Genomic DNA, 288,358 nt, shown 5'->3' on the forward strand with positions numbered 1-288,358 from the left:
GTTGGCATGAGTCTTACAGACTCAACTATTTTGTTTGAAGTGTTTCCCCACCTTGGGTTTGAACTCACTGAAGTTAATGTATTTAACTTAGTGGTTCTCCAACTTCAGGGTACCTGAGAATCACCAGGAGGGCGTGCTAACACACAGATTGCTGGTTCCCACCCCCAGAGTCCCAGATTCAGTAGGCTGTGGTGGGGCCTGAGAATGTGCATTTCTAGTAAAATGCCAAGTGGGGCTGATGCTGCTGGTCCAGGGCCATTTGAGAACCACTGAATTGGGTGACTTGATTCTGGTGCTAGACTGCTTGGTAAACTTTTTATATTCTCCCCAGTAATTGCCCTTCATAAAGAAAGTCAAGACAGCGCTCACAGGGCAAAACTCTATGAGATTCAGAAATAAATACTGAAACATGATTCCAGTTTGACTGCACGGAAGAGAAACTTGACTGCAGAAGCTTAACCCGATAGCAATTTATTATTTTCTCACATTCTCCAGAAGACCAGAAGCTGTCCAAGGCTGGTGAGATGATGTTATATGATCAGCGGCTCAGGCTCTTGCTAACTTTCTTCTCTGCCTCCCTTGGTACATGGCTACAGACCTCATGGTCACAAGATGGCTGCTGTACCTCCAGATATTGCCTGTGCACTGTAGTCAGGAAGAAGATGAAAGATGGAGAGGAAACACATGTGGGAACTTTTCTGGAAATCCTTCCATAGACTTCTGTTCCCAGCTCATTGGCTAGAACTTTGTCTATGGCCATGTTTAACTCCAAAGGAGTCTGAGAATTCAAATAGTTTTAGTTCAGCACTTGCTGACCCAAATAAAATAGGGATCTGTTAAAGAGGAAGAAAGGAAGAATGGGCAGTCTGTCTCAGCATTCATTTTCTTGACTCCCAAGGGATCCCATACTGTGTACTCAGGCCAAGTCCACATACTGTGTGTGCTAAACCTACCATACAATAGCCGAAGGGCCAAAGGAATCAAAAGGCGAGACTCTACACTAGCATTTCTTTTTTTAAAAAAAAAAAATTTCTTTTTAGGGCCATACCTGTGGCATATGGACATTCCCAGGCTAGGGGTCCAATCAGAGCTACAGGTGCTGACCTAAGCCTCAGTAACAGCAAATGCCAGACCCAAGCTGAGTTGGCTACCTATAGCACAGCTCACAGTAACACGGGATCCTTAACCCACTGAATGAGGCCTGAGATCGAACTAGGGTCCTCACGGATACTAGTCAGGTTTGTTACCTCTGAGCCACAAGGGGAACTCCTTAAATTGTTTTTTAAAATATAGTTGATTTACAATGTACTGTTAATTTCCACCGTACAGCAAAGTGACCCAGTCACATATATACATACTTTCTTTTTCTCATACTCTTTTCAATCATGTTGTATTAAAGAGGAAGAAAGGAAGAATAGGCAGTCTTTCTCTGCATTCATTTTCTCGACTCCCAAGGGATCCCACACTGTGTACTCAGGCCAAGTCCACATACTGGAGACTAGATATAGTTCCCAGTGCTGTAGAGCAGGAACTCATTTCCTCTTTTTTTTTTCTTTTTTGGTTTTTTTTTTTTTTTTTTTTTTTGTCTTTTCTAGGGCTGCACCCACGGCATATGGAGGTTCTAAGGCTAGGGGTCTAATCGGAGCTGTAGCTGCCGGCCTACATCACAGCCACAGCAACTCAGGCTCCGAGCTGTGTCTGTGACCCACACCACAGCTCACGGCAATGCCGGATCCTTAACCCACTAAGCAAGGCCAGGAATCCAACTCGTGACCTCATGGTTCCTAGTCGGATTCGTTAACCACTGAGCCGTGACGAGAACTCCATTTCCTCTTTTTTTAAGATTTTAAATTTTTTCCATTATAGTTGATTTACAATGTTCTGTCTGTACCTCATTTCTTATCCATTCTAAGTGTAATAGTTTGCATCTACCAACCCCAAACTCCCTGTCTAGCCCACTCTTTTTCTTTTCTTATTTATTTAATTTGAAAGTATCTATGGAATTAGGAAGTTCCCAGGCCAAGGATCAAACCTGTACCACATCAGCAGCCAGAGCCACAACCGTGACAAGACTGGATCCTTAGCCCACTGAACCACCAGGGAACCCCTATACCAGCATTTCTTGCTGCAGGCAGATCAGTGTACCATGAAAAGGGAAAAGTCTGGGTTAGCACTTGTTTCTTCCTACAGAACTTCTGAGAAGTTTTATTATACTTATATATATAATGACTTTCCAAGATAAGGATAAACATACTGTGTTTCCCAAACTATTTGACAGCAGAAGCTTAAAAAAATTTTTTTCCTGGAGTATCTCCCTGAACTAAGTGCCATGGGACTTTTTCCAGAAAACACTGATCCATACAGTATCTGATAGTAAGTATATTTTCAGAGCCGTCATATGCAGAAAAAGCTAGTATGCTCATATCAAATCAAGGGGACCATCCTCTTTTTTTTTTTTTTTTTTTCTTAAGGGGAAGGAAATGAAAATAAGAGCAGATGGTGAGTCAGGACACAGGGTGTGGTACCAGTCCACTGTCTGGTAACCGCATGACCTTGATGAGGCCTTGCCCCCTCTGAAGTTCCCATTCTGATTTGCAAAATGAGCTCTGTAAGTGATCGCCAGGCTGCATCCCAGCAAACCAAAATTCTGCAACTTCAGCTCCTACAAACATCTGGAAGAGATGGCTGGATAAATCTTTGCTAATGGGAGATGGGGGAAAAAAGAAAAAGGCTTAAGATTAAAAAGTCTTTTAGAAGTCAAGAATAGTTTTGTTGTGTTTTGGCCACGCTCGAGGCATGCTGACACTCCCACGCTGGGGATGGAACCCATGCCATAGCAGTGACCCAAGCCGCTGCAGTGACAAGGCCCCAGCTGAGGCACAGATGAACTACAGAAACAGTCTTTTCTGTTTTTTTTTTTCTTTTTCAGCCACCCTCTAGGCAGGTTTCTGGGCCAGGGATTGAATCCAAGCACGAGCTGAGACCTATGCCACAGTTGCAGGTGTCAGGGATCCATCTGGCACCTCCACGGAGACAAACTGGCTCATTAACCCACTGCACCACAGCAGGAACTCCCAAAAATAGTTTTAAGAGGGGGAAAAAAAAAAAAAAAACCTTAATGAAGATGAAGGCTGGAAAATGTGAAAATGCCTTAGTTTACTACAACTGCTGCTTAACAGTTGTCACAAACTCGGTAGCTTAAAACAACAACAAATTGGAGTTCTGGTTGTGGCTCAGTGGGTTAAGAATCCAACATAGTGTCTGTGAGGACACGGGTTCTTTGGCCTCACTAAGTGGGTTAAGGATCCAGAATTTCTGCAATCTGTTTCATAGTTCTCGGATGTGGCTCAGATTCAGCACTGCTGTGGCTGTGGCCTAGGCCAGCAGCTGGAGCTCTGATTTGACCCTTAGTCTGGGAACTTCCATATGCTCTGGGTGTGCCCACTCCCCCCAAAAAAAGGAAGAAAAAAAAAAGCAAAAACAAATTTATTATTTTACAGTCCTGGAAGTCAGAGCTCTGACATGGGTCTCGCTGGGCTCAACCAAGCTGTCAGCAAGGCCGTGTGCCTTTTTGGAGGCCCTGGGGAAAAAGCCCCTTCCATGAATCTTCCAGTTTCTTTTTTTTTTTTTTTTTGTCTTTTTGCTATTTCTTTGGGCCGCTCCCGAGGCATATGGAGGTTCCCAGGCTAGGGGTCGAATCGGAGCTGTAGCCACTGGCCTACACCAGAGCCACAGCAACGCGGGATCTGAGTCGTGTCTGCAACCTACACCACAGCTCACGGCAACGCCGGATCGTTAACCCACTGAGCAAGGGCAGGGACCGAACCCGCAACCTCATGGTTCCTAGTCGGATCCGTTAACCACTGCGCCACGCCGGGAACTCCGAATCTTCCAGTTTCTAAAGGCTGCCCACATTCCTTGGCTTCAAGCTCCCTTCCTCCATCTTCAAAACCAGCCACATTATGGGAGTTCCTGTCGTGGTGCAGCAGAAATGAATCTGACTAGGAACCATGAGGTTGCAGGTTCGATCCCTGGCCTTGCTCAGTGGGTCAAGGATCCAGCATTGCTGTGAGCTGTGGTGTAGGTCACAGTTGCAGCTCTGATTCGACCCCTAGCCTGGGAACTTCCAAATTCTGCACCTGTGGCCCTAAAAAAAAAAAAAAAAAAAGCATAGGGCGAGAAACTAGAGGATGTCATGAAAAATTGAAAATAGGCTTAATGGTTGGCTCTTCCTTGTTATTTATTATCTCAGTAAACTGATCTTTCTTTTCACATCCCTGCAAAAGAAACTAGGCTTAATAATTTGTGGGGTACAAAAGAAATTGATATGAAAATAATTCCAAGGCATTGGGATGAATGGGGAATTTGGAGTTAAGCAGATGCAAACTATGACATTTAGAATGGATGAGCAGGAGTTCCTGTTGTGCCTCAGTGATTAACGAATCCGACTAGGAACCATGAGGTTGTGGGTTCGGTCCCTGGCCTTGCTCAGTGGGTTAAGGATCAGGCGTTGCCGTGAGCTGTGGTGTACGTTGCAGATGCGGCTCGGATCTGGTGTTGCTGTGGCTCTGGTGTAGGCCAGTGGCTACAGCTCCAATTAGATCCCTAGCCTGGGAACCTCCATGTGCCTCAGGAGCAGCCCTAGAAAAGGCAAAAAAACAAAAATAAATAAATAAAATAAAATAAAATAGAATGGATGAGCAATGAGGTCCTACTGTTTAACACAGGGAACTCTATCCTGTCTCTTGGGATACACCATGATGGATGATAATATGAGAAAAAGAATGTATATATATATTTATATGACTGGAACACTTTGTGGTACAGCAGAAACTGGCACAACATTATAAATCAGCTATAATTTAATAATTTTTTTTTAATTCCAAAAAAGGAGAAAACTTAAAAAAATCAAGGAGAGGGAGTTCCCATTGTGGCTCAGCGGTAACAAACCTGACTAGTAACTCTGAGGATGTGGGTTTGATCCCTGGCCTTGCTCAGTGGGTTAAGATGTGAGATGGTGTAGGTCACAGATGTGGTTCAGATCTGGCATTTCTGTGGCGTAGACCTCAGCTGCAGCTCTGATTGGACCCCTCGCCTGGGACCTTTTGTAGGCTGTGGGTGCAGCCCTAAAACCCAAAAATAAATAAATAAATAAAAATAAAGGAGATGATAGGTTAAAAAAATCCAAAAAAGGAGATTAGTGACAACGTGGACAACAATAGAACAACACAAGCTGACAATGTTCTAAGCACTGAGCAGAGTGGAGGCTTGTGTGGGATTGTTCTCTCTGTTATGTATCATTTCTTCACAACAAAGAACTAAACCTCTAAAACTCACCTATTTGAAAGCACAACTGTATTAGCCTTAACTAAGTTGGTCCTTCAAGGCTTTGGTTGGTTTTCAGGGGTGGAAGGTGGTCAGGGGAGCCCCAAGGATGGTTTGCAATCATCACAGAGCCCCAGTGTTTGAAAGGATTTCTAGGAACCCAGTGAGGTGAAGGCAGCCTCGTGTTTCTTAGTGGCTTCAAGCTGTGGATCACAAAGGCCCACGGTTTTTACATCCAAGGTAAGAGTGGGCTTGGGACCAAGCGTGGCCGAAGCATCGGTCCACGGGTCAATAAGATGGGAAGAACTGAATTCCAGTAAAGGGACCCAAGCGCAAAGTGTACAGGGAGGCTTGCTCAGCCTCGGCACTGTTGGCATTTGGGACTAGATAGCTCTTGGTTGTGGCGGCTGTCCTGCGTTAGCATCATCCCTGCGTTCTACCCATCGGATGCCAGGAGCACCCCCTCCGCGGGTTGTCACAACCAAAAATGACCTCAGACATAGCCAAATGTCCCTTGCGGGGTGGGGATGGTTAGGTATGTGCAATGTTGCCCCAGTTGAGAACCACTGGTATAGACTGGGAACAGGTGAGCCAGAAGTGAAGCCCAAGAGCCTGCAGAGATTCTCAGGCTGCCAGGACCCTCAGCCAGGAGACTTTCCCTGGACCTTTGGCTGGAGCTCTGGGGCTGGTAGGGAGCAGCCAACAGCATCCAGCTGGTTTGCCTTTTGGTCTCTAACTTGCGCTCCAGGTCAGGAGAGAGCAGGATCTTTTGTTTTCTAGCTGCACTCCAGATATTTTCCATTTGTTATGAAAGCACAGGCTTCAGCGGCAATTCACCTGGGCAGGTGATGGGCTCATTTGCAGTATAAACAGCTTGGGATCTATTATAGGTTAGATACAGGTTAACCACCAGCCCTTCTGACCCCGGTTTGTAGAGAAGGAAGAAAAGGAGGACTGTGGAGATTCTGGGGTGTAAGTGGGTACAGGTACAGATGAGTTAATGACTGGAAAGAGTGCACCCCTGGAGGGTGAATTACAAAAGGGTGTCCCTCTGGGTGGGTCAGGAGTGGGGCTGGGAGAGCAGAGGGCACAGGATCTGCAACTCAGCCACCCTCAGCACCAGCCCCAGGGAGGCAAAGCTCCACCTCCCACGCTGCATCCCAAGTATCCTAGGAGACGGAAGTCTACATGGGAAAACCTTGGGACTTATATGCTGCATTGGCGAACCCTTAGGGGAGGCCTTAAACTTCACACCAATGGAATTAGAATTTTATGTGACATGTGGTTGGAAACAAAGGCAATGATTCTGTAGGAATGAGTGAAAGGTAGTTTAAAAATATTCTAAAGGAGGAAAAGAGCAGCTAGGAGAGGCTGTAGCTAGTCAACACCATGCATCTGGATGGAGGAGCATATTCATTTGTAACTCTAGGATCTAGATGAGGAGGGGGGTGCAGAGGCAAATAAGAAATCTGTGCTTTTGCGAGTGAGGGGAGACTGCTGAGGACTCTCCTGAGTTTCAGACACTGACATCCCGCCTCCGGTTTAGGAGGTGCTGTTCCCTGAAGCTAATCATGGGCTGCTGTGTGCATTTCTGTGAACCTGCTTCAGTGACCCAGGAAGAGCCGTGCTTATCCTCTTCCTGGATGGGCGAGGTGTCCTTTCTGCCAAAGGGTCAAAGACATTCTACGTCAAGAAGATTCTCGCTGAGTGCACAGGTTTCCCCATATGATAGATGGAGAGCCTGAAACACAGTCAGATCAGCCACCAACGCTTACAGGGTTTGGAGTGAGAGAGGACCAGTGCCCATAAAAGACAAACAGAGGAGAGACGAAGGGAGAGAAGAGGAGGCAGAGGTTGGAGCGATGTGGCCACAAGCCAGGGATGCTGGCAGCCATCAGAAGCTGGAAGAGCAAGAAAGGCTTCCCCCTGGAGCCTTCGCCAGGAGCCCTGCTAACACCTGATTCCAGCCCCCAGAACTGTGAAGGAATCATTTCTGCTATTTTCAGGCACCACGGTTGTGGCAGTTTGTTATGGCAGCCCTAGGAAAGGAGGGCTCATGACAACAATGACCAATACTGTTGAGCATTTATTAGGCCTGATCATGTGCCAGGCACTTTGCTGAGCCCTGCATTATTTTCATTTAGGCCTCACAACAGCCTCATGAGATGGGTGCTTTTATCATCCCCATTTTACAGATGAGCAAAATGAGCTTCAAACAGGCAAAGTAGCTTGCCCGAGGCTACCTGGCTGGTAAGCTGGGACTGGACTCAGGTCTCTCTGACTCTAAAGACCTCCTTGAAGCACTCATGGGAGCCCCCTGCCTGGTCATGCCTCTAGCTGTAACAAGGACAAGCCCTGTGCCTGGTGGCTGCTGTCTTAATGTCAGGTGTTCTATTCCCTACCCCCAAACCCTGTACTTAAAAAGAGGCCCAATTCTTTTTCTTTTCTTTTCTTTTTTTTATTAAAGAAGAGTTGATTTACAATGTGACAATTTCTTTTTGATTCTTTTTTTTTTAGGGCCATGCCCACAGCATAAGGAAGTGCTCAGGCTGGGGAGCAAATCAGAGCTGCAGCTGCTCGCCTGCACCACAGCCACAGCCACACACCAGATCTGAGCCACATCTGCAACCTACACTGCCGCTATGGGCAATGCCGGATCCTTAACCCACTGAGCAAGGTCAAGGATCGAACCTGCATTCTCATGGATATTAGTCAGGCTTATTGCGGAAATTCCACAACAGGAATTTCCTGTTTTTTAATTTTTTTATTATAGGTGAGTTACAATGCTCTATCAATTTCTGCTATGCAGCAAAGTGACCTGGCTGTACCTTACCTTCTTGGTGCCCTTTCCCCCAACCCTCAGCTCTCCATCACCACCTCAGAAGTGAGGTGTAAATGACAACTGATGATTCTCCTAACTCAGTGGACCATGGGAACCTGTTATAAAGAAATATTTTAGGTCCCCATAATCACACATAGTTTTTTGTATCTATTTAGCCTCTGGGTCATTGGAACTTATTTGCGGATGCTGCCAAGATGAATCAGAGATCTGGGGAAACTATCTGTCCTTGAAGAAGGACAGCAGTCAGGATGGGTTTTTGTTAAGTTTCTTTTTGCTGATTTTGCATTTATGCAAAACTGTCTCCCTGTCCCAGGAGAAATAGTTAGAAAAGTTTATTTTCTTAAGACTTAAAATATATCCTCTGAGCCCACTCACCCATAGTCAGACCATCAATGCTGGACTCTGCATGATTTAGGAAGTAAGCCTTTCTTTCCTCCTTTGCTTTTGTCCTATCTCTTGGGGACTAGGAGGGTTTTTTTTTTCCTTCATCTGCTGATGAGCCTAATAACTCTGTGTGTGTGTGTGTGTGTGTGTGTGTGTGTGTGTGTGTGTGTGTGTGTGTGTATTTGCGGTGGATGAATAAAATGGTTACTTTTTTTTCTTTTTTTTTTAGGACCATACCTGTGGCATATGGATGTTCCCAGGCTAGGGGTTGAATTGGAGCTGCAGCCGCCAGCCTACACCACAGCCACAGCCAGAGCCGCAGACACTTGGGAACGGAGCCACATGCTTGACCTATGCTGTAGCTCATTGGCAACCCTGGATCCTTAACCCACTGAGTGAGGCCAACTCTAGCACCTGCATCTTCACGGACATCGTGTCAAGTTCTTAACCTGCTGAGCCACAATGGGAATTCAAGTGATTACTTTCATTTTGTTACCCTTTATTTCTTTTTTTCTGCACAGAAGCTGCCCCATTTGATAGGCGGAAATGTTGCGCCTATAAAAATCCTTCCTCAGAAGCCATCTGGGTGTTTGGGTCTTTTGAGCATGAGATGCCCATTCTCCTTGCTTGGCCCCATAATGCACTGGGTGCCTTGCTGTAAACACTGCACTTGACTTCACCACAAGCTGGTATCAGTAGATTGGCTTTACTGTGCATTGGGCAAGTGGACCCAAGTTTGGTTCAGTAGCATGGGTGCCCCCGGCCTGGGGGAAAGTGAGCAATATCTCCCTTAAATTCACTTGACTTCCCCTCTCTTTCCACCCCATTCTGCTATTGTCTTCAGTTTTCCTAGCCCTGGACAGTCTTTCATCATACAGCAAGAAATGAGCTTAACATCTGCGACTCAAATTCTTACTAGCGTGTAAAGCACTATTAGAAAGAGTTGTGAAAGTGAGGATGGGGAGAATATATAGGTCAAGGGAAGATGGGGAAAGCATAAAGAAAGGAAATTTGAGGGTACTGATGTCAAGTCTGGCAGCTTGACTGGTTTGCCCAGCTGTGACCCTGAAGCTGAGAGTTGGCTGGGTGGAAGGGCAAACCAATTTGCCCCTGTCTCTGGCGAGAGGGCCGAGAATCTCTCAGAAGAGATGTTCAGAACCAGGCTGGCTGTGAACTGATGCTGCCAGATGGCAGAACAGTCGAAATATTTATTGTAAAGCCCACACTGTTTGGGAAAAGGCTGAACTTGCGTTCCTGCTACAGACCTTGGTGGGTTCCCTTCTCCTAATGCTTCCTGCCTCCCCTGCCATTGGCCTTGGTGACTCACTGAGGGATTCACGGCCCATCTCTGCAGGGTTGTATCCATCTGAACCAGCCTCCCCTCTGGGTTTCCGGTAAAAGATGCCACCTGTCAGAGTCCTAACTGAATCTCTGTGGGGATGGCCCTGCCTTATTTTCCATGCAACGTGGGATAATCTTGTGGGGTGAACTGAAATGCCTTGCTCTGTTTATTAATGGGGAAGCTGACTACCAGGGGTCCTCTTGCCCCAGATTTCAAGGGGCTGAGCAGGCACGTGGACCCTGGACTTGGGTCTTTGCTATCACACCAGGAGAGATCCATTCATCCGAAACTTATTTAATGACTCACATAACTTCTTGTTGCCTCTAACATCAAAATGTTGTCTTTCCATGGTTTGGACCCCAAGAACACTATCTTCAAGGGGGAAAAGGGTTTCTCCTATTTTTGGGAAGGTATTTATTTCAGATACGTTGAATCTCTGGGTGATGGCCTGACCGATGCTGTCCAAAAAATTTAATGGTTCTCCCATTATACAAATCACAAATGTTTATTGCAGAAACTGGAAAATTTAGAAAAAATACGAAGGGGAAAATAAAATTCACCTATAATCCTCTCACTCATTTAATTGCTGTTGACATTTTGATATGTATTCTTCCTGTCCGTTTTCACACACATAGGATCACATTTGAACAAATTGGAAAAAATGTGGTATAAACTGACGTATAACTTGCTTTTTCATTTAATATTTCCATGACCATTTTTCCTACATCATTCATTTTTTTTCCAAGCACATCTGATGTACCTATGAATGATGTACCTAATTTACTTAACCCAGGGAACTTTCACACTGTTACCAATTTTTTTTTTTAAACTATAAACACCACCACAGTGGGCATTATTGGTCTTATAAATATTTAGTGATGTTTTAACCCAGTGATTTGTCTGGACATTGCTTTGCAAAAATTGAAAAGGGGGGGAGAAATCCAGACAGCTAATTTTTAAAATAACATAAGTAAAAATTTTTAAAAATTAAAACAATTTAAAAATATAGACATTTGGAGTTCCCAAAGTGGTGCAGCGGAAACGAGTCCTACTAGGAACCATGGGGTTGCAGGTTCGATCCCTGGCCTTGCTCAGTGGGTTAAGGATCCGGCGTTGCTGTGACCTGTGGTGTAGGTCGCAGATGCAGTTTGGATCTGGCGTTGCTGTGGCTCTGGTGGCATAGGCTGGCAGCTGTAGCTCTGACTGGACCCCTACCCTGGGAACCTCCATATGCAACAGGTGTGGCCCTGAAAGGACAAAAGACAAAAAATAAATAAAATAAAATAAAAATATAAACATTTTTTCAACTGAAAAAAATTTAAAATTTTCATGATGATGATGATGATGATAATAAAGGCAGCTAATTGGCATTCACTTAAATTATGTTAGGTGGAGAAGGAAGAGAAGTGAGGCCACTGGTATCTCTTCTGTAAATGTCCCCTTCGTTCCCTGTGCTTTTAATTGTATTTCTCTAATAGCTCTCACACTATTTATCATCTCAAGCCTCTTTTGTAGCTGCCACTGCTTTCAGCTGTCGTTTTCTGTGCCCCTCCCTCCCCCATCCCTGCCTTGTGGGGGTGGCTCTCATTACAGCTCCCCTGTTGCCGGCTGATGATGAATGTTTTGTGTCTCAACTCAGTGCCTGAAAAGCTATTTGGAAGAGCAGCACATCCTTGAAGGATCCTTGTCACAGCATATGAAATCGTCCCCACAAAGCTTTGGCAAACCACTGGGCCGTTCTCCTGTGGATGCAGGACCTGGCCTGGCTGGTGTCAGGGAAGCTCAGGGATATTAACAACAGGGCAACCTCTCTCATTACCTTGCTAGACCAGACTAACCTCCTTCCATTCCCTTCTCATCAGGCACCATCATTCTGTTTGCTCTAATAACAAGTAGAACAATTGTGATCATTATTTCCAGCTCTAATTCAAGAAACAGATTAAGATAGGTCATAAAATCAAATCCGGCTCAAATGAATACCTTAAAAAAGTCTCTTGTGTTGCAGGCTCCTAAAAATAGTTCCCAGCGCTGTCCTTCACCTTCACGATTATTTTGGTCTTCACCTCTAAGTCTGCCCAGTACAGAGCAGCAGAATTTATACATTAAGTTCATGAGAGAAGAGACAGCTCATTCATTCTTAACATTGGCGGGGGTTGACAGTTCACCAGCATAAGCTTTGACCCTGAAATACATCTGGGCCCGCTCTGCCAAGGTGACTAAAACACCTTATTGATAACCACAGTGTCCTTCTTGGGCAAGACAAGGTTACCCGCCCCCAGGGGGGTTAGCCCTGCATGCTCATCCTCTTCTGTCCATTCATTCACCTCTTCATTTATTCAAACATTGGAGACTTTCCTTTGGGCCAGGCAAGAGCAACAGCCAGCCTTCTAGGTGGGAGACAGACAAATACATACATTAAAAATGAAACTCTTACAAAGGGAAATAAAGCCAAGTAAGAGAAAGGAGTGTGGGAAGAGGGCCCAGGGAAGGTACTTTAGACCAGGAAGGTAGGGAAGGCCCCTACATTCAGGGAGGAGGGATTTCAGTTCAGGAATAAATCACAGAAGTCACTTACCTGAGGAGTAGCAAGCAGCAAGGATGAAGATGCATCTAGATGGGAAAGGCTCCCCTCAAGAACCAGCAAAGAGAAGTCCACGTGGCTGAAGATGGAGCGAGGGGGCTGGGGCTGTGCAAGGAGACCCTACAGGCCTCAGAAAGGTCTAAGATTTTACTTGCTACTAAGCAATTGTGTGGAGGTGACCCTGAGGTGGGTTCTGCCATGCTCTATCCCAAATGCCGGTTCACTGTAGACTCAGGTCCCTGAACACAGCAGTCACCACCTTGGGTTCCAGCAAGCTGGGAGCAATGAGGGATTCTTTTTTTTTTTTTTTTTTAATTGTATTTGATTCATAATGTTGTTATTCTGATACACAGCAAGGGATTCAGTTATGCATATTCTTTTCCACATTCTTTCCCATTGTGGTTTATGACAGGATATTGAATTCCCTGTGCTATACCATAGGTCCTTGTTTTATATGTAGTAGTGCATATCTGCTAATCCCAAACTTAATTTATCCCTTCCCTCTCTCTTTCCCCTTTGGTAATCCTAAATTTGTTTTCTGTCTCTGAGTCTCTCTCTCTCATTTGTCTCATTCAGATTATCCATATAAGTGATGTCATCCATTTGTCTTTCTCTGACTTACCTCACTTAATATGATAATCTTTAGATCCATCCATGTTGCTCCAAATGGCATTATTTCATTCTTTTTATGGCTAATATTCCATTGCATATATGTACCACATCTTTATCCATTTGTCTGTTGATGGACATTTATGTTGCTTCCATGTCTTGGCTGTTGTAAATGGTGCTATGAACATTGGGGTGCATATATCTTTTTTTTAATAATGATTTTTATTTTTTCCATTATATCTGGTTTACAGTGTTTTTTCAATTTTCTACTGTACAGCAAGGTGACCCAGTTGTACGTCCATGTATGCATTCTTCTCATATTATCATGCTCTATCATAAGTGACTAGATATACAGCTCCCAGTGCTACACAGCAGGATTTTTTTTTTTTTTAAACAGCCACCCCGAGGCACATGTAAGTTCCCAAGCCAAGGATCAAATCCCAGCTGGAACTGCAATCTATGACACAACTAGTAGCTGCAGTGATGCCCATTCTTAACCCACAGCAATGGGTCAGGAATTGAACCAGTGTCTCCGGAGACAATGATTAACCTACTGGGCCATAGAAGGAACTCTGCCTGTATCTTTTTGAACTAGAGTTTCCTCCAGATATATACCCAGGAGTAGGATTGCTGGATCATATGGCAACTTCTTAGTTGCCAAACTATTCCCCAGAGGCATTTAGGATTCTGGGGGGAATCTAGGGCTTCTCCAGTCCTGCAAATGGTCACCATGGCTGCCAGGCCCACCCTCTTGGCACTTCTACAATTCAGATGAGCTGCTCCAGCATCCTAGGTCGACAGTAAGCAGATGGAATTTGTGACAGAAGCAGACTTTATTCCTGCTGCCCCTGCAGGTTTTTAACCTCACATCACCATCAGCTCTAACACGGGGATAATTCCTTCCAGGTCCCCTCTGTAGACCATGCGATCTATGTGTATTTTCTCCAATCCTGGAGAATCCAGTTATAGGTTAGAGAGTCTTGACAAGGTCACATCGTGCCTTAGTTCAGGCTGCCATAACATCACCATAGACATAAGTAAATATATCTCTCACAGTTCTAGAAGCTGGATGTCTGAGACCAGGTGCCAGCTTGGTCGGGTTTTGGTGAGGCCCTCTTTTGGCCTGCAGACTTCTCCTTGTGTCCTCATATATGGAGGGCAGAGAAGCAAGCTCTCTTGTGACTCTTAAAAGGGCACCAAGGGAGTTCCCTTGTGGTGCAGTGGGGTAAGGATTTGGCATTGTCACTGTATAGCAGCTTGGGTGGCTGCTGTGGTACAGGTTGGATCCCTGGCCTGGGAACTTCCACATGATGTAGGCAAAAAAAAAGAAAAAAAGAAAAGTTTTATTTTCTTTAAGGGGCACTGATTGCTTTCATGAGAGTTCTACCCTCCTGACCTGTCTAATCCCAGTTACCTTCCAAAGCCCATCTCTTAAGACCATCACACTGGGGGGTAGAGTTTCAACATATGAATTTTGGAGGCACACAAACATTCAGTCCATGACACATGGACTCGGATCTAATTGGCTGGAAGGACCTAATTGACTGGAAAGTCTGTTTTTCTTGCTATACATCATGCTGTCTCAACTTTCCCGAGTACTTGATTCATTCATCAAAACACTGACTGAACATGTGCTGTGTGTGGTGCTGTGCTGGGCACACACTAGGGATGTTGACCCAAATAAGGGACATTTTCTGCCCTCAAGCATCTTAGAAGCTGTTCAGAATCCATACTGCCTCTCCCAGAATGAAGTGAGCTTGTAATACACAGCCCCTGCCACCACACAGACACATGCACCATTTTAGTCTTTGAACATGGGGATTTCTCCTATTCTTCCCATTAAAGGACCTTGGCAGCTACCAGGCAGGGTGGGCCACTGCCAAGCATGAAAAGCATCTGTTGACTTATTAGTCCTCAGATGACACCAGTACTACCATTCACAGTTGGATTTCACTTAAATTCAGATCCTTAATTGTCACTTAAAAACACCTTCAAAGAGATCACCCAATGGTGCAGAGCTGAAATGACAAGACCTCAATGTAGACGCCTACCCATCACAATGAGGTGCTTATGGGACTGTCAGAGCCCAGCATGCGGCTCACTCATGCATGGCGAAGGGACATGGTTCCGGTGGAGAATGGATAACTCTAAGAGCTTCCAGATGGCTTTCTAGAGAAGGCGGGAGACTTCCAGTGACATCTTATTCAGCTCAGGAAAATACGAACTACCCATTTAAACACATAGGTAGACACCCCAACATCCTTCCGTAGGCCTCAAAACAGTCTCAAGTAAAAAGAAGTGTCTGAGATTATTCTCAACGTCATTACCTTGCTTGTGTCCTTCAGAATAGTTACCATAATTTGTAATTATTTGGTTTGCTCATTTTTGTCTTTCTTCCAGAATGAGGTTATCTTTCTCATTGCTGTTGCCCCAGCAATGGGCAAAATGCCCAGAGCAGAGCAGAACTGCGAGCAGGGGCTGGAGGAGACAGCACGCTTCTGAGACCTCATAGACTTACCTGAGACCAAAGAGATTTGGAACTCTCTTCAGTGTCTGAGAGAAACAGATTCAAAAATTTTATTGTGATGTTGATGAAATAAGCCCTACGTTGTTGTCCAAGCAAATATATGTTACTGTCAGTTCTTCAAAAACAAAATGAAAACCAAATGTGATTTTTTTTCTGACAAATTTATTACTTTTACAGATGATTTGGTGTCACCTTTTATGTCTTGGCAGTTTCTTTGACTCAATGGCATCACAGAAGGAAGAAATAGTATAATGAATGTAAAAGTCCTTTAAATATTGCAGAGCTTTTAGATGGTTTAATATTTGGGGATGTCTGTACAATTCTCCTAGCACCTCTGATCCATTAACTGAGGACCCCCACTAGATAATGTGCGCTTTCCAAATAATTTAAAATCACATAGCATGTAGGTCAATATCGCCCTGGTTGGAAAGGAAGCAGCCAGCATGAGAAATAACACAGCTGTCCCTGTGCGCCAGGTGCTGGTCTGAGAAGCAGCCTTCTAGGCGCCTCCCTGCAGGGTGAGTGCATGAGCTTGGACGAGTAGGACCACTTGAACCCTGATGTTAGGCTTACCTGGGCAGGTCATGGATGCTCTCTGGTCTCAGCTTTCTCATCTGTAAAATGGGGAGAACAGATGCTAACATCTGACACGGGGAGGAAAGCACATGTGCCTCGTGTTCACTGGGCACTCGGTACAAGGTGCTGGTCTCCATCAGTCTGGACTGCTGTGAGAGTACCACAGACTGCGAGGGTTACCAGCTATGCACATTTATTGCTCACAGTTCTGGGGGCTGAAAGTCCAAGATCAAGGCGCAGATTCTGTGACTAGTGAGGCTCTACTTCCTCACAGAAAGTCGTTTTCTCTCTCTTCTTGGCAGGAGGGAAGAGCTAGCCCCCAGGGCGGGGTGAAGGGGGGGGGCTCTTTCCCGTATAAAAGGCATTAATCCCAATCACAGGGACGCCACCTTCATGACCTCATCACCTCCCAAAGGCCCCATCTCCAAATCCCATCACTTTGGCCATTGGGTTTCAACAGATGCATTTTGCAGGGACACAAACTTGCAGATCATGGCAGTCCTCCCTATCTGACCCCTTCTAGAATACCTGAACCAAGGTGAGTCCCTCTGGCATTCCGGAAGGCTGGTGAGAGCACCATGGCTGTTTAAGCTCAGATCACGAGAAGCTGCTGCCCCCAGAACAGCACTCCTTCTCTGCTGCTTTTATTTCATCAGGGTTCCTTTTTTTTTTTCTCCTTCTATTTGAACTTTGTATTTTCCTCTATTCTTTTCCTGCCTTTGCTTTTTCAGACACCTCATTACAAATCCCACCACAGCCCCTGGGACACAGGCTGTGTGCATCTGGATCTTGGGCCACCGTGGACACTTGGGAAGTTCTTGAATCCTTCAACTTCCTTTCATAAAGGAGGTCATTTAGGGAGTTCCTGTCACAGCTCAGCAGTAACGAACCTGACTAGTATCATGAGGACTTGGGTTCAATCCCTGGCCTTGCTTAGGGGGTTAAGGATCGGGTATTGCCATGAGCTGTGGCATAGGTCACAGACTCAACTTGGATCCTGTGTTGCTGTGGCTGTGGTGTAGGCCAGCAGCTGCAGCTCCGATTTGTCCCCTGGCCTGGAAACTTCAAAAGGAGGTGATTCAAATTTCTTCCCATCCATTCTCTTCCCTATTGGGATACACTAAAAAACACACTGTAAAAAACATAAAGTTCTTTCTCAACTATATTCTCCAAACATTAGGGACAAATTTAAACAGGCCAAATAAAAATCACATAAATCTAGACAAGGACCTCATTTAATTTCACATGTATTTCTCTTCAGGGCTGCATTTCCCAAGAAGCCCAGGGTCCCACAGAGCAGGAGAGGGTTACTGTGTGTCAGGTTCTGTGCATCACATACTGTGTTTCAAGTCCTGCTTCAGAGATGCACAGGAAACATATTCTGCCTTAAGTCAATGTCTTGGAAAGACAAGGAGCCATAAGCAAAATTAGGGCTCTAAGCTGAGCCCTGCTTTGGAATCACAATGTTCCACAGAAGGGACTAGAACACCCCTACAAGCCCTTCATTTATAGATGAGACCTAGAGACTCATGATGCATTCCTACCAGGATTACATGCAATTAGTGCTGTAATTCAGCCAATGTACTCTTTTTGAAATTTGATTACAACACAGGGAATACAGCCAATATTTCATAAGAACTGCAGCTGGAAAGGTATCTGTAAAAATTATATAAAAAATAAAAAGATAAATAAAAAAAAAAGAAAGAAAAAGAAAATGTGTGTTCCCTTACCAAAAGCTAGTATTCACTCAGCTTTAACCCTGGGATAACCTATTGGAAATAACTTGTGTTGAGCCACAGAACTTAAAATCTGGTGCAAAACTGATGTGTGCACATTTCCCCTTGTTTTCTTACCTTCTTGGTTTTTTTAACTTTTTGTCTTTTTAGGGTGGCAACCACGGCATATGGAGGTTTCCTGGCTAAGGGTGAAATCGGAGCTGTAGCTGCCGGCCTACACCATAGTCACAGCAATGCCAGATCCAAGCTGTGTCTATGGCCTAAGCCACAGTTCGTGGCAACGCCAGATCCTTAACCCCACTGAGCAAGGCCAGGGATCGAACCTGCATCCTCATGGATGCTAGTCAGATTTGTTTGCCACTGAGCCACGACAGGAACTCCTGGTCTTTCTTTGGTAATAAACAAGTGACCATTACTATAAGGCCCTGTGCCCAACCCTCTGCACCTCACCTCTGCATTTACCCTCAGCCTTCTCCGCTACACACAGACCCACAGTGCTCTTCACAAGCGAGGAAATTGAGGTTCAGAAAAGTGAGGTGACTTGCTTGGGGCCCCACAGACAACAGCAAAACCTTTACTCTAACACGGACGCAGAGACAGGAGCACCATCTGTGGCCTATGTCTATATCCCGGTTTTAAAGTAAGGGTGGCATTTAGGGCCTTGCTCGAGGACCTCATATTTCCCTCTTTCCAGAGTCCTCAGGAAAGCTTAAGACTTGGATCCGAACTGCTCTCCTGAGAGGGTATAACGTGACTCTGGGCCTTGGCCTTAAAATACATTTCACTGGGGCCTGAACTCTGTACAAGCATCACGTGGCCTTTCAAGGGAAGGATGACCTCAGCACCTCCTGAGGGAGAACAGGAGGCCTGAGACTGCAGAAGCCTGGTGCTGACGGTCTGCTACAATAGCAGGTACCAGTTTCATTGGAAGCACTGTCAAGGGGCAGGCATACAACTTGCCAAAAAGTGCTAGCTTGATTAAAACACTGTCAGAATTCATCAATCAAGGGAAGCCCACATCTATACCCATTATTCGAATAAAGAATGCCAGGGAGTTCCTGTCCTAGCGCAGCGCAAACAAATCTGACTAGGAACCACGAGGTTGCAGGTTCGATCTCTGGCCTTGCTCAGTGGGTTAACGATCTGGCGTTGCCATGAGCTGTGGTGTAGGTTGCAGACGCGGCTCGGATCCTGAGTTGCTATGGCTGTGGTGTAGGCAGGCAGCTGTAGCTCAGATTTGACTCCTAGCCTGGGAACCTCCATATGCCACATTTAAAAAAAAAAAAGGAAAAAGAAAAAGAATGCTAGTGATGGGAGTTCCCTTGTGGCTCAGAGGTTAAAGGTCCTGTGTGTCACTGCTGTGGCCTGGGCTGCTGCTGTGGCATGGGTTTGATCCCTGGCCCAGGAACTTCCAAATGCTGTGGACATGGCCAAAAAACCAAAACCTGTTGTAACGTGCATTGACATAATTAATTGCTTACGAATTTTTTGCTTACAAGCGAACATGGAATCCCACCTATGATCTGTTCCCTCAGTGCCCCAAGTTTTCAGACCTCCAAGACCATGTCTTTTTTTTAATTATTTTTTTTTTATTTTTATGAGAACATAGTTGACTCACAAGGTTGTATTAGTTTCAGGTGTACAGCAGAGTGAATCAACCATACATAGACCTATCAAGGCCATGTCTTTGGTTTAGAGGAATTTTCAGAAGGGCTGAGGCCCCTTTGGGTCTGCCCCATCTGACAAACGACTTCCATCAGTTTTAACAAAGATGTGAGCGCCAGTTATTGTTGCAACCCCTTCTCCTGTTCCTCCTGAGCTCTGCTGGTAAAGAGGAAGAGGGCAGCTGGACAGAAGGCACAGCTATGTAAGAATGATTCTTTTAAGGCTAATTACTAGGCAGGAAGGAAGGAAGGCATAATTCCAGGGAAGCAGCCCTGGGAACTGATCAACGGGAACACCCAAATTACACCCTCTGCCTACTTTACCTCTTATTTAAAAAATAAGCTGTTTCTGCCACACATCCAGGAGTTCCATGCAGTGTGTTGTGTGTGTCCCAGTGTCTCAGCCTTGTGGTGCAACAGGTTAAGGATCCTGCAGCAGCTTAGGTGGCTGCTGTGGCATGGGTTCAATCCTGGACTGGGAACTCCCGCATGCCTCAGGCACAGCAAAACAAACAAACAAACAAGCAAAAAAACACCCTTGGGTTGCTGCCCATGTTTCCTGAACTTGAAATGCTGTCTCCTCAGCAACCTTCAGCCACCACCTACTGATGTGCAGGTCATCTTGAAGGCTCAGACTGAAGGGGTGCTTCTTGATCCCCATGCCAGAAGCAGTCTCTTTCCTGGACGCTTATGATTCACACCCATCTCCTGCTCTCACCATGCACCATCCTGACTGGAGTCATCGGTGTGCAGGCTGGATCCCAATCTAGCAAAGGCTCCTTTGGGGACTGAAGTCTTTCCTCACAGATCCTCGTTTGCCCATACACCTAACTCAGTCTCCTGTAGCAAGTACTCCCCTGGTGAGCCAGGTCACACTCACACCAAAACAGCCATGGGCAACAGGGGGACAGTAAAGACCGTACAGGAGAGTCTGGATGATCTAAGGGGACACCAGGACTGCACATCACCAGTCACTGGGTCTCACTCTGCTCCAACTCCCACCTGGAGCCCAAGCCGTCTTCCACAACCTGAGGTCACCAGCCAGGCGCAACATCACAAGCAAACTACGGCACAGGCCAAAGTCAGCCTGGGAACTTTCTCCCTTTGGGTGAGTGTCATACATATGCTGGAACAGAGAGAAAAAGAAGCTCCTGGGCTGCCCACGGTGAGTTTTAAAACTGCAATGGTGGAGTGCCCTTCATGGCTCAGTGGTTAACGAACCTGACTAGGATCCATGAAGATGCGAGTTCGATTCCTGGCTTCACTCAGTGGGTTAAGGATCTGGCATCGCCATGAGCTGTGGAGGAGGTCGAAGTTGCGGCCCAGATCCCATGTTGCAGTTGCTGTGGCTGTGGCGCAGGCTGGCAGCTGCAGCTCTGTTTCAACGCCTAGCCCGGGAACCTCCATATGCTGCAGGTGAGGCTCTAAAAAGCAAAACAAACAAAAAACTGTGGCGGAGATGAGTACTAGTGGCTGGTGGTACACTACTGTGAGAGCAGAAAGCAAACCACTATTTTGCTGACATCTTTTCCACCAAGGACAACATTCTCCAAATTAATGTTGAAGAGAAGCAGCTGCGTAGGAGGTGAAGTCTAGGACTGATGTGGGGATAGCGGGAGACTCCTGTTTAAGATCAGCTCAGGTGAAATGCACCCATGCCTGCAGACGGGGTCACAAGACCGCTGTCAGGGCTTGGGGAGGGATAATAAGCAACAGGAGACCAGAGACTGAGGAACAATGCTCTGTCCTCCCAAGAGGAAATAGAGAGCAGATTCCAGAAATACCAAAATGGTGAGTTTAACGTAAAACTCTGACAAAATCTGGACTATAGATGGCCTGTGCTCTGACTCCCAACAACAGCTGGTTTCTTTTCAACTCTTGATTCAACAAAGTTTCCTGTGAAATGAACTTCCTTTTTGACAGGATTGCTAGAGCCACCAACCAAGGAAATAACAGTAAAACAGTAGCTGATCCTTTAAAGGCACCAGTGGGGTGGGTGGAAGGTAACAGCTAACATATAGTGCACGCTGTACTGGAGGTAATGCCAAGAGCTTTGTATGTATTTATCAATTTCTCTCCTAATTGATTCCCGTAATGCAGAAATTAACATTTTTCCGATTTGTCAGATGGGAGCACTGAGGTCAAGTTAAAGGTCACAGGCTAGGATTCCAACCAGGCAAGGTGGTAGCCCCAAGCTGTGCTTCTCACATTAGGCTACACTGTGTTTCCTATAAATGGCAAGACTGCTCAAGAGGGGAAATGGAATCCTTCTCTTTTCATACAGGTGGGTGAGCTTGCTCTTCCATTTGCATACAGGAGAGAGAAAGGGGGGGGGAACACATCTGGCCTTGCCCAGTCCTCTTACCTCCCCCCACCCCCCGCCCCCCACTTCTCTGATCACCAGGATCTGTGGATACTAAGCATCAGAGCAAGGCCATCTGGACAGAACCTGACCCTGCAAAGGAGCTTGTAGTTTAAGGTCGGTAAATTCCAGGGCAGACAGTTAATTTTTTTTTTTTTTTTCTCAAGATTGCACCTGCAGCATATGAAAGTTCCCAGGCTAGGGGTCAAATTGGAGATGCAGCTGCCAGCCTGCACCACAGCCACAGCAACTCAGGATCCATGCTTCATCCTCGACCTACGCTGCAGTTCATGGCAACGCCATATCCTTAACTCACTGAGCTAGGCCAGGGATTGAACTGTATCCTCATGGACACTGTGTTGGGTTCTTAACTTACTGAGCCACAATGAGAACTCCGAAAGCATTTTAATAATCAGCTCATCACCAGACCCACAGACCAGGGGCCACCAAAAACCAACTGGAGTGCTAGCGCCAACTCTGACACATGAGTAGGGTCATCAGCCAGAGTACTCGAGAGCCCTAATGTGGTCTTTGTGTCACCGATCCAGTCATCCAGTGACAAATGAGCTATTGTGATTTCCATTAGTTCGGTTTCTATGTTGTTTCAATTTGTTCTGGACTCAGAGAGGCAGGGCAAGGATGTGAGTAAGCATCACTACCAAACCCCAGGTGTCCCCTGTACTTTTCAGATGATATTCCCCCAAACTACATTTTCTGAGGACATTTTAAAGGTGATATTGACCAACTAGAAGGCACTCAAAAGCCAGGGTCAGGCCTGCAGTGGGGACCATGTCGTACGACGGTGGATACTGTGGATGTAGACCGACCATAAGTTAGATGAGGGTGCTTGGGGGAGGCGAGAGCAGGATCTGGGGCATGAAATGGTCTTTGGAAAAGTGACAGAGCTGGGTCCTCATTACTCTAGAGTAAGGGTCAGGGAACTACGTATGGCCATAGGCCTTCGGTTCTGCAAATAAAGTTCTGTTGGAACCCAGCCACTTACATACATATTATCTGTGGCTGCTTCTGTATTCTATAAAGGCAGCTGAGCAGTGTGGATTGCAAAGCCTAAAATATGTATTCTCTGGCTTTTTACAGGGAAAATGTACAGATCTCTGGTCTAGACCTGGGAAGGAAACTCCCAACAGCCTGGAGATATGGGGAGAGGGAGGGAGGGAACAGAGAGGTGGGAAGGGAAGGGAAGGGAAAGGAAGAAAAGAAGGAAGGAAAAAGGTGAGAGCTGGGGCCTTCAGTGGGGGAACCGAGACGGGCTTTGAGAAAGGTACAGCCACCATGTCCTACTACACCCCTCCGAATGTGAGCTGAGCCACAACGTAAACTGCCAAATGAATTCATTACATCTGTTTGGGTGAGTTCCTAGAGGCTGGAGAAAAGTGGATTTTTCTCTAGTCTTTCAGAATTAGCGTATAAACAATGTTAAACCAAGCACAGGTAATCAAAAATGTTTTAATGATTAATGTTTAGACATTATTTAACATTGTGGATATATCCAGATGAGCTAAAGCACACTTTGACAGCACACTATTGAATGTTATAATTTCGGTATTGAAATACGTAAAGACATTCGCAAACTAGTACCCAGGAAGACATACATTTACAAATATACACATTCTAGATTTGATAAGGTAAATGTAAACAGATGCTGTGACTCCTTCCAAACAGAAAACCCACAAGACTACTTAAGAGAACCAACTGGCTCCCTATAATATGAATGTGCAAAATTAAAGCATGATAAACTGGTATTTACATAAATATCAAACCAACAATTAATTTATACATTGTCAATGACGTTCTCAGATGTGTCATGACTGGTTCAATGAAAGGTTCTTTGCCCTTGATGGAGAAGGTATTCGGAGGCTAAATTCCAATACTTTTAAGATGACACACAACAATCCTCATCTGTTTGACCAATGCCTCTAGGGTGTGAGACATGATTTTATGATAAAGCAGTCTTATTTTTTTAAACAAGCATTTCTAAATAAATCTTTAGATGCTAAGCAGGAAAATAAAAAATACAGGTGCTATCAGATTTACATTAAACAAACCAGCTCTATCCAGTTCCCCAGTTCTTTCCTGCTGCAGCTTTCTGTTTAATTTTACCTTTAATTCTCTTAAGGTCCTCCCCACCCCATCCCCACCCCCTTATTCATTTTGGTAAGCTAGGCACATTTTCAAAGGAAGTCTGTGTCAAAACAGATAGCAGTACAGAAATCAATTCAAATTTGGACCCTGGCAACCAGTTCCCCATTGCTCAAATTCAGTCATCTCTTTTGAAAAGTATATACCTTCTCTCGTGAGAGGAAAGCAAATGGGCTTTGTTTCCTGTATAAAAACACTTAGCACTTCAGAAATTTAAAATGGCCTACTCATCCTACATACTTCCTAAAATCATGAAGACAAAGAATATATATTTAAGTTTCATCAAGACTGCTTGAGAACCCCCTCCCTTTTTACATTATTAATAGTGGCACTCAAAATAAAAAAATAAGATCTGTTAAAAAGTTAAACCGACTGTTCCACTAGATTTGAGCCTGCCTGATTTAAAGCCAATATTACAAAACCGAAGGTGCCGATTTCACAAGCACAAGTCACTTGAAATTATGCATCACATGATAGCTTCAGAAATCACGGTCTGATTTGTTTCTGAATGGAGCTATTAAGGAATAAAAAATTTGAAACATACCCTAATTTAAACTAATAAGCTTTGGGCCCTGCTTTTTTATATTGTTAAGGCATGTGTGTTTCACTACTCGTAACAACAGTATACAAATTTACAATCACATGCATGATTCTACAGTAAAAAAAAAAAAAAAAAAGGTTTGGGTTACAGTGTTATTCAATTGTAAATCACAATTCAGCACCTATCATGTTATAACTAATAAGGCAACAGCAGTGTCGTGTACTACCACAACCCTCCCTCCACAGTCTAGCGCAGGGGGCGGTGAGAGCCCAGAAATGTTAAAACTCTTATGCCTACCTGGATAATCTGTCTACGTTTTCTAGGGGTCTGGAACTGATGGAAGAGGTCCTACGGGAGTCACACTATTGTAGGCCGACTAGTTACAGCAGCTGTGAACGAGCATTGGGCACAACTCACATGTGCTTACAATCAGACGGCGCGGCTCGGAGGCTGTTGACCCTCGGACCTCAGTCCTTGCGCTGCTTCCTCGGCTTCACATTGTTTCCCAGGGAAGGAAAGCTGCTGGTGTGGCCGTTCACAGCAGCCACGGAGCCATTCTGGTGGTCCTTCTGGTGCTCTCTCCTCCGAGAGGCCCCCTTCTTGTTGTAGGTCTGCAACACGGAAGGGCAGGTAGGAGCCTTGCCAGGAACCCCACTGCACCCCTAACACGCAGCTCCCTTTGGGACCCGGTGCTAGTGCAGCAGGAAGCTACGCCTGTGGCCAAGCAACCAGGAAAGTGCAAAATGCCACTGGTTTTAATCACCCTTTCATTTTTTGAGGCTCCACCGGAGTAAGGTCACTGAGTCAGGGCAGGCGGCAGCAGGAATGGTATTTGAGAGTTAGATAGAAAGCACAATTTAAACTTCACTAGCTCTGCCCTTCCAGTGTTCGGACTGCAGAGGGAGAGGTTCCGTGGCCGAACTAACCCCTCCCGTTGCAGTACCTCCTCCTGTCACTCATATCCTCTGCCTTCACAACTGGCTTGTGCCTTCAGCAACTATTTCGGCTCTAGGAGCAGTCAAAACCGGGGTGACTTCATCTTCATTGGGCCCTATCCTTTAATCTCCCTCATTCCTGGTCTTGCCCCAAGTGCAGCATGAACCACCAGGCCGGCAGGATGTGAACGCAGTTCAAACCCGCCAGCCCAGTGTGTCTGGGGAAAGGTGTCTATCGGCAGGGGCTGCAGGGGAGGGGCAAACATGCTGCTCATTTCGACTCAGCTTTGCATCAGGGCTTCTGCCCTTGCTCCCACAGCCAGGTCCTGCTCATGGAGAGGGACACAGGAGATTCAGGGCTGATGGGAGGCAGGGGAGTTAGCAGCAGCCACAAAAGGTCAGGCTCCCCTGGAGTTAACCTGCCCTAAACAGACCCATCTATGAGCAAAAACCTCAATCACATCACATACTAGGGAAGAAATCATGCCCCCAAACCTGAGCAGTGGAATATAAGAAAACCAGGACGGAGGGCAGGTTTGTATCTAGAGCTAAGGACTGTGATGCATTTAATTTAGCCCCAAAGTTCAAGGCAGTGGGGCCATGAGACCTGGAATGAGACCCACCTAAGGCGTGGCATGGCAGCCACGAGGGAAGCAGCACAGGCCCGCTCCTAGGTCTCCAGAGACTTGGACAGACTCTGGCACCTCCTACATTGGCAGTGCCCCCTGCCCAGGGCAGGGGCTGCCCCCTAAACGAACAGATGAGGGCGTTGGCTGCAGAGACACCCAATCCCAGCCACCGCCAAAGAGTGAGATGTACCTGAATGTAGAAGTTTGTGAAGAGGGCGATGAGAGAGATCATGTACCCAATCTGGAAGTACAGCCAGCCGAGAGGGAAGGCGCACGGCCAGATGACTCCGAAGCTGGTCTGGATGATGGTCAGCACAAACTGAAGCTGGTGGAAGGGGAGACACAGCTTAGCAGCCTGGCCGTGACAAGGAGCCTGCCAGACGGCGGAGGAGGGGACACACACCACTCCACCCCCAACCCCCGAATTTGGGAATAAACACTGAGCCTTTCTGGAGGCACAGAAATCACTTCAAAAAGTGGTGCCTGTACTGAACACATCCCAAACTACTGATCCATCTGTACTTGTCTTATGCGTATGCCCCCTCCCCTTCCAACTACTGGAACCACCTTCTCTAAAGCTCAGGAAATAGCCGGCAACACTGTGCTATGTATGTGGAAGCTGATGAGATGGCTGAAGATTTCACAGTGTACAGGTGTATCAAATCATTATGTTGTACACCTGAAATGTCTGCAATGTTCTACGTCTATTTATATCTCAATATAAAAAAAGACGTGTTTTTTTTAAAAAAGACCGGTTTTAAAAAACCCAACACACACACACATGCTGTCTTAATACAGTGTAAGAGATGCAAGAGTTTTCTGCTTGTTTTCTTTTTCCAGGAAGAAGAGGTGTAGGCTGAATGTTAAGGGGGATCAGGGACATCCCCACAGATGTATAGTCCCATGGGACACTTTCTCCACCTTTATCTGTGGACCTTCTGGTTTGGTGAAAGTTGAGGCTGGAAAACAGAGTTATGCTCTTACTGGGATATAATGCTAATTCCATAGATTAGTTTTTTCCTTTTGTCTTTTTAGGGCTGCAGCATGTGGAAGTTCCCAGGCTAGGGGTGGGATCAGAGCCACAGCTAAGGCAACACCAGATCCAAGCCACGTATGGGACTTAACGCTACAGCTTTCGACAATGTGGGATCCTTAAACCCGCTCAGCAAGGCCAGGGATCGAACCTGATGAGCCACAACGGGAACTCCCATGGATTACTTCTGATGACTATATCCCGAAAAGCAGGTGGACTGCTTGGGGCAACAGGGAGAGGGTCAAGATAGGTGAGGCGGGGGAGGGGCATCTCTAAGAGGAGTGACAGGTTGGGGGGCCTCTGCCCACCTCCTAGTGTTTCTACGTAGGGAACTGTGTTTTATTTCCTTTTTGAAGCTAAGTATTCTAGACTGAGAAGGAACTAGGAATGGTGCTTAGAAGAAATCTAGGCAAACTGGGTGCAATTTTCCATCTCAAAGGGCAGAGCCTTGGGAAACCAACTCTCCAGGTTGTTCTTCTAATTTCTGCTTCTGCAGAGCTGCGCTGCATAGTGTAAATCGACCTCAGCATCATTTCTGCTCAAGTGAAACCAGGAGGTTAAAGAACAATTATTCCTCCTCACAGGTGGGTGAGGAGAAAATTAACTAGGACTGTATAGCAGCCGGCAAAGAGGCGATAACAAAAAACGCCAAGCACATAAGCAGCTCAGAAGATCTCAGATTTTTTCCCCTAGGTTATTTTTCAATATTGAAAAATCACAATTGACTTGGAGGGATATGAATCAGCTTTGTTTCTTCAGGGAAAAAAAAAAAAAAACAACTTGGGAATAAGGCCAGGCCAGGGCTAAGGGTTTTAGGATCTAATATCAACAGGTCAGCTAGCTCTGGCTTATGTCTCAGCGTCCTCATCTACAAAATAGAGATAATGACATGCAGTCAAGCTACTAGAACAATCCGTGTAAAACTGCTGACTTAGCACAAGTGCCTGGCATGTACTAAACTCTACAAATGCCGGCGTTTTAACATGAGTAGTCACAATATTAATCATCAGTTTGTGAAAGAAATTAGGAGGGCGGAACAGGGTGTGTAATACACCAACAACTGAGGGAAACTTAAAAGAGGATGGAGAGAAATAACCACCCAGTGCGAACCGCTGCTGGGCGGCCCTGGCACCTGAGACGTGGCAGTGCCGTCCCATTCCCTCCACAGGCTGTGAGGTCACCGGGCACCTGCATCCTGGCTGCCTAATAAGCCACCAGTGCCCTGTGCTCATGCTCCTGAGAGTCCTAGAAACACAGCTGAGCTTTCATCCTGGATTTGGATGATAATTAGAGAACACATATGTACACATATGGTTTGTGCACCAACTAAAAACAATGGCTGAACTTGAAGTTAGGAGATCAGATTTTAGTCCCTGCTCTGAACCAGTTCAACCAGAGGCACCCTCTCTCCATCGAATGAAATGAACAGAATTCCTGGCTTTGCTCACTTGAAGGAGTTTAACTGGATTGAGAGAGAAGTGGGTTGGGGTGCACAGCCTAGGTGCAATCAAACAACAGCGAAGCCAGGAGGGCAGCAAGCGCAGCCCAGGAAGAGCTTGGAAGCCCCCAGGTGGCAAGTGCTGGGGAGAGAGGCCGGGGCACTCACCAGCTGTCCCTGTGTGATGTACTTCTTCCACCACAGGTACGGCCGCATGGAAGGGATAGATGACAGACCGTAGTATGAGTACATGAGGACGTGGATGAAGCTGTTAAGTGTGGCACCAAAATAACCTGCAGGAACAGAGGGAATGCGGGAGGAGGCAACATCAATGTTTTATATATAACAGGTAAAGAAAATCAAAAACCAAAACCAAGATGTTTTCAAATGGGGCTGGCAAATACCACAGCCACCAGCACTTGGTGCAGTTGGCATTAAACTTCTACCTGGGCAGGCAGCTGATGGGCTGCATTTTGAGCCTGGGGTCAGCTACAGCTGCCAGCTGGGCACCCAGCAGGGGACTCAGGAGCCCACCTGCCCCACTCAGGCACCTTGAGGTATGGCTGCCAGGCCCCCATCCATTCCCCGAGGCAGCCGCCCAAGTTCTTCCACCCATTGTGCTGAAGATGTGGGGAGGACAGCTGATGGCAGTAAGTTACAAACACACCTGCTGAGGTTTGCAGAGGCCTTCAAAGCCTTCTTTTAGTTATTCCCCAGGATGGCAGTGTGGAAGCCATATATTCTCATCAATAATCAGGTCCTGAGCCTCCTTCCTTATAGATGAGAGACCCATCATTTGTCACAATGTGTGATTTCCAGCAGGCCACCAGTTCTCTTTTCAGACTCTCTGTCCTCCACCCCCATGGTGAACAACAAAGCAAAGCCCCTGGCCTCCCATGTGTGATCAGATGCACCAGGCTGGGGTCAGGGAATGAATGTCCACCCTGGGCTATGACAGTAACTGGCTGTGTGACCTTGTCAAGTCATGGCCATTCTTTGGTTGCTTCTCATTGGCCAAGTGGGGCTGGTAATGATCTGTCCTGTCATCCTGAGGGATCTTTGACATTTAAAGCCCTCTGCCAACATGGGAAAGCGCTGTTTTATTTGAAAGTTGAGAAGTGTCCGTCGTGGCTCAGCAGTTAACAAATCTGACTAGCATCCACGAGGACAAAGGTTCGATCCCTGGCCTTGCTCAGTGGGTTAAGGATCCAGCATTGCTGTGAGTTGTGATGTAGGCTGCAGAACGAGGCTCAGATTCTGCGTTGCTGTGGCTGTAGTGTAGGCCAGCAGCTATAGCTCTGATTCGACCCCTAGCCTGGGAACCTCCATATGCCGTGAGTGCGGCCCTAAAAAAAAAAAAAAAAGAAAAGAAAGTTGAGTCTGTTAATCCACAGCTGTGGGATGTGAGTTCTACCAACCCATTTACCATCCTAACTTCCTCCCAAACTGGAAGGAGCTAAACTTGGAAAGACCTTTCTGATTCTAAAATTCTCTGCCTGTGTGAATCCTGGTGAGCCAAGTTAACCAGGGCAGTGCTATCCTAGGGGGAAAGCATGTGAACAGACTCAGAGGGTCCCAGTCTAACCTGCTGGTGACGAAGGACGGCAACTGTGACTGGGACATGTTAGAACTCCCAGGCTGAACCTGATGGTGACAACTCAATCTCTGGAAGTTACAGGACACATCAGACCACAAGCTTTCCAAAAACCACACACATCCTTCTTAAGGAATTTACGTTAAATGTCAGTGCTTGCTGCAAAAGCTGTCCAGCAAAACACACTTCAGGAGCGTGAGGGTCACTCTATCAGAATATGCGCAGACTCCCTGAGGTACGAGAACTGAAGTGTAGTTCTCCAGCGCCCACTTCATGGTGAGAGTCCATCTTCCTGGTCTGTCCCCGTCAGTCAAACATCTTCCAAGTTGTATTCTTCTAAGGATTAGAAACAAACTGGAACAGCTGCCCTCAATGACCAAGAACTCTGTCCTGATTTTTTTTTTCCCCCTGCTTTTTGGGGCTGCACCTGAGGTATAGGGAGGTTCCCAGGCTAGGGGTTGAATCAGAGCTACAGCTGCTGGCCTACACCACAGCCACAGATGCAGCAACTCATAATCAGGACTGAGTCTGCGACCTACACCATAGCTCATGGCAATGCCAGATCCCTGACCCACTGAGCAAGGCCAGGGATCGAATCTGAAACCTCGTGTTTGCTAGTTGGATTTGTTTCCGCTGCACCACAATAGGATCTCTTGTCCTGATTTTTCTTCTTTTTTTTTTTTTTTGGTCTTTTTATGGCCGCTTCCACAGCATATGGAGGTTCCCAGGCTAGGGGTCGAATTGGAGCTGTAGTTGCTGGCCTACACACCACAGCCACAGTGATGCAGGATCCGAGCCGTGTCTGCGACCTACACTGCAGTCCACGGCAATGCCAGATCCTTAACTCACTGAGCGAGGCCATGGATTGAACCTGTGTCCTCATGGATGCTAGTCAGGTTCATTTCTGCTGAACCATGACAGAACTCCCGGTCCTGATTTCTTAACGTCCCCCTTCTGGGACTCTGGCCTTTCCCTCATCTTGCCAAATCAGCACAGGATGTGCATCAACCCAAAAAAAAGTTCTGGCAGCTTGCTGAGCACAAAGGCCAGACTATCATTAAAAGCAACCCAGACACCAAGTATAAATGCCTGACTTAGAAATCTACAGAAGCAACACCTTCTCTCAAAGCCTTAAACTCAGCCTTTGTGCTCACACCTGTCCCCAAAGACATCAGACTCACAGTGGCCGCAGGGGACCCAGTTCATCACGAACCACCAGATGTTGAGCATGGTGGCGTGGTGGTACACATGCAGGACGGTGATCTGGTGGTTGTTCTTGCGCAGGATGAAGAAGAAGGTGTCCATGAACTCGATGAGCTTGGAGAAGTAGTACCACCAGAGCACGCGGATGATCTAGGAGGAAGGGGCTGTCAGAGTCTCCTGACAGCTTTTCTCCACCCAAGGACCCCACCGCTCCACCAGCTCCAGGCACCCCGCCCCACTCCCCTCTCTGTGGCTGGGAGCATCAGTCACTCTGTGATGGCTTTAACCAAAACACCAAGGCGAGGGGGCTTGAAGTGACCACAGGGAAAGCTTTGTAAGGGCCACCCCTCATGACTAACGAAACCCTGCAGGCTGCCTCCTCCCTCTGGAAGGAGCCTGCAGAGCTACTGGAGGAGGAAGACCGTGTAAAAGGCACTTCTGATTTCAGAAGCCAGCTTGGGGCAGGTGGCAGGACATAAGGCAGAGGAGGAAAGGAAACAGGACATCCAGCGTTGGGTCCTGCCCAATTAAATATGCCACATGGGCTCTAAGGAAATAACTGCTCCGCTGAGAGTGGACCATAGCCTTTTATTCAAAACAAAACCCAGGGAGTTCCCGTTGTAGCTCAGTGGTTAACAAACCCAACTAGAACCCATGAGAATGCGGGTTCAATCCCTGGCCTCACTCAGTGGGTTAAGGATCTGGCATTGCTGTGAGCTGTGGTGCAGGCCGGCAGATGCAGCTCCGATTCGACCCCTAGCCTGGGAACCTCCATATGCCTCAGGTGTGGCCCTAAAAAGACAAAAACAAAACAAAACCCAGGAGTTCCCTTGTGGGGAAGTGGGTTAGGGATCTGGTTTTGTCACTACAGCGGCTCAGATTTGATCCCTGGCCTGGGGAACTTCCACATGGTTGCTGCCAAAAAAGACAAACAGCAACAAAAAAACAAAACCCAAAACAAAATGCACCCCAGAACGGAAGCTGGAATCTCCAGACCATACTCAGAGGGCATTTGGAGGAATGACTAAAGCACTTAAGACATCCTTATGGTCTTGTTTACCTAAAAAGAGCTCATATACTAATAAATGCTGAAAATACTGTTTCACTGGAACCTGTTAACAGGACTTACTTTTGCCAAGAGGAAGATTTTAGTGTCCATTTCTATACCTTTCACACTGTTTAAGTTTTCATATCATGTGCACACACGGCTTTTAACAGTCTTAATGTCCACAGGGATTACCTGTGCGGGTATCTTGTCTTTTGTACAATTTCTTTATGAGAGACAGTACCTTCATATCTGCTTCTCCTCCACTGCGTGTGCCCTGACAGAAGAAGTTGTATTTGCCTTCCCATACTCCTGTCACTAACTGGAAAAAAAAAAAGAAAAAGGGAAAATGCCCATCACCAACAAAATCAGAAGCAGGAAAAGCTCTAATGCAATTAAACTTCATTAGTTTGAGAACTTGTGCAAAGTCACCTTGGGGTGTGCTGAGGCAAGTTTGTTCTGCGCAAAAACCTTGACGACAGAGAAGCATGAACCGGGGGGAGCTGAAATGACGAGGGACTTGATTTGGCCCCAGAGGCACTCTGGGCTGCCACCTTTGGAGGCCTGGCTTTGCCACGCTGCCCCTCGCCAGAACCCTCAGTTCCCCTGGGCCTGTCACAAGCACCCCGCCAGTTCTGAGATCCTGATCATGACTCAGGTCCTGGCCTGCCACAACCTCAGGGGAAACCACAGGCTTTCACTCAGCCAGACTTTGACCAGAATCACTTGAAGGGCATGATGAAAGGCAGATGGCTGGGGGGCAAGAACTCCTGTTTCTAAAAGGTCCCCATGTGGTCCTGATGCTGGTCCAGACCCTTGTTAGAGAGGCACTGCTGCATGCTGGGGGTAACCGAGTCCAGCCTCTGCCTCTTTGCTATTTCTCGTTGCTGCATCGCCTCTCAGAATTCACCCTCAGCAGAGCGGGCCCCGTGGTGTCACAGAGGACCCTGGAATTGGGGCGCAGAATGGCAGGGTGGCCTCGGCTGCCTCACATGGCCCAAGCCAGACCTAAAGATCTGCTCCAACGTTCCAGATGGAAGGTGTGATGTGACCACCCTGGGCACACCCACACTGCCTTTCCGCTATGTTCCAGACAGACAGACACCATGAGATGCACCTTTCCCCACATGGCCCACAGCTCTTGGCCTCCTTCTGAAGCCATGGCATTCTCAGGTGTTTCTGTGGCTGTCCCTCTGGTGGCCTGGTGGGGCCATGGGAGGAGAAATCTGAGGTGGACTACCTTGTGCCTGAACCGGCACAAGGAACTGGCATTGGGCCACCAAGTGTCATTCTCAATGTGCTCCCCAATCCACTGCGTCAGCACCATGTGGAGACTCAAAAGACATGCAATGCCTGAAACCCTTGAGAATCCAATACTGTGGTTTACGAAGTGTGGTCCCCACCCAGCAGCATCACCATCACCCAGAGATCTCTAGAAATTCAAAATCGCAGGCCTCACCCCAGACCTCGAACCAGAGATTTCTTGGTGTGAAGCCCAGAGGTCTGGGAACAGGTTGTTTCACAGTTGATTTTGACACAGCTGATGTTTGAGAACCACTGGCTCCAAGCTGTGGTGCCCCTTCTAGGTGCAGGAAAGGCTCACCTAGGGAGCTTTTAATACTGACTAAGGCCTCGCCTGCCCCAGACTGTGAAACCAGATGCTTACAGGGCCTTTCACAAGGCTCTCAAGGCAATTCCAAGGTGCTACCAGGAGTGGGAACCACTGGTTTCATGCTACCTGATTCAAATAAGAAATGGTTCACCTATCAGTGCTGAGAGAGATGTAACTGGGACATAGGACCTGTGCTGAACACTGCCCCCGTCACTGTCCTGGGGGTGGGGGCCAGGGGGCCACACAGCCCTCAGGAAACACTAGCTCAAGGGTCTGAAGACAAACTGTTACACTTCCACACAGTCTGACCTCAGAAATAAAAGCCAGCAGGGGCTGCTGGTCCTGCAGTCACACTCAACACCCTGCTTCAATCTGACTTTCCTTCTACCAACTTCCTTTCTGTTATTTTTGTTCTACTTTGTCACCTTGTACACATGAAAAAAGCATTAAGCATTAGTATGGTTTTTGTGGCCAAAGACCAACACAGGGATTTAAAGCAGATCATTTTATAACAAAAAGAAGCCAGGACAGGGGAGCAGAAGGGCCAGGGCTAGCCAGCAACCATCTCCTACCAGAACCAGGACCTGGGGCATGCCAGTTAATCCCCTTAGGCCTTGATGGTTTTTTCTGCAAGAAGATGAAGCTGGGTGCTGTCCTCATTCTCTATAGTCACTATGTTAAGATTTTTAAAAAGCAGAGTTCCTGTTGTGGTGCAGCAGAAATGAATCTGACCGGGAACCATGAGGTTGCAGGTTCAATCCCTGGTCTCATTCAGTGGGTTAAGGATCCAGCGTTGCCATAAGCTGTGGTGTAGGTCACAGGTGCGGCTCAGATCTGGTGTGGCTGTGGCCGGCAGCTGTAGGTCCGATTAGACCCCTAGCCTGGGAACCTCCATATGCGGCAGGTGTGGCCCTAAAAAGATTTTTAAAAACCAGACCACACACAAAACTGCACTACACTATCTTTGAAAGATCAGACCATTGGGTAATTTATTAGAAGACATATTCTCTTTCCAGTCTTATTCCACTTTCCAAAGTCACGGCCAGTTGAGAACACCATATGCATGTGCCAACCTACCAGAGGTTCCAACAGTCAAGATACAAAGCCAGAGTCTAAAGTGGAGTGAGAGTGTAAGAGTGTTTGTGGGTACAGATGACTGTGTTCATGAATGTCCACCTTGGCAGGGGTGGGGAAGAGCCAGCTTTCTGGGGAAGGGGGCCAAGCCTTCCCTGTAACTGTGCAGGAGCCTCAGCCTGCAAGGTGGGAGGAGATGGAGGAGTCTTTCAATGGTCGCAGAAAGCACTCTCTGGAACATGCCCCTTGTCTTCCAAAACCTCTTTCACAAGGAATCCAGGTGGGACTTGCTCGAGTCCTTAAGGTAGTTAACCTAAAATTCTATCTGCCCCTCCCTTCATAAAAGAAGAAAATCTCTGTATAAACCACTCACTGTCCTTGGAGGCGAAAGACTCACATGAAAGTGCTGGGTGGTGAGCTTGGCCGACACTGAAGCACAGAGCAGGTACCCGAACCAGAAGCTAGTCCCTCAGGGCCTCTCACTGCCCGCAGCCCACCCCACACTTTCCACCTGCAGAGGCTCTTTGCAGGCACCCCCACTGCTGCCCCTCAGCACTTCCCCTGAGGCCCTGGGGACTCAGGAAGACTGAAGCCTATCGAACTCTTCAGGGGCTCTCACTGCCTTCAGATCAAAACTCTAATGCAGGCACGCATGACCTTGCCTTCCTTCCTGCCCTGTGGCCAGATGGCACCTCCTCCCCGCAGTGGCTGAGGGAAGCTTAGCTTTAGCCAGGGGACCTTGGGCAAGGGGTGCCAATCTCTTTAGGCCTCAGTTTCCTTGCCCCTCAACCAGGATAAAAATAATATTCTTCCCTGTTCAGGCAGTTGCGGGAAGTTACTGAGATGATGTAACCTTATCTCACGGAACCTGGTGCAGAGGACAAGCATGGTCACTACTCTGTCCTTTCAACTGCAGTGCTCTCGGAACACACGGACCCCCAAAGTCCTGTCCATCCTTCAAAGTTCAGCTAAATTCTCTTTTCCTCATGACCGCTCCCTTGAGCACTCCAGCCAAAGCCCATGCTCCTGCCTCTGAACCCACACCCCTACTCCTGCCGTGACTTGTCCCAATTTGCTCCTGTGCTCCTTTAAGCCCTTTGTCACTGGCTTTAAGTTTCTCTGCAAGCTCTCAGAGGTGGTGGCTGTGGCTCCCGCACCCACAGAATCCAGCAAAAAGCTGGGAGGAGGTGCATGGATGGACATGCACACAAGAGCTGCTGAACAAATATTTGCTTAACTAATGACAAAGACTTCAAAGCACTGCTTTTTGTCCCTTAAATCTATGCCTAATGTTGTATTTGCAGGGGGGGGAAGCGTTATTTCATCTACACTTTGCAAACAGAGAAATTGAAATACGAGAAAGTATTTTAATGAGGCTGGACCGTGACAATATCCATCTACAGTCTGTGCGCAAGAAGAGAAAACCAGTCCTCATCAAATGTCATACTGGTAACACGGAAAATTTAACTCCTAAACATCCTTGGCTTCAGAAGGGAAAGCTAACTTCACACATGAGAACCAAAGACCTGAGTTCAAGTTCATTCATCTATGCCTCTCAGCCACCCCTAGTAAAAGTGAGTGGCCAGTATCAAGGTCCTGTCAGAAGAAAACAGCAGGTCTGAGTAACAGACACCGGAGGCCCCTAGAGCCAAGGCCTGGCCGGGAGAGGAATGGATGCCCTCGCCAGGCCTGGCTTCTTTCCAGGAACTGCTCTGTTCTGTCCCTAGAAATCCACCTTGCTGCAGCCAGGGCCAGGGCCCAGAGCTGGTTCAAAGGCCTGGCCCTGCAAGTGAGGGGAGGGCTCTACCTTGGCTTCTGAGAATCAGCTGGGGAGGGCAGGACAGCAGTCCAATAGAAAATCAGGCCACAGGGAGCGGCTGGCCATGACTTCCAGCAGCTCCTAATCCCACTGACCACTCCAAGAGCAATGGAGGGAGCACCAGATACCCTACCTGGCTTTTCCCAAGCAACCAAGACATACACAACACCACGGCAAACTTCTTTGGAGTAAAGCAAACTTTCATTAGGCTAGGGCATGTGCAGAGCTATAATTAAAGCCTGCCTAGCTGCTTTCTTCTCTCCTTATGAGACAAATTCAATAACCAAAGGTAGTTTCATGCCTCTTTTCACTTAAAGAAAATTAAAGCAAGTCTCACAGTTGTGTCTGGATGACTCGGTTCTGAGAGTGAATCACCTCCGATGGGGAGAGCTGACTTTTCTCACCTAACACCACAATTTAACCACAAATGAAGTATATTCTTTAGCATGATAACCGTTTCTATGGCACTTTCTGGAATGCTATGAAAGCATCTCAAGAAACAAGGTCATCTGAAACACTTTTAAGCAGAAACATGTCATCCTCTGTGGCCCTGATCAGTCACTCACCCCAACAACCCAAGATGTCAAGAACAAGATGACCCCTTTCCCAAAGGGGCTGATGGCTGTGGTGACAAGGGCTTGATGAGCCGGGGGGTTATTTCCCCATCAGCAGAAACGGTGTGAAGGGTGATGAGAGCAGGCGTTACCCACGCTGAAACTCAACCCTCCCAGAGGGACTTTTCTAAGCAACACCAGCAAACGTGTGTGAGGCTGACATCTTCACAGATTTGACTGTTCCTGTGTGAATCCTCAAGTGTATACCTTTTAGACCTGGTATGAGTTCATGTTTTTATTAAGCAGACTGAGAATGATATGGATGGTCCAAAATTACATAGCTCCTCGGTGGCGCTGCTGGGACCAGTACTCAGGAACCATGACCCTTGGTCCAAATGCAATCTCTGATAGCACCTCCAAGCTCCTCTGACCTTTGTTTCTGGTTCCTTTGTAAGAACCCAAAGGAGATAACAGTCCAAAAAGAGCTCTAAGGAAAAGCAGACCTTTCGTTGCATCTTTATCTTCAGCAATGTTTGGTTTAAAATGAGCCATCAGCTGCTCCAAAATTAAAAGTACCTCTTCCTCCAGCCTTTAGCTGGCCAATCTTGGCAGTACCACCATGGAAGAGAGCCATGTCAAAGCATGTTTTGTTTTTTGGTTTTTTTTTTTTTTTTTTTAATTTTTTTTCCCCATATGCACAGCATGCAAAAGTTCCTGGGCCGGGGACTGAACCCACACCACAGCAGTGACAATGCTGGATCCCTAACCGCTAGGCCACCAGGTAATTCTGAAGCATGTGGTTTTGAATTTCAAATCTTTCCTGTCCAGAGTAAAAGGATGCCCAGTAAGACAATTTCATACCCGTGACCTCCAAAGTGTTATTTCCCCCTCAGGACCAGGAACACCCTTGGGTTGTAGTTGAATGCAGTACTCTTGAAGTCATAAGGACAGGCTCTGTATACTAGAGAAGGCTTCAGAACAAATAAAGCACAAAGAGACAGGCTGTCCTCAGCCCAGCCTGACACAGGTATGTCTGGCATTCTTCCCTGAACCCTGGGCCCTGCCCTCTCATGCTGGCAGTCCTTTTCTCTCACCCTCCAGCCTCTTGAGAGGTGGCTTCTGGCAGGTTGTTTCCAAACACCCCACAAGAAAAGCTCAACTTCTGTTTTACAGGGCTGTTGGTAGCTGAGAGAGAAACTCCAAGCCGAGAGTCAGTATTCAGAGGCAGGGTACGTACGGGCCTGAAGCACAGACTGAAATTCCATGTCCACCCAAGGAACTGCCTCTGCAGAGCGGACAACAACAGTGTGATGAACACTGACTGAGCCTGGGAGTTAGCAGAAGGCAGGCACTACACAAGTCTTTGCTCTGATTCCAGCCAACTGTCTGCTTTCTGTTCTAACCTTGAATGCCCATAACTAGGTCTGAACTGGTGTTGCTCCTACTGTGTACAGAAGATCCGCCAGAGCATCCTCTGCATTTGTTAAAGAAAGATCTCCGGTTTGCCCATGGACTCCTGCTCTGCAAATTGAGTCTGCTTTAGTTGAGGATTTGTAGCATGGTTCTTTGTTATACCAGCTGCAAAGGTCAAGTTACCCAGGTCTGTGGGGTCAAGTTGGAGGGGTTAGGTCTGGCTCTGGACCAAGGCCAAAGCCGCCTCTACTGGAAAGCAGCCCTTCCCTGTTCCCTGGTGCACAGTTCAGAGGAGGCCATCTGGGCTGCCCTCTTCTTTCCAACCACCCTCTGCAGGCATTCGCTCAGGGCAGTGCCAGGTAAACAGACAGGCAAGGAACCAAGGCTATGCTTCCACACCCAAGAGAACTTTCTTTCTGGGCAAGGAATTTCAGTTCTAAGGGAACTAAGAGTAGGAAGTGTTTTAGGCAATGGTCAGGCTTCTCTTTTTAGTGTTCATCTCATCAAAGCCTCAACTCCTCTATGCCCCTGTTCAGTGGGGGAAAAGCAGGGTTGGACTAAATGTCCTTTTCAAAGTGTTTTGGTAAACAAAATCATTTTTTGATAAAATTCAATAACCACTTGCCAGGTCTTTTAAGTGTTTTTCCAAATCCAATTTTCCCATAATAACATGTCTATTTTAGGAAAGCCTGAAAGGAAAGAGAAACAACAAGACTGTTCAGAATATGTTTCTAGAGCAACTGCTCTGCAGCTCCACGGGGACCTTCAAAGCCAGAGCCAGGGAGCTGTGCTGTCAGGTACCGGGGAAGCTGTGTTGCCATTGTCGACTCCACAATTACAGAGGGCGGAAAACATGAGCAAAAAAATGAGAAATAGTATTTCTGGTAATAAACCTCATAAATTTGTTAATGATTCCTTTGGGGGAAAGAAACAAACAAAAAAAAAAAAACCAGCAAAAACACCCTTCCCACCAAACTCCAAAAAAGAGGCAAAAGAGCGCAGACTTGTGGTTGCCAAGGGTGGGGAAGGGAGTGGGGTGGATTGAGTGTTTGGGATTAGTAGATGCAAACTATCACATTTAGAATGGATAAGCCATGAGGTCCTACTGCACAGCACAGGGAACTATAACCAGTCTCCTGTGATAGAACATAACGGAAGATAAAATCAGAAAAAGAATGTATATATATATGTATGACTGGGACACTTTGCTATAAAGCAGAAATCAGCACGACACTGTAAATCACCTATACTTTAATTTAAAACAAACAAACAAACAAAAAAACCAGAGGCATCAGAAATTTTCAAGAGGAGATTCAAAGAAAAACTACTGACTTCCTGTTCTGGCAATGCAACAAAGTGAATAAAAGGAGAACCATCTCCCCCAGTGGTAACACAATGCAGAAATGCTACATGAGACACCAAAAAAACTCCTATATCACTGATGCCTAATTATATGTTGAGGTTTCCCCCCCCCAAAAAAATTCAGAAAAGAGGATGTTAGCTTATATTCAAGTCCTTTTAGAATGTCTTTTTATGTGGGGAAGATGCATCAGCCTGAGATGACTCTAGTAACACTAGCTTGGGATACTCACACAGGACACCCAACAAACCCTCCTGGTTTTATTTTTAAAGAGGTAAAGAAATTTAACAGCTATAATAATTCTTCCCAAAAGCATGACCTCACAGGTGTTGCTGAAAGAAAACTTTTTTAAATTAAAATATAGTTGATTTACAATGTTTCTTCAATTTCTGTTGAACAGCAAAGTGACCCAATCACACACAATCCCCTGTCCTGTACAGTAGTAGGGCCCCATTGCCCTGAAAGAAAACGTTTTAAAGAATATTTTAAAAAGCAACATAGCAAAGTTAAGTTTGAGATCACGGTCATATCTAACTATGGAGTTAAAAAACCCTAATATTTCCATGTTATGGAGTGAAAGAAGGAAAAAGCAGTGAACTTTCAGAGATAAGAGATGTACCGTAACTAAAACTGAAAATGGATACAACCGCAGATTAGACACAGTTGAAAGTATGAGTGAATTAGAGGAATGCAGAAGATAAAAGTGCAAAAAATATGAAAGAAGGTGAGAGAGGTAGAGGGTGAGAATGTCCAACACGCACCTAACAGAAACTCTAGACAGAGCTGATGGAGGAGGAAGAGGAGTTGATGCCTGAGGACTTTCCCAAATCAGTGAAACATATACATTCTCAGCTTGGCCATCTTGAATGAAACTAAATAAAAGCAGATGACTACCTGGCACACCTTTTTTTTTTTTTTTTGGTTTATAGGGCTGCATCACGGCATATGGAGGTTCCTAGGCTAGGGATCCAATCGGAACTGCAGCTGCCGGCCCACGCTACAGCCACATCAACGCCAGATCTGAGCCGCATCTGCCACACACACCATAGCTCACGGCAACACCGGATCCCCAACCCACTGAGCGAGGCCAGGGATTGAACCTGCAACCTCATGGTTCCTGGTCGGATTCGCTGCCGCTGTACCACGACAAGAACTCCTTGTACACACTTTTAAAACAATTTTAGATCTACCTGGAAAAATAAGATTACCTACAAAATGGGACTGCAGCAGGCTTCTCTGGAATAAATCTGCAAAGTGTTGGGAAATAACTGCTGATCTAGAATCCCATGCCCTGCTAAAACACAGCCAACACATAAAGACAAATAAAATGATGCTCAAACAGGGACTGAGCTCACCCTTCACCGAAAAGGAATCACTTCAGAAGAAACATGAACCTCAAAGGAAAGAGGATTTCACAGACGAACTAAACAAAGAAAATGAGTAAGCATGGGCTATAATGATGATGATTGTTGACCTCAGAAAAAAGGTGGAACTAACACCTGCCAACAACACGGAAGATGGGGGAATCTGAGTCCAAATCTTCTACGATCCTGTTATTCAAGAGTAGAAACAGTAGTTCACTTTAGACTTCATTTAAGTCAACAGTGAGTGTGAAAAACAGGAAACTACTGAATAACATAATTAGAATAAATGACTTCAGTCAGTGGAGTTATATCTCTATCTATCTATCCAACAGAAAATAGGAAACAAAGAAAAACAGCAAAGAAAACTTATACATACACACACACACAAAGGTGACAGAAATTATTCCAAAATAATAATTATTATGCTAGATAAAAATGGATTAAAATTTCTCCACTAAAAGACAAAAGAGTACCAAGATTCAGCCATTCCATAAATGAATTTATCCGTGAAACAGAAACAGACTCACAGACATAGAGAACAGACTTGTGGCTGCCAAGGCAGAGGAGAGGAGGGATGGTTGGGAGTTTGGGATTAGCAGATGCAAACTATATTACATTACTGGGTGGATCTGAGCAAACTAGAGTCCAGCCCGGGCACACTCTACACAACGAGGGAAAAGCCACAAGCTGGTAAGTGGGAAAATGGGGGTTCTCAATCTTGGGGACAAGGGGAAAGACATGCAGAAAGAACAGTGGGGCTTCCATTCAGATGAAAGATGCTCTGGTCTATGGTCTACAGTCATACCACCCTGAACACACCCGATCCTGTCTGAAATATGCCCTGGACCTATGGGTAGAAAGGCAAGAAAGATTTTTATGTCTACTATGAGGCCACAGTTTTACAAAGCTGAGTTACTCATGCAAACTAAGTGGTTTCTCTTCTATAACTTGATGTTTTTACTGCTGAGCCTCCCTCACTGACTGTGATCTTAGACAACACCTAATTTAATAAGAGAAAGCTCAAAGGCTTGCTGTGCAGTCCTTGACTCCCAATCTGAAAGACACCATTCTCCAAACACACTTCTCATCAGGGATCTATGACCTTGTTCCTGGAATAAACACCACATTGATGAGGTGATTACAAGGAAGGCCGCGTCTCTCCTTCCAATTTTCTTTCTACCAAATGTATAAGCTATGAACAAGTCTACATTCTTCCTACATCTTAAACTCAGTTTCACAGTTTCAAAACAGTCCTTTAGTTATTTCCTTCTTCTGGTTATTTTAAAGCTTCAGGGATTCCCCTCTCATTTCCTTTTTACCCCCCTCTTTCAAGATTTCTCCTTGTCTCCTTTAAGTGACAGTTCATTTTATTTGTATTAGCCTGAACTTTTGCCAAGGCAGCTGTGAATTCTTACCACAGGATTAAAGAAACAAAGATATCAATGGCTACATATTTATTTTTAAGATTCTTTACATATCTGAATATGCAAGATAAGCAGGAGGGTAAATAAAGACTAATCTTTGTGACCACACCCAGAGTGTGACCACAGGGCAATGGCTCCAACTCTTGGTTTATATAAGTACGGGGAAGAAAAAAAAAGCCAGACAAAACAAAATGTAAAAACCATCTAATGTGGGTACCAGGGTTTATTTTCCACTGTGGAATATGGGATCTGGGTCTATTTTTATAAACTTGATTTAAGGAATATTACCTCTTTATCTGTAACTTTTCTAAGTACTCTATATTGTTAGTTTGAAATGCTATTTCCCTCTCTATATTTCCTTAGTCTCTATAGTCAGGGCTGAGACACTGTCTCACCAAACTGTCAGAGGAAAACCTGTGCCTCCTCTGGCAATGCTCTCAGAATCCCCCAAATTCGCTCACATGCAGGTAGCAACCTCTATAGCACTTTTCCCCCCCTCTTTACCAGAGAGGGACCTGTTTAAGAGGTGAATTATGATGACGTTGTCATTGTAGTTCTAGGGCTTGGGAAACATATAAAGCATCTACTTAAGTTCTATAAGGTATAATCGTCATAAATGCTTTTTCTCTAGAATATTGCCATGTGTAATAATAAACTCTACATCCTTCCTAAGGAAACAGCTCTATCATCTATCAGTTACAAGAAAGCAGATGGTTCTCTGTGACACCTGATGGCTTGCTGCAGTTTTGTCCCTGGAAATGAGCACAGCGAGGGGCCCACTCCTGTGTGGCCCCCGCCTCTGGGCCTGCAAACTCCACCTCGGAGGCTAATTAAACTGCCTTCGCTCTGGAATAGGACAGAAAAGAAGCAAAAAAGGAGTTGTAAGCATTTCACAGAATGTCAAGCACAAAAGCAGTGATGGGAGCATTTAGCACCCTGTCATAAATCTTTACCTTGGTTTAGGAAAATAGGCATGGGGGAACCAGACCCAGATCTGCCCCCCCGCCCCCCCTCCCCCGCCACAGCGCCTATGACAGTCAGACACAGTGCCTCCCGCTGCTCCTGCATCACACCATCACACACACACACACACACAGGGATCCCTGCGCAGCCAGAGGCCGAGGAGGAATTCACTGTAAGATCTGTACTGACTTCTCCCCTCTTTTTCAGTACTCCTTGGAGAATTAAAGCCACATGGAAGGTTAAAAAGGAGCACTAAAAAGTGTTTGGTTTACATAAGGCTTAATTCTCCACCCCAGAGATTTGGCTGTAGTTTTGTGTTATAACCTGAAGGGAGTAGTTTTGCCCCTAAAACGTACACAAACTGTGCTTAGCACATTTGGAGCTTTCCTTCCTTTCTAACTTTAAAGGCTAAATGACTAGACTATCAAAACAGGTGAGACCTGTTGATTCCAACGTGTCTTTCACTCTTACTTAAGCCGTGGAGATCATCAAATTTGCTTTTCAACATCCCTATTACATAGACAAAAAAAATAATCTGGCCTCTACTTACACAGGCCATTCAAACCCTAAAAGCAGACCTCACTATCTACTCTTCTAAGCTTTAAAAAAATAACCTGTCAAATCTTCAAGCTGTTTACAGTGACAAGATCACGACAGAGAGGCTGACTTATCACAAACACAGCAAATGCAAGCCCTGCCCACTTTCTCTCTCTACCTCCAAACAGAAAACACGCATTTATTAAATGCTTAGTAATACGACGCTCACAGGTGTGTTTTTCATGTTCTGTTCATTTTCCACTCTGTATTTTGCTTGCAAGAGAGTATTTCTGAAATACTTATTTTAATTCTAAGTGTAATACAAAACATAAATAACAAAAGAATCAATAGTAAAGCCTGCTATGTTAGATATTCCAGGAGGCGTATTTGTACAAATAACTCTGGCATTTTGAAAAATCGATTCTAGAACATCCTCGAAACGCATTACTGCACCTGCCCTCCCTGTTCTCTCCCCCCATGCACTTAGACACACAATTCAGGATGGCGGCATGTCCATTTAAGTGAGACGAGACCGGGCTGCCCCTGACCTACCTCACAGAACATATAGAGAGAAAGCAGTGTGAGTCCAAGGTTATACACAACCAAAATCCCCCGGCAAGAGAATGGCTGCCTATTCTTCATATATTTTGGTCCCAGCCACACAATTAGCAAGTATAGGATGGAGCAGACCAAAGTAGGGATGTAATTGTCCAGAAGAAACCATCCTTTTACTCTGAGATCTGGAAAAGAAGAAAAGAAAAACATTTAGTGATTGATAAAGCAGATACAAAAATAACCACGATGTTTTTCAAACATTAGAAATTTTTTCTAACCACACTTTTCCAGTCATCACCTACTACAGTTGTTCTTCAGGTAACAGAAAAGCGACTAGAAGAGGAAGTGAGTCTTCAATATACAGCCTGCAAAGTGACACTGTCATTCATGTTCTGAATAATGACGTGGAAATTTTTCATGGGTTTTGCTAAGAAAAATACTTTAAAAAAAACCCTTTCCAAAGTCTCTTAAAGAAAACAAAGAGAAAGCTCAAATCTCCATTAACATGACTGATGAACTAGGCTTGCTGAATGACGCAAGGGACAATGAAACCCTAGCAATGCAGTCTTGGGGCTCCAAAGTCCTCCATTTCAGCCACATGTCAGCAAATTTGCCCATGCATGTGGACTCAGGAAATGTGCCACTCAGCCAGCTCTGTGATCGCAGCAGTGTCTGCTAGGAGTGCTGTGGTCAACAGCAGAGGGGACGATGATTTTTTTTTTTTAAGTGAGGGTAAAGAGGCAATGACCAGATAAGCGACTGTTTAAGAGAAGATCGACACTGATTCCAGGAAATTACTGGTGGAGGAGGAACCTCCCCTTTTCTAGAAAGGATGGGAAAGGAAAAGGAAAACTCATTCCAAGTAGCTACCTTGGCAATCTGACAGCCCTCTCCTGGATGGGAGCAAACTCGCTGGCACTCAGATCCCCCAGGTGTCATCTGTCCCCTGAGAGAGTCCATCCTCTAGCTGACTCTGCAACATAGTCCCCCCTGCATCCTGCTACGGTGAGCCCCACACCTGTTGCCCTCCATCTATCCACCCTCCAAGGCCCAGGGGGAGCTCAGAGGACAGGTCAGTTTCACCTCCTCTATTGTCTAAGCAGCAGCTAAGTGAGGACAGTCCTGGCCCCTTCTTTGACCTGACCAGGACATCTTGCTACTCTCTCCAATGCTTTCCTTTGACTTTGTAGGACAAGTAGAGGTTAAGCAGAGCATTTGTCCACTTGGGGAACCACTGTCAGCCTCCTTTCCTGCAGACCCTCTAAGTTTCCCCAGTGCTTCTTTCTTCTCTTGGCTTCAGAGGGAGATATCTCCACCCTCTCTCCACCAGTGATGCCAGGATGGGGTGCTGGAGGGGGTTACTGTCTGGTCCGTGGAACTGTGCTTCTTAGAGGCCTTCGAGGAAGAGGCTGCTCCAGCGAACTTAACAAGGGGATTCTTAACACTCTTTGTTCTCAGCTCTGGGCCTTAAGCTGTCAATTCTGAGAAAATAAGTTCCTACTCAGAACTAACATCAGACTGTCACATAAGTTTGTGTGCATCTACATATCACCAGCGCCATAAGTGCACACACAAAAACCACTCATTTTTTAACTTAAAGCTGTCTGTTCCTTGCTTTTTTAATTTTATAACTGGAGTTCCTGTTGTGGCTCAGTGGTGACGAACCTGACTAGTATCCCTGAGGATGCGGGCTCCATCTCTGGCCTTACTCAGTGGGTTAAGGATCCCATGTTGCCATGAGCTGCAGCACAGGTCGCAAATGCAGCTCAGATCCCTTGTTGCTGTGGCTGTGGTGCAGGCTGGCAGCTACAGCTCCCACTGGACCACCAGCCTGGGAACTTCCATATGCCACAGGTGTGGCCCTAAAAAGACCAAAAAAAAAAAAAAGGCACCAACAGTGTCTCAAGATACATAACACATGCATTCATCTCAGTGGATAGCAAAAGTGGTCTCATGGCTATGTCAAAGTTAGACTGACAGACAGGAGCCAAAAGACATGAGAAAAAAAATCAAATAATGTTCTAAGCACACAAAGACAATATTAATAATGAGATAGAGGAAATATCTTTAAAAAATAAATAAAGAGGCATTCCCATTGTGGCGCAGTGCAAACGAATCCAACTAGGAACCATGAGGTTGGGGATTCGATCCCTGGCCTCGCTCAGTGGGTTAAGGATCCGGTGTTGCCAGGAACTGTGGTATAGGGTGTGGTATAGGCTGGCAGCTGTAGCTCTGATTTGATTCCTAGCCTGGGAACCTCCACATGCCATGCATGAGGCCCTAAAAAGCAAAAATAAATAAATAAATTAATTAATTAATTTTATAATAGCTCTTTATCTTTCCATATCACCAAGCATCCAAGTACTTCCTGGGTGGTTGGCCCAGGCAGTAAATCCTTAGGGCTTGAGGCAACAGCAGAGCTCTAACCCTCTCCCTGCCTGGTGACTGGTTCAGACATGGGCAGGTGGAGGGACCATGGCCACTGGGCTCTGAGGAGACGATAGTTTCTGAAGGGCTCTGGGGAAGTTTCCTCATCCTTAAAACCATGCAAATGATTAGATTTCTTCCTCATCTTCTGGAAATGCAACCTGTAGCTGCAGCAGCCACAAAAAGTGGGAGACTCACCCTGAGGACGGAGTTGCAATATACTGAGGATGAAAGGTAGGAAGTGGTAAAACCGAAGGGCCGTGGCTAACATCATAAAGCCCGTGAAATAACTCAGACCTCGTAATCTAAGTTAATATTTTTTATTGGTATTTCAGTCTTTTTGTTTTGTTTTGTTTTTTTGTTTTTTTAGGGCCACGCCCTTTGCATATAGAGGTTCCCAGGCTAGGGATCAAATTGGAGCTGTAGCCAGTGGCCACAGCCACAGCCACGCCAGATCCATCCATGTCTGCGACCTATGCCATAGCTCACGGCATTGCCAGATCCTGAACCCACTGAGCAAGGCTAGGGATCGAACCTGTATCCTCACGGATTTGTTAACCACTGAGCCGTGACAGGAACTCCTATTTCATAAAGCTGGATTTTTTTGGGTCCCATAAAGCTGAAAGAAGGCATTGTCCCAACACAAACACAGGCAGATGGACCTAGCTTGTTCCTTCCCATGGGCTATACACTTATTCAATCTAGAATTCAACTTGTCCCCTCCCGATGGACATCTAGGTTATTTCCAGTTTTGACAAGCAATGCTGGGAGGGAATATCCTATATGCATCTTTACTGCGTCAAAGAGCATGTGCATTTTAATTTCAACATAAAACACAACTGCCCTCCAGAGAGATTTCCCCAAGTTAGGTCCTTTCTCCACATCTTCACCATCATCACAGACAGTACCAGCCTTACTTCATCTCTGCCGTACTAACAGATGAAGTTCCTTTTGTTTTCTTTTGTATTTTAAAAACCATGAGCAAAACTGAGAATCTTTTCATGCATTTCAAAGCCTCTTGTTGTCTTCCTGTGTCTCTCTGTGAACCTAAAAAGTTCCTTCTTTACAGGTAAGACATTGTAGATGATGTGAAAAGAAGGTGTGCTATGGAGCTGACTTACTTCCTGAAAGATAATAAAAGACCAGGAGGATAAGACCTGAGCTCAGGGGTGTATGCCCACCCACTGATGGGACACAACATCAAAGGACATAAGCAAGCCCTTCGAAATGTGAAAGGGGCAGAGTTTTAAACTCCTACTGCAAGGGTGCATTTTGCAAATCAGTTTCAGCTGAAGATGCATAAGAATTGAGGAAAACACAGTACCAACAGCAATAAAATCCATGGCATTCTCAGGCTACAAGCTTCACAGCATAATCTGAGCTCTAGAGGCAGTCAGCAGAGGGTCACAGCATCTCTGTCTCTGCTCTGGCAGCCAGGGGACCCTGCACCAGTTCACCTCAGAGGACTCCAAGTCCCTGGTATCCAGGACAAAGGGTTACTCTAATAGTGGAAAATGCTGATATTTTCTAGAAGGTCTTCATGTAACATTTACAAGTGCCTAGAACAAGGGGCCGGGGCGGGGGGGTAAGGTAAGCAAGACCCAAAACCACCTTACCTCGGGGGCCAAGCCATGCCCGGAAATAGGTACTAAGTGATGCATCGAAGTGTTCCATCTTAAGACCTATTAAGAAAAAGAGACATTGATTAATCTCCACTCAAAATGCTTTTTATATAGCATCTTCTCCAAAATGACAAGAACACATTCTTTTCAAAGAACATGCTCTGGACAAGGTTAAGTTCTTTATGCTAAAACAACTTTTTTTAAAGCTCACAAAAGTAACTTAGGTGCTAGTTCTAATTCGAAAATCAGAAGGAAAGACACAACCCCGTGAATTCACTTTCTAAATGAAGCGCAAGTTTTCTGTGCTCCTTTTCTCAGGTGCATGACAACTCTTGTCTGTGAAGCTGAAATCTCAGCGGGAAGAAGGATGAAACCGGATGGAAAAGGGGACAGAAGAAGGAGAGCCCATCCGGGCAGACAGGACAGCCACAGGGAGAAGGCGGCTCCTCTATGGGGTGCTTTTATTAAGTGCTGTCTTCAAGTACTTCATGTCCACAGTAAAAATTCACTTAAGATGAAAAGAGGTGGTGAGAAAACCCCCTCACTTTGCTCCAACGCAATCCCTCAGCCCCACTGTTATGAGAAGCTACTGGTACCATTTCTTGGGTATATTTCCTGGGATTTCTCTCTTTGGAGCACAAAAGAAAATCACCATCAAAAGGGTATTTCTACAATGTGGGTTGCAACCCATTAATAGATGATCAAGTCAACTTTGCACTAAAAATAACAAACAGACCCTAAGAATCACTTATTGATAAATACTGTCATGAATCTTTGGTGTTAGTGTATCATTTATGAGTATGATGCACTCAGCTATGATGTAAAATACATTCGTAACTGTGGTGACTGCAGGAAGAAAAAAAGCTAGAAAAACACTACTATACTGAGTAGGGTATTTATTACCAGATTTCCAAAGACAACGTGGCAACAGTCTCCTACCAGCAGTTACAGACTTGCCCCCATAACTAAGATTTTAGAACTCCTTACTTTCCCCCCATTTAAGACTCACCTTTGCAGGGTAGCTGTTTTTCATCTGCCTATTGACTAGGTTTTCTATAAAGTTAGTAAGCATATGTTTAACTTTCTTGGTCATTACTCCTGGAAATAACTACAAATATTTTACCTTCCAAGGGCAAAGGCAAAGTTGGTTTCAGCTGGGTAGTTAATCATTTAACATAACATCTCTTCCTTGGCCTGACACAGTGAAGCGTCTGTGTCCTCTGGCTAATTTCACGGATAAAACTACTTTAGCCATGAAATTATCTAATGGATTCTAGTAGTTACAACTGAGTCAGTCCAGCCTGGCTGTGAGAGAGAAAGGTGGAACCAACGACACCTTTAAAGCAGCAGCTACCAGAGTTCTGTCCCCATACCTATCCTGCCTTGGGGGGTGGGGTGGGGGGAGGGAAAGACTTGGGAGGTGACAGGCTCCCTCAGCCTGGGGTTGGAAATAAGAAGCCAGCAGTTCCCACACCCCCAAGTGCCAACAATCAGACACACAAACATGGCACTAGTTCACTTCTGAAATTCAAAAATTAAACAGCATTTTACCATAATGTATTCATTCCTAAGACCATTCTGGTCCTGAGCCATTTCTTTCCCCAGAGTGAACCTCTTCAGGGGAAATTCTAGAAAATCTTGAAGGAAACTGGCTGAGCTTTACATCTCCTGAATGAAAAAAAGAGTCCATTCTTAGATGTGAAATGTATCTACTAAAGGTTATTAGAAGTCTTGCAGTTAAAAAATAATTTACCCACATCTAATTATTTTTTCATCACCTATTGAAAATCACCAAGAAACCGAAAGTTCTGGAAGACAACAAACATGTTCCTATAAAATCTCAACCACCCTAATACAATCTAACTTTGAGAGGGATGGATGGAAGGCTACGTACAGCTGACCCCGAATGACACAAGGGGTGGGGCACCCATGCTGCACACAGGTGAGAATGTGCGCGTAACTCAGTCCTCCAAACCCGAAGTCCCTTTGTACTCTCAGATCCAACCACCGGCATGTCGAGTGGTGCTGGGGTGTGGACTATCGAAAAACATTCACATATAAGTGGACCTGTGTAATTCAAACCCACATTGTTCAAGGGTCAACTGAACCTGGAGAGCACAGAGCCGCCTGCACCTCAATCAAAAGCAAATGAAAGAGTTCTTGTTGTGGCTCAGCCTGATCAGCATCCATGAGGATGTGTGTTTGATTCCTGGCCTTTCTCAGTGGGTTAAGGATCTGATGTTGCCGTGAGCTGTAGCGTAGGTCGCAGATGTAGCTTGGATCCCTCATTGCTATGGCTGTGGTATAGGCCAGCAGCTACAGTTCTGATTAGACTCCCAGGCCAGGAACTTTCATATGCGGCAGGTGCTGCCCTAAAAAGATAAAAAACAACAACAACAACAAAAAAAAACAAAGCACAAATGAAGACACGAATCAAGGAGGAACAAGGTAAACACCACAATTACCAGATTGATTTACTGATGACAAGCTGCTCACTAGGGACATACTGACCTTCCCCCAGAGACATTTTAAATCTAGATCCTGCTATTACTTGATGCATACATAGCTCACTGATGGGTCGAGTTAAACATAAAGTCATCAGCTATTAAGCTAGGGGCTGAGAGCAGGCAGAAGAGCATAACAGGTTGGTAGTGGTTAAGTGATGCAATGCTGGGCTCTGCATCAGACGATCTGGGCTAGAAATCCATTTTTTCCCATTTACTAGGAATATGACTTTGGACAGGTTATTTAACATCCTACCTGTAACATCGTGGGGGGATAACAAAGTAACTGCCTCTTAGGCTGTTAAGAAGAACAAATGCTTTAACACTAGTCCTAATAAGGTCCTTGGAGCAGGGCCTGGCACACAGCAAGCCCTCCACTAGAGCTTTCCTGCTGTATGTGGGCTGCACATTCCACTCCTCAGTGGACGCCATCAGCCACCCATGTGCCTCGCCCACTAAATGCCACCCGTGAGCCCACAACGTTCTCTGCACATCCTAACTCTCCCCAGGGGACAGAGGCAGAAGGTGGGGGAGAGGATTTGTCAGTGGGAGGCATTACCTCAGCACCAAAGTCAAGGCCGAAATGTACCAATTAAATACCTACTGTGTACAAAGGCTCACCTAATAGGGATAAACACAAGAAGCTCACCTGGAGGCCTGGAACAGACTAGATACTCATAATTGGGAAGAAGGCAGGTGCTGAACACCAAAACCAACCCACTTTGCAAAAAGAGCAGGTGCTGGAATGATGCATTTACATGTGACTATCAGGCTGTAAAAGTCCTAGCAAAGAACAGTGTTCTGCACTCTAAACATCAGGACACACCTGCTCAAAGCAGGAAGGGCGTCATTCCTGCAGAATGGAGCTGGAGGGAGGACATCAGAGGACTTGGAAAAAAACCGAGGCTCAGGAACGGGTGTAAATGACCTATGGCACAAAGACGACAACGATGACACCAGGGCAACAGAAAAGCAGCCTGGCTCAACACAAGGTAGAACTGCAGGCCAAGAGTACTGAATTCAGCACCAGCTCCCAAAAGTGACTGTGGAACGTGGGCTATGGAGATCCTGTTGAGCCCGCTACAGGCCACCTGTCCTGAATGATCCAGATCCGACCCCGTCCTGGGCCCCACGGGAGGTGGCAACCCCAGGGCATGCCTTCTCCACAAAAGCACATGCACGGGCAGCTTCTGCCAAAAAAGGCACATCTGTTCTCAGACTGCATTTCTTCTCAGCTTGAGAATTCCTCTTTTAGCCTTCCAGAACATCTCACAACCAAACTTAGGAACAGGTGAAACAGAGCTACCAAAATGTGCTCTGAAAGAATCTACACAGAAAATCACAAGAACTCTAATTTTCAGACAGAGTTACTCATTACACCCTAAACATAATGCTGAAAAAACATGGGACACGGGTCCCTGACCAGGAGAGTCCTGGTCTGGATGTGGTCACATTCGCTGCTTTCCCCAAACTCTCCCCCGTCTGTGCCCACGACTGGACGTGTCCCACACCCTCCTCAGGCAGGGCTGTCTGTTTTTACACAGGTTGCCAGAGCTTCTCCACCAAAGGTCTGTGCAGCTGGCCACACACCCTGACACCACAGATTCATCTCTCATCCGGGCCACATGCTTACCAAGTACCTGCCGTGTGCTAGGCACGGAGGCACAAAGGCTCGGATGGGTGCAGTGGAGAGGAAAATTCCAGGCTGGGGCAGGAAGAGGCACACATAAAAACATGTTAGGTAAAGCAACTGTTTGAAAGGAAGAGTAAAACAGGGTAAAGGGGATGGGATCATAGAGCAGGAATTTACTTTGGAAAATGCAGTTGGGGAAGGCGACCGGGGAAGGGGACCACAGAGCAGAGGGACAGGGACCTCATTGCAGTGCAGGGGCTGGCTGCAGGTAGTGGCCCAGGGCCTGGGATGCTCTGGCCACCCACTCTGGAGCTCCAGAGCCACTGGCTGACTGTCCTCCTCTGCCCACTTGCCGGGTCCACAGAAATCAATCCCCCTAGCACAGGAGCACATGGCCCAGCAGGCTAGGCAGGGGACCCAGGAGGCGGCAGCCTCTCCAGCTTCCTGGCTGCTGCATACAACAGGATAAATGGTCTCAACAAGTGCACTCCTCTCGCTGGGCTGGCCTGCCCAGCGGGGTGGACTGGGCACTGGCTGAGCGGCCAGGGGCCATGCTGTCCTCTTTTGTACTTTTCTAAAGGAACGGAGCCCTGCAGAGCCCTTGACGCTCTGCCTGGTGATCTGGGATCATGGAATGGCATAACTCACTTTGCAAGAGCTGTCTGACCACACGGCCAGGTCTGCAGCCTGCCTGACTGCAGTGGCTCCCCATCTTCCAAGCTGCACGTGGGCGGGGACATCACTTCGTAATAGCCCAAGTCACCCTCGGGAACACAGCTGCTCTGAACAACTGTACCAGCAGGGACCAAGCCCAGGCATTGGGCTCACACAAGAGGAGCTTTGGTCCTGAGTGCAGCCAAAGAATAAGGCATTCTTTGATGTGACGACAGGAAGGGAGATGGCCAGCACTTCCTAGGAGACAGATTATACTGACATCAAGAGCATCACTTCCTTGCCCTCCTTAACCAGGAGTCTCTGGCACCCAACAACTGATGGGGCTTCCCAGAATTACAGGTCATGCTGCGCAGTAATCAGATCCATTAAAGAAAATTCCAAACCCAACAGCAGCCAAAAATCTTCACTAGTTCAAGGGCCACACACAAGAAAGGACGACAATGAAAACAGGATAAGAGTAGAAAAAGAGGCAGGTAAGCTAGAACAGATTTTGAAGAATTCCTTTTATACCTATGTACGTTTTACAAAAGACACTCCCAGGTGAAAGTCACTTCCCGCTATGAAACTTTGGAGTATTTTTGGTAACTATCCAACTGTGTTACAATTGTGCCTCATTCTAAGTACCTAACTAAGAAATTCTTAACTGGAGCTGGTCGTTCTCTATCAATTATATTAAAAGAGAATGTCCGAGTGGGAGTTCCCTGGTTGCTGAGTGGCTAAAGGATTTGGTGTTGTCACTGCAACGCTGCAGGTTCGATCCCTAGCCTGGGAACTTCGGTGTGCTGTGGATGTGGCAAAATAAATAAATAAATAAATTAATAATAATAATAATAATAAAAATGATTATTTCTATGGCCTGGGGCACATTCCTGGTACACTTACTAAGCATTTTAAGATTGAGGTGAGCCTCACGTCTAAATTCAAGAGAAAGCCCCAAATTTGCAAACCTGGAAATACTGAGCAAACAGGACATAAAAGGGCAAAACCCAACCCCCCGATGAGAGAGCCCCACTCCAGTGGACAGTCCACCTGTCCTGAGTCAGCTCTGCCCAGGAGCAGCATGTCCAGGTGAAGCATCTGAGGGAGGTCAGGCAAGCGCTTAGGCTCACTGTGATCTAGGATCACACACAGCTTGCTGGAGGTTTGAAAAAGACATTGAAATAAGCTTTAGGCAAGCCAGTCTCCCTCCTCCCTTTCGGCTGGGCTCCCGAGGGACAACAAACTGTGAGTGACTAGTGGGGGGTGTGTGTGTGGCCAAAATGGAAGGTGGCTAGGGCCAAAGAGAAACTGCAGGGTAAGCTGCTCCCACCACAGTTCTCAAGATGAAGTGATCAGTCTTGATAAGGATGCAAACACTAGTCATCTTGGCCATTTATAGCTGAAGCAGGAGAAAGTCAGAGAGCTGCTGAGCAAATGTACTGGGTTTTTCAGGCAAATCCGTTTTTAAAGATACCAAGATTTCCATTTTTATTTATTTATTTATTATTATTATTTTTGGTCCTTTTGTTTTAGGGCTGCACCCACGGCATACGGAGGTTTCCAGGCCAGGGAGCTATAGCCACTGGCCTACACCACAGCCACAGCAACATGGGATCCGAGCCGCGTCTGCAACCTACAGCACAGCTCATAGCAACGCTGGATCCTTAACCCACTGAGCAAGGCCAGGGATCAAACCCTCATCCTCACGGATACTAGTCAGATTCATTAACCACTGAGCCACAATGGGAACTCCTAAAGATACCAAGATTTTAAAAAATTAGTATAGCAAAGGAAGTTAATTCCCTAAACCCACAACCAGGCTATTTGCTGACTCTAAAGCTTATTTAGCGGGAAGATCTTCAGAGTCAAGCTCTAGTTTTTCTTGCTGCCAAGGCAATGGCAGCAGGGAGCAATCAGCGTGTTTTCCTGTGAAAAATCAGTCAAGTCACACTGCTTTTGGTTTAAGAACGTGTCCATAGCAGATGTTTACCTACTGGTTGCTTCCTCATCACATCCTATTGCATTTATTTAGAATTGTCACAGTTCTTCTAAAACTGAGTCAATTAAGCTGAGCTTTCACCTCCCAAGGAAATCTCCCTCCACTTTCCACCATCCCCTTAACAGTCAACTCGTGTCAAGCAGTCACGGGAACATTTTTCAGGTCGGCTGCCAGTGACACAAAACAGTAAAGAGTGCTTTAATGTGGTAGTCACAACACCGTTTCTTGAGTTTAAAAAGGTTTTTCTTGGTTAGAGAAAATCAGCTCTAGGATGAGAGGAGGAAAATAACCACACCTGCTCAGAAATGTTCAAAGATCAAACACTGCCATAAAGACCTGAAGAGAAAGACATCTAAGTACTAACATGCGTCCAGATATGAAAGCAAATTGACAGGAGAATCCCTCTAGAATGATGGCATTTAAATAAAAGGTAGCTCCAGATTAAATCCTGGCTCAGAAGTGATTATCTGCCCCATGGAGAGTGGCCCCACATTCTGACAACCCAGGAGTCTAGGCTTACTCCTGTTCCCCAAGAAGATGCCCTGTGTTCTAACCTGTGTTCTAAGAGAACAGCCAACTTGGCCAACCCTCATTAATACCCTGACGAAGCCATTTTCTCCTACCAGACAACCTGTATGTGAGAAAGGCTTCAGACCAGTCACTGCAAAGCCAGGGCACCAATGGGCACCGCCTGCTGCAGGCAAGGGCTGCGGTGAAAGATGTAACGGACAGCTGGGGTGGGGGTGGGGGGTGACTGTAAATGCTGCAACATTCCGGTTTTACCTTGTACAAAAAAAAATAAGATCAGACAGGTGGAAAGGGAAGCCCCCATCACCGCCAGCTCCTTGGCTGCCACCAGTTACTGAAAAGCACTATTCTAACCAGTGTCTGAAGAAGACATTCTCTTCTAAAGAGGTGGAGAGTCACCCAGTGGCTCTGTTCTTCAATGATCATCTGGGGTCTTTCCTCCCCGTTCTGTCTTTGCCCTTTCTCCAAGGCCCAGCTTAGGAGGCAGAGACTCCCCCTGGCCTCTGGTAGCTTCTAGGGGAATTCTTACAGCTGAGGAACAAAATGCAGCATCAAAGTCCTTCCTGTCGTCCTTGCAGGGGGACACAAAGGCCCCACACGCCAATCTACTTACCCAACAAGCATCTGGAGGACTCACAGTGGACAGTGACTCTTAGATGACTTAATTCTCATTGAAAATAGAAGAACAATTCCAGTGACATTTGACATGGGTTGAGGCACACTGGCATTTGGAAGAAGATAATGTTAATCTAGACAGAGGATGCCCCTTGCTGGTGGGTGGAAGCCCAATGGCTGCAGACAGTAGCTTTGCTGACAGCAACTCACTAATCCCCACAAGGCTATGATGAGACAAGGCACAAGATCCCAGTGCCGGGATCAGACCATCCTGTGACTGATTTTACTGCCGTGCTCCCGGGGATGCTGAGAATGACTGCCCTTCACACTACCAGTCATCGGAAAAGCAGATGATTCACTAAGTTGACAAGCTCCTACCATGTGCTAGCTAAGCAGTGTACTGCTCATTAGGAAAATGACAGCGACAGACACAGAGGGCACCCTGACCTCCTGAAACTTAAAGTCGTAAGAAGTGTGTGCAAAGACTGCTGTGGGTCAATGACCTGCAGGGAGCGGTGGTCAGGAGCACAGACTGCAGCCTGACAGCCACAGTTCCAACTCCTGCTCCATCACTTACTAGCTGTGTGACCTTAGCTTCCTCACCTGTAAAAGAAGGGTGATGATAGTGCCTCCCCCACAGGATTAAATGAGTTAACAATATATGTAAAATATTTAGAATTGTGCATGCACACAACAGATGCAACATACTTGTATTACTGTCATCATTACAAAGACCTTTGGCACTGACCAATTTCACATTCAATGCTCATGAGTTTTACAAAAGTCATAGACTGGCATTCCCTGCAAAGTCCATGGGCAATGAAATCTTCCCACATCCATACCTTACAGCTCTGTTATTCTCTATTTTGAATGAAGTATGTGGTACTTGTGAATCTGGGGGCTTTTTGAGAGTCTCTAGATGAATTCTCTGCACTGTTAAGGGGATACTGGCCACTGACCTCTGAGTGGAAGAAAAGATCAGGAGTTCCCGTTGTGGCCCAGTAGTTAACGAATCCGACTAGGAACCATGAGGTTGCAAATTCGATCCCTGGCCTTGCTGAGTGGGTTAAGGATCCAGCATTGCCATGAGCTGTGATGTAGGTCGCAGATGGAGCTCAGATCCTGCCTTGATGTGGCTGTGGCGTAGGCTGGCAGCTACAGCTCTGATTAGACCCCTAGCCTGGGAACCTCCGTATGCCGCAGGCGCGACCGTAAAAAGACAAAAAAAAGAGAAAAGATCAGTGCTCATACCATCCTCGGAACAGAGCAGAAGTCAGTCTATATCTGCATGCCTTTTGTACTCTTAGCAATTAGCATACAGTAGATGTCCAATGAATTCATTCATTTACTAAACTGCAGAGGTGGCCAAGGTGTCAAAGGTCACAAAGCCTGGGTGGAGCCAAAGTTTGAACCAGGTCTCCTAAAATGCCCCATATGGCTTTTCAAGGGGCATCTACACATGATTATTGTAATGAGGGTGATGACAATATGTATTGGTGGCTTTGAGCTCACATAACCTTATCCATGAGAATAAGATGCAGAATTAATTTTAAATAACACTATCAGGTTAAAAACCAAAACCAAGACTGGTTATATTCACATGGAATATTACTCACCCATAAAAGGGAATGAAACATTGCCATGTGCAGCAACACGGATAGACCTAGAAATTTTCATGCTAAGTTAAGTAAGTCCAAACAGAGAAAAGACAAATAACATGTACTATCACATATATGCAGAATCTAAAAAAAATACAAATGAACTTATTTACAAAATAGAAACAGACTCAAAAATATAGAAAACAAACTTATGATTACCAAAGGGGAAAAGGGGAACGGGAGAGGGACAGATTAGGACTATGGGATTAAAAGATACTGCTACACATAAAATAGACAGACAACAAGGATTCACTGTCTAACACAGGGAACAATATTCACTATCTTGTAATAACCTATAACAAAATAATAAAAAAATATATATGTGCATATATACAAAACTGAATCGCTTTGTTGTATACCTGAAACTAATATAATATTGTAAATTAACTACACTTCGATTTTTAAAAAAGCAACTGTATTTATTACCTATGATGCTTGGTAACAGAGACCTTAGAAATCTCCACAATTAAGACCTATTTGGGAAGTCAGTGGAAAAAGGGGAGGGCCATTCTTCTTGGCCTCATTTTCATATGCTCATCATCACTCCCACTATATCTGAATCAGTGATAAAATTACAGGCTTGTTTTTTAGCTGTTGTGATTATCAGTACACTGTAATTATGTGCTCAATTGTTCACAATCCCCATTAAACTCCAAGCTCTTTAAGGGGAGAACCTCTAATGTTCCCATCTGTAGCTTCAGAGCCTGGATCTGTGCCTGCCAGACTGCTGATTACTTGCTAAAACCATGAATAAGTGAAGGAATGAATGAATGAATGTCTTCATGCCTTTTAGAGTTTCATTCACATCGACGAGTTCTCCAATCCACCCACATCTCAGATTAACCTAAAAGCTACAGAAAAAAGATTTCAGGGACCTGCCTCTAGAAAATGACTCTCAGTAGTCAAGAGGCTGAGAAATTTGATTTTTTTGGAAATGTTCCTTAGGTAATGTTAATGAGCAGCCTCCTTTGGAAACCACTGCTTTTGGACTCTAATGAAATCTGCTACAGGCAGTATCCATATATTGTATCACAATGACAGGGTCTAGACTAGGACAGTGGTCAAGGACAAAATGTTTTTCATTCCTACAAATTCGGTTACAATTCCCTGTTTGCTCAAACTCCACTAGCTGGTGGGCAGGGGAATGGTCTCTTTAGCTGAAACAAAGCCCCATTAAGTTAGGGATCAGTCCTAGCATGTAAAACATGGTGTTACATAGTACACATAACAAACAGCCATCATGCATTAAGTACATAAGCCCTTTGCCCACTCTGGAACATTGTTACATAAATACCCCCATCTGTAGCAGGGACCTCTTCACCTGTCAGCACTTCCCCTGGCCAGGCGTCAGTGGTGGGCAGGTCTATAAAGCTTGGTGGAGGGCAGGATTGTCTGCTCCCTGTAACCCCCAGCAGCCATTCCAACACTGAAGGGATTTAGGAACCACATGCCTGGTCATACTGAGCTCGGGTGGTGTGGGTACCCCTGAGTGGCTGCTGCCCCCTAACTCAGGACACATGCTTGGCCACAGCCAACTGCACGTACTGCTCAGATGGAGGCAAGTGGGGATGTGGGAAGATCCCAGACACTAGCCAAGAGCTTCATCCCCTGGATTAGAGGATCAAGGTCTTCACGTAAATTTGACATCTGTGGAAGGCAGCCTCTAAGACGGACCCAACCACCCGCTCCTGAACTGAACCAGGGTTGTGTGTGGCCAGCCGAACAAAGCAAAGAGGGTGGCATGTCACTTCTAGGATTAGGTCATACAAGACACTGTGACTTTCACTGTGGTCTGTGTATTTCTCTGAGCACTAGCTGGAGGGGATGCCAGCTGCCCTGCCACAAGCCATCCCAAGGGGAGGCCGAGGCAGAAAGAAACCGAGGCCTCTGCCAAGAACCTGCCGGTGACTGCAGTCCCATGGCCACCTCATCACAGAGGCTGAGCCAAAGCCACTCAGCTAAGCCTCTCTGGGCCTCCTGTCTGTCACTCAGACCCTGTGGCATAATAAACGTTTGCTGTTTTAAGCTGCTGAATATGGCAGGCATCTGTCACTTAGCAGTAGACTAAATTAACAGGTCAGTGGAGTTAGAGGGGTTTCTTCAAGGCCAACTCACCTTTCCCTTGCTGGCTTTCCTTCTGGTTACTACACTCAACCAAGGCACCAGATAGAAGTATGGCCCTAAAAAATAAACACACCTCGCCCTGATTTAATTGGAACTGGGCAGGAAATGAAAAGGATTTATTATCTAAAATACAGAACTTGGTTATGAAAAGAATAGAACAATTCCATTACTAGCCTAAAGCTGAACAGACAGGGATCCAACATTTATTATCTATTACATACCTAGATTTTCAAAGACTCAATAAGGAATTATCCCTATTTTCTAAATGAGGAAACTAAGGTTCAGAGATTTTAAGTAACTTGGTCAAGCAATAAACAGGTCTGTTTTGTTATCTGCAGGTTTACATGACTTGGGGTGGCGAAGTGTACAGGAACTTGGTTTCCTAGGATTCAACATCAGGTGGAAAAAAAAAATTAGGTCCCAGGTACACTGTGAAGAGTTACCCTCCTACGTCCAAACCTTGTACTCTTTGCCAACCATCACACATTTTTAATGATGACTTTTCAAGAGTACCTTTTAAAATCCCCCCAAAATTAAATACCTAGGAATAAACCTGACTAAGGAGGTGTAAGACTTACATGCTGAGAACTATAAAACATTACTCAAGGAAATTAAAGAGGATTCAAAGAAATGGAAAGATAGTCCATGCTCCTGAGTTGGAAAAAATAAATATTGTCAAAATGGCTATGCCCAAAAGCAATCACAGATTCAATGCAATCCCTGTCAAATTACCCATAACATTTTCTATATAACTAGAACAAGTAATCCAAAAATTTATATGGAACCATAAAAGACACCCAGAATTGCCAAAGCAATCCTGAGAAACAAAAACCAAGCAGGAGGCATAACTCTCCCAGACTTCAGACAATATCACAAAGCCACAGTAATCAAGACAGTGTTGTACCTGTACAAAAACAGACATACAGACCAATGGAACAGAAAAAAGAACCCAGAAATAAACCCAGACACTTATGGTCAATCAATTTTTGACAAAAGAGGCAAGAATATCAAATGGGAAAAAGACAGTCTCTTTTGCAAATGGTGCTGGGAAAACTGGACAGCTGCATGTAAATCAAGGAAACTGGAACACATCCTCACACCATGCACAAAAATAAACTCAAAATGGCTTAAAAACTTAAACATAAGTCAAGACACCATAAAACTCCTGGAAGAGAACATAGCCAAAACATTCTCTGACATCAACCTTACAAATGTTTTCTTAGGTCAGTCTCTCAAGGCAACAGAAATAGAAACAAAAATAAACCAATGGGACCTAATCAAACTTACAAGCTTTTGCATAGCAAAGGAAACCATAAAAAAAAAAAAATGACAACCTACAGAATGGGAGAAAATAGTTTCAGATGATGTAACTGACAAGGGCTTAATCTCTAAACTATACACCCAACTTACACAACTCAACAACAAAAAACCAACAACCCAACTGAAAAAAGGGTAGGAGACCTGAATAGACATTTCTCCAAAGACGATCTACAGATGGCCAACAGGAGCATGAAAAAATGCTTCACATCACTAATTATTAGAGAAATGCAAATCAAAACTACAATGAGGTGCACCTCACACCAGTCAGAATGGCCATCATTAACAGGTCAACAAATAACAAATGCTGGAGAGGATGTGGAGAAAAGGGAACCCTCCTTCACCTTCACCATTGGAGGGAATGTAAATTGGTGCAACCACTATGGTAAACAGTACGGAGGTTCCTCAGAAAACTAAATATAGAACTACCATATGACCGAGCAATCCCACTCTTGGGCATATATCTGGACAAAACTTTCAATCAAAAAGACACATGCACCTCTATGTCCACTGCAGCACTATTCACAATAATCAAGACATGGAAACAACCTAAATGTCCATCAACAGATGAATAGATTAAGAAGAGGTGGTGTATATACACAATGGAATACTACTTAGCCATCAAAAAGAAAAAAACAATGCATTTGCAGCAACATGGATGGGAACTAGAAACTCTCATACTAAGTGAAGTAAGCCAGAAAGAGAAAGACAAATACCATATGATAATCACTTATATATGGACTCTAATATACAGCACAAATGAATCTATCTACAGAAAAGAAAAAAACTCTTGGACTTGGAGAACAGACTTGTGGTTGCTGAGGGGGAAGGGGAGGGAGTGGGATGGCCTGGGAATCTGGGTTAATAGATGCAAACTATTGCCTTTGGAATGGTTAAGCAATGAGATCCTGCTATATATATAGCACAGGGAACTATATCTAGTCACTTGTGATGGAACATGATGGAGGATAATGTAAGAAAAAGAAAGTATATGTGTATTATGACTGGGTTAATTTGCTGTACAGCAGAAATTGACAGAACCCTGTAAATCAACTATAATAGAAAAAAATTAAAATCTTAAGAAAAAACAAAAGTACATTTTAAAGCAATGATTTTGGCAGCTTATAGTTTGCAGTGAGTTCTGAAATGTCACCTATGAAAATGAAAACCACAGTCTTTCTAGTCTTATCTCACAGTATCCATGAAAGACTAGGGGTTTTTTGTTTCTTTTTTTCTGTCAAAGAATGACACAACTGCTCTTATGATACAGGCTAGCAAGGAAAATTTTCAGCCTAAGAGTTTCTGCAATAGAGTTCACGAAGGATGGGTAAGCAAATCCCCTCCCCACTCCCCAAGCCTCCTGGGTCCTGGAATAACCCAAGTCAGGTGCTCTAGAACAAGGCACAGGGAGGCCCACAATCTCCTCTTTCTCTCCAAATGCTTAGTGACAGCCTGAAGACACCGTAGGAACCAAACATTAGTAGTGCCTGAGGGGGTTCCATACCTAGGAGGTTAGGTGGCCACCTATCAGTAAGGCAGCACTGACCCAACAGCTCTGCTCCTTGATCTTTCAGAGTCATACAGGAGTTCCCACTGTGGCTCAGTGGAAACCAACCTGATCAGTATCCATGAGGACTCGGGTTTGATCCCTGGCCATGCTCAGTCGGTTAAGGATCCAGCATTGCCATGAACTGTGGTATAGGTGGCAGAAGTGGCTCAGATCTGGCATTGCTATGACTGCAATGTAGGCCAGCAGCTGCAGCTCCTATTTGACCTCTAGCCTGGGAACTTCCGTATGCCACGGGTGCAGCTCTAAAAAGACCAAAAAAAAAAAAAAAAAAGGAGAGCCATATAACACCCACTAGGACAACTATAACCACTGACAGACACTAACAGTTGCCACTAAGGATATGGAGAAACTGGAACACTCATACGGTGCTGGTGGGATTGTCAAGCAGTACATCTGCTGTGGAAAATTGTTTGGCAGGTCCTAAAACAGGGAAATGCAGAGCAACCATATGACCCGACAATTCTACTCCTAGGTATATGCCCAGAAGAAATGAAGACATGTGCACGTAAAAACCTGCACACAAGATATTCACTGCAGCATTATTTACAACAGCCAAAAAAAGTGGGGGAGGACAACCCAAAAGCCCACCAACTAATGAAGAAGTATAAGAAGAATACATACAGCCAAATAATGGAATGTTTTTCAACCATAAAAAGGAATGAAGTATTGATTCAGGCTACAAGACAGATGAACATGATAGGTCACGTATTATATGATTCCATTTTGTAAGAAATGTCCAGAATAGGCAAATCTATAAAGATAGAAAGTACATTAGTGGCTGCCAGGGGCTGGGAAAGGGAGGATGGGAAGTAATTGCTGATGTGTATAGGGTTTTTGAGGTAGTGAAAATGCTCTGGAATTAGATGCACTTAAAAAAATTAAAAATAAACTTGAAAAACAAGAGATACTTAAAAAAAAAACTTTGCCTACTTAAGCTCAAGCTCACTTGTAGACATCTTTATACTAAGGAAATAAAAACAGATGGGCATTAAGATTGTCATCAGTGATACAGGAGCAGAAAAATGGGGAGGTGGAACCTTTAAATACCATCTAAAGGTAACTTGCTAAATAAATTACGGCACAGTATACAATTAAAGAGTGTGCCATCATTAAGACAGTTACTGGGCATTTATTTATTCCAGAGAAATAAAGATGTAACATTCACACTAAAAAACCTGTATGTCAACGCTTACAGCACCAAAAAACCTGTAATAGCCCCAAACTGGAAACAACCAAGATGTTCTTCAGCAGGTGAATGATTAAACCAGCTGTGGCACATCCACACCCTGGAATCTACCTCAGCAAACTTCTGATACATGTAACAACCTGGATGGACCTCTTGAGACTTAAGCTGAGTGGAAAAAAGCCATGCCATTTATATAACACTTTTGAAATGACAAAAATTACAGAGATGGAGAAAAGATTAGTGGTTGCCAGGGGTCAGAGATGGTGAGAAGACAGGAAGGAAGCAGATGCGGCTATAAATGCGCAACATGTGCTGATAGAAACATCCTGTATCTTCTAAACAATGTCAGAACCTGGCTGTGGTACCCAAAATACAGCTCTGCACCACACTAGCAAGTAGGAGGGGAGGAGGATTGGGTATACTCTGATCTGGATACTTGGGATCTGGATTCTCTGTGTTGTTTCCTATAACTGGTTATGAACCTGGAATTACCACAAAATAACAAGTTACATCTTCTTTTAAACGGCCACAAAAGTGAGTAAAACAAATTAATACACAAGGCTAAGTCTCCGATTTTTTAAAAATTCAAACACAACCCCCCCGACCCCGCTATCTTCCACTGACAAACAATTGTGACTTTTTGGCATTTGTAACTGTAAAAGAAAGTTCCTGTTGGAAAGGCATGGTGTGAACTAGGACCTCATTCATGACAGCTTAACCCTTCACCTAAATGCTGGAGTTTTCATGATTTTAATTTTCCCGCTGTCTAATTTGGCTTCCTAGCAAACACTTATTTACTCAGGCCTCTCAGGAGAGGGGGACACTTATCAGCCTAATGTTCTGACTCACTTCAAGGCCAGTTTTCAGAGGGCAAGAAAATCACTAAATATATCAAAGAAAATCTTCCTGAATAAAACTGAATCTTTGATGAGGTGGGGGCATTCTATGACCCTAAAGTATTTCAGAGTCAGAATTATGAATGCGAAGTCCCATTTTACAGAACCGTGGATGAGCAGGCATAGATGACGGGGATAAATCTGGACATCTCTTATTCCTTTTGGTGTAAATAAGAAGTTCCTGCACTCCATTATTTCTTTGTCACTCTCCATCCCCATACATGGAATGGAGAAAACTTTAGGTACCAACAGTTTTCAGTTGTCAGCCTCTAGATGTTTTCTAATAATGAAAAAGATCAATAAATGCTTACTGCTTTATGAAAAATAAAAACTGCTTTCTTGTATCTTTGGGGCCGTTTTTCCTGTCAATCCACGGAAAAAAAGAAAGTGGTTAAGAAGCACTCAAAAAGTGGAGGAGTCCTGGAGTTCCTGCTGTGGTGCAAAGGGATTGGTGGTGTCTTGGAAGCACTGGGATGAAGGTTTGATCCCCAGCCCAGCACAGTGGGTTAAAGATCTGGTGCTGCTGCAACTTCAGCTTAGGCCACAATTACAGCTCAGAACTGAACTCTGGCCTGGGAACTCCATATACCATGGGGAGGCCGAAAAGAAAAAATAAAGTGGAAGAGTCCTGTTGTTATGTGATTCCAAGTTTACTGGGGTTTGTGCACAGTGGGTGGCAGTCGGCCTTCAGGGGCTCTTCACAGGAAGAGGACTGCAACGCCCACTGCTCCCCACGGCACAGACATCAACCAGAAAAGGCTGCAGGGACTTGTGTCACCCTCTCTGGAAATTCTCCAGTAAGATCAGGTCTCTCCTTAGCAAAGCTTTTCTCCTTTTCAACAAGTGCTACTTTCAACAACTGTGCCACTGTGTTTAAACCCCTCATGATAACCATTAAAAGTGAAATACTGAGAATTAGGCCCTAAGGTGATTATATTTTAGTAGAATGCCAAGTATTTCAGCAAGTCATATCAATGTAACTGAATATTCTGACTGGCTTAATAACAAGATTTCCCCTTCATTTAAATTCTCCCCAAGTACCAATATTCAACTCCAAGCTGTCATAAAAGCCATTCTGCTATAACGAGATGAAGGAAGGGAAGCCAGTGATCAAATGAGGATGAAGTCAATTAGGTGCCCACCTACAGCCGGATCACCTAGGGAGAGACACTGACAGGTCCGAGAATGAAAATTAGAGACACAGTTAAGGAGAAAGAAAGAAAATATATTTGTGTATAGAACTTGCAAGATATCTTTCATGGAGAAGTCAACTGGGTGAAAATTTTTAGGAGAACTTGGCAGTAAAATGGCATCTATGACTGTTTAACAACATGTCTTTCATGAGCATCAATGTGTTTATTAAGACATCATGATAGGTTGCAGAGACAGACTAAGTGATCTTTCCCCTTAGGCTCAGAAATCTAGCTATCAACCAGGTGGAGCCCATATGAGTATGAGCTCCTTTAAAAAATGCAAATTTAGGACGTTACCCTGTAGCTCAGCAGGTTAAGGATCCGGCATTGTCACTACAGTAGCTCAGATTTGACCTGCATGCCAGAAGTCCTCGGGAAATTCTGGGTGCCACAGGTACAGCCAAAACCAAAAACAAATTCAGCACTAATCAACAACAGCTCAACCCCTGCCCAAGACAAGAACATTTAACTGGGGGTATGGGTGGAGAAGAAAGGATACATAATATCCCACTTTGGTTAGGAAAGGTGATCACATATTCCTAGGCAGAACCAAATAAACACACTTACTTGAAGAAAATTAATGGGACTCCAAATCAGTGACAACATTTAAAATGTACTATATGTTTTTGGTTTTGTTTTCCCCAGTGTTTTTCTTCATATATATAAACAACTTAAGATAGGCCCTCAGGTTGGAGAAGGGAACAAGTGGGTCTTGGTAAGCTAAGGCTGCAGTAACAAAATACCATAGACTGTGGTTTAGCAACAAGCATTCATTTCTCCGGGTTCTGGAGGCTGGCAATATCAAGGTCGAGGTTCAACTAAACCTGCCTCCTTAGGGCCCCGCCTCCAAATACCATCACATCGGGGGTTAGGGCTTCAACATACGAATTTGGGGAGGGGGGAGGGACCATAAACATTCAGTCTATAACAGAGAGGCAGTTTTAAGAGGTCAAAGGAATGACTGTTTACAAAGTCTAAAGAAAATTACTTTAAAAAAAAAAAAAAAACCCTAGTCTCTAGAGTGAGTCATTTTCATTCATTTACTCCTTCAAACTTGAAAGTTATCAAAACACAACACTGTAAATCAACTATAATTTAAAAAAGAAAAAAGAATACAGCAGAAATTGGAACAACATTGTAAATCAACTATAATTTAAAAAAAAAAAGAAAGTTATCAAAACACAACCTCTACTTTACAAAAGGGTTGTGGTTCTAGACATTAATTTGTAAACTAGTCATCTGGCCTTTGAAAAAAATCCTACTTTCTGTGTTCTAGTTTCCATATAAATCATGTTATATTAGCAGTTCTGGACCTTTTGGGGATTCCACCACCAACTGTAAAAATATTAAAGCAAAGGTGACCTCTCTATCCTCAGATGACAGTTTGGATAAAACCGATGGAGTCCCTCAGATCCTAGGGCCCCCTCAATCCTTGAATTAAGAAACCTAGTGGGAAGCAGCTGATAGATCTCCAGACGGGGGCTCAACTACCTAACTCATAATGAAGTGGCACCTAGGACTGTAGAGTCCATCTCTACAGAAAAGAATCTTATGTAATATGTGAAATATGAGTTATTAGCCTCTTGGCCCTGACACTTAACACTGTGATAGATCTTTGGTAAGCTGTACAGACATGTTTCCTGACCTATAATTGTGTGTGCAATGATGCTCACTCCACAGGGTGGTTGTGAGACTATACGAAAAGGCTGGGGCAATACATGAGCACCTCCATTCATGGCAGCTGTTTTTATGATCAGCAAACATACATTTGCTGCACTACAGAAGGTGTTGGGACACTATCCACAGGATGGTGCCTCTGCCCCCAGGGAAGTCAGTCTGCCAGGGAGAGAAGGGTGGTAACTAACAAGGTGAGGGAGGCATCTTGACACAGGAAGGTGCCTTGACAAAGGATGTGCAGAGTTTACACAGGGACCAGTAGGTCACAGAGTCATGCGTAAGGCTTGCCAGTGGGGATAGGATGGAGAAGAGAAGAGAGAAAATCCACACTGGAGAAGTAGGTAAGGGCTCCAGTGTTTCATTTTAAATCAGGGTTGGGGATTGGGAGGCTGGAAAGAAGATGAGATCAAGGTCAAGTCAGAAGACTGCCACGATGGTCCATATGGGAGATGGAGGACACCCTGAGGCCATAACAGGGGAGGGACCCCAAGGGTCATAGGAGGGATGTCAGGGAGGGTGAAAAGGAAGCCCCAATTCTGGTTCTCCATACCCTGGATGAGGTGCTATTTGATGAGTCGGGAGCCCAGGGACAAACAGGAGGGAAGAAGGGAACAGGGCAAGTTCTGACTATCTAGAAATGTACTACTGGTTACCAATTTTATCAATCTGATTGTTAAAGTTTCTTGGGCACCTGCTGAGTCAGGAGGCAGGTTAGGAACTTTGAATTATTGGAGTGCAAATTAGTGACCATTTGCTGCAGTGACATGTTCCCATAAAGGGAAAAATCTGCAAGATGAACTATGCAGCAAGTTCGCAGTGTTAAGGATCAGAAGTAAAGCACAGGTTGGGACCGAAGCCACACATTTGTCTAGGGATTTATGCCCTATTGTCCTAAGAAAACACTAGGCCAGCTATGCTCTCACATGAATTACACACTTCAGGAAGATTGAATTATTGAGCGAGTTGCTATTTCCTTTCACTAAACGGTCTGCTAATGACTGCTAAAGGAAGCTTTCCAAAGTCACTCTCCTGTCAGGGCATCTCTCCAGAAGAATCTGAAAATCACTTAGGACAGCCTGGCCCACCATTTCTAATGATCATCCTTATTTTCAAATCCTTTTCTTTGAAGAGCATTATGACCACACAGACAGGAACCAACACTCAGTCCTTACTCCTGCCAGTCTTTCTGCTATAAATTTACATGGATGATCTCCCTCGCCCCTCACACCTGCCCTTCCACACGTGTCTGTCCTCTCACAGGTGAGGACACCAAGGCAGAGTTAGGTCATTTATCCAAAGTCACAGCAACAGAGGGCAGAGCAACTCCAGAGCCTCTCTTTGAACCACTGCATTCTAGTTCCTCTCTTTATGTTATGGTAAAAAGAGGGGATGTTTATTGTAGAAACTTGAGAAAGTAGAAGTGGGTTTTTTCAGTTTTGTTTTAATGTAAAACCAAAAAGCCTCTGAGTATGTAGCAGAACCCACATCCCCCCTTTTGCTGCTTCCAAGCAGAGTGATCTTGGGCAAGTTAACCTCTGAAAGCTTGTCTTCTCACCTGGAATATTGCCTTCAAATGGTAGTAAAAATAATACATACCTAATCGGTTGAAATGGTTCAGGTAGAATATTTAGTGTGAAGCTATGCTCTTATTATATAAAAAATATATAAACATATCCCACTTTCCCCCAGTGCTTTAAAAAAGTATGGGAATTCCCACTGTGGCTCAGCGGTTAAAGAATTTGACTAGCATCCATGAGGACTCAGGTTCGATCCCTGGCCTTACTCAGTGGATTAAGGATCCAGCGTTGCCTTGAGCTGTGGTGCAGGTCGCAGACAAGGCTCAGATCCTGCGTTGCTGTGGCTGTGGTGTAGGCCAGCAGCTACAGCTCCAATTCAACCCCTAGCCTGGGAACCTCCATGTGCCTCTGGTGTGGCCCTAAAGAGCAAAAAAAAAAAAAAAAGAAAAGAAAAAAAAAAGCATGTATTTGTCTAAAACTGCCTTTCCACACTGTAGCAATTTTCTCTTCATGAACCTAACTTGAATTCTGGAGCAATGACCGTATAAATGCTTTAATTATTCCCCTGTTATCAGTCATTTAGTCTGCCTCCAAGTTTTTACTGTTCTCAAATAACATTGTGATGACCATCTTTGCACATAAAACTTTAGCTGAAAATTATTTCTTTGGATGAGAGTCCCAGATATTGGCCAATTGTGTCGAAGGGTCTTAATACATATGGCAAAATTTCTTTCCAAAGCATTTTCACCTATTAATGTTCCCAACAGCAGGGATGATGCTGGCAACCTGTATCACTGCACCTTGGCCGGGACTAGGTAACGTCATGATGGAAAAAGAGATTTTTTTTTTTTTTAAGTCTAATACAAAATGCTCTAGGAGTTCCTGTCGTGGCACAGTGGAAATGAATCTGACTAGGAACCATGATCTTGTGGGTTCGATCCCTGGCCTTGCTCAGTGGGTTAAGGATCCAGAGTTGCCGTGAGCTGTGGTATAGGTCGCAGACTCGGCTAGGATCTGGTGTTGCTGTGGCTGTGGTGTAGGCCAGCAGCTACAGCTCTAATTTGACCCCTAGCCTGGGAACCTCCATATGCTAAGGGTGTGCCCCCCCAAAAAGACAAAATGCTCTATGTGTATATTAAAAATATAAATCATACAGAAAGCCCAAAAAGCTGAGTAAATACTGAACAAATGTATAAAAAGCCATTTCTGGCTAATGGTCATAAAAGAAAAGCGAATAATAAATTCTGTGTATCCTCTACTTTCTAAAGGAGTGATCTGTGAATATAAGCTGGCCTTTAATTGGTCACTTAAGGCAAGAGTTTTTCTTTCTCTCAGATTATTAGTAAATGGAAATGACTGCATTCTACAAAGATTCCTCCCTCAAATCCACAAACTCAGTCTAATTACCAATTTCTAAATTTCTAAGAGAAGCATGTGCCTTATATATAACAGTGACCTTGAAGACAGCATGCATTTTAAAAAGCACAATTTAAGCATTTGTTAAGTATTTTGTCTAGGGGCACCGACAATTTTTTTTTTAAAAGCTGAATCTACACAGGGAACTCTACTCCATATTCTGTAATAACCTATATCGGAAAAGAATCTGAAAAAGAATGGATATATGCATAACTGAATCACTATGCTGTACACCTGAAACTAACAAGACATTGTAAATCAAGTATACTCTAATATAAAATAAAAACAATTAAATTGGGGGGGGAAAAAGGCTGAATCTACAAACCCAACTACAAAGGAATCCCATAAAACAAAAGTATATCTGGTTCTAGTAACAGAAGCTCATAAAACTAGGTTTTAAAAAGCCAAATGTTTTCTCTATTTAAGGACCTGAAGTAAGACGATGCTTCCAGGTGGTTCTAAACTGTGTACATAACATTTTGCAGAAGATTGGCTGGTTTTTTTGCTCATCAGTAGCCGAGACAGCCAAATTCAGTTTACATCATTAGCATTACTGTCAATAAAGCATGAAAAAACAGCTTGATTTTTCCAATCCCAGGTGGAAGTGCTGAATATGCAGTTAGAAAAATATTTTGATTTGCCCACAGAGACATTTCCCATGCATTTTGCAGGATGCAAGCAAGAAACCCCAAGAAGCCCTCTGGTCTGCACTTTTTAGCTCAGGCACTACATGTGGAACCAAAAAAGTGGCACAGGACCCAAAGTTTCAGTTGAGAATCAACCCACTCCTACCTGGGTCATAAAAATCCTCATGATGACAAGTGGTCCATTACTGGAGAATTAAGTCACAGGGAGAGGAAATCTTGATGCACAAAATGTCAGGCAGGCATGAGGATAAGCTAGCCAAGGTCTAATAGGATGAAACAGCATTAATGCTGGCCTAATTTGTTCCAGCATCAAACAAATCTCGGATCATTACAGACTGTAACGCCTCACTAATGAGTTAAGAGGATTTCATTATGAAATCATAATATTCTTCCTTTGGAGAATCCTTGGCTTCAGGATGATAAGATAATTACAAACACAAGGATGATAATCATAATGGTGATTAACACAGAACACTCGGTGTGTGCCAAACACCTCATGTGCATCACTAATTCAATCTTCTCGAGAACCTTGTAAAGGGTCTTTCCCCCACTTTATAGGGGAGGAAATGGAAGATCACATACTAGAAGGTTTTGAACAGCATCACACAGCCTGTACCTGGATCATGGAATTCAAACAATCCAAGCTCTTAACTGCATCTCATCCTATATACAAAGTTTAACTTGTTCGTTAGAAAAATACAAAAGGACATAGAATTGGCCACCCGGGAGCTCCTGCTGTGACTCAGCGGGTTAAGGACGCCATGTGGTATCCATGGGGATGTGGGTTTGATCCCTGGCCTCGTTCAGTGGGTTAAGGATCTGGTGCTGCCGTGAGCCATGGTGTATGTAGGTCGAGGATGTAGCTCAGATCCCGCATTGCTATGGCTGTGGAATAGGCCGGCAGCTGCAGCTCTGATTTGACCCCTAGCCTAGGAACTTTCATGTACCTCAGGTATGGCTGTAAAAAGAAAAAAAGAAAAACTGGCCACCTACAAATACCTATAACACACTACTGGGTTCTAAGCAACAAACTAAGATTTTGTGAGGAACAATTTATGCTCAAGGCAACTTAACACCATGACAAGGCATACAAAACAGACTGTCAGTGACCAATGGTTGCTAATAGTTACAGTACTTAGAGGACACACTTGATTTGGCTTTTCTTCCCCATTCAAATGAATCAAAAGGAGTTTAGTGTCCTGTACACACCATCACTGAAGTCATATTAAATTTCAGGTAAATGGCCTGCTTAGAGATGACAGAAAAGCAAGTCATGATGACGATATAATTTCAGTGAGGCTCCGACTGAAAAAAGTCTCAAGTGGACACTCTGGTTTGAGCATCCTGGAGGATAGCATGATAGGGAATGAGAAATGTGTCTACCACGTTCAGCCCTGGTCAGTTTCTAGAGCCAGGATGAGGAAAGAGTTCTTCCCTTATCTCTTTAAAATATGGGTATGCAGCATATAATAAAATTGGTTATCACTCTTTATCACTAGATATTACATCAATTTATGTAAGTAAAAATATGTTAATTTTTGAGAATTGGAATATACAGTTACAAGAGACCTACGGCAATGAGTTTGAGATAACAACCTAGTCTGGGACCGAAATAAAAAGTTGAGGAGTTCCCGTCATTGCTCAGCAGTTAATGAACCCCACTAGCATCCATGAGGATGCTGGCTCGATCCCTGGCCTTGCCCAGTGGGTTAAGGATCCGGCATTGCCATGAGCTGTGGTGTAGGTCACAGACGTGGCTTGGATCCTGCGTTGCTGTGGCTGTGGTGTAGGCCAGTTGCACCCCTGACATGGGAACCTCCATATGCCTTGGGTGTGGCCCCAAAAAGACAAAAAAAAAAAGATAAAAATTTGAGGAATGAGCTATCATAAAAATCAGAATGTTTCCATCTATAAGAGGATCAAGAAGGAGAAGCACCAGCTTGAGGGCTAACATAGAAGAGCTCACAGAGATGTGTGAACACAGAGAGGGCCCATGGGGAGGGATATAGTATAAAAAAGCTCCCCCAAGCCCCCACAAATGGGAGTACAGATTAACCCGAGGCCAAGGACTTTTTCTGAATGCTGATAACTCCCTTCCCACAAAGAGTGGAAAAGGTAGAAGGCACTGTGTGAAAGGTTGCTGGGTCTCCTGACTCTGCTCTGCCCCCAGGCCCACTTTCCAAGGTTAAGTTCCATCATCCTGGGGTTAAGTTTCGTCAGCAAGGTCAGTGCTCAGCTCATCCTCCAATGTGCCATTTGCTTCACACTTCACTCACCACTGACCAGCCTCCCAGGAGTTCAGATGCTCTGTCCAAGAATAAAAGAGCATAGGGAAAGCTATAGCAGAGAAGGACCTAGATGTTACCCTTCAATCCAAAACAAGTTCTAGGTTAAGGTACCTGTCACTCTGTCATAGCCAAAGCATGACACATCCAATGTCGTATCTACCTATTTCAGAGCCCACAATTTATCACTTAATGGGAATTCATGAAGATTACAAGCTCGCTGTGCACACTGTGGGCCGACTATGTACAAAGCGGTCTTCTGGATGCAGTCTATCTGGGATCACACACACACAGACAGTACCGTTAAGAGCACCCAGTAAAAGAGGAGCACCAAAGGGATGAGTACAGTGGGGAGGGGGGAGTGACGTGGGGCTGGGACACCCAAAGAGACCTCCCCAGAGGAGGGGGTTTGAACCAACCCTTGAAAGAGCAGTGGGTGTGGGCAGGCCGAGGAACTGGAGAAGGGCGTTCCTAATGAAGGACATTATCCACAGAGCAGAGGTGGGGGGCCACCACACCCTGAGAAAAATGAAGTGGTCCCAGGATTGACTGACAGGTGACACCACTCTGCCTTTGCCAGAAAACTGTCAGCCCAGATTTTGAAGCACATTAAAACATGTGAACAATACATAAAACAGCTGTGAAATGGATTGAGATTCTGAGCAATGGATCGAGGAAGACTTTGCCCAACTGGTATGAGGCCAGGTTATTAACAGATTTTACAAGCTGGGAGGCCTAGGAGGCAGAATGCTGATGAACAGTGACTTCAGGCTGAAGCAGAGCAAGAAAGGAGGCACGTGGAAGGACAGAGCAGGGAAGGGGCAGTGTGCCCAGGCCATGCCATCATCTCTAGGCTTGTTAATGCATGCCCCGTACTTTACATACCCTCATCACTCCCATCCGCTCCCCCATCCCAGACCATGCTCTTCCACGTGGACACCCAGCTGTTGAGTCCCAGGTACCCACTCTGGTCCCCTCCTATCCATCCATCTCCACCCTGCAGCAGAGCCACCAAAATGTGAAGGCCCACTCCTGCCCAAGGCCTTTCAACACCTGTGTCCCTTGTTCTTTGGATATGACCTACAATCCCTACAGACCTTCGTTTAGCTGTTTAGCCCCTTCATTACTGGCTCACACCTGCTTCCAGCCCAAGCCCGCCCTCCCCACCTGCCCGCTGCCCCCACCTCCCTCCAGTTCTCCTATCAGCAGGCAGGTCCCCGCACAGAGAAAGCTCTCTCACCTCCTGCCTCTCTTTTCCCTCCCCTGCCTCTGCCCAAAGGTCCTTCACTCCAGGGAAACCTTCCCCGACTCCTCTTACCCAAAGCCTCAGCCTGGTCAGGTCCCCTCCCACTGACACTCTAATCACACCTCAGGTACAAATGAACATGTGGTTAGTGTCTTAGTCCTCGAGGGTAAGTGCTGTGTGTGTCTGGTTCACCTGTACCGTCAGCTCGGCACTGGGCACACAGGGTGCCCAATACAAATCTACAGGATGAGTAGTGTGGGGTTAAGAGGCTGGAGCAGACTGGGGACAAAAAGGGGAAGACCTTGACAGTCCTCTGACATTGTTTTGTAGACAGGCAGCCAAAGACAGCTGGCCCCAGGTGGCTTCGTCAGCAACACCACTCCTCCATCAGAGCCCTTGGCACCAAACCAGAGAAGCCAATTCAGCTTTACAACCTTCATCAGAGGAAGCAGTGAGAAAGGCAGAGACAGCTCTCCACCCCTCTGCATCCAGCAGTGAGAGAAGCCCCCAACAGGGTAGGATGACCAGGTGCCACCTTACCCACCTCAGATGTTCGGTCTGTCCACCTATTCACCCAGCAGCCAGCAAGGTGCCCCTGATCTGTGTACAGAGACTCCCCACCCTGCTGTAGACAGACTCTCAGGACCCCAAACTTACCCCACTTTGAAATAGGACACCCTCCCTTAAGATTTAGGTTTCTCCCACTCCTCCTCCCTTACCCCTCCCTGAAACTCCTTCTTCAAGTGTCCAGGCACTTGTTACAAGTGGATGAACCTGGAAACATTACGCTAAAGATGCCAGACATAAGAGGCTACATATGGTAAGATTTATTTAAATGAGATGTGCAAAACAGGCAAATCCATAAAGGCAGGGTAGTGTTGCCCAGACGCTGCAGGGGAAGGGCATGTGGGGAAAGGATGGCTGATGGGCACAGGGTCTTCTGTAGGGGAATGAAAATGCTCTGGGACTAGACAGAAGTGGCTAGAGTACAACACTGTGGGTGAAATAAATGCCACTAAACAGTCCACTTTAAAATGGTAAATTTCATATTATGTGACTTTCTCTTCCAAAAAAACCCTCAAATACTTTAAAAAAAGTTATTCTTTCCAGAGTTCCTGTTGTGGCGCAGTAGTTAACGAATCCAACTAGGAACCATGAGGTTGCGGGTTCAATCCCTGGCCTCGCTCAGTGGGTTAAGGATCCAGCGTTGCCATGAGCTGTGGTGTAGGTTGCAGATGTGGCTCGGATCCCGCTTTGCTGTGCCTCTGGCATAGGCTGGTGGCTACAGCTCTGATTCGACCCCCTAGCCTGGGAACCTCCATGTGCCGCGGGAGCGGCTCAAGAAAACACAAAAAGACCAAAAAAAAAAAAAGTTATTCTTTCCTCCTTAAAGCATAAAGGGAGGATTACCATCTCCAACTGGCACCATGAATCCTTTCCTGCCTCCTCCAGGAACTGGCTATTTTTCAACTCCCTTTCCCCCCTTCCCTTCAATTTCTTCTCTGATCCTTATTTCAGCTGACAAACCTATTCAAGTTTCCCCAAACAAAACTCCTTCCCCTAACTGTTTTATCCTTGAATCTCATGTAGAACCATCTCAAGATTTCATAAAAAGCACCAGTTATCAACAGCATCTACTTTTTTGGGCTCCAATATTCCCTCTAGTTCTGTTTCCGGCAGTAAGGTAGTCTGTGGATGCTGAAACCTACCCGCTACAACACTTCTAAAATTGACAGATGCAGATTCAGCTAGGATCTGGTGTTGCTCTGGCGCAGGCCTGCAGCTATAGCTCCAGTTAAACCCCTAGCCTAGGAACCTCTATATGCCATGAGTGCAGCCCTAAAAACCAAAAAAAAAAAAAAAAAAAAAAAAAGGAATGGATGAACCTGCAAGAAACTGAGACCAACTGAGCCAGGCAAGAATGAGTCAAAGGAAGTTGTCAGCCTGGGAGGTGCAAGGTCTAGTAAGACCTAAATCCCTATTTCACTGTACATTTAAACACAAATTAATTAAAAGTAAATGGAAAAACTCAGTTGCATTAGCCACATTCCAAGAGCTCTATAGCCACCTGTGTAGCTATTACGAACTACATAGCTATTATGAACAGTGCAAAATACATCCCACAGAAACACCTCAGCATCTGGAGGCAAGCAGCTCATGGGTACTAATTCAGACATCACGGAACCTGAGGTTATAAACATCTTGAAAGAAGTCCCCACTGTAAAACAAAGGGGAGGCAGATGCTGTGCTTACAAGTCCCCAAAGCAGAGCTATACATAATCAGACATACAAAAAAGGCTAAAGGAACCTTCACGTAGCACATGAAATTAAAAAGCTTAAATAACCGAATAGGACAAGTGGAGATGTTGGGGACATGATGCAGCCAATTTTTATTAAAGTAAATGCACTGTCCAAAATCAATAGTAATTTTAAAAAAAGTTAGTACTATCTACCAAACAGGCATGAACAAAAAGGAAATGAGCTGCTTTAAAAACTATTCCAGGAGTTCCCGTAGTTCGTGGCTGTGGCTGTGGCGTAGGCCGGTGGCTACAGCTCTGATTTGACCCCTAGCCTGGGAACCTCCATATGCCGCGGGTGTGGCTCTAAAAAGACAAAAGACAAAAACAAACAAACAAACAAAAATTATTCCAAAAGACAGTCAATCTGAAGGCCCAAATATTATAATGTAAAGATGGCAAAGATAATGGAATAACTTTTTAAAAATGAATATCTAAAAAGCTATTTATGGAGTTCCCTTGCAGCACAATGGGTTAGGATCCAGAAAAAAAAAAAAAAGAAAAAAATTTATGCCACTCAACTTAAAGGCAAATACACCCTGAAAAAAGCAAGCTAACAATAATGAATAAAATGTACAATGAAATATATATATATATATATATATATATATATATATATTTGTCTTTTTGTCTTTTGAGGGCCGCACCCATGGCATATGGAGGTTCCCAGGCTAGGGGTCGAATCAGAGCCACAGCACCTCAGGATCCAAGCCGCATCTGCAACCTACACCACAGCTCACAGAAATGCTGGATCCTTAACCCACTAAGCGAGGTCAGGGATGGAACCCTCAACCTCATAGTTCCTAGTGAGATTCGTTTCCGCTGCACCACAACAGGAACTCCAAAATGCACAATAAAATATTTTAATTTCAAGTACTCCGTGAAATAATTAAGTTCTTACCAGTTCCCCAATAACTCAAATTATACACAGCAGAGTATTACAGGACTCAACACCAACCCAGCAGGATGAGCTGTGTTTCACATTATTATGTGGGCTGAAGACCCTGAACATTTCTTTAATCAAAGGGGATACTAACTTCCCTTTCTGATGAAGATACTCCTCATGGAGACTCTTCTTCACAAAAACCAAAAATTTTAAGTCATAAATAATGAGAGCAAAGTATTCCGTGGCTAAGTCACATTAGGTGGTACTGCAAACAGACTATTAACCATCAGCCATCACCCAGATGATGTGCTTATGTATTTACATATGTAGCAAGAGCGAGAATTCAGAATCAAAGTCAAAAATTCATTTTCCTGGCACAACAAAACACAAAACACCTTTTATTTTTTTCTACTTCTGCAGCATGTAGAAGTTCCTGGGCCAGGGATCCAACCTGTATCACAGCAGTGACCTGAGCTGCTGTAGTGACAATGCCAGGTCCTTAATCCATGGCACCACAAGGGAACTCCCCAAAAAAACCTTTTAAAAAAACCACACTTTCCATTTGCCTGTTGCTTCGATTTGTGCAATTGTCACCTGGTCCTCATTTCTTTGACTCCTGTTGCTAAGGAGTCCAAAGGAGTGATAGGCAGGTTTCCCAAAATTTGTGCCCTGCTCAGGGGAAGGTCTTCCCTCCTCCTCCTTCTAAATGGGGTGTCAATGGCAGGTTATGTCCCTGACATCGCACAGGAATATAATTACCATCAGGAAAGCAGAATCCCTGCTAAAGGAAGAAAAGCAGGTCAGCAGAGACAAAATGAATATGAGTAAGAGGGAGAAAATTACAGGACACGCCCTTCTCCTCTTCATCACTCCAAGAATGACCCCCATCAGTTATTCCTTTGACAGAGAGCAGAGTCCACAGAAAAACAAATTCTGTGTGAAGCTTAACACTTAATTGCTATGAATGTGCACTGGGTCCTCCCACCTGTTGGGAAGAAACCCCGAGCTTTCAAACTAGAGCTCAGGGATTCACCTTAGGTCACGGCCACAGATCAGATGCCTGCAGGTTTCTCTCTACAAAACAGTTTTTTTCTATTTGCTTTCCTGGTTTGGAGAACATTATAGAGAGAAATGCCTATACCATCTCATTAGGGGAAACAACGTGATTTCAAGAATGAAAAAGATCCTGACTGATAACAAGGGACAGAACAGCCAGTAATGGCTTTGGTGTTCACAAACCCAAAATCTCCTCCCCCATCTCTTGCTCAATTTGGCTTAACACTGTTGCACGTGGTTATGCTTCCCGGATGCTGTATAGGCTCTGTCTTATAGGGATGCTGATCAAGATGAAAAGTCAACCCACAAGGTAGCACCCACAAATCCTATTTAATCAAAAAGAGAATAGAAAGTTTGGATAGTTAACTTAGAATGAATGGGATCTCTTGTGTTAATCTTATTTCCTTCCCTGGAGAATGAAACATAAGTAGCTTGTTGAGATTATAGTGATTTTCGCATGTGGTTTATGGATGTCATTTTTAGTCATAACTCACATATGCATAGGCTTTAAAAAAAATTTTTTTTGGTCTTTTTGTCTTTATAGGGCTGCACCCTCAGCATATGGAGGTTCCCAGGCTAGGGGTCTAATCGGACCCACAGCTGCCGGCCACAGCCACACCTGTGACCTACACCACAGCTCACGGCAACACCGGATCCTTAACCCACTGAGCGAGGCAGGGATGGAACCCTCAACCTCATGGTTCCTAGTTGGATTCGTTTCCGCTGCACCACTACAGGAACTCTGTCTTTAAAATTTTTTTAACTTATATTCGGTAGTCTTCACTGAAAACTTGTAAATACAAATTACATGGTGCAACTGCCACCAGGTAGATGAACAGTGATCAGAGAGCTAAGATGTTCGCAGTAGACAGGTAGGAAGGCAATGTGGTGCCACAGAAAAATACCTCTAATGTCAATACACTCTACCCAGCTGCTCTGAAATGGTCTCTCTCCCTTATTTCAGGAAACAGGCTGTAATTATAATCATTACAATCAAGTTCATTATGAAAAACAAAGGCATTCAGAAACCAAGAACTTTTAGGATGTATCCATATCTAAAATAAGTGTATACAGGAGTTCCTTTGTGGTACTGCAGGTTAAGGATCCCAGAGTTGTCACTGAAGTGGTTTGGGTCGTTCTGTCCTGGGTCTGATCCCTGGCCTGGGAACTTCCACATGCCAAGGGAGTGGCCAAAAAATAAAAATAAAATAAGTGTATATATAGTTCAGTTGCAAATTGATATTTTTAAAAAACAGATGTGGAAATGTTTTAGCAAGTACCATTCACTCCCCCTTTTCTAGCACAAGCCAAATTTTGTTTTGGGCTCCACCATCCCCGACTCAGTGCATGGGATGGGATAGTGTCAGGACTCGGAGGGGAGGGAGCACGTGACCCCAAGCAACCGTCTGGGTGACAAAGACTAACCAGAGTTCAGGCTTCTGGGAAAACGAACTGTGTGTGGCACAGGGTAAAATACACAAGGAAGGGTCACAGATTATGCTATTTTTAGTTTTTCAAAGCCATTATTTAGATTATTTCCCACCCCACCCCAAATATTGAAGATAAGATAGAATTCAAATGGCAGCAAAAAAAATTTAGGCAGCGGGAGTTCCCGTCGTGGCGCAGTGGTTAACGAATCCGACTAGGAACCATGAGGTTGCAGGTTCGGTCCCTGCCCTTGCTCAGTGGGTTAACGATCCGGCGTTGCCGTGAGCTGTGGTGTAGGTTGCAGATGCGGCTCGGATCCCGCGTTGCTGTGGCTCTGGCGTAGGCCGGTGGCTACAGCTCCGATTCGACCCCTAGCCTGGGAACCTCCATATGCCGAGGGAGTGGCCCAAGAAATAGCAACAACAACAACAACAACAAAAAAAGACAAAAAAAAATTAGGCAGAAAACATTAGGAAAAACTTAATTCTAAAGAATGTGATGTAGAAGATTCTTCAAAAGGGCTGCTGAGTCTCTTCCCCGGAGGAATTTCAAGGGAGGGCACAGATCAATGGCCTCAATCCTGTGTCCCCAGCCCCACACTCAAGGGCTGGTTTCCACCTGCTCTCCTACCTCCATACATGTGCTGCTTCTGAATCTCAAACTCCACCGGCCTCCCTTCCTCCTGACTCCCTCTTGCTCCCTGCCAGGAAACCCAGCCCTGAGAGTACGCTCAATCCTGCAAGGAGACTGAGCCACCCAGGGCTTCAGGTCCTACTGACAGGCCCTGGGACTCCAGCCATCCCCCACTTCACCCCCATCCTGTCTCATTCTCATCACCTCTTTGCCAGAATCATCTTCTATGGACTTCTTGGCCTCTAGAACCTCCTCTTATCCAGTTTGTCTAATCCAAGAATCTGTCACGTTGATGGCTTCAAGTACTACATTCACTAAGCAAACAAGTATTTAACCAGTGACCACCAACTCTGAACAACTTAGAATAACACAAATGTATCCTACAGTTCAGAAGTCCAAAACAGGTCTCACTGGACTAAAATCAAGGTGTGGGCAGAGCTGCGTTCCTTTTCAGAGGCACAATGGGCGAATCCTCCTAGATGAGCGTGTATCACTCTGCTCAAGGTGGCCTCCTCCATCCTCAGGGCCAGCAACACTGGGCCAAGTCTCCTCACACCCCCACCCTTCCACCTCCCTCTTCCAAGGGAAGGACGCTTGGACCCTTGGGGTTACACTGAGCCCACCTGGATAATCTAAGATACTCTATTTCAGTCAGCAGATTAGCAACCTTAATTCCATCTGCAACCTGAATTCTCCTTTGCCCGTAACCCCACATATTTACAGGCGCTGGAGATTAGGACACGAGGCACTGGGACAGGCAAATGTTAAACAAAATGCAGCCTTGGCTGTCAAGATCATGTTAGTTCTCTGATACCAAATGTTAATTGGTGCCCATTACTTTGAGAATTGAGCCTAAACACTGAATCTTATATTGAAGCCTTCCATGATTTCAAAACACTCCTGCAGAATTATCTTACACTGCTTCCCTGAAGTACCTTGGCGCTGTTCTCAACCTGCAGATCTGCACCCAACACGCCAGCATCTGCTACACACCCAACCCAGCTCCTCAGCAGGCCCCCTACACACTCCTGTCCACACAACACTCCTCTCTGAAGGCCCTGCCCACAGTTCACCTGCCCCCTCTCCCTGCCCACAGGGCCACCCCCCAGCTGGCCATTCGGCAGTGACATGAAGGGTTCAGGCAGAGGGCTGGCCCAGGTGTGCAGCCCTTGTGCGCCATCTGACTCCTCAGCCTCGCCTTCATCATCCATCAAGTGAAAGGCAAACCAATTTCTAAATCTTTCCCCAGTTCTTAAGTCTATGAAATTGGGATGGTCTGTATCCCTTTCTTTCTAATTCCAAAGCCACTGCCAGTCAAGGCCACCATCACTTCAACCGGGTCAGTGCCCTTCCCTGATGGAGGGTCCTTGCCTCCAGTCCCATATTGCTCCCCAAGCCCTCAAAGCACCTTTCTAGGTTCCCCACCTCCTAAGAACCAGGTAAAGGCCCTTGGGAAAATGTCCAACCCCCTCAACGCAGCTCCTGCTTCCTGCTTTGATTTTCCTCACTGATTTTCAGTTCCTCAGGAACTACCTGCCCCCCACCTCAAAGGCTTTGCCTGAGCGCCTGCTTCCTCTTTCTACCAGGCAGATGCTCATTCTCCAGGCACCCTTCCCTGGTCCTCCAGGGAGAATGGGGGGTCCTTCCTGTCTGCGTGCACAGCACCCCATGCCGCACTCTCAATCTGTATCCCCATGGCACTAGTAACCATTCCCTGTCAGTACCCCCAACAGACACCAGCTTCCATGGGGGCAGCACCGTCAATCTCACCCAGCACTCGGGGTACAGACTGGGTGTGGCTGCCTACGTTCTGAACAGAATAAAAGGACGTTTAGCTGCCCACAGGCACCCAGAATCAAGGTGAGATTTCCGGGGCTCTCCTGCAGCTTCATGTGGCTGCATGTTTAAACTCTGGCCAAGGGGACATAAGCAGAATTGTCCAGGGGCAGCTTCTGGGACCTTCCCGTAGGAGAAAGCATGAATGAACCCTCTGCCCCTTCTCCTCTGTCTCTTCCGCTATCCTGCTGCCTAAAAGATGGAGCCACGTTCTAAGCCTGACACACAGTGAGCTAGGAGCCCACGGCTGGTCACACCGTACCTCTTCCTCAGGTGTTTACGGGAAACACAATGCCTTGGTTTGAGATACCAATATTGGAGCCACTATTGTTTTGGGGTCTCTGTCACTTGTACCCAAACCAAACTGCAACATAGTGCTGATAATTATCTGTTGTGTCAAGTACATACCTCACCTCTTCTGCTGGCTTATAATCTTATTTGTCAGTAGGGGCACTGTCAGGTGTCTCTGCAGGATTCAGCCACCTGAGCAGAGGGCAGCACAGAGAAATCTTCCCTAAGGAGGGAAGCTGACCCCCCAGAGCCGCAACCCGGGGGGTTCCTCATCTGTGAATTGTTAGGACGTCTCAGGCTATCAAGGTGCACTCATCTGCCCACGGCCCAAGCACAGATTACGGAACAGATGGTACTATAAAGGGCCATATTCAGAGACATTCGTGCAAGTAACTGCCAGGTACCTACTACATGCCTGACAGCACACGGGCCTCGAGGATACAGAGGGAGCAAGCCAGACTCTTGCTGAGAGAGAAGGAAAGCACCAGCCATCCTCAGTTGAAGAACGAGGAGGCACACAGAGGTCAGGTATAACCAAGGTTACGCAAGCCGGGAGGGGGATTAACATCTAACTGAGTCAAAAGCATCAGGTCTAGGATGTGAGGATTTGGATTTATGAAAAATGGGGCTTTTTCTGCTGTTTTGTTTGCTTTGTGCTTCTGTTTGGTGGTGGGGAGCAACTTAGGAAGAAGCACCCAAACTGGGGCCTGTGTAGAGCAGAGGTGAAAGCAGACAGGCAACACGGCAGACACGAGTCTGAGCTGTGCTAAGGGAAAAGGGAAGGTGACAGGTGAAGTTGGATCAAGGATGGCCCTAAGAGGGAGTAGAGGCTTGCAGGGTGGCATGCAATGATCGCATTAACATGTTGGAAGACTTTTGTGACAGCACAGTCAGGACAGCACACGGGGAGGCAGGAGGAGCTGGGAGGAACCAGGCACCCTGGAAGGACTGGCGTGCTGCTGAGGCTGGGGGGCCAGAAGAGACAGAGCAGGGCCTGAGTGCACGCCCCCTACTGACTGACGGGTGGAGGGAGCCGGCGGGGGCGGGGGGGGGGGGGGGGGGATGTGGCTGATGGGAGAAGGAGGCGGGCACTGCTGAAGGGCACTGCTGAAGGCTTGACCATGTGGCCAAACTGGTGATGTGGGTGCTCCCGGCCATGCAGGCCAACAGGAGACAGGTTTGGAGGGCACCCAGGGGAACCCGGCTGATGAGAAGTTCCGAACCTGGAGCTCAGAAGAAAGAAGTGGATTAGAAATAAAGATCAGATGGAGTTCCCGTCGTGGCTCAGTGGTTAACGAATCCGACTAGGAACCATGAGGTTGCAGGTTTGATTCCTGGCCTTGTTCAGTGGGTTAAGGATCTGGAGTTGCCATGAGCTGTGGTGTAGGTTGCAGATGCAGCTCGGATCCAGCGTTGCTGTGGCCCTGGTGGAGGTTGGCGGCTGCGGCTCCAATTGGACCCCTAGTCTGGGAACCTCCATATGCTGCAGGAGCAGCCCTAGAAATGGTAAAAAAAAAAAAAAGAAAAAGAAAAAGAAAAAAGAAATAAACATCAGAGATAGACAGTGGGTGGGAGGGTTGGGGGGGTGGTGGAGGTAGATACTTTAGTCCATGGGCAAGCAGATTACCCACTGAGACTGGTTTGCCAAGAGTATTTTGCAGCTATTCACCTACATCTTGAATTTGGGGAGGCTCCTTAAAATCAGCCAATCCGGAGTTCCCATTGTGACTCAATGGAAATGAAGCTGACTAGTATCCATGAGGACGCGGGTTCAATCCCTGGCCTTGCTCGGTGAGTTAAGGATCCAGCGTTGCCATGAGCTGTGGTGTAGGTTGTAGACGTGGCTTGGATCTGGTGTGGCTGTGGCATCAGCTGGTGGCTACAGCTCAGATTCGACCTCTAGCCTAGGAACCTCCATATGCCACGGGTGGGGCCCTCTAAAAAAAAGACAAAAATTTTTAAAAAATAATAAATTAAATCAGCCAATACCATTCCCAAAAGGATGGAAAACTCAAACTCCAGTCCTGTACCAGGACTCCACGGAGGACACCTGCCTTGCTGTGCACTGTGCACTTATGGCCACCTTCTTCTGGGGTCACTGAGCCTCTTCCACCCTCTTCCCAAAGAAAACAACCAGAAGCTGCCATGACAAGCATAGTACATACAGCATTCTTGTGGGGACACCACGTCCTAAGACCATCTTTAAGGGGGTGTGTGGAGAAGCTCTGCCTTGTTTCACAGGGCAACTGCCTTCTTGGCTGAAGTATACCTGCAGACAATCGACAGCCCTGCAGACCAGGACATCAGGGCCCCTACGTGCCTCCAACGGTTCCCTTAAAGACCTGGCTTAAAGAGGCCACGCTCTACTTCAACCGCTATTTCTAACATACAAACCAGGAGTTCCCTGGTAGCTCAGCGGGTTAAGGATCCAGCATTACACTGCTGTGGCAAGGGTTGAATCCCTGGCCCAGGAACGTCCACATGCCCTGCACACAGCCAGAAAACAAAAGCAAAAACAAATCAGACTGCAATTGCAAATAGCTGGAAGACAAATATTTAAGAGGCTTTTAAGCAACATTTTCTGCTATGGGCAGCTACTTATAATTCTGACTTGATTGCTAACTCTTAACTGATGCGATTACTTGAATATTCAAAATAAGTTATCATGCTCTCCAAGCTAATTCGTACAAAATATACAAAGGCAGCATTACAGCCTCAGCTGAAATTAAAAGAGGATGGAGAAACATAATTAACAAAGATAAGCTATGCACCCCTGGAGAGAAAAGTCTTAGATTTTTAATTCAAACTCATGTAACATAGATAAGGATGTGACATGAAAACATATTTCTTTTTAAAACCCAATCTAATCTCTTACATTTTATAACTTGGGTGTCAGGGTGAATGAGGAACAGGCAGAGTTAAAATCTGTTTAAAAATGAACAAAAAAACAAAAACCTGCTCTGATGTGGCATTTTAAAAAGCAAACACAACCCAATAATCATCACTTCTACAGAGTGTCTACAGCCATCAGCATCAATTGTTTTATCACCTGGTCACATTTCATGTTAGCATATAAGCCACTCTGAAATCTGTGATCCCTGTATTTTAGCAATTATGGTACTTAGAGCCATCATAGTGTTGTCAGACCAAGTGACACACACCCAGAAAGAAAACCGAGATGTCCTCAAACAATAAGAATCCCAAGAGAACTGAAGGGGTATGAGAGCTGTCATTCTGACCAGCCCAAACATGCAGCCTTTAACTGGGCCTGTGATAGACAACTTAGATGTTCTCAATACACACATGGTGCATGCCTCTACCCACAGAAAACCAGACAATCTGGAGATGGAGGCTCCCTGGAGGATGTGGGTACCCTGCCCTCTCAGCCCACACCCCTCAGGTTTTAGACACTATGCAGATCAAACCAGGGGGAGCTGGGGCCAGACAAGGATGCCCTTAGCCAGTCTGGTCCTGGATCCTGCCTCTGCCACCTGCTAGTGGGAGAGCCTTCCTTGAACAAGTCACTTAACCTTTCCAGGCCTCCGTTTTCTTGTCTGTAAAGCTGTGGAGTCCACCTCATGGGGTTTGTAAGGCCATAACAAATTAAGAGATGCCAGGCACTTAGAAAAGTGCCTGGCCCGGGGTACACCCAATACCCACAAAACAGCCTCATTCTCTTCCTAAGTTGCAAAGTATTCCACGGCCCAACTCTAGTGTAATTTATTCCTCTAGAGAACATTTACTCCGTTGACTCAATCTTCTGCTATTGTAAACAACGTTTCAATGAACATCCTATACAATTACGGATTTTTTTTTTTTTTTTTAATTTTATGGCTGCACTGGCAGCACATGGAGGTTTCTGGGCCAGGGGTTGAATCCCAGCCATAGCTGTGACCTACACAGCAGCTGTAGCAACACCAGATCCTTTAACACACTGCGCTGGGCTGGGGATTGAACCCGCATCTCCACAGTGACCCAAGCTACTCTAGTGAGATTCTTAACGCACAGCACCATGGTAGGAACTCCGGGATTTTTTTTTTTTTAAACTATGCTCACCAAATTAAGTTGGTCTCCTATCTAACTTTCATATATAGTACTGATGGTCTGAACACCCTCCAAAGCAGGCACAGATAATATCATCAGTAAGTTCTACATCATACTCTCAAAGAGGTAGAGTGACTGACCAGTCATAGCCTGCATGGCCTTGAGTGGTAGAGATGGACCACTATCCTATCTGGCTGCTAACACAAAAGGCCTTTTCTCCAACTCCCTTCCTACAGCCTTGCTAACTTTAAAAAAAGCATAGTAGATGCTCTTAGAAATGCACCTCAGACCCACAGGAGAGACATATACTTGGAAGTTCTGTAAGAAGTAAACTCACATTTTCACAGGGGTGCACATCAACTCACAAACAGGGAAGATACAAGCATCAACAATTCCTATAAATATTAAGGTGATGCATTTCCTTTGCCAAAGCCCAAAGCAGAGATACCCTGAACACCACCTCCAGGGACATACACCGCGCTGCCAAACTTCCCAGGGAAGCAAATGAATAATTACTGAATTTGATGTCATGAGAACTATTCTTTGGGGAAGGAGAAATTCATAATGATTACTTTGTAGGAGCACAGGCTGTGCCAAGACAAAAGAGGAATGGGTACACTCAGGTTCAGAACAGCTCAGATAAAATAAAGCCCAGAGTGGCCAACCCTCTAGTGTGGCTTTAACTAGGTCTATTTAGGTATGGATGCATCAGAGGTTAGTTCTGACAGGATGAAACTTGACATTGGGGAAGGAAAGAAAAGGGCAGAGGCAGAGCTTAACAGAGACAGAGCCCGTAACCGGATGTGTTAGCCGAAGGGCACTAACTTTGTGTAAGGGCTGTCCTTGGAAACTGTAGGTGTTTCAAGAAAATGGTCACTCGGGGAGTTCCCATTGTGGCTCATTAGTAATGAACCCAACTAGTATCCATGAGGTTTTATCCCTGGCATCGCTCTGTGGCTTAAGGATCCGGCATCAGATGCGGGGATCAGACGCAGCTTGGATCTGGCATCATTGTGGCTGTGGCGTAGGGAGGCAGCTACAGCTCAGACTTGACCCCTAGCCTGGGAACTTCCATTGGCTCTAAAAAGCTGAAAGAAAGAAAGAAAGAAAGAAAGAAAGCAAGCAAGCAAGCAAGCAAGCAAGCAAGCAAGCAAGCAAATGGTTACTCTAATAGAGAAAAGTATGATAGTCCCAGCATTAAACATCTTAGAAAACGACTTCCTAAATCCCAGTCAGCAAGAAGACGACAAACAAAAAGGTACAGAAGTCTAACTTGGGATATAAAAATATACAGCGGCCCATCTCTGGGAACTCTGCCTCCTAGGTAACTGAATATTAAGCTAAAATACCTTTGTTTTGCTCACAGGAAACATCCTGACCAGGCCCAGGATGACTGCAAGAAGGAAGAAATTAACACATCTCTCTGGAGGCTGCTAGAACTAGGAAACGTCTGACTGTATTCTGTCCCCTTTCAGCATAAAAGGATTCTGGATTCTAACTTAGGCAGAATGCTTCTTTGGGACATGAGTTCATCATCTTCTTGGTGGCTGGCTTTCTAAAAGTATTCTGTGCCCCCTCCAACACCAAAAAAAAAAAGATGTAAGGAAAATCAAGACATTACATACAACTGCTTAAACAGGACTGGCAAGGGAGGGGGCAGGAAGAGGATGGGGATTCAATCTTTCTAAAAACTCACCAAGTTTAACTTTTTTTTTAGCGCCATACCTACAGCATGTGGAAGTTCCCAGGCTAGGGATGGAATTGGAGCTGCAGCTGCCGGCCTATGCCACCGCCACAGCAATGCCAAATCAAGCCACATCTGTGACCTACACTGCAGCTTGAAACAATGTCAGATCCTTAACCCACTAAGTGAGACAAGGGATCGAACCTGCATCCTCATGGATATTAGTCAGGTTCTTAATCTTCTGAGCCACAACAGGAACTCCCAGGTATGACTATTTTAAATCCAGGGACCACACAATTCTCAGAGCAAATGCATTTAAGTTAAATACAAGTATCCCTGTAAAGTAAGTATACCACTGTTAATGATAACATTTGTGGATTGAAATTGGAATGGGGGGGCAGGAATTCTATGACAGAAACTCAAAATGAGGTCAGTTTCCTTCCTAAACAATTCACTTTGCTAGGCCAGAACCACCCCAGCAGTTCTGTTTAACCTCAGAAAGCTGTCATTTCCATCAATGATTCTATCATCTGCTTTCCTAAGACCTAAATGATTTTAACTTACATTCTCTATCCCTGGTCAAACAAAAACAAAGGCTTTGCTCTCAGCAAAAGTGAAAATGGAAAATTCTAATTTTGAAAGGGATGTGAAAATCACCTTGGTTTAATCGTTTAATTTTAAAGAAAGGGACCAATACACAGAGTCGATTTTCTTAAGGTTGGTAGGCAGTTTAGGATAAGAAACCAGGGCAGCATATACAAGGATGAGGCACCTACCTAAACCACTGTGCCTTCCAATGTTCTCAGGTTACCTCTGTTTTAATAAACAAAGAAATATGCATGTGCTTTACCGTAATCCTATATTATGAGGTAATGTTTATTGTCTCTTATGTGAGCTGACAGGAAGGAGCCCAGAAGCCAGCACTTACTCTCAGCTCTGCCGGCAACTGCCTGCATGGGCTTCAGCAACACTGGACTTTTTCTCAACGACAACACTTCGCTCAAAGGTGGGAAGCATCCTGATTTCAGTGAGATTAAAATGGGAAAGAGTGCTTGCGTGATTTTAAGATGCCACTAATTATAAGCTGCACCTCTACCCAGACATGTTAAGTTGTGAAAAAGTGAAGATGGATGAAATGTGGTGGAAACACATATTTGCAGAAGGGCCAACCCACCTCCCCAAATGAATAAAAAGGCCAACAATGGCTGCAAAAAGGAACAGGACTGGACAGGGAGAAAGGTTCTGTCTGGATGGAACGTAGCCAGTCTGGATGTTTCCACCTGAGAACAAAGCCTCCGTCCCCTCCCTCTATGATACTGCATTTTTCTACCCCCCAGGCCCCAAAGAGCCCTTCCTCTTGCTGGTCCTCCATCCAACTGGTCTTTGAGTTGCCTAGATCTTATCCTAGAAACATTCTCCTATGACCAGCTCTCTCCAGCCTATGCTTCAGGTAGGCTGACCACTGCTCTGACCTCCTCCAACAGCCTCCCAGTCCACCCCACACCCCTGGTGTCCGCTCCCAGTGATCCACCCCATGCACTCTCACTCATGTTCTTGGAGCTCAGCATTCACCATACACTCCTTCTAGTTCAAAAGCTTCAGTGGTCCTGTTACCCAGCATCTCAGGGAAGACAAGGGATCCAGACCACCCAGGCGAGAATGCTTTGTGACCCTGGGTAAGTGTCTAAGCTTCTCTGCTCCCAGTACCATATAATAATACTTGAGATAAACCCACGTAAAAGGACTCAATGCAGTGTTTGGCGTGTAGCTAACAGTTCAATATGTTAGCCCTTGTTATCATCAACGATCTACCTTTCTAACCTTTCTTTCCACTTCTGCTCTATCAGCCTCAGGCAGCCTGCTTTTTGCCCAATGATTCACCTGTTTGCTCTCCAAACTTCCTCTCCTAGAATACCTGTCCTCTGATCTCTTGTGTGTCTGCAAAGCTCCTCTATGACAGGTAAGGTGAAATTCAAATGTTGATTCAGTTCTGTTTCATTTAATACAATCATCTCTTCTATGGGGCCTGACATCCTGGGAGGCCCTTACAGTTGACATGATGGGACATTGTGGCGGACACCCCCCTATGTCAAGGGGTCTTCCCTGAAGGTGTAGTTAGCAGCCAAATAGGAGAGGCGAAACTGAAATCCACTCCTCAGTTGGGATGGGCCCCAGATTACCATTGTTCCAGTTAATACTTCAAGTAACCAAAGCCTAAATCAATTACCTCAAGGGGAAGGACCTTCTTTGGAAGGTGGTGGGAAAGGAAGCCCCCATGAGACTATGGCAACATGGGGTCCAAATTACAGCTGGCAGTCATCCTGCAAAATCGGCATATGGACATTATCAACATCTGAGAAGACTTCAGAGAAACAGCAAAAGTTCTACCTGTAGGACTTTTCAGGTCAGGTGGTCACTTAAGCCCATCTGAGTTGGGTTTCCTGCCTCCTGCAAGAAAAGCATCCTCACCAATCCGGCAGTGCTAGGCACTGATATGTCTAACATGGGTAGCTCTACCATAAAGCTTTCCCAGGTATAGTGAGAAAAGCCCACCAGAAACCTGCTTCTGATCCCCTTTTAGTCCCAGGTGCAGATTAAGTATGCATGTAAAAGGATTAAAGGGTAAACTAACTCAGGAAGTCCTTTGGAGTCAGAAACTGTGTCATTCAACTTTGTATACAACCCCCTCCCCCCGCCCCCAACAAACACACACAGAGTACATGCCCCAAAACTCACGAGTCAATATATTAAAAAAAAGATGAATCAAATGTGGGAATAGACTACACAGATCTGAAAAATGGCAAACTGTTAATCCTGGATGGCTTGAAGATGGACCTTTAATCATGATGTTAGATTTTTGTTACAGAGTAACATAAATGGCACAGAGCCAACTGAACAAATTCAAGCAGCACAAGGACAAAGGAGTAGGTACAACACAGAAGATAGAGCTCTGTGAATCTGGACAGCTCAACTGTCATCTTGGGCCTTAGTTCTCAATTCTTTAAAAAAAAAAAAAAAAAGGCAGGGGCTAGCACTTCTCATAGGGTGGCTGTAAGAATTATGCCTGGAAAGCAACTACTTACTAATAAGGAAGGTGCTCACATCAATAACACCTGAAACTGAAGGCATGCAGAGAGAGACCTGTTTATGGGTAACTAATGGAAAGATAATCCCATCAGTAACAAGAGTTGGTAGGCACAAAGGAGGAATTAAAAATAATTACAAAATTTCTTAGGGAAGAAGAAGAATGTAGCAAGAAAGAAGTAAAAGCATCACTCACCCTCTTCACTATCTACTTAGGCATCCAATTCACCCTAAAGGAAGGGAAACAGTTTTGCCTTGATTTGAATAATTCAAGTGGGAAACCCAAGGATTGATTCTTACCTCTAGGAAGAGGAGGATAATCAGTAGTTATGCTGAGAGGAAAAGAGGAGGCAGTGGGAAAAAAGATCCTTGCAAATATCCAAAAATTAAGAATGCTGACCCTTCCCACCCCATCCCCCCCAAAAAAGAAAAAGGAAGCTCAGTTGATCCCAGGGAAAGTGATAACACCTCATTTTCAAAGGTGGGTTTGAAGGGAGACTGGGATTAGTGTCTGTGAAAACCTAGTTTTGACTATTTTCCCAGTTATTTGAGATTCTCCAGCTTTATCCTTGGCCACATCCCCTAAATGTCACTTCCCCTTTCCCAAGAAGAAAAATAAGTGAAGAAACCTTTACCAAACCACCATTTGACAAGCCCCATGCTGGGCACTTTCAATTGTATCATCTCTTGGAATCCCTGACAATTCTGCAACATGAAACCCCCATTTACAAACAAAGAAATTGAGTCAAGGCAGGGAGGACAGTGTCTGAAGTTATGAAGTGCTTTTCTTGAAAAAGTCTGACCATCAAACCTTAATACACTTTCTACTTTCACTTTTCAACAGAGTTCTGTTCTATATTCTGTAAAACTAGTCATCTGTAATCATCAGTAACATTCTCCCTTGTCTTCAGTTAGAAACAGAAAACAAGTGCAAAAAAGAGAAACGGTACAGAAAAAAGTTGCTGGCAATGAGAAATTACAATCTGGGGCAAGAATCTAAAAGGGACATTAGTGACATTTCTCTTTCAAGTATGGAGCTTTCCCTGGAGAATCCCAGGCAGCTTGTGAACAGGCTAAAAAAGGGATCTGCTTGTGCCAAAGCGCAGATGAAAAGTTACTGTTCGTCCACAGTCATCGAATGCAAACTGGCTGTGTCCATCCATATCATTAGACTGCACCAAATGCTGCTGGCAGAGTGGTGCAAGCAAAACAAGTGCAAACCAACACTTTATCTCCGGAGTGGTCAGGGGAACAAGTTACCAAACCTAACAGGGAACTTTAGCTCTTCCGTACTACCCTATAAGGCACTTCCTGCCACGGTCCCTCTATTGAAGAATTAAGGCTGCTCGCTCCTCACCATTCTATCGCCGCATCCCTAGATTCTGTAGCCCAGCCAATAAATCATGCACTGGATTCTTCCATACGGGACCCCCCACCCCCACCCCAAAGGGGGTCAAATGCATTCTCCAAATTTGCAATCAGGAAACCGGGGGAGCTGAGCTGAACTCCAATCGTGGGCAGGAGAAACCACCAGCCTTCTTAAACTGCAAGGACATGGAACCCAGTGGTTGCAAGATAGTTTAAAAGAATAGCTCTTGCTCCAGGCACAACTCCCTCCACCCCTACACTGGCGGGTGGGGGCTGAGTCTTATCTGCCTGTAAGCTGTAAAAGGGCACTTTTCCCTACCACTAGCAGCAGACACAACCCCAGGGCTTCCCCGGCAGCTAGCCGCTCCAGTCCGCGCCCCGCCGCCTCCGCGCCGGGGACTCCAGCAAGGGCCGCCCAGGAGGGTCTTGAGTCCCCGCCCCAGCGCTTCCCCACCAGCCCCAGCCTCTTCGAGAACGGAGGGCTATAGTTATCTGGTTTTAATAAAAATCGAAGCGGTCCCCGGCTGGCGGGCTTCCCTCCGAGGAACAGAGGCGGGAAGGGAAGAGAGAAAAGGAAAGGCCGGTGGGGCCGCGGACCAACCAGCGCCGTGACCCTGCAGTCCCTCAGAGGTTCTCCCCGCTCACCCGGGTTTTGTTCTCCCCCGAGGAAGCGCGATCGCTCTCGAGGCGCTTCCCTGGACCTCCAGCCGCGCGTTCATCCCGCCCAAACAAGCGAACCCGAGCGCAAGAGCCCACCCGCCCTACCTCCCAGTGGCGCCCAGGGTGCGTTCCCGCCGCGCCCGTCAGCGTGCTCACTGCTGGCGGCTTCCATCGCCAAACAGGTGAGACAGCATCTCGCGGAAACTCCCGAGGCTCCGGAACAGCTCTCCCCACGCCCAGGAGCGGGCCGAGGAGACCAGGCTCCCCCGCCACGCGGGCGCAGCGCGGGCCATGCTCGCACCGGCTAGTGCTCACCGGGTTCGGGACCTAACGGCGGGTTGCAGCCCTCAGTCCTGGGCGCGCGCCGGCGCGGGTGTCATGGCCGAGAGGCGGCCGGGAGAAGTTTCGCAGAGCCGCCCGCTTACCTCTTAGTCCAAGGGCGGCGGCGGCGGCTCCCAGAAGCGGCGAGGCGGTGGCTGCAGCGTGGGGAGCCAGCAGAGCCGGGAGGAGGCAAGAGGGAGGCACGGCCAGCAGGAGCCGCCGCGATGGGAAGAGGAAGGCGCTGGGTATCTACAATCAGAACGTGGGCTGACCGTGACGTCACAATGGCGCGGCCAGCCAATCGCCGCCCGGAGGCCGAATCAAGCGCTATGATGTCATGCGACCCCGGAGCCAATCGCGAGACAATAGAACTTTCGTGATTGTAAATTCCAGAATCCGATGCTGTGGGGCGCCGTGGCCGGGGTTGGTCCCCTCGGGTTCACGTGTCTCTGGGCAATTTTATCCCCTTTCTTCCTAATAAGCCTGCGTGGAACGCAGAGCCTGCGCAATAGAAGCAGTGAATTTCCCGATGCCCTGAACTCTGATTCTCTCAGTGCCAGGCGTGGCAGGGTTTTGTAGCCGCTTTTGGGTGGCAGAAGCCCACTCGGGTGCATTCTCCTCGCCGGTTCTGGAAGGCCGCCAGTTCTCCTTGGTTTGAACTGTAAGGGTTAAATGCCTACGGAGACCACCGGAGCGAACAAGATGGGACAACCACAAAAAAACGCACAAAACTGATGCTGAGGATTAACTAACTCCCAGGTGGTAGATTCACCGTGATTTTTCTTAGATTCTTTTTTTTTTCCTTAGTGATCACTACCAACTCCATTTCTACTTAAGACTTTTTGTAGAAGGAGGAATGGTGGTGGAGAAGTGAAATTCGTCTCTTCAGCTAGACAAATTTAAGCATGTAAGACAAAGTGCTTTGTGCTCAGGGCACAAGTAGATACTTGGATAATTTGAGGCCTTCATCATCCTAGTATTCTATGCTCTCTCCAAGGAAGCCGCTGAAATTAAGCCTTTCTCTCTGTGCCATCTGGTTATGGTTCTGTTACCCCATGTTCACAGACCGGACACCATCCACCATTTAATGTAGGCAAATTTATTCTTTCATAAATTTGCAATGTAATGTTTATCATGTGCCAGCTGTGTACCAGGCACTGGGCCATTGCAGTAGGAATACGGTGTACAAACTATATACAAATCAGATAATGTAAACATACACAAGTAATTAAGATTTTTAACAGCCACTTGCCATTCAACACCACAAGCACTGAATGACTTAAGTTTGTCAGAATGAATTTATATTTATATATTTGTATTTGTTTGTTTTTTGGCCACATGCACAACATGCTGAAGTTCGCCCACCAAGGATCAAACCTGCGCCAGATGCAGTGGTTAACGAATCCAACTGGGAACCATGAGGTTGAGGGTTCGATCCCTGCCCTTGCTCAGTGGGTTAAAAGATCCAGCGTTGCTGTGAGCTGTAGTGTAGGTCACAGACTAGGCTCGGATCCTGAGTTGCTGTGGCTCTGGCGTGGGCCGGTAGCTACAGCTCCAATTCGACCCCTAGCCTGGGAACCTCCATATGCCGCAGGTGCGGCCCTAGAAAAAGGACCAAAAATAAATAAATAAACAAACAAACAAACAAACAAACCTGCACCAGAGCAGCCACCCAAACCACTGCAGTGACAACGCTGCATCCTTAACCCATTGAGGCATACAGGAACTCCAGTTTGTCAGAATATTATTATGCTAGGTATTAGAAATAAAAGACTGCAAAGTTCCCCTCCTCCTTTTAAATGATAGTCAGAAACAACTACCATCAGAGTGGTAAATGATGGAGTGGAAACTAAGATACACAGGTTAACTAAGAACTTTCTGTGAGAGACATGTGGAAAGCGTATGCCAGAGGCATAGATGAATTGGGCACAAGTATCTCCTTTACTCTTCCTCTTCTTCTTGCAGTTCAAGGACAGAGCCAGTTCAGCTCTTTGTAAGCCTCTCTGAGTTTTATCTTTCCAGGTTTTAAAAGTGTCAACTTTAAATTATATTCCAAAATCTTCATTTTATCAAATGATGTTCCAAATTATCAAATGCTGTTCCAAATATCACACGCAATTGTTTTCATTGTCTTCACCTATTAATAAAGTGTTTTAAACCCATATTACCAAAAATCTCTATCTATTTTTTAAATGGACTTATACTGTCAGGTCAAACATTAAATATTAAATAATTATTTCTTAGAGTCAATTAAAAGTAAGCATTAAGTTCCATTATTTTATTTTATTATTTTATTCCTATCCTGCAACAGATGCCTTTTCACATAACCTTGACAGATGTGCCTTAGACATTTGTGTATCTTGGCTTCCACTAGGACATGTTTCACTCTGCATTGTAATTTCCTGACTGTCCCATCTTGCTTAACCCATGGGGTACTCTTTGCTTTATTTATTTATTCATTTATTTATTTATTTTCATGGCCACACCTGCAGCATATGGAAGTTCCCAGGCCAGGGATGGAATCCAAGCTGCAGATATGACCTAAGCCACAGCTGAGGCAATGCCAGGTTTGATCCCTGGCAATGCCACACCAGGCCAGGGATCAAACGTGCACCTCTGCAATGACCTGAGCCCCTGCAGTCGGATTCTTAGCCCACTGCACCACAGCAGGAACTCCATTGTACCTCTGCTTTAAAGACCACTGCTGTAGACTGTAAACGCCATTGGAGGGGGAGCCATGTTGAATTTTGCTCATTATTTATCCACTATAGATCTTACTATAGTACCTGCTGTATAATAAGAGCTTAGTAAATATGTTTTGAATAAGTGTGTGGGCTCTTACCCCACCTTCTCATCACCACCGTCACACTAGTTGCTTTCATTTTCTGCCCCAGAAATCCAACCCTCTGTTAGATAGTTATGTCTCAGGACTCCTACCAAACCTGTTAAGGAGTTCCCGTTGTGGCACAGCAGTTAATGAACCTGACTAGTAGCCATGAGTACACAGACTTGATCCCTGGCCTCACTCAGTGGGTTAAGGATCTGGCATTGCCATGAGCTGTGGTGTAGGTTGCAGACATAGCTCAGATCTGGCATTGCTGTGGCTGTGGTGTAGGCCGGTGGCTACAGCTCAGATTTGACCTCTAGCCTGGGAACCTCCATATGCCACAGGTGTAGTCCTAAAAGGACAAACAAACAAACAAACAAAAAACCCTGTGTTGGTAAGGTCATGTTCTCATTCTTTCACCAGCTAGACACTTAGGGTTCCCAATATATAGATGATTGAGGCGGGAATTTCTGCCCCACACAAGGCTTCTTACACTCTGTAGTGTAAACTGACTACCATGACCTCAGTACAAGATACCCATATGGCAGCACTATCACATTCATAGATAAGGCTGCAAAAAAGACTCTGCAACTTACCTGTGGATAATCTTTTTCAAAATAAATCAAAATAAATAAACAGCAGTGTTCAAGGAAAGTGTTTTAGTGAGTGTCCGAATCAGATTCTTGGCCAGTCAGGTTCTAGACCCTGTGTTGGAGCCATCCAAGTCCTTATAACCAACCTGTCAAAAGTGAACACAAGTAGAGGTGGTAACAAAGCCCTGTAACTCTTTCCAGTTTCCTTATAGCATCCATGGATGTCCCGCAAGAAGTGATTATTGAATTATCTTCATGTACTAATTCACTGTTTTATTCCGTTTCCTCTTCTTCCTCCTGCTTTTCTTTTCTTTTGTTCTGGCAGAATTTTCTTTTCTTTTTTTGTCTTTTTTTTTCTTTTTTTCTTTTTTCTTTTTTTTTTTTTAGGGCTGCACCGGTGGCATATAGAAGTTTCCAGGCTAGGGGTTGAATAGGGGCTGTAGCCACCAGTCTACATCACAGCCACAGCAATGCAGGATCTAAGCCACGTTTGTGACCTATACCACAGCTCACAGCAATGCCAGATCCTTAACCCACTGAGCAAGGCCAGGGTTAGAACCGAAGTCCTCATGGATACTAGTCAGGTTTGTTAACTGCTGAGCCACGACAGTAACTCCCCTGACAGCATTTTCTTTCTGTGGCCCCAGATCTCATCCAACCACACACTTCAGAAGGTTGCTTCAGTACTGAAAAATATTGGGAAATGAGTTCTATTGATATAATACTTGGAATTGAATTAGGAAATATGGTTGAAAGTCTCATTAGAATGCCATGCTAATGAAGACGAAATACTATATGTGCTGAGCAGGTATTTGCATGACACAATGAAACCTGTCTTTCAAGATAAAACTACAAGCCTATGTTTGCCTCTGAACATTTGAAAGTTGACTAAAATATAGGCCAAGTATAAGCTAGTTTATACTAAGGATGCCATTATTTAATCTCTGTCTTTACGTTTTTACTCCCCTGTGATCTTTTTTCTTCTTTTCTAATGTTTTCTGTTACCTATTGCCAGGGGTTCCCACTGGCCTGGCTTGTCTTTGCTAGAGAGAGAGATTAAAAGGCAGTTTCCCTGGAGTTCCTGTCGTGATACAGTGGAAACAAATCCAACTAGGAACCATGAGGTTTCGGGTTCGATTTCTGGCCTCGATCACTGGGTTAAGGATCGGGTGTTGCCATGAGCTGTGGTGTAGATCAAGGATTTGGCTCAGATCTGGCGTGGCTGTGGCTGTGGCCAGCAGCTGTAACTCTGATTAGACCCCTAACCTGGGAACCTCCACATGCTCTGTGTGCGACCCTAAAAAGAAAAAAAGAAAAAAAAAAAAAGCAGTTTCCTTGCCTCCTCAGACCTTGGGTTTAGTATGTGCTTCCTTTGTTACTTTGGTGCTACTCTTTTTCATTGCTGGTCAACATGTACCCAGGTTTATCTCTATTCCTGTCCTTGAGTGTTCATCTTTCCTTCTCTCTCTTTTTCTGTCTTTCCTTCCTTCTTTCCTTCTTTCCCTTTCTCTCTTTCTTGGCCACAGGTATGACATTTGGAAGTTCCCAGGTTACAGAGCTCCAGCTGCCAGCCTGAACCACAGCTCACAACAACACCAGATACTTAACCCACTGAACGAGGCCAGGGCTGGAACCACGTCCTCATGGATACGAGTTGGGTTCGTTACCGCTGAGCCACAATGGGAACTCCACTTGAGTGTTCATCTTGATGGATGTGAGTTACTGGAAGGCACAGCCCATGCCTAGCCCACCATGTTGTTTTCCCAATAGCTAGCAGATGCTAGCCTCCAGCAAATAGTGGATGCTCATAAATGTCAACTGAATGAGTTAACAATTTGAACTATTTCTGAATTCTCCGGCCTTTTCTTTTCCATTTCCTTTTATCGTTTCTAGTACTCTATCCAGGAGCAACTACATAGTGAAAGGGGTCTTTCTATCCATATTGACTTCCTAAGTGATATTATCACCCACTTTTTATGGCTCTGGATTCCGTCTCTACTCTGCTGACTCCCAAATGTATTTCTCCACCAAAACCTTTCCCCTAAATTCCAGACTTACATACTTAACTGCCTATTAATGACTTCTCCTCTTGGGTGTCTAAAAGGCATCTCAAGCTGAGGATAAGAAATCTTGATTCTCCCCTAGACCCTCTCCTCCTGTGGTCTTTCCCAGCTTTGTAAATGATGACTCCATTCAGGTGTTCTCAAGACAAACACCTTAGAAGTATGTTTAGCTCCCCTATTCCTTTCATGCCCTACTTCCATGCATCAGCATAATCCTGCCTGCTCCATCTTCAAAACAAACCCAGAATCTGTTTATTTTTCACCACCTTACCACAGCCACCAGTTTAGTCACCATTGACAATAGCCCAGAATTTTGCAATCATCTTGACCTCTACTTCTGCATATTCCTCCTACTCTATTCCCAACCCAGCAGCCTGAGTGATCCTTTTAAAACCAAAGCCAGATCATGTCACTTGTCTGCTTAAAACCATTTATTAAATTCTCGTTTCAGTAAAAATCAAAACCCTTACAATGGCATATAAGGACTTTGCCATTTCTCAGGTCTTCTAAAGCTACTCTGCCTTCCTCCCACAATGGCATCCTTCTTATTCCTTGAGCTTAATAAGCACTGGAATTTCCTCAGGGCCTTTGCACTTACTGTCGCCTGCCCCATGCCTAGAATAACCTAACCCAGAAATTTCCACGTACACCCTTGCTTCACTCTGGTTCTCTAAATGTCATCTTTTTAGAGAGTTCTCCTTGATCATTAAATTTGTAACATCTTCCTCCTTGTTTCCCACATTCTGGAACCATTTTATTCTGCTTTATTTTTCTCCTTAGCATTTATCACTCTCTGATATACAACAGGTTTGTTTTTAATATTTGTTTATCCTCACCCCATCATTTACCCACTGAGGGCACAGACTTTGTTCTCTTCACCACTGCCTGGAACTTGGTAGGAGCTCAATCAATATTTATTCAATGGATAAATTAACAAATGAATGAAAAATTGAAATGCAGATCAGTAAGATATGTTTTTTTTTTCCCCTCTCTTTTTAATGCTGCACCTGCAGCACATGAAATTTCCCAGGCTGGGGGTCTAATTGGAGCTGCAGCTGCCGATCTACACCAGAGCCACAGCCTCACCTCTCTGAAATGTTAAAATCTGAAAAGTTTTTCCAAGAGAATACTTATCCTTTTTTTTTTTTTTTTTGCTTTTAAGGGCCCCACCTGTGGCATGGAATTTGCCAGGCTAGGGGTCGAATTGGACCTACAGCTGTCAGCCAACACCACAGCCACAGCAACGTGGGAGCTGAGCCGTATCTGCACCCTACACCACTGCTCATGGCAATGCTAGATCCTTACCCCACTGAGGCCAAGTATCGAACCTTCAACCTCAATGTTCCTAGTTGGATTCATTTCTGCTGCGCCACAATGGGAACTCCAAGACTGCTTAACATTTTTAAAGTGCAATAGAAGAAGAAAGACTATAACTATGGTTATGATGAAAAAGAAATATATTGTTTTAAGTTGGAATGAATTTGGAACGCTTTACTCTTCTATAAATACATCAGTTATCTTGAATATCAAGCACTTTCTCTTGAAATAGAGACTATTATGATGTTTATCTCAATGAGTCAAATTTGCTACTAGTTCTTTTTCTATTACTTATACGTTTCTAAGACCTTGCCCAGTACATTCTCCTCTACCCTTTCGGCACCATAATGAGATGAAAAAATTGAGCCCCCAAAGCATTGAGTGACATACCCAAGGCTGCAAAGCCAGTTAGTGCAGGATTAAGAGTGAAATCAGGTCTCGGTTCTTAACTTCTTTATGTGCTGAGCTATGTCAAAGGTAAGATTTTAAATCAAGACAGCTTCTCAATGTATCTTCTACTTTGCTGGTTATCGAATGAGAAATTTCTTTTTTTTTGTCTTTTTGCCTTTTCTTGGGCCACTCCCTCAGCATATGGAGGTTCCCAGGCTAGGGGTTGAATCAGAGCTGTAGCCACCTGCCTACGCCCAAGCCACAGCAACTCGGGATCAGAGCTGCGTCTGCGACCCACGCCACAGCTCACAGCAACGCCAGATTCTTAACCCACTGAGCAAGGGCAGGGATCGAACCCGCAACCTCATGGTTCCCAGTTGGATTCGTTAACCACTGCGCCAGGGCCAGGACGGGAACTCCGAATGAGAAATTTCTTAATTGATGGATTTCATTCTATAACATGTTAAGGAGGTAAAGAGCTCTATCAGGTAGACAAAAGCAAATGATAGGGAGTTTCGGTCGAGGCACAATGGAAAAGAATTCGACTAGCATCTATGAGGATGCAGGTTCGATCCCTGGCCTCACTCAGTGGGTTAAGGATCTGGCATTGCTATGAGCTGTGGTGTAAGCTGGCAGCTGTAGCTCCGATTCAACCCCCAGCCTGGGAACTTCCATATGCCTTGAGTGAGGCCCTAAAAAAAAAGGCAGATGATAACCAAACTTAGTAGTGATGTGGTCCTGTTGTTAAGGACACTAGTGTGAGGAGTTCCCATTGTGGCTCAGCAGGTTAAGAATCTGACTAGTATCCATGAGGATGTGGGTTTGATCCCTGGCTTCAATCAGTGGGCTAAGAATCTGGTGGTGTTGTGAGCTGTGGTATAGGTTGCAGACGCAGCTCAGAGCCTGCGTTACTATGGCTGTGGTGTAGGCTGGCAGCTGCAGCGCTGATTTTTTTTAATTTTTGTTTGTCTTTTGTCTTTTTAGGGCCTCACCTGCAGCATATGGAGCTTCCCAGGCTAGGGGTCTAATTGGAGCTGTAGCTACCGGCCCACGCCAGAGCCACGGCAATATGGGATCCGAGCCGTGTCTGTGACCTACACCACAGCTCACAGCAACGCCAGATCCTTAAGGCCAGGGATTGAACCCTCAACCTCATGGTTACTAGTCGGATTCGTTAACCACTGAGCCACGACGGGAACTCCCTGCAGCTCTGATTTGACCCCTAACCTGGGAACTTCCATATGCCTTGGCTGAGGCCCTAATAATAAAACAAACAAAGAAAAGCCACACCTCTCCACTGTGGACTCTTCTGGTTGAGCAGTGTGTTCTATAAATCTCCAGATAATTTTGGAGCTGGTGTTATAGGACAGAACATACTTTGCCCTAATTCTGTCATTTAGAAAATGATTTTTTCAGGGGAGTTCCCGTTGTGGCACAGTGAAAACAAATCCGACTAGGAATCATGAGGTTGCGGGTTCGACCCCTGACCTCGTTCAATGAGTTAAGGATCTGGCATTGCTGTGGCTGTGGTGTAGGCTGGCAGCTGTAGTTCCCATTAGACCCCTAGCCTGGGAACCTCCACATGCTGCTGGTGTGGCCCTAAAAAAAAAAAAAGAACAGTTTTTTCAAATACTTGCCATAATTGATGTAGTCATTCTAGGTTATATATTTGTTATATATATAATGTGTCCTAAAATACCTTGCTTTTTGAGAATATTAGACATGTTCTCACATGCCAAAAACTGGTAATGCCATTTTCTTTCACAATCTCAAATTCCCTTTTCGCTGAGAATGTTGGTGGCATCTTTTCATTTTTTATTTTTGTCTTTTTAGGGCCACACCGCAGCATGTGGAGGTTGCCAGGCTAGGGGTCGAATCAGAGCTATAGCTGCCAGCCTACGCCACAGCCACAGCAAAGCCAGATCCTAGCCATGTCTGTGACCTACACCACAGCTCACAGCAACTCCCAGATCCTTAACTCACTGAGCAAGGCCAGGGATGGATTCTTTGTCCTCATGGATACTAGTCAGATTCGTTTCTGCTGAGTCACAACAGGAACTCCTGTGGGTGGCATATTAAGCGTCAAATGAATCTGCAAGTGTGTGTTAGAGTTCAATTAGTTCAATTATTTCTGCAAACTATTATTGCTTCTGAAAACAATGGCACCTCATTGTGAAAGACATTTTTTCTTTTAAAATTCATATTTTCCCTAATGTCAGTCAATTCCCTTTCAGGCTAAATAGCATTATAGTGTTGTCTTCTAATCTGAATGATTAAATGATGTACTGCCGCCCTCTGTCAGATGTATTTCAATAAAGTGAACTCAGATATATAACTTAGCCCTCAGATACTCTGTACATATAAAATCAAGGCAATTTTAGGATGTTTGAAAGCTAGAAAATAAAAAGTATGTTATTATTTGTATATTTTGCTGATCAAGAATATCAACTGCTACATAGTCTTAATCTATATCTAATCTTTTCATTTTTCTCTCCACCTCCCCCCATCCTTTTTACCAAATGTGACCTAGAACAGAATGTTTCTTTCCTTTTCTCCCTAGAACCAGAACACTCCGTGCAGGCCTTTGTTTTATCACATATATTAATAATATTGTAATATTTGCTTATACCTCTCTCCCCCAACTCAAGGCCAGAAAATGCATCATTTATCTTTGCTATGCCAGATACATAGTAGGCATTCAATGAATGTTTACTCAACTGGATTCTCAAAAGATCATTTACTTTCTTCATAATAAATACAATAAGATATAGTAGGCTGTTTCAGGACATGCAAGAAACACTTTTGGAGCCTCAAGTGTATGTCATCAGTTTAATGTGCTTTAATAATAAAGTAGGCAACTTCTGAAAGTACCCCCAGTGATCTCTGGCACCTGAAATTCACGTTCATGGACTAGGCCTAGTAACTTGTTTCTAACAGATAGATAGACCATGACAAAAATTACGGAATGATACTTCCAAGACTAGGTGTGACTTCTATCTCACTACCATTCTCTCTCTCTCTATATATATATATATGTATGTATATATATATGTGTGTGTGTGTATATATATATATTTCCCCCCCCACAGCATGGCATGTGGAAGTTCCTGGGCCAGGAATTGAACCTGAGCCACAGCAGTGACCCGAACAGCTGTAGTGTCAACATGGGATCCTTAACCTTCTGTACCACAAGGCAGCTCCTCCATTTAGCTTCTTGATTTGCATGCTTTGATGAAGCAACGTTCCATGTTGGAGACGCTCACATAATAAGAAAATAAGGATGGTCTCTGACCAATAGACAGCTAGGAACTGAGGTACTCAGTATAGCAGCCTACAAGGACCAGAATGCTGCCAACAACCACTTGAGTGAATTTGGCAGTGGATCCTTCCCACCTGAAGTCTGGAGATAACTACAGGCCATTGGGCATCTTGACTATAGTCTGTGAGACAACCTGGGGCAGAGAACCTGCCTGAGTAAGCAATGCCTCAATTCCTCACCTACAGAAACTTTGAGATTAAAAAAAATATATATATATATATTGTTTCAAGCCACCAAGTTTGGGGATAATTGTTATGAAGCAATAGATAACTAACAGAGATCACATCAATAGTTTGTTTATTTTTAGGGCCCTCCTTCGGCATATGGAATTTCCTAGTCTAGGTATTCAAGCAGAACTGCAGCTGCCAGCCTACACCACAGCCACAGCAACAGGGGATCCGAGCCATGTCTGTGACCTACAACACAGCTCATGGCGATGCCGGATCCTCAACCCACTGATTGAAGCCAGGGATCAAACTCACATCCTCATGGATACTAGTCAGGTTCTTAATCCACTGAGCCACAATGGGAACTCCAGTAGTTTTACTTTTAAAAGCAAAAATCAGAGACAGAGAACTGAAAGGTAAACTTGCCATAACAATCAAGTATTTTGATAACCATGTCAATATTTCAGATATAAGAATTTGCCTTTCCCAGTATGGTTTTCTGATATCATAAAAAAAATTTACCCATGTAGGGATAGGCTGCTAAACTTGAAAGGAGGAGGTGGAGATCAAAGTAGGCCATCCTGCAAACAAATAATGTTGCCACTGCATTGAATGAGGGTTTACTGGGAAGGGACCCTGGTTCTCATCCCAACATCAATAAACCTTTTTTCAAGTCAGGGGGCTGGTCAAGTGCCTCCGATTTTTACTTATTACTTTGAATTAAGGCACTATAGGTTACTGTTAAAACATAAACATTAAAAACAAACACAAACATTATATGGGAAGAATAATGCACTGTAGTTTTATTCACTTATGGGTAGACCCAATTAGTTTATTAGATCACCCAATTAAGTAACCAAACTCCGAAAGTGTGAAAGCCTGGAAAGTTGGGTTGTGATTAAATAAATCAATAAAAATCCCCCAAAACTAGGGTCAAGGGTGCTACAGTGAGTTTATACGACAGGCACAAAAGGACAAAATGAACATTCAGGAAACCTTCATCAATCTTCTATTCACTTTGTAAATGAACTTAGGCACTTAGCAGGATATCCACAAGTTAGTGGATGCTAAGTGGATGCTTACTGAATGTTCTTCGGGGACCAGGAATTGAGATAATAAAACTACAATACTAGGCTAAAAAGTGCTATACCTTAAAAAGTGCCACAGGAATTCAGACATTGGAGAGGATGAGAAGAGTTTTGAAGGAGCAGGGCCTTCGCAAGTCTATACCTTCTACTTAAAACTGCCCACCTCCCCTTTTCCAGGTTTTAACTTTAAGTCACTTTTGCAGATAGCTCTCCTATTACTTGGGCTAACACCCGGCTTACCTCATCTCCCTTCCCAGACACTAGCTCTTACTCAGTTCACAGCACTTGACACAATCTACGATTGTTTTGCGTACTATTTTTATCCCTTCCTTCCCACTTAGCCTTTAAACTTCAGGATGGCAGGAACAAGTGTGCCTTGTTCGCTGGGTGTGCCAGGCATAAAATACGTCCTCAATAGATACTTGTTGGGTGACCGAATGTAAAACGGGAAGTCAAAAAAGGGTACTTGGTGGAGTTCCCGTCATGGCGCAGTGGTTAACGAATCCGACTAGGAACCATGGGGTTGCGGGTTCAATCCCTGGCCTTGCTCAGTGGGTTAACGATCCGGCGTTGCCGTGAGCTGTGGTGTAGGTTGCAGACGCGGCTCGGATCCCGCGTTGCTGTGGCTCTGGCATAGGCCGGTGGCTACGGCTCCGATTCGACCCCTAGCCTGGGACCCTCCATATGCCGCAGGAGCAGCCCAAAGAAATAGCAAAAAGACAAAAAAAAAAAAAAAGGGGGGGGGGGTACTGGTGGAGGGACGGGAAAAAGCTGTGTGTCGGGACAGGATTCCTAGCATAGCTCTTCCTCCGAAATGCTCCGGGCCATCTTTGGACTCTGGGCTACAAGTGCCCAGGAAGGGTCCTCAGGGGCGGGACGCCCTTTGTCACCCCCCCGAGGGCCGGAGCAGCTTTTCCTCCCTCGGCTCCGACCGGGCCCAAAGTCCGGACCTACACCGCGCGGGGGCCCCATCACTTCCGGCCCCCCACACCCACTCCAGGCCGGGACCAGAACCCGACTCCCCCGGCCCCTCCTCCATTCGCAGGGCTGGTGGACCGTTAACCGCCCGCGCCCCCGCCCCGCTCCCCCGCCCCGGTCACCCCATTCATCCCGCGGCAGCACCCGCCAATCACCGCGCACCTACGGCGTCGCATCTGGCGATGGGGCGGGGCCTCGCCGGGCGCGCGCGCTCACCCCTTCCCCGCCCCGGGCTCGCGCCAGGCCCGGGTCACTCCCGGGCGATGACCGGCCTCAGCCCCGATCTGACCCGGCGGGGAGTGGGTCCCGGATGAGGAGGCGTCCGGCGAGGGAGGAGTCCTGGGATGTGAGAGTATCCGGGGCCCTGGGGGAAGAATGGAAAGTGGTCCAGACTTCGGTGGTCCCAGGCACCCCTGGACCCAGGGCATCCAGATGGACGCATAGGACGCCCCCAGTCCCTAAACGCCCCACTTGGTGGAACTGCGTGAGGGTGGCGGGCGGGGGGGTGGAAGCGGTGATGAAGCAGCTAGAAAATGTGCCCCTGGGCAGCTCAGCCCAAGTGTGCTGCTGGGGAGGGACTGTGGAGAGAAGCCTGAAATCCTTACTCATCTTTCATAGTCATCTTTTATAATCCGGGAACTAGCCGAATTGGTAGACTTTGTTAGTGGTTGTCCAGGCTGCCCCAGAGTTTAGGGTAAAACAAAAGGCTGCTTTGTTGAGGTTAAAATTTTATTTACCTTTTGTATCCTCATAAATTGTGTGATACTGAAAAATTTCTCATAGTATATTTCACATTTTTTCCCCTTCTGAGATATCTTTACAATGTCTTCTTACCAGGAAGGACTAAAAGGAAACCTACTGGCTTTTCTATTGGTGACAAAGGTAACTCCCTTCTTTCTCCCTTGCCCTTCTCCCCCCTAAAAACCTTAAAGACACAGAAAGCAGTTTGATTACAAACTGCTAATAGGTATTTTCCCTTCTCACCAGTTGTAGGAATAGGTTTTAGTATACTCGTTTTAGATGTTAAAATAGGAGTTCTCCTTGTGGCTCAGCAGTAACTAACCAACTAGGATCCATGAGGATGTGGGTTCCACCCCCGGTCTCAGTGGGTTAAGGATCCCATGTTGCTGTGATCTGTGGTGGTCGCCTATAAGGCTCAGATCTGGCTTTACTGTGGTGTAGGCCGGTAGCTGTAGCTCCTCTTTAGCCCCTAGCCTGGAAGCTTCCATATACTACACTTGCAGCCCTAAAAGACAAAATAAAAAACAGATGTCAGAACAGGCTCAGAGCTTAATCTGGCTAAGGTCACAGTTTGTATGTCACACAGCTTGGGCCCTTTCCACACTTTCCCCCTCAGGTCATGAAATCCACAGCAATTGGAAGGTAGAAAGAAATCTAATGCTTTTGGCACCCTTAGCTAAGGTACATCCACTCCAGTACAAGCACTTCTTGGAGGTGGATTTGCATTTCTTTTTTTTTCTTTTTTGGGCCACACCCTCAGCATATGGAGGTTCCCGAGCTAGGGGTCTAATTGGAGCTGTAGCTGCCAGCCTATACCACAGTCACAGCAACGCGGGATCCGAGCCGAGTCTGCGACGTACACCACAGCTCACGGCAACGCTGGATCCTTAATCCACTGAGCAAGGCCAGGGATCCAACATGCTTCCTCATGGATGCTAGTCGAGTTTGTTATTGCTGAGCCACAATGGGAACTCTTGCATTTCTTAAGAATCCTGTTAAGTATATAGTTTTCATGCCAGGACTTTGAAGGAGAGTTCCTTGAAGCTCTGAAGCGCCAGGTCACATATGGGCTGATGCCTTTTGTAACCTTAGCCTGACCTGAAACAAAATCCCTTTTCATAATTAAGTATTGCCAGCCCGGATGCCGGAGGGCTGCCAAGGTCTTATTCAGGGACTTCAGCCTTTGTGGCAAGCAGAGTACAGAGAAGTTGGATCAAAGACAGAGTGAATTAGGTCACAGAATGCTTTTTGGAGGGAGAAAGCAGCAAACTATGATTAGACTTTGAACTCAGTCTGATTTAACCGATTGGCCATGTCTGTCTGCTCCATATCCATGCTACAGGCACACAAGAATGAGCATGAAGGTTTTCCTGCCCTCTGGAAAAGAGGTGAGGCACATCAGTGAGCTGAGCATATGAGTAACAACAGTAAAGGAAGGCAGTACCTAAAGTGACAGTAGATAAATACAAGGCAAGAATTATGGTTGAGCTTTGACAAAGCAGCAGGGGTCAGATCCAAGAAGGAAGGAGGTCCAAGCTGAAGAGTCAAGACATTTCTTCCCCAAACAGTCAAAGTGATCTTTAAAAAAGAAATGCCAGCCCAACATCCTGAAACATTCTTTAATAGCTTTCCTGTTGCACTTGGTACAAACCCCCAAATCCTTATGATGATGTTAAGACCTGTAGGTGCTAGGTCCTGCTTCCTTGCCCATCCTCCTCACTGTCTACACCGAGTCCTGTTTACCTGCCCATGGGGGGCCCCACTGTCTACACTTGCACCATACTACTGATCTCTTTGTTTCTCAGAGCTGAAACTTTTTCTCACCCCAGGCTCTTTACACACCCTGAACTCTGCCTGTCACTTTACTGCCCTGCCCCTTCTTTCAGTAGGTCATCTGTCCTTCCGTCTCAGCTTAAAATTGCTTCCTCTGGGAAGCTTCTCTTCTACATAAAACACACTATTTTAACTCCCATCAGATCTTCCCCTCACCCAAGTACTTAACAAAAATTTTAAGATATTATTCGTGTGATGCTCTTTGACATCTGCCTGTCCTGTCATCACACTCTTTTTCGCCATATGGGTATATTTTATAAACAATTTAGGTGTGTGTGTATATACATGTGTGTGGGTATGCATTCTCTCTCTCTCTATATATATATGTGTGTGTGTGTGTGTGTACACACACACACACGCATACATGTGGTTATTTGTTTTTAATGTCTGCTGGCCCCACCTTTTCCTGTTTTTGGGCTCCATGGAAAAATGGATTTGTTTCCCATTATATCCAGCGGTTAGCACAGTGCTTGGCACATTGTCAGTGCACAATAAATGCTATTTTGAGCTAATGTTCAGGATCATTCAATCTAGAATACATGTTGGGGAAGACTGGGAAGCAGACTGAGGAAGGTAGGATGGAGCAGATTGTATGGGGCCAAAGAGAGGCATTTCTACCCAATTAGTTAGACCTAATCAGTATGGGTGGGAGCCACTGGCCCTATGTGGGTACTGAACACTTGAAATGTGAATGAGGAACTGAATTTTAAATTCTATTTAATTTTCATTAATTTACACATTCCAAAGTATATTTGGAACAATGTGGGTATGTGAATCTACTTTTTTCAACTGTAAAGTTTGTGAAATCTAAACAAAGATCATTTTTTGGTTGAAAATTTACTGTCCCAGGAGTTCCCTGGTGGCTAGTGGTTAAAGATTTGGTGTTGTCACTGCTGTGGCTCAGGTTCGATACCAGGCTTGGGAACTTCTGCATGCTGGGGCCATGGCCAAAAAGAATTTAGCATCATAATTGAGAAGTACTGTTATACACTGGATTTGGAAAAAGCCATACAAAAATATATGTAAATATCTCCTTTTTACCTATTGATTACATGTTGAAATTTTAATATTTTGGATGTGTTAGATTAAGTAAAGCATATTTTTTAGAACTAATTTCACTAATTCTGGTATACACCCAAAGTATTGAAAGCAGGGACTCAGACAGATTGCATACCAGTGTTTATATCAGCATTATTCATAATAGCCAAAGGATGATTGCACCCAAATTTCCATTGAGAGGAATAAATAACCAGTACATGGGAGTTCCTGTTGTGGCACAGCAGAAACAAATCCGACTAGGAACTATGAGGTTGCAGGTTCTATCCCTGGCCTCTCTCAGTGGGTTAAGGATCCAGCGTTGCCGTGAGCTGTGGTGTAGGTTGCAGACACGGCTTGGATCCCCTGTTGCTGTGGCTGTGGCGTAAACCTGCAGCTGTAACTCTTATTTGACCCCAGCAGGGGAACTTCCATATGCCTCGGGTGTGGCCCTAAAAAGAAAAAACAAAAAAACAATACCACTACAACCCAGTATGTAATATATACAATGAAATATTATTCAGCCTTGAAGAGGAATGAACTTCTGCCACATGCTACAACAAAAGTGAACCTTGAGGACAGTATGCTAAGTGAAACAAGCCTGTCATAAAAGGACAAATATTATATGATTCAACTTAAATGAGTACCTAGAGTATTCAAATTCATAGAGATAGGAAGTAGAATATAGAGATTATCAGGGACTAGGGGAAGAGGGGAGAGGGGAATTGGTGTTTAATGGGTATAGAATTTCTATTTGGGATGATGAAAAAGTTCTGGAAAGTGATAGTGGTGATACTTGCACAGCATTGTGAAAGTACTTAATGCTCCTGATTTGTACACTTAAAAATAGTTAGGGTGTGAATTTTACGTACTTTTTTTATCACAATACTTTTTTTTTTTTTTTGGTCTCTTTAGGGCTGTACCTGTGCGGTATATGGAGAGTCCCAGTTAGAGGTCAAATCAGAGCTGTAGCTGCTGGCTACATCATAGCCACAGCAACGCCAGATCCAAGCCAAGTCTGTGACCTAAAGCATAGCTCATAGCAATGCCAGATCCTTCATCTGCTGAGCGAGGCCAGAGATCGAACCTGCGTCCTCATGGATGCTCGTTAGATTCATTTCCACTGATCCATGACAGGAACTCCCACATTACATTTAAAAAATTGATTTCACTTACTCCTTTTTACTTTTTTTTTTTGCAGTGAAAATACCAGATTTTTTTTTTTTTTTGGGTTTTGGTTTTGGTTTTTATGGCCGCACCCGAAGCATATGGAAGTTCCCAGGCTAGGGTTCAAAATGGAGCTATAGCTGCTGGTGTACACCACAGCCACAAGCAACGCTGGATCCTTACCCACTGAGCCAGGCCAGGGATCCAACCTAAGTTCATGGATCCTAGTTGGGTTCGTTAACCGCTGAGCCACGAAAGCAACTCTGAAAACAAAGGATTCTTAACCTTTGTCATCACGAGGGAACTCCTGCTCCTTCTTACTTTTTCAAAATGTGGCTGCTAGAAAATTTAAAATTACTTAGGTAGCTTTCTCATTATGTTTCTATTGGATGGCACTGGGCTAGACAATTGGGAACCCAGGGGAAGGATGAGTAAATTCTAGGATGAAGGTTCACTAATGTCTGTGGTACAAGGATGTGCTTTACAAGGAGGGCAAGAAGGTAGCAGATAACGATGAACGCAAGGATTTAGGATTTGACGGAATATGCTTTATTTAAAAAGGCATGGGAAAAACCTAGGTGGGAGGGGGATTGGTGTATATTAGGATTTAATCTGGGAGGGGCTTTCTTTGTGGATGAAGTGAGAACCTTCTAGAGATAGTATTTTCTCTACTGTAATAGGATAAGTTGGCAGGGAGCCCAGCACAATGTTCCTTAATTGTTGGGAGATCAAATGATTATTACTTGTGTGAAAGAGCTTTCTGATCTGAGGTGAGAGGTGCAGGTGAGACATAGGTGAGGTTAATCGCAAGATTTTTTTTCATTGCGATTTTGGTATTGCTTCCCATGTCTTCTGGCTTCTGCAGAGAAGCTGTAGCTTTGGGGCTATTTCTATCAGTGCCAATATAAAATTTTATTTATATAAAATGGTGAGGAGGGTTATTCGTTATGACTATCTGATGTCTCAACTATAGAAACCCACAGTCACCAGTCTAAGAATGTGTTCTGGGGAGTTCCTGCTGTGGCTCAGCCGTAATGAACTCGACTAGGATCCATGGGGATTTGGGTTTGATCCCTGGCCTTGCTTGGTGGGTTAAGGATTTGGCATTGCCATGAGCTGTGGTGTAGGCCAAAGCTGCAGCTCTGATTCAACTCCTAGCCTGGGAACTTCCATATGCCACGGGTGTGGCCCTAAAAAACAAAAAAACCCAAACAACAACAACAAAAATGTAGTTTTGGGCCCAAGGACAAAAGTATGGGAGAAAGTGGCAAGACAGCAGTTGGAGACAAATTACACTGTTCAATGTAGTCTAATACTCAGAGAAGCCACTGTGAGGTTCATGACCCAGAACTGCTGAGGGCTGATCTTGTAGCTTCTCCAGAAGTTGAGCCACATTGAACATCTAGGCCTGGCCCCTCCACATACTTTAGGAAATAATCTAGCTCTTTGGGTTTGCACCAATTTAAGAATGGTCATCAAGGAGCTCCCGTTGTGGCTCAGTGGCAATGAAACCAACTAGTATCCATGAGGATTCAGGTTTGATCCCTGACCTCACTCAGTGGGTCGGCAACTTGGCATTAGTGGCTGTGGCATAGGCCAGCATCTGTAGCTCCGATTTGATACCTAGCTTTGGAACTTCCATATGCCATGAGTGCAGCCCTAAAAAGTCCAAAAAAAAAAAAATGGCCATCAACGTGAATGAATAAATAAGATGTGGTACATATACAAAATGGAGTATTACTCAGCCATAAAAAGAATGAAATAATACCACTTGCAGCAACATGGATGGACCTAGAGATTATCATACTAAGTGAAGTAAGCCAAAGATAAATATCATATCGCTTATATATAGAATCTAAAAAAAAGGATACAAATTAACTTATGTACAAAACAGAAATAGACCCACAGTCACAGAAAACAAATTTATAGTTACCAAAGGGGAAAGGGGGGAGTGAGGGATAAATTAGAAGTATGAGATTAACAGATATACATTATTGTATATAAAATAGATAACCACCAAGGACCTACTACATAACACAGGGGAGTATACTCAATATTTTATAATAACCCATCAGGGAAAATAATTTGAAAAAGAGTGTATGAATGTATGTGTGTATATATATATGTATATGTATATATCACTTTGCTGTACACCTGAAACTAATACAACATTGTAAATCAACTATACTTCAATAAAAAAACAGAATAAAAATAAATAAAATTAGCAGAATAATAATAATAAAAAAAGGAATGGCCATCACTGGGGCTAGACACCAGGTCCTGCCTGGTCAGAGTGCTGTATGCCTCTCCAGAAGTAAAATTTCACCTGAGTTGGGCTGAAACTGACTCTGACCCATGGAATATATGGGGGAAACCCAAGTTCACTGGAGAAAAATATATATACCTAGAATACAAACTCAGTATTCTACAAAACAATGCAAGGACATTCTCTGCCCAAATTAAATCAGAAGCATAGTAGAACTGCTAAAAATTTGTACCAAATAAGATTTTTTTTTTTTAGGGTCATGCATGAGGCATATGGAAATTCCCAGGCTAGGGGTCACATCAGAGCTACAGCTCCTGGCCTACACCACAGCCACAATGTGGGATCCAAGCCAAGTCTACAACCTACACCACAGCTCACAGTAATGCCTGATCCCCAACCCACTGGGCGAGGCCAGGGATCGAACCCAAATCCTCATGGGTCCTAGTTGGATTTGTTTCTGCTGAGCCACAACAGAACTCCCCAAATAGGTTTTTAACCTAGTAATCTGTTTATTTACTGCTCTTTTCGGATTAGTGTAGCTTAGTTCTTTTAAAAGATCTATGTGGAGTTTCCGCTGAGGTGCAGTGGGATCAGCAGTATCTCTGGAGTGCTGGGACACAGGTTCAATCCCCAGCCTGGCACAGTGGGTTAAGGATCTGGCATTGCCTCAGCTGACATATGCTATGGGGCAGCCAAAAAAGAGAGAGAGAAAAAAAAAAGAGATCTCAGTAAGGCCTAAAATCATATTCTGGTCTGATCATTCCAATAGTTATCAAAATTCAGTTCCTGGGTCAGCAATTTTGGTGGTGTGGGATGAAGGAGAATATTTTTAATAACATCCAAATTCCTACATTTTAGCCCTGGTGAAAACAGTATCTCTGATGGGACTTTACCCTCAACTCCTATTGTGATGGCCAGATCATGGCTAGGACTTTGCATTATGATTCTAGATATCACAAGTAACTGAGTTACTAACATGAATTATTCCTTTTTGTCAGTTCTGATAAGAAAGCTATTTCTGTGCTCAATATATCTAAGACATTCTATGGCTGTATTTGCTCATGACCAAGTAAGAATTAGAGGTAGTTATCTGAAAATAGAGAAGGATTCACTTTGGCCTGAGTCTCTTAAGTAACAAGTGGTTTAACTTGGTAATGTTTCTGGCATCCACCACTTCCCACTTCAATGGGAAATGTGAGCATTATGTAAAATTCCCAGGAAACAAAGAAGAATGGGGAAGAAGTACTCACTTGTTAAATGCTTCAATTGTCTGATATTAACTGCATAGATACTGCTCCAAACAGGAGACTATGAAAAAAAAAAAAACCCGCTATTTTATAAGTTAGCAAGTTTCTTGATTCATTTCTTATCTGTAATGCCAGAGAGTGCATTTCAGCCAAAGATGCCGAGGGATTAAAAAATAAACCTAGCCTTTTGTTCTAGCGATTACATCAGATAAATGTCAAAGTTCTTTAATTTTGTAATGGTTCTGGGAAAGCCCCAGTGGTATTGTACGGAATATGGCTATAATGTCTGTACACTAAATTGTCGTGGTGTGGATGTTCCTGTAGTTGTTGATTTTATAAGAGAGATGAATGATTATGGTTCCATCCTCTGTTTTGTGCCTTTGTTGACAAGTCTAAGCTATTCTCCTAAAGCCACATAAGTATTTACACACTAACATTAATTAGAACCTTTATGGGAAAGGTGGAAATCATTGTTTTTGGCTCTTTCTGAAGTGTTCATAAATTCCCAAGTCCACATATATTTGGTTTGAATGAATGGATAAATAGGAATTTTAAAATTACCTAAGCAACATTATAGCTCTCAAAATAAAAGGAAGACAATAATTCACTCTCAAAATTCCAGATTAACAAAATCAATATGTTCTTTAAATCAATCTTGTACCTTTCTTGTCATCTGGAATATACATCTTTTACATGGTTGTGCAATTTTGGTTCCTTTTTTAAAATTTAATAGGATGGAGTTCTGTCATGGCACAGTGATTAACAAACCTGACTAGTATCCATGAGGACGTGGGTTTGATCCCCGACCTCGCTTAGTGGGTTAAGGATCTGGCATTGCTGTGAGCTGTGGTGTAGGTCACAGACATGGCTTGGATCTTGAGTGGCTGTGGCTGTGGTGTAGGCTGGCAGCTATAGCTCTGATTCAACTCCTAGCCTGGGAAACTCCATGCCTCGGTGAGGCCCTAAAAAGACAAAAGACAAATAAATAAAATAAAATAAAATAAAAATAAATTTAATAGATAGGTGTTCCTGTGTTGGCTCTGTGGAAATGAGCCTGACTACTGTGTAGTTCAAAGGTCACCTGTATTTTGAATTGAATAGGTTTGGTTCATTGCCTAGAAATTTGCATTGGGCACCCATGGCTTAAGCCATGGCTGTAGTACAATCATTTAATGGACATTTTAAAAAAAGGTAGTATGGAAGTTCCCTTGTGACACAATGGGTTAAGAATCTGGTATTGCTGCAGCTGTGGATTCAATCCCTGGCCTGGGAACTTCTATGTGCCATGAATGAGACCAAAAAAATAAAAAAAGATAATGTACAATGGAAAAACATTATAATTACCCGTTAAATTTATTTATTTATTTATTTGCTTTTTTAGGGCCCCAGGTGCGGCACATGGAAGTTCCCAGTCTTACTGAGCAAGGCCAGGGATCAAACACGCATCCTCATGGATCCTAGTTGGGTTCTTAACCTGCTGAGCCACAACGGGAACTATGGATGTTTTAAATTCTAAATGTGAGACAGCCAAAAGTTTAAATCAAGGGAGGTTAGTGGACATAAGATAAAGTTCTTCCAAACTCTGCCTGGTTGACCAACTAGGTGATGGGAGAAGGCAGTGGAGATGCAAGGGACCTGCAGCCACACCTGGGAAATGATCAGTGGGAATAGTATTACTCATGTTAGTGATCATTTTCGTGAGTTCACATCCACTATTTGCTTAGGTTCCCTCCACTCTGTGAGGTAGGTGTGATTATTCTCACTATTTACGAGGAGGTCAAGACAAGGTTGCTAAGCAATTTGCCTAAGGTTGTTGACTGAATGTGGAAGGTTTTCTGCCTTTTCTGTTCTGAGCTATCTCGTCTCATATGCTGGAACCTATTTACTGGTGGCATCCTGTTCTCACTATAACATGCAGATAACTCTCCTTTCTATCTATAATTTTATTTCTGTTTTAAAAATTAGACAAATGCAATCAGTTCAATTTGAACCAAAGCCCAGCTGGAGTTCTCTTGGAGTGCAGTGGGTTAAGGATCTGGTGTTGTCACTGCAGTGGCTTGGGTTGCTGCTGTGGTGTGGGTAATCCCAGCCTGGAAACTTCCATATGCTGTGGGCATGGCCAAAAAATAAATCATTTTAAAAAATAAATTAATTAAGGGAGTTCCTGTTGTGGCTCATTGGTAACGAACCCGATTAGTATCCAGGAGGACGTGGGTTGGATCCCAGGCTTTGCTCAGTGGATTAAGGATCTAGCATTGCTATGAGCTGCTGTGTAAGTTGCAGTGGTGGCTCAGATCCAGAGTTGCTGTGGCTGTGGTGTAGGCTGGCAGCTGCAGCTCTGATTCGACCCCTAGCCTGGGAACTTCCATAGGTCTTGCATGCGGCTCTAAAAAGGCAAAATAAATAAATAAATAAATAAATAAATAAATAAAAACAGTATTAAGCAACAGTTTGTTGAAGGGACCATCCCAGGTACCACAGGAAATAGGTGAGAGGGCACAGCTCTGGGCCTCTTGGAACTTTCATTTGGGAAATGTAAATGCACATTTAAGACAAGAGAGGACCAAGGACTGGAGAGAGTTTGGTCTCCTTTCTTCCCTGATGGTTGGGGAAATGATGGCCTAGCCCTGAGGACTCTCCACCTGAGTTATTCCAGATAGCGCCCCAGTTAGCTCTGGTTAACTTCTCTGGGCTCTACGCTCTTCATGAGGAGGGCCTGGTTCCCTTAGTCTATTGCTGTCCTTTGCATCCAACAGGTAGTTATTGCATATCCACTATGTAGCAGGCACTGTTCTAGGCTCTTGGGAGGTCAGGGAACGAAATAGGCAAAAAGCATTGCCCTTCCAGTCAAAATGTATCATCACTCTTTTGCTTTCCTGGAGTTTGACACCACCTGGCATATATGGCAGGGATGATGTCGAGTGTCTCTGCTTCTGGCTTTAGTTCTGCCCTCATACGGCAAAGGAAACGTGTGACTTCTAATAGGAAGTTTCACGTACTTCCTTTTTACCTCTTTCTGTTCAATTTGGCTCTGCTTAAATCTGAGCTTCATAGACATGTTTGACATTTTGGTGAACTAATTAGGCAACACAGAGTGGTGAAAGCAAATGAAATGCTGGGAGCAGATGGATGACCTCTGTGGAGCTAGTGGTGTTGAGAGCTTGAAATTTAGGCCTGGCTTGGAATGAGCCATGTAGGCTTGGGGTAACAGAGTGTTTTGAAGTTTTTGAGGAAGAAAATAAAAATTTTATCTGGGTTGGGGAAGTTTCACAAGGTGGGACTAAGACAAATTGGGAGGTGTTTACCCAGAGCCCGTTGTGAAATAAAGGACTTATAGCCAGCCAGAGAAGAGGGGAGAAACTGCAGAAGTAGAAACAATAGAACCAGGTGGCTTCAGAAGGAAAGATTTCAGATAGACATCTGGAAGCCGATTGGTGACTTTCATTATCTAAAATACAGGGCAGGGCATGAGTTCCCTTTGTGGCTCAGTGGTAACAACCCAACTAGTGTTCATGAGGATGTGGGTTCAGTCTCTGACTCTGTTCAGTGAGTTAAGGATCTGGTGTTGCTGTGAGCTGTGGCGCAGCTCGCAGACTCCCCTTGGATCCTGCATTGCTGTGGCTGTGGTGTAGGCTGGCCCCTGTAGCTCTGATTAGACCCCTAGCTTGGAAACTTGCATATGCTTGGGTTCAGCCCTAAAAAAAAAAAAAAGATAAAATACAACATTTCCTAAAGAGGGGTACAGGAACCACCAAGACCTGAAGGAGAAAAAGACCATAATCCTTGAGAGGCAATGCTGTAATGGTTAGAATAGGATAGGATAGGAAAATAATTTTTTTAATCTTTCATCTTGTTTTATTTTATATACACATTTTAATGATTTTTATTTTTCCTTCATAGTTGATTTATAGTGTTCTGTCAATTTTCTACTGTGTGGCAAAGTGACCCAGTCACACATACATATATATATTCTTTTTTTTTTGTCTTTTGACCTTTTAGGACTGCACCCCTGGCATATGGAGGTTCCCAGGCTAGGGGGTCCAATCAGAGCTGCAGCCGCCAGCCTACGCCATAGCCACAGCAACACAGGATCTGAGCAGCATCTGCAACCTACACCACAGCTCATGGCAATGCCAGATCCTTTAACCCACTAAGGGAAGCCAGGGATCGAAACCACAACCTCATGGTTTCTAGTCAGATTCGTTTTTGCTGCACCATGATGGGAACTCCATATATACACATTCTTTTTCTCACATTATCCTCCATCATGCTCCATCACAAGTGACTAGATATAGTTCCCAGTGCTATACAGCAAGATCTCATTGCTTATCCATTCCAAATGCAACAGTTTGCATCTATTATCCCCATATGGGTCATATGGTAGTTCTATATTTAGTTTTATGAGGTACCTCCATACTGTTCTCCAATTTACATTCCCACCAACAGTGTGGGAGGGTTCCCTTTTCTCCACCTTCTTTCCAGCATTTGTTATTTGTGGACTTTTTAATGATGGCCATTCTGACAGGTTGAGGTGGGACCTCATGAAAATTTTGGGGAAATAATTTTTTAATTAAAAATCATTTTTTTTCTTTTTAGGGCCACACGTATGGCATACAGAAATTACCAAGTTAGGGGTTGAATTGGAGCTGTAGCCGCTGGCCTACACCACAGCCACAACCCATGCCACAGCCACAGCAATGCCAGATCTGAGCCACATTTGCAATCTATGTCACAGTTTGTGGCAACTCCAGATCCTTTACCCAGTGAGTGAGGCCAGGGATTTCATCTGCCTCTTCACAAAGACTATGTCATGTTCTTACCTCGCTGAACCACAACAGGAATTCCCCAAAGCACTTTTTTTCTTAAATGACAAAAATGTCTATTGAAATCAACAAATTCAGAGACAGCTAATAAATGCTGACTCAGTATGCACACAAGTGTAATGAACACACTATGAAAATCTTGGTGAATTCCTTCCAAGAGAAGAGTGTGAGCTGTGTGGGTGAAAATACACACCTAAAAACAGCTAAGAAAAAGAGATTGGCAAAGATGATTTAGGATATTTTCACATACAGTAGACTATACTTATAGACTAGAGATGTGTGCACACTTTGGCCATCTCTTGTTTTTGCTCCCAGATGATTTGGCTGAAATACAAAGTCAGTAGGCTTTCTTTGGGGTGGTCAGTTCCCAGGCAACTTGGCTGTTGAGGGCAGCTTCTTTTTAAAAATTTTTTAGTTGAAGTATAGCTGATTTACAATGTTGTGTTAGATTCTGATGTACGGCAAAGTGATTCCGTTACATATATATATTCTTTTATTTTTAGGGCTCACCTGCATCAAACAGAAGTTCCTAGACTAGGGGTTGAATCTGAGCTGCAGCTGTTGTCCTATGTCACAGCCATGGCAACACCAGATCCGAGCCCCATCTGTGACCTACACCATAGCTTGCAGCAATGCTGGATCCTTAACCCACTGAGTAAGGCCAGGGATAGAACTCACATCCTCGTGGATACTAGTCGGGTTCTTATTCTGCTGGGCTACAACAGGAACTCCTGATTTTATTTTTAAATTTCAGTTATTTAATTAAAAAAATTTTATTGAGTTGACATTGGTTTATAACATTATATAAGTGTCATGTGGGAGTTCCTGTTGTGGCTCAGCAGCAATGAACCTGACTAGGATCCATGAGGATAAGGTTTGATCCCTGGCCTCACTCAGTGGGTTAAGGATCCAGCATTGCCATGAGCTGTGGTGTAGACTGCAGACTCAGCTTAGATGCCATGTTGCTGTGGCTGTGGTGTAGGCGGGCAGCTGCAGCTCTAATTCGATCCCTAGCCTGGGAATTTCCATATGCAGCCCTTAAAAAAAAAAGATGAAAAAAAGTGTCATGTATACAACATTATATTTCTACTTGTGTATTCCCTATAGCATACTTACTATCAAAAATTTAGTTTCTATCTGTTACCATAACATTGATCCCCTTTATCCTCTTGGTCCTCCCATCCCTTCTCCTCCCTGTGCCCCTTCCCATCTTGTAAACACTATTCTATTTTCTGTATCTATGTGTTTGCTTTTGTTTAGTTTGTTCACTTATTTTGTTTTGTTTTGTTTTGTTTTTATTCAACACATGAGTGAAATTATATGGTATTTGTTTTTCTCTGTCTTACTATTTCACTTAGCATAATACCCTCTAGGTCCATCCATGTTGTTGCAAATAGCAAGATTTCATCTTTTTTAATGGCTGAGTAGTAATCCATTATATATACTCACACACACACACACCATATCTATAAAAATATATATTTTTATATATATATATATGTATATATATATACACACACACACACACACACACAGGCTGCATCCAAGGCATGTAGAAGTTCCTGGGCCAGGGATCAAATCTGTGCCACAGCAACTACCCAAGCCTCTCAGTGACAAAGCTGGATCCATAACCTGCTGTGCCACAAGAGAACTCTTTTCACATCTGCTTTATCTACACATCCTTTGATGGACATTTAGGTTGTTTCCATATCTTGGCTATTGTAAGTAGTGCTGCAGTGAAATCATATGTTTTCAAATTAGTGGATCTGTATTCTTCAGATAAATACCCAGAAGTGGGTTTTCTGGATTGTATGGTGGTTCTATTCTTAATTTTTTTGAGGAATCTCCACACTATCTCCTATAGGGGCTGCACCAATTCACACTCCCATCAACAGTGTGTAAGGATTCCTTTTTAAATATGAACTGGTTCCAGATGTTTTCATTTAGAATCAGTTTATGGTTTTTAAAAAGCTTACTTTTGGAGATGGGATTAAGATGGAATAGAAGGACTGGAGCTCAACTTCTTTCCTAAAAACAACAAAATTACAACCAAATTCTGAGCAATCTTCAACCAAATGGACTGGAAACTTTCAAAAAGATATCCTAATCCAGAAGACAAAGAGGAGGCCATATACAGAGGTAGGAGGGGCAATTACATGATATAAACAACCCCATACCTCCCAGAAAACTAACTGGTTCACAGAGACTCACATACAGGAGTGAGAATTCTGAGCCCCAGGTCAAATCCCCGTGCCTGGGGATCTGGCATTTGGAGAAATAGCCCCTGGAGCATCCAGCATTGAAGGCCAGTGGGGCTTGTGTGAAGGAGCTCCATGGGACTGGGGGAAATAGAGACCCCATTCTTAAAAGGTGCACATAGACTTTCACGTGCACTGGGTCCCAGGGCAAAGCAAAGTCTCCACAGGAATCTGGGTCAGACCTGATTGCAGTTCTTGGAGCATCTCCTGGGAAAATGGGGTGGGGGTGGGGGGTAAATGTGGCTTGTTGTGGGGGAAGGGCCATGGAGGCAAAGCTCTTGGGAATATACATCAGCATGCATTTCTATGGAGGTGGCCATTTTGGGAAAATCTGGCTCCACCCATCAGCACTGAGAAGCCCCAGGCCAAACAACAATCCAGGTGGGATCACAGCCCACCCATCAGTAAATAGGCTGCCTAAAGATCCCCCAGGCATACAGCTGCCTCTAATCTCACCCAGAGAGAAAGCCCCACCCACCAGAGAGGGGGATAGGAATCAGCTCCACCTACCAGTGGGTAGGCACCAGTCCCTGCCATCAGAAAGCCTACAGTGAGCCCCTGTACCAACTGCAGCCACAAGGGGGGCAGATACCAGAAGCAAGAGAGGCTACAACTCTATTCTCTGTAAAAAGGTCACCACGCCAAAAACCTATAAAAATGAAAAGACAGAGAACTATAACTCAGGTAAGGGAGAAAGAAAAACCCCCAGAAAAACAGTTAAGTGATCAGGAGATTCTCAGCCTCCAGGAAAAAGACTTTAGACTGTTGGTGCTGAAGATGATGCAAGACATTGGAAATAAACTAGAGGCAAAGATGGATAATCTACAGGAAACACTGAGTAAAGAAATACAAGGTATAAAACTTAAGCAAGAAGAGATGCAAAATACAATAATTGAAATAAAACATTCATTAGAAGCAGCTAACAGCAGAATACAGGAGGCAGAAGAACAAATAAGCAAGGTGGAAGACAGATTAGTGGAAATCATGGATGCAGAGCAAAAAAGAAAAAATATTGAAAACAAATGAAGAGAGTCTCAGAGAACTCTGGGACAATGTTAAATGCACCAATATCTATATTATAGGGGTGCCACAAGGAGAAGAGAGAGAGAAGGGGACAGAGAAAATATTCGAAGAGATAATAGCCAAAACTTTCCTAACATGGGAAAGAATCACTCTCTCAAATCCAGGAAGTGCAATGAGTACCATATAAAATAGACCCAAGGAAGAATACACTGAGACACATATTAATCAGACTGACCAAAATTAAAGACAAAGAGAAAATATTGAAAGCAGCTAAAGAAAAGAAACAAGTAACATACAAGGGAACCCCGATAATGTTATTGGCAGATTTTTCAGCAGAAACTCTGCAGGCCAGAAGGGAGTGGCATGATATACTTAGTGTGATGAAAGGAAAAAATCTCCAACCAAGATTACTTTACCCAGCAAGGCTCTCATTCAGATTTGAAGGATAAGCAAAAGCTAAGAGAATTCAGCAACACTAAACCAGCTTTATAACAAATACTAAAGGAACTTCTCTAGGCAGAATAGAAAAAGCTGCAACCAGAAACAAAAATACCACAAATGACAAGGCTCACCAGTAAAGGCATATATACAGTAAAGATACAAAATCATCCATGCACAATTATGCCACCAAAATCAGAAATCATGAGAAGAGGAAGGTAAAAATGCAGGACACTGGAGATACACTTGCAGTTAAGAGACCAATAACTTAAAACAATCTCATATTTATATTCTTATATCAAAACTTCTGAGTAATTGCAAACCAAAAATCTATAATTGATACACAAATAAGAAAAATCAAATCAAATACAACACTAAAGATAGTCATCAAACCAGAAGAGGAGAGAACAAGAAAAGAAGGGAAGAAAAAAGAGCAACAAAAACAAATCCAAAGCAATCAATAAAATGGCAATAAGAACATACATATCAGTAATTACCTTAAAATTTTTTTCTACCTAGGAGATTGAAAAGTTGAGATCATGCACCATTACTCCCATGGCTGCTGCTCATCAATCTCCTGGTATAGATGGTTCTGTTGGACATTTGTCAGCTGGGAACCACACACTCTGAGAAACACATGCTGACAGAATCCCATGTTATCAGCTGCTCCATGTCCCCACACACATGACTTAAATGTGATTGGAGGGAAAACATGGGCTGCTGAGAGTAATTACCTTAAATGTTAATGGACTAAACGCCTCAACCAAAAGACATAGACTGGGTGAATGGATACAAAAACAAGACCCATATATGGGCCTTCAAGAAACCCACTTCACTTCTAGAGACACATACAAATTGAAAGAGGGTGGAAGAAAATATTCCATGTAAACAGGAATGAAAAGAAAGCTGGAATAGCAATACTCATATCAGGCAAAATAGACCTTAAAATGAAGAATATTTTAAGAGACAAGGAAGGACTACACTATGTAATGACCAAAGGATCAATCCAAGAAGACAGTATAACAATTTTAAATACCTATGCACCCAACATAGGATCATGTCAATATACAAGGCAACTGCTAAAAACCCTAAAAGGAGAAATTGAGCATAACACAATAATAGTGGTGGACTTTAACATCCCACTTACAGATCATCCAGACAGAAAATCAATAGGGAAACACAGGACCTGAATGAAAGCATTAGACCAGATGGACTTAAGAGATATTTATAGAACATTCTGTCCAAAAGCAGTTGATACATATTCTTCTCAAGTGCACATGGAACATTCTCTAAGATTGATCACATCCTGGGATACAAATCAAGCCTCAGTAACTTTAAGAAAATTGAAATCACATCAAGCATCTTTTCTGACCACAATGCTATATGACTGGAAATTAACAACAAGAAAAAAAAACAGCAAAAAAACACAAACACGTGGAGACTAAACAACATGCTACTAAACAACCAATGGATCACTGAAGAAATCAAAGAGGAAATTAAAAAATACCTAGAAGCAAATGACAACAAAGATACGACACTCCAAAACCTATGGGATGCAGCAAAAGCTGTTCTAAGAGGAAAGTTTATAGCAATACAAGCCTACTTCAGGAAACAAGAAAAAGTTCAAATAAACAACCTAACTTTACATCTAAAGCAGCTATAGAGAGAACAGACAAGATCTAAAGTTAGTAGAAGGAAAGAAATAATAAAGATCAGAGCAGAAATCAATGAAATAGAAACAAAGAAAACCATAGAAAAGATCAATGAAACTCAAAGCTTATTCTTTGAAAGATCAACAAAATTGATAAACCCTTAGCCAGATTTATCAAGAAAAAAGAGAGAAGACTCAAGTCAATAAAATTAGAAATGAAAAAGGAGAAGTAACAACAGCCATCACAGAAATACAAAGGATCATAAGAGACTACTTTATGCAACTATATGCCAGTAAAACAGAATACCTAGAAGAAATGGAAAATTCTTAGAAAATTACAATCTTATAAGACTATACAAAGATGAAATAGAAAAGATGAACGGACCCATCACAAGAACTGAAATTGAAACTGTGATTTAAAAACTTCCAACAAACAAAAGTCTGGGACCAGATGGCTTCACAGGAGAATTCCATCAAACATTTAGAGAAGAGCTAACGTCTATCCTTCTGAGACTATTCCAAAAAAATCAGAGAGGAAGGGACACTCCCAAATGCATTCTATGAGGCCACCATCACCCTGACACCAAAACCAGTCAAAGATACCTCGAAAAAAGAAAATTACAGACCAATTTCATCGATGAACCTAGACACAAAAATCCTCAACAAAATACTAACAAACCAAATCCAACAATCTTTTAAAAGGATTGTACATCATGATCAAGTGGGATTTATCCCAGGGATGCAAGGATTCTTCAATATCCACAAGTCAATCAGTGTGATACCCCACATTAACAAACTGAAGAATAAAAACCATATGATCCTTTCCATAGACGTAGAAAAAAGCCTTTGACAAAATCCAACACCCATTTCTGATAAAAATACTTCAAAAAGTGGGCATAGTGGGAACCTACCTCAACATAATAAATGCCATATATGACAAACCACAGCTAACATCATTCTCAATGGTGAAAAGCTGAAAGAATTCCCACTGAGATCAGGAACAAGACAAGGATATCTGCTCTTGCCACTACTTTTCAACATAGTTTTGGAAGTCCTAGCCACAGCAATCAGAGAAGTAAAAGAAATAAAAGGAATCCAAATTTGAAAGGAAGAAGTAAATCTATCACTATTTGCAGATGACATGATACTATACCTAGAGAATCCTAAAGACTCTACCAGAAAACTCTTAGAGTTCATCCATGAATTTGGCAAAGTCGCAGGATACAAAATTAATACAAAGAAATTAATACACAGAAATCAATGGCATTTCTATATACTAACAATGAAAGATCAGAAAGAGAAATTAGGGAAGCAATCCTGTTTACCATCACATCAAAAAGAATAAAATACCTAGGAGTAAACCTACCTAGAGAGACAAAAGACCTGTACTCTGAAAACCATAAGACACTGATGAAAGAAATCACAGATGACACAAATAGATGGAAAAACATACCATGCTGTTGGATTGGAAGAGTCAATACTATCAAAATGACTATACTACCCAAGGCAATTTACAGATTCAATGAAATTCCTATCAAATTACCAAGAACATTTTTCACAGAACTTGAACAAAATATTTTAAAGTTTGTTTGGAAGCACAAAAGACCCAGAATAGCCAAAGACAACCTGAAAAAGAAAAAAGAAGCTGGAGGAATCAGGCTCCCTGATTTCACACTATATTACAAAGCAACAGTCATCAAAACCATATAGTACTGGCACAAAGAAAGAAATATAGATCAGTGGAACAGGATAGAAAGCCCAGAATTAAGCCCATGTACCTACAGTCAACTGATCTATGACAAAGGAGAGAAGAATACACAATGGAGAAAAGAGAGACTGTCAATAAGTGGTGCTGGGAAAACTGGATAGTCACATGTAAAAGAATGAAATCAGAACACTTCCTAACACCATACACAAAAATAAACCCAAAATGGATTAAAGACCTAGATATAAGACCAGATGCTATAAAACTCTTAGAGGAAAACATAGGCCAAACACTCTCTGACATAAACAACAGCAACATCTTCTCAGATCCACCTCTTAGCGTAATGACAATAAAAACAAAAATAAACAAGGGGGACCTAATCAAACTTCAAAGTTTCTGCACAGCAAAGGAAACCCTAAACAAAAGGAAAAGGGAACCCACGAAATGGGAGAAAATCTTTGCAAATGAGTTGACTGACAAGGGATTAATCTCCAAAATTTATAAACACCTTCTGCAGCTCAATACCAAAACAAACAAACAAACAAACAAACAACCCCATCAAAAAATGGGCAGAAGATCTAAAAAGACAGTTCTCCAAAGACATTCAGATGGCCAAAAAACACATGAAAAGATGTTCACCATCACTCATCATTAGAGAAATGCAAATCAAAACCACTATGAGGTACCACCTTACACCAGCCAGAATGGCCATCATCCAAAAGTCTACAAACCATAAGTACTAGAGAGGGTGTGGAGAAAAAGGAACCCTAGTACACTGCTGGTGGGATTGTACATTGCTGCAACAGCTGTGGAAAACAGTTTGGAGATTCCTCAGAAACCTAAAAATAGAACTACCATTTGATCTAGCAATCCCACTCCTGGGTATCTATCCAGAGAAAACCATGACTGGCAAAGACACATGTACGCTGATGTTCATTGCAGCACTATTTGCTATAGCCAAGACATGGAAACAACCTAAATGTCCATCGACAGAGGAGTGGATCAAGAAGAGGTGGTACATATACACAGTGGAATATGTCAGCCATGAAAAGGAATGAAATACTGGCATTTTTAGCAACATGGATGGACCTAGAAATTATCATGCTAAGTGAAGTCAGCCAGACAATGAGACACCCAACATCTAATGCTTTCACTTATGTGTGGAATCTGAAAAAAGGACAGAATGAACTTCTCTGCAGAACAGATACAGATTCACAGACTTTGAAAAACTTATGGTTTCCAAATGAGATAGGTTGGGGTATGAGGGATGTACTGAGGGTTTGGGATGGACATGAAGCAAAATGTGGTTGTGATGATTGTTGTACATGGTAATAAAATTCATTAAGTAATAAAAAATAAATTAATTAAATAAACAAAAAGATATGTGCAAAAAATGCTTACTTTCTTTTTGTATGTGTTTCTGTTTATAAAAGTAATACAGATTCACTGTAGAAAACTTGACTTGTAGAATGCTAAAGTAACACAAACTACTCATCATATCACAATTCACTAAAGGTTTTATTGCTTCCTGTATTTTTTCTTTTTGTTTTTCTTTTCTTCTTCTTTTCCTTTTTTTTTTTCCTTTTTTTAGGATGGTACTTACAGCATATGGAAGTTTCCAGGCTAAGAGTTGAATAGGAGCTGCAGCTGCCAGCTCATACCACAGCCACAGCAACATGGGATCTGAGCCGTGTCTGTGACTTACACCACAGCTCACAGCAACACCAGATCCTTAACTCACTGAACAAGGCCAGGGATTGAACCTGCATCCTTATGGATACTAGTCAGGTTTGTAACCTCCTGAGCCACAGTGGGAACGCCCCTGTACTTTTTCTTTTGTTTACAAAAACACAGTTTTTACACCTATACTTTAGTTAGGTATATATATGTGTATGTATATACACATGTGAATGTATACATAAATATATTCTCACTGTAATCTTACTAAGCAAATTTTGTATTCTTTATGTTTAAACAACAAATCCTTTGTAATTTGGAGTCGTCTTTGTTTCCCTCTGTTACACATTTACTTGACACAAGAACCTTTGTGCCTGGTCAGTATGGGACGTTTGGTACATTTCATTAGTATATCAGACGCCCAGGAGTGGGAATTAAGCCACTTTTCCAATTCTGATTAGAGGATCCTAGTACATATGCATTCATTTCAAGCACCTAATGTACAATTTGATTACCTTAATGCAAGACAGGATAGTAATGAGCAATCCTAGGAAGTGCCAGGAGCTGCTTTCACAAAGGACTTGGACCTGACCTGGGGCCATCCCATTAAGCATACCCATGCAATGGTCTGTGCAGGCCTTAAAAATGATTTTCAGAGAATTTATCATCATTTGGTCAGATGCTCAGAATCCTCAGTTCCTGAAGCCATCTTTATATAAACCTGATGGACTCCAGGGTTCAAGATTGGCTGAAGCTCTGGGTAGAGACTAATGCATTCGGAGAGGAAGAAATTAAGAGAGCAAATCACCTACCATCTCCTCTATCTTCTTTTTTTTTTTTAAACTTTGCTCATGGCCACTTCAGTGGAGCCCAGACCTGGAATTTCAATTGTGTGATTGTGTTTCTAGGAAACTGTACATAAGTGGCCACTCTGATGGGTACTTAGCAGGGTCAGCTGACCCTGAAAAGCTAACATTCCTGAGCTTTACTGACATCTGTGGAATTTACTAAGCAAGATGGGTCAGTGATTTAAAGACCAAGTATCTAGAGCTCCCACTGGCGCAATGGGACTGGCAGCCTCTTAGGAGCATTGAGACATGAGTTCAATCCCCACCTGGTACGGTGGGTTAAAGATCCGATGTTGCAGCAGCTGCGGCTTAGGTCTAGACTTCGGCTTTGATATGATCCCTGGATCTGGGAGCTCCATGTGCTATGGGACAGCCAAAAAAAAAAAGAAAATATCTGAAAATTCAGGAAAGATTCCATTTTGGTCTTAGTCTTTTAAAGGAAAGACTGGTCACTGAAACCATGATGTCAGCTACCACCACTGCCAAATCCATACCTCATGTCAACTCAATTGCCAGTTGTAGGCATGAAATAATTGTTAATTTAGGCAGAAAATCTTGTGTTTGTTTTAAAATTTTCTATTTTATTTTATTTTATTTTATTTATTTTATTTTATTTTATGCTTTTATGGCCGTATCTGTGGCATATGGGAAGTTCCAGGGCCTGGGATCAAACCTGAGCCTCTGCAGAAACCCAACCAGCTGCAGTTGGATTCTTAACTCACTGTGCCACAACAGGAACTCCAGTATTTTCTTGTTTTAATCACTTTGTTTTTCTGTGTAATGTTGTCTCAAAAATGCTTCAATTTCTAACAGAGAAAGCTATTATCATGGAGCATTGCAAAGGACAATATTCTCTAAATTTAGAAAATTTCTGAGTCAGAATGCCTTAGTACTTGAATTTTCAACCACTATTTGAGATGTGGTTATCCAAGATGGGTCAGGGGATGAGGGCATAGGTGTTTTGGTGCAGGGACACCTACAGCATATGGATTTCAGAGCTCTTTAACTTTTAAAGGGTATGAAAAAGTGTAATAAGTTGCTGATCCGGTGTTGTCACTGCAGTGGCTTGGGTCACTGCTGTGGCATCAGTTAGATCCCTGGCCTGGGAACTTCTGCATGCTCTGGGCACAGCCAAAAAAAAAAAAAAAGTGTAGTAATAACAATTAATAATAATAGCTAAGTGAATCAACATGTCACCATACTGAGTGTCATATGCTGAAAGGCATTGTAATGTGCTTTAGAGTATTCCATCTTTGTCACAGCCCTATGAGGTGGCTGGAGTGATAGTCCCCATTTTGCAGAGCACAGAGAGGTTAAGGGGTTTTCCATGGTCACAGAGCCCGTAATAGCAAAGCCAAGGCTTGAACTCAGGTCTGCTTGACTACAAACACAGGCTGCTAAGCTTTACATGTTGCACATTACTTCTTGGTGATTAGCCCTTAAATCTGGACAAATTAAAGGTGAAGCTCTTTTACTGTGGTCAAGTTCATGGATAGTCTCACAGTGCAACAGAAGCCAGAGTTCAGGTAGAGGGTACAAGCCTTTTCCTGCTGTTGCTCTTTTTTCCTTCTTGAATCAGGATTCTGCAGGCACAAGAACACAAAACTGATGTGTCTGTTAGTCTAGGGAAGGCATGCTTTTCTTATCATTTAGATCATTAAAAAAACAACAGACAAATCTCCCTTATGCTAAGATCCTGCACAAAATATTAGCATCTAGAATAAATGACTACATTAAAATTTCAATAGGATTTGAAATCTTAGTAAGTAGAATCCAGTAGCAAATTTCAACAGAGCAGCAATGCAAAAATAGTGGTAAAATGGGATTAATACAAAGAGCCATACTAGTAGGTTAAGAAACATATTATGATCATCCTGATAAATGCTAAAAAGGCATTTAGCTAAATTCAACATGTGTTTTTAAGTTTTTTTTTTTTTTTTAGCTTTTTAGGGCCACATCTGCAGCATATGGCTAGGGGTCAAATGGGAGCTACAGCTGCTGGCCTACACCACAGCTCACAGCAATGCCAGATCCTTAACCCGCTGAGCGAGGCCAGGGATTGAACCTGCAACCTCATGGTTCCTAGTTGGATTTGTTTCTGCTGTGCCACGACAGGAACTCCTCAACATCTATTTTTAATAAAAATTGTCCTAGTAGAGTAAGTATATATTAATAATCCTTCACTTGATAAAAATGTGTATATTTCAAAGCAAAAACCATTTCACATTTAATAGTCAAATATGAGAACACCACTATTTCTATGAAAATTAAATGAAAAAGACGAGAATGTATATTATTGCACCCGACAGCAAACGCAGTTCTAAAATATTATCCAAACATATTAGATTCATAGCCTAGCCCAACACTTGGCATACAATAAAAACTCAATTATTGATTCTTTTCTTTTTTTTGGCCATGCAGGCAGCATTTGGAAGTTCCTGCGTCAGGATCAAACCTGAGCCACAGCAGCTATCGAAGCCACAGCAGTGACAATGCCTGATCCTTAAACCACTGAGCCACCAGGAAACTTCATCAACTCTTTATTGAATGAATTAAATAATGACAGAAAAAATAGGTTCTATTTTGGAACAGAAGAGGCAAAATTATCATTATTTTCAGATAACATAGTTTTATTTCAAGAGAATCAACTAACTAAAAGTTTCTAGGAAAAATAGGAACATTTGGAATAGTAGCTGGTTTCAAAATTAATATGTAAAAATATAAACTATTTAGAAAGTGTAGTGGAAGGAATGATCCCTTGTAGCCCAACAAAACTGCCATAACATAAAATACCTGTCCTTAGGGGTTCCCGTCATGGCACAGTGGAAACAAATCCGACTAGGAACCGTGAGGTTGCAGGTTTGATCCCTGGCCTCACTCAGTGGGCTAAAGGATCCGGCGTTGCTGTGAGCTGTGGTGTAGGTCGAAGACACAGCTCGGATCTGGCGTTGCTGTGGCTGTGGTGTAAGCTGGAAGCTACAGCTCCGATTAGACCCCTAACCTGGGAACCTCCATATGTCATGGGTGTGGCTCTAAAAATACAAAAAAAAAAAAAAAAAGAAAGAAAGAAAAAAGAAAAATACCTGTCCTTAATGAAGACACACTTACAATTCTACTGAAGATATTAAAAATGTACATACTGTGTTTTTAGGTAGAAATGATCACAGTGCCAATCCTACATTAATCTACACAGTAATAGAAACCTAATAAAAATGCCGATAGGAATTTTCAAAACCACCTAATTGATTTAAGTTCAATAGTGCTCAACATAGGCAAGGGATTTAGGAAAACCATATCCACTGTGGTGAAAGGTTAATTATGCGAAAATTTAAAAGAACAATTTAATAATATGTCTCACAGTAAAAAAATGCATAATCCAATATTTTCACTTTTAGAAATTTATCTTCTGGGTAATTCACAACATGCACCAAATTAAGTATGTATATAACTACACATGTCTAGATAAGAAAAGGTATGCATGTACATATGTTTGTACAAGGATTTTTTTACAGCTTTGATTCTTTTATTGATTATACAAGGATGACCTACATTTATTACTTTTTAATGAAAAAGAGGTATTAAAATTTGCCTTACATTCATATGTGCCCCACCCATCCCCAACAAGACCTTATATATTTCTGAGAATTCGCCCTAAAACCACTTTACGGAGGCAGTTATTTAATTTGTTTAAAAGGCTTGTTTTTTCCTTTTAATGTATACCTTAGCCCAGGTCCTCTAGAAAACAGCCTGAGGCAAAAATAAAATGCTTACCCTTTATTTGGAAGTGCAGGTCCCAGGACTTGTCGTGAATAATAAAGGGAAAATCAGGTCAGGAAAACAGTGATGCAACACAGCAACGCAGCTGTTTGCTAAGGAAATGCAAAGGTGGAGGCTGGGTGGGCAGTTCAGGTTGGGCAGAGGAGCTGAGGGAAGACCTGGGCCTCTTAGTTGTGTACAGAAGAGATGAAGTTGGGGGAGTTTTCTTTCCAGTCTACTTATCTCTCATTTTTCACTGGTTAAAGTTCACCCTATGGGACCCCCCAGCTTCTGGGTTGTGTCACCCTGCTTTTCAGGGGCTACCCCAAAAGCCAGACCCCACGGCCCAGAGTGTGGACCTTCAGGTCTGATGGTGGAGGGCAGCCTGGTGGGCAGCTTCAGCCTAAAGATGGGAAGAAAGGAGGCCATCATGGGACTCAGAAGATGGGGTGCCCAAGGCAAATCAGGAGAAAGCATAGCCAGGGTGCTCGAGGGTGTATGACTGTGTGTGTGTGTGTGTGTGACACTGTGTGTGTGACACTGTGTGTGTGTGTGTTGCTCCTGAGAGCAGCAGACCCTCCAGCCATCTCAGAAATGACTCTGTAGTGAGTTCCTGTGTGGCTCAGCAGAAATGAATACAACTAGTATCCACGAAGACTCAGGTTCGATCCCTGGCCTCACTCAGTAGGTTAAGGATTCGGCATTGCTGAGAGTTGTGGTGTAGGTCACAGACATGGCTCGGATCTGGCATTGCTGTGGCTGTGGCATAGGCTGATGGCTACAGCTCCAATTCGACCCCTAGCCTGGAAACCTGCATAAGCTGCAGGTCTGGCCCTAAAAAGACCAAAAAAAAAAAAAAAAAGGAAATGACTCTGTAGCTGAAGGGCTCTGAGAAATAATCTCTTTGCTTAGAAATGAGTTCAGAATCCAGATCTTGGAAGCTGCTTAGTCTCTGCGAAGCTGCATCAATGTGCAGCTCCTGAGCTTGTCTCTCTTTGGATGCCCCCAACATCAAATAACCTGCTGGCTGCAGGCACATTTGAATCTCAGGCAGTTGGTGTTTGCACTCCTGTTTGCAATAGCAAATCATTGGAAATGATCCGTTTAGATAAACTGTAGAACAACAAACAAGAGAGTTCTACCCAATGGTTGAAGAAAGAATGAGGCATCCTTTTATGCTTTGACATAGGAATGTATTTAAGTCTCTTTATTTTTATTTTATTTTTGGCCACACCCAAGCCACGTGGAAGTTCCCGGGGCCAGCAGTGACAATGCTGGACCTTTAACCCACTGCGCCACAAGGGATCTTCTGTCTTTTTAAAGAAATTTAAAAATAATAGCTTATATAATGGGATATATGTTATACTTGCACTTGTGGGGGGAAAAGATAATACTATATAAGTTGGGACCTGCAAAAAGTATTATGTAAGGGTCAGGAAAAAGCTGTTGAAAGACATTGTTAGCGTGAAAGCTCCAAGGGGATAAGCCAGGGGGTAAATGGAGGGAGATGTTTGCTTTTGACCTTCTGCACATCTATGCTATTTGAGTTATTTTTAATGCACACATAACGTTTTTAAATAAAAATTTAAATTAAAATGAGGCCATCTATAGCTAACAATAAGGCATTGCACACTTATTTGTTAAACCGTAGATCTCAAGCCTCTGACTACAATTTAAAAAAAGTAACATAAAAAAGTATAAGTGAGACATACTTGAGATGGAAAGTGCTAACAATATTAAAAAGTGTAAGGAGGAAAAAAATTCACCTGTAATTCTATCAGGCACAGATATTATCACTATTTTGTGATGTGCTTTCTAGAATACTTTCTGTGCAAATACATACATAATTATAACTTCAATTCAGATGAGATCATAACTATCTATAGTTTGCCTCTTATTATTTTATGGAGTCAATGTTTTCTAAGGTTTAAAAAACCTTTATAGGAGTTCCTGCTGTGGTGCAACGCGGTCAGTGATGTCTTGGGAGTGTTGGGAAACAGGTGTGATCCCCAGCCCACCCCAGTGGGTTAAGGATCCAGCATTGCCACAGCTGTGGCTTAAATCAAGACTGTGGCTTGGATCTGATCCCGGGCCTGGGAACTCCATATGCCGCAGGGCGGCCAAAAATGAAAAGGAAAAAAAACCCAAACCCTTTGTAAAGTGCCATTTATATGGCAGATAAAATAAGAGGTTCTATTTCAGAGCAGAGGACGACTATACCATAATTTGGTTACTCATTTACCTGTTTTTCCACTGACCTTCCTCAGTGCTTTCTCTTTATTGGGTAAACAATCCACTATGCTTGTTCTTGGCAAAGATAGCAGTGAGGATGGCCATGGGGACCGCCAGCAGTGTTTCCTGCACATCCCCCTAGAGAGGTTTTTTTGTTTTTTGTTTTTTGGTCTTTAGTCTTTTTAGGGCTGCACCCAGGGCATAGTAGGTTGCCAGGCTAGGGGTCTAATTGGAGCTGTAGCTTCCAGCCTACACCACTGCCACAGCAACGCCAGATCTGAGCCGCGTCTGCGAACTACACCACAGCTCATGGCAACGCTGGATCCTTAACCCACTGAGCGAGGTGAGGAATCAAACCTGCAAGCTCATGGTTCCTAGTCAGATTCGTTTCTGCTGTGCAATGGCCGGAACTCCTAGAGAGGCCTTTTTGTCATTCCTAGGTATCACTGTATTTTGTTACTCTGTAGCTCTTTACCAGCTTTATATCAATGCCAGATCTTTAACCCATGGCACCACAAGGGAACGCCTATATCATTATTGTTGTTGGTTTATTTATTTATTTATTTATCTATGTATTTATTTTTACAGCTGCACTTGTGGTGTATGGAAGTTCCCAGGCTAGGGGCTGAATCAGACCTGCAGCTGAAGCCCATGCCACAGCCACAGCAACACTGGATCCTTAACCCATCCTTAATCCTTAATTGAACTGCATCCTCTTGGACACTATATTGGGTTCTTAACCCACTGAGCAACAGTGGGAAATCCCCATCATTGCTATTATTAACAGTGGAAGTGTGGTATTTTGGTTCCTAGCATCGTTGCCACTTGATTGCACCATGCACGTCTTTGTTGTCTGTCTCATCACCTGGATGGCATACTCCACAGATGGCAGGCCTGTGTGCAGTTTTGTTTTCTGCTGTCTCTCCTGTGCCTACATCAGTGTTGGACACATAGCAGATCATCAATAACCAGGAGCACGCAGGAGGAGGACCTTCTTTGCTTCTCTGCCCCTGTTCTCCTTTAAAAAGGTAATTACTATTCAATCCCTAAGTGTAAATCCTGCCTAAGTAGCCCTTGTGAAATCAGTATGATGTATTTCTTGGGTTCTTCTTTTTTTCTCTTAGAATCGCAAAATTAACATAAGATACAGGCGACTAGGTGATCTAATCATAGATCAAAGGATAACTGGTTTATCACAAGAGGGAGAGTTGGAGCAGTGAAAGAGGAACAGAAGGAGTCAACGCTTCAAGAAGTTTACAATTTAGATCAAGGAGAAGGTATGAGAAACGGGTTGTCAGTTTGAGGCATTACAGCCTTACGTGCCAAGTGGTGTGTGTAACTCCATTTGTACCTTCAAGGATTTTATAATCTCATAAAAGACTATTCAGGCAAATGATATATCGACGGAGTTAAATAAAGACCAAAGCAATGAGAATTATAGTAGGAGGGTGGGCTTTGGGGAGCAGATTGCACGGAGGGATTCATTTTACCAAGAAAAGTTGCTATAGTTTGCAGAGAAAGGGACAACTCAGCTGGAGTTGAAACATGTATCAAGAGTGCTGGACATGAGGTAAATGGCCTCATGTATTTAATGTATTGTTGGATTCGGTTTGATAGTATTTTGTTGAGGATTTTTGCATCTATGTTCATCAGTGAAACTGGCCTGTAGTTTTCTTTTTTTGTGGTATCTTTGTCTGGTTTTGGTATCAGGGTGATGGTGGCCTCATAGAACTTCAAAGTTTCTGCACAGCAAAGGAAACCCTAAACAAAAGGAAAAGGGAACCCACGAAATGGGAGAAAATCTTTGCAAATGAGTTGACTGACAAGGGATTAATCTCCAAAATTTATAAACACCTTCTGCAGCTCAATACCAAAACAAACAAACAAACAACCCCATCAAAAAATGGGCAGAAGATCTAAAAAGACAGTTCTCCAAAGACATTCAGATGGCCAAAAAACACATGAAAAGATGTTCACCATCACTCATCATTAGAGAAATGCAAATCAAAACCACTATGAGGTACCACCTTACACCAGCCAGAATGGCCATCATCCAAAAGTCTACAAACCACAAGTACTAGAGAGGGTGTGGAGAAAAAGGAACCCTAGTACACTGCTGGTGGGATTGTACATTGCTGCAACAGCTGTGGAAAACAGTTTGGAGATTCCTCAGAAACCTAAAAATAGAACTACCATTTGATCTAACAATCCCACTCCTGGGTATCTATCCAGAGAAAACCATGACTGGCAAAGACACATGTACGCTGATGTTCATTGCAGCACTATTTGCAATAGCCAAGACATGGAAACAACCTAAATGTCCATCGACAGAGGAGTGGATCAAGAAGAGGTGGTACATATACACAGTGGAATATGAGTCAGCCATGAAAAGGAATGAAATACTGGCATTTTTAGCAACATGGATGGACCTAGAAATTATCATGCTAAGTGAAGTCAGCCATACAATGAGACACCCAACATCTAATGCTTTCACTTATGTGTGGAATCTGAAAAAAGGACAGAATGAACTTCTCTGCAGAACAGATACAGATTCACAGACTTTGAAAAACTTATGATTTCCAAAGGAGACAGTTTGTGGGGTGAGGGGATGCGCTGGGGTTGTGGGATGGAAATCCTATAAAATTGGATTGTGATAATCATTGTACAACTATAAATGTAATAAATTCATTGAGTAGTAAAAAAAATTAAAAAAAAAAAAAAAGAGTGCTGGCCAGACTAGGGGTTTGGGGATGAAGGTGTTAAGAGACGCAAGGGAACCATATAAACAAAGGCACAGGAAAGTGCAGGGCGCAATGGAAAAATGGCAACTCTCTGGCCTCTAGGAGACAGATGAGCCTGGAGTCAGGTGGGGAGTTGGGGGCAGAGGGAAGGAGGCAGAAGGAGATCTTGGGCCAGACTGTGCCTCTGTGCTGAGGGCTGGGACTTAAGTAACTGGGAGACCCTGAGGGTTTTTCCATGATCAGAGCTATGTTTTAGGTCATTCTGAGAGAAAGTCAAAGGCAGATTGAGGTCTAGAGGAGAGCTAGAGACAGAGAAACAATGAGGACACATTTACAATTCGTTGGTGGTTCCAAGGTGAGTTATTGAAGGTCTGAATTAGGAAACCTCTGGAAATGAAGTAACCCTCTTACTGGGTTTAGAGATATTCAGAAGTAAATTGATGGGCAGAAGTGGGGGTGGGATGCTGACCAACATGCTGGAGGAGTGTTTGTAGGTATGTAAGGACTGTTCTATCAGATCCAGGTTTTCAGGTTGTGGCCTTAGCTAGACAAACAAGATGAGGAGTAAACAAACAAACAAACAAACCAAAACACTCCAAATGAAGATAACAAAAAACCTTGAAAAAAAACAAAGTGAATTTCTACCTCTACCCCAATCCACAAAGTGACTGAGGTCCTTTGTATTCCCAGGGCCTCAGCACAGTTTTGCAAATTCAGTGTTCTTATCTCCTCCCTTCCCCTCACTCCTTCATTCAGAAGAGTCTTTGCCTGAGGTTGGAAAGCCTTTTCTGATCTGCCAACAGTCACTGTTATTGCACTGGGCAAAGCCTTCCCTTGCCCAAGATGAAGAGGCCTTTGCAGCTGAGGACAACAACCACTGTGGCCTGCTCTGTGACTCAACCCAAAGCAGGTGTTTCCCCAAATTACAGACTCTTTAATCCTTGGTCATCCTCACCCCTCCCTGCTCTCTAAGCTTGTCCCTCTGATTTCCATCTCTGACAAGACTGCCTCAGGCTGGATGTGACCGTTGACTCTTTTCTAAATGATAAATAACCCTCTCCTTGCTTTCTCAAAATTTCTCCTTTCCAAACACTTTCTGGATCAAATGCTATCTGCTACAAAGGATCGGACCTCCTTTTTTTGTCACTCCACTCCAGTGTTTGTCTTTGCTGTATGTGCCCAGACTGTTATTTGAGTATCAGCCCCTTTGCAGGCTCTTCTCTGCTCCACCCACTTTCGGTGACTGCTAAATAGTATCAAAGATAGAAAAGTGGCCACTAGCTGAAGTTTTCAGGGCAGATTCTAGTCAGTCATCTATCTACTACTGCAGTAGGGAAAAGGGTCCAGTGTGGACTTGACTTTGACTTAAACCCAGGTGACTGGGCATTTTATAGAGAGAATGAGAGGGTGCAGAGGAGGCCAGGGCTCCATGGAATCAGGGAAGTGAAAACTTAGAAAAACTGGAAAGAAAAGGGGTTGGTCCCTGTGAAACCCACTAGGGTTTGCTAACTGGCTCCTATTTCCTTTAGTGACCGAGAGACAGGGGCTGAAGCCCTGGCACATTCTTTTAACAGCCCCGAGTTTTCTCAGGCTGTCCCTTTAAGGGAGCATAGGATCTTCCCAGGGATTCAGCCTTGAGCTGTTGGAAACTGTGTCGATGTATGTTCCACTCTTTAGAGGCCAAGGTTGGGGCTTAGTGGAGAAGAGGCTCAGAGCAAACCGGCCCAACTGTGGTCCAGGCAAACCCACTTTATGGCATGTTTTTATAAGTTAAAGATCTATGGCCACCCTGTGCTGAGCAAGCCTGTTGGAGTCATTTTTCCAATGGTGTTCGTTCGCTTTGTGTCTCTATGTCGTGTTTTGGTCATTCTTGCCATATTTCAAACATTTTCATTATTATTATACTTGTTATGGTGATCTGCCATCAGGGATCTTTGATGTTATTACCTCGACTTGTGAAGAAGGCTCAGATGATGGTTAGCATTTTTAGCAATATTTATGTGTTTTTTTTTGGGGGGGGTGATGTGGGGACACTCACAGCATGCAGAAGTTCCCAGGCAGGGGTTGAACCTGTGCCACAGCTATAACCAGAACCACAGCAGTGACAACAGTAGGTCCTTAACCCACTAGAGAGGGTCCTTAACCCACTCTAGCAATATTTTAAAAATAAGGTCCATACATTTTTTTGACACAATGTTATAGCAAGCTTAAAAGACTACACCATAGTATACACATAACTTTTATATACATCTGGGATACCAAAAAGCTCTTGTAACTCCCTTTGTTGAGATATTTGCTTTATTGCAATGGTGTGGAACTGAGCCTGTAACATCTCCAAGGTTTGCCTATAGGTCATGAAAATTGAGAACTAGTGGGAAAATGTCCACTCTGATCTCAGTGGAAGATTTTGAGACAAGAAGAAGAATATCACCAAGAAATGAGGTGATGAGAACTTTAGAAATGAGGTAAGCAAGAATTTTAATTACACTGCCCACTGAAAAGACTTCTCAAAACCAGGTATATTGCCCATATTATGTTCAGTTAAAGTTCAAACAAAAAGCCGTTTACATACCCATGTATTATCACTGTCTTGCAACTCTTTATGAAATAAGGGATCTATGCCAATAGGAAGTTTCCCGTTGTGGCTCAGCAGTAATGAACCAGACTAGTATCTATGAGGACTCGGGTTTGATCTCTGGCCTCACTCATTGGGTTAAGGTTCTGGCGCTGCTGTGAGCTGTGGTGTAGGTCACAGATGTGGCTTGGATCCTCTGTGGCTGTGGCTGTGGTATAGGCTGGAGGCCCTAAAAAGACCGGGGGGGAAAAAAAAAAGGATCTAGGCAAAGTACAAAGTAAGATTCTTTTGCTTCTGAAATTGCACAGTTAACTCTCTTATTCTAAGGGGGGGGGTACAACTGGGGCATCCTCCTTGTGCTGGTCTTTAGGGTGATCTGTGTCTCAGCTCTAACACCCTCCACCATGAGTACTAAGCGGTCAGGCCAACGATGCGTGTTCTTCAGTGATCACAGGGAGGCTGAACTAGCATCAGGTACACTAGTTTAGCCTTTTTACAAGGGAAACACCCTTTCCAGGGGAAATTCTCCTGCCAGGTCACTAATGACAGCAAAGGACTTCTATATCAGGAGGTCTTTCCCTCTGGGTCTCCATGCTCAGGTCCTCATGGGATTCCTATGAGCAATTAGTGATTAACCATCCTCAAAGCTGGCCAAGCTACCCTGAGGGGATCCATCCTAACCCCCAGTGGGACTTGGGTCCCTGATCTGTCAATTATTTTCCAGAAAATTTTAACTACCTGGCCAGATACCCTGCTTGCAGCACCAGTGATTATAAAAATGGGCAAGTGGCTAAGTAGCCTGTTCATTGGGTCCATTAGCTCAGCACTCACTAGAGAAAACTCACCAACACAGGATTGATCTTTCCTTAACCATCCCAGACGGAGCAGAAACCCAGACTCCCCCTTCCTTGTGCAGTGGAACATTTAAGTTAAAAGATGGAGGAAGCACTGGCCCCTCCCTGTCAGCAGGGCTGGGCCCCTAAGCATTACAGGGTGGCATCACCTAGTTTCTGATCCTGCCAGATGAGTTTTTAGGGTGGGACAATCACCAATCCTCTCACAGTGTGACTGGGGCTGGGGTCCAAGCTGTGCAGTGTCAGCTTTTGGAGATGGCATGTTGGTGGCAGGATTTTCCCTGTGAGTGTGGAGGACTGAGGCAGTTCCGCCCCAGCCCCAGCCCTGGCGTCCTCAGGATGACGGGGGTGCGGGGAGCTAAGCTGACCAGAAATGATCACCTTAGGGACAGGGCCCCAGGGGCTTCACAGGAGGCTACACCTTTTCTGGGAGACTAGCCGGCTGGGGACCAGTCCTGGGCACACTAATCCTTTCCTTTCTGGATATTTCAGTAATTTCCAGGCTTTTTCTATTGGAAATTGTGCAGCAGTGAATAACCTCATGCCCACCCCCTTTTGGGAATTTACCCCTATGTCTTTGAGATGGAGTCCTAGATAGGGGATTGTTGGATCAATAGCTGTATGCAGATTTTCTAGATATCACTTGTTCCTTCTTTAGGCGTTGTGCACTTCATCTGCTTGTTTGGGTGTTTTTTTTCCCTACACCCTTGGCATGTGGGAGTTCCTAGGCCAGGGATTGAACCCATGTCACAACAGTGACCCGAGCTGCTGCAGTGACAATGCCAGCTCCTTAACCTACTCACTGAGCCACAAGGGAACTCCAGTTAGAGACTCTTTTTCCTTTGCTTTTTAGGGCCCCACCCTCCACCTATGGAAGTTCCCAGGCTAGGGGTAGAATCCAAGCTGCAGTTGCCTGCCTAAGCCACAGCTGCAACAACTCAGGAGCTGAGGCCTCATTTGCGATCTACACCATAGCTCATGGCAACACCAGATCCTTAACCCACTGACTGAGTCAGGGATGGAACCTGCATCCTCATGGCTCCTAGTTGGGTTTCATTTCTACTGAGCCACAAACAGGAACTCCCAATGAGAGACTTTTAATACCATCTTTTTATCCTTTCTTTTTCTTTTGTCTTTCCAGTTAGCAAATATCCAAAAGTCCACATACTTATTGGCAAGGATATGGGAATTAAACACTCTTATATGTTTCTGATGGGAGTATAAATTAGTACAAATTCTTCAGTTAAGGGGAGTTCAGCAATAAACATAAAAATTACAATTTGATATATCCTGGGATCCAATAATTTAATTTCTATCATATGTATATTAAGATAGATGCAAAATATATGTTCCAATATCAATGAAATGTTGTTCAGCCTTAAAAAAGAATGAAATTCTTATACATGCTATAATATGGATGAAACTTGGTTTAGTGGAAGAAGTGACGTAACCCATAAGTAGCTTTCAAATAAACAGCTAAGTGAAATAACCCAGGCACAAAAGGACAAATATATGCGCTCACTTACATGAAATACCTAGAGTGGTCAAATACATAGAGGCAGAAAGTAGGATAGTGGTTACTAGGGCCTGGGGGGAGGGAGGAATAGGGAGTTATTTTTTAATGGGTACAAAGGTTGAGTTTGGGATAATGAAACAGTCTAGAAATGGATGGTGGTGATGGGTTCACAAGAATGTGAAGATTCTTAATGCCATTGAATTGTATGCTTAAAATGTAAAGTTATATTATGTATATTCTACCACAATAAAAATCATATAAGCAAGGTTTCTCATATTATCTCATATTATTCATTGCCATACAGTATTCATAACAGTATTATTTATAATAAGATTGCAAACAACCTAAATATCCATCAGCAGAGGACTGGTCACATAGCTCATTGATGTATTCATAAAGTGAAATACTATGCAACCGTTAAAAATGAAGTTCTTCCTACATTGACATGTGTACTGGATACCATCTATTTTCCTCCCCAAATTCACTATTTACCTTCTTTGCCTTGTTTTGGTTCCTGGAAGGCTGCCCTTTCTGGAAAGAACCAGCTGGGCTCTATAGCCCTTTGGCCTCCATTGATGAAGAGGGGAAAGACCAGCAAGAGTTATTTCTTTTTCTTTTCTTTCTTTTTTTTTTTTTTTAAGGGGTGTACCCATAGCATATGGAAGTTCCCAGGCTAGGGGACTAATCAGAGCTGCAGCTGCCGGCCTAAGCCACAGCCACAGCAACATGGGATGCAAGCCACATCTGCGATCTACACCGCAGCTCATGGCAATACCGGATCCCTAACCCACTGAGTGGGGCCAGGGATTGAACCCACATCCTCATGGAGACATTAGTCAGGTTCCTCACCACTGAGCCACAATGGGAACTCCAAGAGTTAGTTCTGTGGCTATTTCTCCCCTGGACCTCCAAGTGGCAGTGGGTGGTGTTCCTCTCCCAAAGACCACAGCTATTACTGGGTAGGGTTTGGCCACATTGCTCCCCAGCTAACACCCAGCAATAGAGGAATCTTCTTACTGACACTAGCTCTGGTGTTCTGCACTGTCCCTGTTGGTGTGTGGTGATGTTTCACTAGAAAATGTGGGAAAGATGGGCAGAAATCTAGCCTGGTCTCTTGCTCAGTTTCCAGATCTAAGACAGTCCACAGGCTTAGAGCCCCTTGATTGAAGGAGGTAAGACCTATTGAGGAAAGACTCAGAAGTGTGGCCACACCTTTCCTTGGAGAAAACTGCAGTCATGTACCAGGTGACTATACAACAGAAAAGTTTATGCCCAAACCTTCCTGGAGTTACTAAATATATCTATAACTGAAACCCTGTAAGTCTGGAGAGTTACTAAATATGGGCTCTAACGTGAAGCCGATTTCTGGATACTGAAGATGTCATTGTGGTACCCCTGTTGAGAAGAAACTTACAGAGTTTGGGTGATAGATGAAATCTTGTTCCAAGCCCATTGAAAAGTGTGTCCTGTGGGATTCTGGACCCATCTTCTGCTTATTTCCCTTGTCTTGGGTAGTCGAGTGGTAACAGATATACCCTGAAAATTGGTGGAACCCCCCCCCCCATTATCTCTCTGACCCACTGAGTAAGTGCTGTTAGGTAGACTGGGGTCAAATAGAAGCCCCTGGAACTGTCCTCATCCTGACTTCCAATCTGAGATAGTAAACCAAAAGCAATGCAACATCCTTGGGGGAGAGATGAATGAGTCAATCAAAGACTTAAAAACACAGAATGGGGGGGTTACCTCATGACTCAGTGGGTTAAAGTTCTGGTGTAACTGCTGTGGTTCTGGTTACAGTCGTGGCATGGGTTTGATCCCTGGTCTGGGAACTTCCACATGTCTGGGGTGGGGCAAATAAAAATCTAAAAAACAAACCAACAAAAACAAAAACCAACCACACAGATTGGTTAATTCCTACCATATCTCCACATAACCCCCCTGTTTGAACACTGCAAAAGCCAGAGAGTTTTGGGGTATGTAGATTATTGAAAATTTATACAGGAGCAGTGCCAGCCTCAGTGAGATTCTGGCACAAATTGGCATCCTCACCACCCAGTACAAAGTATCCTACTCCTGATTTATCATAGGCTTTTTGTTCTTTGCTTTCATCAAAGATAATCAAAAGCACAGATGATCAGTAATCATGAGCAGAGAGATGAATGTCTTTACTGTTTTACCTAAAGGCTATGTCCACTCTGATTCTGCCATACCAGGGTCTGGGAGGAACTTGATCATCTTCTTGGCCAGCTATAACGATACAGTTATACTAACTATACCTGGTGAGAAGGAAGTAGCCAGGACCCTAGATGCCACTGTAAAGAACGTGCATGACAGAAGATGGGAATTAAACTTGGCAAGGGGCTTGGTGACAGTGGAGAAGATCCTAAGGAAATCCAGGTGATTGGGGCGTGTTCAGATCATCCTCTTCAAGAGGAAGGAGTTGCTTCACTTTGTACTCTGCACCATGAAGAAAAGGCACAACGCTTGGTGGACCTTCATTGATTTTGGAGGTAACGTCTATTACTTGTGTGTGTGATGCTCTGACCCATATGTGGGCTCTGTTTTGTGTGGTGCCCCATGATGACTCTAGCAAGTCAAGGCTGTGGTGCAAAATGCCTTGCCACTTGGGCCTTCTGACCTTGTAGATTTGGTGGCTTTGGAAGTGGCTGTGGTAGACAGGGATGCTGCAGTGAGCCTCTGGGAGGCTCTGAGAGTGAAAGCAGCACAGCCCCTGGGATGTCAGGGTAAGGCCATGGTCTCTGACCAACTGTTCCCTCTTTAGTACCTCCTGGCTTATTCCTGGGTCTTGGTGAAGACTGAATAAATGTCTGTAGAGAACAGGCTTGTGGTGCCAAGGGAGAGAGGAGATGGGAGAGGGATGGATTGGGAGTTTGGGATTAGCAGATGCAAACTATTATATATAGAATGGATAAACAAAGTTCTGCTGTATTGCACAAGGAACTATATTCAATATCCTGTGATAAACCATAATGTAAAAGAATATACATAATATATATAAATATATACACTCACATATATATATTCTTTTACATTATATATATAAACTGAATATATATATAATACCCATAAAACTGAATCACTTTGCTATATAGCACAAATTAGTACAGCATTGTAAATCAACTATAATAAAATACGTTTTAAAAAAAGACTAAATGAGTGTCAGATTGTGGCATTCTGATCTGCTGTGTGTCCCAAATTACCTACCATGAATTGGATGTTATATGAGTCACAAAATCATGAAATTGGACATGGGCAGCAGTGTTCCAATGGGAGTGGAAAAGCCAAGGCCAGGCAGAAGAGCTCCAGAAGGCAGCTCAGACTCCCATGGTGCGTGGGTGAAGGCTCTGTTACTTCTCATCCAACTTATACCTCAGGCCACATGGGGATTCCAGTTAAAAAGGCACAGACCCACTTTCCACATGCACCTGCATGGTGCGTTGCCACCAGCAGTTGCAGATGGCACTGCTTTTGGCCTTAGTTAGAGATGGCCTTGAAAGTATGCTGCAGAAATCTTCCCAGTGGACAGAACATCCAGTGGATGTTGGCTTGTTCACTTTGATTGGAAGGAGAAATGGCTGAGGTAGGGATCAGTCCTAATTTATAGGAAGCAACTAATGCTCGGGTCTGCTCATCAGTGAAAGAACAAGATTGGAAGATTGGGGAGTAGGAAATCTGGGCAAGAGGTATGTTGATTGAATGGGCATAGAATGTGAAAATATCTTTGAACCTTGTGAAAGCTCTCCAAAGGTAATGCATTGCAGAGGACTTTCTCAATAAGAGGCAATGTACTCCTAACTCTGCATGTCAGTCAGCCTCTTTCCTCATCTCTCCAGTGCTTGCTCAATGGGACAGAGTGAAACACCACGATAGCATCTGGGACTTCACCTACCCAGATGACCTGGCTGTCACCATGGCTTGATTGCTTAACCTATAAATGGTGGACACAGTGGCTGAGCTCTTAGTGTGGTCTGTTCCCCAGGGGCCAGCTGGGTGCCTGGTGCATGCAGATCACATGAGACCTCTTTCACTGTGGAGGTGGTAGCATACATACTCAAGTTACGGATTTGCTTTCCCTCGCTATGATGCTTCTCCCAGCATTTGTCATCTGAAAGGAAGTATTATCCGTTATCATGGAACTGATTCAGCATTGACGCTGATGAGAGTCATATCTTGTGGCAAAGATGTGCAGCACCAGGCTCATGCTCTCAGAATTTGCAGGTCTTACTTACAAGGCCCATCACTCAGAAACACCTGGTTTGAAAGAATGGCAGAAAGTTCTACTAAAAGTTGAAGGGCCATATGCAGTGTTCACCTTGAGTCAGGGACCACACTATAGTGGTGTCTGCCTTAGAGTCAGAATCCAGGAGTCCAAGAACCAAAAGGTGGAGGTACGAATGACTTCTCTTATTTTTCCTTACTCACTCTCAGAATTTTCTCTATCTCCACAACCTTGGATTCAGTGGGTTTTGAGGCCTAGGTACCCAAGGACGAAATGCTTTTCCAGGTAACAGACAGTCTTGTTAAAGTAAAATCTCTCTCTGGCCATTTTTGACTGCTTTTTAATTTTTATTTATTTATTTATTTATTTATTTATTTATTTAAGGCTGCACCTGCAGATTATGGAAGTTCCCAGGCTAGGGCTTAAATTAGAGCTGCTGCCGCCAGGCTATGCCACAGACACAGCTGCAACTTACACTGCAGCTCACCACAGTAACGCTGGATCCTTAACCTACTGAGGGAGGCCAGGGATTGAAGCTGCATCCTCATGGACACTAGGTCAGATTTTTCGTGTGTGTGTGTGTGTGTGTGTGTGTGTGTGTGTGTGTGTGTGTGTGTCTTTTTCTTTTAGGGCTGCACCCGCGGCATATGGAGGTTCCCAGGCTAGGGGTAGAATCTGAGTTGTAGCTGCTGGCCTATGCCACAGCCACAGAAATGCCAGATCCAAGTCGTGTCTGCGACCTACACCACCGCTCACGGCAATGCTGGATCCTTAACCCACTGAGCAAGGCCAGGGATCGAACCCCCAACCTCATGGTTCCTAGTCGGATTCGTTTTTGCTGTGCCATGATGGGAACACCTAGGTTAGGTTCTTAACCCACTGAGCCACAATGGGAACTCCTGGCGCCTTTTTTTTTTTTTCTTAATAAGTAGTTCACAGGGTGAGCCAAAGACTTTATTTTTAAAAGATAAATAACACTATAACACTATAGTACTAAGTACTATGTAGTATTTATATTCATTGCAGAAATAATTACTGCCACTTTCAAAATTTCAAATGAATAAACAGACTCAATGGTTACAACTGTAATTTTTAAGGAATATACAGTTTTTAAAGAAAGTGGTAAATTTTATGTAATTTTTTTTACTACATTAAAAAAAAAGTCAACTGTGCCATACAATGTAACCTAATGTTATCATATTCGCAGATTCTATCCATACTCCAAGGGGAGGGGATTACATAAGGGTAAAAGTTATTTGGGTGTCGCCTTAGAGTTCTGCCCACCAGATACTAGGACTAAAACAAGTCACTTTTTTAGAGACCTTTCCTATCTGGCTTTTGACTTCCCAGTTACGAGCTTTGGAGGTTCTCGATTTTATTCTTTTTTTTTTTTTGTCTTTGGTCTTTTAGGGCCACACCCTCGGCATATGGAGGTTCCCAGGCTAGGGGTCTAATTGGAGCTGTAGCCGATGGGCTACAGCCACAGCCACAGCCACAGCCACAGCCACAGCCATAGCAATGCAGGATCTGAGTCGCATCTTCGAACTACATCACAGGTCATGGCAACGCCAGATCCTTAACCCACTGAGAGAGGCCAGAGATTGAACCGGCAACTTCATGGTTCCTAGTTGGATTCGTTTCCACTGTGCCACGGGAACTCCCCGATTTTATTCTTTTATTTGGTCTTCTTAGGGCCATACTTTTTTTAGGGCTGCACCCATGGCATATGGAAGTTTCCAGACTAGGGGTCAATTTGGAGCTGTAGCCACTGGCCTATGCCACAGCCACAGCAAAACAGGATCTGAGCTGAGACCTACACCACAGCTCACAGCAACGCCAGATCCTTAAACCCACTGAGTGAGGTCAGGGATCGAACCTGCGTCCTCATGTATACTAGTCAGATTTGTTTCCCTCCTTCTTTTATCATATCGGATGATGCCCGAGTACTACTCTTCCTTGCAGATAGTTATTTTCCAGAGTGGAATTGCTGTTCGTTTATAGCATTCATTTATGTGTTAGACTGAGCTGCTTGTAGCAATTCTGGGTTTGTTCACCTGAGATGATCATCAAAGCTTATCTGGGAAAACCTTTTATTTTGGTGAAGAAATACTTTCCTAAGAGCTAATGGTTTGAACACACACAGGAAATAGGAGAGGTAAGAATGTGGAAGCATTGTTTCTAGCACTTTTAAAGTTGTCCCAAATCTTAAGGATTCAACAATACCCATGGAAAGATCTGAGTTGGAATAATCTAATGGCTAAGTAAATACTCTTATAGGTTAGAAGCCTGAAAAGATTGTGAATAGAGAATTTTATAGAGCAAAAATACACAAATGAAGGTATAATGGCTGGCTTATAAAGAGAGCTTAATTTAATCATAGTATTTAAAGCATAATTTAGCTTCTAGAGAGTAGACAATAAACCATGAAGTTAACAATTTATAGCACAATCATTCTAAAAGCAAAGGGAAAAACAATTTGTGTGTGTGTGTGTGTATTTAAATACAGAATTTGTGTGCAGCGAGAAGACCCCTGTAAAATTTCTTGCTCTTAAATTAGAACATGAACTTCAGTTTAAAGAGCAAGCAAGAACAGATACCAACTCACAGACTTTGAAAAACTTATGGTTTCCAAAGGAGAGAGGTTGGGGGGTGGGGTTATGTGCTGGTGGTGTGGGATGGAAATACTATAAAACTGGATTGTGATGATCATTGTGCAACTATAAATGTAGTAAATTCATTGAGTAATAAAAAATAAAGAGCATGCAAGCTTCCCACAAATTTTCTCATTTCAACTTCTTTTTCCTAGTGTCCTCATTTTTAGAAGTCAAATGACTGACATTGTTCTTATGGCAAAGAAGATTAGTATAGTCTGTTTAATGATTTGCACAATTAACCTGTTAGATGACCCCAAATTTCACTCAGCTTAATGTTCCCGAAATATCACAAGGAGACTGAAGGGCCATTTTTCTCAAATGAAAGTCTGAAAAGACGGTATCTTGGCTGTTTGCCTGCCCAGCTGGTGAATACCAGAAAAGAATACCTGAGCTAGAAAATAGATGTAATGCCTCTTGCCCAGACAAGATGCTTTCAATTTTTCAGGAACACTCAGTGATTTGTTGCCAAGAGCATAACCCAGTTTCAAAGCTATTCTTGCCCAAGGACCACTTCAGTGTTTCCAAGCAGTACATCGATTGGTACCCTGGGTAGTCAACGATAGCCTGTCCCATTTCAGACCAGTTTTTCATCCTGAGAAATGGAAATATGCTAATGAAGTGTCTTAATTGGTGACAATTGTTAGGGCTGCTGATGTAGTCCTGGCAGTTCTGACTACATGATAAGGAGCCAGACTGTATGGACTGGGATACGGATATTACAGGATAAATTTTCTTCCATCCTGGACCCATCTTGGATAAGATCATTTCTCCTTCAGTTTAACTTGAGGGTCCTTGGAGCATTCTCCACACTCCAGGGATACTGTCTAAACTGATAAGCACCTTAAATGGTTTATTCCCTGCCTTGTCCAAGGCTATGCACATTCTATAAGAAAGAAATGAGTCATTCCATTCTGCTTAGAAAATTCTCTAAACATCATTCTCTCTCAAGTACCACTTGAACCACTGATTTTTCTGATTTCTGCCTCATTGATTTTGTATTTGGATGTTTTTCTCTCTCTGCCAGGTTTCCTCTCATTTTCAGCTGATAGTTCACCTGGTTTGGGAGTCAACTTCTCCCTGAGATAGCATTGGGATGGGAACATACAGCCTGGAGTCCACAGCACACAGGTGTGGGCTGGGCTGGGAGGGAGGCTTTTTTGGGGGTAAATTGCTTTTTGGAGGCAGCACTCACTTTCTGTCCCCAGTCTTGTCTGTTTTGGAAGGCAGTTTGTTTAGAAGTATTTCCTATACATTTTGGACCATCTGTTCAAGGATGTTTAAAGAGCCAATGACCTCAGAAGCTAGAGATAATAAAGCTTAGGCATGTCTCCCTCCTCAGACACATTCTAGGTGAGTAAAATCCTCTTCCTCTCCCTGGAGAGGTTTGCTTCCTTTCCAGAGGAAAGACAGGGAGTTCCTATTGTGGCTTAGCGGTAACGAACCCAACTAGTATACATGAGGATGCGGGTTCCATCCCTAGCCTTGCTTGGTGGGTTAAGGTGTTGCCCTGAGCTGTGGTATAGGTCGCAGAAGTGGCCTGGATCCTGCCTTGCTGTGGCTATGGTGTAGGCTGGCAGCTACAGCTCCGATTTGATACCTAGCCTGGAAACTTCCATATGCTATGGTGCAGCCTAAAAATACACACACACAAAAGTAATATCCAGAGAAAAGATAAACCTCTTTTTTTCTCTGAGGAGGAAGAATGGGCAGGTCCATTCTTTTGGGTCCATTCAATTAGGTGTTTTCAATTGGTCCATTCAATTGGGTGTTTCTCTCTTATAATGAACCCCTGTGCCTGCCCAGGTAGCATCTGTCCCCACTGGGTACCCTATGGAGGCTGGGACTTTGGGAAGTGATGCAAAGGGCTGGTTTTGTTGTAATTAATAAACAGTTTTGTCTCTGTCCAAAGTGTGTGTGTTCTTCTGTCGCTCTGTGGACATAAAATTGTGTATCAGTCTCGTTTGTTAGCCTGTGAGGAGGGTAAAATCTCCAACCCTTCAGTTTCCAACTTAATAGTCTCCCTCAGTATTCCAAATTCTTAAATAGAAGAATGCACTAAATGAGATTCTAAACTCTGGAAGAGAATAAAATTTAAGCCCCATTCCAGATTCTTATAATAGGCATGTTGACATGTAGAAGACCTAGCTAGAATCTAACCACATTTAGTACAAGCTGATTTCTGGAAAGGCTTATCATATTTTGAATCCACAGCTCTTTATATTTATAGACATTCTAGAGTGATTCCTTTTGTCAAGAGACAGGTGTATTATCTGTGTACTGTTGCATATGAAAAATTATCCCAACATTTAGCAGTTTAAAGAAGGATCATTTACTCTCAGTCTCCAGGTCAGGGAACTAGCACTGCTTATCTGGGTCCTGTGATTTAGGCTTTCTGCCATCAAAGTGTCAGCAGAGTGGAAGTCATCTCCTAACTAGAAGTGGATTTATTTCCAAGTTCACACCCTCGATTGTTGGCCAGAATCTTCCTACAGGTCCATGCTTGTGGGTCATTCCATAGGGCAGCTCACAGACGGATGGTTGTTTCACCAAAGCAAACAAGTGAGCAGAGCCAGAGAGAAAGAACACCAGCAAAACAGAGTCACAGCTGCTGACAACTTAAACTCAGAAATGACACCCCATCATCTTTATTGCATTCTTTTTATGAGATGTGACTCACTAGATCCAACCCACTCTTCCAGACTGGGGATTTTCAAAGGATGTGGACCCCTTGAAGTGTGAATCATGACTGTCCCAGAGGACAGGTGACAAAGGCATATGATTACCTTTGTTAACCTGGATTTTTTGCATTCCAAGATTATTTGACATCTCCCTCTGCCAAGTGGAGTTGAGGACTTCCTAATTCATGTTGCATCTGCTTGCCTCCCCTAAGAAAATCCTTATGGAGACAACTTGGTTGTTTATATTTAACCTCCTCTTTCTCTAGGCTAATTTGTAAAATTATAGGTGAAGACAGAAAGGAGCAAGGAAAAGATCATAAAAGGAAAGAAGCTAGAACTAAAAATTTTTTCTTACTGCAAATATTTTCAAGATACACAAAAGTGGATAAAACAGTATAATAAACTGCCAAGAACCCACTTCTTAGAAGAAGCTGTGCTAGCATTTATGGAGTACCTCTGCAAATCATTATATAAAATATTTCCAGAACATTATTTTCACGAATCCGTTTAACAACCTTGTAAAATAAATATTATTTTACTTAAGAATAAAATAAATATTCTCTATGTTTGGAGAACATTGAGACTCAAGATGGGGTAAAAATATTGCTTAAGTTTGTACAACTTGGCGGAGTTAGGATTTATTGTATTTTATTAATTTATTTTCTCCATTTTCTTTCTCCTTCAATATTGCTCTTCTCTCTCTTTCCTGCTTTATGCTATTATTGTTCTACATCTTTTTTTAATAATGATTTTTATTTTTTCCATTACAGCTGGTTTAAATGTTTTGTCAATTTTGCACTGTACAGCATGGTGACCCAGCTACACATGATCATGCTCCATTGTAAGTGACTAGATATAGTTCCCAGTGCTACACAGCAGGATCTCATTGCTTATCCATTCCAAAAGCAATAGCCTGCATCTATTAACCCCAAGTTCCCATCCATCCCACTCCTTCCCCCTCGGCAACCACAAGTCTATTCTCCAAGTCCATGATTTTCTTTTCTGTAGAAAGTTTCATTTGTGCTGTATATTAGATTCCAGATATCATATGGTATTTGTCTTTCTGACTTACTTCACTTAGCATGAGAGTCCCTAGTTGCATCCATGCTGCTGCAAATGGCATTATTTTGTTCTTTTTTATGGCTGAGTAGTATACCATTGTGTATATATACCACATCTTCTCTCTCTCTCTCTCTTTTTTTTTTTTTTTGGTCTTTTTGCCTGTTCTAGGGCCGCTCCCGTGGCATATGGAAGTTCCCAGGCTAGGGGTCCAACCGGAGCTGTAGCCACCGGCCCACGCCGGAGCCACAGCCACTCGGGATCTGAGCCACGTCTGCAATCTACACCACAGCTCACGGCAACGCTGGATCCCCAACCCACTGAGAAAGGCCAGGGATCAAACCTGCGACCTCATGATTCCTAGTCGGATTCGTTGACCACTGAGCCATGACGGGAACGCCGCCTTCTTCTTTTTTTTTTTTTTTTGAGTTTTATCTGCTCATTTATTTTCTTCTTCTTTTTTAACCTTTTATTTATTTATTTTTCTACTGTACAGCATAGTGACCCAGTTACACATACATGTATACATTCTTTTTTCTCACATTATCATGCTCCATTGTAAGTGACTAGACATAGTTCCCAGTGCTACACAGAAGGATCTCATCGCTTATCCATTCCAAAGGCAATAGTTTGCATCTATTAACCCCAAGCTCCCAGTTCCTCCCAGTCCCTCCCCTTCCCCCTTGGCAACTACAAGTCTATTATTCTCCAAGTCCATGATTTTCTTTTCTGTGGAAAAGTTCATTTGTGCCATATATTAGATTACAGATATAAGTGATATCATATAGTATTTGTCTTTCTCTTTCTGCCTTTCTTCGCTTAGCATGAGTCTCTAGTTCCATCCAGGTTGCTGCAAACGGCGTTATTTTGTTCTTTTCATGGTTGAGTAGTATTCCACTGTGTATATATACCACATCTTCCTAATCCAATCATCTGTTGATGTTTCCATGTCTTGGCTATTGTGAATAGTACTGCAATGAACATGTGACTGCATGTGTCTTTTTTTTTTTTTTTTTTGTCTTTGGTCTTTTAGGGCCACACCTTGGCACATGGAGGTTCCCAGGCTAGGGGTCTAATTGGGGCTGTAGTTGCCAGCTTACGCCACAGCCACAGCAACGTGGGATCTGAGCCGCATCTGTGAACTACACCACAGCTCACGGCAATGCAATGCAGGATACTTAACCCACTGAACGAGGCCAGGGATCAGATGGCCTCATGGCTCCTAGTCAGATTTGTTTCCACTGCGCCACAATGGGAATCCCTGCATGTGTATTTTTAAGGAAAGTTTTGTCTGGATATGTGCCCAAAAGTGGAATTGCTGGGTCATATGATAGTTCTATGTATAGTTTTCTAAGGTACCTCCATACTGTTCTCCGTAGTGGTTGTACCAATTTACATTCTCACCAACAGTGCAGGAGGGCTCCCTTTTCTCCACACCCCCTCCAGCATTTGTTATTTGTGGACTTACTAATGATGGCCATTCTGACTGGTGTGAGGTGGTATCTCGTGGCAGTTTTGATTTGCATTTCTCTAGTAATTAGTGATATTGAGCATTTTTTTCATGTGCTTGTTGGCCATATGTATATCTTCCTTGGACAATGGTCTATTCAGGTCTTTTGCCCATTTTTCCATTGATTGATTGGTTTTTTTGCTGTTGGGTTGTGTAAGTTGCATATTTTAGTGATTAAGCCCTTGTCAGTTGCATCATTTGAAACTATTTTCTCCCATTATGTAAATTGTCTTTTTGTTTTCTTTTTGTTTTCCTTTGCTGTGCAAAAGCTTGTCAGTTTGATTAGGTTCCATTGGTTTATTTTTGCTCTTATTTCTGTTGCCTTGGGAGACTGACCTGAGAAAATATTCATGATGTTGATGTCAGAGAGTGTTTTGCCTATGTTCTCTTCTAGAGGTTTGATGGTGTCTTGTCTTATATTAAAGTCTTTCAGCCATTTTGAGTTTATTTTTGGGCATGGTGTGAGGGTGTGTTCTAGTTTCATTGCTTTGCATGCAGCTGTCCAGGTTTCCAGCAAAACTTGCTGAAAAACTGTCTTTTTCCCATTTTATGCTCTTTCCTCCTTTGTCAAAGATTAATTGACCATAGGTATCTGGGTTTATTTCTGTGTTCTCTATTCTGTTCCATTGGTCTGTCTGTCTGTTTTGATACCAGTACCACACTGTCTTGATGACTGTGGTTTTGCAAAAGTGCCTGAAGTCTGGGAGAGTTATGCCTCCTGCTTGGTTTTTGTTTCTCAGAATTGCTTTGGCAATTCTGGGTCTTTTGTGGTTCCATATAAATTTTTGGGTTGTTTGTTCTAGTTCTGTGAAAAATGTCATGGGTAATTTGATACCTGTTGCTCTGAATCTGTAGATAGCTTTGGGTAATATGGCCATTTTTACAATATTAATTTTTCCAATCCAGGAGCATGGAATATCTTTCCATTTCTTTGAATTCTTTTTAATTTCCTTGATTAATATTTTACAGTTCTCAGCATATAAGTCTTTCACCGCTTTGGTCAGGTGTATCCCAGGTATTTAATTTTTTGAAGTGCAATTTTAAAAGGTATTGTATTTTTGTATTCCTTTTCTAATATTTCATTGTTAGTATACAGAAATGTGACTGATTTCTGAATGGTAATCTTATATCCTGGTACGCTGCTGAATTTGTTGATTATTTCAAGTAGTTTTCGGGTTGAGTCCTTATAATTTTCTATATATAGTGTCATGTCATCTGCATAAAGTATAATATCATCCGCTACATCTTTACATCTTATAAGCCCATCACTGTCACCAAGTCCAAGCTCATACCGCTTTTTGCATGACAGGCCAATATATCAAGAAATTGTTGGGGGAAAAAAAAAAGAAATTGTTGGGGTAAGGAATAGTGACTTTATTCAGAAAAACAGTAGACTGAGAAGATAGTGGATTTGTGCCTCAAAGAACCATCTTTCCCAGGTTTGGATCCTAGTTTCTTTTATAGAACAAAGAATAGGAAGGTAAGGAGGTAAAATAAAAAAAAAAAGTTAAGTTGTTGCAAATATTGCCTGCAGGACTCCTGAAGGGAGGTGTTAATTTCTTCTTTCCTGCAGTCATTCACAAGTGGGTTTGTTCAGGATATTTCCTCTGAGCTAAATAGAAAATATCTCTATTTTGAGCTTAATGCTCTGGGATGGGAGGCAAGGTTCCCATTGTTGGGGCATTACGTATAGTTCAAGCTATGGGCAACATCCTTTTACTGATTAACTTATAGCAAAAGCAGAATACAAAGGTTAAAGTAAAAGAAATGAATCCAATATAGAGTCAGATTTGTTCTTCCTTATTACATCAACGATTTTATAATTATGCTTTGCAATTTTTGTCTTTTAAATTAAATCAGATAGAAGGGAAATGTTACAAACAAAAATAAACTATGCTCTCCTTTATATTTATCTATATAGCTATCCTTCCTGGTTCTCTTTGTTTCTTTGTGAGAATTAGTGTTATGGTCTAGGGTCCTTTCACCTTATTTGAAAGACTCTCTTTAGGATTCCTTATGGGACAAGTCTGCCTTTGATGTGATCACGTGATTCTCTCTATTTCTAAAACTATTTCTATCACACCTCAGGGGCAGGGAGAACCTGTGTATCCCAGGACAAATTTCCCACGAGGTGCTCAATGTCATCAGCCTGGATGTTGATCTGGCCAGAATATCCCAACACTCTCACGAATCCTTTTCACTCTTCACTGCCACAGAAAATTTAATAAGCAAGTTAATTGCATTTCTTTCTCGTACTGTTTTATCTAATATCATGTTACTACAGCTAGCCACGGGTAAAGAGCAGTGAGGCAGAGTATAAATGGGAACTGATACGCATAGGTGTGATATAAGTTAAAAAAATATGTGGGAGTTCCCATAGTGGTGCAACAGAAAAAATTCCAACTAGTATCCATGAGGATATGGGTTCAATTCCCATCCTTGCTCAGTGGGTCAAGGATCCAGCATTGCTGTGAGCTGTAGTGTAGACTGCAGACGTGGCTCGGATCTGGCATTGCTATGACTGTGGTGTAGGCCGGCAGCTGTAGCTCCGATTCGATCCCTAGTCTGGGAACTTCCATATGCCACACTTGTGGCCCTAAAATAAAAAATAAAATAAAATAAAAAAGTGGATAACTTAATCATATACCTAGTAACAAAAGCAGTGAGATTTTGCTGAAGTCAAGTATTAAGATTAGGAATCAAGTGATCAAATCAAAGGCAGACCAAAGTCAAGCCAAATCTATGAAAGTAATTAGCTGTGAGCCTCATAACTCAAAGAGATCTGTGCATTGGCTAACCATGATACTCAGAAATAGTAAAGATCAGCTGTCTTTTGTTCAATGCTTGAAGCTCTGTAGGTGGCAGGATTAGGACTGCATAGTCTTCGCCTAGTAAAAAGCTCAATACTGGACATAATCCAGGATGAAGAAGGGAGCACTGGGTCCTTCTTTGGGTCCTACCCTGCATTTCTTAACTTTGTTAAATTGGCATTTCTTAACTTTGATGAATGTATGCAGGTCTTCTCAGGATGTGAAAGAGGCATGGATATCTTAAGTCTCCAGGTATAATTTTAAAAAGAAGAAAATATGGAGTTCCCATTGTGGCTCAGTGGGTTAAGAATCCAACATTGTCTCTGTGAGGATGTGGGTTTTGATCCCTAGACTCATTCACTGGGTTAAAGATCCGGTGTTGCTGCAAGCTGAGGTGTATGTAGGTCACAGATGAGGCTTGGATCTGGCATTGGTGTGGCTGTGGTGTAGGCTGGTGGCTGCAGCTCTGATTTGACCCCTAGCTTGATAACCTCCATATGCTGCAGGTGCAGGATTAAAAAAACAAACAAACAAAAACTAAAAAAGAAGAAAATGTGCTGTATTTTAATGTTTAATTTTGTCAGTGTAGCCAGGTACAATATGTGGGTCATCATTTTGAAGAGAACACTGAAAAAACCAATTTTCTTATCTTTATAAAGTATGAGACCCATGATCAGTGGGCCTCTGGTCAATTTCCCTCTCCCTAGCCATACTCCATGATAGCTCAGAAGGCAGGGACCCAATTAAAAAGTATTGGTTTTGAAAAACTGATTCACGTTTATCACAAAAAAATTAAGTATGCAGAAAAGTTAAAGAGGAAAATAAGAAACAAAAAAAACCAAGCATAACTTTCACTATCAACTACCCAGAAATAATCAGTATTAACATTTGGCAACTCCTGGGCATCTATCCAGAGAAAACCATGACTGGCAAAGACACATGAACACATGTACTCCAATGTTCATTGCAGCACTATTTTCAATAGCCAAGACAAGGAAACAACCTAAATGTCCATCGACAGAGGAGTGGATCAAGAAGAGGTGGTACATATACACAATGGAATATTACTCAGTCATTAAAAGGAACAAAATACTGACATTTTTAGCAACATGGATGGACCTAGAAATTATCATGCTAAGTGAAGTCATCCATACAATGAGACACCCAACATCAAATGCTTTCACTGACATGTGGAATCTGAGAAAAGGACAGAATGAACTTCTTTGCAGACCAGATACTGACTCACAGACTTTGAAAAACTTATGGTCTCCAAAGGAGACAGTTTGGGGGGCAAGGGGATGCGCTGGGGTTGTGGGATGGAAATCCTATAAAATTGGATTGTGATGATCATTGTACAACTATAAATGTAATAAATCCATTGAATAATAATAACAATAAAAAAACATTTGGCAGATGTCACCTAGGTCATCATCTGTCTATATGTATTCTTATATGTGTAGAGATATAATTCTAGAAAAATCGAATCTTACTATAAATGCTTTTCAAAAATAAAAAGCATTCAATTTTTCTCCACTTGAATTCAACAAGAGAAAAACAAATGAAATTGGTAGAATTGCTCAACCGCAAGGCTTGCTTTACTGATCACTGTAGTGGTCACTGGAGTTCCCTTATAAGTTTATAAGAACTCATGGAGATGGCTCTAAAATTACCCCTAATTTTCTCTGGAGGAATCTGAGGCCCAGAAAGGCTAAACAAACTACCCAGGATCACATTGCTACTAAGTGAAAGAGCTGGACCTTGAACCTGTGTCCTTTAACTCCATGGTCTTAACTCCAACTCTGTGTTGAAACAGTAGAGAGGAGATGGTATATGCAGGTAGGTGGGGAATTTCATGGGGGGAAGGGGGAATGATTTCCATTCTCCACTTATGATGAATAGGAGTTCCTGTTGTGGCACAGCAGAAACCAATCTGACCAGTATCCATGAGGATTCGAGTTCAATCCCTGGTCCCACTCAGTGGGTTAAGGATCTGGTGTTGGTGTGAGCTGTGGTGTTGGGCCCAGATGCAACTTGAATCCTGAGTTGCTGTGGCTGTGATGTAGGCTGGCAGCTGTAGTTCCGATTTGACCCTTAGCTTGGGAACTTCTGCATGCTGCAGGTGCAGCCCTAAAAAGGAAAAACAAAACAAAACAAAAAAGGGTATGATGAACACATCAAAACTGACAGGTCCAATGGCATAATCTTTTCTAGCAATGCTCCCACGACTCCATGCGGGCAAAGGAAAAGTCTGCTCAGCTTTGGGAGGAGGCTCTATGAAGTCCAGGGCCAGCCTGAAGAAATAGAGAATTGGACAAAGAGCTTCCTAAGAAGAAGAGGGTAATAGGCCACTGGTGATTGAGGAACAATTTCACAATATTCCCTGGAGCTGCCTTTGCTCTTAGAGTGGGTGGGAGCCCAACTGTTGAATGTTCAGCGTGAGAAGTGAACTCTGATTTTATCTGCCCACGCTTAGCTTCAGTTGGCGGGGGCTGGCAGATTATTTTCTTATTTTCTCCCAGGTGTTCATTTCCTGGCTTCCAGATAACAGTGGTATTTGGCTGCTCCACATCGTGATCACCTTTTGATCTGGCCCTCGTGTGTCTCTGGTTATGGGACACTGCGGGGCATCACTGACACACATCTTGGCTGGATTTATAGTACTGCTCCCAGGAACTGATAATGCTGCTGATGGCTATGGATTGTGAGAGTAGTAGGGGGAAAACAACCTCATGACAAATGTGAGCATGTGGGTGAACTGGATAGAGGGTTTAAAACAAAGAAGCAGTATTGAGAAAGTAGCAGAAGCTTCATCCTTTTAATAAACATATAACAAAAGTAGATTGCAGAGTAGATAGTGGGTTAGAAGATGGAATGGCTCCTCAGCCATTTCTCTAGAGGGAGGGAACCCGGTTTCATCTTTGAGCTCATTTTTTTTTTTGCCTTTTTAGGGCTGCACCCATGGCATGTGGAAGTTCCCAGGCTAGGGGTCATATTAGAGCTGCAGCTGCCAGCCTCTGCCACAGGCATAGCAACACAGAATCTAAGCAGTGTCTATAACTTATACCACAGCTCTCAGCAATGCCAGAGACTTAACCAACTGAGAGAGGCCAGGAATCAAACCCACGTCCTCGTGGATACTGGTCGGGTTCCTTGCCACTGAACAACAATGGGAACGCCTTTTTCTTTTGAAGCTGAGGATTTCTTGTCAACACAGACTAGACAAAAAAAGCATTGTAATGACTTTTCTGCCTAATCTTACTCCAGCCCTGATAATATATGCAGACTTGATCCATAAAGGATGCTATTAAAATTAAAAAGTGAAACATAAATTAAGACATCTTTATATGACAGTATCATGAAACTGCTGAGGTTGGTAGACACGATCTTCATGCGAATGTTAAAGGTAAATACTCATTATCAGTTCAAGTCCAATGTTACTGAGCCATGACGGTAGCCACTCACTGATTTTTCTTTGAACATACTCTATTGACTTTGTCAACTCTAAGTTTAAAAATAAATTATTTTTTCTCTCTAGTGAATATCATAATGATTTCCCTTTATACTAGTCTAAAACTTGTGAGGTTTTTTGTTGTTGTTAAAGCTGGCAGCAGATTGTGAATGTTAAGATAGACAAAATTCCACAACGTACATGTTTATTATGTACTTAATTCAGCTTCTAAGACAAGCAGAAGTTAAATTTCATCGGTTCTCTTTATGCTGGTTTGAATTAGAGATAAGAACAGGTAGAAAAGCACCAGAAACGCTACTGGGTGAATGGAGCAGACTTTCTCAGCCCAGATGTTTTCTCTTCCAAGCTTGACTATCTGTTGTTGTGTATTTTTATTACTGGTCCAGCCACAGCCTGAAGGTTTACACCAGAATTTTGTATGGCTCTTCAAAACTGCAGTCTCATTACCAAACTGTATCTAAGGTTTTAAAGGAAAGTGTGATGTTAAAAGAGTACTTGTTGGTCCATAAAATAATTTGATATACTCATGGAAACTCAGTTCTGGACTCAATGACCTTTAATTTTTTTTTTAGGTTTTATTTTTTCTATTATAGTTGCTTTACATTGTTTTGTCAATTTCTGCTGTACAGCAAAGTGACACACACACATATACACATTCTTTTTTCACATTATCCTCCATCATATTCCATCACAAGTGACTAGATATAGTTCCCTGTGCTATACAGCAGCATCTCATTGCTTACCTATTTGAAATGCAATAGTTTGCATATACTAACCCCAAACTCCCAAACCATCCCACTCTCTTCCCCTTGGCAATCACAAATCTGTTCTCCAAGTCCATGAGTTTGTTTCTTTTCTGTAGATAGGTTCATTTGTGCCATATATTAGAGTCCAGATATAAGTGATATCTTATGGTATTTGTCTTTCTCTTTCTGACTTACTTCACTTAGTGTGAGAGTCTCTAGTTCCAACTATGTTGCTGCAAATGGCATTATTTTGTTCTTTTTGATGGCTGAGTAGTATTCCATTGTGTATATATACCACATTTTCATAATCCATTCATCTGTTGATAGACATTTAGGTTGTTTCCATGTCTTGCCTATTGTGAATAGTGTTGCAATGAACATAGGGTGCATGTTTCTTTTTCAATGAAAGTTTTGTCTGGGTATATGCCCAAGAGTGGGATTGCTGGGTCATATGGAGTTCTATAGTTTTCTGAGATACCTCTATACTGTTTTCTATAGTGATTGTATCAATTTACATTCCCACCAACAGTAAAGGAGGGTTCCTTTTTCTCCACACCCTCTCCAGCATCTGCTATTTGTTGACTTTTCAATGATGGTTCTCAGGGACCTTTAATATCTTATTCTACTCCTGGACTCTACATTAGTTTCTTTTTACAGACTTAAATGTGCTTTCTATTTTCACCTATTCAAGTCTTACTCATTCAAATAGGACTTTTTCTGTGATTTTTCCATCTAGAAGTGATCATCCAATCCTTTGACCTCTGCATAGGACTTTACTTGTAACTCTTCTTTCTGGTGTTTTAATTACAGGTGTATGTAGTGTCTTCCTCAATGAACTAAAAGCTTCTGAAAGGCAAGGAGAGTTTATATACTAACCTGTATACTAATAGCTGACTATTGTGCCTTTCTTTCTTTTTTTTTTTTCTTTTTAGGGCTCCACCTGTGGCATATGGAAGTTCCCAGGCTAGGGATCAAATCAGAGCTCGGCTGAGGCCTATGCCACAGCCATGGCAATGCTAGATCTGAGCCACATCTGGGACCTACACTGCAACTTGTGACAATGCTGAATTCCTAACCCACTGAGTGAGGCCAGGGATTGAGCCTGCATTGTCACAGACACCATGTCAGATTCTTAACCCATTGATCCACAATTGGAACTCCTTTTCAATTTTTTTAAATGTTCACTAAATGCTTTTTGAATGTGCATAATATCCTTTGGTGTATTAATGTTTAGACACAAAACTGTTCATTTATCATTCAACCATTCATTCATAGGAGAGTTTGCCTTTGGAGAAAATGAATAGTATAGTATATAGGGTGATAATGTGTGTGTGTGTGAGTAGAAGACTAGTTAAGAGAAGAGTGGAGACATTTGAATGGTTAAGAGTAAGGCATCCTATTTGCAGCAACTGGATGGAACTAGAGACTCTTATACTGAGTAAAGTAAGAGAGAGACAAATACCATATGATATCACTTATATCTGGAATCTAATATACGGCATGGACTTGGAGAATAGACTTGTGGTTGCCAAGGGGGAGGGAGTGGGGTGGTTGGGAAGCTTGGGATTAATACATGAAAACTGTTGCATTTGGAGTGGAAAAGCAATGAGATCCTGCTGGTAGCACTGGGAACTATGTCTAGTCACTTATGATGGAGCATGATAATAGGAGAAAATAGAATGTGTACATGTATGTGTAACTGGGTCACCATGCTATACAGTAGCAAAAAAATGTATTGTGGAAATAACTATTAAAAGAAAAAGAGGGAGTTCCCGTCGTGGCGCAGTGGTTAACGAATCCGACTAGGAACCATGAGGTTGCGGGTTCGGTCCCTGCCCTTGCTCAGTGGGTTAACGATCCGGCGTTGCCGTGAGCTGTGGTGTAGGTTGCAGACGCGGCTCGGATCCTGCGTTGCTGTGGCTCTGGCGTAGGCTGGTGGCTACAGCTCCGATTCAACCCCTAGCCTGGGAACCCCCATATGCCGCGGGAGTGGCCCAAGAAATAGCAACAACAACAACAACAAAAAAAAAAAGACAAAAAGACAAAAAAAAAATAAAAGAAAAAGAATAAGGCATCCTAATTGTTTTCCTGCCTCCAGGCTTGTGGCTACTGTCTACCTATCCTGAACAATGCTTTTACTCTCCCGCTTAAAAACCTCCCATGGTTTCCCATCACTGTATTTGGGTCAAATCCAGCATCTCTGTCATACTCCATTCTTGTCATCTACTGCCTCTTCTCCACTCGAGGTATCCACAGTAGACATCTTTTTGTTTTTTGGATGTGTCAGTCTTACTTTCACCCTCACTCTTCTAGACCTTTCCTCCGCCTATAATACTTACTCTTAAGTCTCTCTTGGTTGGCTTTTTATTATTACAGAAAGTGCAGGGGCTTGGAGGTGGTAGCTTGCTTGGCCTGCTTACTAAAGAGCAGAGGGACCATGTGGCTGGAGTGGGGTAAGCTGTGGGAAGAAGGGAGGAATTTGGGCTGAGAAGGGGTTAGAGACAATACTGATTGGGACTTGTCCCCAGTGGTAACGACTTTGGATTTTATTCTGGATCAGAAAGGAAGCTGTTGGAGTTCCGTCGTGGTTCAGTGGTTAACGAATCTGACTAGGAACCATGAGGTGCAGGTTTGATCCCTGGCCTCGCTCAGTGGGTTAAGGATCCGGCGTTGCCATGAACTGTGGTGTAGGTCGCAGATGCGGCTTGGATCCCTTATTACTGTGGCTCTCGCGTAGGCCAGCGGCTACAGCTCCAATTGGATCCCTAGCCTGGGAACCTCCATATGCCGAGAGAGCAGCCCTAGAAAAGGCAAAAAGACAAAAGGAAAAGAAGCTGTAAGGGATTTTGAGCAGAAGAATGGAATGATTTGATGTCTGTTTAAAATAATTATTATGACCTCTGTGTAGGGAATGCAATACAAAAATATAGAGTGGAAGTAGGAAGATGAGGTAATGAGTCCAAAGTAGAGGTAATGGCATCACAGATGAAAGTGACAGCTTCTGAATCTTAACTGAATTGGAGACTGTCTGTGAGAACCCACTCCCCACCTCTTCCCTAGTGATGAAATTGTGGTCAGGCACAGGGCTTGTATCCCTTTGTATCCCAGGATACATATCCCTTTGTATTCCCTCTGTATTCCATGATTGTATCCCTTGTATTCCAGGATCCCTTGTAGGTCAGCATGGCCATGTGACTCATTTCTCTCCAGTGGGATTGGAGAAGATGTGTATACCATTTGGGCTGAGGCTTTCAGACAGGAGGCATAACTTTACTAGGCTCTTTGTTTCTTTACCCAAGTCAATTTTGGGCATGCAGATAAAGGTAGTGCACTTAGAGACCATAAATTAAAAAACCAGAATGAACTAGTTTTCTTTTTTTTTTCTTTCTTTCTTTTCGTTTTTTTTCTATTTTGCGCCACACCCATGGCTTAAGGAAGTTCCTAGGCCAGGGGTTGAATCAGAGCTGCAGCCGCTGGCCCACACCACAGCCACAGCAATGCCAGATCCAAGCTGCATCTGCGACCTATGCCACAGCTTACGGCAATACTAGATCCTTAACCCAGTGAGTGAGGCCAGGGATCAAACCCGCATCCTCACTGACACTATGTTGGTTACGGATAACCTGCTGAGCCACAACAGGAACTCTGGAATTGGGTTTCTGAATGACCACAGGGAGCAAAACTGCCATCTTGTGCTAACCTCAAACCATGTGAGAAATAAGCCCCTGAATAAATTTGCGGTTTCTGTACTAGCTTAGCTTTTACCTGCTAATCTTTTTTTGTTTTTTCTTTTTAGGGCCACACCCATGACATACGGAAGTTTCCAGGCTAGGGTTCACATTGGAGCTGCAGCTGCTGGCCTACACCACAGCTCATGGCGACTCCAGATCCTTAACACACTGAGCAAGGCTAGGGATTGAACTGCATCCTCATGGGTACTAATCAGGCGTGTTGCTGCTGAGCCACAATGGGAATTCCTCTGCTAATACATTTATCAAGTTACTTAACCACTTTGAGTTTCATTTTCCTCATCTGTAAAGTAGGAAAAATACTGATACATTCTTGTAGGACTGTGATTAAAAACACACAAGATAACCCAAACAAAGTGCTGAGAGCAGTGTTTTTCTCATGGTAATCTTGTAGGAAATGTTTTCTATTAGAATTAATAATGAAGAGAATTTCATTTTTGGTTTTACAATCAATACGGGCCTAGTAAAGCAGATGGGGTTAGTGAACTAACAGACCTATTGAAACAGATTTGCCACTAGTTGAACCCTAGTAATCACATTTTTTTACAAGTTCCCCAGATAACTTTGGTGAGTACCTTGGTTTGGGTATGCACACTTTATATTTGCTGTATATGTCATGTAGGATCTGTTAGTTCAATCCCTTATTGACTTCCTCTGGGAAGAAGACCAGTCTTATTCCTGATAGTCCCATAAGTGATAGAAAGGGAGAATTAATAGGCCAAATTAGTCACAAAACAAATTTCCTATGGATAGTATGTTAGAAAACTAATAAATAGGAGTTCCCTTGTGGCATAGTAGGTTAAGGATTTTCCAGTCACTGCAGCGGCTCTGGTTGCTGTTGCGGCTCAAGGTCAATTCCGGGAACTTTCACATGCTGCAAGCACAGCAGAAAACAAACAAACAAAGAAAAAACACCTCATAAATAACTAAATAACCAAACAACAAATCAGCCTTGCATGAGAAGCTTTCATTTTGGGTGACAAGGTCATCTATTCTCTAAAGATCTCTCCTATAAAATCATTAGATCCTGATCTAAGTGGGTATATTTTATTGCACTTCTGGGCTCAGGACATAAGGGAAATTAGGCACATAAACCTAATCCAAGTAAACAAATCTGTGAGCTGAAACTTGAGAGGTGGTCATGAGCAGACATGCAAACTGAGGCTACTGTAAGTGCTAACATAAGTCCTGAAGATAAGAGACCAACTCTTGGGTCCACATAAAATTGGGGAGAAAAAAACCTGAGACTTCTGAATTGAGCTGGAGATTCCTAGGGTGACATATTCATCCCAGGTCAACAGTGTCCTTGGGCTACTGGCATAAACAATTTACATTTGCTGGAGGAGAGCATGCCTCATTTAGGGCCCCAGGATTTCTAGGAGTAAAGATCTATGAAATATGAGCTCATAAGTTAAGACCAAAAAATAGATAAGGAAACATGCTTTCATGAATAAAGAAAGAAACTCAAAGGACTTGAGACACTGGAATTATCACATGCAGAACAAAGTAACTCTGTATATAGTTAAAAAGCAGCTTTATTGATATATAATTCATACACATACAGTTGACCCATTTAACCCATTTAAAGTGTGCAATTTGGAATTCCTGTCATGGCTCAGTGGTTAGTGAACCCGACTAGCATCCATGAGAACATGGGTTCGATCCCTGGCCTCACTCTCTGGGTTAAGGATCTGGTGCTGCTGTGAGCTGTGGTGTAGGTCACAGACACAGCTCAGATCCAGCATTGCTGTGGCTGTGGTGTAGGCCAGTGGCTATAGCTTTGATTGGACCCCTAGCCTGGGACCCTCCATATGCCATGGATGCAACCCTAAAAAAAAAAAAAAAAAGACAAAAAGACAAAAAAAAAGTGTGCAATTAAAAGATTTTTAGTATATTTACAGATATTTGCAACCATCACCAAAATCAATTTTAGAACATTTTGATCGTCTCAAGAAGAAATTCCATACCCTTTAATTATCATCCCCATCTCCCATTTCCTTCTCCCCAAGTCTGGCAACCCCTAATCTAGTTTCCTTCTATATAGATCTCCTATTCTGGACTTTTATATGAATGAAATCATGTAATAGGTGGTCCTTTTGTGACTGGCTTATTTCATTCAGCATGATGTATCAAGGCCCATCTACTTCATTCCTCTTTGTGGCTAAATAATATCCCATACATTTCATTATATGACTATGTCATATTTGCTTATGCATTTGTCCAGTGATAGACATGTAAGTCATTTCAACCATTTGATTATCATGAATAATGCTGCTATAAACATTCATTTACAAATTCTATGTGGACATAGATTTTCATTTTTCTTGGGCATTTACCTAAGAATGGAATTGGTGGATGATATGGTAATTTATTTGACTAACTAATATAGTCATTTGAAGAACTGTCAGGCTTTTTTCCAAAGTGGCTGCACTATTTTACATTTCTCTGCTTTGGGTTCTGATTTCTCCACATTCTTGTCAACACTTGTTATTGTTTTGATTCTAGCCATTTGAGTGGATGTCAGGTGGTATCTCATTGGGGTTTTGATTTGCATTTAATAAGTATCCCTTCATGGGGCTTATTTGCCAACTGCATGTCTTCTCTGGAGAAATATTTATGTAGATCTGTTTTTACTGGATGTTTGTCCCCTCAAAATTCACATGTTGGACCCCTAACCCCCAATGTAATCAGCCTTTGTGAGGTAACTAGGTTTAGATGAAGTCTCTTGAGCAGGGACCCATGATGGAGTTAGTGTCCTTATGTGAAGAGGAAGAGAGACCAGCTCTCTCTCTGTTGACCATATGAGGACACAATGAAAAGGTGGCTGTCTGCAAGCTAAGAAAAAGGCCTTCATCAAGAACTGAATCTGCTGACACAGCAAGCCCCTGTACCAACTTCAGCCACAAGGTGGGCAGACATCAGAAGCAAGAAAGGCTACAACTCTATTGTCTGCAAAAAGGGGACCACAGCAAAAATATGCAAAATGAGAAGGCAGAGAATTATGACTCATATAAGGGAGTAAGAAACACCCCCCCCCCAGAAAAGCAGCTATGTGATCTGGAGATTACAAAACTCCATGAAAAAGACTTTAGACTGATGGTAGTAAAGATGACTCAAGATCTTGGCAACAAACTGGAGGCAAAGATTGATAAATTATAAGAAACACTGAGCAAAGAAATAGAAGATTTAAGGATTAGGGAAGCAGAGATGAAAAACATAATAACAGAAATAAAAAAATTCATTAGAAGCAACCAACAACAGAATACAGAAGGCAGAAGGGCAAATAAATGAGGTGGATGACACACTAGTGGAAATTACTGAATTGGGAGAAAAGAGAAATAGAATGAAAAGAAATGAAGACAGTCTAAGAGAACACTGGGACAATGTTAAATGCTGTCTGTATTATAGGGGCACCAGAAGGAGAAGAGTGAAAGGGCCAGAGAAAATATTTTAAGAGATAATAGCCAAAAACCTCCCTAACATGGAAAAGGAATCACTCGCTCAAATCCAGGAAGCATAAAAAGTACCATATAAAATAAATCCAAGGAGGAACACTCCAAGACACACATTAGTCAAACTGACCAAAGTTAAAGACAAAGAGAAAATATTGAAAGAAGCTAGGGACAAGAAACAAATAACATACAAGGGAACCCTGATAAGGTTACTGGCAGAATTTTCAGCAGAAACTCTGCAGGCCAGAAGGGAATGACACTTAAAGTGATGAAAGGAAAAAACCTCCAACCAAAATTATTCTACTCAGCAAGTCTCTCATTCAGATTTGAAGAAATCAAAAGCTTTCAAGATAAGCAAAAGATAAGAGAATTCAGCACCACTAAACCAGCTTTACAACAAATACTTAAGGAAATTCTCTAGATGGAAAAGAAAAGGCCACAACTAAAAACAAAAATATTACAAATGACAAGACTCACCAGTAAAGGTGTACATATAGTAAAGGTAAGAAATCATCCACACATAAATATACTACCAAAATCAGAAATCATGAGAAGAGGAGGATACAAATGCAGGACACTGGAGATGCTCTTGTAATTAAGAGACCAACAACTTAAAACAATCTTGTGTGTGTGCATATATGTATGTGTGTGTGTGTGTGTATAATATATGTGTGTGTGTGTATATACAGAGAGAGAGAGAAACTTCTGTATCAAAAGTGCAGTGTAACTGAAAACCAAAAATCTACAATAGATATACACACAAATAAGAAAAAGCAGTCCAAATATAACACTAAAGATAGTCATCAAACCACAAGAGAAGAGAACAAGAGAAGAAGGGAAAAGACCAACAAAAACAAATCCAAAACAGTTAATAAAATGGCAATAAGAACACAGATATCAATGATTACCTTCAATGTAAATGGACTAAATGCCCCAAGCAAAAACAGACTGGCTGAATGGATACAAAAATAAGACCCATACACATGCTATCTTCAAGAGACCCACTTCAGTTCTAGGGACACATACAAATTGATAGTGAGAGGATGGAAGAAAATATTCCATGTGAACAAGAATCAAAAGAAAGCCAGAGGAGCAATACTCATATAAGACAAAATAGACCTTAAAATAAAGACTATTTTAAGAGAAAAAGAAGGACATTACATAATGATCAAAGGATCAATCTAAGAAGATGTAACAATTGTAAATATATATGCACCCAACATAGGATCATGTCAATATATAAGGCAACTACTAACAACCTTAAAAGGAGAATTTGACAATAACCCAATAATAGTAGGGGACTATAACACCCCACTTACAGCATTGAACAGATCACCCAGACAGAAAACCAACATGGAAACACAGGCCTTAAAAGACACATTGGACCAGATGGACTTAATAGATATTTATAGGACATTCCATCCAAAAGCAGTTGAATATACATTCTTCTCAAGTGCACATGGAACATTCTCCAGGATAGATCACATTCTGTGCCACAAATCAAGCCTTGGTTAATTTGAGAAAAATGAAATCACATCAAGCATCTTTCCCAATCACAATGCTATATGATTGGAAATTAACAACAAGGAAAAAATTGCAAAAAACAAAAACATGTGGAAACTAAACAATACACTACTAAACAACCAATGTATCACTGAAGAAATCAAAGAGGAAATTAAAAAATACCTAGAAGCAAATAATAACAAACACATAACAACCCAAAACCTATGGGATTCAGCAAAAGCAGTTTTAAGCGGAAGGTTAATAGCAATACAAGCCTGCCTCAGGAAACAAACAAACAAAAAAAGCTCAAATAAACAACCTAACTTTATATCTAAAGCAAATAGAGAGAGATGGACAGACATGATCCAAAGTTAGCAGAAGGAAAGCAATCATGAAGATCAGAGGAAAAATAAATGAAGAAAACCATAGAAAAGATCAATGAAACAAAAAGCTGGTTATTTGAAAAGATCAACAAAATTGATAAACACTTAGCCAGACTCATCAATAAAGAAAGGGAGAGGACTCAAATCAATAAAATTAGAAATGAAAAAGGAAAAGTTACAATGGACATGACAGAAACACAAAGGATCATAAGAGACTACTACAAGCAATGCTATGCCAATAAAGTGGACAATCTAGAAGAAATGGACAAATTCTTAGAAAAGTACAATCTTCCAAGACTAAACCAAGATGAAATAGAAAAGATGAGTGGACCAATCACAACTACTGAAATTGAAACTGTGATTTAAAAACTTCCAAAAAACAAAACAAACAAAGTCCAGAAATCCTAGCTATGGCAATCAGAGAAAAAAAATAAATAAAAGAAACCAAGTTGGAAAGGAAGAAGTAAAACTATCACTGTTTGCTGATTCTATACCTAGGAAATCCCAAAGATGCTATCAGAAAACTGTTAGAGCACATCAATGGATTTGGTAAAGTCACAGGATACAAAATTAATACAAAGAAATCAACCACATTTCTGTATACTAACAACCAAAGATCAGAAAGAGAAATTGGGGAAATAATCCCATTTAACATTGCATCAAAAAAAATAAAAATAAAAATAAAACTCCAGGAATAAACCTACCTAAAGGGACAAAAGACCTGTATTCCAAAACTATAAGATGATGATGAAAGAAATCAAAGATGACACAAACAGATGGAAAGACATACTATGCTCTTGGATTGGAAGAATCAATATTGTCAAAATTACTACACTACCCAAGGCAATCTATAGATTCAATAAAATTCCTATCAAATTACCAAGGACATATATATTTTTTTTTTGTCTTTTTAGGGCCACACCTGTGGCATAAGGAGGTTCCCAGGCTAGGGGTAGAATCGGAGCTGTAGCTGCCAGCCTATATCACGGCCACAGAAATGCTGGATCTGAGGTGCATCTGTGACCTACACCACAGCTCATGGCAATGTCAGATCCTTAACCCACTAAGTGAGGCCAGGGACTGAAACTGCATCCTCATGGATGCTAGTCAGATTCACTTCCACTGGGCCATGATGGGAACTCCACCAAGGACATTTTTCACAGAACTAGAACAAAATATTTTAAAGTTTGTTTGGAAGCCCAAAGCCATCCTGAAGAAAAAAAAAAATGGAGCTGGTGGAATCAGGCTCCCTGGTTTCAGACTATATTACAAAGCTACAGTCATCAAAACTGCATGGTACTGGCACAAAAACAGAAATATAGTCAGTGGAACAGGATAGAAAGCCTAGAATTAAACCTATGAACCTACAGTCAACTAATTTATGACAAAGGAGGAAAGAATATACAATGGAGAAAAGACAGTCCCTTCAATAAGTGGTCCTGGGAAAACTGGATAGCTACATAAAAGAATGAAATTAGAACACTTCCTAACACCATACACAAAAATAAACTCAGAATGGATTATAGACCTAAATATAAGATCAAATACTATAAAACTCTTAGAGGGAAACATAGACACATTCTGACATAAACCATGGCAATATCTTCTCAGATCCACTTCCTAGAGTAATGATATTCAAAGCAAAAATAAACAAATGGTATGTAATTAAACTTAAAAGTTTTTTGCACAGCAAGGGAAACTCTAAACAAAATGAAAAGGCAACCCACAGAATGGGAGAAAATACTTGCAAATGAAGTGACTGACAAGAGATTAATCTCCAAAATTTATAAACACTTCCTGTAGCTCAATACCAAAAAAAAAAAAAAAAAAAACCATCAAAAAAATGGGCAGAAGATCTAAACAGACAATTCTCAAAGAAGACATACAGATGGCCAAAAAGGAAAAAAAAATACTTGCAAAGATGTTCAACATCACTCATTATTAGAGAAATGCAAATCAAAACTACTATGAGGTACCACCTTACACCAGCCAGAATGGCCATCATCAAAAACTCTACAAACAATAAATGCTGGAGAGGGTGTGGAGAAAAAGGAACACTATTATATTATTGGTGGGAATGCAAATTGGTGCATCCACTATGGAAAACAGTATAGAGATTCCTCAAAAAATAAACATAGAATTATCATTTGATCTAGCAATCCCACTCCTGGGTATCTATCCAGAGAAAACCATGACTTGGAAAAAATACATGTACTCCAATGTTCATTGCAGCACTATTTGCAATAGTCAAGACATGGAAGCAATCTAAATGTCCATCGACAGAGGAGTGGATCAAGAAGATGTGGTACATATACACAACGAAATATTACTCAGTCATTAAAAGGAAGGAAATAATGGCATTTGCAGCAATATGGATGGACCTAGAAATTATGCTAAGTGAAGTTAGTGCAACACCAACGTCATATGCTATCATTTACATGTGGAATCTAAAAAAAAGGATACTATGACTTTCTTTGCAGAACAGACACTGACTCACAGATTTTGAAAAACTTATGGTTTCCAAAGGATATAGGCTGGGGAATGAAGAGGATGGGCTGAGGATCTGAGATGGAAATGCTATAAAAATTGGGTTGTGATGATCATTGTACAACTATAAATGTAATAAAATTCATTGAGTTAAAAAAAAAAAAGAACTGAATCTTCTAGTGCTTTGATCTGGGACTTCCAGCCTCAAGAAATGTAGGAAATAGGAGTTCCTATTGTGGCTCAGTGATAGACACACCCGACTAGTATCCAGAGGACTCATGTTTGATCCCTGGCCTTGCTCAGTGGATAAAGGATCTGGTGTTGTCATGAGGTGTGGTGTAGGTCACAGATGTGGCTGGGATCTGATATTGCTGTGGCTGTGGCACAGACTGGCAGCTGCATCTCCTATTTGATGCCTAGCCTGGGCACCTGCATATGCTGCTGGTGCAGCCATAAAAAGACAAAAAAAGAAAAGAAATGTAGGAAATAAATGTCCGCTGTTTAAGCTATTTGGCTATTTTGTTATGGCAGCCTGAGATAACTAATACAAGGTCTTCTGCCCATTCAAACTGGAATATTTACCTTTTTACTACTGCGTTGTAAGAGTTCTTTATATATTCTAGATACAGGTCCCTTTGCAAATATATGAATGCAAATATTTTCTCCCATCCTATGGGCTATTTTCACTGTCTTCTTCTTTTTTTTTTTTTTTTTAATGACCACACCCACGGTATATGGAAGTTCCAGGGCCAGGGAATGAATCCAAGTCACACCAGATATTTTAATGCACTTCACTGGGCCAGAGATTGACCTCACTCCTCTGAAATGATCTGAGCCACTGCAGTCAGATTCTTAACCACTGCACCACAGCAGGAACTCCTCTTTTCACTTTCTTGATGGTATACGTTGAAGTACAAAGTTTTTTAACTTTGATGATGTCCAACTTATCTATTTTTTTGGTTGCTTGTGCTTTTGGTGTAAAATCTAAGAACCCTTCGCTAAATCCAAAGCTATAAAATTTACCCTTATGTTTCCTTCTAAGAGTTTTAAAGTTTTTGCTCTTAATTTAGGTCTTCGATCCCCTTTAAGTTAATTTTTGTATATGGTGTGAGGTGAGGATACAATTTCATGGTTTTGCATATAGCTATCCAGTTGTGCTATTGCCATTATTTAAAAATGATTTTTCCATTGAATGGTCTGGCCACTTTTGTAAAAATCCATGGCCATATATGTAAAGGTTTATTTTTTGAATCATCATTCTATTCCATTGATTTAGTGTGTCTATTTTTGTGCCAGTACCACACAATCTTGATTATTGCTGCTTTGTAATGAGTTTTGAAATTAGGAAGTATGATTCTTACTACTTAATTCTTTACCAGCATGGTTTGAGTAAATCTGGGTCCCCTGCAATTCTATACGGGTTTTAGAGTCAGTTTGTCAATTTATACAAATAATTCAGCTGGGATGGTGATAGAGATTGCCTTGAATCTGCAGATCAGTTTGGGAACTAAATCCGTCTTAATGTTGTTAAGGCTGCAGATGAATGAACATGGAATGTTTTCAATTTATTTAGATCTTCTTTAATTTATTTCAATAATGTTTTGTAGTTTTTAGTATACACGATTTGTTTTCCTCTTGTTAGATTTATTTTATTCCTTTTGATGATGTTGAGAATGGAATTGTTTTCTTAATTAAATTAAATTAAATAAAGTTATTTTTTTTGTCTTTTTATCTTTTTCCAAGGCCGCCTCTGTGGCATATGGATGTTCCCAGGCTAGGGGTCCAATTGGAGCTGTAGTTGCCAGCCTTCGCCACAGCAATGTGGGATCCGAGCTGTGTCTGGAACCTACACCACAGCTCACGGCAACGCCAGATCCTTAACCCACTGACAAGGTCAGAGAGCGAACCTGCAACCTTGTGGTTCCTATTTGGAGTCATTAACCACTGAGCCACGATGGGAACTCCTATTTTATTTTTTTCTTAAATTTATTTTTGGATTGTTTATTGTAAGTGTATAGAAATACAATTGATGCATATTGGTCTTGTATCTTGAAACCTTACTGGACTCATTTAACAATTCTATTAGTTTTTTTTTTTTTAACTGGATTCTTAAAAATTTTCTATGTACAAAATCATGCCACCTTCAAAATATAGTTTTACTTCCTTTCCAATCTAGATGCCTTTTATTTCTTTTCTTGCCATTTTTTCTGGCTAGCATCTCTAGTACAATGATGAGTAGAAAAGGTGAAAATGCACATAATTATCTTTTTGTTGATCTTAGAGGGAAAGAGTATTTAGTATTTCACCACTGAGTATGAGGTTACTGTGGCCTTTTTGTAGATGCCTTTATCAGTTTGAGAATGTTCCTTTTTACTAAATTACTAGCTTGTTGAGTTTTTATCATGAAAAGATGAGGAGTTTGTCAAATGTTTTTTCTGCATCTATTGATATGATCATGTGATTTAGAATGGTTATTTTAGGAGCTCCCATCATGGTGCAGTGGAAATGAATCCCATTAGGAACCATGAAGTTGCGGCTTCGATCCCTGGCCTCGCTCAGTGGGTTAAGGATTGCTATGAGCTGTGGTGTAGTTCTCAGATGCAGCTCAGATCTGGCGCTGCTGTGGCTCTGGCGTAGGCTAGTGGCTACAGCTCTGATTAGACCCCTAGCCTGGGAACCTCCATATGCCGTGGGTGCAGCCCTAAAAAGGACAAAAAGACAAAAAATAAAAATAAAAAAAAATGTTTATTCTGTTGATAGGATGTTCTACACCAAATAATTTTCAGCTATGAAACCAACCTTTCATCCCTAGGTAAAGCTCACCTGGTCATGGTGTGTTCAGGAGCTGTTCCAGGACCCCATATGGGTACCAAAATCCATGGATGCTCATGTCCCCTATATAAAACGCTGTAGTATGGTGAGTCCTCTGTACCTGTAGGTTCTCCAAGTGTGAGTGTGGAGGACCAACTGCAATTCTTTTTATATATTGTGTATTTGACTAAATAGTATTTTTATTTTTTTGGCTGTGCCCATGACATGCAGAAGCTCCCAGGCCAGGGATCCAACCCTTGCCACAGCAGCGACCTGAACCACTACAGTGACAATGTCGATCCTTAACCTATTGAGCCACAGGAGAATTATGACAGTTTTTTTTTTTTGAGGACTCTTTTTGAGACCATATTCATAAGAGACATACATCTATCATTTTCCTTTCTTGTGACTCTTTGTTTTGTCTTGTTTATCAAAGCAGTATTGTTGTTTTCTCTTGGGACCAGTACCAGAGGCTTTAGGTAGTTGATTTTTAACATTAATTTTTGCCAGTTTCACCAGGGAGCAGGTCAGCATGCCTGCTCCCAGTGTCATGCCTGAAGTGTATATACGTTGGCCTATAGCCCTTTCTCCATTCTATTCTATGTCCCAGGGAGATGACACATGTAGGTGTCCTGGCCCTCTGGCTCTGCTTGAGTTCCAGCAAGAACAAGAGCTCAGAGTACAGGAGGAAAGAGGTTGGACTCTACCTTTCCCCACTTACCTGCCTGGGGGGTGCAGCACATTATCAAAGGTGATATCTCTGGTCAGGTGTTCTCTCCACAGAATTCATGGATCCAGGTTCTATAAACCAATTTTTCCCAGCTCCCTCTGGTTGAGGAACAGTAATAGTTCTTATCAGCCACACTGCACCCTCCCGTGCTACTGGGATCCTTCCTGATGACACACGGCAAGCTCTAAATTTGCATACAGTATGCTGTACCAGAAAGAGGTTCATTCTGTGGTCACAATATTGTCTGGCTGGGACCTTGGAGGCTCTGCTCATGTAAAACTTCCTGGTTGGGCATCTGGAAAGGGAGAAAGCTGGAATATGTTGCAGTGGCCAGCTCCGGGAAGAGATGCTTGGGGAAATGGGGAGGGTGGTGAATAATTTTCCCCCTCAATGTCCTGGTTGGCCAGAATTTGTAGAATGTAAGTACCCTAACCTACCAAACTTAGCTCCAAAATACCAAAATCCTTTCCTTTTTTTGGTCACACCTGCAGTATATGGAAATTTCTGGACTAGGGAGGTATCGAACTGCAGCTGCAGATGCCAACCTACACTACAGCCACAGCAATACCAGATCCGAGCTGCATCTGCAACCTACACCAAGGCTCTCAGCAATGCTGGATCCTTAACCCACTTAGAGAGGCTAGGGATTGAACCTGCATCCTCATAGATACTAGTTGGGTTTGTAACCTGCTGAGCCACAAAATACTCCAAATTCTTTCATTCATTGAGTATGTCACCAAATAGACACACCCTCTTCTGCCTGGCACACTCCTCCTTTGTGCCTAGAAAACTCCTTTGGATGTCAGCGAGAGTGTTATACCTATCTCCATACTGCCAGAATAGATCAAGATCCTCATCACATGCTCTATTAGTGCTCAAGAACTTTCCTTCACAACATTCATCAGAGTTTATAATTCTGCATTTGGTCATGATTTGATCTCACTAAAAGAGGGGGCTCTGGGAAGCTGGGGGTCATTTCTTCTGGTTTTGCTCAGTGGGACATTTCCAGAGCTGAATGCTGTGACCCCAGTGCACTCTGAAAACACTTGTTGAGTGCATGGCTGGGTGTGTGACCAAGCATCCTATAAAAGGGTGAAGATGGGAACTGGGGAAAGAGTCAGGAGAGCACTGTTTAGCAGCTCCAGGTGCATCCAAACAAAATGGGAACATGATTTTGTCTGGCACTTTCAAAAAATGTTGACATGCTTGAAAGGATAGCTTTCTCAGGAGGCAGTAGAATATCCTTAGAAGTGATTTCAATGATGCCAGTAACAGTGACAGGAAGAATATATCACAAAGCCAGTGAAGTTCAACTTTCATCATGAACATGAGAAGTGAGGCCTGGGGGAGCCGTGAAGGGAGGAGGGAGTTTCTTTAGTATCATCACATTGGGCCACAGGTAGAGCCTGGAAGACAGGACAGGAGAGAACAGACCATGGAAGTTGCGTGCCTGGGCTTCAGAGAACTTTAGGTACTGCAAATGTTTATAAAATTGCAGATACTGATAAATACCACAAACAAAAACAGCAAGATAATAGTCTACTACAGTAACAAGAGATCTGGGAATAGGAGGTTACTATCCTCCAAAGCTCTAAAAAAGGAAAATAAGACCTGTATGTATTCATCAACGTTAAAAGCTTGATTTAACTTTAATTACATTTTTTGTTATTTGGCCTTATTTTAAAACCTTGATTAAACTACATGGACAGAAGATAACACCAAGGTGTTAAGGTTTCAAAAGGTCTTTTCCTGTATGATTGAGCAGTGAACAGTTCCTGTTTAGCGCCACCAGAAGGTTTAGTGTGTTTTTCTATGTTACAGCTATTAAGACTTTGGTTTGGTTTTTGTTTTTATAGTAAAATAGATCTATCTTTACTAAACACAATGAAATAAATTTAAATAGTTTTGCCAGTAAATTTTTAATGTTTTCTGTGAAGAAAAAAAGTTGTACCCTTGTACTAGACTTAAAATGCTTTAGGCAGAGTTCCCATCGTGGCTCATCAGTAACGAACCCGACTAGTAAACACGAGGACACAGGCTTGATCCTTGGTCTTGCTCAGTGGGTTAAGGATCTGGCATTGCTGTGAGCTGTGGTGTAGTTTGCAGATGCAGTTCGAATCTGGCCTTGCTGTGACTGTGGTATAGACTGGCAGCTGCAGCTCCGATTAGACCTCTAGCTTGGGAACGTCCATATGCCAGGGTGTGGCCCCAAAAGGACCAAAAAAGAAAAAAATGCTCTGGGGACATTAAGCCAAAATGTCACAGCCTGATTAGAAATCCTGCTAACCAGCATTAAGATGAGCCAAGTTCAAATAAATGAAAGAGACTTAAAGACTAGGTGGAAAACAAACTAGTCTTGGAGTTTATCACAGAATTCTCCAGGAGATGGATGCTAAAATGGAGTTAGAAGTGCAAAATGGTTTAGTGAAGAGTAACTCAGTGAGAGATAAAGGAAGGAAACAAAATTAGCCAGGAGAAGCTGTCATTCTGTGATGCCTAGCCAACAGAGTTGTCCGCCCAACAGGGAGCTCCAGAGGAAAGAATGCCTGTCAGAAGAATAGGAGATTGGGTGGAAATGGCTAGACCCTAGTACCACTCACAGCCTTGTCAGGTGTTTGGCCTGGAGCCATCCTGAGATTAGCTTGATCCTGCCTAGAAAGGTGACGTGAACCCTGACAATGCTAACAACTGGAGGCTGTCAGCTAGCCCCACTCCTTGCAGCTAGGCAGTGAGTCCATCAAGGGAATGTGAGCAGCACATGGCTGTTTGTTACAGATAAATGAAGAAAGTAAAATGAGAGGAAATCCTCCATGTTTTGCTTATTAAAGGGAGACTGTATTAAAAAAAAGTATGTATATGACAGACATAGAGAATAGACTTGTGGTTGCCAAGGGGGAGGTGTGTGTGGGAGGGATGGATTGGGAGTTGGAATTAGTAGATGCAAACCATTATATATAGAGTGGATAAACAATAAGGTCCTACTGTGCAGAACAGGGAACTATATTCAATATCCTGTGATAAACCATAATGAAAAAGAATATATACATATATAATATATATATATATATATCTACAAACTGAATCACTTTGCTCTACAGTAGAAATTCACACATTGTAAATCAACTGTACTTCAATTAAAAAAGAAAGATTGATCTTGACTATCAGCCAGACCAGAAAAAAAACAACGTGTAAGAAATTCCAGAATCCACTTAGAAGGAGAATGAAGGAGCACCAGTGATTTCAGTAGGAAAGTCTTGAAATAATGACTTTTCTCTTCACTCTCTACTTCATACTATTATCCATGCACCTCTTTTTTTTCTAATTTATTTATTTATTTTTCCACTGTACAGCATGGGGGCCAAGATACACTTATATGTATACATTTTTTTCCCACCCTTTGTTCTGTTACAGTATAAGTATCTAGACATAGTTCTCAATGCTACTCAGCAGGATCTCATTGTAAATCCGTTCCGAGTTGTATCTGATAACCCCAAGCTTCTGATCCCTCCCACTTCTTCCCTCTCCCCCCTGGGCGGCCACAAGTCTATTCTCCAGGTCCATGATTTTCTTTTCTGTGGAAATGTTCATTTGTGCTGTATATTAGATTCCTGTTATAAGTGAAATCATATGGTATTTGCCTTTCTCTTTCTGACTTATTTCACTCAGTACGAGAGTCTCTAGTTCCACCCATGTTGCTATAAATGGTATTACGTCATTCTTTTTTATGGCTGAGTAGTATTCCATTGTGTATATACACCACATCTTCCGAATCCAATCATCTGTCGATGTACATTTATGTTGTTTCCGTGTCTTGGCTATTGTGAATAGCGCTGCAATGAACATGCAGGTGCATGTGTCCCTTTTAAGTAGAGTTTTGTCCAGATATATGCCCAAGAATGGGACTGCGGGGTCATATGGAAGTTCTATGTATAGATTTCTAAGGTATCTCCAAACTGTTCTCCATAGTAGCTGTACCAGTTTACATTCCCACCAGCAGTGCAGGAGGGTTCCCTTTTCTCCACACCCCCTCCAGCACCTGTTATTTGTGGACTTCTTAATGATGGCCATTCTGACTGGTGTGAGGTGGTATCTCATGGTAGTTTTGATTTGCATTTCTCTTATATGATGTTAAGCATTTTTTCATGTGTTTGTTGGCCATCTGTATATCTTCCTTGGACAATGGTCTATTCAGGTCTTTTGCCCATTTTTCCACTGGGTGATTGGATTTTTTGCTGTTGCGTTGTATAAGTTGCTTGTATATCCTAGAGATTAAGCCCTTGTCTGTTGCATCGTTAGAAATTATTTTCTCCCATTCTCTAAGTTGTCTTTTTGTTTTCTTTTTGGTTTCCTTTGCTGTGCAAAAGCATGTCAGCTTGATTAGGTCCCATTGGTTTATTTTTGCTCTTATTTCTGTTGCTTTGGGAGACTGACCTGAGAAAATATTCATGTTGATGTCAGAGAGTGTTTTGCCTATGTTCTCTTCTAGGAGTTTGATGGTCTCTTGTCTTATATTTAAGTATTTCAGCCATTTTGAGTTTATTTTTGTGCATGGTGTGAGGGTATGTTCTAATTTCATTGCTTTGCATGCAGCTGTCCAGGTTTCCCAGCAATGCTTGCTGAATAGACTTTCTTTTTCCCATTTGATGTTCTTGCCTCCCTTGTCAAAGATTAATTGACCATAGGTGTCAGGGTTTATTTCTGGGTTCTCTATTCTGTTCCATTGGTCTGTCTGTTTTGATACCAGTACCACACTGTTTTGACGACTGTGGCTTTGTAATATTGCTTGAAGTCTGGGAGAGTTATGCCCCCCTGCTTGGTTTTTGTTTCTCAGGATTGCTTTGGCATTTCTGGGTCTTTTGTGGCTCCATATAAATTTTTGGATTGTTTGTTCTAGTTCTGTGAAAAATGTCCTGGGTAATTTGATAGGGATTGCCTTGAATCTGTAGATTGCTTTGGGTAGTATGGCCATTTTTACAATATTGATTTTCCCAATCCAGGAACATGGAATATCTTTCCATTTCATCTAATTTCTTTGATTAAAGTTTTATAGTTCTTGGCATATAAGTCCTTTACCTCCTTGGTCAGGTGTATTCCAAGGTATTTGATTTTTTGAGGTAAATTTTAAAAGGTATTGTATTTTTGTATTCCTTTTCTAATATTTCATTATTGGTATATAGAAATGCGACTGATTTCTGAATGTTAATCTTATATCCTGCTTCTTTGCTGAATTTATTAATCAGTTCAAGTAGTTTGAGTTGAGTCCTTAGGGTTTTCTATGTGTAGTATCATGTCGTCTGCATACAGTGACAGTTTTATCTCTTCTCTTCCTATTTGGATGCCTTTTATTTCTTTTGTTTGTCTAATCGCTGTGGCTAGGACTTCCAAAACTATGTTGAACAGCAGTGGTGAGAGTGGGCATTCCTGTCTTGTTCCAGATTTGAGTGAGAAGGCTTTCAGTTTTTCCCCATTGAGTATTATATTTGCTGTGGGTTTGATTATGTTCAGGAATGTTCCCTCTATACCCACTTTGGCGAGGGTCTTGATCATGAATGGATGTTGGACTTTGTCAAATGCTTTTTCTGCATCTATTGAGATGATCATATGGTTTTTGGCTTTTCTTTTGTTAATGTGGTGTATGACGTTGATTGATCTGCGTATGTTGAACCATCCCTGTGAACCTGGGATGAACCCTACCTGGTCAAGGTGTATGATCTTTTTGATATGATGTTGGATTCGGTTGGCTAAGATTTTGTTGAGAATTTTTGCGTCTATATTCATCAACGATATTGGCCAATAGTTTTCTTTTTTGGTGGTATCTTTGTCTGGTTTTAGAAGTAGGGTGATGATGGCATCATAGAATGTCTTTGGGAGTGTTCCTTCTTCTTCAACGTTTTGAAAAAGTTTAAGGAGGATGGGCACCAGATCCTCTTTATATGTTTGGTAGAATTCACCTGTGATGCCATCTGGTCCTGGACTTTTATTTGTAGGGAGTGTTTTTACGACATATTCAATTTCATTTCTAGTGATTGGTCTGTTTAGTTGGTCTGTTTCTTCTTGATTCAGTTTTGGCAGGCTGTAAGATTCTAGAAAATTGTCCATTTCTTCCAGATTGTCAAATTTGTTGGCATATAGTTGTTCACAGTATTCTCTTATGGTATTTTGTATTTCTGCAGAATCCGTTGTGATTTCTCTTTTTTCATTTCTAATTTTGCTTATTTGGGTTCTTTCTCTCCTCTTCTTAGTGAGTCTAGCCAGGGGTTTGTCAATTTTGTTTACCTTTTCAAAGAACCAGCTCTTAGTTTTATTAATTTTCTCCATTGTTTTTTGAATCTCTATTTTATTGATTTCCTCTTTGATCTTTACAATTTCCTTCCTTCTGCTGACTTTAGGTCTTTTTTCTTCTCCTTTTTCTAATTTGTTTAGGTGGAGGGTTAAGTTGTCAATTTGAGACCTTTCTTCTTTTTTGAGGAAGGCCTGTATCGCTATGAATTTCCCTCTGAGCACTGCTTTTGCAGTATCCCATAGATTTTGAGAGGTTGTGTCTTCATTATCATTTGTCTCCAGGTATTTTTTAATTTCCTTCTTGATTTCCACATTGACCCATTGGTTTTTTAGTAGCATGTTGTTTAGTCTCCATGTATTAGATCTTTTCTCATTTTTTTTTCCTGTGGTTGATTTCTAGTTTCATGCCATTGTGGTCAGAGAAGATACTTGAAATAACTTCTATGCTCCTAAATTTGTTGAAGTTAGCTTTGTGTCCCAATATGTGGTTGATTCTTGAGAATGTTCCATGTGCACTTGAGAAGAATGTGTATTCTGACTTTTTTGGATGTAGTGTCCCGAAGATGTCAATTAAGTCTAAATTTTCTATTGGCTCTCTGTTGCTTTATTGGTTTTCTGTCTAGAGGATCTGTCCAGTGATGTGAGTGAGGTATTAAAGTCTCCTATGATTGTATTCCCATCAATTTCTCCCTTTACATCTGTTAATATTTGTTGTATATATCTGGGTGCTCCTGTATTTGGGTCATATATGTTGACGATAAGTAACATCCTTTTCTTGGATGGATCTCTTAATCATTAAATAGTGTCCTTCTTTGTCTTTCTTTATGTCTTTTGTTTTAAAGTCTATTTTGTCTGATATGAGTATTGCAACTCCTGCTTTCCTGTCATGTCTATTGGCATGAAATATTTTTTCCCACCCCTTCACTTTCTATATGTGTCCTTTGTCCTAAGGTGGGTTTCTTGTAGGCAGCAGATTGAAGGTTTTTACTTTTTAAATCCACTCAGCCACTCTGTGTCTTTTGATTGGAGCATTCAGTCCATTGACATTTAAGGTGATAATTGATAGATGATTATTTATTGCCATTTTAAACCTCATGTTCCAGTTGATTCTATGATTCTCCATTCTTCCTTTCTTTTTTGGTTGGATGGTCTCCAATTATTTTCTGCTTGAGTGTTTTTCTTTTCATTTTTTGCAAATGCAATGTTTGGTTTTGATTTGTGGTTGCCCTGTTTTTAAAGTAGGCTAACCCCTTCCTATAATTATGTGATTTAGCCTGATGGTCCTGTAGGTTCAAACACTTCATTACTATACTAAAATTAAGAAGAGAAACAGACAAAAAAAAAAGAAACAAAAGAAAAAAATTTAAAAAAGAGAATTTATTTCCTCATATCCCTTGCCCACATTTTATGATTTTGATGACTCTTTTTTTTCTTTTTAATTTTATTTTGTTTTAAACATGTTCATGATTAAATCTGTTTGCTGGCTTATCTGAGTGACTGCTCCCTGACTGTGGCTTCTTCAATCCTTTTTTTTGGTTTCAAGAAGCCCTTTCAACATTTCTTTTAGCCTGGGTTTTGTATTGCTGTATTCTTTTAGCTTTTGTTGGAAAAAATTTTTACTTCCCCTTCTATTTTAAATGATATTCTTGCTGGATAGAGTATTGTAGGTTGCATTTTTTTTTTGTCTTTTTGCCATTTCTTGGGCCACTCCCGCGGCACATGGAGGTTCCCAGGCTAGGGGGTGAATTGGAGCTGTAGCTGCCAGCCTACGCCAGAGCCACAGCAACTCGGGATCTGAGCCGCGTCTGCAACCTACACCACCGCTCACGGCAATGCAGGATCGTTAACCCACTGAGCAAGGGCAGGGACCGAACCCGCAACCTCGTGGTTCCTAGTCGGATTCGTTAACCACTGCACCACGACGGGAACTCCCATATTTTTTCCTTTTAGCACTTTAAGTATCTCTTGCCATTCCCTCCTGGCATGTAGAGTTTCTGTAGAGAAATCAGCTGATAACCTTAAGGGGGTTCCCTTATAGCTAACATTTTGCTTTTCTCTTGCTGCCTTTAGGATCCTCTCTTGATCATTAACTTTTGCCATTTTTATTATAATGTGTCTTGGTGTGGGTCTATTTGGGTTCAACTTGTTTGGGGCCCTCTGTGCCTCCTGCATCTTGAAATCAGTATCCTTTAGATTTGGGAAGTTTCCAGTGATAATTTCTTCAAATATATTTTCCATCCCCTTATCTTTTTCTGCTCCTTCTGGAATTCCTATTATGTGTAGATTGGCCTGCTTTATATTATCCCATAGGTCTCTTATGTTGCTTTCATGATTTTTCATTTGGTTTTCTGTCTGCTGTCCTGTTTGGGTGATTTCCATTATTCTATCTTCCACATCACTAATTTGTTCTTCTGCAAATTTTGTATCTCTTAGCTCAGTTTTTATCTCTGCAAATGAGTTTTCTAGTTTTTCTTGGCTCCTCCTTATATTTTCTAGTTCCTTTCTGAGGGCATCTGCATTACTGTTCATATCTTCTCTTAATTTCTTCAGTATTTTCACTATTTCCCTTTTGAACTCCAAGTCTGTCAGACTGCAGAGGTCTGTTTCATTGTTGACTGCTTTAGGTGAGCTCTCCTGTTGGTTTAACTGGGGGTGCTTTCTCAGCTTCTTCATCTTGCTTGCTGTTTTCTTTTTCTTGGTGGAGTTGTACTCCCCGTGGCCGGGCAGGGTTTGCCTTGGCACTGCTGTGAAATGTTTCCAGGGGGCTGGCTTTGTTGGTCGTCTTCTTTGAGACAGCATGGGTTTTCTTGGGGGTGGGCAGGGCTGACAGGGTCTCTCAGAAGCAAAGGAGGAGTTCCTGAGGGCAGATAAGACTGGGAGGTCTGCACTGCGATGGAAGCAGATTTCACACAGCTAGGCAGAGCTTGCTCTGGTGTTACTGGGCTATTGGGCTCTTCTGGGGGGCTGGTGGTGCTGGTCAGCTGTTCCAGGGGAGTGCAGCACCCCCCAAGGACAGGAGCAGCCAGCTGGGCTGCTGAGAAGCCAAGGGACTCTTCCCCAGGGCAGCAGGGATTGGCAGGATCACACGCAATAGAGGCAGATTTGCACGGCCAGGCCAAGCTTGTACTAGATTTTCTGGGCTGCGGGCTTTTTCTCAGGGGCTGGCGGTGCTGGGTGCTGCTCTGCGGGGGTGTAGCCCCTCCAGAAGGCAGGTATGCCAGGGCAGGGAAAGCCCCTACAGTGGTCAACTTCCTGAAAATGGTGAGGCCAGCCCTCTAGGATGGCAGGCAGCCTCAGGTCCTGGCACGTGCACACCAGGTAGGGGGAGAGGGGATGCACTGGGAAGTACAGATGTCTGATAGCTGGCAGGCAAGTGAGCTCACTGTGGTGTGCGGAATATTCTATGGTGGCCCACCCCTCCTCCTCTCCCCTGCCCAACACTGGCACCTTGTCTCTCCTGCAGACCCAGCTCATCTCCTGGGTTCCCTCTGATGTGGCTTTCCACCCCCCAGCCCTTAGCATACTGCTCCCTGTACCCGCAACACTCAGCTTCCTAATCTCCCAGGCAGTCTCTGCTCCGAGAACTGGACAGACCAGTTCCTGGTCCCCCAAGCAGTCCCAGCACCACCCACCCCAGCCCATTCCCAGGGACTAACCTCCAGAGCTGAGGTCTCGGTGCCCAGCCCCCACCCAAGCATCTCAGTTTTTGGTGACTGTGCCAGTAGTTCAGATGATCTGTTTGGTTCTCACTCTGCTCTTCGGAACTCAGACTTACTGCTGCGCTCTTCTCTGAATCTGGAGATCCCTCCGATTCAGCTGATCTTTCCGTCGAGTAGGTGACTTTCCAGGGTGTGGGATCCCTTTCTCCTCCACAGTTCCCTTTTGGGAGTGCCCATCCAGCCCGGATTCCTCTTCTCTCACTATCCTCTTTTCTCTTGTTTTACCCAGTTATGTCACAAGATTCTTGCCGTTATTGGAGTTTAAGTTCTACTGCCAGTGATTAATTGCTGTTCTCTGCGAGTTGTTTAACCTGCAGATGTGTTTTTTTGTGTGTGTTTGTGGGAGAGGGCAAGCATGTCCCCCTACTCTTCTGCCATCTTGCCTTCCTCCTCTCTATATTAATTTTAATGAAGTCCAACTTAGTTTTTTTCTGCCAAGGATTGTGCTTTTGGTTCTGTATCTAAAAAACCATTGCCAAATCTAAGGTCCCTTAGCTCTACCTAGATTAAACACATCAATATTTATTTAGACAAAAATAAATGTATCTAGACTTATCACCTATCTTCTGGAAGTTTTAACGTTTTGTATTTTACGTTTAGGTCTATGATCCCTTTGAGTTATGTCAGTGTATTTTTTTTTAATTGTTCCCACCTCTTGCTTTATTGGAACTTTCTGTGAGTTTTCCTTGAGATTATGGATGTCTTGTGTGTTCTATCACTGATTTTTAAAATTTTTTTTGGCTGTGCCCATGGTTGTGGAAGTTCCAGTGCCATGGATCAAACCTGTGCCATAGCAGCAACCCAAGCTACAGCAGTGACAACACCAGACCTGCTGAGCCACCAGGGAACTCCTGTGTTCCAGTACTTTTAGTACTAAGTAGGCCTCAAAAAAATAAATGAAAGTGTCAATGAAAATAATCAATAAATAATCTATAATAGGAATATAAAAAAGTTTTCAGCCAAACTGAAGACTATAACTCAGAAGACAGCATCTCCAATAATTCTGAGAAACTCAAAGAAGCATAGTTTTCAGCCCAGTTTTGTATCTTGTCAGAAAGAAGAACATCAAACAAGTCAGAGATATTTTCCTTTATGGTTCAAACAAACAAACAAGCAAAAAAAAAAAAAAAAACCCAGATCAGCACATACACAGGGAGTCAGCATGGCTTTAGCACCTGGTAAGGGAGCCTTAGCATAGAAAGGGTCCCAGCACTGGCATCCCAGGAAGGGAGGCAATTAATCTTTATTTTGTAACATGGACATTCTTTATGTCTGGTCAATGTGCCCTTTTCTTTAATAATTAGAGTAGATGAAAAATAATAATTGATAGGCCACAAACAGGTTGTTCTAGTTAGCATAAAATTCCAGTTAACTCTTCTACACACTCAAATGACTTCCCCACACCTTGATACTTTTACCAAGGGAGTACCTTTTCTTGCTCAGCAGCCCAATCATTCTTTTCTTTTTTTTCCTTGTCTTTTTAGGACCACACCAGAAGCATATGTAAGTTCCCAGGCTAGGGGTAAATTGGAGCTGCAGCTGCCAGCCTACTCCACAGCCACAGCGACACCAGATCCAAGGCAACGCAGATCCTTAACCCACTGAGCGAGGCCAGTGATTGAACCTGAATCCTCCCAGAGTCTATGTTGGGTCCTTAACTCATTGAGCCACAACAGGAACTCCTAAACCATTCTTAAAGAGACATGGCTGCTCAAGGCTTGGTCTGCAAAAAAGACACAGGACTTTTCGGTTGGCCCTCTGCTTAAATGCTCCCATAAACATGAAGTAGCTGCTTCCTCAGACCTCCGAGGACTGGCAAAGTGGTGCAGGAAGGTCTCTGAGTGTCAGCAATGTTGCCTTGTTAAAAGACTAAGAATAGATAAGGCTTTTATTTTCCTTGGCCCTGGACTTACTTCCAGTGGCATCCTGCGAAAGAATGTCCTGTGGTGAGGGGTCAAGATGGGGTTGAGAGTCGAAAGTTTAAAGTTTATGTGGCCATTCTTCACCAGATGGACATGACTCAGATTTCCTGGGTTAAATATTATTTTTTCTATGTATATGCCTATGGATTTAGAAATAAAAGCAATAACCTTAATCTAGGAGAGGAATACAGAGTACTTGTTTCTATTCCAAATCAGAGAAATATCTATCCCCAATTTCCTTTTTCATGGAGAGATACACTCAAAATAAAGTGCTAGATTGTATTGGTACAGTGATCAAACAGTATAATTTTTCTGTGATGATCTCAATTTCAAATAAATGTGATTTAACCATCCCTGTCAAAAAGTTTTTATATAAATACATTCAAAGATCAGGGAAATTCTTTGTGGGTCTCTCTCAGAATGTGTCCCTAGGATATTCCCTTTTGGGAACCTGAGGCTCACCAAGCAAACACCACCTTGATTACAGATTCGCCTTTAAAGTTTTGGAGCCTCGCCCTTAAACTTGGCCACTACAACTTAATTATAATGCAGTGATTTTGTTTAGTACCAATGTGCTCTTTGCAATGAAAGCTAGTAATTGTCCTTTGGGGTACATATTTTTATTTTTATTTTTTCTTCTTTTCATAGCCACATCTGTGGTATATGGAAGTTCCCAGGCTAGGGGTTGAATCAGAGCTATAGCTGCTGCCTACGCCACTGCTGCAGCAACTTGGAGTAACCTATGCCACAGCTTGCAGCAATGACTGATCCTTAGTCCCCTGAACAAAGCCAGGGATCAAATCCATATCCTCACGGAGACTGTCAGGTCCTTAACCCACTGAGCCTCAAAGGGAACTCTTGGGTTACACATTTTTAAAGTATTGGTGGATTACTTTTGTTTGGTGGACTATTTGACCATCTAGTAAAAGTCAAATTTCTCTTCTGGGCCTCATATCAGGCCCCAAGTAGGGAATGCCCAATAGTCAGCTTGGTGTGGGGCAGTGTCTTGAGATGACAAAAATATGAAGCAGGACATCTCTGACCCCAAGTCCCCCAACTTCCTAATATAGTTAAGGATAAAAACAGCTTTCAGTCCTTTCAGGTGCTCAAAACTCAGAAACCAGTTCTCTTTGATAACTCATAGGTCTCAGTTTCTTAAGCCAGAATCTGTCCTAATAATAGCGAAATTTGAGCCTTGTTCAAACCTCTTTGGTGGAGAGATGAATATCAGCTCTAATAACAGCCATTAGGAATGTCTCCAAGGGGGAATTACATTAACAAAATTTTTCCTCATTCCCCATTTTTTTTTTTGGCTGCTCTATGGCATATGGAATATGGAGTTCCCAGGCCAAAGATCAGATCAAAGCCGTAGTTTCAATCTATGCCACAGGTTGCAGCAATGCCAGATCCTTAACCCATTGAGCGAGGCCAACTCGCATCCTCACAGAGACAACATGGGTCCTTAACCTGGTGAGTCACAATGGGAACGCCATCATTTTCTCACACACACACACACACACACACACACACACACACACACACACACACAGCTCTTCCTGTGCCTAGTTTGTTATTCATTCAGGGAAGCCAGTTCTGACCAGAAGTGGATGGCAGCTTCAGATACTGGTGATGTGGGTAGGATGTTCCCATGCAGTTTCTTTTCTCAAGGCTATCTTGTATAAGCTTGAGAACCTTGACCAGACCTCCCTCACAAGTTGGTGTTCAATGACACTGGGGCATATTTGATCTTGGGGTAAGGGCTTGACCCTGCTGGAAGCTTGGCCATACAGTCCAGGGTGCCATTCATGAAACTACACAGTCAGAGGCTGAACACAGTGACCCCAGCATTAGCAACCACTGCTACTTCCCTCCTCAGACCATTGGCCAAACCCAGACTGCTTCAAGGCCAAGTTCAACCCTGGGCTTGATAGAATAGTGACTTACAAAAGGAGGGGCAGAGTCTGAGGTGAGGTGGAGTTAACAGAAATGACACCCATTGCTTGGCTTCGTGGGGGTGTCACAGATCTGAGCTGGGGAAACTGCCCTGCTCTTCATGCATCTCCCCACAAAAGAGAGGAGGTGGCACAAAGGGAAGTGATTAGGATAGAGAATATGATCATTTAGTGTTTCTGCTCAACCTCAGTTTTTGAGAAGGATGTAGGAAATCACCTGAAAGGAAGTGTTTAGGTCACTGTGGATTTCAACATGTAGACATGCCTCCTATTACCAGAAATAAAAAATGAGCTGCCTTCCAGGGAAATGAGAAGTCAGTGATTTTATGAGTCATGATCATTTGAAATGAAAAACAAGGTAATTTTTACCTAAGAAGCTGAGAAGCTATCCAATATACTGGTTGAGGAGTGGCAGAGGTGTTGGGTTTCTGTAGGCTTCAACCAGATATTCTAGATTCTTCAGGCAGATATTTTTTTTTCTTATTAGGGCCACACTTGCAGCATACAGAAGTTCCCAGACTAGCTGTCAACTTGGAACTGCAGCAGCCTGCTTACACCACAGCCATAGCAATGCTGGATCTGAGCTGAGTCTGTGACCTACACTGCAGCTTACGACAATGCTGGATCCTTAACCCACTGATCAGGGCCAGGGATCAAACCTGCAACCTCATGGTTACTAGTCAGGTTTGTTACTGCTGAGCCACAACAGGAACTCCCAGGCAGATAATTTTATCTAAAAAATTATCCCTTCAAGCTAGCAAATAGAACATGAGCTTTCAAACATTTTTGAATGTGATGCACAGTGAGAAGTACATTTTATATCATGCTCAGTATATTTACCCCTGAAACTGACACAAATGTGTGCACACACACAAGAAATAAAAACTTTAGAAGCAATATTCTTTAGGAATAATATATTGGGATATTGTCTCTCTTTTTTCTCTACTCTATTGCATTAAAAATAAAGTTATTTGCACTGAATTGCCTGACAAATGGGTCACAATTTGCCCTTTGGAATCTGGCAATGTAACAGAGGAAGACAGAACTAGTCCCATGTTGAAACTACCTTCCCTATTTTTCAGCCTATGCATTCTATTATTTTAGTCCTGTAGTCAAGAGTTAAACATTAGAGAAATGTTGCTTGCACCCAAATAGCTCATTAAATTCCCTGAAGAGGGAGTTCCCGTCATGGTGCAGTGGTTAACGAGTCCGACTAGGAACGATGAGGTTGCGGGTTCAGTCCCTGCCCTTGATCAGTGGGTTAACGATCCGGCATTGCCGTGGGCTGTGGTGTAGGTTGCAGACGCGGCTCGGATCCTGCGTTGCTGTGGCTGTGGCTTAGGCCGGTGGCTACGGCTCCGATTCGACCTCTAGCCTGGGAACCTCCATATGTCTCGGGAGCGGGCCAAAGAAATAGCAAAAAGACCAAAAAAAAAAAAAAAAATTCCCTGAAGAAAGTTTCCATCCCACAATTCTAGGTCAGTTATGGCTACTACTGGCTGTAGATAAGTTCCCTTTCAGCCAAGACACCTTGCAAGTAAGCAGAGATAAGGATGATAAAGTAAAAATAACTGCTAGCAAGTTGAAGTTTTATAGGAGTCTTGTGATCCAGCCCACAGGAGCAAGCAGAAAAACAAGGAAATATCATGGTTCCTCTGAAGACCAGGTAGCTCCAAGGAGTCTGCAGTCCGCCTTTAATCTTGAACCCTCTTACTTCCCCTTTTCTTTTAGCATAAAAGAAGTGTGAATTCTACTCCAAGTTAATATTGAATCTAGTTTGTTTACTTAAATTACAAGTAACCACTGCAAGTACTGAAATGATCCCAAGACATTTCCTATACTCCCCAAAATGCCCCAAGAGTATGTAAACAAAAATTAGAAAATCGAGCAGCCAACAATATAAATTTCACAGTATGTAGCACACTATCAAAAATGACCAAGTATGAAAAGAAGAAAAACATGAAAGATGACCAGGAGATTAGTCAATCAATGGGACAGAGAAAGAACTGTAACCTGGCATTAAATTAGCCTCCAAGGACATTAAAACTGCTATTATAATACACTCCACATGTTAAAGAAGATAGAGGAAACACAATCATGGTAAGAACACAAAGTTACAAAAAAAGAGTCCAAATCTGGAAGTCAAGGCAGGACAAAATACTACCTGGGGCGGGGTGGGACTCTAAAAGACGCTCAATGGTTCTGCTCTAAGGATTACCAATAGTAACATCAGAAATAAAAACCAACACAGATCTTTTTAATAAGATAGCTAGGTGATCATGTCTTTCCATATTCTATTCAGTCCATTACGTTCCAGTCATGTAGTTATTTGGAAAATAAACTATCTTTTTGAGAAGGCTGTTATTATGACAAGGTTTGACCTCAAAAGCACTCTGAAATGGTCACGGGACTACCAGGTCAAAGCACCATGTGCTCTTAACAGACCTGCCATATTCAGTGCCTTCAGGAATTCTTCAGAAATTTCAGTGGGCACCCACCCAGTTTAGCACTTTATTAATGTAGTGGTTATTAAGTTGTAGTTCTGGGTAGACCCCATTTCTAAGATGATACAAAAGTCTAACCATTTCCAAGATGCTTCAAAACTGTTTTATATTGGAATAGCAGACATGGCTATTCCCTTTGACTTATTCAAAAGAGCAGCTTTAAAGAAAAAAAAAGTTACTATGCCCAAACATAAACTGTTCATGCTTAACCTATAAATTCTGTATATCATTCACCTTAACAGCTTTCTCACCTAAATACAGATTTTAAAATTATGTACTGTCAACTGCCCCAATATTAACTAAGGCTCCTCTTCTTTGCACAAACCAGTTATTTAGAATCCTGAGTGAACTCCAACAGAAGTGAGTGTTAGTATTTATCTAAAAATATAATGACTCAGGAGTTCCCTTCGTGGCGCAGTGGTTAACGAATCCGACTAGGAACAATGAGGTTGTGGCTTCGATTCCTGGCCTTGCTCAGTGGGTTAAGGATCCGGCGTTGCCATGAGCTGTAGTGTAAGTCAAGACATGGCTCGATCCCGAGTTGCTGTGGCTCTGGCGTAGCCTGGGAACCTCCATATGCTGTGGGAGCGGCCCTAGAAAAGGCAAAAAGACAAAACAAACAAAATATATATAATGACTTTGTAAGGCAAATAAAAAAGTAAAATTCATTGGCCAGATTACCTGATATAAAAGAAAATTTGGAGTTCCCAGTGTGGTTCAGTGGTTAACGAACCTGACTAGTATCCATGAAGACGCAGGTTCAATCCTTGGCCTCACTCAGTGAGTTAAGGATCTGGTGTTGCCATGGGCTATGGTGTAGGTTACAGATGCAACTTGGATCTCACATTGCTATGGCTTTGTCGTAGGCCAGCAGCTGTAGCTCCAATTCGACCCCTAGCCTGGGAACTTCCATATGCTGAGGGTGCAGCTCTAAAAAAAAAAGAAAAAGAAAGAAAGAAAAGAAAAGTTAGGGAGTTCCCATTGTGGCTCAGCAATAATAAATCCAAAGAGTATCCATGAGGACTCAGGTTAGATCCCTGGCCTCGATCAGTGGGTTAAGTATCCAGTGTTGCCATGAGCTGTGGTATGTGTAGCAAACATGGCTTGGATCCTGCATTGCTGTGTCTGTGGTGTAGGCCAACAGCTGCAGCTCCATTTCAACCCCTACCTAGCCTGGGAACTACCATATGCTGCATTTATGGCCTTAAAAAGAAAAAAGAAAAAAAGTAAAGTTTAAAAAAGACATTTATATTTAAAAAAAAGTGTAAATGTGAATCTACACAAAGAAATAAAGAGAACAGTAAATGGACAATATGTAACTAAAACACACTTTCCTCATTTAAAAAAGCTACTAAAGTAGAAATACCATTACATGATAACAATGTAATTACAGAGAATTATAAGATATGTAGAAGTAAAATGAATAACAATAACACAAATGATGAAAGTCAGAAAATGGAAATATTCTGTTCTAATATCCTCATTACATAGTTGAAGTTACAAGATATTATTCAAAGGTATCCCCACCCTGCAGACTTAAGAGGGCAAAGCAGAGAGAGAGCCACACAGACCAAGGGTACCACTGCCCTACACACCACAGCCTGAGACAATCATCAGGAAGCTAAATGCTGAGGCCCAGGCTTCAGAGGTCAGTTCCAGGGAAAGAACTAGGGTTGATTGTGTGAAGACAGCCTAAGGGGGGTGTGGAGCTGTGGTTCACAACTGAGGCATGGGTTCAATCTGTGGCTAAAGAACTTCCATATGCCGCAGGTGTGGACTAAGGAAAAAAAAAAAACACTTTATTGCTAATAAATGGTAACCATTATCTAAGCCTTCCATGCCTGATCATCTTCTTGCTGGTGGAGGGTCTTGCCTCAGTGTTGATGGCTGCTGACTAACAACAGTGATGGTTACTGAAGGATGGGGTGATTGTGGCAATTTCTTAAAAGAAGACAAGTTCATCACATCAATGGACTCTTCCTTTCATGATTTCTCCATAAAATGCAAAGCTAGTTGATAGCATTTTAACAACTGTCAACCTCTTTACACACTAGAGTCTGTCCTCTCAAACCCTGCCACTACTTTATTAACTAAATGTGTGTTATATTCTAAATCCTTTGTTGTAATGTGAAGGATCTTAATGGAGGCTTCACCAGGGAGAATTCCATCTCAAAAAACTTTCTTTGCTCCTTCAAGAAGCAACTCCTCATCCATTAAATTTTTATCATGGGATTGAAGCAACTGAGTCACATCTTGTGATTTTACTTGTAGTTCTCTGTTTCTTCTACTACATCTGCAGTTACTTACTACAGTGAAGTTTAGAACCCCTCAAAGGCATCCATAAGGATGAGAATCAACTTCTTCCAAACTCATAATACTAATACTGTGAGCTCTCCCCAGGAATCACTAAAGCCCTTATGGCATCTAGAATGGTCAACCCTTTCCAGAAGGCTCTCAATTGACTTTGTCCAGATCCACAGAGGAATCACTTTCTATGGTAGCCATAGCCTTACAAAATGTATTTCTTAATTACTAAGACTTGACAGTTAAAACAACTCCTCGACACAAGGGCTGCAGAATGGATGTTGTATTAGCAAGCGCAAGAACAATACGAAACCCACTGTACATTGCCAGCAGAGCTCTTGAGATACCAAGGGCATTGTTAATGAACATATTTTCAAAGGAACCTTTTGTCTGAGCAGTAGGTCAGGAGGCTTAAAATACTCAGTAAACCATGTTGTCAGCAAATGTGCTGTCACCCAGTCTTTGCTGTTCCATTTCTAGAGCACAGGCAAAATAGACTCAGCGTAATTCCTAAGGGCACTAGTATTTCTAAAATAGTAAACAAGCAGTAGCTTCAACTTAAAGTCACCAACTGTATCAGCCCCTCACCAGACAGTCAGTCTGTCCTTGGAAGCTTTGAAGCCAAGCATTGACATCTCCTTTCTTCCTATGAAAGTCCTAAATGGCATCTTCCTCTAACAGAAGAGTATTTAATCTATACTGAAATTTGTCATGTAGTTAGAACCACCTTCATGAATCATCTTAACTAGATCTTCTGAATAACCTGCTGCAGCTTTTCTATCAGCACTTGCTGCTCCCCCTTGCACATTCCTCTTAGAGATAAAAATCTTCCTCTCACCATCATGAACCAACCTATAGTATATTCAAGCACTTCAACTCTAGGTCCCTCATCTCTCTCAGCCTTCACAGAATTGAAGAGTTATAGCTTGCCCTGGACTAGGCTTTCGCTTAAGGGACAGTTGTGGCTGGTTTGACCTACCCAGGACACCAGTTGCTTCACTTGCTAATCATTCATGTGTCCACTGGAGTTAGCCCTTTGACTTGCCTCCAAGAACTCTTCCTTCACATTCACCACTTGGCTAACTGTTTGGTGTAAGTGGCCTAGCTTTTGGCCAGTCTTGGCTTTCAACATGCCTTCTTCATGGATAATTTATAGCTTTTAATTTAAAGTAAGTGACATGCAATTCTTCCTTGACTTGAACATTTACAGGCCATTGTGTTGTTATTAATTGACCTACAGTCAATGTTACTATGTCTCAGGGAATACTGAGGCCTGAAGAGAGAGGCAGAGATGAGGGAATGGCCAGTCAGTGGAGCAGTCTGAACAAAGACAACATTTATCAATTAAGTTTGCCATCCTCCATAGGCACAATGCACGGTGCCCACAAACAATTACAATGCAACATTAAAGATCACAGATCACCGCAACAAATACAACAATGAAAGAGTATGAAATGTAGTGAGAATTACCAAGATATGACACAGAGCCATAAAGCAAGCAAATGCTGTTGGAAAACTGACAGCAATAGACGTGGTTGACACAAGGGGTTGCCACAACCCTTCTATTTAAAATAAATAAATAAATAAACAGCTGGGGGGCGGGGGGAAAAAGTAAAACACAATAAGATGAGCTATTCCTATAAATACTTGCCAAGAGACCCAGGAAACCACCTCTAAGGTCTTTATGCAAAAGAATGAAAATACAGATATACAAAGACTTGGACTGAAATATTCATGGCACCTTTACTTATGAAAGCACCAAAGGGAAAACGACTCCAATGTCTTATCAGCAACTGGAAAGACATGACATAGAACGAACATTACTCATTGATAAAAGGAATAAATGCTAATACACACAATAATATCCATGAATCTTAAAAGAATTACACTAAGGGAAAGAAGCCACAGGAAAAAAGAGCACATGAAGTCTGTTTCTATCTATATGAAATTTCAAAGGAGAAAAGTATTGAACTGGGGAGAAGACTGGTGACTATCAAAAAACAGGGATTAAAAAAGAGAAAAAAGAATAGAAAAAGAAAATGGCTGGGAAGAGAGGACTAATTAAGATGGCATAAGGAAAATTTTCACCTGAGAGAAAGCATTTGCATCATGATTTTGGTGGTAGAGCTGGACACATTTTTAAAAATTCATTGAATTATACACAAAAACTTGCCGAATTTTACTTTCTGTTAATTTTCCCTCAAAATAGGTGATGTTTTCAAAGAAGCAGAAACAGAAAACCGATCACAGATCACACTCTAGGCAGGGCTGCATGATAAAGGAGGCTCACCCGAAGACACAAGGTGGCTGTAGTTCTCCAGCATCACATCTCTGTACAGGGTCCTCCGAGCAGGGCTCATCTGCCACCACTCCTCCTGGGTAAACTCCACAGTCACATCCTTGAAGGACACAGATGCCTGTGAAAGCATATTCCTCTTACTAATCCAAAGAATTCAAACTCAATTAATTCCTATCAACTTTATGTTAAGAAAGTAGGACAAAAACTGAAAGGTTTTTTCATATCATGAAAAATCAAAAATGTCTAGAGTTCTTTGCTGGTACAGCAGGTTAAGGATCCAAGATTGCCACTGCAGTGACTTGGGTCACTGCTGTGGTGTGGGTTCAATAACTGGCTGTTCTTATATGCTGCAGATGCACCCAAAAAAACCCACAAAATTTAAAGTGTCTGAGAGTACACTCTTCATTTGCAATGTTCTATAGAAGCAGATCTCTTCATACTTTTGGCTCTGCCCTCACAATCCATCCAAAATTTGATCCTTTCCAATTACAACTGCTAACATCATCGTTTCTTCAAAGAAGTACTGAAAGAGCCTGCGACACCATCTGTTGCCATCACTGCCCCCTAGAGTCCACCCTTAGAGTTGTACGCGTCCTTCCTCAGGTCCAAGTTCTCTAAATAACCTGGTAAAGAGAGAGAAACACTGAATTCCTAGAGTAGGAGACTTGATAGGATGGAGATGTCAGTTCTCCACATAGAAATCTGCAGATTCGATGCAATCACAATCAAGAGCTATTCAGGCTTTTTGAGAATCACAAGCCGATTCTAATATTTATGTAGAAAAGCAAACAATCTACAATCTGAAAACAATTTTAAAAAGAACAAAGGTGGAGGACTGATAGTTCTTGTTTTCAAGACAAACCATACCACCACTCACCAAAGCAGTGCATGCTACTCACAAAAATGAAACACCAAAAATGATGAACCAAAAAATATCTCCAAACACACATTTCTTTAATTGATGTATCCAGGTAATTCTTTTTTTTTTTTTTTGTCTTTTTGCCATTTCTTGAGCCTCTCCCTCGGCACATGGAGGTTCCCAGGCTACGGGTCAAATCAGAGCTGCAGCTGCCAGCCTACGCCAGGGCCACAGCAACGCGGGATCTGAGCCTCGTCTACGACCTACACCACAGCTCACGGCAACGCTGGATCCTTAACCCACTGAGCAAGGGCAGGGATCGAATCCGCAACCTCATGGTTCCTAGTCAGATTCGTTAACCACTGCGCCACGACGGGAACTCCTATCCAGGTAATTCAATGCAGAAAGTATATTCTGAGAAAAATCATGCCAGACTGAAAAACACCATTAGAAAATAAATAATCATACTCTTGATTCATAATTTGCACCACAAACAACAATTCAAACTGGTAACAGACCTCAATGAGTCTTTCTGTTTAGATTTTACTTCTTTTCTTTCCTTTCCTTTTTTTATTTTTTGGCCACCCCATGGCATGTGGAGTTCCCAGGCCAGGGATCAGATCCAAGCCTCAGGTCAGATCCTTGAAGCCACTGTGCCCAGCTGGGGAAGACCAACCTGTGTCCTGGTGCTGCAGAGAAGCTGATCCCATTGTACCACAGTGGGAACTCCCTGTGTTTAGATCTGAGAGTCAGAGGAACATATCACTTATCTAAAAAAGAAACTGACGCTTTTGTACTTAAGTGGGAACCAGCAAAAGGGCTGTGTCTATGCTCCCTCCATTCAGTATACAGAATATATGAGTGAGCACAAATTTCCAAGCCCATCCTCTGACCATGAATATCTAGATTTCTGACAGGGCCAACCAGCAACACATTTGGCTGGCTTCTGGTCACCATTCCCTTTATTAAGTACATTACTTAACTATCTGAAGAGAGAACTTATCAACACAACAGATATAAGAAAATACTATCTATAAGGTTCCAAAAACTCATTTTATAACAGATAAAAATGAATATTTTTCTCTGAAAATATAGTAATAATAAAAGGAAGACCAGACCCAGGGTTGTTTAAATAAAGTGGCCCAATAATCCACATCTACACATAAAAACATGTACTCACAAAGTCCAGTTTTAGAGCTAAGTTTCATGAAATCTGTAATAGGTGATTTTGTCATGCGAATGAGAGAGGGTAGGGTAGGAAAAAGCAAGGGAGAGGGGAGGGGAGAAGAGAAAAGAGCAGGAAAATGCCTCACTAAGGCCAGTATAACCAAGATATCACAGTTGGGCAGGAACACAAGAAAACAGAATTAGAGGCTACTCTACCTAGTCAATACAATTTGAAGAAAAATTCAAATATGATATGAGCAAAAAGATGGCAGTTACAAACTTAAAAACAAAAATAAGCTATACCTTTACTCCAATAGATACAAAAAAGTATTCAATATGATTATTTCCGAGCACATTCATGATTCAAATAAAATCTTAGCAAACTGATTGTAAAGGGGTAATAATTTTCATTCATAAAGGATGTGTAACACAAGAGAGAGTGATCGGAAATCAAGAGTGAAATCCATCACAGTACAAAGCGGGAGATAAATAAAGAGCTCATCTCAAATAGATTTTTCTGTAGCACTTGGGACTGTGAAGATTCAGCTGAGGGGACAGAAACACCACAGGGTCAGAATACCTGGGCTGCCTGACAGTTCCTACTTTCACCTCCCAAGCACCTCAGTAGCCCAGCCTAGAAGCAGCCTCCCTACCTCCTCTCTCTAAACCCTGAACTAGCAAGGGAAGGACCCACTGGAAGTGCCGTCTATTTTCCAGTTTGAAATGATCACTTCTTACTGAGTAAAAATCAGCTTGTCCATTATTTGAAACAATACAAACAAAAAACTAAAAACAGATGCTTAAAACACCAGAGGATGACACTATTTCATTAACATGAATGTAGAAAAAAGACACAGGCTGCATTTTTTTATCTGTTTACCAGGCAAAGTGTTTACTCCTTGAGTAAGAGAAACCACAGGAAGTCCAGAAAAAAAATATGGGGTGCTTTGAGACAATTTTCAAATTGTTTTCTTTTTTTCTTTTAAGTGGGTCACAGTTTCTCAAAAGGGACTCCCGATAAGATTCTTCTGATGACTGGACAGTCTGAACATCCTGTTCCACTCCTGACTCTGTCCCAACCTGGGTGAGCCTGGAGAAGTCACCTGTCCTCTCAAACTCAGGACCACCTCACCATCCTGAGACTCAGAGGTTCCTGTTCTGTGTGTTTAATGTAGGTGCCCATACCCATATCAGGAGAGAGTCCTGAGGCCTATGTAAACCACCCCATGAAAAGAAGTGTCATCTACATTCAACAACAGTTAACACTTTTGGGGGGTTAGTACCTCGCACTTTGCTAACTCCCTGTGTGACACCATATCTGGAGCTCCCTGCTGAGCTAGTGATTAGGGTTTCAATCCCTGGCCTGGGAACTGAGATTCCACATTGAGCCCTTGCAAGCTGAGGCGCGCGGGGGTGGGGTGGGGGGTGGGGGGGGATCAGCACATGGAATACTCAGATAAGACAGACGACATTCACAGCCTCCTTTTCAGACCACTGACCTGACTCTCCCGCAGGTTACTTCTTTGGCCCAAGGTCACAGATTACACAGCAGGAAACGATCACAGCAACGCCGGATCCAGAGCAGAGCTGCTCCGCAGACCCCATCACGCCCTCTCCTCCAGCCGACCGCCAGCGCTATTGTGGAACTTTTCCTCCCACTGCAACCCCCTTGCCCTGCAAGGCAGCAGGCAGGGCCGGACACTCGGTCCCCATGCTAGTCATGCGCTAGCTCCTAACGGGTCTCCGATACACCCGCCCCCAGACCACGGGGCAGCAACACGGATCCCCTGCCCACCTTCCCCTGGCGAGGTCCAGGCCAGACCCGGGTATTGCGGGGTCCCGCCGGGTGGGAGGGCGTCCGGAGACGTCTCGCTTCTGCCTCCGCCGCAAGAACACGGCTCTCAGCAAACCTCGAGGTCCACTGTGGAGCCCGCTGCTAGTTCACTGGCCAAGACCTAGAGGTTCCAGGATTTTGGGATGAGATTTGTGAAGGCGGAAGGGAAGAGGCGGGGCCCAGGTTGCACATGCGCAGAGGGAGGTCTTAAAGACCCCCCCCCATCCCCCACCCCCAGGATGTTAGAGCTGGAGAGTGCATCGTCGGGGTTCCTTTACAGCCCCATCTCCCAACACCTGTGATTTTTGAATCAAGTAATCTGTTTAGTGCGGCTGGATAGAAATGCGAGAGAAATGCTCGTCCCAGGGCCTTGGGTGCCCTGAGATCCAGGGTCACGCTATAGATCTTAGACCCGTCCCATCCCTGTCTTATATGGGGGTTCCAGGCAAAAGCTGGGAAACGTCATGGCTGAAATCAGATTCTCCAAATTACTAAAGCCTTTTAATCTTAAAAAAAAAGTCCTCCTGGAGTTCCCTTCCTGGCTCAGCGTAAACGAATATGACTAGGAACCATGAGGAAGCATGTTCGATCTCCGGTCTCGCTCAGTTGGTCAAGGATCCCGTGTTGCCTTGAGCTGTGATGTAGGTCGCAGAGGCGGCTCAGATCAGGGGTTGCTGTGGCTGTGGTGTAGGCTGGCAGCTGTAGCTCTGATTAGACCCCCTACCCTGAAAACCTCCATATGCCGCGGGTGTGACCCTGAAAAGACCAAAAAGAAAAAAAAGAAAAAAGAAAGAAAGAAAATGTCCTCCTAATTGAATAGAAATTTCTGTCTAATTAACCTACTTGGCAACATGCGGGCTTCTTTTGTGAAGGACAAATAGTGTTTTGCTTTTTTTTTTTCCCTCAAAAGTGAGCTCACCGGTTTAGTCATAATCAAACTTTTTTCTTTTTCTTTTTTCTTCTTTTTCTTTTTTTGTCTTTTTAGGGCCGCACCCGCGGCATATGGAGGTTCCCAGGCTAGGGGTCAAATCAGAGTTACAGCTGTCGGACTATATCCCAGCCACAGCAATGCCAGATCCCAGCTTCGTCTGCAACCTACACCACAGCTCACAGCAACGCTGGATCCTTAAAGCAGTGAGCAAGGCCCAGAATCCTACCTGCGTCCTCATGGATACTAGTCAGACTCTTCTCCGCTGAGCCACGATGGGAACTCCCAGACTTCCTTTTTCATTTAGTGCAGTTTTGAAATCAATCAGAGCCCTGCAGGGCCCTGCTAGAAACAAGTCTTACCTCACCCCTCCTGCCCTTTGGAAATTCGGATTGGGAAGGGGCAGAACTCAGAAACAAAGGAGCAGTCAAGAAACCATAGTGCCCCTATAAAGCAAGAGACCTTATTCCTCCAGAGGGGATATGCATAATAAAATATCTTTGTGTTCTTCCTCAGAAAGGCTCCCACTCACACGGAGAATGATAAACTTCATTTTTTATTTTTATTTTTTGTCTTTTCTGGGGCTGCACCCTCGGCATATGGAGGTTCCCAGGCTAAGGGTCTAAATCAGACCTGTAGCTGCCAGCATACACCACAGCCTAGCAAAGCTGGATCTGAGCCGCGTCTGCAGCCTACACCACAGCTCATGGCAATGCCGGATCCTTAACCCACTGAGTGAGGCCAGGGATCCAACACGCAACCTCATGGTTCCTAGTTGGATTCGTTAACCACTGAGCCATGTCCGGAACTCTGAGAATGGTAACTTCAGATGGAGCCAACATTCCTGACATTCACAGGGTCCCCACCAATCAAAGTCAAGCACCCTGCAGTCTGTGAACTGATACTTGGCACTTGCCATCAGGCTCTACATGGATTAAATTATGAGCCACTGCAGCTGCAGACCCACAGCACCTCCTGAGCAGAGCTCAGGGTGAGAATCAGGAGTGAGGCACTGTGCTCTGGGAAAACTGGAACAACAGGTCTCGAAAGAGCCAGATATTAGTAGGAGAAGATTTTATGTGCCCAATTCTTGCTTCTCCTCATATAGAGAAAAACACTAAAATCCTTCATGGTGATGTCTGCTCCTTGTGACTTTCAGGAGATCAGCAACAGACTTCTGTAAAATGTGTGTGTGCATGCATCTCCCCCTCAATTTTATAATATCCTGATATTCCCCACTTCCTCTTCGGGGTGCTCTTTCAGAGTTATCTGAAATACCGCCACCCAGGCAGTAGTGAAGGATAAAACAAAGAATGTCCTGATCATCTGTGAACGCAGTCACCTCCAAGGGTGAGAGCCGTGAGTCCTGCAGGTTGTGAACTCTAGATACCGGCCCTGACAGCAGAGATGCATATCAAAGGAATGATTTCAGTGAGCTCAGGCCTCTTTTGTTCCCACTCCCTGCCCTTTGCTGCAAAAACTCCTATATATCCTAGCTCCTCCCTCACCGCCTTGGAGCAGTTTTTCAGAGCTACCTGAGATGCTGTCTCCAGGGCTTAAGTACTAATTTTGCAATTTTTTTGCTTTTTTTGGGGGGGGAGCTGCACTCGTGGCATATGGAGGTTCCAGGTTAGGGGTTGAATCTGAGCTATAGCTGCTGGCCTACGCCACCGCCACAGCAACACAGGATCCCCAACCCACTGAGTGAGGCCAGGGATTGAACCCCCATCCTCATGGATCCTAGTTGGGTTCGTTAACCGCTGAACCATGAAGGGAACTCCCAATACTTTAATTTTTTTTAATTTAAAAATAAATACATTTTTAAGAAAGTAGGAAACTTTTTCTTCTCTTTCTGAGAACTCCAATCCCTCCACACCTTTTCAGTCTTTTCGTCTTTTTAATTTTAGCTATAATAGCTGTGTAGCTATTGGGATATTGCTGTGTGGTTTTAATTTGTGTTAAAGATTGAATGTCAGAGTTCCTGTCATGGCTCAGAGGAAACGAATCTGACTAGCACCCATGAGGACATAGGTTCAAGTTCTGGCCTCCAAGGTTAAGGATCCAGCATTGCTGTAGCTGTAGTGTAGGCCGGCAGCTACAGTTCCAATTCAATGCCTAGCCTGGGAACCTCCATATGCCGCGGGTGCGGCCCTAAAAAGACAAAAAAAAAAAAGATTGAATGTTTACATCCCCAAAATGTTCTAATCCTTGAAAACTGTGACTATGTTATCTTACATAATATAGTAGGATTAAGTTTGCTGACCTTAAAGCAGGAACATTATTTTGGTTGTCCAGGTGAGTCCAATGTTATCAAAAGCATCTTTAAAGATGGAAGAGGGAGGCAGAAGATTAGGTCAGAGTACAGTCAACCCTTGAACAACTCAGATTAGGTCAGAGTACACCAACCCTCCATGCAATCAAAAATGCATGTATAATTTATGGTCAGTCTTCCACATATATGTTCAGTTTTTCTGTATCTGTGATTCCACAACCAACTGTGGGTGGTATAGTAGTGTAGTATTTACTATTGAAAAAAATCCACATGTAAGTGACTCCATGTCATTCAAATCTGCATAATTCAAGGGTCAACTGTAATTTAATGTGAGAAGGGCTCAACCTGGAATTGCTGGCTTTGACCACAGGGGGGAACCAAAAGCAAGTTATGTGGGAGTTGCCCTCGTGGCTCAACAGAAATGAACCTGAGCAGCATCCATGAGGAAACAGGTTCCATCCCTGGCCAACTTCAGTGAGTTAAGGATCCGACGTTGCCGTGAGCTGTGGTGGTAGGTTGTAAATGTGGATCAGATTCTGAATTGCTGTGGCTGTGGCCTAGGCCAGCAGCTACAGCTCTGATTTTACCCCAGCTTGGGAACCTCCATATGCCACAGGTGCGGCCCTAAAAATACCAAAAAAAAAAAAAAAAAGCAAGTTATGTGGACACCCTGTAGAAACCTAGAAAAGGCAAAGGAAAGGGTTCTTTCCTCAGGCCACCAGAGAAGAATACAGCCCTGTTAACATACTGATTTTAGCCAATGAGATCCATGGTGGCCTGAGAAAATTCTGAACCATAAAATAAAAAATTGGTGCTGTTTCACCAGCAATACAAACTAGTACAAGTGTTGCAAAACCTTTCCTGTGCTTATCTGCTTTTCATATACTTTTATTAGTGAAGTATCTGTTCAAATCTTTGGCCTGCTTTTTTGTGTGTATTCATTTCTATTTATTTAACAGTATAATTTACAAACTATTAAATTGACCCATTATAACTGTACCATTTAATAATTATTTTGAAAATTTATAGAATCCTAACCCCGTTTTAGACCCTCTATCAAAAATCGACCATTTGGAGTTCCTGTGGTGGCTCAGTGGTTAACGAATCCGACTAGGAACCATGAGGTTGCAGGTTTGATCCCTGGCCTTGCTCAGTGGGTTAAGGATCTGGCGTTGCCATGAGCTGTGGTGTAGGTTGCAGACGCGGCTCGGATCCTGCGTTGCTGTGGCTCTGGCGTAGGCCGGCAGCTACCGCTCCGATTAGACCCCTGGCCTGGGAACCTCCATATGCCACTGGAGGGGCCCAAGAAAAAAATGGCAAAAAGCCAAAAAAAAAAAAAAAATCGAGCACTTGTTTTTATAATATTTATAAATGAATTGGAAAATATACTTGGCACTTGAGCTTTAGCTTTTCATTTAAAGTAAAATTATATTTTGTGTTGTGAAATTTTTTGAGATTTATATTAGTCTTTCCTAAATTTAACTTTTGGAGGATTAGAGAAAGCCAACAAATCTTCCATCTCATCATGTATTCAACTCTACTGAGTGCTTCTCTCATATGGCAAATTAAAGAGACATGCACACAACATATCAGATATATTTTATTTAAATTTGAAGTGAAAGCTAACTGCTGTATGATCTTTTTAAAATTTTTTTATTGTTATTTCCCCAATACAATTTTTTTCTACTGTACAACATGGTGACCCAGTTACACATACATGTATAGATTCTTTTTTCTCACATTATCATGCTCCATGGTAAGTGACTAGACATAGTTCTCAGTGCTACACACAGTAGGATCTCATTGCTTATCCATTCCAAAGGCAACAGTTTGCATCTATTAACCCCAAGCTCCCAATCCGTCCCACTCCCTCCCCATTGGCAACCACAAGTCTATTCTCCAGGTCCACGATTTTCTTCTCTGTGGAAAGGTTCATTTGTGTATGATCTTTAATTCTACTTTGAGTGAAATGCAGCTAGAAACATGGGGAGAGAGTGGGACTGATGAGTGAGACCATGGTGGGTAAAACCCCATAAACACCCTTTCAATTGTGGATGCACAGAATCAGCTCGAGTCACAAACAAAAACCAAATCTAGTCAAACTGTATAGGTAAGATATCCATTTTTCAACTTTTCCTCTGGTGAGTGACCTGGATCCGGTGCTTGCTACATTTTTTTTCTTTCTTTTTTTCCCTTTTTTTAAATTAAAATGTAGTTGATTTACAATGTTGTGCCAATATCTGCTGTACAACAAAGTGACTCGGTCGTGCACATATACATTCTTTTTTTCTTACCATTTATTTATATATATATATATTTTTTTTTCCACTGTACAGCATGGTGACCCAGTTACACTTACATGTATACATTCTTTTTTCTCACATTATATGTTCCAGAAAGATCAAAGAGGAAATCATTCTTTTTTAATAGTATTTTACATCATGGTCTATCCCAGGAGACTGGATATAGTTCCCTGTGCTGTACTTAGGACCTCATTGCTTATCCATTCTAAATGTAATAGTTTGCAGCTACTAACCCCAAACTCCCAACCATCCCACTCCCTCCCTCTCCCACATGACAACCACAAGTCTGTTCTCCATGTCTGTGAATCTGTTTCTGTTTTGTAGATAGGTTCTTATGTGCCATATTTTAGATTCCACCTATAAGTGATATCATATGCCTTTTGTCCTTCACTTTCTGACCTACTTTGAACATATTTCAAGTCCATCCCATTGTCCTAAACCAACATTGAGGTCACTTGCTTTCTTATCAATTGAAGACCAAATCACATCTGTCAAGAAAAAAGCTTATGCGGTTACTGTTTTGTTTTGGTGTTTTTTTGTTTGTTTGTTTTGTTTTTTTTTAGGAAAATAAAAATCTTTCAGGGGGTTTCTGTGTGGCTCAGTGGTAACAAACCTGACTAGTATCCATGAAGAGGCAGGCTTGATCCCTGGCCTCGCTCAGGGGGTTAAGGATCCAGCATTGCCATGAGGTGTGGTGTAGGTCTCAGAAACAGCTCTGATTCAGTGTTGCTGTGGTGGTGGTGTAGGCCGGGAGATGCAGCTCCAATTGGACCCATAGCCTGGAAACTTCCCTATGCCATGAACGGTTAAGCCCTAAAAAGCAAATAAATAAGTCTTTCAACAACAATTTTGCTGTATGTCCTTCATGGAAATGACCACCTATTTTCCCTTCTTGTTCCCACACCTCTCCTTTCTTCAGAGCTGCCCCTCATTTAAATATATCCTGGTCTCATTCTGCAAATGCCAATAGGGAGTCAGTTTAGAAAGCATGACATACGTTTTCACAAAAAGCAAAGCTGGAGAGTTTTCTAAGAAAAACTTGTACCACATTTTTAAAAGAGTAGGGCCACAGCTCAAAGCTTTGGTTGCATTTAAAATCTACAGTCATTGGAGTTCCCGTCGTGGCGCAATGGTTAACGAATCTGACTAGGAACCGTGAGGTTACGGGTTTGATCCCTACCCTTGCTCGGTGGGTTAACGACCCGGCATTGCCCTGAGCTGTGGTGTAGGTTGCAGATGTAGCTGGGATCCTACGTTGCTGTGGCTCTGGCTTAGGCTGGTCAATTCGACCCCTAGCCTGGGAACCTCCATATGCTGTGAGAGCGGCCCAAGAAAATGGCAAAAAGACAATAAATAAATAAATAAAATAAAATCTACAGTCATTATGCAAATGAAGCTTCAGTTTTAGGAGATCAGGTCAGAAGAGTTGGTAACTGCCAAACAGTGATTAATGACCACACCTAAATCACATTAAAGGGTAGATCATGCAACAGCACTGGGTAGAGACTCCAGGAGCAGTGAGGCTGAGTGCCAGTAAGCTGGTGGCTCTGCAGACCCACCACCTTTATCGGAACAAGTGCCGGGATTTCACCCACTAGAACCCCCAGTAGAGCAAGAAAGCCATGTTGTCATAGTTGTAAGCAAACCATTGCTGCCAATCAGAAGAAATATTCTTCCTGACATTTATTCACTGTATTCTGAAAATTGAACTCATTTTTCAGATCAGTCTTGCTACTATATTTTATTTTTTTATTTTTGAGACTTTTTGGGTACAAATTTATATATTGATAAGTGCTTATGGCTATGACAGTGATATAGAGACAGATAATATTGCAGCTTCTGTAACACCTAGTAAATAAAAAGAAAAATATGAAGCCAGAATATAAATGATAAATGTTGACCCAAGTAGAAAGTGTACAGACATCATCATTTAATAAGTCAGGCAAAAATTATTTTCTACATAAATCAGGCATCTACTCTATCACAGATTAAAAACATCAAAACTTCAGGAATTCTGAAAGCAAATGGTATTATGTAACAGTTTACTTCTGGGTTCTTTTAAATTACAGTAGTTTTCTTATTTTTCCTAAGTAGATACTTCTGTTTAAGGAATTATTATATTAAAAATAAATACTCAATATTCTGTGATAACCTATGTGGGAAAAGAATATAAAAAAGAATGGATATGTGTATATGGATAACTGAATCACTTAGTTGTACAGCAGAAATTAACACAACATTGTAAGTCAACTATATTTCAATAAGACATTTTTTTAAAAGTAAAATATTGTTAAATATATGCTGATATAAATATGGATGCAAAAAGAAGCAAAACAAATTTTAATTGCATGTCATAAATTTAATATGATAAAAGCGTATTCTGATGGGAATTCAGCTCATAACTTCAGAATGAAATGCAACATATATATGTCTTGAAGACTATGTGTACATTTCAAGTTAATGAGAAATTAAATTATTTAAAAAGTATTTTTATGTAGCAGAAATTAACACAGCACTGTAAATCAACTATAATCAATAAAATTTTTAAAAATGAAAAACCAGAGCATTATTTAAGTACCATCATAAGAGTGGTCAAGTGTCACTAACAATGAAACTAAATATGTACACATTTTAATACATTCCTTTTAAAAACTTTTATGCCAACAGACTTAAAATACAATTACGTGACATGAAAAGTATCAATATCTACTACCAAAATATTGCAGATGACTTGAAATCTCCTGTTATAAATGCTCTAACTTATTGATTCCATTAGCTCTACTCACAGTTCTCAACACTGGCTCTATATTAGTCCAAAAAAACAAAAAACAAAAAACCAGACTCTATAGGTGGGGACTGAGAATCAGCATTTTAAACTCTTTAAGTAATTCTAATTTTTTTTGTTTTGTCTTTTTAGGGTCACACCCATGGCATGTGGAAGTTCCCAGGCTAGGGGTCCAATCGGAGCTGTACCTGCGGCCTACGCCACAGCCAGAGCATCACCAGATCTGAGCTGCATCTGTAACCTACACCACAGCCACAGCAATGTGGAATCTGAGCTGCATCTTTGGACTACACCACAGCTCACAGCAACACCAGATCCTCAACCCACTGAGCAAGTCCAGGGATTGAACCTGCATCCTCATGGATGCTGGTCAGATTCATTTCTGCTGAGCCACAACAGGAACTCCAGAGTAATTCTAATTTTTAATTTAAATATTACCTTTTGAAATAATTCTACATTCATATGCAGCTGGGAAAGTACTACAAAATTCTCACCTGCTCTTCAGATTCTCCCAGCAGTAATATCTTGCACAACAATTTCTTACTGCTTTGTATTAGTAATTTTTTGAACATTTTTAATTTTAAATAATTGTAGATAAATAGGAAGTTGCAAAGACAGTACAGAGAAGCCCCATGTACCATTTACCCGGCTTTCCCTAATAGGTACATTTTACATAACTAGGTGATTCCAATTTACAGCAGGTTGAGAGCTATCAAGACACATCACAAAAAAGAATTTATTCAAGGGAACATATTAACAAAGAGTGAATGTCAAATCTACTGAAAAGCCCAAATATGTGTAAATTTTTTTTTTTAAAAGCAAGCTTTGGTCATAAATTTGTCAGTAACATAGACCTTAATTATATCTGGTTTTATTGATTTAGAAAAGACTAATACTATCAAAGTATTCATGTGGGTTAAAACTTTATTGTAAAAGGAGAGTTTTTCATTCTACTCTAAGGGGTGCATGTACAAATTTGATGGAGCCCGATAGCTTCAAGCTTGTTTGGGTGTGATTGACATCTCGGGGTATTTATTTATTTATTTGTTTATTTGCTTTTTGTAGGCTAGGGGTCTAATCAGAGCTATAGCTACCAGCCTACATCACAGCCACAGCAACACCAGATCCAAGAAGTATCTGCAACCTACACCACAGGTCACAGCAACACTTAACCCACCAAGTGAGGCCAGGGATCGAAACTGAAACCTCATGGTTCCTAGTCGGATTCATTTCCACTGTGCCACAACAGGAACTCCAACCTCTTGGGATGTTTAGACATGGCCCTTTGAGCCAATTAATGCTGTAGTTCTTGGTCTGGCTGATTCTGTCAAGAACGGACAATCCACCTTTACTAAGAGAAGGTAACATTTTTTTAAATTCCATTTTTGCTTGTCTATATTGTTTTTATCTATGTTGTTTTTATATAGTTGGTTTACAGTGTTCTGTCAATTTTATTTCTTTCTTTTTTGTCTTTTAGGGTTGCACCCATGGCACATGGAGGTTCCCAGGCTAGGGGTCAAACTGGAGCTGCAGCTGCCGGCCTACACCACAGCCACAGCCATGTGGGATCTGAGCCATGTCTTTGACCTACACCACAGCTCACAGCAATGCCAGATCCTTAACCCACTGAGTGAGGCCAGGGATCGAACCCATATCCTCATGGATGCTAGTCAGGTTCATTAACCACTGAGCTTCCGAGGGAACTCCACAGTGTTCTGTCAATTTTCTATTGCACAGCTAGCAATCCCACTCTTGGGCATATATCCCCACAAAACTTTCCTTGAAAAAGATACATGCACCTGTGTGTTCTATATTGGTTTTAAATGTATCATTTGTATAGATGTTTTGGCTGTTACTCTGGGTATGGCATCTTACATAACTTATTGTAGTTTTGTGGTGTGGGCATTTTAACACAGAAGTGGAGGTAGCTTACCCTTCCCACTTTATAACTTGCTTTAAATATTACAACTATATACATTGAAAACCTTATCAGACACGGGAGTAAGTTTTGCTTCAATCTGCAAACACAAGTTAGAAACTCAAGACCAGAAGGATATTTGTATTGTATTTACTCACATTTTTACTCTTTCTGTTTTCCTTTCTTTTTCATAATATGAGTTTCCTTTTCCTATCATTTCATTATTGATTTAAGGACAGCCTTAACCACGCTTAACTAGGTTTCTGGTCTTCTTTTGAGGCTTAGGCTCCTAAATCAATTGCAATGTGGCTCTGGGATGTACAGGGGGCACAGACCATGGAAGGTCCTAGAACTCAAACAGAGGGGTCTGAACTTGACCCAAGAGACATACCCTGAGGCGTGAGAGCTCCTGAAACAGGACAGAGTTTTATGCAAGCTGTGTTTCATAGTGATCATCTTTATCTATGTAAATTAATATTTTGGATAATTGTTCCTCTGGGAGACCAAATGGAAAGATTTTAATAATTTCAATAAATATAGAAACCCTGGGTCAAGATAGGGCTGGGGAAAAAAAACAGCAACATGTTGAGACAATCTAAAGGGAAGAAACCAAAATGTTATAGGAGTTTGATTTTGAAAAAGAATCAGGAGGCATTTATGGCACCCACTCTGATCTCTAGGAAAAGTTGTGTTAGACCCACTCCATGCTAATTACATGTTCTCTCCTAATTGTGAAAAGTGTATGGAAAGAATGGCACACAAAGTCCTTTTCAAGAAACTGAAGGTATCATGTTATTAGCCAAATCCCCTTTGATTAAAAGAAGTACATGGTATTTGTCCTCAATGTAGGATGAACACTGAATTTTTATGAACTATCAGAAAGGAGGTCTTTATTGCTTTATTGTCCAGTCAAGTCCTGAAAAAGACTGCGAGAGCAGTCAGGGTTTTGAATTAAGTGTTGTGAAAATGGCCTTGGCCTTTTCCTCCTGGAAATGTACTACTTGACCTTGACTGCCAGGTTGTATAACACAAGAAAGCCCAGCCACTGTGAAGAGAGAGGCCATGCCCTCGGAGCATAAAGTCCATGACTGTGACCTTTAACTCACATGTTCGGAAACTGTGCCTCTGGAAGTGCAGAGCCAGCTGCTGCTCGCAGCACTCAGTGCAGTCCATGTGCCTTGCCGCATATGTGAAGGACCCTGGGGAGGAGGGAGTCTCTGACATCACTTGAGGGACCCTATGCCACACCAAGGTCCATACAGCATCTTGTGAGCAGAAATGGGGAAAGAAGAGACACTTCAATGGGCTGCAGAGGTCAGCACAAACATGCAAAGCGGAAGCATATTTATTTGATTTTCTTGTAATCATCAAGTCTCTTTGAAGTGTAAAGGTAACATTAAAATTCTTAACAGGTTCTGATCATAATAAACAGTGATATTTTTAAACTGAGATTTGCATTACCATGTATTTGCAGTTATAGTGTTGTTTTGAAATTGCATCACAATGTATTCAGATGGAACACAGGGTCTATGAGAAAATATACCGGGAGAACTTGTTATTAATTTCTGTGAAATAAAGTTTAAAAGTATATTATGTAGGAGGAGTCTAGAAAGATAGTGGAGTAGGAAGCACCAGGAATTGGTCTCCCCACCTAGGAAACACTTACACTGGCAGAATCTGTCTAATGAAACTAACTGGGAACACTGGAGTCTATTGAAGACTTGGCAACATCCAGGGGAAGACTCCAACAATACATTGTGGTTAATTTTGGTCAATTTCAGCTCCCAACACAGTAGCAAGTACCAATCTCCTATTCCCCTGCTCAGGGCAGACAGCAGTTTACATGCTTCCTGAGCAGTTTGAACATAGCTTGCAGGAGCCACAGGAGGCAAAAAGGACCCTGTCCTCCAAATATTGGAAATCTCTGCTTTGATCGCTGATTGCTGCTTCTGATCACAGAGTGCAGACAAAGAGACAGGCAGTGACTGTGGTTGTTGCCCCTGTCCTCATCACTGAAAGCCCCTCTCTCTCTGGCTGAAGTGACATCCATGAGATTTAGAGGGATGGTGTCTTTTCCTCCTCTTTGTTTTACTCTTTCCCCCTTTGGGGAGACAGACATTGAAGACTAGGATAGTAAAAAGCAATTACATACATGGGGAAAATAAGAAAGTCACTACACAACCCCAAGATAAGGTGTGGACTCAGAAAAGATTTGATGAGACCTTATATTTACCCTCAAGCTGGTCCCCAGCACAGAGACAGACTAAAATATTACACACACACACACACACACACACACACACACACACACACACACACGGGAAAACTCTGGGGAAGGGGGAGGATCTGATTCCCAGAGTTATCACTTTTTTTTTATTTAAATGTCCACTTTTCAACAACAACAACAACAACAAAGTCACCAGGCATGCAAACAAAACAAAACAAAACAAAACCAGATATATATGACTCGTGCAAAGGAAAATAATAAACACACAGACACTGTCCCTGAAAAAGATGTAATGACAGATCTTCTAGACAAATACCTGGAAACTGTTATCGTAAAGATGTTCAAAGTTAGTGAGAAAGTCAAGAAAATAATGTATGCATAAAATGTACATGTAAATAAGACAGAAAACCTAAAAAAGAAATCAAGTACAATAATTAAAATTTACAATTTACTAGAAGGATTCAAAGGTGATTTTGAGCAGGCAGATCAGTGAACTCAAAGATAAGGGAATGGAAATTATCTGGTCTGAGGAAGACAGAAAAAAAGAGAGATTATAGAAAAACAAAGAAAGCCTACGGGACCCGTGAGATACCATAAAGCTGACCAATATATTCCTCCTGGTGGGAGTCCCAGAAGAAGAAATAAAGGGACAAAGAATATCTGAAGACATAATAGCTGAAAACTTGCAAAATTTGATGAAAGATGTAATTGTAACCATCCAAGAAACAATTAATTCCATGTAGAATGAACTCAAAAAGATCCCCACTGGAACACATCATGCTCAACCTTCAAAAGGCAAAGACAGAAAGAGCATTTTGAAAGCATCAAGAGAGAAGGGACTGATCACATCCAAGGAGTCCTTAATAAGATTATCAGCAGACTTCTCATCAGAAACTTCAGAGGCCAGAAGGCAGTGAGCTAATATAATTAAAGCACAAAAAAAAAGAAGAGAAAAGAAAAAACAAAAACTGTCAACCAAGAATCCTTCTTTCAGGCAAAACTGTTCTTCAAAAAGGAGGGAGATTAAGACATTCTGAAGTAAACAAAAGCTCAGGGAACTCAATACTAAACTGCAAGAAATGCTGCAGGGAGTCATGCAGTTTGAAATGAAAGAATACTAGCCAGCAACCTAAAGCCATATGAGGAAATAAAGATCTTAGTAAAGGAAAATAAATGAACAATTATAAAAGCTAGTGTCATTGTAACGATAGTGTGTAATGATAATGTGTAACTTCACTTTTTGTTTTTGAGAGGATTTGAGACTAGTATGCATTAAACAAATTATTAGTCTAAAAGACAGTATTATTTTAACTTTGGTCTGTAACCCCACACTCTCTTTTCTACATAATTTAAGACACTAATGCAGTAACAATCACACCATTTTATATGTTTAGCATATTATCTATAAAGATACAGTTTTGTAACTTCAACAACTAAAAGGGGTGGAAAAAGAGTCATTAAAGGAGCAAAGTTTTTGTTTGTTACTGAAGTTAAACTGGAATAAATTCATCTTAGAATGTTATAACTTTAAAATGTTAAATGTAATTTCTGCAAAAAAATCACAAACAAAATATCTAAGGAATATATAGAAAAGGAAATGAGAAAAAAAAGTATTTCCTCACAAAAAAAATCCAACTAGGAGTCCTGTCATGGCGCAGCAGAAACGAATCTGACTAGGAACCACGAGCTTGCGGGTTTAATCCCTGGCCTCGCTCAGTGGGTTAAGGATCCACTGTTGCCATGAGCTGTGGTGTAGGTCACAGATGCAGCTTGGATCTCACATAGCTATAGCTGTGGCGTAGGCCAGCAGCTACAGCTCTGATTAGACCCCTAGCCTGGGAACCTCCATATGCTGCGGCTGCAGCCCTTAAAAGACAAAAAAACAAAAACCCAACTAAACACAAAATAAAACAGTAATGCAGGCATATAAAAAACTATAAGGCATATAAAAAAACCAATAGCAAAATGACAGAAGTAAATCCATCCTAATAGTAATTACCTTAAATTAAGTGAATTAAACTTTCTAATCAAAAGTCAGAATTGGCGGAAGGATTTTTTTAAAAGTATATGATCCAATTACGGACTGTCTACAAGAAACTCACTTTAGATCTAAACACAAATAGGTTAAAAGTGAAAGATGGGAAAAGCTATTTCATGCAAATAGTAACCAAAAGAGAAGAGGGATGGCAATACTAAAGGAGTCTGTGAGTTCTCCTGGAGTAATCTGAATTCCTAAGATTTTTTTTTCCCCTTTTTAATCATGTTCTTTTAAGGCATTTTGTACTCTGCAATTTTCATGGGACATTGTTAACAATGGATGTGTCATTTCTTGCATTATCTACTCTGCATTCTCACTATGTCTCCTCTATCAAATGATTCAAGTATAAAGAGACTTTCAAGAATAGTAAATTAAGCTTTGAGATTAATCAATTCCATATCATTTGGTTCATAGGTTATAGCAGTGGGAGAAAACTGATGTACCCATATATTTCCTATTAACTGGGGCGGGGCGGGGGGGGAAAGGTGAGTCACTGTGATACACTTACCATCAGCCGTAGTTAAAAAGTAACACCAGGAATCTCCCTCCAGTAGAGGGAAGGGAAGAGATGGGCTGAGTGACCATATCTATAAAAGGGTCTTTCTGAAGAGCAGACTACAAAATAGATATGAGGGTCTTTTCTTTTTATTGAAAGCACTGCCTCTTAGCACATCACTCACTGAAGAGTCAAACAAGGACAGAACCATGCTACATTTCCCTGAGAGCACACAACAGGGGATCCTCACAGTTTGGGAGAATATTGGCAAGACCTTGGTGTAAGACTCCAGAGATCATTAATATAACCCTTATACATTATTATTTTATTGGTGAAGAACTAAATCCTAAAGTACTTCGAGAGGCCTACATGATGAAAAAAATTGTTTGCTGTTCACACAGCTTAAACCATGAATTATGTTGTAAAGAGGTTAATTACAACAATGGCTACGTTTGGAAAAGATTTGTATAATGCCACTGAGTCAGACCACCTCAGGAATTGTTTATTCTGACTCACTGGAGCCTGTTTTCTTAGCTCATTAAGAGGGTAATTATTAGTTGACTCTTGTCTGCCCTCTAGAGCTCAGTCAAATAAATGTACAATTTTGTAAATTAAGCTAATTTAACAGTATGATTTGATTGGGTTTAGCAGAATGAATATATAGAATTTACTCTTTACTATTCTAAAAGTTCCTCATTTTGTTTCATTTTGTGAAATGATATATTTGTAATTTTATAACATTTACTTACACTTTAAAAAAATTGTTTCTTGGGAGCTCCCGTTGTGGCACAGTTGTTAACGAATCCGACGAGGAACCATGAGGTTGCGGGTTCGATCCCTGCCCTTGCTCAGTGGGTTAAGGATCCAGCATTGCCGTGAGCTGTGGTGTAGGTCGCAGACACGGCTCAGATCCCGTGTTGCTGTGGCTCTGGCATAGTCTGTCAGCTACAGCTCCAATTAGACCCCTAGCCTGGGAATTTCCATATCCTGCAGGAGCGGCCCCAGAAATGGCAAAAAGACAAAAAAAAAAACTGTTTCTTGAGTCCCCCAAAGAGTCTTTTTACAAACCATCTCTAACTTGAAAGAAAGAAAAATGTTTCAATGGGAAAGAAAACTAGACTTTGATTTTTCACATAAGAGAAAACAAAACAAAAATCAGAAGCACACTTGCCGTGCTCATCCTGATGTGCCCAAGAGGAAAATGAAAATAAAGACCACGTTGAGAAAACTGATGCTACTATGGGATTGGTCATTCATGGTTTGGAATTTTATCTTCAGCAAAGTGAGGGCAAAATCCTCTCTCTCTCAGCAGCCTATAAATAATTCACATTTTTGTCAAAAGACTCTCCTTTAAGAAATGCAGAAAATTGATTCTGATGGGAAAAGGAAATACAACTCATGATGAAATGAAGAAGAAAATACACATTGATGATTTATCTTGTCACATTTTATGTCTTGATATCAAATGTATCAAGGAGTTCCATGCTGATGATGAATAAAGACAGGCTGATGAAAACAAAGACAGCTATTTGTGGAAGCACAAAACTGTGGCTCTGAGAATTGGAGCCCCATCTCAGATTGTCTTCCACTATTTACTCTCTTGAACGAGACATGCACATTGATTACAGTCTATGCTTTATCTAGATGCACTTTCTTGAACATACATGAGTAAAATGAGTCCTGCAAAAATGAAGTCACCCAAATTTAGAGTACCTAACCTTATCACATGAATAGATGAAGATCCCCAAAGATTATTGAACCATCATATTGTTAAGCTAGTTGGAAAGCCATCAACTAAGTTCAGCAAGATATCCAATTCCTCTCCCATATTTGACATGAAAAATATCCGTGGGAACAGAGTTAAATCAAGGGACCTAATATACATAACCAAGGTGCAGCCAGGTGTGCCACCTGAGCATTTTCCTAGGAAGTCTTCTTTTTTAAAATACTATTTTCAACATCTTACCAAAGCCTTGCCAACCTCTGCCATAGGTCTCAGAGAGATGAGCTCCTCCTGTGTTTCTACTTCAGGCAAAGTCAAGGATGTCGTGGTGTTTGTGTTCTTGTTTTACTGAGGGGGGGGGGGGTGAAGGCCCCATTCAGATGTCTCACACACCCTGTCCCAGATGTTGGAGGGAAAAAGGCTCAGCCAGAGGCAGCACTCATCATGGTTCCCGCAAAGGCCACTGTCTTTGACCACAGTAACAGGAAGAAAAACAGAGGAAAGTGAGCAACTTGGAGTTTTGTCATCAGCCCTAGAATCATAAGATCTGCAAATAGATTTTTTTTAAAGGAAATTTTCTTTTTTCTTTTTTTTTTCCCCAGGGCTGCACCTGAGGCATATGGAGATTCCCAGACTAGGGGTCTAATCAGAACTGTAGCTGCTGCACACAGCCACAGCCACAGCTACATGGGATCCCAGCTGAGTCTGTGACCTACACCACAGCTCACAGCAATGTTGGATCTTAACCCACTGAGAGAGGCCAGGGATCAAACCTGGGTCCTTGTGGATACTAGTCAGGTTTGTTAACCACTGAATCACGATGTGAACTCCTAAAGGCAGTTTTCTAATCTGATATTTTCTTCAACAGAAAGATTCTATAAATTATCTATTGTTTTCATCTTCCATTTCCCAATATTCAACCTAAAAGAAAGTTTATGTCTAGACATGGAGAACAGACTTGTGGTTGCCAAGGGGGAGGGGGAAGGAAGTGGGATGGATGGGGAGTTTGGGGTTAGTAGATGCAAACTACTGCATTTGGAGTGGATAAACAATGAGGTCCTATGTATAGCACAGGGAACTATATCCAATCTCTTGGGACAGCATATGATGGAAGACAATATGAGAAAAAGAATGTATATATAAGTATAGATGATAGATAGATGACTAGGTCACTAAGATAGATGACTAGGTCACTATGCTGTACAACAGAAATTGACACAACACTGTAAATCAACTATACTCTAATAAAAAATTAAAAATAAATAAAATTTTGTGTCATCACACTGTAAAGTTTTTTTGGTGTTAATGATGAAATGCTTGCCAAACTCCCGGGGGGGGGGGACTAATTTACAGTGGCAAAACCCTATCACTTTCACTGGGTCACTTCTCATAAAAGGTCCTGACTACTTCAGAAATGCGTAGACTGTACATTGCATTAAGGAGTAGATTGCAAGTAAATAATTTTCCTGATGCTTTTAAGCTAGTCACAAACTTCTATCATAAATCTACCCATGGAAATTTGTTTCCTTGGAAGATTGTATTTATGTCTGGGCCCCCCAAAATAGATAAGATGATGCCCACCTCCCTAATACCTGCTTGTCCTCAGGATTTGCCAAAATAAAAGAAATATTAAATATTAATATGCTGTCTGATGACTGCCACTACTGAAGAAAACTGCTATTCCAAACTACCAGTGAAGGATGGTTGCTTTATTTTGGGTTAGAATAGAATTAGTCTAAGAATTCCATGGTTATGGATTCTGATCAAAAGATACGGTGGAAATTTTTGTTTCAGATTATTAAGGAGAAGATTTTCTTTAGGTGCTCCACAAAGATAGCACATACACAGTAATAATGATTTAATTTTGTATTAGTACCACTGGACAATGTATAACATTTCCACTTGAGAATTACACAACTACCACAATCCACACTAAACAAAGGGGTGAAGAGGTAACTCTTCCACCTGGATTATTGTGATGTTGTGTATAAAAAGGAGATAGATGAATGGGAATGTTGGCATGGCTGTAATGATGCAATACACAGGAAACGACTCCAGGGGGCCTCTTCCATCTGCCTGGAAGAGAAAAGCCCAAGAGAGACGCCTCTGTGCTGTGGGCTTCGTAGATGCTCATAGAAAGCTGCAAAAGGGAGTTCCTGTTGTGGCTCTGGAAATGAATCTGACTAATATCCATGAGGACATGGGTTCGATCCCATTGGCTGGGGCTGTGGGAGGCTGGCGGCTGTATCTCTGATTCAACCTCTAACCTGGGAACCTCCACATTCTGCAGGTGTGGCCCTAAAAGAAAAAAAGCTGCAAAGAACCACCTTGTCAAAAGTGTTCCACACACTTCTAAAGTGGAAGAGAAGAGAATGAATCTTTCAATATTTTTAATTAGGACCTCAAAGGAGTCTAGGTTTTTAATTGCTACTCTATGATATATATCAAACACAATTTGTCATTAATACACATGAAACTAGATTTGATCTGACTAAAAGGGGAAAAAGAGGTTTTGGGGGGTTTTTTGGTTCTCTTTTGTTTTTATTTTTGTTTTGGCCGCACCCGCAACATGTGTAAATTTCTGGGCCAGGGATAAAACCTCTGCCACAGCAGTGACCTAAGGCACTGCAGTGACAGTGCCAGATCCTTAACCCGCTGCACCATAAGAGAATTCCAAAGAAGTATTTTGTATTAAGATAAATTTATTTTATTAACAGAGTAATATGACATGGCTCATTCAAAATGCAAAGTTGGTATATGTTCATAATAAAAGGAAGAAGGAAAGAATGTTCAGTATTTAAATGTGAAGGAAGACATGACAAGCATACTGTAGCCCCTGGCTAATGAGTGTCATTTTGCATTATCTTTATATTTTCTCCAGGTAACTATTCCTTCTTTCTTTTAAATAAGGTAAAAGGATTCTAAAGGGTAGAGTAAATCTCAAGAAATATCACTGGGAAAACTTGTAAAGTTGAACCTTACATGCTACAGAAATGTAAGATTCTTCTCAAAGTCATGGTGTCTGGAGTTCAGAATTAAATCCTGTAATTAAGTAAGGAACTGGGGTCCTAGTACTGCTTCATGGTAGTTGAATATCTGCAGTACATTAGTTCAATCTCCCCAAATGGTGTGTTACTATCCAAATATTCATGTTATAACCAATTTTTAAATTTTGCAATAATTATACCCCTTGCTTGCTTAAAACCATGTTACAAATAAAATTCTTCTTTGAGAGGAGGAATACGATTTTACAAGCCAGCAGCTCCTCCTCATTAAAAAAAAAATTAAGAGGCTCCAGGACCTGGGGAGGGGACAGTAGCCCGCGGGCGGAGCCCCAGCCCCAATCCATGGCGCCCAAGCCACCGTCCCTGACTCTAAAACCCCTCTTTTTGTCTGAACTCAGTGATCTGCGACCGAGGTGACTGCGGCTTGGGGACGCTGGAGTAGAGCAGAGGCCACCGAGCGATCCCCCGAGCTGGCGCTCCCAGCCGCCGGGGCTCCCGGGCTCAGGCCACCGGACCCCCCTCCTGCCCCACCCAAACCCGTACCCCTCCTTTCCCGTCCCAGGTTCTCCGCACCTGAACTTTCCGCCAGCTTGCGGCGAACTCCGGCCCCGGCCCCGCACAAGGCCGGGGAGGAGAGGGAAGTAGGCGGGGAAGGGGAGGGGGCCAGCCTCCAGCGGCGGGGGCGGGGGGGGGGGGTCGGGGGAGGGCCTTGGCCCGACACCTACTGGCTCTCAGAGTGTCCAAGCTGCTGCTGCCGCTGCCGCCGCCGCCGCCGCCGCCGCCGCCAGGCCGAGGGGCAGGGGCAGGGGCGGGGCGGAGAGCTGCACTCCTCACTGGGCACAGCTGCGGGCGATACGCTCTGCTCCAGCTGCGCCACCCGCCGTGCCAGGCGGTCGGAGCCGCAGTCACATCGCCGAGGCTGGCCAGAGGCGGAGGAGGGGCGGGGGCGAGCCTGCAGCACCGCCCTTCCTCCCCCTCCCCTCGGCCCAAATTAAAAAACCACAAAAAGCAGCTAATCACCCCCGAGCAAAGCGCGGTGCGGCTGGCGGAGGGCGCAGCGTGAGGCGCCTGAACTCAGCAGGCGGCGCGCATAACTGGGCGCGGGCTGGGCAGGGCTGGGACGCAGGACCCGGCTTCGGGAAACAAGGTCCTGCAGTTCTTCTCGCTCCGCTCCTCCGCCTGCTCTCGCTGCCTCCGCGGCCGCCTCTGCTGCCGCCAATGCCGCAGCCTCTACATCCCCGCTCAGGAGGCAGGAGCTCTGAACGCTGCCAGGGGGCTGCAAGCCAAACCCGGACTGGATTCGAGGTTCCCTCCCCACCCCCAGCTCCCCACCCTCCGCCCTCTGCCTCTCTCCCGAAGCAGCCCTGGCCACTTAGACGCCACAGGCTCTGAGGCTGAAGCTGCAGCCACTGCACCTCCAGCTCTCCGCGCTCTGACCTGGTCGGCCTTGGCTCAGCTCCCCGGCGCAACCCTTCTTCACCTCTTTTTCCGCAACTTTACAAAAATAAATAAATAAGAGGGGGAAAAAAATTAAGTTGGTTTAAAAGCTGTTTTCAGAGTTCCCGTCGTGGCGTAGTGGTTAACGAGGCCGAGTAGGAACCATGAGGTTGTGGGTTCGATCCCTGGCCTCAGTGGGCTAAGGATCCGGCGTTGCCGAGAGCTGTGGTGTAGCTTGCAGACGCGGATCGGATCCCTCGTTGCTGTGGCTCTGGCGTAGGCTGGCGGCTACAGCTCAGATTGGACCCCTAGCCTGGGAATCTCCAAATACCGCAAGAGCGGTCCTAGAAAAGGCAAAAAGACGCACACCAAAAAAAAAAAAAAAAAAAAAAAAAGCTGTTTTCCATAAATGTTCTACAGATGAGAATTCAATTCGTATAATTGAACTTCCAACAACAACAACAACAAAAAAATAGAGAACACACATTTTTATGAAAAAGGCCAAGTGACCAGACCTACCCATCTCATTCTGTCCTACTGTGCACACAAACCAGGCTTAAGTACAGCTGGAGTACCAATCAGCAGAGGGATGAGAGTCCTGGGGAATTAAAGCCCATGGCTTGAAAAAAAAAAAAAAAATTTGAGTTCCTGTCATGGCTCAGCAGAAACAAATCTGACTAGCATCCATGAGGAGACAGGTTCAATCCCCGGCCTCACTCAGTGTGTTCAGGAGCTGGCGTTGCTGTGAGCTGTGGTATAGGCCAGCAGCTACAGCTCAGATTCAACCCCTGGGAATCTGGAAACCTCCATAGGTCGCGAGCACAAAGCCTTTCAAGGACTTTCAGGAAGCAGGGAAGAAGGAGAGAGATGAATATAAACAAAAGGGGAAGCAGGGGCCATGAACAAAGGGGCATAAATTAGCTTACTGGGTCCCCACCTGTATTTTAATGAAAAGATCAGGTAGAGTTTACTTGGTGGAGAGCTGGCGGGTAATTTAGTGCTGGGAGCTGCCTGGAGAAGCACAGGCCAGGTAAGCAGCAGTGAGCTGACCCATCCTCCCACCCAGGATGTAGGGCGGAGTTACACCCAGCCTCTGGAAGGCCTGTGCATTCCGACCTGAAAAGGGATGGAAAAGTGATGGAGGAGTTCCCATAGTGGCTCAGCGGAATCAAACCTGACTAGCATCCATGAGGACACAGGTTCAGTCCCTGGCCCCATTTGTGGGTTAAGGATCTGGTGTTCTGGTGAGCTGTGGTGTAGGTCGCAGACACGGCTCGGATCTGGAGTTGGTCTGGCTGTGATGTAGACCAGCAGCTACAGCTCCAATTCGACCCCTAGCCTGAGAACTTCCATATGCTGCCGGTGTGGCCCTAAAAAGACCAAAAAAAAAAAAAACAAAAGGCCCATTGCTTGGTAGGGAGGAAGGGAGAGATGTCTGTATAATATTATCTAAACTTGATTTTTTTCATATCGACTTAATTATCCACATTCATTTACTTTTTAAAACACTCACTAATTTTTTCAAATATTTCAGCAAACCAGAGATGGGTATGAAAATCGTTTGTGGTTTTTTCCCCCTTTCCCACAATGAGTAATTGAAAGAAATGTTTCCTTGCATAAGGAAATTTCATTTTTTAATTTTTTTTATTTTTTATTATTTTTGTTGTTGTTGCTATTTCTTGGGCCGCTCCCGCGGCATATGGAGGTTCCCAGGCTAGGGGTCTAATCGGAGCTGTAGCCGCCGGCCTACGCCAGAGCCACAGCAGCGCGGGATCCGAGCCGCGTCTGCAAGCTACACCACAGCTCACGGCAACGCCGGATCGTTAACCCACTGAGCAAGGGCAGGGACCGAACCCTCAACCTCATGGTTCCTAGTCGGATTCGTTAACCACTGCGCCACGACGGGAACTCCGCATAAGGAAATTTCAAAAGGAAGCAAAGTCTTGGTAAATACGGCCAAATGTCAACCGAGAGTTGTTTTTTCACAGTAAATTGCCCACATCGACCATGTTCTTATTATCCATTCGCTAGCAGGACATCTGCACAGAGTGGATTGGTTCTCAAATGAGTTTTAATATCAATCATCTGCATATTTGTATGCATCCACATCATGCTTAGAAAAGCACAGGGAAAGTCTGGGTATTGATAACAGCCATTGCATTTGGGGTGGAGGTGGGAGTGAGTGTGAATAAAGACTGAGGACGGGTTTTTGCTTTCATGAATTATTTGCATTTTGACATCACAATGGACAAATATATCAGGTGCATTAACGTGTAAAGCAACAGCCTATCGTCCCTGGGTCTGCCAGCTTCCCCTGCCTCATGATTATTAGTTACTGTTGCTTGGTAAATTTTCACATCTACTTTTTACCTTTTACAGAGCAAACAGTGGCCCATAGTTGAAATATCCTTTTTAAACTAATTTAAATCTATTTTTTTTCAGAGTTATTTTATTTTAATAACAGCTAATGATCATGCTTCGGGATGAATAATTCATCAGTGATGATGTTTAATATACTAAGCCTGGGCTAATGGAGAAAGCAAAAGATTAGGAGCTGCTGTTCTTGCAGCTCTGAGACTCCAGGACCCTGGCCTCTAAGGCTACAAGGCTGAAGGGAAAACCTTAGCAATTGAGACCTTTCCGCACACAAAATCTACCACAACAGTAGATTAAGGCACACCTGTGTTGTCACCCTGGTGGAGTGGAGTGGGGGACCCTTGACTATCCTTCTTCCCAGGCAATGGGTGTCACAGGCTCCTCTGAGAACCCAGACCTGGGCTCCCTGAGATCCAGGGGAATTACAAGAGTCTTCACCTTGCCTTTTGTCCCCCTAGCTTCTGTGAAAATCAAATTAAGTCATTCACATGGAAGACTTCGGAAGTGTAGCACCCCATGAGGGGTGATGGAGATGGGCCTGCCAATCTTGAAAGAGTGCCCTTTCCCTAAAGACCCAAGGTCATGGCAGAGAGCTACAGGGAAGGTCATTCAGAAGCATCTGTGGCAATACAGGAAAAAAAAAAGTAGGCCATTATATAAGCAAAAAACACATAGAAAACCATGGAGATTTCAGGGGTTTTGCCATGTGGATTAGAGTTCAGGGGTTTTGCCATGTGGACTAGAGTTCAATAAAATCCAGGGGAGTTACAAGAGTCTTCACCTTGCCTTTAAAAGAGCTTTAAAAGAGAAGAACCATTCCTCAGAAAAGCTATGTGATATGTGATGCTGGGGAGATAGGAGTCATATCTCTGGCCTACATCAGAATCTCCTGGAAAGGCTTGGCCTGCTTTCTTGTTAAATCCTCTTCGACTCTATGTACTTGACCCTGTGAGAGCTGCTTCAACCCTCTTAAGAAATCAGGTGGAGTTCCCATCGTGGCGCAGTGGTTAACGAATCCGACAAGGAACCATGAGGTTGCGGGTTCAGTCCCTGCCCTTGCTCAGAGGGTTAAGGATCTGGCGTTGCCGTGGGCTGTGGTATAGGTTGCAGATGCTGCTTGGATCCCTCATTGCTGTGGCTCTGGTGTAGGCCGGTGGCTACAGCTCCAATTTGACCCCTAGCCTGGGAACCTCCATATGCCACGGGAGCGGCCCAAAGAAATAGCAAAAAGACAAAAAAAAAAAAAGAAATCAGGTGATTCTGGATATATAAAAACTTCCTTTGTTGCTAAAATACAGTTGATCCTGATTATTTACAAATTTCATATGTGCAAATCCAACTACATGTTACAATTTATTTGTTACCCCCAAATCAATGCTTGCATCATTTTTGTGTTTATTGGTGGACATGCTCAAGTAGCAAAAAAAAAAAAAAAAAAAAAGGATTGAATCCCTTGATGGGTGTGTTCCTAGCTGAAGCTGAATAAGACAATCGTTGTCTGGTCTTGGCTCTCAGGCAGAGATGACTAAGGATAGAAACAGAAGGAGCCAGGAGAGTGAGAGCAGAAGCTCTGGCTCTGGGGCCAGTTGAAAGGAAGTGTCAACTCTGGCACCTGCTAGTGGAGTGGCCCCAGGCAAGTCACTTAACACTTCTGAACCCAGTGTTCTGTGTTGTAAAATAAAAAAGGTAAAATCTACAAAGATGAACTCTTTGTAAGAGGATAGATTATGTGAGCTATGTGTCCATATGTCTCTGAGGAGCAGTGGTTCAATATTCCTTAATTCACTGTTGAAAGAGACTTTGTAGATCATACAAGGAATAAGGAGAATCAACTTTACTTGACATTTTCCCACACAGTTGCTAATCAACAGAGGCATATATAGACATAGATGATAAAACAGGAATGTTGTGGGAGAGGGAGGAGGAAATGGGAGTCTCAAATAGTCCCTCTGAGAGGCCAGGGTGGGAAAGGAGAGATTGTGGGGGAGGGGTAGGAGAAGGACCAGGTCTGAGGTGAGACCCCTTGGTGGCAGTGAAGGTCAATGCTTAGGAAGAAGCTGGCAAGATGGGGGCTGACAGGAGGCCTATGTGGCTGCTTTTGCCCATCTAGGGCTCCCTTGAGGCAGAGCTGAGGGCCCAGAACATTCCCTGGCTTTCACAGACCCGAATAGCTCACTGTCCTCAAGCCCTGAGTGAACCACAGCTAAAAGTCTTGGGTCCATATGTGACAGTGAACTGGCTTGGCTTGGTCCACACTCAGAGAAGCAGTCTCCTTGTCAAGAAAATGTTGTAGCCCCATGCTCACCACACAAGAGATGCTTCTGCATTTAAGAAGGACTGGGATCAGAGATTGCATGATTGTGCTTGACCTGAGTTCTTGGCCTTCCTCAATGGATAGAAATTGCTAAGAGGCCAGAAGGAAAATTCAGGCAAGGCTTTACTGGGGCCCCTGCAGCAACAGAGGGGAGCAAATACAAACAATAGGCTCCTTTGCTTGTTGGATCCCTGGTTGTGAGGGAGGCAAGCTTGTTCCTTATATGGGGCGAGGGTAGAACAGATCCAGGGGTGGGGTCAGAGGGGTGGCTTGGATGGCCCACCACCCCTTCAGTGGTATTGGGTGCAGTACCCTGCTTTTTCTCCCAACACCCTGCTTTTGCTCTTAGCTCTTCAGAAGTGGCTGCTGGGGTTTTAGGTTTTTTGTATCTTCTTGCCCATAATTTGCCTCAACTGCATGTACACAGTTATTTTTAGTCCCTTATAGTTTCTTTGTATTTTTTGCTCCAGGAAATGTTTGTCCTGGTGTGAGCATTGCAGCCACTGCAACAAAGGGTCCCGGGTCCCTGGGTCCAAGCCTGTCTCATTCAGACAGCATTAGAGATTATGAACATTGTTGCAATCAACAAGAAGGGAAGTAGCAGACACCCAAGATCAGGACTGTTCAAACACCTGAAGGACCAAAGTGTGGTCAAGTGGTCAAGTGTGCGTGTCAGGCTTCTGGGTGGAGGAACCATGGATACAAGCATAAGTCACTAAGAGGCAGATGGGGTGGATGAGGTTCCTGTGGGAGGTTCCAGTTGCTCATCCCCTTTTTTGATAAAGGCAACTGTCACAATTCTTTTGACACAATTGAAATCTTTAAGATTATGCCCAACTCCACATATTTTTAAAAGATGTCAAGTTATGTGATAACATTTTTGTACATGTTTTGGTTACCTAACAAGGGTTTAGTAGAATATTTATAAGAACTTACAGAGAATTTATGATTAATGATTATCATGTACATATACTGTCAAATTTTTTTTGTCTTTTTTAGGGCCACACGCAGCATATGGAGGGTCCCAGGCTAGGGGTCAAATTGGAGCTACAGCTGCAAGCCTATGCCACAGGCACAGCAACGTTGGAGCTGAGCCACATCTTTAACCTACACCACAGCTCACGGCAATGCCGGATCCTTAACCCACTGAGCGAGGCCAGGGATTGAACCTGTGTCCTCATGGATCCTAGTCTGGTTCGTTAACCACTGAGCCACAATGGAACTCCTCAAATTTTTTTTTTAAAAAAACACCTTAAATATAGCATAAGATGTTGTCAAGGACATTGGAGATTGATGCGAAGATAGGGATGAGGGGTGGGAAGAGGGGAACATGGCCTGCTCAGCATGGTCCACGAATGGCTGGCAATTTCTCCATCAGGGGTGCTCCAGATGGTGTTCTTGGGAGCCTGGGGGCCCTTGTAAACCTTGGTTATCTAATATTTGAAACCCAGAGTCTGAAACACAGCAGGTTTCCTGCTGTCCTCTCCAGGACTGTGTCCCAGAGGAGACTGCTATTTCCAGATAAAGCATCTGCTGCAGCTTCTGGATTAGGGGCACATTTTCCAGATGAATTAGTATTGTTGAGATTTGTGGTTCTTATTATAGTTTAAATGTCAAATATACTTCTTTTTTTCTTTCTTTCTTTCTTTCTTTCTTTCTTTCTTTCTTTCTTTCTTTCTTTCTTTCTTTCTTTCTTCTTTCTTTCTTTCTTTTTTTTTTTGCTTTTTAGGGCTGCACCCACAGCATATGGAATTTCCCAGGCTAGGGGTCCAAATGGAGCTATAGCTGCCGGCCTACACCACAGCCACAGCAATGTGGGATTCTAGCTGCATCTGCAAACTACACCACAGCTCATGGCAACACCAGATCCTTAACCCACTGAGCAAGGCCAGGGATTGAACCCACATCCTTACTGACACCCATCAAATTCCTTTCTGCTGAGCCGTGATGGGAACCCCCTTAAACATATTTCTAAAATTGCTGTGCACTTTAAAAATAATTTATAGCATAATTTAAACCATCGAAAACCTCTTATGCATTTTAGATATACATATATACATATGTGTGTATATATATGCTGTATATGTATACAATACATATGTATACATGTGTTGTATATATAAGGATATATATGTATATATATGTATATATAATTAAATTCTCTATATGGTATATATAAGTTAATTGATATAAACCACTCATGTTTCAATAGTAGAATCTTCCTGTATCAGCACAGTTGGCCTTGCTCTTAAGAGGCCTGCGGAGGGAGAGCAGGTGCACTGAAAGCAGGGCCTGCACCCAAGGTCCCCCTCTGCTTCACCTTTGGGAGGAATTCCCGGTAACTTGCTCGACCTTGCTGTGCTGTGTTTCTGCTTTTGGAAGAAGCAACTCATAGGAGTTTTGTGAGAATTAATGGAAATTGTGATTCCCTCCCTCTCCTTTCCTGAAGTGATCCGTTTAATGGTGCCTTGAAAATCATGTCAGTAGTATGGCATAAATGGCAAAGAAAAAGAAAATCTTCCTTTCAGGAGTATGAAAATAATGTAAGGGGATTTCAGAAGTTAAACCAATCCAAGTATAAAATAACCACTTTTTTTGAATCTCTCTGTCATGTAAAGGACCCACAGCTATTTTCAATTAGCTGAAACTTTTGTTCCAATAATAATAATAACAACAACAACAACAACATGGAGTTCCCATCATGGCTCAGTGGTAATGAATCTGACTAGTATGCATGAGGACTTGGGTCTGATTCCTGGTCTTGCTCAGTGGGTTAAGGATCTGGCCTTGCTGTGGCTGTGGTATAGGCCAGCATTTCAGCTCTGGCTTGTCCCTAGCTTGGGAACTTCCATATACTGTGGGTGCAGCCCTAAAAAGACAAAATAATAATAATAATAATAATAATAACAACTTAATATCTAGGTCTATCCCTAAATTGGCAAATATCTATGAAAATCCATTTTAGGCTTGGTACTTATATATTTCTATGTTTTGACTTTTAATCTTTTCTTACTCTAAGAGCTATCTGAACAAAGCAGGCACTATGGATTTCTTAAGTACAAAACAATTTATGGTATAATCTAATAGTAAAAATATCATGGGGTGAAATCATATTTTGTGGGTGAATTGGCAAGAAATAAAATCAAAGTAATATTGTACAAGCAGGTAAAGATACAATTGGATGGCAGCTGAATGACTGGTCTCCCCAGTCAGAGTGCGGGTGGACCAAAAACCTCCACTTGGCCCCTGAGCAATTGAGTGGGGCTGCCTCTGGCCCTGTGAGTGGGCTTCCCAGTGAGCAGGCATCTGCAAGCCTTTCCGAAGCCCTCCCACCACTGAGGAAGGCTCGGGGTTATGGAGTTGGTGTGGGAATGACAAGTGGACATGGACTGGGTTTGTGTCAAGAAGTCAAGAGGAAGGGTTAATGGGTGAATTAGCACTTTACACACCCCTCATCTTTCTATTAATATTTTTTAATACAAATCAACAGAATGTTCTCATAGGAGAAACTTACCTTCTGTTAAAAAAAGAATGACATATATGCAAATAAGTGTGTTTCTCAGTGGAAAGAATTTTTAAAAAAATCTGTATGTGAATTGCAAACTATACCTAATTTAGCTGGATGCAACAATTTTTCATTAAACGTTAAAAATTAACACTGCTTAATAGACAACTACTGAGAGATGTGTAGAAAATGAAATATTTGTTCCATGTTGCTTTAAATATACTCAGATGCTTGAATGTCAGTGTACCTCTATCTAAACAAATGTGCATTTGTTCCTCAACAAACAAATTAAATGGAATCAGTTTGGGCAAGGAGGATTTCACTAACATAATATTCAGGACTTATTATTGTAATGGCCTAAAGTGATATTTTGTTTTAAAAATATGTGGTGAGTTCCCTTCATGGCTCAGCAATTAACAAACCAGACTAGGATCCATGAGGACATGGGTTTGATCCCTGGCTTTGCTCAGTGGGTTAAGGATCCAGCATTGCTGTGAGCTGTGGTGTAGGTCACAGATGTGGCTTAGATCCCATGTTGCTGTGGCTGTGGTGTAGGCCAGCAGCTGCAGCTCCGATCTGACCCCTAGCCTGGGAACTTCCATGTGCCATAAGTGTGGCCCTAGAAAAATAACCAAAAAAAAAAAAAATTAAAAATATATGTGGTATACTTTAGGACTTCCCTGGTGGTGCCACAGGTTAAGGATCCAGCATTGTCACAACAGCAGCTTGGGTTCTTCCGAGGTGTCTGAGTGCTCCTGGCTCCCCTCCCCACCTTTCCTGAAGTGACCCTGAGATCAGAAGTCTGGGGAAAAGGGTGCGGTGGAAGGCTGGGTGCAGCCTTGACTTATTTTGCCCATTTTGCCCAGGACGTGACTGGCTCATTCTGTCTGGTCTGCATTTACCCACTTCTATGCAGTTTAACACAGGGCTTCAGCACAGGTTGGGGGAGAGCAATGGGCCTGGGTGGCATTGGGCACCCCCTTTTCTTGCAGCAGCTGTGTCCTTCCCCAGGGTGAGGGGAGGAGATGCTGAGGAGGTGCTTGGGTCCTGAACACCAGAAACCACCAGATCATAGGGTAGACTTCTCCTGGGGCCCTGGGTGCATTTTCCAGGGATTCTGGGTTCCTCTAGAAGGCCTTTTCTCACACCTTCTCTTTAAATCCCACCTCACAACTAGAGAAAGCTAAATCACCTGCTTCTCTCCTTTCTTTTTCTTTTCTCTTCTTTTTTAAATTTCAGTGCAGTTGCCAATATATCCTAAATTCAGTGGCCTTTTTTTCTGGCACTGATTATTCCAGGAAGGGCTTCCACTCTCAAGGAAATTTCTTAATGTCTTCCCTGCACTGCTTCAGTCTTTCTCCTTTTACCTCTCCCCTTTTTGGTGCATAAAAGTGAGATTTTTTAGGATTAGAAAATAGAAATTCTCCTTATGCTCTCTCCCACACCACCCTCACCAGAATGTGTGTGGGCAAAGCTTAGCAGATGTTGGGTCCCCTATCTGACTACAGATACAGTGTAAGTGTCAGGTCCCACCAAGCTCCACCAGCCACTGGGTCATCTTCATGGGACAACAGCCCTCTCACACAGCAGCACTGAATGAGCTCTGAGCACAGCCAGCCATGGGCATAGTTCTGTCTTCCATCTGAGAAAGAGTATAGGGAGAGAGGGAGGCATGAAGGGGTGAGAACTCTGATGGTGCCAGGAAATCCAGAATGTGTGGGACATTAGGTTCACAGCAAGACTCGGATTTCAGAACAGCAAACACAGCATAAGCTGATGCCTTCTGTGTGCAATTCCATCTTCTCCATGCCCTTCATCAGCCAGGCAAATTGTGAGGGGACACTGTTAAGTCTCTCTCTCTGTTTCCACATCTCCCAGCTAGGATAATGGGGCCAGTACCTCAAAGCATTTGAGATGATTACACATGATAAATGTGTATCACCCTGGGTGGAGTCTGGTGCGTAAGCATCCATGTTCTACCCATCGCTCCCCTTTCCCTCCTTCTGCATGTGGCTTCCTTTTCACCTCCTTGCTGGGCTTGATGACATCCAGGTCTACAAAGCAAAACTGGGGCATTTATTACAAGTGTGTTCTCAGAGTTCCCTTCATGGCTCAGTGGTTAATGAAACTGACTAGGATCCATGAGGATGCAGGTTTGATCCCTGGCCTTGCTCAGTGGGTTAAGGATCCAGCATTGCCATGAGCTGTGGTGTAGGTTGCAGATGCAGCTTGGATCCCGTGTGGCTGTGACTGTGGTGTAGGCTGGCAGCTGCAGTTCTGATCTGACCCCTAGCCTGGGAACCTCCACATACAGTGGGTGCAGCCCTAAAATAGCAAAAAAAAAAAAAAAAAAAAAGTTATGTTTTCAACCCTATTAGGAGAGACCTTTTCCCCTAATATTTATGTAAAGCAGTGGGATCAAAGCTGACAGTGATTCTGAGCCATATTCCAGAGCCAGGCAGCAGCAGGCCTGCCTGCATCCCCACTTGTCTGTGTGTATTTCCTGGAGCAGGGCTCCTTTTGTCTAATCAGAGATAACAGGTGCATTCTCACACCACAGTTTTATTTCTGCTAGTCAACCTTTCAAAAAATCCATTGTGTTGAATCATTTTCCCAAAACCTAAGGTGTTAGCTCATAATCTTTTACTGGGCTTACCCTGAAACCCATTCCCAGCCCCGACACTTCAAAAGATGAATGATTTCATTTGGGTCTGTCTTCAGAGAGAGAATTATAGATCACTCTGTGACAGGGGTTGAAGCCCAAGAAGTATTACTGTTTAAAAATAAAATGTTTGGAAGTCATATAAGTACAAGATAGTATAAACATCAGTGTGAATGACCTATATAAGCAGAAAAACAAGTTTGGCTAGGAAAGAATTTTCTGGATAATTCCCACAAAGAACTAGATCTTCTGCCTTTCTTCATTTTTGAAGTTCCTAATGATTAATACTCCACATGAGACAAGAGAGGCTCTGATTTAAAAAAAAAAAAAGTATGCCTGGGAAGTGTATAACTTTCTGAGGTGATAGAAAAATACTCTATCCTTAATGTCCAACAAGGCAGCCCCCAGCCGTGTGTAGTCAGGGAGCACCTGACATGGGCCCCTTGCGACTGAAGAACTGAACTTTTAATTTCATCCAGCTGTGACCAGTGGCTACAGAACTAGATGCTTTTCTGAGTGAAGAATATTTTTGTTTTTTCCTTTTTTTTTCTTTTTGTTTTTGTTTTTAAGGAAGACAGTAGCAACAAAATTTGGGGATAGAAAAAAACCAATTTTCTGGGAGTTCCCTTGGTGGCTCAGTGGTTAATGATCCCACCTAGGATCCATGAGGATGCGGGTTCATTCCCTGGCCTTACTCATTGGGTTAGGGATCTGGTGTCACTGTGAGCTGTGGTGTAGGTCACAGATGTGGCTCGGATCCCAAGTTGTGTGGCTGGGGCACAGGCCGGAAGCTATAGCTTTGATTTGACCCCTAGCCTGGGGAACTCCTATATGCTGTGGCTGTGCAACCTGCTCCCCCGAAAAGCAGCAAAAAAGAAAAGAACCAATTTTCCCACAGAGAAAAGCCCAGCTGTGCTATTGATTTTTTCAAAACTTAGTTTTTCCTGTTTGACTTAGGGAAGTCAGTTTTAAAAGAATACCTTATTCATTTACAATTAAGAAACCATTACCTAATATATGAGATTCTAATTAATTTATTTAAATTCAAAGGTAACACTGTTTTTCACTGACTCAGCACTTGCTGAATTCCATAAGACTAATGGTCTTGCTTTTATTTCACATCTCCTCTGCATTTTCACTATGAGCATGGATTTTCACTGATTTTTGCTTAAGTACACTTTCTTTTAAACTGTGAATTCAGTAGAATGCTTATGAAATTCTCAAGTAAACTCCACAATTCCTATTCCTTCCAGAATATTTTTCCTTGCAATTGGTATTCTCACTAATATCAGTCAATTAACAGTGAGCCTCGAAACTTGTGATCTACGATGTTTTGAACCACCGTATAGGATCAAGTACTCATGAAAAAATACATATTTGTATATATACACAAACTATGCATATACATGGACTGCCTAGGTCTTATCCACAGCCTCAGTCTCCTTGAACAGTCTCCAGAACAGAAAACATGTTCTGGTTTTCTGAGATGCATGAACAGCAAAGAGGCTTCTCATGAAGCATTACGGGTCTTTGGCCAATTCTCCTTAACAGGGTTGCTCCACCTGCATCTGGTACCTGCCCAGCTCATCAGTCCTCAGGCTTCATTCTCCATCACCATGACTACAAGACTGGCCTGACCACTCCCTTGCAATGTCTGCTCCCATGACCTCCCTCATGTACTCATCTCCTCCTGGGATGCCCGTTCTTCTTCTCCTTGATGACATTGTGCATAATCATTTCTTTTTCTTTTTATGGCCAAACATGTGGCATGTGGAAATTCCCAGGCTAGGGGTTGAATAGGAGCTGCACCTGCAGGCCTACACTGCAGCCACCACCACAGCAGGTCCCAAGCTGTGTCTGCAACCTATGCTTCAGCTCATGGCAACACAGGATCCTTAGCCTGAGAAAGGGCAGGGATCAAACCTACATCCTCATGGACACTATGTCAGCTTCTTAACCTGCTGAGCCCCAGTGGGAATTCTGTGCTTGTTCTTACCTCTTGGCATTTAGACTTTCTCTTCATTCTAGCTTATAAAGTTCCTCCCCAGGTGTACCCTTCTGGCACCTTTAACTATTCAGATTTTAAACCAAATAGCACCCCTTCTGTGAGGTGTTCTTGATCCCCTGACTAACACTTTCTCTCCATCCCAGGTCATGCTGCAGGTCATTACTCCCTGTCATTGTGGTTGTTGTACTGTTCACACTCAGAAATGATCATAATGGTAACTTTGCCTCCTCTTTGCTGACTATGTCTCCCCAGTGCTGTTTGCCATGTTGATCACAGAAACACCACACCTAGCACAAAAGTGACCAGCAGTGGGTGCCCAGAAATTATCTGATTAAATTAAGATGCATTAAAGTGTAACTGATACTTAAGGCTCATCCATCATCAAACTGTAATTGATATTTTCCATATTAATTTCTCAGATATGTGCTGCTTATCACATGAACAGAACCTCTCACTGAAATTCTAGGTGGTGTGTGTGGGGAGATGGATGGAAGGAATCATGGCACACAGACCCTTCCTGGAGGAGGAAACAAAGGTCATCAGGCCCTCCAGCCTCCCCACTGTTGAATAAGCAAGTGCCACATCCAGGCACTTATGATTTACAGGTTTAAACATTTTTCAGTTTCAACAGCACTTATTATTAAAAATGCAGAACCCTTTCCATGGAGATTTTTCTCAAGTATGTGTTAAGCTCTGGAAAGCAGATGATGAAGAAGGTAAGACCTGCTTCCTGTTCTCAGTGAGCCTGCAATGAGGAGCCAATTTTAGCCTCATTTGCTTCTCATTGAGAATAACAGTTATAAATTGTGTTTTTAAAAATTGCGGGGAAAGGGGGAAGCCTTTGCACTTTTGCACTTGGCAAAAGACTAATTTTGCCCATTTCACTATTTTGTCTAAAAATTGGCCTTGTAGAACATAAAATATGTGTAAAGACTGTGCCAAAGTAGATGGCTTATATAGCAAGCATTTCTAAGAGAGTATTAATGGCTCATTCTATCAGTTTTATTGTAAAAGTGTCTGCTTCCAGTCCCATTTCAGAGACAAATCTTGAGCAAGCAGTGTGATGAGAAGGGCATTTTGATCTATAAGATTCAAAGATTCTATAGATCTGTAAGATCTATAATTACACTCCTGAGGTTTCAGCCATTTCACACTTTTCACGTTGAGCCTGTTAGGAGTCAGATTGATTCAAAGTGGTGTGCAAACTCTCTTCTCAGGGTTGCTACATGAGACTATTTTTCTTAAAAACTGTAGAGCTGTGTAAGCTGTAACTCTAAATCAAACACTGAAATAGCTTTCCCTACTTTTTAACATTAAATACTTGAGGTAGAGCTGAAGTATTGAAAGATAATTCCTCTCTTGTTCCCTTGCCACCTGAGAAGCTTTTTTTCTTTTGCAGATTTTGAGTTTTGAATTTATTTTAAAAGTTTAACTAGGTTTAAGATAGATGGCTCTTAGTCACAACCTGAATGGATCTAGAAAGTTCAAAAGCTAGATGACATTTTTAGCTCAACACTGTACTACAAATATTCATTTAAATACAGAATGGTATGTACCACCCTCGGTTGCTTGGGTGCAGTGTTTGGCCTCACACAGAATTCCCCCCATACCCCATCCCAGCCTAGGTGCACCATTTACAGGATGCTGGTGAACCTTTTTTCTGTGATAACTGGCTTCTAACTTGGACCCATTAGGGGAGCCCTGGTAGCCACTGAACTGCTCCCCAGGAGATGTATCACTCCTTGCACAAAGGAAAGGTGAAGAATGATGAAAATTCTCAGACCCTTTTATTTCCCATACAGCTCGATACCCTGTGTTCCTTCCCAAGGAAGCACCCTGGGCTCTTTCTGTAAACCCAGGGCTAAATCTCAGGAGTGATGTCATCTTCAGAGATGGTGAGTTTTTAGGACACTTCTGCCCCCTATTTTGATCTGCTCATAATCTTAGGAAGCAGCACCAGATTGGGGGGGGGGTGGAATTAACAGAATTTAAGATTAGAAGTTTTGGGTTTTTTTGGTCTTTTTAGGGCCACACCCACCACATATAGAGGTTCCCAGGCTAGGAGTCAAATTGGACCTGCAGCTGCCAGCCTAAGCCACAGCCACAGCAACATGGGATCCAAGCTGCATCTGTGACCTCCACCACAGCTCATGGCAATGCCAGATCCTTAACCCATTGAGTGAGGCCAGGGATCAAACCCACATCTTCATGGATCCTAGTTGGGCTCATTAACCACTGAGCCATGAAAGGAACTCCAAGATTGGAAGGTTTAGTTCAGAATTCCTGTCCTTTCCCTTCCAACTCCAGCTTTAATTCACTTAATCTTTTTGAACTTATAGTTCATTGATATTGGAGATACCGAGGATTGTTCCAAGTCCTTTATCTAAGAGAATACACCAAAAATATTCTGTAACATAACACACTGTAGGACCATAAATGATTTCATCCTCAAATCTGCTTAGAAATGAGGCAAGGTAGAAAGAAAAAAGACATGCACCCCAATGTTCATAGTAGCACTATTTATAATAGCCAAGACATGGAAACAACCTAAAGATCCATCACCAGAGGAAAGAATAAAGAAGATAAAAATATATACACAATGGGATTTTACTCAGCCATAAAAAAGAATGAAACAATGCCATTTGCAGCAACATGGATGGACCTAGAGATTATTACTATACTAAGTGAAGTAAGTCAGAAAGGGAGAGACAAATACAATATGATATCTCTTATGTGTGGAATCTAAAAAAATGGTACAAATGAACTTATTTACAAATCAGAAACAGACCCACAGACATAGAAAGCAAACTTATGATTACCGAGGGGGAAAGGAGATGGGGTAGGGATAAATTGAAAGTATGAGATTAACAGACACACACTACTATGTATAAAATAGATAAACAACAAGGATTTACTGGGTAGTGCAGGAAACTATACTCAATATTGTGTAACAAGCTATAATGGAAAAGAATAATATAGACAGATACACACATACATATGTATAATCGAATCACTTTGTTGTACACCTGAAACTAACGCTATGTTGTAAATCAACTATACTTCAATTTTAAAAAGAAAGGAAAGAAAAGAAAAAGAAAAATAAGGAAGGGAAAAATATCTTGCACTACTATTGTTTGCACTCTGATGAGTGTACCTAGGAGTTTGGCAGGTGAAAACTATGGGATGGTTTATGGAAAAGTTTCCCAAGTGTCCACAGACAAATTTTAAAAACATTCTATAATCATTAATACAGATTAATGAACAGAACAGAACACATTGTTTTTCTCTCTTTAGCTCTCCATGAACTAAAAGGCTATGTACAGTATTTCACAATTATATTGGGTATGATCAAAATAAAATCTTGTTTTTCTCCCTGAGAAGAAGGACAATAAGGATGAGATGATATTGACAGAAAATTGATTTATTTTAGTTCCAAATACAACCGATTTAGGAAACCACAATGTTTCTTTAGTGTCTCCTTCTAGAAGATTTCTCTTGATCCCCCAAAGTCACTATAGAATCTGTTTCCTGGTTATTTGCTCACCATAGCTTGCAGTTCCCCTCAGTGCCCATCTGCAGGGAGCCGAGAAAAGAAACTTGCCTGACAGCACGGATCCAAGGGTGAGTCCCGGACCAAGAAAAGAAACTTGCCTGCCAGCACAGCTCCGAGGACAAGTTCAGATATATGGAAAAGGGACTTGCCTGCCGGCACAGCTCCAAGGGCAAGTTCTGAAGACAATGTTGCACAGCAACAATGGAGCTTGCCTGCTGACACAGTCCAGGGAGTTCTGAAGACCGTGTTGCACAGCAACAACAATATGAGGGGGCTGCACGGCAGCACAAGAATGAGAATTGTTTCTTAGAAAATTCAGTCTTTCCTGTTATTTGCTTGTTATTCTTTGTTATTCTTCTATATTGATTTGTGACTCAATAAAATTGGAACTATAATAAAATAATAGGAGTTTCACCTTGGTGGAACTCCCCCCATTCAAATCTAATTTAGTTAAAAACATAGTATTATATTCATTAGTTTGTTACAAGTAAATATAGATCTCAGAGTTAGGTAATTATGAAATGTACAATAGGTTAGACATACATTATTCATAATAGAAAAATATAATAATAATATATATTTTGCTTTTAATAAATGTCATAGAGGGCTTCTAAGTTTTAGGAGATTAAGTTGGTTTAATATAAAAAATATTTTCTCATGCTGTCCCCTGGCCATAACACTGTAAAATCATTGCCTTAGGCTTTGACCTAAAAGCAAATTTTGTAAATGTCAGATTTCTTATGCTTGTGACCTTTCTGGCTGTTAAAGGTTAACTTAAAGGTAATAATAAGTAAGGCTTGCTGTTAATCACAAAAGGTTAATCACCTTGTTTTTACATGATGTTTTTATGTGATGTTTTTGTACCCATTAGTTTTCTTAAAGTTTGACCTTTAAAGATATGATTAAAATATTGTTATGTAATCCATACTTCAGGTGTCTATATAAATTGTTATTTGCGCCAATAAAATCTGAGCAGTCCAGCTCTCTGACACAGAGACTGTCTCCGTGTTCTCACTGCTGACACCATCCATCCCCGTAGGAACATCCCTGGCTGCTGGAGCTGGACTCCAGCACCCACCCTTAATTTTATCTCCCATATTCACCCTAACATGATATTTTGTTCACAAGTGTGTTATTTTCTGTCAGCCATGGCTTATTACTAGTAAAACTCTATTGTGTAAAATGCATTAGAATGAGGACCCTGAACAACAACAAATTTAAGAAAAATACATGTTTTTTCTTCTGTACTCTTTTAAAGAGCCTTTTAGGAGTTCCCATTGTGGGCAGCAGAAATAAATCCTACTAGTATCCATGAAGATGCGGGTTTGATCCCTGGCCTTGCTCAGTGGGTTAAGGATTGCTGTGAGCTGTGGTGTAGGCAGCAAAATCGGCTCGGATCCCACATTGCTGTGGCTCTGGGGTAGACTGGTGGCTGTAGCTCTGATTTGACCCCTAGCCTGAACTTCCATATGCCACGGCGTGGCCCTCAAAAGCAACAGTTTCACAGAAGACCAACTTGAATTGGGCACAGAGACAGACTGGAAGGAGCTGTGCTCTGCCAGGTGTTCAGGCTGGCACAGGAGCATAGAACCAAGATCATGAAATTCCAGGACCTGATTCAGTTCTGCAGGAAATTGCAGCAGACTGCAGTTTTGCTGAGAAGCCATGCTATGCTCAGTGGGCATGACTATAGTTTTGAAACCTTAACAATAAGGAGTTTAAAGTTTTGCCAGGAAAGAAGGAGCATTTCCAGCCAAGCCTACCTCCATACCCAGGCCCCCTTAGGGAAGAGGAGGGAGCAGGCTCCCAGGACAAGCAGGATGCTGGGTGGAACTCAGCTGTAGTTTAGGAAACCTGATGGCGAGAAGAGAGGAGTCTGGGGAGTCGGGTGAGGGCCACACTGTGAGAGGTCCAGAGAGTCAAAGTAAGGAAGATCACAGAGTTCTCATTGTGGCTCAGTGGTAATGAACCTGGCTAGTATCCATGAGGACACAGGTTCGATCTCTGGCCTTGCTCAGTGAGTTAAGGATCCAGCATTTCCATGAGCTGTGGTGTGGGTCAAAGGTGTGGCTTGGATCCCATGTTGCTGTGGCTGTAGCGTAGGCTGGTAGCTGTAGCTTGATTTGACCCCTAGCCTGGGAACTTCCATGTGCCTCAGGAACAAACAAAAAAGTAAGAGACATCACAGGCCCCAGGCAAGGAGTTGTCCAAGGAGGCTTGGGTTGGGGGCAGGGCTGAAGACATATGCCCATCTACTTGTGGTGAAGATGAGCCCCCCACAAGACAAGGAGCCAAGGCAAAGAAATATGCTTCTGTACACAGGACGGAAATCTGTTTTTACAGACTTAGTCTGAAATGAAGATCCTTTATAATCAAAAATAGTTAAAATTGAGATCATTTCATTTGGAATTAGAACAATCCTTGGAAGATGCTACCTACAGTTGAAAGTTTCTTTATCTCCCAGAGCACAATCTGACTTGTTTTGGTTTCCATTTGTTCTACTTTCTCATCAGCTACAATGAAATCAGGGTAGGGGTAGAGTTCCCAGGAGCAGTGACTGTTCCCTGAGGGCAGGACAGTGAGCAGGGTCTCCCTCTTTGCAAGAACGCAGCTCATAGAGGCCCTCAAGGAGGAGGGCAGCACCCTGCAGAGCTTCTCCAGGTCCTGAGTCTTCATCTTTCTTCAGCCTGAGGTCAGAGAGGTGAACTGTCCCTCCTTTGGGGACAGCCTTGCCTTCCCCTCCTCAGGAGTCTCTCCTGGGAAGATCCCTGGGCTTGGGACCCTGAGAGGCTGCCCTGGGCTGACTCCCTGAGGGTACCAAGGGCTCTTCACAGTGTTCGCCACTGGGCTCTGTACAGGTACTTGTTAGGGCAGCTGGGCTGGGAGGATGTGACCCACAGGAATGAGTCATTTAGTGGAACCCATGAGATGGCATCATTCAGTCCAGTTTCTTAGGATCACATCTAGATGGCCCTCAGGAAAACTGCTAGAAAATGGTAAGTGTAGGTCTCCAGAAATGGGCCTGTAAGGAGCAGATACTAGAGGAGGGAAAGGCTTGGGAATTTATAGAGACTATGACAGAGGGACACAGGATAAGATAAGACCTGGGTGGATCAACAGGGAGACATTTGATGAAGTCATTTAAGGGAGCTCTGGGCCAGTGCTGGTTCCTAACACATCCAGGCCACATACTTCTTGTGCAGAGTGAAGATGCTCTAGAAACCAGCATGTTTGGGGTTTTTTTGTTTGTTTGTTTTCAAGGAAATGCCTCTTTATTGGTGCTAGAGGTGTTCTTGAGGGAGTCAGACCAAGGGACCCTCACTGGGACTCTTGCCCTCAACTGTTTTTTTTTTTTTCTAATATTTTTTCTCTTTTTTTCAGTTTTAAAGTTTTATTAAATTATCATTGATTTGCAATGCTGTGATAATATCATCTGTGTAACAATGTGATTCAGTTATACGTGCAAAAAACCAGCATGGGGAGTTTCTGTCATGGCTCAAGAACCCGACTAGTATCCATCAGGATGTGGGTTTGATCCCTGGTCTCACTCAGTGGGTTAAGGATCCGGCATTGCTATGAGCTGTGGTGTAGGCTGCAAACACTGCTCAGATTTGGCATTGTTGTGGCTGTGGTGTAGGCCAGCAGCTGTAGCTCCAATTTGACCCCTGGCCTCGGAACTTCCATATGCTACAGGGGTGGCCCTAAAAAGCAAAAAAAACCAAAACCAAAAACAAAAACAAAAAAAACAAACACCCCAAACTCACATGTTTTTGTATTTACAGTATTTCTATCACTTTCTGAACAAGTATTGACCTAGAAGCGTCTCAGTACGCTTTATTTCTGTGGAGTGTCCATGCATGCAGTGTTCCTCTTCCAGCAGCATCTGGAGAGAGCACAAACCTGCCCCCAGCAGAGAAAGCAGAACTGGGTTTGAAAGGAAGCATCTCCAGTTATACAAAGTCAACTGGCCTTTTTATCCATCACACAGGATAGGCTGGCAGAGTAAAGAGCCTTTTCTTCCAGCAGTGACTCCAATCCATTCACTTTTTTGTTTTAATTTTTAAAAATATTTTTAAAAGGTAGAAATATTGCAAAATACTAAAATGCACCCATCAGCACATTTTGAAATGAGTTTATTTTATAAAACTGACTTTTTAAATGATTTTGAGGGAGTTCCCATTGTGGCTCAGTGGGTTATGAACCTGACCAGTAACCATGAGGACATGGGTTCAATCCCTGGCCTCGCTCAGTGGGTTAAGGATTTGGTGTTGCCATGAGCTGCAGTCTAGGTCACAGACACAACTCAGATCCTGCATTGCTGTGGCATGGCTTAGGCCAGCAGCTGCAGCTCCAATTTGATCCCTGGCCTGGGAACTGCTATATACTGCAGGTGCTGCCCTAAAAAGACTGAAAAAAAAAAAGATTTTTAAAATGAAGGAAATTTTTGTTAATGTGATGGCTGCCAATAAGGTCCAGACTAATCCGCCATACCAGGAGAAATGGTTTCTAGCACATGAAACTCCCAGTGGTTCTAGGGAATTCCACCCCTCTCAGCTATAGGCACAGATTTTCCAAATGTCACAGCAAGGAATGGTGGACCCTGCGTTGGAATTCACTCAGTCTGACCCCAGAGTCTGCATTTTCACCTGCCTAGTTGCCCTGCCTTCTAGCTCTTCCCCATTTGTGAGCTACTAAGAAAACATCTTGTCCAGATTTGACATTCCTAGCATTCAAGTTACTCTTGGGTTAGACAGCAGAGTTAGGGCCATATTCTCACAGAACTGCTGCTAAAGTACACCACAGGTTAAGAGTTAATGCCCTGGTGATCCTCACTAACATTTGTCCACTTGCACATAAGTTCAGAGTTACAGTCACATTTCCTGGTCCTCCATCCAAGAAGCCTGGACATTGAGGAGAGGGACAGCCCAGCACTGACTTTCCATGGAGCTCAGGCATAGAGCACCTTGTTCCAAAATGGGATCCAGCAGGACTTCTGACAACTGGAAACTCCAGGCAATCACCAAACAGATATCACAGAGGTATTTAGAAAGAGAAGCAATAAATAATCTTTCCTAAATATTGATGTTACCTGCAGCACGTCCTGCTGATCTATATCCCACCAATGGAATTCCTTTGGGGCAAACATTTTCTTAAAATATTTTGAGTCATAGTTTAAGTGGGGAATTTAACTCAGACAGAGAATAATCCCTGAAGACCTGAGTCAAGCAACAACAAAAAGAACACATGCTAACATAGCCACAGAGAAATTTAGTGTGTATGTATCAAAGATTTAACTGTAAGAAATCAATTTTTTTTTCAGTTTAGAAGTGCCCTGGCATTTTAAATAGGTAGGTTTTTCCAAGAGAACCTGGATATCACTGTGAACATCCTTCAGCAATGGGTAAATATATTTATTTAATTCAAGGATCAAACAGCTATTGGCAATGTAAATTCACTGACCATTTTTAATTATTATTATGGGATGTAAGGAGTAAAAAAGATTGCCATAGTAATTTTGTTTTGAGTGTGGAGGGGGGCACTTCCCTACAATAAATGTAAGCCTTTCCTGTACCTGAATTTTCCTTCTGTAGGGACTTTAGTAACATAGCTATTGCTGGAGAGCAGCATGAAAGCTCCCTGAGGTTCTCTTTCCATTGCTCAAGCAATTTATTTCTCTCACTATTTAAAAAAAATGATATTGAGATTGAAGTGCTGAAAGGAAGATAAGCTGTGCAGTTTGAAAGATTAATAAGGATATTAAAGAACAGAAAATAGAAGACAGAAGTGCAAATCCAAATAAAAATTTTATTTGCACAATGGAGATCAAATCAGCTTCTTTTAAACTTCTCCATTTTATAGACCCAGCAATAAGGCTTTGTTCTGGTGTTTTCACAGCCCATTTTTCTTCTTTCAACCTCACAGCAACCTCTGGGCTAGTGCCCTGACCCTGGAGTTTTCTCAAAATTTATCTCTTCCATAGTGACTGAAAGATTCCTTCACAGGGATTATATTTTGCTGGGAGCTGTTCGTGCAGGTCTGCCTGCTGACAAAGTCCAGGACACTGAGGACCCCAGACTGCACAGCACATCTGGGAAAGTGACAGTCCTGCTGTTTCTTCTCTGCCTGCTTATGCTGTTAATAAAAACTGCGAGAGCTGGGAAAATGCTGCCAAATCAAAACTCCCACCAAAAAAGGCCCTGGAAAGGGTAAAGGTCAGGAATTAGTGCTTACTCATAAGCTGCCAGAAACCCCTAAAATCCCTACAATCCCCCCTTTTTCTAGCCCTCCTTAACCCTGGGGATTGCCCCTCTCTAAAAAAGTCCGTAATATAATGCTTTCATATCGGGAGTGCTATTCCTTTCACTCTCAGTGGAAGTTTGACAGTCGGCCAGGGCATAGGCCATTCAATTTATGACGAGGATCTCATTTTCCTTGCCAGGGAATGATGGGTAAACATAATTGTTACTGGGCGTTGACAGGGGGAAAGTTGGTCCAGTTTGTACCTAGCAACTGGAAACAAATTAGGGAACTATGGGGCTGCTGCAGAAGATAAAGCAATTTGAGGTGTTATGTCAGGTCTATGGTTCCAACCCCAAAGAGCGTAAATCAAGGCTTCTGATTCGATGAGAAATAAGTAACCATTGATAAATATAGCTTAATTTTCCAATGGAAAGTAGTTAGGTTTAATACTTTAGACTTAACAAAGAGATTTCTATAGTAAGATCGTTGATAAGCTTGCTCTGTTCTGCCCAATGACAACTAGGACATAGACATGAATACATCTGATTCTAAATAGTCAAGAGGAAAGTTCAAGAAAAAGGAACATTGTGTAAGTCCCCCTGACATGGAAAATAAAGGGGAAATATTCGATGGAGTAGAAAGATAAAAAATGCGAAAGGATGTATGATAAATAATATAAGGAAACAAAAAAGGTATATACGCTAAAATTGAAAAAAATAAACGAGCAGTGCCACAAAATGGGACATGTCCCGCCTATTCAAGGGAGCCGGCGTGTTAAGAGAACATCAGGCAATGGAGGCCTGGTCGAATCCAAGTCTGATGAGTTAAAGAGAATTATTGGCTCCTTCGGCGAGCTCTCAGGGAGAGCAGCGGTGCCAAGCGCGGGGCAGAGTCTCCCCAGAGGGCTCAGGAACCCCCCTTTGCCTTTCCTGGGGAGGCTCTTCTCTTCCTTCTAGGCACCGGGTGAGAGGGTGTGAGCTAGAGGCAGGCCGGGCCTATGCAAGCTGCACTATGAACTGATCCCAAGGAAGGGCTCCCTGGGCTCCCTTCTGGCCCCCTTGGGAAAAGGGCGGACTTGGCCGGTGGGGTGGGTTTGGTCAGCACCGCGCCTTGGCAGACATCGATGGGGATCCCAATCAGGCGCACTCCAGGTGGGGTCAATCCATCTGGAGAGAAAAGGGAAGGAGACAACCGGCCAGAACAGACAAGGCAGAAGGAAAGCCTCGAGGCCAGACTGAGCGGGACGAAGGAAGGAATCAAAGGGGACAAAGGCAGACAGACCTACTCGTTCCATCCTCACACACACCCATCTTCCTCCATACCTGTGGGCAAGGCTCTATCCAAAAGGAAGCAGGCTGGCACGCCCTGGTGGATGTGGAGAGAAGGGTTTCCAGAGCGAGGCCTGGTGGAGGTTGGCCTCTGCACTCCGAAAGGCCTTGAGAGAGCGCGCGCGAGCGAGCGCCCACGTGGCAGGGCCCTTCTTGGTCTTTCCCGAGAGCGGGGAGAAGGAGAGCCCACCGTCCTCTGGGCCCCAGCCAATGCAGCCCCAGGGACTGCTGAGCCAGAGAAAGGACAGCCTGAGGGGGGCTGTTCGAGCAGATGTCCACTAGATGGTGCCAGAGTACCTCCTGGACGCCCATGCTCCCCCCAAGGCTTCAGGTGCAGGCTCAGTGGTGGAGTTGAGAGTGTGTTGATAGGAATCCACAGCAGGCACCCAGTGGTCATTGCGTTGTTTCTTGGGCACCTGGGACTCTCTGGTCCAATTAGCCTCCTGTCAGGCAGAGGATACATCCGTCCCTTTAGCATCTGGAGGGGGCTTGGCAGCCTGGTTTTTTGGGAGTGTGCTTAGAATCTTTGAAAGATTCACTGGTGTCAGAACTCTTTGTGTTCTTCCAGACGCAGGAGCAGAGACCCACCAACATCTGTGGTGTAACGGTAGCCGGCCATTTTCAAGCTCTTGACTGTCAGTGGTTGATGTAGGTGGGGAAGGAGGCTGTTGATGCTGCTGAATGAATGGGGGACTTTGGAGGCATTATGGTGGATAGCTGGGTGAATCCCTGTGTTTTATTTAAGACTATCTCTGAGCCTAACCCAAGAGCTAAGCCGAAACCTAACTCTAACACTAACCCTAACCCAAGCCATAAGACTAAATCTGACCCTAAACCTAGACCTGAGCCTAAACCTAACCCTAAAGAAAAAAGTAACCCTAACCTCAACCTAGCCCTTAGCCTAACAAAAACCTAAACCTAAGTCTACTCCTAAATGTAGCCCTAAGCCTAACACTATACCTAAGCATTCCCTAAGCCTAAGCCTAACACTAAAGCTAACCATAACACTAACCCTAAAACTAAAACAAAACCTAATCCTAAACCTAACCCTAACAATAACCCTAACACTGACATTAACCCTAAACCTAGGGATAACCATAACCGTAGGGCTAAAGCTAAACCTCAACCTAATCATATCCCTAAACCTAAACCTAATCCTAGCCCCAACTCTAAGCCTACACGAGTCCTAAGACTAACCCTGACCGTAAATATAGACCTAAGTCTAACCCTAACCCTAAGCTTAAACCTAAAACTAATTCTAAACCTAACCCTAGCCATAAGATTAACCCTAAACCTAAACCTGACCCTAACACTAAATCTAACCCTAAAACTACCCCTAACATAAAACCCTCTAATCCTAAACCTAAACCTAATCCTTTCCCTAAACCTAAACCTAACCCCTAAGCCTAAAACTAAACCAAAATATAACCCTAAACCTAACCCTAAAAATAACTGTAACCCTAATCTAAGTCTAACCCTAACCCTAAACATACCTACCCCAACCCAAAACTTAACACTAGACCTAACACTAACCATAAGCCTAACACTAGCCCTAAGCATATCCCTAGCTCTAACCCTAAACCTAACCCTATTTCTAGGCCTAAACCTAAACTTAAACCTAACACTAAGCCTAACACTAAACCTATCCCTAACCTTAAACCTAACCTAGACCTAAGATTAACCCTGACTCTCTAACCATAGACGTAAGCCTAAAGCTAATCCTAAAACTAAACCTAAGCCTAAGTCTAACCCTAAACCTAACTCTAACACTAGCCATAAAACTAAACCTAAACTTAAAAATTAACCTGAACCTAAACATACCTTAACCCATAAATACCATTAAACCTAAACCTAAATATCTAACCCTAACCCTAAACCTAATCCTATCCCTTAACCCTAGACATAAGACTAATCCTAAAAATAACTCTGACCCTGACCTTAACCCTAAACTTAAAAATACCCCAACCCTAAACCTAACCCTCTAACCCTAACTTTCTAACCAGAAACCTAAACCGAATCCTAAGCCTAACCCTAAACTTAACCCTAAACCTAACCCTAACAATCTAACCCTAACACTATAACCCTATCCCTAATAATAACCCTCAATTTAACACTCTATCCCTAACCCTACCCTTAACCCTAATCCTAACACTAACCATAACACTGTAAACTGAACCTGAAACCTAAGCCTAAACATAACTGTCTAACTGTAAGAGTAACCATAACATTAAATCTAAAACTAACTCCCTAAAACCAACCACTAACCCCTAAACCAAACACTAACACTAACTCTAAACGTAACCCTAAACAATCCCAAAACCTAACACTAAATAGAAAAGTAACCAGAACCATAGACATAAACCTAACACTAACCTGAAACATAACATGAAACTTAACACTAAACCTAACCCTAAAAAATCCTACATGAAAGCGTAATTCTAACCATAGCCCTAAGCCTAAGCCTAAACCTAAGCCTAACCTAAAACTAACCATAACACTAAACCTAAATTGGGCGAAGCCCTAACCCTAACAGTAACCCTAGACCTAGCCCTAACCCAACACTAACCCTAAGCCTAAGCCTAACCTGAACCCTAAAACAACACTAAGCTAACAATAGCCCAATGCCTAACCCTATCCCTAAGCCTAAACCTAGCCCTAACCCTAACCCTAGCCCAAAGCTGAAATTTAACACCAGCCCTAAGCCTAACCATAGCCATAAGACTAATGCTGACACTAAAACTAGCCCTAAGCTTAAACGTAGACCTAAAGTGAACCATCACCCTAGCACTAAGACTAACCCTACAAATAAACATAAGCGTCACCCTAGCCCTAAAACGAACCCTGAGCCTAACCCTAGACCTAAGCCTAAACCTAACCCTAACACTACCCTAACCCTAGGTATAAGAAAAAACCTGACCCTAGGCCTAGACCTAAGCCTAAACCTAACCCTAAACATAACACTGAACATAAACCTAACACTAAAACTAATAAAACCCTACACCTAAGTCTAAGCGTAACCCTAACACTAACCCTAACCCTAAACCTAGCACTAACCCTAACCATAACCCTAGGTCTAAACCTAAACTGAAACCTAACACTAACCCTAAACCTAACCCTAACGCTAGCCCTAAACCTAAGCCTACATGAGTTCTAAGACTAACCCTGACCCTAAACCTAGACCTGAGTCTAAGCCTAACCCTAAACCTAACCCTAAGCCTAAACCTACACCTAACCCTAACTCTGAACCAAAAACTAGCTGTAAGACTAACCCTAAACCTAACCCTAAACCTGACACTAAACCTAAACCTAACACTAGCCATTAGACTAACCCTAACCCTAACCCTAAGCCCTAACCCTAAACCTGACCCTAACCCTAAAACAAACCCTAAAACTACCCCATCCCTAAAAGTTACCCTTTAATCCTAAACCAAAACCTAATCCTAAACCTAACACTAACCATAACACTAATTTAAGACTAAACCTAACCATAACCCTACCCTACCCTAACCCAAAATCAAACACTAAAACTGTCCCTAACACTAGCCATATCCCTAGCACTAAATCTAACCCGAACCTACCCTAAACCTAACCCAAACTAAACCTAACCATAAACCTTGCCCTAAGTCTAACCCTAACCCTAAAATTAAGACTAAAACTAACCATAACCCTAATGATAACACTAAACCTAAAACTAAACCAAACCCTAAATATAGGCCTAAACCTAAACATAAACCTAACAATAAAACAAAACCTAGCCCTAACCCTAAACCTACCCTAGTCCTAAGAACAACCCTGACCCTATCCCTAGAACTAAGCCTAAGGTTAAGCTTAAAACTAAACCTATGCCTAAGTCTAACCCTAAACCTAATTCTAATTCTAATATTAGCCATAAGACTAAACCTGAAAGTAAACAGACACTTGACTCTAACCATAACCCTAACCCTAACCCTAAACCTAAAATAACCATGTAACCCTAACCCTAAGCTAACCCTAACCCTACCCTAAACCTAATCCTAAAACTCAACCTAAACCTAACCCTAACCCTAAGCTAACCCTAACCCTACCCTAAACCTAACCCTAACACTAGCCCTAGGCCTAATCCTAACCCTTACCCAAAGCCCAAGCCTAAGCCTAACCCTAAGCCTAAACCTAATCATAAACATAAGACTATCCCTAACCCTAACCCTGATCCTAACCCTAACCATAACCCTAAAATGACCCCAAACCTTAACTTAACCCTCTAACCCTAACCCTCTAACCCGAACCCTAAACCTAATCCTAACCCGAACCCTAAGAGCTAAATCTAAGCCTAACCATAAACCTAACCCTATACCTGATCCTAACCCTGTAACCCTAACACTATAACCCCAACACTAATCCTAAACTTAACACTCTGTCCCTGAAGCTATACCTAACCCTCTAACCCTAACCCTAACCCTAAGCCTAAACCTAACAGTCTAACCCTAACAGGGACCCAAAACCTAAACATAACCCTAACCCTAAACTTAACCCTAACCTAAGTATAAACCTAACCCTAATCCTAAGCCTAAACATAAAAATAAACCTAACCCTCTAAGCTTAACACTATAAACCTAACCCTATACATATCCATAAAACTAACCCTAAAACTAACCCTCTAACCTTAACAATATAACCCTATTTTTACACTAACTCTCAACTTAACACTCTGTCCCTAACCCTATCTGTAACACTAATCCTAACACTAACCCTAAACCTGTAACCAGAAACCTAACCCTAAGCCTAAAATTGTCTAACCGTAAGACTAACCATAAACCTAAACCCCTAACCCTAACAACTAACCCTTAAAACAAAGCCTAACCCCAAGCCGAACACTAAGCCTAGCCCTAACACTATCATGAAACTAAACCCTAAATCGAAACATAACCTGAAAGCTAAACCTAACCCTAAACAGAAACCTAACATGAAACTTAACAATAATCCTAAATCTAACCCAACACTAACCCTAAACATAGCCCTCTGCCTAACCCTATCCATAAGCCTTAACCTAGCCCTAACTCTAACCCTAAACCTAGACCGAAGCCTAAACCTAACACTAGCCCTAAGCCTAACCATAACCATAAGACCAATACTGACACTAAAACTAGCCCTAAACCTAAACCTAGACATAAATCAAACCCTAACCCTAGCCATGAGACTAACCCTGACCCTAACACTAGACATAAGCGTAAATATAATCAAAACCCTAACCCTATACACCAAGCCTAACCCTAAGCCTAACACTAAGCCCAACCCTACCAATTAGCCTAAGCCTAACCTAGCCCTAAGACTAACCCTGACCCTAACCCTAAACCTAATCATAACCATAATCATAAGACTTTGCTGACACTAAAACTAGCCCTAAGCCTAACCCTAGAACTAAATCTAACCATAAACCTAGACCTAAGTGTAACCCTGACCCTAACACTAGACCTAAGCTAAACATAATTCTAAACCTAAACCTAGCACTAAGCCTAACACTAAGCCAAGCCTAACCATAGCCCTAAGAAAAACCCTGAACCTAAACCTAGACCTAAGCCTAACACTAACCCTAACACTAACAATAACCCTAGCCATAAGATTAAACCTGAACTTAACACAACACCTAAGCCTAAAACTAACCCTTACCTAACACTAATTCTAAATCTAACCCTAACCATAAGCCTAACACTAACCTTACCCTAACCCTAAACCTAAGCCTAGCCCTAGCCATAACCCTAAAAGTAACACTAACACCTAAACCTAACCCTAACCATAAACCTAAACCTAACCCTATGCTAAAACTAAACCTAAAACTAACCCTAGCCCTAGCTCTAACTGTAACCCTAACCCAAAGCCTAACCCTAACCCTAACCATAGCTATAAGACTAACTCTAAACCTAACCTAACAATCTAACCATAACCCTTAAACACTAACACTCAAACCTAACCCTAAAACTAAACTTAAACTTAACCCTAAACCTAACCCTCTAACCCTAACACTATAACCCTAAACCTAACCCTAACCCTAACCCTAACCCTAACCCTAACACTATAAACTTATACCTAACACTAAACCTGAACATAACACTCTATTCCAAACCCTATCCTTAACCCTAAATTAATACTAACCCTTACCCTCTAACCCTCACACTAACACTATGCCTAAACATAAACGTCAAACCATAACAGGAACCCTAATACTAAGCCTAATCCTAAACACCTAACCCTAACTAACACCTAAACCAAACAATAAAACTAACCCTGACACTAAGCCTAACCACAAGCATAAAGCTAACACTAAAACTAACCCTAACCCTAAACCTAAGCCTAACACGAGACATAGCCCTAACCCTAACCTAAGTCTAACCCTAACCCTAACACTAAACCTAACCCTAGCCTGAAACCTAACCTTAACCCTGACACTAACCCTAAACCTACCCTAAAACTAATCCTACCCCTAATCCTAAACCCAACCCTAACCCTATACCTAACCCTAACCCTATCCCTTGCCCTAACATTAATACTAACCCTAAGCCTAACCTTAAACCTAAGCCTAACCCTAACACTAAACCTAACACTAACCCTAAACCTAGCCCTTAAAATAACCCTAACGCTAAGCCTAAGCCTAAACCTAAATCTAACCCTAAAACTAACCCTAATCCTAGCCATAAGACTAACCCTAAACCTAACATAACCCTGAACCTAAACCTAACCATAAACCTAAAAGTACCCCAACCCTAAACCTAACCCTCTAACCCTAACAATCTAACCCAAACCATAAACCTAATCTTAACACTAAATCTAACACTAACCACTAAACCTAACAATAACCTTAAAACTAAGCACTAAGCCTATACCTGGCCCTAAGCCTAAGCCTAAAACTAGGCCAAACCCTACCAATAAGCCTAAGCCTAATGCTAGCCCTAAGACTAAACCTGACCTTAAACCTAGACCTAAGACTAACCCTAACCCTAAACCTATCCTTAAGATTAATCCTGACCCTAACCCTAGACCTAAGACTAAACCTAACCCTAAAACTAAAACTAACCATAAACCTAACCCTGACCCAAAGCCTAACAAAACCCTACACCTAAGCCTAAGCCTAACACTAAGCATAAACCTAGCCCTAAACATAAGCATAAGCCGAATCTGAAGCCTAAACCTAAACCTAACCCTGCCGTAACCCTGGCCCTAAGCCTAACAAACCCTACACATAAGCCTAAACCTAACTCTAAGCGTGAACGTAGCCCTAAGGCTAAGGCTAAGCTTAAGGCTAAACCTAAGCCTAAATATAACAAAACCCTAAAAACTAAACCTAACCCTAAACCCAAACCCTACTCCTAAGCTTAGGCCTAGCCCTAACCCTAAACCTAACACAATCCCTAAGAATAACCCTGAACCTAACCCTAGACCTAAGCCTAAACCTAAACGTAACCCTAAGCCTAAGCAAAACCATAAACATAACCCTAACCCTAGCTTTAAGACTAACACTAAACATAACCCTAAACCTGACCCTAACCCTAAAACTACCACTAACCCTAACCATCTAACTCTAAACCTAATCCTAAAACTAACACTAAGCCTAAACCTAAACATAACCCTAACCCTAACACTATAACCCTATAAATAACCCTAAACCTCAACTTAACCCTCTATCCCTAACCATAAATTTAACATAAACCTAACACTAACCCTAACACTCTAACCCTAAACCTAACACTAAGCCTAAACAGGAACCCTAACCCTAACAGGAACCCTAACAATAACCCTAACTCCCTAACCCTAACCACTAACTTCTAAAACCAAACCTAACACTAACCCTAAACCTAACCCTATCAAGAAACCTACCGCTAAACAGAAAACTAACATGAACCCTAAACAAAACACCATTCGGAAACATAACCCAAAACTTAACCCTAAACATAACCCTAAACATAACCCTAAACTTAACCCTACCCCAAACTAGGCCTAACCATATCCCTATGCCTTACACTATCCCTAAGCCTAAACCTAGCCCTAACCCTAACCCTAGACCGAAGCTGAAACCTAACAATAGCCTTAAGCCTAACCATAGCCATAAGACCAATGCTGACCCTAAAACAGGACTAAGCCTAACTCTAGACCTAAATTGAACCCTAACGCTAGCCATAAGACTAACCATGAACCTAACAATAGACCTAAGCCTAAACATACTCCTAACCCTAAATATAAGCCCTAGGCCTATCCCTAGCCTAAGCCTAACCCTAAGCTGAAGCCTAACACTAAGCATAACCCTACCAATAAGCCTAAGCTTAAGCCTAGCCCTAAGACTAACCCTGATCCTAACCCTAGACCTAAGCCTAAACCTAACCCTAACACTAACCCTAGGCCTAAGGCTAACAAAAACCTACCACTAAGCCTAAGCCTGAACCCAGCCCTAAGTCTAAGCCTAACACTCAGCCTAACCCTTGCCCTAACCCTAACTCTAACCCTAACGTGAATTCTAATGGTAATCTTCACCCTAACACTAGCCCTAATCAAAACACTAACACTAACCCTAACCATAAACCTAAATGTAAACCGAACCGTAAACCTAATCCTAACCCTAGCACTATAACCCTAACCCTTAACATAAACATAAAATTAACCCTAAACCTAACCCTAACCATCTAACCCTAATCTATAACCCTATACCTAACACTAAACCTGAACTTAACACTCTATCCTAAACACTACCCTTAATCCTAAAATAACACTAACCCTCTAACACTAACACTAACACTAAGCCTAATCCTAATCGTCTAACACAAAAAGGAACACTAAACCTAAGACTAACTCTAAACCTGTAAACCAAACCCTAAACCAAAACCTAACCCTAACCCTACCCCTACCACTTCAGCTAGCCCTAACCCTAACCCTCTAAACAGAACATCTAAACAGAACCCTAAACCTAATCCTCACCATAAACCTAACCCTAAACCTAAACCTAACCCTGACCCTAACCATAAACCTAACCGAAAATCTACCCCAACCATAAACAAACCCTCTAACACTAACCTTCTAACCCTAACCTGAAACTCAACCCTAAGCCTAACCCTAACCCTACATATAAGCCTAAGCCTAACACTAGCCCTAAGACTAAAACTGACCCTAACCCTAAACCTAAGCCTAAACCTAAACCTCTAACCCTAAAAGTAACGCTAACACTACCCCTAACATGAACTCCCTAACATTAACCCTAACCCTAAGCCTAACCCTGAACAAAACCCTAAACATAACCCAAATCCAGGAATAGCCATAGCCAAATTATGCAAATCCCAAAGGCTAAACCTATCCCTAAACCTAAGACTAAACGTAGACCTAAGCCAAAACCTAACACTGGCCCCAAGACTAACCATAGCCATAAGAATAATACTGATGCTAATACCTAAACCTAACCCTAACCATAACACTAAACTTAACCAGAGCCCTAAACCTAACCCTAACTCTAGCCCTAAGACTAACCCTAGACCTAAGCCTAACCCTAAAAATAAAACTAATCCAAAGCCTAAGTCTAAGCCTAACCCTAACCCTAACCGTAAACCTAAACACTAACCTAAACCTAAGCCTAACCCTAATCCTAACCCCAAACCTAAACCTAGCCCTAAGACTAACCCTAGCCCTAAGCCTTACCCTAACACTAAACCTAGTGCTAAGATAACCCTGGCCCTAATCCTAGACTTAAGCCCATACCTAACCCTAAATATAACCCTAAACCTAACAAAAAACAACCCCTAAACCTAAGCCTAACACTAAGCCTAAACCTAGCCCTAAGCCTAAGACTAAGAAACTAACCCTAACCCTAAACCCTAAACCCTAACACTAACATTAAAACCTAACCCTAAACCAAACCTTAAACCTAGACCTAACCCTAATCCCTAGACCCTAAGACAAAGTCAAAGACTAGACCTAACCCTAAGCTTAAGCTTAAACCTAACCCTAACCTTAACCAGAGCCAAAAATCTAACCCTAAACTGAGCCATAAGCCTTACCCTAACCCTAAACCCAACCCTAAACCTAAGACTAACCAGGACCCTAACCCTAGACATAAGCAAAACCCTAACAATGACTCTAACCCTAAGCCTAAGCCTAAACCTAACCCTAACCCAGCCATAAGACTACCCTTAAACCAAACCCTAACCCTGACCCTAACCCTAGCCATAAGACTAGCCCAAAACCTAATGCTAGCCCTAACCATAAAACTACCCCTAAACCTAACATTCTAACACTAAACCGAAACCTTACCCTAACCCTAACCCAACACTAAGCCTAATCATAGCCCTAGGCCTAACACTACCCCTAAGCCTAAACCTACCCCTAACCCTAAGCCTAACCCTAGACAGAGGCCTAAACCTAACACTAGCCCAAAGACTAACCATAGCAATAAGACTAATGCTGACACTAAAACTAGCCCTAAGGCTAACCCTAGACCTAAATCGACCCTAATTCTAGCCCCAAGATAAACCCTGACCCTAACACTAGACCTGAGCCTAAACATAATCCTAACCATAAACCTAAGACCTAAGCCTATCCCTATCCCTAAGCCTAACCCTAAGCCTAAGCCTAACACTAAGCCTAACCCTACCATTAAGCCTAAGCCTAACCCTAGCCCTAAGACTAAAACAGAACCTAATCCTAAACCTAACCCTAAAACTACAACTACCATAAACCTAACCCTCTAACCCTAACACTAAACCTAAATCTAATGGTAGCCCTAACCCTAAACCTAGCCCTAAAACTAACCCTGACCCTAACACTAGACCTAAGCCTAACCCTAACCCTAAGCCTAACTCTAAACATAACCCTAACAGAGGCCATAAGACTAACCCTAAATCTAACCCTAAGCATAACACTACCACAACCCTAGGCTTAAAACTTCCCCACCACTAAACCTAACCCTCTAACCATAGCCCTCTAACCCTAACCAAAAACCTAACCCTAACTCAAATCCTAAACACAGCCATAGCCCTAGCCCTAGCCCTAACTCATACCCTAACCCTAAACTTAACCTTAAACCTAACGTTAAACATATCCCTAACCCTAGCCCTAAGACTACTCTGACCCTAAACTAGACCTAAGCCTAACCATAGACCTAAACCGAACCATAACCCTAGCCATAAAACTAACCCTATACCTAACCCTAACCCTGACCCTAACCCTGACCATAAAATTACCCCTAAACCTAACCCTCAAACCCAACACTTTAACCCAAACCCTAAAAATAATCCTAACACTAAATATAACCCCTAAAACTATCCCTAAACATAACCCTAAGCCAAACTGTAACCCTAACCATCTAACCATAACACTATAAGCCTAACCCTAACCCTAACCCTAAACTTTACACTCTGACCCAAACCTTATACCTAAACCTAGCTCGGAACCTAACAAAACCCTAGCCCTAAAACTAATCCTAACCCTAACCCAAAGCCTAAGCTAACACTAAGGGTAAACATAGGCCTAAGCCTAACCTTAACCCTAACCGTGCCACTAACTATAAGCCTAACCCTAATCCTATAACACTAACTCTCTGTGCCTAACAAGAAACCTAATCCTAACACTAACCAAAACCCAACACTAAGGCTAAAAATAGGCCGAAGCCTAGCACTATCCCTAACCCCAAACCTAGACCAAACTATAATACTAAATTTAGACCTAAGCCTAAACAAAATTCTAACCCTAAACCGAAGCCCTAAGACTATACCTCGCCCAAATCTAACCCTAAGACGAAACCTAACACTAAGGCCTAACCCTACAAATCAGCCTAAGCCTAACCCTAGACCTAAGAGTAAACCTGACCCTAATCCTAGACCTAAGACTGAACCTAAACCGAACCCTAAACCTGACCCTAGCCATAAGACTAACCCTGACCCTAACCCTAGACCTAAGCATAAACCTAACACTAAGCCTAAACCTAACCCTAGCCCTAAGCCTAAGACTAACCCTACCTCTACCCTACTCCTAAACCTAACCCTGGCAATGAGACTAACCCTAACACAAACCCTAACCCTAAACCTAACCCTGACCCTAATCCTAATCCTAACCCTAACCCTAAACCTAACCCTAAACCTAGATCTAAACCTAAGCCTAACCCTAATCCTAAACGTGAACCTAAACCTAACTGTAAAATAACCCTAGCCCTAACCCTAACCCTAACCCTGGCCCTAAGCCTAAACATGACCCTAACCCTAGACCTAAGCCTAACCCGAAACTTAACACTAAGCCTAATACTAAGCCTAACCCTAACCCTAAACCAAACCCTAACAGTAAAGCTAACGATAACCCTGACCTTAACCCTCAACCTAACCCTAAAACGAACCCTAACCATGAACCTAATCCTCTAACATTAAAACTCCAACCCTAACCCTAAAACTAATTGTAACATTATCACTAAACCTAATCCCTAACCTAACCCTAAACCTAAACCTAACACTAACACTAACCTTAAACCTAACAATAACCAAAGCCTAAACCTAACCCAATATCTGACCCTAAGCCTAACCATAACCCTAACCCTATCCCTAGGCCCTAGGTCTAACAAAATGCTACCCCTAATCCTAAGCCTAAACATAGCCCTAAGCATAACCCTAACCCGAACCCTAAATAAACACTAACCAGAAACCTAACCAGAAAACTAAGACTAAACCTACACTAACCCTAACCCTCCCAATAACCCAACACTAATATACCCATGGCCTTAGGCCTAACCCTATCCCTAAGCCTAAACCTAGCCCTAAACCTAAGCCTAACCCTAAACCAAAGCCTAAACCTAACACTAGCCCTAAGCCTAACCATAGCCATAAGACTAATGCGGACACTAAAACTAGCCCTAAGCCTAAACCTAGACCTAAATAGAACCCTAACACTAGCACTAAGAATAAACCGGACTCTAATATGAGAACTAAGCCTAAACATAATCCTAACGCTAAACCTAAACCCTAAGCCTATCCCTAGCCCCAAGTCTACACCAAAGCCTAAGACTGACACTAAGCAGAAACCTACCAATGAGCCTAACCCTAACCCTTGCCATAAGACTAACCCTGACCCTAACACTAGACCTAACCCTAAACCAAACCCTAAGCCTGACTCTAAACCTAGCCCTAAGCCTAAAATAACCCTAAGCCTAAGCCTAAGCCTAACCCTAGCCCTAATCCTAATCCTAAGCATAAACATAATCCTAACCCTAAAACCTAGCCAAACCCTAACCCTAACCCTAACCCTCAATTGAAACCTAACCTTAACCATAACCCTAACCCTAGCCATAAAACCTAACCCTAACCCTAAGCCTAAGATAACACTAAACCTAACCCTAGCCATAAGGCTAACCCTAATCCAAAACTAACCCTGACCCTAACCCTACCCTATAACTACCCTTAACAGTAAACCTAAACCTTAACCCTACCATCTTACCCAAACCATGAACTTAATCCTTACCCTAAACCTAACCCTAAACCTAACCCTAAACCAAACCATCTAACCCTAACACTATAACCCAAAACCTAACCCTAACCCTAAACTTAACACTTTCCATAACCCTATCCCTAACCCTAATCCTAACCCTAAACCTAAACCTAAATTCAAACCCTAAACCTAACCCTAAGCTTAAATCTAACCATCAAAACATAACAGTAACCCTAACACTAACCCTAAACACCTAACACTAACCACTAAAACCTAAACCAAACCCGAAGCCTAAGCCTAACCCAGAGCCTAACCCTAACCCTATCCCAAAACCTAACCCTAAATCGCATCCTAACCTGAACCCTAAAATTAACCCTAACAGGAAACCTAACCTGAAAACTAACCCTAAACATAAACCTAACGCTAATCCTAACCCTAACCCCAAACTAGGCCTAGCCATAGCCCTATGCCTAACCCTATCCCCCAGCTTAAACCTCACCCTAATCCTAAGCCTAACCCTAGACCTAAGGATAAACCTAACACTAGCCCTGAGCCTAGCCATAGCTATAAGACTAATACTGACACTAAAACTAGCCATAAGCATAACCCTAGACCTAAATCCAACCCTAACCCTAGCCCTAAGACTAACCCAGACCTAACACTAGACCTAAGCCTAAACATAATCCTAAACCTAACCCTAAGCCCAAAGCCACTACCTAGCCCTAAGCCTACAACTAAGCCGAAGCCGAACACTAACCCTAACCCTAGCCGTAACCCTAACACAACCCTAACTTTAACCCTAAACCTAACCCAAACCCTAACCCGAAAACTACCCCTAACACTAAACCAAAACCTCTAACCCTAACCCTCTAAGCCTAACCCAAAGCCTAACCCTAAACATAACCCTAACCCGAACCCGAACCCAACACTAAGCCTAACCATAGCCCTAGGGCTAACCCTAACCCTAAGCCTAAAACTAGCCCTAAACCTTAGACTAAGCCTAACACTGAGCCTAACCCTGCCAATAAGGTTAAGCCTAACCCTAGACCTAAGACTAAACCTGAACCTAACCCTAGCCCTAAGTCTAAACCTAACCCTAGCCATAAGACTAACCCTGGGAGTTCCCATCGTGGCGCAGTGGTTAACGAATCTGACTAGGAACCATGAGGTTGCGGGGTTCGATCCCTGGCCTTGCTCAGTGGGTTAAGGATCCGGAGTTGCTGTGAGCTGTGGTGTAGGTTGCAGACATGGCTTGGATCCCACATTGCTGTGGCCTGGCGTAGGCCGGTGGCTACGGCTCCAATTCGACCTCTAGCCTGGGAACCTCCATATGCCGCAGGAGTGGCCTAAGAAATGGCAAAAAGACAACAACAACAACAACAACAACAACAAAGACTAACCCTGACCCTAACCCTAACGCTAGACCTAAGCTTAAACTTAACTCTAAACATAACCCTAACCCTAAACCTATCCCTAGCCCTAAGCTTGATCATAAGCCTAGCCCTAAGCTTGATCATAAGCCTAACCCAAAGCCTAAGCCTAACACTAAGAGTAACCATAGGCATAAACCTAACCCTAAACCCTAAGCATACCAATAACCCTAACCATAACTTACCAGTAACCCTAACACTAACCCTAACCCTCTAACCCTAACTCTCTAGGCCTAACCAGAAACCTAACCCTAACCCTCATGCAACACTAAGCCTAATCATAGCCCGATGCCTAGCACTATCCCTCAGCCTAAACCTAAGCCTAAACCTAACCTTAGCCCTAAGCCTAACCATAGCCATAAGACTAATGCTGACACTAAAGCTAGCCCCAGGCCTAACCCTAGACCTAAATCAAACCCTAACCATAGCCCTAAGACTAACCCTTACGCTAACACTAGACCTAAGCCTAAACATAATCCTAACCATAATTCTAAGCCCTAAGCCTATCCCTAAACTTAAGCCTCAGCCTAACACTAAGCCTAAGCCTAAGCCTAAAAACACTAAGCTTAACCCGACCAATAAATCTAAGCCTCACCCTAGCCTAAGACTAACCCTGACCCTAACCCTAGAACTAAGCCTAAAGCTAACCTAAACATAACACTAACAGTAACCCAAACCCTAAGCGTGACAAAACCCTACACCTAAGCCTAACACTAGTGCTAGGCCTAAGCCTAACATTAAGCCTAACCCTAACCCCAACCCAACACTATGCCTAATCATAGCCCGATACCTAGCACTATCCCTAAGCCTAAACCTAGCCCTAACACTAACACTAAACCTAGACCTAAGCCTAAACCTAAACTTAGCCCTAAGCCCAACCATATCCATAAGACTAATGCTGACACTAAAACTAGCCCTACACCTAGCCATACACCTAAATTGAACCCTAACCCTAAGACTAACCCTGACCCTAACACTAGACCTAAGCCTAAACAAAATTCTAACCCTAAACCGAAGCCCTAAGACTATACCTCGCCCAAATCTAACCCTAAGATGAAACCTAAACTAAGCCTAACCCTACAAATCAGCCTAAGCCTAACCCTAGACCTAAGAGTAAACCTGACCCTAATCCTAGACCTAAGACTGAACCTAAACCGAACCCTAAACCTGACCCTAGCCATAAGACTAACCCTGACCCTAACCCTAGACCTAAGCATAAACCTAACACTAAGCCTAAACCTAACCCTAGCCCTAAGCCTAAGGCTACCACTATGCCTAAACCTACCCCTACTCCTAAATCTAACCCTGGCAATGAGACTAACCCTAACACAAACCCTAACCCTAAACCTAACCCTGACCCTAATCCTAACCCTATCGTTAAAACTACCCATAACTAAATCCAAGCACTCAAACACTATTCCTCTAATCCTAACCTGAAGCCTAACCCGAATCTAAGAATACACTAAGCCTAACAATAGGCCTATGCCTAACCCAATCCCTAAGCCTAAACCTAACACTAACCCTAAGTCTAAACCTAGACCCAAGCCTCAACCTAACACTAGCCTTAGCCTATATAGCCATAAGACTAAAGTTGACACTAAAAATATCCCCAAGCATAAACCTAGACTTAAGTAGAACCGTAACACTAGCCCTAAGATTAACCGTGACCCTAAAATAGACCTAAGCCTAATCCATACCATAAACCTAAGCCAGAAGCCTATCACGAGCTCTAAGCCGAATGCTAAGTCTATGCTAACGCTAAGCCTTATCTACCAATAAGCCTAAGCCTAACCCTAGCCCTAAGACTAATCCTGACCCTAACACCAAACCTGACTTTAAAACTACCCATAACCCTAAACCTAACACTCTAAACATCACCATCTAATCCTAACCCGAAAAATAACCCTATACCTAACCCTAACCATAACACAACACCATAGCCCTATGACTAACCCTATCCCTAGGCCTAAAACTAGCCCAAACCCTAAGCCTAACCCTAGACCTCAGTCTAACCTAACACTAGCCCTAAGACTAACCATAGCCATAAACTAATGCTGACACTAAAACTAGCCCTAAGCCTAAACATAGACCTAAATTGAACCCTAACCTAGCCCTAAGACTAACCCTGACCCTAACATTAGACCTAAGCCTAACATAATCCTAAACATAATTCTAAGCCCTAAGCCTATCCCTGGCCTAAGCCTAACACTAAGACTAAACCTAACACTAAACCTAACCAAACTAATAAGCCTAAGCCTCATCCTAGCCCTAAAACTAATCCTGACCCTAAACCTAGACCTAAGCCTAAGCCTAACACTAAGACTAACCCTAACACTAAGACTAACCCTAACCATACCATAAGACTAACTCTGACCCTAACCCTAGACCTAAGCCTAAACATAACCCTAAACATAACACTAATTCTAACCTTAACCCTGCCCTAAGCCTAACAAAATCTTACCCCTAAGCCTAAGCCTAACCCTAGCCCTAATCCTAAGCCTAAAATAAACCTAACCAAACTAATATGCCTAAGCCTCAACCTAGCCCTAAAACTAAACCTGACCCTAAACCTAGACCTAAGCCTAAGCCTAACACTAAGACTAACCCTATGCCTACCCTATCCCTAAGCATAAACCTAGCTCTAACACTAACCCTAACCATAGACCTAACCCTAAACCTAACACTAGCCCTAAGCCTAACCATAGCCATAAGACTAATGCTGACACTAAAACTAGCCTTGAGCCTAACACTTAACCTAACCCTAACACTAACAGTAACGCTGACCCTAACCCTAGACCTAACCCTCACCCTAACACTAAGCCTAAACCTAGCCCTAAGACTAACCCTACCCTAACCCTAAACCTAAGAATAACCCTAACCCTAACACTAGACCTAAGCCTAACCCTAAGCCTAATCCTAACCCTAACCCTAGCCAAAAGACTAACCACAAACCTAACCCTAACACTGACCCTAACCCTAATTCTAAAACCACCCCAACCCTAAACCTAACCCTCTAATCCTAAACCGAAACCTAACCCTAAACCTAACCCTAACACTAACCCTAATCCAACACTAAGCCTAACCATAGCCCTATGCCTAACCCTATCCTTAAGCCTAATCCTAGCCCTAACCCTAAGCCTAACCCTAGCCCTAAGCCTAAACCTAAACCTAACACTAGTGCTAAGCCTAACCATAGCCAGTGATTGAATTAAAGAAGGCTCTCATGAGCCACTGCATGGGGAGGGAGGGAATTGTAATGTATTTGGGTGTCGTAGGTTGGGTGAGTGCTCTAGTGGACACTGAGAGAGAAATAGCTCAGTCTGTAGGGCACATCATGGCACTGGAAGGGTGAAGAGGAAGGAAATCAAGTTGGCAGGTGCAAAGGCCAGCGCAGTCCTGTGAGTTGCTGAAAGAAATGAAAGGGAGCACTAAGAGTTGTTAGAGAGGAAGGCTGCCAGTTATTCCAGACCAGCAGCAGAGCCCATCTGTACCTTCCTGGCTGCACCTCCAGGCTCAGAGGTAGGGTTGAAGCTGGGTTGGTGGAACCCCCAGGATGTGCCCATTGCTGTGGTGTTGGTTACAAGGCAGCTCTGACTCTCTGGCCCATAATTGCCCAAACTCAGCGTGGGGTCACACCTGGAACTTCAAAATCTGAGTGGCATTTCCAGCCTGGTCGTGTAGCCCAGGGGCCAGAGAGTTTGACATGTTCTCTGGAGTTGGACTTCCCTCTCCATCTGAGCCTCTTTTTCCCTGTTTCAGGGAGCAGACATAAAGGCAGTTCTCATGAACTAAGGCAGTGTGATTGATTTTCAGAATGCCCTCAAGACCCAATGGGTAGGGAGGCAGAGGGTTTAAATATATTGGGATTGGGTAGGCTGGGGTGCATGCTCTGGGAGACTGTGAGAGAATTACCCCAGTGCCTTGGGTACTTCATTGTATTTGGTGGCTGAGGAGAAGTGAAATCGAGCTGCCAGGGCCTAAGAAGAATGCAGCTTCATGGATGGGCTGCTGAGGGAAACAGGAGGAAGGGCTGAGAGATGGAGTTAGAACAGATGGCCACCAGGCCACACCAGAGCACTGGCAGAGACTCTCTGCAGCTGTCTGCCAGCAAATTCAGGCTCAGAGATGGAGTTGAAGCAGGCATGATGAAGCACTCAGTAGGCTCATAGATTTGGGGTTGGTTACAGGGTGCCTCAAATTACCTCACCTCAGGGAGGGGACATAGCTGTGCCTTCAGCATCTGATGGGCATTTCCAACTTGCCTGGGTAGCCCAGGGGCCAGAGAGTTTGACAGGTTTTCTGGGGTAAGATTCCTTTTTGTTTCTCAGAGGCAGGACTCTGGACCTGAAATGTCAGTCTTGAATCTGGGCCTTGCAATTGCCAAGCTCCACCCCACCCCCACCCCTCCATGGAGTTGTCATGTGGCAAAAGGGGCTGGTGGTCATGAAAGAAGCACATAAAAGTGGTGCTATTTTGATTGGGCAACTGTGCAATTTGCTATGTTTTGTGTTTCAAGACACCTCCCCTAAATTCCCTCCTCTCTTTCCTTTGAGGCCCTGTTTTGCTGTTCCCAACCCCTGTTTCAAGGAACAGACTTAAAGGTAGTTCTTGGGAGTTAAACTAGGGTAATTGATGGAAAGAATGCTCTCATGACCCATGTGGGTGGGAGAAAACAGTGGGTTTTAATGCATTAAGTTGGGGTCGGTAGCAGTGAGTGCTTAGAGTCTTTTAGAGAGAATGCCCCCACTCTCTGGGCACTTCCCTTGGCTTAAAGGTGAGCAGGAATTCAATCAAGCTGGCAGCTGCCCAAGGCCAGTAGGGCCATGGGGGGCTGATAAGGGAAACAGGAGGAAAGGCTGAGAGTTGGTGTTAGAGGGGACGGTCTCCAGAAGGGGCCAGAGCACAGATAGAGCCCACCTAGAGCTCCATGGATGCACCTCCAGCCTCAGAGATGGTGCAAAGTTGCATTAGTGGGAGCACTAGGATGTGTTAAGATGGCTCACAGGGTGCCGCTGACTCTCTGGCACAAATTAAGTCACCTCAGGGAGCAGAAAGACGTGTGCTCTCTGCATCTGCTGAGTAGTTCCATCCTGCTCTGACTGCCCAGGGGCCAGAGAATTGGACATGTTCTCTTGTCTAGGTTTGCTTTTTGTTTCTCAAGGGGCAAGGACACTGGACCCACAATATCTGTCTTGAATCTTGGCTTTGCAGTTACCAAGTCTGCAGCCTCCATAAAGTCATCACATGTCAAAATGGTGGTGGTGAGTGGAGCTTGTAAACGTGGTGCTGTTTTAAGGGGCAGACAGGAATCCCTGTGCTTTATCTTTCAGAAGTTCTCCCCAAAGTTCTTTCTTCCCCTTCCATCTGAACCTCCATTCCCCATGTGCAATCACTGCTTCAAGGAGCAGAAGTGAAGGAAGCCATGTGAGTGAAGGCAGCAGCAATTGATTGAAAGAAGGCTCTCAGTACCCAGTGGGTACAGATGCAGAGGTTTATGTATTGGGGTGTGGGGTAAGTTGGGGTGAGCACTCAGGGAGACTGTGAGAGAGAAATACCCCAGTTTCTAGGGCATTCATGCAGCCTAGCAGCTGAGGAGAAACAAGCTGCCTGGGCCCAGGGCCAATGTAGCTTCTAGGGCAGCTGAGGGAAACAGGAGGAAGGGCTGAGAGATGGTGTTAGAGCTGAAGGTTGCCAAGCCAAACCACAGCACAGGCAGAGCCCCTGTGCAGATGCCTGGCTGAGATTTCAGAAATGGAGTTGAAGAAGGACTGTGGGAACACTCAGAACATGCTTATAGGTTTGGGGTTGGAAACCGGGCACATTTAATACTCTGGCCAAATGGACTCACCTCAGGAAGGGACATAGCTGTGCCTTCGGAATCCGATGGGCATGTCAGCCAGCTCGGGTGCCGCAGGTGCAAGAGTGTGACACGTTCCATGTGTCAGCTTGTCCTGTTTCTCAGAGGCAGACCTTTGGTCCCAGAAACAAAGGTGTTAAAGATTGGGCTTGTCCGTTTTAAGCCCTAGTCTTGGGCAAGGACCGGCATGATTGTCCTCTTCCTTCTCCTCTCAGTGAACTGAATACACAAGAGAGGACACGATGTCAGCCCGGTTTTAGAAAACTGCACATCCAAGATTCAAGCCAGGTATGTGCTTGTCCCTTCAAACAAGCAAAGGGCCCTCAGAACCCCGAGAGTCTGTCAAATTTTCTGGACATTTACCCAGAGAAACATGCTGAATTTGAACTAAAGAATAGTGAATTATGTCAACATTCTGAGGTGAAAAAAAAAAATGTCCAGATGATGAGGCGCCCTGCACCCACAACTCAGCCCTGAGCACTTCCATGGGCTTCCACCAATCAGCAACTGTGTATTTCAGCCTGAAGGAGAGGAGGGTCTCTGTGGGTCTCTAGTGCCCTTTGACCAGAATGTGCTGCAACAGCAACTCTGAACCCTGATGCCACCTCCACCAGCAGAAGTCTGGTCTGCACTGGCCTGGGGCACTGCCAGTGTGATTTCCTTACTGCTCTCCCTTTCAGCCTACAGAAGTACACAATGGGACAGGGTATGGCAATCTCAGAGTCAGCCAGGACACTCACCCCACACCCTGAAATCAATGACACCACTTTGTAAGTCATGTGAACAGACCCCTCATTGATCAGCACCATTCGACCCTGGGACCCAGCATGAAACCAAGGACCATCAAGCCTTTATATACCTTGTCCAGTTTTAGGTAGCTACCTTGCAACAGGTGTCTGGCAGAGGAGGAAGAGGCTTGGGGGGAGGGAAAAATGCTTGAGGAGATCTCTAGAGAGAAAGAGAAATGCTATGAGCACAGCCTGCCCCCCCCCCAAACCACTGTGTTGACACAGTCCGTTCACAAACAGAAGGCCTATTTTCCAGAAGTACAAATCCACATGGACCAGCCTGATTATAGCAAAGTGTAGGGGAAAATCCCAGCCAGATATTTCTGGGTCCAGAGTTTTGCATTCAACCCATTATGGGGACTCAGACCAGAGAGAGCCTGTCAAATTCTCTAGCAGTTGGGCCACCAGACCAAGCACCCATCTCCAAACTTGCCTCCAAGCCTGAAGGTGAGGTCTGGGACCTGTGATGGGGGCAGGGGGATTTCTTGTGCTCTGGTGCCAGATGGTGCTAATCTGCTCTAACAGCAACTCTCAGCATTTCCTCTGCCTCCACATAGTAACCTTGGCCTGCACTGGCCTGGGACACTTGTCAGTGTGATGCTCTTACCCCTCTCCCTCTCATCACACACAAATACACATGGGAGTGACTTACTCACAGCGGGCCAGGCCACTCACCATACCCAACTTTATGCCAATGCCTGAAGTCAGCAACACTGCTATTTAATTTATATATATTTTTTTATTTTCCCACTGTACAGCAAGGGGGTCAGGTTATCCTTACATGTATACATTACAATTACATTTTTTCCCCCACCCTTTCTTCTGTTGCAACATGAGTATCTAGACAAAGTTCTCAATGCTATTCAGCAGGATCTCCTTGTAAATCTATTCTAAATTGTGTCTGATAAGCCCAAGCTCCCGATCCCTCCCACTCCCTCCCCCTCCCATCAGGCAGCCACAAGTCTCTTCTCAAAGTCCATGATTTTCTTTTCTGAGGAGATGTTCATTTGTGCTGGATATTAGATTCCAGTTATAAGTGATATCATATGGTATTTGTCTTTGTCTTTCTGGCTCATTTCACTCAGTATGAGATTCTCTAGTTCCATCCATGTTGCTGCAAATGGCATTATGTCATTCTTTTTTATGGCTGAGTAGTATTCCATTGTGTATATATACCACCTCTTCCGAATCCAATCCTCTGTCGATGGACATTTGGGTTGTTTCCATGTCCTGGCTATTGTGAATAGTGCTGCAATGAACATGCGGGTGCATGTGTCTCTTTTAAGTAGAGTTTTGTCCGGATAGATGCCCAAGAGTGGGATTGCGGGGTCATATAGAAGTTCTATGTACAGATTTCTAAGGTATCTCCAAACTGTTCTCCATAGTGGCTGTACCAGTTTACATTCCCACCAACAGTGTAGGAGGGTTCCCTTTTCTCCACACCCCTTCCAGCACTTGTTATTTGTGGATTTATTAATGATGGCCATTTTGACTGGTGTGAGGTGATATCTCATGGTAGTTTTGATTTGCATTTCTCTTATAATCAGCGATGTTGAGCATTTTTTCATGTGTTTGTTGGCCATCTGTATATCCTCTTTGGAGAAATGTATAGTCAGGTCTTTTGCCCATTTTTCCGTTGATTGATTGGTTTTTTTGCTGTTGGGTTGTTTAAGTTGTTTATATATTCTAGAGATTAAGCCCTTGTCGTTGCATCATTTGAAACTGTTTTCTCCCATTCTGTAAGTTGTCTTTTTGTTTTCTTCTGGGTTTCCTTTGCTGTGCAAAAGCTTTTCAGTTTGATGAGGTCCCATGGGTTTATTTTTGCTCTAATTTCTATTGCTTTGGGAGACTGACCTGAGAAAATATTCATGATGTTGATGTCAGAGAGTGTTTTGCCTATGTTCTCTTCTAGGAGTTTGATGGTGTCCTGTTGTATATTTAAGTCTTTCAGCCATTTTGAGTTTATTTTTGTGCATGGTGTGAGGGTGTGTTCTAATTTCATTGCTTTGCATGCAGCTGTCCAGGTTTCCCAGCAATGCTTGCTGAATAGACTTTCTTTTTCCCATTTGATGTTCTTGCCTCCCTTGTCAAAGATTGACCATAGGTGTCAGGGTTTATTTCTGGGTTCTCTATTCTGTTCCATTGGTCTGTCTGTCTGTTTTGATACCAGTACCACACTGTTTTGATGACTGTGGCTTTGTAGTATTTCTTGAAGTCTGGGAGAGTTATGCCTCCTGCTTGGTTTTTGTTTCTCAGGATTGCTTTGGCGATTCTGGGTCTTTTGTGGTTCCATATAAATGTTTGGATTATTTGTTCTACTTCTGTGAAAAATGTCATGGGTAATTTGATAGGGGTTGCATTGAATCTGTAGATTGCTTTGGGTAGTATGGCCATTTTTACAATATTGATTTTCCCAATCCAGGAACATGGAATATCTTTCCATTCCTTTACATCTTCTTTGATTTCTTTGATTAAAGTTTTATAGTTCTCGGCATATAGGTCCTTTACCTCCTTGGTCAGGTGTATTCCGAGGTATTTGATTTTGTGAGGTGCAATTTTAAAAGGTATCGTATTTTTGTATTCCTTTTCTAATAGTTCATTGCTGGTATACAGAAATGCAACTGACTTCTGAATGTTAATCTTATATCCTGCTACTTTCCTGAATTTATGAATCAGTTCAAGGAGTTTTGGGGTTGAGTCCTTAGGGTTTTCTATGTATAGTATCATGTCGTCTGCATACAGTGACAGTTTTGTCTCTTCTCTTCCTATATGGATGCCTTTTATTTCTTTTGTTTGTCTAATTGCTGTGGCTAGGACTTCCAAAACTATGTTGAACAGCAGTGGTGAGAGTGGGCATCCCTGTCTTGTTCCAGATTTGAGTGAGAAGGCTTTCAGTTTTTCCCCATTGAGTATTATATTTGCTGTGGGTTTATCATAAACAGCTTTGATTATATTCAGGAATGTTCCCTCTATACCCACTTTGGCGAGGGTCTTGATCATGAATGGATGTTGGACTTTGTCAAATGCTTTTTCTGCGTCTATTGAGATGATCATATGATTTTTGACTTTTTTTTTGTTAATGTGGTGTATGATGCTGATTGATTTGTGTATGTTGAACCATCCTTGTGAACCTGGGATGAACCCAACCTGGTCATGATGTATAATTTTTTTGGTATGTTGTTGGATTCGGTTGGCTAAGATTTTGTTGAGAATTTTTGCATCTATATTCATCAATGATATTGGCCGATAGTTTTCTTTTTTGGTGGTATCTCTGTCTGGTTTTGGAATGAGGGTGATGGTGGCATCATAGAATGTCTTTGGGAGTATTCCTTCTTCTTCAACCTTTTGAAAGAGTTTAAGGAGGATGGGCACCAATTCCTCTTTATATGTTTGATAGAATTCACCTGTGAAGCCATCTGGTCCTGGACTTTTATTTGTAGGGAGTGATTTTAGGACCTCTTCAATTTCATTTCTAGTGATCGGTCTGTTCAGTTGGTCTGTTTCTACTTGATTCAGTTTTGGCAGGCTGTAAGATTCTAGAAAATTGTCCATTTCTTCCAGATTGTCAAACTTGTTGCCGTATAGTTGTTCATAGTATTCTCTTATGGTTTTTTGTATTTCTGCTGTATCCATTGTGATTTCTCCTTTTTCATTTATAATTTTGGTTATTTGGGTTCTTTCTCTCCTCTTTTTAGTGAGTCTGGCCAGGGGTTTGTCAATTTTGTTCACCTTTTCAAAGAACCAGCTCTTGGTTTTATTAATTTTCTCTATTGTTTTTTGAGTCTCTATTTTATTGATTTCTTCTTTGATCTTTATAATTTCCTTCTGCTGACTTTAGGACTTTTTTGTTCTTCTTTGTCTAATTCATTTAGGTGGAGGAACACTCCTATTTAAGTCAGGACAGCAGACTTAGAATCAGCAGCCTTCCTCCCCATGACTCTGCTTGTAATCCTAAACAACCCAGCCGTGATTCATGATTCACCTTACATGGATTTAGAGAGCTTCCTTTGAATGGGTGTCCTTCAGAGGCTGAAGCAGCTCAGATGCAGAGGGAAGATGAAGCTCGTGGAGATCTCTGGAGAAAAAGAGCTCAGCCATGAGCACAGCCCACCCCACCCCCAAAATGCAACAGCGCAGACACACCATATTCATCACCTGAAGCCCAGCTTTCCAGAAGCCAAACTCCCCACCAGACTTATTCTGGAAAACTGCACATCCAACATTCAAGCCAGATCCAGAGATCCAGAGTTCTGCTTGCAAACATGCAAAGGACACTCAGACCACAGACTGCCTATCAAACTCTGTAAACTTGGGGCCACCCAACCAGATAGGAATTGAATTTGACATTTAATGGCAGAACTCTGTCAACTCACTGAGTCGAGGCAAATTGGGCCACAGGGTCAGAGGCACCATGAATACAACAGCAGGCTCTGGGCACCCCCTTGAGGTTCCATGGGTCCAACTTCAATCCCCTTCTGAGCCTGGAGATAGAAACAGGGAACTGCAGAGTGGCTCTGCTGTGATCTGGCGCTCTCTTGTGGACACATGCCCTAACAGCACCTCTCAGCCCTTCCTCTGCCTCCCACAGCAAAAGTCAGGTCTGTACTGATCTGTGCACTTGCCAGGATGATGTCTTTACTCCTCTTCCTCACAGGCACACTGAAATACACTATGGGGCATGAGTATGGCTTCTTCACAGTCACCCCATATACATAGCCCACACCCTGAAGTCAATGACCCATCTTTGTAAGTCATTTTAGCAAGCTTGGAATCAATGAACACCCTTCAGCCCTGGGACCCAGATAGAAACCAAGGACCACACAGGCTTTATTCATGTTACCTAGTTTCAGGTAGCTTCCTCTGAACAGGTGTCTGGCAGAGGAGGAAGAGTCTCAGGTGGGAGGGGGAAAAAGCATGAGGAGATCTCTAGCGAGAAAGAGCACGGCCATGAGCACAGCCTGCCTCCTAAAAAGCACCAGCTTGAGAAAGTGCATTCACCACCAGAAGCCCACCTTTCCAGGAGCTCAACTCTGCATGAGCCAGCCTGACTCTGGCACACCGTACAACCAACATTCCAGCCAGGCAACTCTGGGTCCAGAGTTGTGCATGTAAACAATCAGGAGATTCAGACCCCAGACAGCCTGTAAAATTTCCTAGCCATTGGGCCACAGGACCATGCAGGAATTGAACCAGAGAGGAGCTGGCAGAACCATGTCCCCTCTCCTGAGATGAGGCCAATTGTCCAGAGACTGGAAGGTGCCCAGTAACCCAGCCTCAGATCTGGGCCCTTCTTTTGGCTTCCACTAACCCATCTCCAACCATATATTTGAGTTTGAAAGTACAGTCATGGAGATGCAGAAGGGGTTCTGCTAGTGCTTAGGCACCATCTGGTGGGCAAAGGCATTCAGAGCAAGTCTCAGCCCTTCCTCTACATCCCACAGAGGAACCCTGCTCTGCCCTGGCCTGGGGCTCTTGCTAATGTGATTTGCATACCCATATCCCTCTAGGCCCACTTAGATGCACTGTATCTGGTGGAGTGACAATCTCACAGTCAGCCAGGCCACTCGCTGAAAGCAGCAACCCTCCTATTTAAGTCAGGAAAGCAAGTCTTTATTCAGTAGCCTTCCTACCTGGGACTCAGCTTGGAATCCTAAACAACCCAGCCATGAATCAACTTACATGGATTTAGACAGGTTCCTTCAAATGAGTGTTCTGCAGAGGCTGAAGCATCCAGGTGCAGAGGGAAGACAGAGGCTGTGGAAATCTCTGGAGAGAAAGAACTGAGTCATAAGCACAGCTCACACTCTGAAAGTGTGGACCTACTCATGGACATGCTGCAGTAACACTCCAAAGCCCAGCTTTCTAGAATTCAAATTCCCTTCCAGGTTGATGTGAAAACTGCACATCCAGGATTCAAGCCAGGTTTCTCTGGGTCCGGAGTTCTGCCTCCAAACAGCAAAGGACACTTAGACCCCAGAGAGCCAGTCAAACTCACTCATATTTTGGCCAGCTGACTTAGAAGAATTGAATTAGACATGTGATGGCAGAATGCCATCCCCTCACTGAATTGAGTCAAATTGGCCCACATTGTCAAAGGCACTACGAAAACAAACACCAGGCTCTGTGCATCTTCTTGAGGTTGCATGGGTCCATTTCCAATCCCCTTCTGAACCTGGAGATGCAAACAGGGAGATGAAGGGGGCTCTGCTGGTGTGCTGTCGCCCTCTGGAGGACATGTGCTCTAACAGCAACTCTCATACATTCCTCTGTCTCCCACAGCAAACGTGTGGTCTGCCCTGGCCTGGGGCAATTGCCAGCATGATGTCCTTTCTCCTCTCCCTGTCAGGCACACTGTCACAGTCAGCCAAGACCCTCACCCAACACAACACCACCCCACACTCTGAAATCAATAACTCCATTTCGTAAGTCATGAGAGCAGGCTCCAAATCAATCAGCACTCTTCAGCCCTTGGATCCAGCTTGACACCATGGATGACCCAGGCTTTATATAAGTTACCCAGTTTCAGGGGGCTTCCATGCAACAGGTGTCTCCTAGGGGAGGAAGAGACTCAGGTGTGAGGGAAGAGGAAGTTTGAGGAGATCTCTAGAGAGAAAGAGCATGGGTATGAGTGCAGCCTACCCCCTAAAATGCACTGGGTTGACACAGTACATTCCCAACCAGAAGGCCAGCTTTCTAGAAGCTCAACTCTATGAGGACCAGCCTGATACTAGCAAACTGTTTAGCCAAAATTCGTACCAGGTTATTCTTGGTCCAGAGTTGGGCCTTCAAACAAACAAAGGGGACTCAAACTCAAGACAGCCTATCAAACTCTCCAGGCATTGGGACACTGGACAATGAGGGAATTGAGCCTGAGATGTGATGGCAGAACACACTCCCCTCTTCTGAGATGAGGCAAATTGCCCAGAGACTTGGAGATGCCCTGTAACCTGGCCCCAGCTCTGGGCACCTCTTTTGGTTTCCACCAACCTATCTCCAACATGGATTTGAGTCTTAAGTTGCAGCCAGGGAGCCCCAGAGGATTGGGCAAGGGGAGGGGTGTTAGGCTGGTGCTCTGTCACCATCTGGTGGACATATGCTCTAATAGCAATTCCCAGCCCTTCCTCTGCCTCCCTCAGCAGAACCCCGCTCAAATCTGGCCTGGCACTCTGTCCAATGAGATTTCTTTATTCCTCTTACCCTCTGTACTGAAAAACACTACAGGTGTTTTATGACTATCTCACAGTCACCAGGGCAATTACCCCCCCAGGTATAACACAACCCCCCTTCCTGAAATCAGCCACACACACACCCCTATTGAAATCAAGTGAGCAGTCTTTGAATCCGTCAGCAACCATCAACCCTGGACCCAGTTGGAAATCAAGATTACCCAGCCTTCTTCACATTACCTGGATTTGGGTGGGTTCCTTGTCACTGGGGTTGGTAGAGGCTAACATGGGAGGGAAGGAGGTGCTTTGGAGGAGATCTCTGAGAGAAAAGGCACACAGACCAGCACTGTCCATCCCAAAATAACCACCGTTTTGAAACTCTGGTAACATTCATAACCAGAAGCCCACCTTTGCAGAAATCAAGCTGCACTCCATAGTGATTCTAGAAAACTGCACACCCAAGACTCAAACCAGGTATTTCTGGATCCAGAGATCTGCCTTCAGACTGTCAAAGAGCACTCAGAACCCAGAGCAGTCTGTCAAAGTCTCTAGCCTTTGGACCAACTTAACATGAAGGAATTAAACCACAGATGTGATGGCAGAATTATTTCCCCACTCTCAGAGGAGGCAAAATTGGCCAGAGGGTCAGGGGCACCATGTACCAAAATGGAAGGCTCTGGGCACCTCTGTGGGGTGCCAAGGACCCATCTCCAACTTTGCCTCTGAGCCTGAAGGTGAAGTCTGGGAGCTCAGGGGGAGGGCCTCTGCTGGTGCTCTGCCCCCATCTGGTGGTAAATCTGCTCTAACAGCAACTCCCAGGCCTTCCTCTGCCTCCCACAGCAGAACCCCGGTCTGCACTGGCTTGGGTAGCTTGCCAGCCTGATTTCTTAACTGCCTTGCAGTGCACTGAAATGCATGATGGGCAGGGGTAGGACTATCTCAGAGTCAGCCAGAGCACTCACCCCAACTGAGACCATCCCACTCCCTGAATCAGACACCCCACTTGGTAAGTCAACAGAGCCAGCTGGTCTCAATCAGCACCCCTCAGCCCTGCACCTGGCTTGAGATCCCAGATCCCAGGCTTTATACACTGTATCTGGATCAAGGTAGGCTCCTTGGCACAGGGGTCCCCCGAAGAGGAGTAGGCAGCTCAGGTGGAGCAGGAAGAAGGAGGATGTGGAGATCTCTAAAGTGAAAGGGCACAGGAAGAGGGTGAGACCTGCCCCCAGTATACAACTGCATTGATACGCTGCATTCATAACAAAAAGCCCAGGTTTCCAGAACCCAAATATCACAGCATCCTGATTCTAAAACACTTCATGACACAAGATTGAAGCCAGGGATTTCTGGGTCCAGTGTTGTACTTCAAACCAGCAAAGGGCACTCAGGCCCTAGGAAGCCTAACAAACTCTCTAGCCATTGGGCCACATTATCATGCAGAGATTGAACCTGAGATGTGGTGGCAGAACCTTAATCCTTCTCTGAGTTGAGGTACATTGGGTCACAGGGTCCATTGAACCATGTACCCAAAGGGAAATATCTGTGTACTTGTTGGGCCTCCACCAATCATTTTCCACCCTGAATCTGAGCCTGCTGATGCAGCCATGGAGCTGCAGAGGGGTGGTGGATGGGCAGGGCAGAAATGCTGCTGTCATTCTGGCACTGTCTTGTGGCCAGGGGCCCTAAGAGCAAATCTTGGCCCTTCCTCCGATTTCCACAGCAGAACCCTGCTCTGCACTTGCCTGGAGCATTTGCAAGCGAGATTTTCTTACTCCACTCCCACTCCACACACTCAAATGCATGCTCTACAGGGATGTGACTCTCTCACAGTTGGCCAGGCCACTCAACCCACCTGACTTTACCCCACTCCCTGAAATCAGCAACCCTGCTATTTAAGTCAAGGCAGCAGGCTTTGAATCAGCAACCTTCCTCCGTGGGTCTCTGCTTGGAATCCTAAACAACCCAGCTGTGACTCACCTTACATGGATGTAGACAGCTTCCCTCAATTGTGTGTCCTGCAGAGGCTGAAGCAACTCAGATGCAGTGGGAAGATGAAGGTTGTGGAGATCTCCGGAGAGAAAAAGCCAGCCTTGATCACAGCCCACCCCCCACAAGACCACCACAGGGACACCACAGCTTCATTCATGACCAGAAGCCCAGCTTTCCAGAAGCCAAACTCCCCACTGGGATGATTCTAAAAACTGCATGTCTAACATTCAGGCCAGGTGTTTCTGAGTCCAGAATGGCCTCCAAACAAGCAAAGAACACTCAGCCACAAGCAGCCTATTTCTCTCATCTTGTAGCCACCTCACCAGACAGGAATTCAATTAGACTTATGGTGGCAGAACTCTGACCCCTCAGTGGGTTGAGGCAAATTGGGCTACAGGGTGAGAGGCACCAAGAACACAAACACCAGGCTCCAGGAACCACCCTTGAAGATCCATGGGTGAAACTCCAATCCCCTTCTGAGCCTGGAGATCCAAACAGGTGGGTACAGGGGGCTCTGCTGTGCTCTAACGGTATCTCTCAGACATTCCTCTGCCTCCCTCAGCCTAAGCCTGCTCTTATCTGGCCTGGGGCACTTGCCAGCATGATGCCCTTATTGCTCTCCCTTTCAGAGCAATGAAATACACTACAGGCTGGGGTATGACTATGTCATATTCAGGCAAGACACTCACCACCACCCCCCCCAGCGACATCACACATCCTGAAATCAATGACCCCCCTTTATAAGTCATGTGAGCAGGCTCTGAACAAATCAGCACCCTTAAGCCCTGGGAACCTGCATGAAACCCAGGACCACCCAGCCTTTATTCACATTATCCAGTGGCAGGTAGCTTCCATGTAACAGGTATCTGGTGGAGGAAGAAGAGTCTCAGGTGGGAGGGAAGAAAAGGCATGAGGAGATCTCCATAGAGAAAGAGTGTGGGTTTGAGCACAGCCTGTCCCCCAAAACAACTGGGATGAGACAGTGCATTCACAACCATAAAGCCAGATTTCTAGAAGCTTAACTCCACATGGACCAGCCTGATTCTGACAAATAGTATGGGCAAAATTCCAGCCAGGTGTTTCTGGGTCCAGAGTTGTGCTTCCAAACAATCAAAGGAGGAGTTCCCATTGTGGCACAGCAGAAACAAATCCGTAACAATGTAACAATGGTGTTGTGGGTTTGATCCCTGGCCTTGCTCATTGGGTTAAGGATCTGGCATTGCTTTGAGCTGTAGTGTAGGCTGGAGACATAGTTTGGATCCCATGTTGATATGGCTGTGGTATAGGCTGGCAGCTATAGCTTCAATTTGACCTCTAGCCTGGGCACTTCCATAATCTGTGAGTGCTGCCTTAAAAACAAAAAAAAAGGAGACTCAGACCCAAAACATCCTGTCACATTCCCTAACCACTGGGCCACCAGACCATGCAGGATTTGAACCTGAGATATGATGACAGAACTGTGTCCCCTTTTCTGAGATGAGACAAATTTCCCAGAGACTTGGAGGGGCCCTGTAACCCAACACAAGCTCTGGGCCCCTCTTTTGGCTTCCCCCAACCCAGCTCCAACTTCATATTTGAGTCCGAAGGTGCAGCCAGGGAGGTTGCAGATGGGACTCTGCTGGTGCTCTAGTGCCATCTGTTGAGACTTGGGCTCTAACAGCAGCTCTCGGCCCTTCCTCTGTCTCCCTCAGTGGAGCCCTGCTCTACTCTGGCCTGCTGCTACTTCCAGTGCAATTTCCTTCTCCCCCGCTCTGCTGACTGAAATACACTATAGGCGGGGTTATGACTATCTCAAAGTCACCAAGGCAACTACCCCCACTATGACCCAAACCCACTCACTGAAATCAGACAAACAAACCCCTTTTGAAATCACATGTGTAGGATCTGAATCAGGAAGTACCCTTCATCCCTGGGCTCAGCTTGAAATCCAGGATCACTCAGCATTTCTACACATTATCTGGATTTGGCTGGGTTCTCTGTCACTGGGGTTGGCAGAGGAGGAAGAGACTCAGGTGGGAGAGAATAATGAGGTTGTGGGGAGACTTGCGGAAAGAAAGGTCACAGACCATCCCAAAATAGCCACAGCTTGTAAACTCTGGTACCTCTCACAACCAGAAGCCCAGGGTTCCAGAAGTCAAACTGCACTCCTGCCCAATTCTAGGAAACCATCTCAAGCCAGGTATTTCTGGATCAGCATTCACAAGAGAAGGTGTCTGGCTCCAAAGTCCTGCCTCTTGAAAAAAAGAAAAAGTGGAAAAAAAAAAAACCAACAGGCAAACTGACTCCATTGAACTGTGAAGATTTTTGGCAATGTGATATGTGACCAGATGTAATTACCTAGGGGGTATGAATTTATTTATATATTACTATTTTTATTGATTTTTAGATTTACCTGTTAATGTTCCTGCATCCATTTGTGGCAGGCAGATACTCTTGGCTGAGAAACTGAAGCTACACCACTGCTGTACATCCCCAGACTCATACTTAAAACCCTTTGCAACTGGATGTATTGTGTCAGGAGAGCCTTTATGATTGACTTATCTCTTAAATCCTTAGCTGCTCTGTAGGAATGTGTATATGTATTCATTGACTTATTTATCAATAGAGCAATTCTATTCCATATCTATTTTAATTTAAAAAGTTATTTGGATGCCACCTGTGACGTTAGGATGTTGTCTGACAAGAGATTGATCTCAAAACACAGCTCTGAACACAACTACAGCACTGACAGAGACTCTGAGGCCAGGGAGCAACATGTGAACTCCCTGAGAGCTTTCCTAATACCAATCAACCCTGCTTAATTCATCAGACCTGGTTTTGGTCAGGCCTCCATACCCTGGCTCCGGCCTTAAAAGAGAGGCTTGTCTTGAAAGGCAAGAGGGAAAATTCACTTGGTCTCTTGAGCCAAAAAGCACAGGGATTAGCACAGCTGTACAAATTAATGCCACCAAAGTCCCCAATTCTTTCATCAGCACAACCCTCTTTCTCCACCTACCTAAACTCCAAACAGTTGGGAGCTTGAGAATGGCCAGCTCATGATTCAACACAGATGCTATGTGGGTCTCAACTCCTGGTTCTGGAGAAACACAAGGCATTCCAAAAACCAGTGAATCCAGCCAGCATGTGAAACACACTGCCACCCAACCAGGCTGCCAATCCACATCAAGAGCTGAAGGGACACCTGTGTCCTCTCCCTGACATGGGACATCTTGGAACAGAGAGTCCCAAGTGCACAGAAAACAACCCCAAACCTCTGGGTGCTTGCTGTGGGTTCCACCCAACACAACATCAACCCCATCACTGAGCCTGAACTTTCAGCCTTGGAGCTGCACCTGGGTCCAGAAGGTACTGGGGCCCAATCTTGTGGACATCTGCTCTAACAGCAACACTCAGATTTTCCTCCTGTTTCTGGGTAAGCGGCCCCAGGAGCTACATTGGCCATGGGAAAAATGCTCATTGGATTTCTTTCCTCCAATTTCTTGAAATACCAAGAAGTGTCCTTCCAAGTGTGCTATTTTTCTCTCAAAAGCTTTAAGAGCCATGAGGCCAACCTACACCATGCCACTTCATTCAAACACTCAGCACCTGACTCATCATGTCAGGACAGACTTCTTCTTTTTTATATATCCCTGCACTTATGTATTTATGAAGACAGCTGTGTAGGTATGTAATGATTTTTTTCTTAATTTTCCAACTGAGATTCCTGCGTTTGCACAGTAAAGTCTTGTTTCTTTTCTTTTTTTTCTCTTTCCCTCTTTCCCAATTTCTTTCTAACTTTATTGAACCACCACAGGCGTGCATGAGTTGTCTGTCCGCCGATGTTTTTTAAGCAACAGAGTTTACCAAAATCCACCACAGTGACAAAGGCATGTCTTTTGCTAAGGGAGCTGGGAGGAATCTCGGTGAGAGTTTACTTTATATCCATCAATCTACCAGCCATAATTCCCCAGAGCTGGATTTAGATCAGGTCTTCATACCAGGCATATAGAGAGAATTTCACATGAAAAGAAAAGCATGGAGTTTCAGGAGACCAGTTGGGAAAAAAACAAGGATTAGCACTGCCACTCACCAAATTATCACTGTTTTACACCTTTCCATACACATCCCGTAGGCACTCTTTCCTGATCCCAAATCTCAGGTCAGGCTGTGGTTTCCAGAACAACTGATAACACCCAACAGCAAAATAAAACCAACAACCTCATGGAAAAAATGGGCAAAAACCTAAATCCACATTTCCCTAATCCAGATATTCAGAGGGCAACAAGCACTGAAAAAATGATCACCATCACTCATTAGGAGAGAAATGCAAATAAAATAGATGCTGAGATACCACTGCACATCCGTTAGAATGGCCATCATTAGAAAGTCTACAAATAACAATTTGTGGAGAGGTTGTGCAGTAGAGCATGCCCTCCTACAGTGTAGGTAGGTATGTAAATTGGTACAACCAATAGGAATCACTGGATGGAGGTAAGTCCAAAAAATAAGTAGAGAATGACTGCATGACACAGCAATCCCATTTAGGGGAATACACCCAGAAGAATGTTCTTTTGAAAAAGTTATAGGCAGCACTACATACATGCAGCACTACTCACAGCAGCAAAATATGGAAACAAACTCAATGTCCATTGACAGATGATTGGATTAGGAGGATGATGTACATACACAATGGAATACTACTCAGACATAAAAAAGAAAAAATGCCATTCACAGCCCCATAAATGGAATTAGAAACCCTTATACTAAGTGAAAAAAGTCTGAAAGAGATACAAAAATACCAAAGAAGACCCCTTTGATATGGAATCTAACAAATGGCAGTAATGAACTTTTCATCAGAAAAGAAACTCATAGACAGGAAAACAGATTTGTGGTTATCAGATTGGAAGGGGAGGGTGTGGGAAGGACTGGGATTTGGGGGGTAAGAGATCCAAAATCTTGTACTTGGTGTGGGTAAGCAATAAGATCCTGATATTTATCCCAGGGATCTGTATCTAGTCCCCCTTTTTAGAAAAAGGTGGAGGATAATGTGAGAAAAAGAATATGTATATACATGTATGGATGGATCAGTTTGATATTAAAGACAAATTGAGCACCATATATTAGCTATAATGGAAAGAAATTATTTTAAAAAATCCTAAAATTACCAGCTCAGCATCACTGGAGAAGGTGTCTATGTCCACACTCCTGCCTCTTGAGAAAAACAAACCAAAAAATACCTGGCAAACAGACTCCATTCAACCTGTCAAGATCTCCTAGCAATGTGACATCTGACTAGACATAATTACCTAGTGTGTATGAATTTTGCTATTAGCATTTTGATTTACATTTTTAATGTACCTAGTTATGTTCTGTGGCAATTTTTGTCATGCAGATATTGTCTGCCCAGTTACTGAATCCACGACACTGCCGTGTAAACATCAGGATCTTGCTTAACACCCTCCATCCCCCGAGTTACAGTATCAGAAGGACCTTTAGAATTGCCTTATCTATTAATTCCCTTAACCACTCTGTAGGAAAGGATATATGAGGTCATTAAGTTCTTACAATTAAGCTCATTCTTTTCAATATCTATTTTTATTTATAAATTTATTTGGGTGCCACCTGTGATATTGGGATTTTTGTCTGGCCAGGTTTTGATCTCCCAACGCAGCTCTGAACACAACTATAGCACTGACAGATAATCTTAAGCCATGCAGCCATGAGGGAACTCCCTAAGAACTTTCCTGAGGATACCAATCAACCCTGCTTAAACCATCAGACCTGGTTTCAGTCAGGCCTCCATACCCTGGGGCCACCCTGAAAAATGAGGCTAATCTTGAAAGGCAGGAAGGAAATTTCCTTAAGACTCTTGAGTAAAAAAAGCACAGGGATTAGCCCAGCTGCCCAAACTATTGCCAACGAAGTCCCCAATTCATTCATCAGCACCACCCTATTTCTCCACCTACCTAAACACACCTACGGCAAGGGGCTGGAAAATAGCTGATGATACAACACAGATGCTGTGTGGGTCTCAGGCCCTGCCTCTGGAGGAACACAAGCATTCTGAAATCCAGCGAATACTTCAAGCATTCTCAATACACTGCCACCCCACCAGGCTGCCAATCCACCCCAAAATGATGAAGGGACAACATACGGCCTCAGCCTGACATGAAGATTTTGGAGCAAAGAGTCCCAGGTGTCCAGAAAACAACCCCAAATCTCTGGATCCTTGACATTGGTTCCACTCAACACATCATCAACTCCATATCTGCGCCTGCACCTGCAGCTTTGGATCTGCACCTGGGTCCAGAAGGTACTCTGGCTGCATCTTGTGGATATCTGGTCTAACAGCAACTCTCAGGGTTTCCTCCCATGCACGACCCTCAGGCACTTTATCCTGATACCAAAGCCTGGGTCAGGCTGGGGTTTCCCAATTAACAGCGCAACAACTGACACCAGCCAACAGCAAAACAAACCAAGGAAAAACCCAATTGAAAAGTGGCAAACGACCTGAATAGACATTTCCCTACACAGACATACAGAGGGCAAAAGGCACTGGGAAAGAAATGACCACCATCACTCATTAGGAGAAAAATGCAAATCAGAACGACTCTGAATTACCAACCCACCCCTCTCTGAATGGAACAAGTCCCTGAGAGGGTGTGGAGAAGAAGATGCGCTGCTACAGTCTGGGTATTTTTGTAAATGTGTACAACCACTATGGACCACAGGGTCGAGGTAATCCAAAAAATCAATCTAGAATGACCTTATGACCCAGGAGTCCCACTCTTGGTCATATTTCTGGAATTTGTTCTTTCAGAAATTTAAAAGCCCCATTATGTTCATGCGGCACTATTCACAAATGCCAGACATGGAAAAAAAACTCAATGTTCATCGAGAGATGATTGGATTAGGAAGAGAATATATGTATACACAATGCAATGCTACTCAAATGTAAAAAAAAAAAGAGAGAGAGAGAGAGAGAGAAAAAAAACAGTCGCAGCCACATAGGTGGAAATAGAAACTGTCATACTAAGTGAAATAAGTCAGAACATGAAAGACAAATACCAAGGGATATCCCTTCTATCTGGACTCTAACACATGGAACCAATGAACCTTTCTACAGAAAAGAAACTCATGGACTGGAAAACATATTTGTGGTTACCAGATTGTAGGGGGAGGCTGTGGGATTTGGGAGTAATAGACTCAAACTCTTGTGCTTTGGTATGTGTTAGCAATGAAGTCCTGCTCTATAGCACAGGGATTATACCTAGTCACTGATGTAGAAAACAAATGGAAGACACTGTGAGAAAAAGAATATGGATATACATGGACGATTGGACCACATTTTTGTTAAAGTGAAATTGAGCACCATCAGTCCATGAGAATGGGAAATAATCCCACATCATTAATGGCTTAGGACTCCCCATAGTATGTGTATTGGTAGATACACCTGCCTCTTCAGAGAAGCAAGACTGGCTCCATTGAGCCTGGCAAGGTTCACTAGCAATGTGACATGGGATCAGATGTAATTACCAAGCAAGCGTGTATGAACTTATTTCTATAATAACATTTCATTTTATATTTTTTTAATTACATGTGTGGCATGCAGATACACTCTGCCATGGAAATGCATCCACTCCTAGGCTGTCCATCCCAAGGCTTGTACCGAAAACACTGCCACCTGAGGTATAGGGTCAGGAGAACCTTTAGGATTGCCTTATCTAGCAATGCCCTTGCTACACTCTAAGAAGCAGCATATGTACTCATTTTCTTCCTTATCCATTAAGCTAATTCTTTCCAAATCTATTTTTAATTATAAATTTATTTGGATGCCACCTGTGACAATGGGATGTGGTTTGGCCAGAATTTGATCTCACTGCAGCTCTTTCCACAGCCACATTAGTGACAGATAGACACTCTTAAGCCAGGCAGCCATGAGGAAACACCCTGAGAGCTTGCTTGATGCTACCAATCAACCCTGCTTAATTCCTCAGACCTGGTTTCCACCAGGCCTCCGTACCCTGGTGCTGTACTGCAAAGTGAGGCTCCTCTACAAAGGCAAAAAGGAAACTTCCCAAAAGCATTGGAAGGGAAAAGCACAGGGGTTCACCCAGCTGTCCACCATAATGCCACCAAAGTCCCCCATTCATTCATCAGCAGCAGCCTCATTCTCCACCTACCTAAATCACCGACAGTCAAGGGCTGGAAAATGGCCAGCTCCGGATACAACACAGATGATGGGTGGGTCTCTGCTCCTGCGTCTGGAGGAACCCAAGGCGTTCCGACACCCAGTGAATCCTTCAAGCATTCTAAGCACACTCCCAAACAACCAGGCTGCCGATCCACCTCCAGATGCTAAAGGGACACCTGCATCCTCTGCCTGACAGGAGGCATCTTGGACCAGATCATCCCAAGTGCCAAGGAAACAACCTGAAGACCTCTGGGTGCTTGCTGTGGGTTTCTATCAACACACTCTCAACCCCACCACTGAGCCTGCACCTGCAGCCTTGGAGCTTCACCTGGGTCCAGAAGGTGCTCTGGCGCCATCTTGTGGACATCTGCTCTAACAGAGAGAGGTGTTCCTCCTCTCTCTGGCTCAGCAGTCCCCAGGGCTGCATAGGCTCTGGGCAATATGCTCCTTGAATTGCCTTCCTCTGCTTTCTTGAAATACTAAGAAATGTTGAGTTAGAGGGAAGGGTTTTTGAGAGACCTCATACTTAATAAATGACCTTGACTGCAGCAAGGCAAGTTTGCTAATGGATAAGATAGATAAATACAGAAGCCAGAGGTCAAGGGAATGCTGAAAAAAGTGGGCTGAAAATCCAAGCATGAAGTCCCACCTGCATAAAGGACCA

General features: G+C 43.3%; 1 protein-coding gene and 1 long non-coding RNA gene across 2 annotated transcripts; one reads left to right on the forward strand and one right to left on the reverse strand.

Moving 5' to 3' along the window:
* Positions 1–23,401: 23,401 nt before the first annotated feature.
* On the reverse strand, positions 23,402–95,788 carry ELOVL5 (ELOVL fatty acid elongase 5). Its single transcript, XM_047796758.1, has 8 exons — positions 95,608–95,788; positions 49,245–49,310; positions 45,199–45,386; positions 32,771–32,848; positions 31,460–31,631; positions 28,853–28,977; positions 26,404–26,538; positions 23,402–25,260 (listed from the first exon to the last, which is right to left on the reverse strand). The coding sequence occupies exons 2-8, from the start codon at positions 49,300–49,302 to the stop codon at positions 25,117–25,119; spliced, it is 900 nt and encodes a 299-aa protein (XP_047652714.1). The 5' UTR covers positions 49,303–49,310; positions 95,608–95,788; the 3' UTR covers positions 23,402–25,116.
* Positions 95,789–108,469: 12,681 nt separating this feature from the next.
* Positions 108,470–138,581, forward strand: LOC125136101 (uncharacterized). Its single transcript, XR_007137113.1, has 4 exons — positions 108,470–109,127; positions 110,329–110,374; positions 137,831–137,973; positions 138,070–138,581. It is a non-coding gene; the product is annotated as an uncharacterized LOC125136101 (long non-coding RNA).
* The last annotated feature ends 149,777 nt before the right edge of the window (positions 138,582–288,358 follow it).

Source organism: Phacochoerus africanus, chromosome 9 (genome assembly GCF_016906955.1).
Source record: "Phacochoerus africanus isolate WHEZ1 chromosome 9, ROS_Pafr_v1, whole genome shotgun sequence".
NCBI lineage: Eukaryota > Metazoa > Chordata > Mammalia > Artiodactyla > Suidae > Phacochoerus > Phacochoerus africanus.

What these genes read in the sequence shown, in the direction of transcription:
- ELOVL5 (XM_047796758.1), bottom strand. Translation starts at nt 49,302, where the DNA reads ATGGAACACTTCGATGCATCACTTAGTACCTATTTCCGGGCATGGCTT. An exon ending in CTGGGTCCCCTGCGGCCACT is followed by an intron (nt 28,978 to 31,459) that starts GTGAGTCTGATG and finishes CTGTTCCTGCAG; the next exon opens with GTTATTTTGGTGCCACACTT. An exon ending in TCACAAACTTCTACATTCAG is followed by an intron (nt 25,261 to 26,403) that starts GTACATCTCACT and finishes TCCGTGTTGCAG; the next exon opens with ACCTACAACAAGAAGGGGGC.